The sequence below is a fragment of the Melanotaenia boesemani genome, chromosome 17, assembly GCF_017639745.1.
Source record: "Melanotaenia boesemani isolate fMelBoe1 chromosome 17, fMelBoe1.pri, whole genome shotgun sequence".
NCBI classification, from domain to species: domain Eukaryota; kingdom Metazoa; phylum Chordata; class Actinopteri; order Atheriniformes; family Melanotaeniidae; genus Melanotaenia; species Melanotaenia boesemani.
The window spans coordinates 2928726-3180737 of NC_055698.1; the positions used below are offsets into that span (position 1 = coordinate 2928726).

At 41.1% G+C, this 252012-nt stretch overlaps 5 protein-coding genes and 1 long non-coding RNA gene across 11 annotated transcripts; 3 read left to right on the forward strand and 3 right to left on the reverse strand.

The window, feature by feature from the left end:
• The first annotated feature begins 572 nt into the window (after window positions 1–572).
• thrb (thyroid hormone receptor beta) lies at window positions 573–173595 on the forward strand. 3 transcript variants are annotated; one of them, XM_041967298.1, is made up of 13 exons: window positions 573–1012; window positions 56719–56730; window positions 59307–59553; window positions 115268–115331; window positions 147489–147561; window positions 150319–150369; window positions 163218–163318; window positions 163400–163547; window positions 163950–164155; window positions 165031–165057; window positions 165390–165536; window positions 166529–166787; window positions 172052–173595. In XM_041967298.1, exons 5-13 carry the CDS (start codon window positions 147555–147557, stop codon window positions 172291–172293), a joined length of 1188 nt encoding a protein of 395 aa, XP_041823232.1. In that variant the 5' UTR covers window positions 573–1012; window positions 56719–56730; window positions 59307–59553; window positions 115268–115331; window positions 147489–147554; the 3' UTR covers window positions 172294–173595. The 3 variants fall into 3 exon arrangements, with proteins under 3 accessions (XP_041823232.1, XP_041823231.1, XP_041823233.1); XM_041967297.1 differs by lacking the exon at window positions 59307–59553; XM_041967299.1 differs by lacking the exons at window positions 59307–59553; window positions 165031–165057.
• LOC121628296 lies at window positions 105498–111853 on the reverse strand. The gene is made up of 3 exons (XR_006008134.1): window positions 111772–111853; window positions 110953–111099; window positions 105498–105599 (listed from the first exon to the last, which is right to left on the reverse strand). It is a non-coding gene; the product is annotated as an uncharacterized LOC121628296 (long non-coding RNA).
• A 29350-nt stretch (window positions 173596–202945) lies between the features above and the next one.
• Window positions 202946–213766, forward strand: nr1d2b (nuclear receptor subfamily 1, group D, member 2b). Its single transcript, XM_041967291.1, has 8 exons — window positions 202946–203448; window positions 206852–207085; window positions 208097–208185; window positions 209248–209392; window positions 209479–210149; window positions 210819–211004; window positions 211080–211290; window positions 212552–213766. The coding sequence occupies exons 1-8, from the start codon at window positions 203430–203432 to the stop codon at window positions 212746–212748; spliced, it is 1752 nt and encodes a 583-aa protein (XP_041823225.1). The 5' UTR covers window positions 202946–203429; the 3' UTR covers window positions 212749–213766.
• A 6671-nt stretch (window positions 213767–220437) lies between these two features.
• On the reverse strand, window positions 220438–223024 carry rpl15 (ribosomal protein L15). The gene is made up of 4 exons (XM_041967309.1): window positions 223000–223024; window positions 222051–222232; window positions 221830–221966; window positions 220438–220799 (listed from the first exon to the last, which is right to left on the reverse strand). Exons 2-4 carry the CDS (start codon window positions 222220–222222, stop codon window positions 220494–220496), a joined length of 615 nt encoding a protein of 204 aa, XP_041823243.1. The 5' UTR covers window positions 222223–222232; window positions 223000–223024; the 3' UTR covers window positions 220438–220493.
• Window positions 223025–223435: 411 nt separating this feature from the next.
• On the forward strand, window positions 223436–226998 carry nkiras1 (NFKB inhibitor interacting Ras-like 1). 2 transcript variants are annotated; one of them, XM_041967307.1, is made up of 5 exons: window positions 223436–223537; window positions 223803–223903; window positions 224126–224367; window positions 225167–225205; window positions 225847–226998. In XM_041967307.1, exons 2-5 carry the CDS (start codon window positions 223810–223812, stop codon window positions 226087–226089), a joined length of 618 nt encoding a protein of 205 aa, XP_041823241.1. In that variant the 5' UTR covers window positions 223436–223537; window positions 223803–223809; the 3' UTR covers window positions 226090–226998. The 2 variants fall into 2 exon arrangements, with proteins under 2 accessions (XP_041823241.1, XP_041823242.1); XM_041967308.1 differs by lacking the exons at window positions 223436–223537; window positions 225167–225205 and having other exon boundaries at window positions 223780–223903.
• Window positions 226999–228035: 1037 nt separating this feature from the next.
• ube2e1 (ubiquitin-conjugating enzyme E2E 1) lies at window positions 228036–249913 on the reverse strand. Of its 3 annotated transcripts, none has more exons than XM_041967311.1 (6): window positions 249834–249913; window positions 248652–248816; window positions 248430–248480; window positions 234040–234172; window positions 232659–232806; window positions 228036–228639 (listed from the first exon to the last, which is right to left on the reverse strand). In XM_041967311.1, the coding sequence occupies exons 2-6, from the start codon at window positions 248807–248809 to the stop codon at window positions 228542–228544; spliced, it is 588 nt and encodes a 195-aa protein (XP_041823245.1). In that variant the 5' UTR covers window positions 248810–248816; window positions 249834–249913; the 3' UTR covers window positions 228036–228541. The 3 variants fall into 3 exon arrangements, with proteins under 3 accessions (XP_041823245.1, XP_041823244.1, XP_041823246.1); XM_041967310.1 differs by having other exon boundaries at window positions 249806–249902; XM_041967312.1 differs by lacking the exon at window positions 249834–249913 and adding an exon at window positions 249652–249783.
• Between the last annotated feature and the right edge of the window lie 2099 nt (window positions 249914–252012).

Sequence of the window (252012 nt, forward strand, 5' to 3'; positions counted from 1 at the left end):
ATATGGGAGCAAAGTGAGCTAGCTTATATGACCAAAGTTTAGAAGAAACAAGCTCATGTTCCACAACTTTCCATCAGACGAACTTACTGACCACCTCTTTTTCTAGATATTTCCATCGTTGGGGATGGCTGCATCCATCACTACGGCTTTCCTTTACTGCTTATCCATGATCACAATGTGCGGTTGGTTGGCCACCATCATTTTGTCCGTCTGTATCTGGAAGTCCCACAGGATCTTAGCCCTCTAATTCTCCACCACCTTGGGAGGTGTTTCCCATTGTGACCTAGGGGTCTCCAGTCCATATTCTGCACAGATGTTTCAGTGCACAGCCTTCAGCCTTAACAGGATGCCATAATGCCTTAATGCCTTAACATAATGCCCCTGGTGTGGCATATCTGGCATATATATATATATATATATATATATATATATATATATATATATGTGTGTGTGTGTGTGTGTGTGTGTGTGTGTGTGTGTGTGTGTGTGTGTGTGTGTGTGTATTCTGCCCAGCTAACATGAACCCCGTTCTTGACTGCTCTAACAGCGACAACCGCTGTGGGAGGAAAAAGGAAAAAGCAGAGAAAAAACTTTGTAGTTGGTAATGAGGGCGAGGCTTCATTTGCCCTGTTCCTGCCTGACTTGGCTCTCTGATTCCCCGCAGAGTTAAGTTGCAGCCCCTCATTCTTTCTCTGTTCGCAGTGGAGGTTTTTCTTCTGCTTTTCTGTCATGGATTTTTCGGCTGCGTGTTGAAGTTTTGGGCGTCCAGAGGACAGATCGTGGTAACCTCATACACAGCTCGCTCCCTCCGCGCCCCCCGGTCTGTACACACACGCGCGTGCGTCTGTAGCTCTCGCCTGATTTGCACCAGCGCGGGTCATTTCAGGTTAAACCCTGGCGCTGTGTCCCGTTCAGTTTGGCCGACGGAGAACCCTGGATCCAGCTGAGGAGGAATGCACAAGCACGGGGACACCGACTGATATCTGGATACAAGCTTCGTCTGGCATATGCGGTACGTTTGATTTTCATTTTTGTTTATAATTTGAAGAGGGCGTGTGGGGCTTATTTTTGACAACCGTCTAGCTGACAGCCCCTGCAAACACTTGCCAGGTAGACAGGTTGTGCTGTTCTAAAGCTAAATGTTCATATTAATGTTTTAGCACCCAACAAGGTCTTCTGTGTCCTATGGAGGGAACTCTATGAACCGAACTCCGTTTAAAATTTGTGCAATTTAACGCTTGCTGTCGAATATGTGTATTGTTCTCACCTAAACGTCTATGACATAGATGGCAGCATAATTAAAACAATCTCTGTGACCGTTCCGATGAGATATTTTCCTAAATAATACTTTTCAAATAGATATATTTGAACATTAATACCGGTTAACGCAGCTAGCTTGCGTGTGCCATGACGTGTTTGACCGGAGTTAAGCGGCGTAGATAAAGAGAAAATTTAGTACAAAGTTCAAGTTTAAATACATTTATTATGCTTTTTGTTGGCGCCGAACTGTACACAAGCTTATAATATTTCGACTATTTTACCTCAGATGTTTTTATGGATTAGTAAATTAATAAAACGGGGAGGGCATTAAATTGAGAGATTCTTGAAACGAGGTTTTGCTCGTGCAGCACGTACCCTGGTTAGCTTTATATTTTTTTTTTACTATTAACACTTGGAGGGAGTTGCTTTATGGGACCACTTAGGTTGATTTGGAGACCAGTTCTTAACCGTTACTGGCCTTGCATGACCTGGCTCCCTTTTTATTAGTAGTATTTCTGTTGTCGTGCAGATATGTCCGAGATAGCGCAGAATGTATTTCCGCTTCAACATTTCTTGTTTGGCAACTTGAACTTCACTGAAGCCCTCGATTAACATCTGGTGTGCAGCGCGAGCGAGCTCCACTCAGCACATTAGTGCCCTCAAAGGTGGAACATGACGGTGCAGTGTATCACAGGCTCAGCACAAAGGGACAAATGAGTTATTTATCATAAATACTGCTTGATGACATGTGTGATCCTGCACAGTAAACGCTTAACAATGAAGTTGTAAAGCACATATGACTGTAAGCCGTTCTTTACTTGTAGTTAGCTTTTAATGGGAGACATGTTGCCATGCGAGCATGATGTGATGCCTTCATGGCCTGTCAGGAAATATCACCCTACTCTTGTATTCTCCTATGAACGAGCTTTTTATATGTCCACATTTAGAAATGTGATATAATACGTGGAATTTAAAGGAAAGAAGTAGTAGTTCTCGTCAATTTTATATGTTAAACATATTGTTATAAGTCATATTACAATATAAAGGAGCCACTGAACGCAGCATTATTTGTCAGCTGAGGGTATTTGAGGTCGTTGTGTCTGCTTATTTACCCATGTTTGTAGTCGCTTGTCTGAGCATTTGCTCACAGAGGAAGACTCCTGCTGGCAGCCTGCAGTGTATGTGTTCCTGTAGTCGTAGCATGCAGGCAAACAGCTGGAAAATATTACATTTCCATGTTGTTATCCCCTTGGATGCCCCACCCTGGTCATGACAGTTGCCAGTTTTTTACATACAGTAGCAAATCTGAAGAGCTAATGGGCGGGAAATGGGGACGGCATAATGGACACTGCTTTGACGTACCAAATAAGTTCTGTGAAGACACTGATTATCTGATAGTTACGTATAAGTGATTCAGTGCTCCAAGTTCTTTGCTGAATTAAAGAGCAGCTTTTTAATTAGATTCTCTAACACTTGGCCTCAAATATGTATACCTAAAATACATGGCTTTTAAAACAGTGATATGGTATTTTTTATTTGGCTCAATTTCCATGTCTTCATACCACAAGTTGATCCTTCCTCTCCTGCTGTCAGCTCTGCTGGTTATCAAGGCCTTTAATTTAGCATTTACACACCCTACACACACATGCTTTGCTTATTTAGCTTGAATGGTCTCTAACAACCATTGTGACTCGAAGGCATATTTATAGCAACTTTATAGTATGTTTGTTATGTTCTCATACAGCCCTAATAGAAAAATTATTGGGACGTTATGTAGGATAAATAAAACAAGTGCACCAGTATTCTATGCACACTGGAACATAGAAAACACACCACCTGAAAAGAGTCTTGTTGATCATGTTTTACATTTCATGGCTCTGGATCTGGTTCTGGATCACATGCAGGTCAGTTCTGCTGCTATAATAGATGCGGCGTGTGCTTTGGCACTGTCTTGCTGAAATATGCAAAACCTTGAAAAAGATGTTGGCTTTGCATAACATCTGTTTTAAAATAAAAACATGACTGAAGTCAGTTGTTCTCAAGCTTTTTTAAAATAACATGTTCCTGTTCACAGCCGAGTGGTTTGCATTCTAATCAGACGGCCCATCCTGCAGCCATCCTCTGCACGTAAGGTTTGAAAAATATCAGAAACTTCATAAATAAGGAGGATAAAGTGCTTTTGGGTGGATTCGGTTCACTACTGTAATAAATTACCTACATGCCCAAAATCAGCTTCTCTCACTGAGGCGATATGACATAAGTAATAACTGTTGTTTTTGCCTTAATGCATATAAAAATTAACGTGTTAATTTCTCACATTAATCATTAATTCTGACAGCTCTAATCCCAAATTGATTAAAAAATTAGCTGTATTCTGTTTTTGACCCCCTGAAGTGAAAAAGCTGCTGTATATGAGGGTATTTTTCAGAATTACACTGATTTCACAGCATTTGACTGTTTTTTCAGTGTTTTTCTATTCTTGACTGAGTGTTAACCACATTTTCCACTGATTGAGAGAAGAATTACTGCAGTGGATGGGCTCAGTCCAGTTTTATGAGAACTGTACATTGTTCATGTCCACGGTGTCTTTATTTCATCCCTGAATCCGCCTCTTTCCGCAGAACCTATCAGAACCAGGTCTTTGTACAGGTTGTGATGTCGCTGGTTATCTCCATGCTTGCTTTTTTTCGTAGTCAGGTCCTCTAGTAAACACGTCTGTAAGTGATGTGTGACTGGCGTGTCCTCCGTCTTTTTCAGTTTGCATCAGGATGTGGAGGAAGCTGATTAGCTTCAGAGCATGTTTGCTGCTGAGCTGGTGCAGCCGGTTTTCGTGTTTCCCCTCCAGTGACAACTTTATGTGGACATGATTTCCAGTAACTAGTTGTTTGATCAATGTCAGTTCAATTCAGTTCAGTTCAATAAAAAAAACTTTATTTGTCCCCGGAGGTAATTGGTTTGCTGTTCATAGATGGAGGAGAGAGTCGGCTGGCCAGTGATCTTGGGGCTGTGCTCTCCAGACGGTGTCTGATCTGGAGGCTGATGGGGTGGAACCAGCAGGTGATGGAGAAGGTGGTGATGCTTTCAATGGAAGAGTAATAGAAAGTTACAATTATTTTTGTTGACTCCAAAGGAAATGTGTTTTCTTAGGAGATAATGCCGCTGGTGACATTTCCTCTGTGTCGGAGGAGAGTTTCAGCAGGCAGTCAGATATGAAATCTATTTACTTCGCTCTGCCGGATTTACACCAGGTCTGCCTCGTACGGCACCTGAAGGTTCGCGATGTCATGTGTCAACAGCGTGTTCGCCTGCGCCGACTAGCGTGAAGCTACGGAGAAAGTTAGAAGAAAGGGAGGAGAGTCTTGTTTGGGATTTCTTTAATTATGATCATGCCAAAGATAAAAGTTCCTGGTAGAAGAAGCAGATGGAACAATATGTGGAAAGAAAAACCACAAATCTGAAAGTCCATTTGAAAAGCTGCAAAAGAAGGTTAACCAGGAGCACCTGGACCAGGTAGCCTCTCTGCCCCCCTCCCTGGAAAGAGAAGTTTTAGCCAGGCCGAGCAGCATGGGGAGGAACGTGAGTCACAGACACTGGCAGTTACACACACACACACACACACGCACTCAAACAGACCTACACACACACAGTCACACATAAAATTTTGAAAAGCTGAATTTGAGATGATAAGCAGCTCTGGAGAGGAGAAGATGTGGAAGAACTCTGTAACCTCAGGCCACTAGGATCTGATGCAGCTCCATGTTTTGTTGTTACGTAGTAGAAACATTCTCGTTAACTGAAATAAAAATAAAAACGAGCGTTTTAAAAAAAAAAAACAAACTAAAATTTTAGCAAAAGTGTCCTTTGTTTTTATTTTTTTATAAATTTATTTCATACATAAGCCCTCGGGGTTGATATGAAATCTATTTGCGTCGTCCGGCACCTGAAGGTCCGTGACGCCACGTGTCAACAGCGTGTTCGCCCGCGCCGGCTAGCGTGATGCTACGGAGAAAGTTAGGAGAAAGGGAGGAGAGTCCTGTTTGGGATTTCTTTCGTTTTGATCTTGCCAAAGATAAAAGTGTCTTGTAGAAGAAGCAGATGGAACAATATGTGGAAAGAAAAACCACAAATCTGAAAGTCCATTTGAAAAGCTGCACAAGAAGGTTAACCAGGAGCACCTGGACCAGGTAGCCTCTCTGCCCCCCTCCCCGGAAAAAGAAACTTCAGCCAGGCCAAGCAGCATGGGGAGGAACGGGAGTCACAGACACACTGTCAGTTACACACACACAGAGTCTCGCACACACACACACATACACACTCAAACAGACCTACACACATACAGTCACACATAAAATCTTGAAAAGCTGAATTTGAGAGGCTTAAATAGTTTTTTGTTTACAGTGTTGGACAGCAGGTTTTGTATGTTTAGTATAGAAGGCAGTTTATTTGTACAGAACATTTCATGTACAGGACAATTCAAAGTGCTTTACATAAAACAAAAGATTTACAGATATTAATAAATAGTAAAAGGCAGCAACACAGACCAAGAATCACAATAAAATAATAAATTACATTAAAATGATTAAAAGCAAGATGAGTTAAAAGTTAGGATGCAGGTTTCATGCATAGATGCATGAGAGAAGAAATGTTTTTAACCTGGATTTAAAAATGTCGACATTTGGTGAAAGTTTAATCTCCACTGGCAGTTTGTTCCACTTAACAACAACAGCTAAATGCTGCTTCTCCATGTTTAGTCTGGACTCTGGTCTGGTCTCTGGTCTGGACTCTGGCCTGGTCTCTGTTCTGGATTCTGGCCTGGTCTCTGGTCTGGATTCTGGTCTGGATTCTGGCCTGGTCTCTGGTCTGGACTCTGGTCTGGACTCTGGACTGGACTCTGGACTGGACTCTGGACTGGACTCTGGTCTGGACTCTGGTCTGGACTCTGGTCTGGACTCTGGTTTGGACTAGTTGACCAGAGTCTTTGGATCTAAGAGCTCTGCTAGGTTTATATTCTCTGAAAATATAACAGATGTATTCTGGGCCTAAAGCATTCTGGGATGTAAACAAGCAGAATGGTTTAAAATCTATTCTGTGACTGACTGGAAACCAGTATAAACTAGAAACCAGTATAAACTGGAAACCAGTGTAAAGATTTTAAAACTGGTGTGATGTGTTCAGATCTCTTAGTCCTGGTTAAAACTCCAGCAGCAGCGTCTGGATGAGCTGCAGATGTTTAATGTTCTTTTTAGGAAGTCCTGTTAAAGACCAGTACAGTAATCCAGTCTACTAGAGATGGATTCATGGAGGAGTTTCTCCTGGTCTTACTGGGAGATTAAACTTTTAATTCTGAAAAGAAAAGCACATCAGCATCCAGCTGAGATACATCAGTATCTTAACCAGCTGCTGGTTCTGTGTTCTACCAGACACGTTTACTTTCAGTGTGTAAAATATCCACAGCTTTATCATGTCCAGTTTAACATGTGAGGTTCTGTTCTGTTAATCAGCTGCAGTGATTTGTCCTAAAGCTGCTGCACCTCTAGTTTAATTCTTTATGTAGTTAATTATGTTGTTTCATCTGATTGAATTAAAGCTCTGGTCTAGAGTTTGTTGGGTTGTTGAGGTTGTTCATGATGAGTCAGAGCTCCTTTAGACTCCTGGCTACCAGGGACTGTGAACTGTGTCTTGAATGGATTCATGTTGTTATGTTGATGCGTGTCTTTAGTATGTTGGTTATGTTGATTTTTACCTAACACACTATCTCAGAAGCAGCACTGCACACATTGTTTTACTTAAGGCTGCTATCTTCTGGGCTGTTGTATTTGATTTGTCGACGGCTGTTCATGTTTCCTCCTGATACAGTTTTTAAAAAGTGTATCTTAAGTTTTTATTATACAGTGTTTATTCTGATGATTTTGAATTTTTCACCTGACAAATACCCTAATTTACAAAGAAACTAAAACTAACACTAAACTAATAAAACTAAACTAAAACTAAGCATTTTTAAAAAACGAAAATTAATAAAAACTAGAAAATTTGCTAAAAAAAAAAAAAACTAATTAAAACTAACTGCATTTGAAAATAAAAAGTCAAAATGAAATAAAAATTAATAAAAAATCCAAAACTTGGGTGAAGTCATCCTTCAGTTTTGCTTAGTTGAGCTTGAGGCTGAGCGATCTCCTGGAGAGCTGCTCTGTGACGCTGTGAGCGCAGGGAAAGCCGCCGTGTCGTCGGCGTTCTTCACCAGGCGACACTGAGGCCGTGTGGCTCTGCAGTCTTCGGTGTAGAGGATGAAGAGCAGCTGTGAGAGCACGCAGGCTTGAGGCGAGCCAGTCGAGGCGTTGACCCGAACTCTTTGTGACCTGTTGGTTAGAAAGTCCAGAATCTACAGGCTGAGCTGATGGTCCAGATGGAGGTGATTTTTGTTGGGAAGGATGTGAGGCTGCAGTGTGTTGAATGCAGAGGAGATGAGGCAGATGTCTGGACTGCAGGCAGGCCAGTTCAGCAGCCGGACTCTTCTCCTGTGAAGCCATGCTGCTGTGATGGATGCAGGATGTAGTTCAGCATCGTCTTGCTGAAATCTGCAAGGCCTTCCCTGAAAGAGACGTTGTCTCCACACATCACCTGCTCTTTTAAATGCTTCCACCCTGCTGAAGATGTGACCGGGAATTTCTTACAAGTGAGTAATTTTGATGTTAGTTTAGTTTTTTTTATTTTTGGATCAGTACCGTTGATAAAATATCTCACTTTCAGCGTTTGAAATTTAGTCTGTGTTTTGGGGCGGCGTGGCTCAGTGGGCAGAGTTCATGTCGAGGTGTCCTTGAGCAAGACACCAAACCCCAAACTGCTCCTGAAGGGTTGTGGTTGAGCGCCTTGTATGGCAGCTTCCACCATCAGTGTGTGAAAGTGTGTGTGAATGTGATGCATGATGTAAAGCGCTTTATAAATACAGACCGTTTACCAGTTTGTTGTAAATAAAATGTTTGAGGTTTACAAGTTGCAGAAATAAGTGTTTATTTAGAATTTACAATGTCCCACTGTTTGTTGAAAGGGGTCGTAAATAACGTTTAACAGTAATTATCTGGATTTTAATAACATAATTAACATATTATTCAAGTATGTACAAGCTGACGAAGATAATGGAAGATCCTTCACACCCTCTACACAACGCCGTGACGAAACAACAGAGTGTGTTCAGTGGGAGGCTTGTTCAAGTCCGATGCAAGACAGAGAGATACAGAAGATCCTTCCTTCCAGCAGCTATCAGGCTGAAGAACAAAGCCCTTAATTAATTAATGTGATTGTTTCACTAAAAAATTACTAAAATGAATTTCCCTTTGGGATTAATAAAGTATTTTTCATTCATTCATTCATTATTCCACTAACATAAATGTCTTTAGCTTGTGTAAATGCATTTTAGTTATAGTTATAAATACTGTAACCGCTGACCAAAACTTACGTTAAAGTGCTCAGATGGGGATAAAAGGTGAAACAGAAGCATGCACTAGTCCTTCCTGCCAGTTTGTGACTTTCACCTGTTGCATGTTTCAGTTTCTGCCCACAGAAAATGGGAATGCAGGGAATGAAATATTCATCATGAAAGATGCATCTATTTTAGACCAAACATGGCAAACTCAGGGGTGAAGGGGCTGCTCACTTCGGTCCCATGAGTTCTGCAGGTTTTCCATGTATCTTCTTTATAGGCTGTTAGATCCATTTAATTTGAGTCAGGTGTGTTGGAGCAGGAACACATTGAAAACCTGCAGTACTGAGTAGTCCTGGTATACACACTCAGTGGCGACTTCATGTTCAACTGCTTGTTAACACAAATATCTAACCAGCCAATCAGATGGCAGCAGCTCAACACATTTACTCGGGGAGACGTGGTGAAGACGACTTGCTCAACCGAGCATCAGACTGAGGAAGAAAGGGGTTGCGGGTCTGAGTACTTTGGAAACTACTGATCTACAGGGTGCTGGGGTGCAATATGTCAAATTTTAATTCTGATTTTGGCTCCAAACAATCACAAAAACAGTGATATCAACAAAAATGTAGTTATATTACGCTCTATTTTATTATGTGTTCAGAATGACACGTGAACTTCTGCTGCATCCGAAGGTGAGTCCGTGCACATCCCGGCAGTAGTACTCAGACCCTCCAGTGACCAAGCCTGAACCATACGGGAAAGCAGCGGTCTCCATGACAACACCACGTCCAGTGTCTGCTGCAGCTTCACTTCCTGAACTTTCTCCGTCCGTTTTCTCTGCTCAACATCAGGCCGGAATGATTTAGGAAAAACTCCAGTTGTGATTTTTCTCACATGTATTTTGATTTAGATTTCAGCTTCTGTTTCGTGTTCATGCAGAAATGTAAATCTAACATGAGATGGTGGATTAACACATGGCCTGTAAATATGAACGGCTCTTGGTTCTGACCAGGACATAAAGCTGGGACACGAACATCTTCACTTACCAGCAGCATGATGCAGCCTGCGGCCCAAACACTGACTTCTCCTCTAGAAAGGTTTCTACTTTGTCCTTGTAGTGAAAACTAAATAGTCTGATGCCGTTGATGCAATTTCCACCACAGCTCCGCATTTCTCTCTACAGGATTTCAGCATCATGCACAGCAGTTTCACCCTGATGCCACACAGGCAGGTTTTCTCTCTCCAACCAGCAGAAAATGCATATTGGACAATACGAGTCTTCATCCAGCTGGAAATCGGACAGAAATCATGTTTTTTAAAGACAAACTACAGAACGTTTCCCAGAAAGGCGCCCCTTGTTGTCGGCTAATCCAGCCCATCTTGCATCCGACCTGCACTGTGGGATCTCTGCAGCCTGTAAAAGACAGTCTCAGCTAGACTCTTGTTCCGTTTCTTTCTCTCTTTCTTCATTGATGTCTTCTTGTGTTTCTTTGGTGAATCAGTCACACGGCCGGTGTGTTTCTATGCGCTTGCTAGCATGTGACGCGTGCGTAATGCAAAACTCAGCTGCACTGTTCTCCGGCTCCAGAAATATGCATGATCGATGCCACCGTGCCATCAACCGAATCCGGAACGCAGAGTTTTAAGGTCGGAAAATTACGTAATGCGTCTTTAAAGGAGGCGAAGGTGCTGAGAACTTTACGTCCATCACAGCGATGCAGCTGCACGAGCTGAATCGATGTCATTGTAGGAATTTCTGAGTTGTATTTTGGCTTAAAATGGATCCAGTAATCTTTGTAGGTTTTATTAATGTTATCTGGGATCTGCACTCTAAGAATATTTAGAGTGACTCCACTCAGTAAAACCATCGTTTTTCACTTCATCAGGACAAGTTGGACTGTTGTCTTTTCTTCGCTGGTTTTTGTCTCACAGTTTCAGTCAATTATAATAATAATAATGAAGGATTAGATTTTTTATATAGCTCTTTTCAAGGCACCCAAAGCGCTTTACATTGTACCCATGATTCATTCACTCCACATTCACACACTGATGGCGGAAGCTGCCATGCAAGGAGCTCAACCACGACCCATCAGGAGCAATTTGGGGCTCGGTGTCTTGCTCAGAGACACAGAGATATGAGCTCGACGTGCCAGGGTCGAACCTGCAACCCTTGGGTTACAGGATGGCCACTCTACCCACTGAGCCACGGTGCCCCGAATTATTCTGGCAAATTAGTCCGTGATGTGGTTTGAAGACGTAAGTGTAGCTGTTACATAATGTTTACTGTAAACATGAGTCGTGTCTTCACCTCGTCTCACATCGTGTTGAAGCCTGGCACTTTTTAACATGAGGAGGGAGGTGGAGTCTCCTCCTCCAGCTCGGTGAGAGCGGGTAATAATAAGTCAGTGTGGGGAATGTAATACAACTCAAATCCGATAAGAACATATTTGAGGTTCAGATACAGCAAAATCCCACTTTTTTTATTTAAAAAGAGAAATACAGGAACAAACCTGCAGCAACTGTGTGATGCTGTCACGTCAATATGGAGCAAAACCTCTGAAGGTTTCCGCCACCTGCTTCCAGCTACCACACCAGGGATTAAAAAAGGGGGTCTGACCCGATACTAGAAGGTGTGTCTAATAAAACTGCCCATTTTGATTCCAGTCCCATTAAAACTCAGTGTAAACTCCAGCATTACTGCGGTCACAACCTTTGTCAGAAAGGACGATGAAGCTGAACCTAAGGCCTTCTGAATCCAACCGGAGCAGAAAGAGTCCGCCACTCTTTCTACTTTTACAAACTAAAGGAACCACATATAAGCTTGTATCAAGAGAAAAGGGCTCCTGGGGTGAAGTATTTTAAGTATGAGGTTTTTAACATACGATGGAGCAGGTCATTCAGGACTTCATATGGAAGGAGAGGAAGTTTCATTTCTTTTTTTAGGACTGGGCTGGATCTGCAGCTTTACCAGTCCCCCCCATCCTTCACCCTTTCTCCCTCTCCATCGCTTTCTTTCATCTGTTCAACAACTGAAGGGAAAAAGTGAGAATATTTTCCTGATGAGCACTAGTTTCTATCAGAGGTTTTAAATACTAACTTTAACTCCTCTAAAAAGGACTTTCAAAGCTGTGATGATTCATCATGTATCGTATGTCTGGATGTTTTGCATTTGACAGGTTAAAGTGAAATGATTCTCATAAAAACATCAACTTGTAAAATGTGTTTACTTTGAATTCCCAAGTGATTGGAAGAGAATGAAACCTAAATGTTTTTATTTCTGTTGTGAAAGTAGTTGCTGCTGTTATGGTCTTCAATTACAGGCTTGGATCAGTTTTTCTTTTTCTTTAGTAGCAAACATTTCTCTTTAATGGCTGTGGCTAATCATTTCACCAGGACCGCTTCTTGGCCGCACGTGGAAGCAGTTAGATGCAACTTGGGCTATGACAGAACAGTGAAATTCATGCTTGCATGACTGATATCACGCAGTGAGAAATTGAAGTAATTATGATCATTTAGTGAGAGTTTGCAGTGTTCAGTAGCTGCATGCTTGTGCCGGCTCTTCCCCTCAGTCTTCGGACGTGCGGGAAGAGATGTTGGTTGGGTCTTAACTCCTCAGACGCAAGCTTTGACTGCCTGCAGTAAACTTGGATGAAGCTGTAGGTGGTGACATTACATCGTGATGCAAGCAAGGCCTCCAGTGCTACTTGTTTTTTGTCTTGCTTTTTTAGAACGTAATTCCACCAATAAATGCAATCTGAAGTTTTTATGGTTTTATGGTTTCTTTCTCTAGTTAATGAGCTTAGCCGGCCAAAGGCCCATTATTTCTGAGCACACAACAGACCTAAAAACTGACCAAACTGAGGAGAGAGTTTTAAAAATAGTCTGTACATTCAAATGCTTGTTAACGCAAATGTCTGATCAGCCAATCACATGACAGAGATGATGAGCAAAGCCAAGATGTGAAGAAGACTTTGGTGTTTGAACCTCAACCATGGCCTTTCTGTGTGGAGTTTGCTCATTTCCAATGCATGCATGGGTGGGGTTAACTGGTAATTGTTAGGTCTGCTTGCGTATGTTTATTTGGCTTGTTTATCTCCATGTTGGCCCTGGGATGGACTGGTGACCTGACCAGGCTGTAGCCTTTGTCCCATCTGATAGCGGCTGGGTTTGACTCCAGGTCCTCAGAAACCCTGAACATGAATAAGAACGTATAGAAAGTGGATTCATGGATTTTGAGAAGCTCCAAAACCACAATGTTTTTAATACCAATCAGCATCCTATACTGGTAGTATTTCAGACTTTTACTTCCTTGTGTTTAATCTGATTGGTTGAAATTTGCTCATGACTTTGACAGACAGATGCTTTCTGAGGATAACTTTTTTTTTTTTTAAATACCCAAAAAAGGCTTTAAAGGATGTAATTATGACGTGTACAGTCATTTCTGACTGTCCATTGGCAAACTGCAGACCGGGGCCCAATTTTTCCAGTATAAAGAGGTTTGGGGCCCATTCAGATATTTAAATGTATTCATTTATCTGATCTCACTCGTGTTTTCATTTGTAATTAATAACCAAAGCAAATCCAATAAGTTTAACAGTTACAACCATTTAAAATACCTGACATGATACAATAAAATCATGTTTATTTATCATGTGGATGTGAACCTGCACATACAACAAGAACAGTTGTATGGTTGACAGTTCATGGAATAAAATCAGGCCGCTGTAAAACAAATATGAAAGCTCAACTCAGGCTCATGAACTCAAAAACCAGGGATTATTATGTGATGTTGACAGGTTTTCAACGTAGTGAGTCCCGAAGGACCCGCAGGTGGCGATTTGAGTGAGTTCCTGAGAAATTTAATGGATCACCAATTTTTAAAAATTATTTTCTATTTCTTATATTGTGTTTCTTAAATTGTAGTGTTAAACTCCTTTGATGGCTCTGTGGTATGACTGTTGGCGTTTTATTATCCCTCTTTTTTAAAACCATTTAATGAACATTAATTGTACTTGTGGTAAATATTTGCTGTTTTGGTGGGTTGGCACCACTTTCTCCTTCATCTTTTTGCTTTTAAATATTTCTTCATAACTTGCTACAGGCTAGCGGCTAGCTGAACGTCTTCTTCTGCTTTCAAATAACTGACTCTTTACTGCCACCAAGTGGTGGGGAGCTGTATTGTAACTGAGCTTCTCATGGAGAACAGTAATACTGTATCTCTCGCGTCTTCAGGTGGTAACTCGTGCTGCCCTCTAGATGGCGCTCGAGGCCCCAGCATGTGGTTAAGAATCACTGTTGTTGACGATAAACATGTAAATATTGCATAAATAAATTAAACAAGCCTTTTTCTAGCATAATGGTGATTGGACGTATGAACTCTGCTGTTCTAATATCAGGCCAGGTACTTTAAGCTGTTTTAAATGCTAAAAACACATTTCAAGATTTATTGAGAGGAACTTTTGTGTGAGTTAAATTTTAATATGAGCTCAACGCTGTGGAACGGATCTTAAAGAAAAGAAAAGAGGAGGGAAGTGGAGTTGTTCTCCTGGTTTGGTTCTTCGTTGTTGGCAGTAATAAAAATGAAGGGGAGCTGTTGGGAGTAAACATGTAGAAGCTCTTATCGGTATGGTGTCTCACTGGCATATCCTGTTACTGCAATCGGCAGAAGTATGTTGGTGAGAAGGAGGCAGGACTCTTGACAAACTGTGGCATGCGCTGCGATGCTTGGCTGGCTGTACATACTGTACTCTGCAGCTGTCAGAAACAACTGCTCACATGGCCTGCAGACAAGTGTGACAACATACCTTATTGAATGATGAAAACTATTCCCTTCATGTTGGCGTATGCTCAGCCATCAGGGCGTCAAATGTAACACAAAATGATTAACAAGCTGCAGTTTGTTCCTTCTCTGCGAGGTATGGAAAAGGGACATGGACCACTGTGAATTTGTGTCATGTTTTCTTTTGTTTTTATTCTTCACTAAAAACTCTGTCTCTTTCTGAGGGTTGGTCACTAGTAGAAATAATGGTCCTTTGGCCGGCTAAGCTCATTAACCCAAAAAAACACAGCATAATAAAAAGTTTAGAGCTGTATGTACTGCTGGAGTTATGGTCAGGAAAAGCAATACATCGCATGGCCTCAGCTGCTGTTATTTTAGGTGTTAACATTGGCAGTGGATTTATTTATTTATTTTTCTGCAGATGCTTTATCCAAACTTTTTTTTACACTCCAGAGGGGTATTGCACGAAACCAAGATAAGGGATTAAGCCGGGATATGTTGGTTATCCTGGCTGAATTTAGCCCTAAGTCAGTTGCATGAAAGCAGCTCAAACTAATCCCGGCCAAGTTACTGTGGTGATTTATCCGCTGCAGCTAGCCTGCTCCAGACCAGGCTAACTCCAAAGGCTAAGATTAATCCTAGCGAGTCACCTGCATGTCCAAAGTCAATTCTATGACGAATGAATGTGTTTTACAGCATGTCCATGGTCTTCCTAAGTATGGCGCGTCATTTTAATCATCCAGTATTAAAATATTACATATACAGTCACTGTACATTTAATCGAAATCTGTTCGTAATCGCAACAGCCTTTTTATATGGATTCGAGTTGTAGTATTATTATTCTATTCTATTCTACAGTCATTTAGCAGACGCTTTTATCCAAAGCGACTTACATTTGAGAGGAAGAACAACACAAGCATGAATTCAAACAAGATGGGACATCATAATTAAGTGTTAGTCAGACCGCTTTTGAGTCCAGTTAGACCCAGGTGCTGTCGTGTAGTGCTAGTGCAGTGCATATAATTTTTATTTTATTTTTTTTAGTCATTTTATTTAAATACAGGATCACGATTTCATCACACAATATCAACTTGGTCATAAGTGCATGATTTCATCAGGCCAAGTGTTATATTGCTATGCTGATGAAGACTGCTCGTCAAATTGCTGTCAGAGGTTTTATAAATATGTGTTTTATTGCATTAATTGAGATTACAAAACACAGCGGATGAGGTTACAAAGGTGTATTCAAAGAAATCCATGACGAGGGCAATGTAGAATATTCAGGTCCAACTCCCCTTCACCTGTTCCCTCTTCATAATGGCTTGCCCTTTTTCGGAGGATGTGCTGGACGAGGAAGCCCGCATCCTCAGAAGAGCATTCAGACGTGAACGAGTCTTCAGGGACAGCTCACATCCCCTGGCCTTTGGAGATGACTATGTCATTGAGAGATACAGATTTTCGGTTACTGGATTTCCAGGTCCAGTTTTCTGAGTGTCCGGCGTTTAATCTCAAGATCCAGCTCCATTCCTTGGAGCTTGCTCTTTTTGAGTCAGCTTTTAACATCTGCCAGCTCTCTCTCTCTCTCCAGGTGCCCTGAATAAAGCGTTCTGACAGTTTGTGAAGTCTGTAAAGGAAATGTCAGTTAGCACAGCAGGATTTGTGCGTAATGTAGATGTACTTTAGCCAATACTCACAATGTTACCAGGCCGCTTAGGAGACTGTGCAGCATCCGGGTCCTGCTACACATTTTCTATTAGCACCACATCACTGACTTCATATCCTTCATGGAATAAATAAGCAGGCCAATCCCATAAAACTGACATGCCTCAAGCCTTCTGGACTCCACTGACACAGTCTCCTCATCTGCAGACGTGCATTCTGCAGCTGCAGATGTGCCTTCCCCCTGCCGTATACATGCAGCGAGAGGACTCGGATTAAGATTTCACAGAACATACCAAGCCTGTGATTTCGAGACACTGTACTAACCGGATCATCTTCTGGTGGCTCCAAAAGTGTAATTGTGTTCCCAGACACTGCAAGGTTATCCAAAGTCAGACACTATATTATATTTGATTGTGTTCCATGTGCAGTAGAATTGCAGTACTTTGTGTACCTTGTATGAAGCGGACAGTTTCTGTGGCTGGGACAGAGTCAGTTATTGTCCCTCCCTGGATCCCCTCCATCACTAGCCTCCCTTTATTTAAATGGAGGCCAGTTCCTCTGCTGGAGTCACATCCTGGCTTGGTGGGCCGCCCCCTGTGCCAGTTTATAGGCCTTTTTTTAACTGCTACAATCATACAGACATTGAACATGTCAGCAGACACCTCATCTATTCACCTCATTTGTTCACGGTTATCTACTTTGGAGTCACTTACCAGCCTGCAAAATGTTCTTATATTTAATTTTTACTTGCTGCCAGGTCCTTTTATGGTCAGACAGGTTTGTCCTTTATGAAGGACAGAAAGATAAAATAGATAAAAACGTTACATGAGGAAAATAGATTAAATGACACATTGTGGATAATTGTTTGCTCTACATTTCCTGAGTAACATGCACCTGCTTGTCACTCTTAAAGTATACAACAGTTAGTGGATTTGAAAAGTAACTCCTTTAATTGTAGCCTAATTATGACAGTTCCAGTGGAGCACTGTTTATTAATTGTACAGTTTTTGACTACTTACGCATTGAGCCGGTCGGCTATTGTCTGCCAGGCTCTCTCGCGTTCTTTACTTATGGCATTGGTATTGCCTTTTTTCCTTATAATATCCTTAACTTCGTCAGAGAACTCCGTCAGGAGCTGTTGTTCAGCGGCCGTGACGTAGGACGCGCGACTTTTATCCATTTCCCCATCGGTGATTCTGTGAGCGATCGCGAGGTCTGCTTCAGTATGCCGTGCACACGCACTTATCCCAACTATCTTCACCTGGCTTAACCTAGCCGCACCTTCTCATCCTGGCTCAGCAAACGTGCAACCAATTAAGCCAGGATAGGCCGTGCAAGCTAGGTCAAGCTGGGCTTGCTTAATTATCCTGGATTGCTTTATTCTGGTTTCGTGCAATACCCCTCAGGAATTATCAATCCCCCCCAAAAGTCATGTCTGTGCCTCTAAACTGTGCATTTGTAAGCATTTGTCACAAAAAGAAAAACAAGTTTGACTGCTTGTTTATTGCTGATTGAGAGTCTGTGAATGGGGTTACATTCAGTCTCCTGCTTATGTTTTCTGTGAGCCTGCTAAGCTGTGCTTCTTTGAACCACTGTGTTTTTTCAGTAAATTGAAGCTACATTTTTAGGAGAGCTGTAGAAATTGCGCGAGCTTTTGAAGAAAGAGTAAATGCGAGTGTTTAGAGCATGTTGGGCGGTTATAGTGACGCATTACCGTCGCCACCAGGGTCTGAAGCTCACGTCAGATCGTGGGGGTGGACCATGAACTAAGCCTGCTCACTAATGGAGGAACTGACTTAACAACCATTGCAACTTAAAAGATGCATGAAAGTATGCAGACGGTGACGTATGACAGCATTTGAAATGGAAAGGGAGCATATATGGGCCTCAATGGGGTGCTAACTAGCTTACACAGGGCTCTAGACCATAGGATCACCAATTCTGGTCCTCGAGGGCTACTGTCCTGCAGATTTTAGATGTTTCCCTGCTGCAACACACCTGATTCAGATCACTGGGTCGTTAACAGGATGCTAACTTGACAACAAGCTGTTGGAGATCCATTTAATTTGAAGCTAAAAATAAAAACCTGCAGGACCGGAGTGGGTGACCCCTGCTCTAGAGCTGCAGAGTTTGCATCTAACTTTTTTTAATTTCCACCTTAAAAATATTTTGATGCACCCAAATTATCCCAGCGTGGCTTTCAGCACCACCGTTTGATCATTACCCAAATACATGGATGGTTACTTAAATGATTGTGAAGAGAAAAAGGTTTTGGAAAAGATTTCTCTTTATTTCAAACAAACTGTTCATGAAATGCAGCTGCTCTGTGGTTTTCTCTTCTTCTTTATCAGCAAATATATTCTCAGCCTGATGCTTCACCAGAACCCAGAACTTTTCTGAGGCCACATAGTGTTAAATTCTTTAGTTTTTGGACTGTTTTGGTGTTTCTGTCAGCCTCTTAGTCAATTCTGAATCTCTGGAGAAGACTTGGTCTCAGTTTTTTCAGGTTACGTCACACAGACGGGGGCTGCAGAGGTCATAATTTAACCAGAGCTTTAAATTTTATTGATAAAATTTTACACAACATGCAGGTTAGAAAAAAAATTTCTAACTTAATAGAGTTCGTGTTGAACTTAGGCAGGCAGACCAAGAGAGAGTAATAAGTAAGAAGAATAAAAAATAGAAGTAAATAAATTTAAACAAGGATATGCAAAATCAAATGTAAGAACAACAATGTGCAAACCAAAATAGAATTTAAAAAGTAGAATAAAATGTGGTGGATAGAAGCAGCAGGTGGAGCCTGGTGTCTAAGCAGAGCTGACTTATTGATCAGAGTGATGAACAGATTTCCTGTATCTGTCCGTACGCCAGCGGAGCGTCTCAGCCTGGTAGAGAAGGATCTCCGCTGTCTCACCAGTGTGTAGTGTGTAGGCCTGTCTTGATAATAAATTTTGCTGTGTGACTAACACACAAAGCGATAATGTTGTCAGTTTGAGACCATTTTCAACTAATATAATGACAGTGCCATAATAATGCAAATACAGGGTGTATTTGCATTATTATGGCAAATGCATTATTCAAAGATCAATAAACTTTCAATCCTAAAGAACATTTTACACTGGAACTGAAAGAAATTTTAAATAACAAAACAAAAAACAATAAATAGAACTCATCTATGAGCAGTGAGTGAACCGTGATGCGACGCAACGCTGCTGTGATGCGACGCTGCTGTGATGCGACGCTGCGCCTTTTCATATATGCCAGGGCTGCGACCCATTTGGAATCCTACTGAGCCTCTCCATTAGCCAGCATTGCTCTTGATGTGTTTTTCAGCTTGAGAAATCGGAGGATTAGCGAGAGATGCGCAAGTTGGCAGTCCTGTAAAAAAAAATGCGGCGTACCGGCTCGTACAGGTTAAGTTGTTCACCACGGCCTTGTTCAGCTACATGCTGCTGTCACGTATGACACGAGAGAGATCACTCCGCAAGAAACGAGAGCATTCAGTCGGGATACTTCATAGTGAAACCTACTGTCATACACAGTCTATGGTAAAGTAAGAGAGAAAGAAAAAAAAAAGGGAAATTCCAGTTTGTACCTGATGACGGGTATAACTCAAAGGAAAAATGAAATCTGTGTGCTTGTACTACATTTTTGTGTTTCAGCACGTGGAGTTAAGTTGTGGAACAAGAAGTTCAAGAAGCGGTACGAACACTTGGTTTTCACACGGAACAGGGAAGAAGGCAGTTGGCAGTTATTGGGAGTTTTTGTTTCATGTTTATTATGTAAATATTATAATTAGTTGTGAACATGTTAAAACAGGAATTGAACTAGTATAACATCAGACTTTTGATGTAAAATGGAATAAGGACAGTATTAAATAAGCTCATGCTTCCTTTTTGAATGTGTTGGTTAGCAGTGTTCCATGTAATATGCCAACATTCATATTCATTCATAAAGTCCCACCAAACAGAATATTAGAATATAATAGCATAGAATCTTCTCATTTGATTCAGAAGTCTTGAGTTTACCATGAGCACTTGGTTTTCATCTGACAAGTAAATGCAGCGTGCTGCAAAAGGCTGATTCATGTAGGTGTTTGGGAAGTTTCCATCTGTTAGTTGCAATGTTCCATCATCTGGGTTCAGTTTGTTGTCATTACTGCCCTAGAAAGCATGCATAGAAAGTTTGGCTGAAAATCATTTTAGGGAAGTTTTAGAGCTTTGCATTTATAACTAGAGCAGATTTTCCAAGTTTTCTCGGGCTGTAAGAAGATCGTTGGTTCTCTGCAGTCGTGTCTCATGCAAGTTGTTTTGGTGGAGTTCAAGTTCAAAGTTTAGTCGGGTCATGTAAGGACACTGAGATTGAAGTTTGCTTTGGCTCAGTGCTGCAGCCTCATGCTTTTCCTTTCTGAGGCTGTATGTTCTCCACTATGCGTCTGTTTCCCAGACTCCCAGTTCCTGCTACACTCATTCAGATCAACAACAGTCCATAACAAGAATCCCAGATGCTCCCACTCAGTTTTAATGGTAATGACCAGAACTTGGGCCAAATGGTTTTTTAGCATCCAAATTAGGACAGCAACGATTGATTATTCTACAGACTGTTGATGTTTTTAAAAAGAGGCTTAAGACCTACCTTTTTATCTTAGCTTTTAATTAAATTTAATTTGGTCTTAATTTATTTTTAATTTTATGTCTTATTTTATTTTCATTTAATTTTACTCAACTGTATTTCTTTCTTTCTCTTTTTATTTATTGATTTTATTTATTTATTTACTACTAGCTTATTGTTTCTCAAGGTTATTTAATCTTTGTTTCAACTCCAGTGTTTTCCTCACGGGGATCCTCCATGCCAGGGACTCCTGGGGGTTGTTGCTGTGGTGATCGCTCTTGTGTGGGTGGCTGGGGCCCTACACTGCAGCCATATGGCTGGGTTTGTGTATGTGTGTGTGTATTAAAGGTTAAATTCTGTTGTCCGTCCGTTAATTGGCTAAGTTTTTCTAATGTTACATCGTAAAATTAGCGTTAGCTGAAACAGACAACGGAAGGGAAGTAAAAAGAAACAAACACTGGCTTGCTGTTACCAGTAGCAGCCATACAACCTTTAAATAACATCTATAGCTTCTGCTTCTCCTGTTATCTTCATCAACTGTCAATCACGTACATTAACCAGAGTCTGAAGCGTCTGCTGCTTTATATCGAGATGCTGCGTCATGTAAGTTGTTTTGTTGTGGAAAACTAGCTTGGTCTTACAGTGAAGGCACCGTACAGTGTTTTAGTTTGTGTTTGAAATGATCCCATACGTGGAGGTTTTCTCTGTGGCTGTGTCCGAATGTGCTCCCTACTCCCGACATAGTGCCCTATATAGGGGTCACGTCATTTTGTCAGAGTGTCCAAATGTTCAGAGAGAAAAAAGTAGGGCATTCAAAATTACCCACAATGCATCTTGAAAAGTAGTGAGCAACGATGGTCACTAGACTGGTCAATATAGACCACAATGCATTGCGGCAGAAGCTCAACATGGCGCAAGGAGGCGAAAAAATTGAGCTGCACGAAATTACCTATAAGCAAACAAACAAAGAATAAAATACAACATAAGGAATAAAAATAAAAATATTTACACACAACTTTGGATTGGATTTGGAATGACATCTTGACGCGGGTTGTGGTTGCTGTGGTGACGGCAGTTGCCACGTGGTTTGCATCGAGAAAAAAATAGGCAGCTTCGTGTCCGAATCGCCAAGATAATGAGTCACTATGTAGTGTGCTATGTAGTGAAGGAGGGGTTAGGGAGCAGGGTGGACATTCAGCCTGACTGTCTTCCTATTTTCCTTCGCTCCGTCACTTTTATCCTTGCTCTGTTGATGACTTCCTGTTGCCATCCAACAAACCAGCATGCTTCTCGTTTACTAGGAGGTAATACCAGGTTATGCAGACTTAAACTGGTTGTTAAACTGAACATTTTTATATATTTTTTTCTTGTTAAACGAAGCGTCAGTTACTAATCCAAATCCAGGTTAACTCTAAAACCTCTACTCAAGTTTCAGCCCTGAACGTAGAGATGAGTACCCTTTGATTCTGATAAAATATCTGGTTTAGAGCTCTGAGACCTGAATGATGCACACTGGCATGTTTTTGGGATTAAATTAGTGCCAAATAATTTGTTCTTCTTGCAAATTTTAGCATTAATAACACACCGATATTTTAATAACAGATCTAGTGAAGACTTAATAATAATGCGTAACATCCATTCATTTTTCCACGGGGCAGATCTTTTATGTTCTTATCTCGTTTGGCTGTTGCAAGTTTATGATGCACGTTCTTATTTTTGTAGGTGACATTCAGTAGTGCATGCTACTGAAACCTACAGAGCCCTGCCGCTCTTACAGCTTTTATTTCTTTTACTTATTTTCTGAGGTATAATTGAGGGTTAGAAACAAGCAACCACATCAGTGAAAAGAAGGAAAGAAGCCCAAATCAAAGTTGACAATAAGTGGACCAGTGACAGCTGTGGGGATAAAGCAATGCAGTGTAAAGCAGCTGTGTGTGTGTGTGTGTGGCCAGGAAACTCAGACTCACAAAGGGGGTGGGGTGGGGGGGGGGGGGGGGGGGGGGGGGACTACAGAGTGAGACATCATTTCCTTTTTTTTATCTCTGTTGAGAATTGCACATGTGCAATAAAGTCCACCAGTGGAAAAATATGGCGGTGGACTAGGGAGCAAAACGGCAGCAGAGGACGTCAAAAGTCTGGGCTAACTTTACGTTAAACTTATAAAATAAATTAAATGCATGCGAGATTTGTAAAGCGGACCTTGCGTACCACGCAAGTATGTCTGCAATGCTCGAACATTTAAAGAGGAAGCACGGCGGACTTTCATAACAACCTCATGCAAGATTTCGAAGCTGAAAGTGAAATAAGATCCATTTATAATAATCATGAGATATATAATCCGATTGGTCGACTAGTCGTTTTAATAGTCGGTGACTAATCGACCATCAGAATGGTTATTAGTTGCAGCCCTACTCAGCTGTAGATATTTATAAAACTAGCAGTCAAATATTTCTCTGTCAGCTCAGTGTGTGGCAGTGTGAGTTCTCAGGCTTGCTAATCTGTGCCCTTCTATGGTAAAACTTGTTATAGTGGGTAAGGATAGTTTTTTTTAATTGCAGATAGTCATATAATTGTAAGAAATGGAGTAGTTTACACAACTATTACCACAATCTGCAACTGTCTTGTTTTAACCAGCACCTGGAAGTAATATGTTACTTTTACTACAAGGTGGCGTTAATTTTCCAAACTGTCAATCACCAGGAAAAAACAACAGAAGAAGCTTCACTGTTTCTAGAGTCTGTTAGAAAGTGTGTTAAGCTGTGAGATTTGATGCTAATGGAGCTTTGATTCCAGTAGCATTTGCATTGTTCCGCTATTCTCCTGTAACGCCACAAGATTTATTTTTATCCAGGGTTGCATTCATTTTTCACCAAGATCTTGTATTGATGATGGAGAGTCCCACCACTGCACCAAAGAACATCCCAAAGATTCTCCATGGGGTTCAGGTCTGGACTCTGAGGTGGCTGATCCATGTGAGAAAATTATGTCTCCTGTTCTCTGAACCACTCTTTCACAATCTGAATAAATGAATATGAATATGGCTGTGCCATCAGGGAAGATGGAATAACCTGTTCATTCAGGTAGTCAGCTGACCTGATCCATGTGATCATCGGCTGCATCAACTCAGACGGCTTCGCCAGAGCAGATAAAGTGGAGCTAAGAAAGATCTACATTAGGACAGATGACTATGTATTAGGGCTGCTCTATTATGGGAAAAATGATAATCATGATTATTTTGATTGAAAATGAGATCTTAATTATTTAACACGATTAGAGAAAAAGAGAGAGTGTTTGTCTCAGACCAGCAGCTATGTTCTGCCCGGTGTGATCTGGAAAAAAAATGAGTCTCGAGACATTTCGTTTTCACGTTGAAATCTGCGTCAATAAAATGTAGCACGACATTTATATAAGGCTGTATGGTGAGACTTGACCACAGGTCCGTAGCGGAGGCTAAACATTGGACTGTAGCCACATCATCCAGGGCAGGAGAGACTCTCCACTAACATGGAGACAAGATGCCGGTGATGCTGTTTGTCCAACGCGTTGATGAGGTTCTTAAATCCGGGTTGTTCACTGTTAATTGAGAAAAAAGTTGTTTGTTTAACGTTTGTTGTCTCTGGGAGCTGGGGGATTATTTAGTCGCGACTCATAAAAATTGAACATTTTTCTGTTTTCTTGTGTCGCGTCGCAATCCCCCGTGTGCACGTCTACGTGAACGAGCGCAACATTTCACATGCACGAATGTTGTCTGTCGCTTGGTTGGAGGAGGGCAGTGATTTTCGCCTCATCACACAAATTCCATAGAAAATGAATGGAGAAGGAGCAACATTGCCTCTAGTGTGCCCAGCCCTTAACTGACGAGGTGTTTGCAACTCATGCTGAATAAAACTAATGCAGTCGGGCTGTGGGAGGAGTCTGCAGCAGTTGGAGGAGTCTTCAGCAGTGGGAGGAGTCTGCAGCAGTGGGCGGAGTCTGCAGCAGCGGGAGGAGTCTTCAGCAGTGGGAGGAGTCTGCAGCAGCGGGAGGAGTCTGCAGCAGCGGGAGGAGTCTGCAGCAGCGGGAGGAGTCTGCAGCAGTTGGAGGAGTCTGCAGCAGCGGGAGGAGTCTGCAGCAGCGGGAGGAGTCTGCAGCAGCGGGAGGAGTCTGCAGCAGTGGGAGGAGTCTGCAGCTGAGCGCTGCAATGCCAGCAGCGCTCGATTTGCAACTGAAAACAGCACAAGAGGAAACTGCCAAAAATAATTCATTTTTATGATCGTTGAAAACCCAGATCGCAATTGTGATTAAAATTCGCTTAATCGCCCAGCCCTACTATGTATTGGATTTTGATGTGAGGTAGAAGCAGCTCCTGTAGGAGTAATAGGGTTAAAATTTTGGAAATACTGGTTAATTTCACGTTATATATTTTGTGAAAGAATCGCTAATTAAAATGTTTTATTAATTAGAAAAAGTGTAACAAGGCTGACATCATGGTAATGCATCTCATTTACTCATACATACAATGAGTAGTTCACTGTAATGTTTCCGCTACATATTTACCAAACCCTTAGGAATGATTATCAGCTCCATGCAGATGATAATTATTAGTAAATTCTACCATAAACGCAGAATTCTATCTCTCAGTTTATGATTTCCTTAGCTTCACACTTGGCATGTACATTTGTATAGGTACAGTTAGTTTTTAAATCGGTGGTGGTGGTGCATATATAACAAAAAAAGCATAATAAAACCAGCACACCCTGAAGAAGGCGGGACGACTTGCTCGGTCAGCATTTATCTCGTATGTTTCTCGGAAGATGACTTTTAGTGTAAGAGCAGAGTTTAGAGAGAGCAACATGATATTTGAGTGTGAAAACAAGAATCTTGCTCTCAAATCGAACAGTTATGCTCTTGATTAAAGAGGAAAACGCCTCCATCCGGCTGCTCTTCCTGCAGCCTAGAGGGGCTGCTGCTGCTTCTGGACGGGTAGCGTCTGGCAACACTGTAAACCAGTGCTTCTCAATCCAGGTCCTCGGGACCCCCTGCCCTGCATGTCTTACATGTGTTCCTACTCCAACACTCCTGATTCAGATTAATTAACTTCCTCATCAAGTTCTTTGCAGCCTGTTAACGAGCCATTCATTTAATCCAGGTGTGTTAAAACAGGGTTACTTTTAAAACATGCAGGCAGAGGACCTGAGGACCTGGATTGAGAAACACTGATGTAAACAATGGATCCTTCAGGGAGATGTTGTAGGGGCAGGGCTGCCTGCTGCAGTGCCTGTTTAAAATGGGTAGAGACGGCTGGTTTTTCCGTCAACCAGCTGACACCAAATGGCCTTTAAGTATCGATAGCCATGCTAATTAATATCTCACTAGAGACTAAGACTAGGGCTGGGCATCATCACTAATTTCCTGAATCGATTCGATTCACAACAGCCTGTTTCGATTCGATTTTGATGAAATCTTTCACAATATCTATTCATTTACAGCTAGTCATGTAACACCACCTGTTTTTCTTTAATATTAAAGACACTCTCATAACAATTTTTTTTTATAAAACACTGCATTTACATGACAATCAAACTCAGTTGTCTGGGAGTAATCAGATTACTGTAATAATCTGATCTGACACATCTACATTCATTCCTGCAATACCAGAACAATCCAGTGTTTCCCAGATTCACAGCCAGAAACGCTGTGATGGAAAAAAAATCCACTCAGGACAGAAAAAAGTAAAATTAAACATCCTGATGAAGCGTTTCATTCAGAGGAGTCGCTCTAAATATTCTTCAAGTTCAGGGGCCTCGTTTATCAAGCTTGTGTGGGAACAAAAGCCGGCGTACGCTAAATATAGTCAACTTTTGGGATTTATAAAAGCCAAGCTTGGCAGGAAAATGTTCTTACCTCCACGGCAACTCTGACGCAGGCGTACGCACAAAATCTAGAGAAACGGGAAACGGCGACACCAACGGTCCAGAATAAAATCAAGGAAATGATGTGAAATGTGAGACATTTGTGCACAATCCACTATTACAGGGTTCCTGCGGATCCTTAAAAAGTCTTAAAAGGCATTGAATTCACCAATCTAAAATTAAGGCCTTAATTGGCATTAAAATGTCTTAAATTGATCTTTCAAAAGTCTTAAAAATGTTTACACATAATTAGTAGGATTTTATAATTGAAATTAGTCTCAAATCTAAAAATAAATCGTAACATTCATTTTATTTAAAATGTACTGAATGTCTCTGATGAAGCGAACATGATGGCGGAACCAACAAAACAGTGACGTGGTTGCAGCGTCTCTAACTCTAAGAGCAGATGCACGTTGTTAATGTAGCAACTTTAACTACATCATGGGGAAGTGTAAATTCAGCGAAAATTGGCTGTCTGACCAAGATTTTTCTTCATGGCTGAAAGCGGAACCAGGGAATGTGTACGTGGCACAGTGTATTTTATGCAAAAAAATGTTTCAAACTCGGCACAATGGGAGTCGAGGCAGTGGTGTCCCACAATGCACAGCGCGAAACACAAAGCGTCAAAATCGAGCTGCCAACTGCATACGCCAGGTATTTCCCAGTTCTGTTCTCCTCTCGTCTCCACCATGCCTCCACCCGCACTACCGATATCAACAACTGGGACAGCAGCACCACATCTCCGGACAATGTTCGGGTGTACGCCTACACTGAAAGCAGAGGTACTGTGGTCTCTGAACACCGTGACAAAACACCGATCGTTCAAGTCTAATGAGGGAGTTTGAGACTTATTTCGAGCAATTTTCCCAGACTCCGACATTACCTACTCGTTTGCATGCGGTTCCAACAAGACGGCCTATATCAGCAAGTTTGGATTTTTATGTATTGTTTTCCCTGTCTTCAACTCTGGAAAGTGTTATGTTTTTCAAAATGAAAGTTTTTCATAGGAACAAAAAGTCATGTTTTATGTTAAAATAAACATTTGGGTGAAATTGTCCCAAACCACTTGTAATTGATGTGGTGTTTTTTCCCCCACTTTTGTTAATTGGTCTTAAATTTAATTTCAAATGACATTAAAAAAGTCTTAAAAAGTCTTAAATTTAACTTGCTTTAAGCTGTAGGAACCCTGTATTACCTTTCACACCACATGTTAGATATTAAAGCTGTTTGCAGAAATGAATAAAGATGCGCATTCCATATTAATTCTCCTAAGAGCGCACGCTCGGGGGAAAAATAGGAATTTCAGGAAAAAGGGAGATGATATTAATAAGAACCTCAACCACTAAAACAGTGCTTCCCAATCCCGGTCCTCGGGACCCCTGCCCTGCATGTCTTACATGTGTTCCTACTCCAACACACCTGATTCAGATTAATGAACTTCCTCATCAAGTTCTTTGCAGCCTGTTAATGAGCCATTTATTTAATTCAGGTGTTAAAATAGGGTTACATCTAAAACATGCAGAGCAGGGTGTCCCGAGGACCTGGATTGGGAAACACTGCACTAAAACATGTTCTGTCATTGTGAAACAAAACTTCATGTTATAAAATCCATGCAGCTAAATAAGGAGCCAGTCTGCTGCCAGCATGTAGCAGTCAGTGTGGAAAGTAGCTTTGGTCCTTCATTCCAGCAGAGCGGGACCAGACGGGAGGCTTGAGGTCTAGAAGTGATGCTACGCTAATGAAACACACAAGAGGAGGATTTCCTTTATTTATTTATATTTACACAATGTTTTTTTTTTTTAATTGTTGTCCAGATGGTCTTTATTTCCCGCAACTCCTTGTCCACCTAGTTAATAGTGGTGATTGTGTCCCTCTGCACCGCCCACCCAGCTGTAGCCCCGCCCACCCAGCAGCTAGAAAAAAATATTATTTATTTTATTTGTCAACGTGTTCCATCAGGATCTCAGTCTCACACCCAGAAAAATTCCACTTCTTCCCTCTTTTTCCCTCCCGAGATATCATGGAAATGATGTGATGAATATGTATTCAGGCATTCACCTGACCTTTTTTAGCCACCATGTTGGCGTAGGAAGGCGTTCCCTCACGTGTGCCCGCTTTTGAGTTGATTGTGATTTATGAACGGAAACAGGCGTAGGACGTGCGTGCGTGCGCACGCTTTATTAAATCTGAAAGTTGAAGTATGCAGCAGATGCCACCTGTAGTTTGTTTTGCTACACACAGTTTAAGAAATGAGGCCTCAGATAACATGTTCATGTTAAAAAAAGCTACAAAGAATGTTGGTTCCATTTAATGCTGTGATACGACTCAGAAATTCCTTCAGTGAGGTAGATTCAACTTGTTCAACTGTGCGTTGCCATGACAACCGTGATGCTGTCGGCGTAACACTGGAGCAGGAGAAATCCTGTCTGCTTCTCACTGGAGCAAGATGCTTCCATCTCCACCTGCCTGAGAGAACCTAGAAATCTCTCATGTTTCTGTCTGATTTCCAGTTGGTTGACATGTTTTTCGACCTGTGCACTCTGTCCTTTGATGGGAACCTGTGTGTGCGCGCAAGTGTCTGTGTGTGCTCACAGCTGTGGACACAGAGAGCAGCTATGACATGCTGTCATGGAAACCAGATAAACAGCATCAGATGGCATCAGACTGACGAAGTGTAAACCTGTTCTAGAGGAAATGTGACTATAATGGCCATGTCGGATTTATTTTAAAGGTCCCATATTACACATTTTTTCAACAATTTCATAGGTCCAACAACTTTGTTTTCGAAGTGTATTACCCCAAACTTGTTCTTTCATTTCAGCCATTCCAAATGTGGCTCTAGTGAGCTCTACTGAGAACGGCTGTTTGTGTGTCTGAACCTTAAAATGTTCATGAGTGGTGCCTGTAAAAGCTCCCCTCTGGGAGAAGATCCAGCTTTTGCTGGTGGGTCAGTGACAGTATCCACGACCAGGGGTAGCGGCTATTTCCCTTCGTGAGGTCACAAAAGAAAGATCTTAGACTCACCCGTTTAAGCACACATTAACTAAAAAGTGGAGCAAGCAAGTGAGAGAGGTGACAGAATTTTCTAATTTTTGGGGTTCATACACATTTTAGGGTTATGAGGACACATATGACCATAAGAAAATCTTTAGAAAGTGAATTTTGCATAATATGGAAGCTTTAAACTACGTGCGTTGTGACATCACTTCCTGTTGTTGTACGTGACGGTGCCTGTTAGCATTAGCTGCTAATGTGAGTGCTGCGGTCTCAGCGTTAAGGGGGATTTATGGTCGCGCAGCGTCTGCGTCACCGCCGTAGGCGCACAGAGGCTCAACGTGCACCCCTTCCAGACCTGACGTGCACTCCTGCTTCGCAGGCGGTAACGAGGAGGTTCTCCCTTGTGATTGGTCAGTTCTGTGTATTTGTGCTAAGATCTTGCTGAGTCTCGGTAAGTCACGGTAGGGTCATGTTACCGGAAATGAGGACATTTAAAAAGATTGATCTCCATGTTTTATGAGTCTATATTGGATTTTTTTCATTTGAATCAATTAAAATTGATAAATCAATTTTTTTAAACCCAGCCTACTAGACTAAATTTTAGAATCAAGTGATGTCTGAGAATCGATTTTTTATTTTTGTTTTGTTTTGTTTGTTTGTCTTTTTGGGCAACACTACTTCCCACTATGGTTCCAGTTTTTAATGATGTGTGGGACAGCGCTGAACCCAGCTTTTGTAGTTTCTGCATCTCCTGAGATGTTTTCTCTGCTTGGTGCCAATGATCTGACCCTTCCATGTTTCCCACGACCACGGGACGTGTCTTTCCACATGGTTGTTAAAGAAATGAGAAGCTGCTCTCATTGGCTGGGGCTAAATAACTTGATGTAGCTCCAGTCTATTTTTTTCAGTTCTGGCTTTTTCTGTTAACAATAATAAGACCACCATCATTCCCTCATCCTATACATCCCTTCCATGCTGTGTGTTGTGTTTTCTGGTTGTTACTATGTTTCTTCTTCTTCATTATTTGCTGGTTGTTGCTGATGGTTCTGATGGTTGAAGATGGTTCTTCTACGTTTTGATGTTTGTCCAGCTCAGAGGACTAGATTGTAGATTGTAGCACACCACACACAGTACGATCAAAACTGATTATTTTATCTTCATGTGTGAGGTCTCGACCAGATAAAAAATCTCAGGTGGGAACTTTGTTTGGCCAGGTAATGTATAATATAGCTGTGTCTATCTTTGTAAGTAGTGTTAGCTTGACGTTAGATATAATGATCAAATATTGGACCTTATCTCAAAGATTATAGATGAAGACATACTTCTATAAGTTTTGTTTTCAGAGTTTTCAGAGTTTGAATTAGTTTATCCATCTGCTGTTGAGAAGTGGTCTCTGACCACAGATTCATGGACAGAGCTTCAAACCAAACCAACTGGAAAACGGTTGAGTTCGTTGTGATGTGTGACGGGATATTCAGATAGTTGTAAGTGATTTCAGGTAGTATATTTGCTTGAATGCCCAGCCCTAATAGTGAGCTAAATTTGTGCACCCGTTTACATTGGCTTGGTTCAGCAATGCTGACATACTGATTTAAATGAGGATCTTGCTCCAAAGACGAAGGGTTCCCCCTTCAACTGGCTGCTATGATCAGCAGTGGAAGACGGCACTGGTCTAGCAGTCATGTGGTAATCAAGGCCTCAGAAACCTTGTCACCTTGTAAAAAAAATGCAGCATGTGTCCGAGGACATGATGCTTCAGATGGTGTCACAAAACTGAAAAAATGTTTGAACATGTTAAAAATGGATTTATCTTCTCATTTGTTTTCCAAATTATTGCAAAATAAAGTGACAGCCTTCCCAGTTTTAGAGGAAATGTGTTGTATCCTGTGTGCATGAAAGTGGCAAACAGCAGTTGTGACATAAGCCTGTAAAACCCTTAACAAAAATGGAGCAGAAATGGCCGCAAGGGCAAAGGTTCAGAGCTGTGAAAAATTCTCCCAAAATTCTGCAAAGAGGACTTTTTTTTCTTTTTATTACAGAGAAGTTTATCCCAATATAACCAACATGGAGCAAATGAAAGGAGGTTTTTTTTTTGTGTGAAGCCTTTGCATTGAATCATGTTGTTTTCTACCCCCCCCCCCCCCCCCCACCACCACCACCACCACCACCACACACACACACACACACACACACACACACACCCCTCCCATCTGTGCTGAGCCAGACGCTCAGACAGAAGGAAGTAAACACTCAGCTCAGCAGCGTGGAAGCCATCAGGCTACACGCTGACAGACTTACTTACTTTTTTCTTGTTTGTTATGTTTGTAGTTGTGTTGGCTCTTAACCTGAGGTGTACTGGACTTACCCCGGCTATTCTGCTTCCTCTTCCTGTACCACTTCTTTTTTCCTTTTCCTGTTCCCTATGGTGTGTGTCAACCTCGTTTTGTGCAGGAGCCACATACAGCCCAGTTTGAGCTCACGTTGGCCAGACTAGTAGACTAATGGTATAATAACCTAATAAACAAAGGGATAAATTCCTAAGGGATGCATTTCATATATACATACACACACACACACACACACATATATGTATATATATATATATATATATATATATATATATATATATATATATATATATATATATATATATATATATATTAGGGCTGGGCACGTTAATGTGTTAATCACACGTTATTGCAACGATTAATTAAACATCGTTAATTTTTTTAATTGCGCGTTTTATTTTTGTTTGTTTTTTTTTTTAGCTGGCCGCTGGCTTTGATAACAGAAACATGGCGTCCATGTCTCCCTTCACTGCTGCAACGGTGCGTCTGATGTATCAGAAGAGAGCAGGTTTATTAAAATGAAGAGACGTTTCAGTCTGGAACTAAAGTAAGAAGAAGAAGAACTGACGTTTCTCTTTGTCCAAACCCCTGCAGATGGCAGAACATCGTGATATTTGGACAAGAAACTGCTACCAAAGACAATGAGAAACTTTTTATTGATTTACTTATTTTTTAAATAAATGCAGTTTTAATTTAGGCAAGACAGCAAAGGTAAGACATGTTTTCTGACTTTTACAAACGTGCAGCATAAATCGGGTCTTCTTCTGCCTCTGGTTCGGTGAATCTTGGTCATAGCAAGATGAAACTTCCAGCTGTGGAAGATGTGAGCTTTCAGTAGAGGAGTCGTTTGTTCGTGTTCATGGGGAGACATCATCTGTGTTTACATAGTTTTTGGACTTTGTGTACCTGGTCTTTGAATTGTTTGTTGTATTAACTGTGTTTGGTGGTCATAGAAATGGTTTTACTGATCTGTTAGCTTTTCACTCTCGCTCACTCTTTCCAAACACTCAACTGCAGGCGGGCTTCCTCCACTGAATCACGTCTTGTAATGGCACTTTACCATTGGTTGAGGGATGAGGCAACGGCAGTGCTGCGTATGGGGATGCTTTAAAAAATCCGGGAGGAAATTGTTTGTGATGCAGCTCGTGATATAAATGCTGTAGAATTGCTGTGTGTGTGAAATGAGCTCACGTGTATGTGTGATTTGAGATGGTTTAATGATTTATCATGCAGCCCTATTATGCACCAAGCATCAGTTCAGAGTACTCACCTTTTTGGAGTCCTTGGAAGGGGTGTTGGAGAGTACTCCTTCCGGGGACTCCCTCATTCTCCTGGGGGGCTTCAGCGCTCATGTGGGCAATGACAGTGAAACATGGAGGGGTGTGATTGGGAGGAACGGCCCCCCTGATCGGAATCCGAGTGGTGTTTCGTTATTGGACTTCTGTGCTCGTCATGGACTGTCCATAACGAACACCTTGTTCAAGCATAAGAGTGTCCACATGTACACTTGGTACCAGGACACTCTAGGCTGCAGTTCGATGATCGACTTTGTAGTTGTATCATCAAACTTGTGGCCGCATGTCCTGGACACTCGGGTGATGAGAGGGGCGGAGCGGTCAACTGATCACTACCTGGTGGTGAGTTGGCCCAGATGGTGTTGGAGGATGCCTGTCAGGCCTGGTAGACCCAAGCGTGTTGATAGGGTCTGCTGGGAACGTCTGGCGGAGTCCCCTTTCAGAAAGAGTTTAAACTCCCATCTCCGGCAGAGCTTCAACAATGTCCCGGGTGAGGCGGGGGACATTGAGTCTGAGTGGGCTGTGTTACGTGCCTCCATTGTTGAGGTGGCCAGCCGCAGCTGTGGCTGTAAGGTTGTCTGTGCTGCAGTAAGAGATGCCGGCAAGCTGAAGGAATGCTATCGGGCCTTTTTGGCCTGTGGGACCCCAGAGGCAGCTGATGGGTAAGCGGGACGCAGCTTTGGCAGTCGCTAAGGCAAAAAATCAGGTGTGGGAGGAGTTCGGACAAGGACATGGAGAATGACTTCTGGACAGCTTCGAGAAGGTTCTGGTCCACCATCCGGCGGCTCAGGGGAGGAAAGGAGTGCTGCATCAACAGTGTGCACAGAGGGGGGGGGGGGGGGGGGGATGCTGCTGACCTCGACTCAACGATGACAAATTTATTCTGTTGACAAACCTTTTTTTCATGACGATAACGAGAAGGTGACGAGCTAAAAATGGCCCTTTGGTGACGAAAACATGACTAGACGTGAGATTTCGTTGACGAGACGAAAAGGATCATGGTCTGTTTGTCTGACATTAAAAATGCACGAAATTTCTGCCTATTGCGAGTGCAATCTGTCAGTCAGTGATGCTGCTGCACCTTGGCCACGCCCACCACCAGATGTGCAGCGCACACTGACAAGCAGTTTATTAGTTCATATGTTAACCTTTCCCGTTTTCCTCTTCTAACCGTGGTCAGAAGACACGGGGAGATCCTTCTTCTCCAGGGCCGAAGTAGCATTCTCTTCGAGGTGAACTCCCTACGCTCCTCTACACTTGTTAACGGGGTGAAACACAAGGAAAGGACGGCAGCGGTTGCGCTGAGAAACAGCTTTATTACAAGACCTCGTTCATACTTTTTACACCACTTCTCCGCTCTCTTCACCCCCGATGCGCGTTTCCCTCCGTGTGCACGTTCACTCACGCTCACACACACACTGAGCTGGCTGAACCACACACACAGCAGTTAGACACATCCCATAACACACAGATGAATCATGACGGCAGGTCGACGACCAGGTTTGGTGGAAGTGACGAAGTGATATATGAACATATTTTAACTACAATCTATCATAATTCCACTGGCAGACCAGGTCAAGTTGAGCATGTGTTCCTCATCCTTTGCTCATATTTTGGACATGTGTGTGTTCAGGGTGGAGTTTTACACTTCAGACAATTCTCAGAAATAAAGCCACAGTTACCAAAGTAAGGATGTTGTTACTCTTTGCTTTGTTAGAGTAATTAATTCCAATATTTGCTGTTGGCTGGGAAACCTTCTAAGTCTAAAACCATTCCTTTTAATTTTGTAGTTATTGATGAAAATAACCAAAAAACAAGCTCACAATGTGTTGCTATATGTTGAACTTATAGATCTGCTATTTTCTTGTGACATGTTTGTTTGATGAAGTAGGGCATCAATTCATGAAAAAAGGTGAAATATAGAAATAAAAGGTTTCTGCCCAACAGCAGGTAAGTACAGCACGAGGTTGATGGGAAAGTCCAGGCTAAAGCTATCAGTCTGGCAAAGGATCTGGTTATTATGTAAAAGCATTAAGGTTAACTTGTTTTATGAATTGCAATACTTGTTATAACCTGTCAACCTCGATTCCACTTTTTAATACGTATTATTGACCTAAATTGTCAAAACTAATATTTTTTTATTTGACTAAAACTGGACTAAAACTATCAAACTTAGAAATGACTAAAATGTCACTAAAACTAATAAGCATTGTCGTCATGACGATTATAATTAAGACTAAAACTGAGATGCCTGCCAAAAACAACACTGGTTGTGAGGCGGTGGAGGTAGTACTTCGAAGACCTCCTCAATCCTACCAACACGTCTTCTGATGAGGAAGCAGAGTCTGGGGAGCCCGGTGTTGGCTCTTCTATCTCAGGGGCTGAGGTCGCCGAGGTGGATAAAAAGCTCCTCAGTGGCAGGGCCACTTCCATGACGTGACCTGTAGGTTTCTGAAGCGCAAAAGTGAAGCTTATTGGGCGGTTCTTACCATCGCCATCTTGGTAGCATCATTCCTGCCGGTGCTCCCGGAAAATACAAAAATGGTCAAAGTGGCGGAGCTGAGAGGGGGGCTGTGAGCGTGGGGGTGGATGATTGACGTCTGTCCAATTCCGAGCTGCCTGTAGCAAAGAGCTAACCAAGCCATCTCAGATCTAATGTGAGCTAATGAAGGTAGATGGGCTAAAGCTAAGGTGTGCTGTTCGCTGTTGTGCTGCACTCTCCTTTCTTGCCGTGGTTATTGGATACCTGTCAATTAAAAGGACACGTCCCTGATTATGCCGAATTTCAAGATTAAATAACATCCAAACAGATGAGTTAAAAAAAAATTCACACCCCTCACCGTTGTCATGAAGGTAAACTTGACCTATTAATCCTAAAATGGATTTTTGTACCAGCTGTTAAAATGTTTATTTCTGCTGTGAAGTTGGTCTTTTTAACATGGGAGTCTATGGGGATTTGCTCTGTTTTGGAGCCCCTAGTGGATGAGGGGGGAACTTCAATTCTTTGCACTTCCACATAGGTTTTACATTTTGCCGCCAGAGATTGCCACTTGGTTTACACACACATACACAATGATATTAAGTCGATTTTCTCTCCATAGATCACCAACTACGGAAAAACAATGTGTGTCAGTTTGTTGCAGGAGGAGGTGATCCAGAGCAAGGCAACATTTCATTGAGAAACATAGCTCTAATGTTTATATTGAATAGAACAATAAAAATAACAGATTGCAGGACAGACCTATATCCTTGTGCGGAGGAGTCTGCAGCCTAATAGCTACTCTGTTCCGTGCTCCTTACATGACTAGCAAAGCATACTCGCTGGAGGTCTGCCTGACATGCAGCTGCAATATACATCCAGTAGTCAAAGTAATGGAGTAACTTCCTGCTTCCTATGGATGCCGGAAGAGTTCATCACTGAATAGTGATGAGTTTTCCTCCTACTGGTGAAAATATCCCTGCTGTATCTCTGTCTGTAGGTTGGCCAAGCAAGAGCCTTCGACTCAGTGAATCATTCAGTTTTATTACAAAGACTGGACTGTATTGGGCTATTTGGTCAGTCATTGTCATGATTCTGAAATTACCTTTCCAAAGCTAGATCTCTATTTTGCACAGTGTCTCAATATGCCCTCAGGTGTGCCCCAGGGCACAGTTCTTGGTCCTACACTCTTTTCTATATTCATTAATGAGATCCCTCAAGGCTCACTTATATGCTGGCGACACAATGTTATACGCTTCTGGTCCTTCTCCAGATGAAGTTCTTAAGTCGCTTAAAGTTTTTATGAAAGTCAGGAGGTCTTTATGAATCTAAACTTGTTCCTAATGCTCAAATTATTTGCTTTGGCCTCAAAGTCAGGGCTACTCTAACTACCACTCACATCACTACAATAGATGGGACCATCACTGAAGAGATTACAGTTTACAAATATTTGTGAATCTGGCTTAATTGCACATTGTCTTTCTCACATCACTTAAACATGTTGCAATTAAAGATCAATGCAAGACTTGATTTTTCTATTCCATTCTCATTCACATCTGAGGCAAATTGTATGATTGTTGAAAAGACAATTCTCCCCTTAATTTGACTGGTAAATGGTCTGTAATTATATAGCACTTTTCTGTACCTGGACTGATACCCATCATACATCACATTCCCACACACATTCACACACTGATTGCGGAAGCTGCCATGCAAGGCGCTCAACCACGACCCATCAGGAGCAATTAGGGGTTCGGGTCTTGCCAAAGGACACCTCAACATGAACTCGACTTGGCCGAAGATCGAACCGGCAACCCTCAGATTACAAGACGACCGCTGAGACTACTTTGCTGAGCCACGCCGCCCCATATGGTGATACAATCTACCGATGTTTGCAAACTCTTCAAAAACTGGACACAATCTAGCACTGTGCTGTTCGATTTGTAACAAACGCTTCTTTCTTTCATCCTTGTTTGCTTTACTCTTAGATTAAATGGCCTTCCTTACGTACTTGTTGTTTATTGGTTCACTCTCATCTATAAAACACTCCAAAGTCATTTCACACAGCTTCTGCATCCAGTATCAGTAGTCAAGTACAACACACGGTCTTCCCATCGTATCATGCTACGCTTCTCCAAAACCAAATCTCTCTTTGGTCAAATGTCTTTTTCATTTGCTGCATCAGGTGACTGGAACCTGTTACGAAAAACCTCTGAAATTAGATGCTTTTATTTCTATCTCTGTTTTTAAACACCCCCTGAAGGAGATTTTTAATGACACCTGTAAATATTTTTCTATAACCTAAAACCACAACATTTTAAACAATTTATTGAAATTTATGTGCATTATGGTTTATTTATTAATTTTTTTCCTGTCCTGCAAGTTCGTTCTGGTGCTTGCCAGGCCAACATTGTAAGTAAGAATTTGTTTTTAACATTTTGCCTGGTAAAATAAAGATTAAATATTAACTAGTTTATTTAGCAATTAGCTCACTTGTAGCCACAAGTGTGTATATCTATGTATGTACTTCATGGAGACTTCAGTAGGCTGTAGTCAGCCACATTGTTAACTAGAAGCACTCAGTGCAGACGTCCGCCAAGCTGTTGTAATTTCTTGTGTTTTTTTTTTTTTTTTTTTTTTTTTTTTTGAGGCCAATGAGTGTGAGCAATATTTTTTAGTTAAAAGCTCTAATTGCAAAATTATGCCCATCTCCCCATAGTAAAGAATCCTTTAAAGAAATCCTGGATCAACCCCAACACTTAGTTACCTGTTCCTTATTTCATTTGAGATTTCTTGAAAATTTAATGAAAATCCATAACTTTGTGAGTTATGTTGCTAACAAACAGACAGACAAACCAACCAATCAACGCCGCCAAATACATGACCTCCACCTTGGCGGAGGTAATAAAATCTATTCTGAGAGTGAAGTGTTGAAACAGTTCTGGTGGGTGGGGATGTATTTTGTGATGTGCTTTCTGTGTTCACTTCGGGCCGAGCGCAACACAGAGAGCAGAGAAGAAATGATGTGCAGTCGTGTAAATGAGACACAATAACGTTTAAGCCTGTGCTAAAAGAAAGGTTTAAAGGCAGGAGAGGCGCCACCCAAATATAATTGTAGGAGAAACGTTTTTATGTCTGTTACGAGAATAATAAAACCAGTGAAGAAAAATCAACATTAGCATGGGATTTACATTTGTACGTTATAGTCATAAAAGCTTTAAATAAGCTAAGATCAGGATGAGATATAATCAATCTTTTCTTGATTGTAAAGTAAATCCAGCCTCGAAAAAAACAAATTAACTGATAGCTGGTATAAATAAGTCGAGGGATGAAAAATAGGCATTAAAAGACGAGATAAAACAATGCCAATACACATAATAATACATAAAAAAGTCACCTAAAGCTTCATCAGATTGTGCTGATCCCCACCTGAGGATCACAAGTTTAAGTCCAATGCAGAAAGGTGGAGGTTAAAACTCAAAATTAAAATGTGATGACTGAGTCCTCCTCATAAGTTCGTTGCAGAGTTCAGCTGTCATTAGCGGTGAGATGCGTGTTCGTAGATCACATTCAAAGGCACCACACTGACTTTAATAATAACTTGCTGTCATGTAAGAACAGTTTGCAGCTCCATCAACCCATCTCTGATGTGTGTGCTGGCATCAGCAGCTCTTTTGGGAAAGATTTGCTGATGTACAGCACATGAAAAAAGGTGATAAGTGATTATTGCCGTTATCAATAAATCTGTCACAACTGTTAGTTGTTAGAAGTTACAGGAAATTCATGTCTGGATTTTTCCTTATATGGCTATAATAACATTATTAGTGGTGTGGCAGGAAATATGACCGATGCTGAGATCGGAGGACAAAATCTCATACTAGTGTGTTAGCAGAGGGATATTCAGAGGAGACATAAGGCTAATTAGATTTACAGATATCTAAGTAATCGGATGATTCAGCCTGATTTGGAGGAAATGGCTGAGAATTAGACAAGCAGCTTTCTGACTCCTCTTTGTGGTGGATTGAGAGGAAAGCTGATTTTATCTCACACTTTAACCCTTTTGCTGAAATTAGTCTTAATTGTATTGTGTCTGTGTCGTCTCAACCCCACCTCGAGATCTAATTTGGTCCAAAAAATAGAAATCTAAGCTTAAATGGAGATCTGTCTCTATTTACAAAGAGTAAGTTTAAAACTTTTATTTACTGGTTTTTGCAGGAATGTTGGAGGAAAGCTGGCAGACTTTGTTTGCCTCATCTGCACCATAATCACATACAAGTCTATTTAAAAAGAAGCAAAGCTCAGTAACTCCTGTTACACTGCAGGCTTACTTTAGATGTTCAGATGAACTGAAAACGGCTCCATCTGATAGATTTAGTCTTTATTTTCAGCTTTGATTCCGGTTTTTTTAAATGACAGAAATCCTTCCAGTGTTCGTCAGTGACTGAAAGGTCCTGAGTTTCATTGATTGTACACATGTGCATATGACCGTGTAGAAGTTTTCTAAATGTTTTATGATAAAAAATGTCCTGCTCCGGTATGTTTTCAGTCATTCCGTGTCTGTAGCATGCAGCAATATGGGTGCTTCAATCAAATTTTTATTTATATAGCACTTTTTATACATAAGAGCAGTACAAAGTGATTTACGCAACAATAACTAAATATCAACAATAAAACAGCCTTCACATACCCAACTTAACCAAATAAAAAAAAGACACACCTATTCTTCATCTCTCACCCCCATCTACCGACCCAACCACTAATCCAAACCCCACAGACAAACCCCAATCCCCAACGTCAGGCCTAATGCTGCTATGAGGAAGCGATATTCTGGGTATCACACCGGGGCCTCCCCCATCCACGACCACAGAGGCCACCACCACAGGACCTAGCCAGTTAATGGCTGGCCGGGGCCCACACTACAACTTTTATGATGTAGTACCGGATGGCACCAACCCTCCAGACATGAGTGATCACTGCGAGCCTGCAGACTGAGCAGGCATAGCCCCCGGCGTGGAGGATCATGATATTTAAAAGGAAATAATTAAAAGGGAAACACTGAGAAGTTCAATTTAAAAGGGGTCAAATTAACTTAAAATAATAATAATAATTAAATACATAAATAGGAGCAGCTTGTATAAAAATATATGTAGGAGTTAAGACAACAAACAATAAAAAGGCTGAATTAAAAGGCTGCACAACAAAAAAGCAGAATTGTGTTTAAAAAAAGTAAAAAGTACAAAATTAAACAAGAAAACAGATAAAAAAAAATAGTAAAATAAATTAACATAAAATAAAATAATATAAAATAAAACAAGGAGAGTAAATGACTTTCATTAAATCAATTTCATAAGAAACATCTAATTAAAAGCCTGGATAAAAGAGAGGTCTTGAGCCGAGTTTTAAAAACTCCGATAGTTTCAGCCGCCCTCAGGTCCTCTGGTAGACTAGTCCTCTGGTCCTCAGGTCCTCTGGTAGACTAGTCGTCTGGTCCTCAGGTCCTCTGGTAGACTAGTCCTCTGGTCCTCAGGTCCTCTGGTAGACTAGTCCTCTGGTCCTCAGAACCTCTGGCAGACTAGTCCTCTGGTCCTCAGGTCCTCTGGCAGACTAGTCGTCTGGTCCTCAGGTCCTCTGGTAGACTAGTCCTCTGGTCCTCAGAACCTCTGGCAGACTAGTCCTCTGGTCCTCAGGTCCTCTGGTAGACTAGTCCTCTGGTCCTCAGGTCCTCTGGCAGACTAGTCCTCTGGTCCTCAGGTCCTCTGGCAGACTAGTCCTCTGGTCCTCAGGTCCTCTGGTAGACTAGTCCTCTGGTCCTCAGGTCCTCTGGTAGACTAGTCCTCTGGTCCTCAGAACCTCTGGCAGACTAGTCCTCTGGTCCTCAGGTCCTCTGGTAGACTAGTCCTCTGGTCCTCAGAACCTCTGGCAGACTAGTCCTCTGGTCCTCAGGTCCTCTGGTAGACTAGTCGTCTGGTCCTCAGGTCCTCTGGTAGACTAGTCCTCTGGTCCTCAGGTCCTCTGGTAGACTAGTCCTCTGGTCCTCAGGTCCTCTGGCAGACTAGTCCTCTGGTCCTCAGGTCCTCTGGTAGACTAGTCCTCTGGTCCTCAGGTCCTCTGGCAGACTAGTCCTCTGGTCCTCAGGTCCTCTGGTAGACTAGTCCTCTGGTCCTCAGAACCTCTGGCAGACTAGTCCTCTGGTCCTCAGGTCCTCTGGCAGACTAGTCCTCTGGTCCTCAGGTCCTCTGGTAGACTAGTCCTCTGGTCCTCAGGTCCTCTGGTAGACTAGTCCTCTGGTCCTCAGAACCTCTGGCAGACTAGTCGTCTGGTCCTCAGGTCCTCTGGTAGACTAGTCCTCTGGTCCTCAGGTCCTCTGGTAGACTAGTCCTCTGGTCCTCAGGTCCTCTGGCAGACTAGTCCTCTGGTCCTCAGGTCCTCTGGTAGACTAGTCCTCTGGTCCTCAGGTCCTCTGGCAGACTAGTCCTCTGGTCCTCAGGTCCTCTGGTAGACTAGTCCTCTGGTCCTCAGGTCCTCTGGCAGACTAGTCCTCTGGTCCTCAGGTCCTCTGGCAGACTAGTCCTCTGGTCCTCAGGTCCTCTGGCAGACTAGTCCTCTGGTCCTCAGGTCCTCTGGCAGACTAGTCCTCTGGTCCTCAGGTCCTCTGGCAGACTAGTCCTCTGCCACACTGTTCCACAAATGTGGAGCATAAAAACTAAAACAGGGCTCACCGTAAGAGTTCTGCAACAGCTACAGAGCTGCTAAAGAGCGTTGCAGTAATCAGTCCTGCAGGTGATGAAAGCATCAGATCTGCATCGGCTTGAGAGAGAAAAGGTCAAACTCTGACGATGTTCTTCAGGTGGTAGACAGAAATCTCAGTCACTTCATACAGCAAACACGTGCATGTGCACACACACATACTCGCATGCAAGAATTCCCACATGCACGTGCTCACACCCCCACAAACCTAATGCCTCAGAGCTTGTCAGAAGAGAGGAGGTAAAAATGACGTCATCAGGAAGGAAATCCCACCGAGAAAACCCTGAAAGTCAGACATCAAATGAAGTGGAGAAATTACCAGATGCGTGTTTTATGCCTTTTATTTGAGCCGGATCTGAACGGGTTTCAATTCAAGGTGTTTAGAACAGGCTGAAAAACAAACACATGAGCACTCAGTCAGTAAGACGAGGTAGAAACCGCCTGTCCAGTGCTTGGACCGGTAAAACCAGGCTGGCAGGACAGAATTCTCGAGCCTTGAACTTGACAGACGAACGGCTTCCAGCCGAACGGCTGCACACTTGGCTGATTGATTAGGTATCTGAGCGAGCTTCTTTTGGCTACGGATAACGAAAATCTGTCCTCAGATGAAGACTGCAGGCTTGTCTGTCCTCTGGTAGTTTGATGGGACTCGGCAGTGTCTCCATACGAGTTGCATCCAGCTAAGTAGTTAGCATCTCAGCATGAAGACTTGTGCAATCTGATTTCATAAACACACAACTTGCCTGACTATAGTCAGTATTGGTTCTTCTGGTGTTGCTCAGGCATGACATCAATGGCTGATGTCTTATCACACATATAAAAATCATCTTATTTCAAGTTAAAAACTTGCTTTTTATTATTGGTTATGGGGTATTGAACCCTTTGGAGGTTGATATTGCAGTAACACTAATGAATGACCTGGTTATGTTTTTAAGTTCAGCTCTGCTCTCTGACTGGTTTAAATTGGCATTTGGGCAAAACGGCTTGGAAGCGAAATGCATTTTAGTAGGAAAGAAAAACTTCTTTGACATTTCTCAAAGAGGAACCCCTGCTGATTGGAAACACTGCTGTAGGCCACAGAGGTTACTGTGCAGCATACAAATTTAAAGTTCAGCGAGGAGAGCAAACTGTGCATCCAGAAAAACACACACACACACTTTTCAGCCAGAATCAGCCTAAAGACTAGAGATAAAATAGAAATTTTACCGCCTTTGCAAAAGTTTGAATATGTTTCTTTACAAATTTTTAATAAATTATAAGGAGATTATTGTACATTCCAGTGTGGATTGAAGCAGTTTCTGTCAGATGAAGCAGAGTTTACACTAATAACCAGCGTAGTTCCAAATGGCCGACGTGCTGTTCTGTTTAGCCACAAGTTCTTCTTCATCCACATTTTCCTCGCTTCTCTCGTTGCCTTCCACCATCATCACGTTCACTCCATGTGCTCTAGTGTCGCAGCCCTTAGCTTCCACATGGTGCATCCACGACAGGAACAATCTATTTGATTCACCATTGAAGCTCACAGAGCATGAATGCTCAGCAGCGTTTGGACCAGCGTCACCAGTATGTTTATAAAATGTCACAATGAACAGCAATGTTACATTTAATTTTAATCAGGTCGTCCTCTGTCTCTCTGTCTTGATTACTTTACTTACTTACTTGATACAGAGTGAATGGTGGATAATATTATAAAAACAATTTAGGATAGACTTACTTGCTTGATACACATTTAATGATCAGAGTGAATGGTGGATAATATTTCTTGCAATAAAAACAATCTGAGAAACTATCTGTGGACTTTGAAACAAAATGTCACATCATCCTCTGGATGTAAGAGCTGCACCCTCCCTCTGAAATGACTCTTTGTGTCACGTAACATAACTGTGGCCGACTCAGCTGCAGGTTCTGTGTCTTTTTTAACAGTAAAAAACAACATTAATGCATAATTTATTTATAACTTCTTTCATTCCTTCTTTCTTTATTTCTTTAAGTGACCATGGTATAAGCGGGATAATGCCCTTCGAGGTGTCCATTATCATAAATTAATGAATGACGCGGATGCGTCGGATGGTTCACGCCTCTGCGTCGTCCATTAATTTATGATAATGGACACCTCTTCGGGTATTAGCCCTTACATATATTGTGCATCCCTACCTGATGGTATCTGGATAGTAGGGCTGGGTCAAAAAAAGTCACTCACGATTTTAATCGATTCAAATCAAATAAATCCAATATTGATTCATAAAACTTCAAGATCAATTTTTTTTATTTTAATTTTTTTATATATCCTCATTTCCAGTAACGTGACCCTATTCTCGCGTGACAACTGGTTTCCTGTGTCGCCTCCGTCCAATCAGCTTCTCTTACCGAGGTGATGTCACATTCAGATGTTTTCATTCACCAGTGTGGATTACGTCCACCTATAAAGTCTTTTGCAGCATATTACCGCTCACATTAGCAACTAATGCTAAGACCACGGCACTCATATTAGCAGCTAATGCTAATGGGTGCTGTCATGTTCAACAACAGGAAATGATGTCACCACGCACGTAGTTTAAAAAAAATCTGATATGGTCATTTAAAGCCACATTTCCTCTAGAGCAGGGTTACACCTTGTACTTTTATAAAACAGTCAGATGTATCTGGTTTCCATGACGACATGTTATAGCTGCTCTCTGTGTCCACGGCAGCGAGCACACACACACACACATGTGCGCGCACACACAGGTGTCCGTCAGAGGACAGAGTGCATGGGTCGGAAAACACGTCAACCAGCCGGAAATCTGACAAAGATAAGAGAGATTTCTAGATTCTCTCAGGCAGGTGGAGATGGAAGCATCTTGCTCCAGTGAGGAGCAGATGGAGGATTTCTCCTGCTCCAGTGTACGCTGATAGCGTCATGGTAGTCATGGCAACAGCTGTGCATGTTTTATTGTTTTTCTGTCTATAACATTTGTAGCTCTGAATCTGGGGAAAACACTGGAATTTTATGGATTTTGATTGAAGTAAATGCACTCGGTGTTTTATATATAAAAAATGTAAAAAATTAAATCTTGAGTTTCCTTCATCACAACCTCATCTCCTCTGCTTCTGTGTCATGACGGATTCTCAGATGTTTAAGGAGGTTTGTGGTCGAACTGCACATCGTTGCTTTTCGTGAAGATGAACTATCTCCACTCATCACTGCATGTCGGACTGAGCAGTGAGTGAACAACGCGACGCTGCAACACGACGCCGTGCTTTGTTTCTCATTTCAGGAAGAAGAAGTAGTTCCTACCTATCCTGAAAGTTTAGTTATATAAATGTTGGTATAGGAGGAATAGTTATTTCTGTATTGATCCGCATCTTTACTGATTATTCTTCTCAGATAACTACTTAGATGAAAGTGTAGGCCCGTTCTTACCTACCCAATTTAATTTATTATTTTGTGACAGGCACATCACGGGCACAGCAGCCCAAGAGTTAAGCAGCCCACCAGGAATCTGGCATCGTGTGCATAGTTATCAGTCCAGCTACTAAATTTCTCTTTCACTGTCAGCTTCTCCTTTGGATGTGAGTGTTTCTTAGGTAGCCGGTGTCTTTGGCCTTCAATCAGCAGCTTACATGGCAGTGCTACGAAGTCCCCAAAATGTTGCAGCGTAGTTCGTTTACAGTTTAGTTGCTGTTGTTAACTTATTCATTCACTATTTTATTCTATTCTATTCTATTCTACAGTCATTTAGCAGATGCTTTATCCAAAATGACTTACATTTGAGAGTAAGAACAACACAAGCAACACTACGTATGAGTAGATGGACAGTGATCCAATCCAAGTAGACTGATGGACTGCCAGTTCTGTTGTAGGCCTTTACTGGAAAGTACTCAGTTACCCCGATGACCAAGCATTGATAAGCTGATTATCTTACGCATTAATTAGCCTGCTCTGTCTAATCTTAGTTTAGTGACCTAATCCTCTTCAAGCCACAGCAGAAGCAGCAGTGTTACTTTTCACAGTCATGCTCATTTGTTCTCAGTGGCAGAAAGAAAACAAACGGGAGTAATCCATCTGATTTTAATCTCATCGTAAAGTCTGAGCAGAATGTCTGTCTCTCCATACCTTTACCTCTTACAGTCCATCCAGTCTGCTGATGCACAGAAATATGGAGAAGGAAGTGATTCATTGTGAATGTAAATAAAACCAGAAAACAATGATTTCCACATATCATCAACCAATATTATGTTCTTCTAACATGTCTGGAAACGTCTGGGAAGTGAGGAGACCAGTTGCTGGAGTTTTAGGAGAGGAATGTTGTTCCATTCTGGTCTGATGCAGGATTCTAGCTGCTCTACAGTCCTGGACCTTGGTTGCTGGGTTTCTGCTTCCATGATGCTCCAGATGTTGTGTACTGGTGAAAGGTCTGGACTGCAGGCAGGCCAGTTCAGCAGCCGGACTCTTCTCCTGTGAAGCCATGCTGCTGTGATGGATGCAGGATGTGGTTCAGCATCGTCTTGCTGAAATCTGCAAGGTCTTTCCTGAAAGAGACGTTGTCTGGATGGGAGCAGATGTTGCTCTGCTAAAAGAATTTAAAAGACTAAAATACACTCAAAGGTTGTTTTTCGTAAAGTTTATAAGATTTATGTCTTAAACCACCACATTTTCCCCAAAAATGTCTTAAACATTTAGAAAATGTAAAATGTGAAGGAATGAAGGATCAACCCCTGTTGTAGCTGTTATGTGAGTGCAGTGGTGAAGCTCACTGGTATGTACGTAAATCTTCATTTTATTGTCATGTTGAAACATGTTGCAGTAAACCGGGAGTCAAGCCGTTATCCAGAGTACGGGAGGATTTATATTTTTAAATGTCAGACGAGCCAGGGATTCCCAGTGGACTCAAATCTAATAGATGCAACAAATATTATGTGTTTGGAAGTCTGTCGAGAGATAAAACATTTCTGAAAGGAGGGTTTTTTGTGAAAATAGAGCGTTTAAATGGATATAGGGAAAGTGTAGCATTGCTAGGTCAAAAAAAAAGATGGCATGGTTACTCCAAACGCTCTAAATATACACCTGTCACAAACTCTGCACCTTCTTACAAATATACAGAATTACTGTACAGTTAAAGTGATTTTAAAACCATTTAAATTCGATGGTTGCACTGCACAAGCGAAGCTGATCCAGTCTTCCAGGGAGGTGTGGGCTGTATAATGGCTTTGGGTTTTTTTCTTTTTAGTGGAATCTGACTCAACGTTTTCATTGCATCTCACATGCCAAGCTTTGGTTGTGGCTCCAGCATAAACTGTGCTTAAATCACAAAGTGCAGCTTTAACATTTCTATCTGTGTACAGGTTGTACAAACAATACACAGATTGCTTTGTCTCATGAAAACACAAAACAGACATAGCTTGGCTCAGTGTGAGCTTAGTGAGTCCACACAAGCTTGTTTAGACGTGCAAACCTGTCAGGATGCAGCAAATGTTCTCTTTTTATGACTTTTTCTTGAGGGTGATTGTTTTGCATAGCTGCCCCAAATTCTGCTAAATCCTCCTGAAGTTCTTCTGCAGTCGAACTGGGATTTTAATCAACTGGACTTCCACTGTTCCTGTTAAAAGCCAGTCCAAATCACAATTACTAATCAGCTTCTTCAAGGACCTTATGCATGCTAACTTTTGGAGCAAGCGTTGAGGAGTCAGACTGTTTTATTAAGCTGTAAAAATTGCCCAAACAGGCCTTTCTTTATCATGAATGTGTAGAAGTCATGGCTCCAGGAAGCTGATAGTAGTTTTGTAAACCCAGCCTACATTTTTGCCTGCTGGTTCCTGCACATGCATCATTCAGTGTGTGTGCTTTGACCTTTCAAGCTTGATGCAGTATGAGCATTATATCTTAATTTTCAAGATGCAGGTAATAAATTAAAGTAATCAATAAACAGAAGGGAAAAGTCGACAAATTTTCCATTGAAAGACAAAAGGTTTAATTACTTGTCTTTTTTCATATTCATGGATTCTTCAGGCATTTGAACATTATTATTTTAGTTTACAGTTTTAGTGTGTGTTTTTAAATCAAAGTAAGTATGAGAACCTCTATATTGCTGCTCTGCAGGCTCATGTGTGTTAACATAATTCTAAGGAGGAAAGAAAAGCAGTGATATTTAAGAAGCAACTGGGAAGGATTATTAGGTCATTTTCAAACTATCTGGAGTCCATCATTCTACAGAGACAAATGATTATTCACAAGACAGCTGCCAACCTTCCCAGGAGTGGACATCCCAGCCAGTTCAGCCCATGATCAGACCATCCAGTGCTCAGAGAAAGAGCTCCATCTCAGACTCTCCAGGCCTCAGTTAGCAGGTTAAATGTTAAAGATCATGACCACCCCCTTAGAAAAGGACTGAACCAGTACGGCTTGTTGGGAAGGGTTGCAGGAGAAAGTTTCGTCTCTCTCTAACAAGAACATGGCATCAAGGCTTAAGTTGGCAAACCTGCATCTGAACCAACTACAAGACTTCTGGAACAATGTCCACTGGACAGACCAGACAAAGTGGACATGTTTGTCATAGCAGCTCTTAGCACGGTGGTGGAGGGATGATGATGTGGGCTTGTTCTGCAGCTAAAGGACCTGGACGCTGTGCAGTCAGTAGCTACGTTTACATGGACAAATATCTTTTCTATTTGATTGATATTAACTGATCGGAGATTCAAGCTGGAACCTTAACATGGACGCTGGATAAAGTGATCCAATCAGTTTACGATCGTTTGACATGTGCAGTGCCAACTAGCTGAGGAGAAAAAGGGTTTTCTTTTTTATTTTGAACCTTTTGACGGTCAGAATATGGTATAATCCTGAACTCTTTCACTTTCTAACAAAAACGTATCCGCCACAGTCCTGTTCATTACGTCACGTAACCCCAACGTGGTTCAAGCATGCGCAGGCAACAGCTACAGAAACCATCAGAATGAGTGGAAACCAGAATGAGTGGAAACCAGAATGAGTGGAAAGATATTCTGCTTCCTCTGGTGTCCAGATCTAAGATGGCAGCCTATCGTATAAGATAGCTGTCAAAAAGACGTATGCATGATTCTAAGATTTGTAGTCGTATTTTTGTGTTAATAAAAGTTTTGTGCACAAATCAAGGCTGTCATATATGTGCGTCTGGTCAATTTTGTGGATTAGGAGTTGTTTTATGTGAGTATGAATCTTAAAGCTGTGAGTGCAAAATCTTGTGAATACAACTCCAATTTCTACGAAGACAAAGTCTCCTATTCTGTGTGGACACGAATTCACGTTTTTGGGTACGAGTAGAAAAGTATTCAGATGAAGTCACAAGGGAGGAGTAATCGATCTGCCGATTGTACAAAACACAACAAGCTCCAATTTCAAAGATGGCTGAAGAAATTGCAGCGGGAGGAGCTACCGGCTCAAGTGAAGCATCACAGGTAAGATGTTCAAGCGGTCTTTATTTATATATTAAAGAAAAACATACTATTTTCAATAATATTCTTTGATTTAAAGACGTACTGCTATAGTTTGCCATGTCGGGTAGTGCTAGCATTAGAAGCTGGCTTGTGCTATTAGCATTGATGTAGCGTGGAAACTATAAAATGTTTATTCTTAGACAATGTCGATTGAAATGCGACTTTTATGGATTTATTAATTACGCTATTTAGTCGATCAGTCTGTCCTCGCCAATCCTCTTTTCCATTTACCCCACTCCCTTCGCCCGCCGAAGCTGAGGATAAATCAATCCATGTACCGGTGAATAACCGTATTTATTATATATGTCATGATATGCATATTTATGTAATCTTCTCTGCCATAAACACGATATTGCGGGGGTTGCGGGGGCGTTTGAGTGACGTGACCTGGGACGCCGATGGAGTGAAGAGACTTAATTCCTCCCAGTAGAAAGTTGCAATGGATTTCTTTAACCATCACTATTACTCTGAAGTTGGTTAAGTACCACGTAAAACCTCATAGGGCAAATATCTGGCATATTTCCTCCCTGAGCATCATCTTTGTCATCTGATCAATCAGCGGAGCACAGTTGCTAGGGACGCCAATGCCCCTAGCAACGGTGCTCCGCTGGTTGAGGAATTAAGTCTTTTCACTCCATCGGCGTCCCAGGTCACGTCACTCAAACGCCCCCGCAACCCCCGCAATATCGTGTTTATGGCAGAGAAGATTACATAAATATGCATATCATGACATATATAATAAATACGGTTATTCACCGGTACATGGATTGATTTATCCTCAGCTTCGGCGGGCGAAGGGAGTGGGGTAAATGGAAAAGAGGATTGGCGAGGACAGACTGATCGACTAAATAGCGTAATTAATAAATCCATAAAAGTCGCATTTCAATCGACATTGTCTAAGAATAAACATTTTATAGTTTCCACGCTACATCAATGCTAATAGCACAAGCCAGCTTCTAATGCTAGCACTACCCGACATGGCAAACTATAGCAGTACGTCTTTAAATCAAAGAATATTATTGAAAATAGTATGTTTTTCTTTAATATATAAATAAAGACCGCTTGAACATCTTACCTGTGATGCTTCACTTGAGCCGGTAGCTCCTCCCGCTGCAATTTCTTCAGCCATCTTTGAAATTGGAGCTTGTTGTGTTTTGTACAATCGGCAGATCGATTACTCCTCCCTTGTGACGTCATCTGAATACTTTTCTACTCGTACCCAAAAACGTGAATTCGTGTCCACACAGAATAGGAGACTTTGTCTTCGTAGAAATTGGAGTTGTATTCACAAGATTTTGCACTCACAGCTTTAAGATTCATACTCACATAAAACAACTCCTAATCCACAAAATTGACCAGACGCACATATATGACAGCCTTGATTTGTGTGCAAAACTTTTATTAACACAAAAATACGACTACAAATCTTAGAATCATGCATACGTCTTTTTGACAGCTATCTTATACGATAGCAGCCGAGGTGATCAGTCAGCCCCTCATCTTCTATGAAATTCTCTGATTGCGGGCCAATGGAGGTAGAAGAGTCATCCGCATTACTGAGTCATGAATTTAATCTGATCACTTCTCCATTATGGCTAAATGCTGCAGATGGTGCTGTTTCTAAGAGGAAGTAAACTTTTTGAGGTTATGCAAAATCATGAATAAACCCTGAAATTTCCACAACCTCAGAAGAACCTCAGCTAGGGCTGGATGATGTAGAAAAAATAATATTGCTATTAAAAAAACAAAAAACATATTGGAAAAATATATTTTTAGTGCAGTGCTAGCGATTTTATGCTATTACATAATGATTTACTTTCATTAAAGAACACACAAACACTGAATTCATGTTCAACCACCGTTTCAACCAAAACTGAAAGTAATGAAAAAAAAAAAGAATTTAGCGACGTCAAAAAATGCTGACATAAAGAATAAAGAGTCCAGAAAATCTGATAAATAAATATGAAAAAAATGGAAATAAAACAAATAAAAAGAATAGCTTCCTTTGGTGGGAATAGCACACGACCAGTTTTACGGTCTGTTTCCACCAGGTGCATGTTCGCTTTGGTTCGAGCTGAGCTTGACGTGAATATGGAAATTCTAAATCAGTTTTATATTCTGGTAAATTTCAAAATAAAAGCCCCTGTGCAGCGCGAATGCTAAACCGTGTAAACATTACGTCATTAATGGTCAGGGGGTCTCAGTAGTTTTTTTTTCATCATGGAAGACGAGACGTTCATCCTAGATTCTCCACTTCCCCTGTGACTGTGTGATCTCACAGATCCGGCTACATGGACTGACGTCGGGGAAGCTCCGTGTCTGACACGCTCCCGGTGTGAGCTGTCGAGACATGGAGGTCAGAATGAAACCGCGGCGCAGCAGGAATGCGGGGGAAATTGGCCTTTAGGTAGCTCAGAAACTGATAGGACTAGGCTGCCATGTAAACGAACACCGTCTGACCAGAAGAAAACAATCTGGAGGCAAAAATCAACACACCCTTCAGCCTAGCATCACTATGGGGGATTTTTTTACTCATCCAACCACTTTTGGTAACAATTTTCTCCGCCTCTCCTTGCTGTGACTTCTTTTGCCGTGCACATGCTCTCTGTTGTGGTTTGAGAGGGGCGGGGCTTGGTGACACAGCGTGCATGGGTCTGCGTTTGTGATTGGTTGGAACTGTAGTATTATATAATAATACTGTATAATACTGTATAGTATAATACTGTAGTATAAAGCTGCGTGATAGGCTATCATTAAAAAGGAGGGGAAACCATATTTTCCTATTGAACTTTTTATCAACCCTTATTTTTTTATCGCACCACATGTCTATTGATCGATTTATATTGTTATCGAATTATCATCCAGCTCTAACCTCGGCTAGCTACAGTTCCAAGTGTATAACAGATTTTCTTTATGATTAAAACCACTCAGAGATTCTCTCTGGGCATCACCAGATCAAACGGAGCTTATGAGTGACTTCTCCAGCACTGTTGTTGCTCTTGGCAGATACTGATCATTACCTCTGACCTTGTATCTTAGATAAGTGTTATTAAGTGGAGCCACATTTGTTTAATGGTAACCTCAGACTTGACTCACAAGAAAGCTCAGTGGTCAAGTCTAGTTTCTTTCAGCTAAGACAACTGTCGAAGGTAAACAATTTCTTTCTCTGCATCATCTCCAAATTTTAATCCATGCTTTTATTTTGAATTGCTTGGACTACTGGAACGCACTTCATGGTGGGCTCAGTCAGACCTCCCTTGATCGGCTGCAGCTGGTCCAATATGCTGCAGCTCGACTTTTAACCTTGGCGCTGGACCGAAACTGTGGAACCAGTTACCTCCACATGTTAAGGAGGCCTCTTTACTTGCTGTCTTTAAATCGCTGCTTTGGCTTTTAACACTAGTTGAGATGTTGGTTTTTGTGATTTCCTTTTCTTTTTAAACTTTTTTTCCCACTTTATTCCACTGGGGAGTTGGAGTAAAACCATGAGTGAATCTATTTGCGTTGTTCATCCGCCCTGCTTTGATTATGCTTCCAGTCGGGGACTTTTCTACACCAGTGAGCCACTCTGATTGTGGTGTAGCGGTATGGAGCCAAATCAGGGCCATAATATTTGTTCATTTGAAAGAAATATTAGAAAGTGAAAAAATGTAATTTGAAAATTAAAGTCACGTTTTTACTGTGAACTGTGAGAAACAAATAACTGGATTCAAAATAAAACACAGTGTATCAAATATTTATATCAATTTAGAATTTCGTTGGGTTAATTTTTTGTATTTTTCAAAATAAACTTTAATATTTGAGATATTTTTTCTTTCAGTTTCAAATTTTGTGTTCTGATTCAAATCTTTCCTATAAAGAACAAAACTTTTTTTTTATTTTTACAGTTTCAGATTTTTATTTCACTATCAGACTTTAATTTTATACTTTCACGATTCGTGTTGTTCACTTTTTAAACTTTTGATCCTGATCCGGTGTGGTGGGCGTGGCTAAAGAAGAAAGGGGTGTGGAGTCATGAGTGACAACAGCAGGCTGAAGGCATTCCCTCTCATGATGTTGCCTTCAGGAAACGTGGGAAATCTACTAAACATCCATTGCCACTCATGTTGTCTAATTGTTGGCCCCTCAAAATGTGTCAAATGTTAATTTGATACATTTTTCTTTTATTTTTAATCTAATTATTTGTTTTTCAAAGTTCACAATGAAAGTGTGACTTTCATTTTCAGCTTACATTTTTTCATTTTCAAATATTTATTTCAGAAGAGCAAACGTTACGGTGCTGATTTAGCTCCATTTAAGGTGGGTCGAATAGCCAGACTTTTTTTAACTCTTTAAAGCTGTGTTTAATGGCAGTAACTTGTTGTGAAATAATGGTTTAACTGGCTGAAGAGCAGGAACATGTCACATCACCGAGCTTGATCTGTTTAATCTGGTGTGTCATCTTTGCTCACACACTTCCTTCACTGAGCAGGAGAACTTCTTATCAGTGATGCCATGAACGAGCACCAGTGTCTCGTCTGTTCAGTGTGTGGTTGTTTAAACAAATGTTTCAAAGCAGCTGCACAAAGGTTAGAACCGGACTGAAACTGGAATTCTTTCTCTTTTCCTTTTCCCTGTGCTCATATTGTGAGCAGCGGGGGCGACTTGTCCATTTAGTAGAAAAATAATAGGTTGTTTTCAGGCTGTTTATAGTTATGGTGCATATTGGTCAGAAACCTTGATGGGAGGTTGAACAAACTGCAACGTTTCCTTCCAAGTATCAGTTTAAATTGTGCTTGTTCTTTTAAAGACTGGCAGATTTTTTAACCTCTTTCTTGCGAGCGTCTCCTGTGCAGGGGATTGAGTGAGATCCGTGCACGGTACATGCTAACATGTAGCATAGCAACATGACTGGAAGAAACTCAGCTAAAACACTGCAGCATCAGCATCCAAACCAAACACAGTTCAAACCCCAATTAATTATATGGTAATGTAAGAAAACCCTGAGAACAGCTCTGTCCACTTCAAGCAAACCACACAAACAAGGAGTCATTGATTACAAAGATTAGCTTTGCTGATTTCTGGTCACAAGTTAAACTCCAGTTAGAAAAACCTGCTGTGTTCTCCTGTGACTCTACGTTAGTTTGAAAAGAATCATGGCGGTACCAGCTGTTTAGAAAAAGATGAAGATGGTCTTACAGTGAAGTGGGCACTCTTTCTGCAATATACAAGCTTTGGGTGTGTATACATATATATATATATATATATATATATATATATATATATATATATATATATATATATATATTAGTGCTGGGCAACGATTAAAATTTTTAATCGTGATTAATCACATGACATGCTGCAATTAATTGCATCGTTACGTGCAAAATGTCTCTTTCCTTTAAAAAAAGGCCTACAGGTATAAAAGAAAATGCAGTGAGTTTTGGTTTACAAACACGACATCAGGGGTCTCCAACCTGCAACTCTGGAGCTGCAAGTGTCTCTCTGGACCTTCCACAATGGACTTTTTTTTCTTTCTTTTACATCATTTTCCACAAATATCTACATTCCTTAGCAGAAAGTCTGTCTATCCTCTTTTTTTTTATAAAGGTTTTATGTTTTTCTTTATTTTAAAACCTTAAAAATGGAAATAAAAATGTGGTTCTTCAAAAATAACAAACATCCTATGGTGGCTCTTCATTAAAAATATATATTAATTTGCCTTTTTGAAAAGTCTCATAACAGTCTCATAACACTCTAAAGTAGTTTTATTTAGCTGGCTGAGGGAAAAATGGCTCTTTGGATTGGAAAGGCTGCAGACCCCTGCACTAAACACATAAACAGGTTTAGCAGCAATTTTCATATAAAATATTTCTTCATATATATTTATCAAATATTTATGAGGAAGAAGGATGAAATGTTCAGGATTTACTAACTAAAAGGTAAAAAGTCAGCAGGATGAATTTAAAGCTGTGAAGCTGCTTCCTTCTAAACACAGAAGGAACAATATGTGATGAATATCAGCATCAGGTGAACAGACAGAAAGCAGGATGAGAATCTCACAGCTTCTAGATGGTGAGGAGAGAGAAATATTCACAATATGCACAATAACTTCCATCCATGCAGCTTCACTGCTTCATTATCCAGATTTCTGGCCTATAATTTCTCTAAATTTTCATTTTCAGCCTCCGCTACCGGGAGTTAAGGGTTAACATCTCGTTTCCGGGTGTAGCGTCAGGTCTGTAGATGTAACTATAAACATGTGTGGTATCCACAGAAAGTCCAGAATCTCAGCTAACAGCTCAGTAAAACCATTTCTATCACCAACAAACAGTTAAGACAACAAATTATTTAAACAAATTATCATAATCAAACTTGTGATTAGAATCTTTAAACATGTAGTTACTTGCTAAATCTGTGGGGTATTAGTTAATAGTGAGGTTTCTTTTTTCTCTAAAAACGGACTAAGTGTGTACCCAAATTTCCCTGAAGGCTCTCTGAAGGGATTAATAAAGTATTTCTATTCTATTCTATATAATGACTCTTTGCTTTTCCAGCTTTTTAGGATTTATGCTTTGCATCAACCAGCAGCGTCTCCTGTGAGCACAAACAAAACAAAGATGGCGGCAGTGTCTTTAAAATGCAACACTGTGCATGAAAATGAACCAGAGCAGAATCAGAATTTGACCTCTGGCCTTGTTCCTCACAAAGAACTGATTCATTTGAGGTTTTTTCTGTAAGTGACTGTGAACTCTGTTTTTCTCTTCTATGTGATGGGATCATCGCCTCCAAACACAGACACCAGTACAGGTAAGATGCACCTGCTTTTACTGTTGTTTGAATGTGAATGTTCAGGTATCCCAGAAATAATTTATTTGATCTTACTTGTTTTATTTATTTAAAAATTGTTTTTAATTCTTTAAATTTGTTTTCATTTAATTTAATTAAATTTTTACATTATATTAATTTATTTTATCTTTTTTCTGAATTTAATATTATTTAATTTTTATTTGGATACATTTTTTATGTTATTTTATTATTGATGATGTTTGCAATGATACTTTTATTATTTTGTTTTATTTTATTTTATTTTATTTTATTTTATTTTATTTTATTTTATTTTATTTTATTTTATTTTGTTTTATTTTATTCACACTAATGCTACATTCTAATTTCATAGTTAGTTACTGGTTTGCAGACCATTTGTTTTTATTCCAGATGAGCATAAACATGATTTAATTGTTGGCCTGTTCTAGTTTTCTTTCTTTATTGACCGCGCACACAAGCTAATTTAAAGAGTAAATGATAATGAAGGAGTTCTCTAGAGACGAACTTTACATGCACCCAGCATGAAAGCTGATGGAGGCTGTTGTTCTTTCTATTCATGATTTCTATTCAGAATCTCCTGCAGCTGGTCTCCCTGCCGTCTGTTCTCACAGGCCGGTGTTCGTTGAATAAAGCTTATTATGAAGAAAACATGCTGAAACACTCACACTTTCCTACTGTTTTAAAAATGCATTGTTAGTTCTGACACCTTGTTGCTAGCAATACTTACAGTTTACAGAAAGCCGAGGTCAGACAGTCTCTGTGTTTTATCGGAAGCACTGGAAGAACCTGCATTAACTACTTGCTGAAGGGCTCTTTTTGTCTCGGCAGGAAGGAACAAATGAAAAGAGAAGCCAGAGAAAGCTAGAACAGTGTTAGCAGCAGCTAAGTGGAGCGAGGAGCTGTGCTTTTCTGCAGCTGAATGAGCCGACAGCAGCACAGCTCTAATACTGTTGAAAACAACAGAAAATGACTACATTACCATTCTGATACTTTCAGTTGTATATGACCCAGAATAATTTAGATTCCTCTTCTTGTGTTCTTCTTCAATCGAATTGAGAATGGTTGAAACAGAAGTGCTGAGCATAGTGCCATCAGTCAGAAGCTGAATTTTTACCATGCAACCTTTTCCAGGGCCCTGGTATGGAGGCAATACCTTCCGGTGAATGTTAGAAGAAAGCAGCGTTAAAGTGTTGATCTCTGATCGGTCTGCAGCGGTTCTGATGTAAGACACAACTAAAAAGACAGAAACGTGTAGCACGGTTAAACGGAGCAAATACACCTGTAGCGCTTTCTTGTTTGCAAGACAGTCGACGTGACTGAATGCTGCCTGTGGAAAATAGCCGAGTGGTGATATCAGTGTGGATTTAGAGAAATAAACATTAATATATTTAATTGTTTGACAACAGTACAAATAAAAAGAGCCCAAACCCCAAACGGAGCAGCATCCTGAGATTTTCAGTCAGAACAGCGGGTTTTAACCTTGGCTCGGTCCAGCAGGGTTTGACTGGGTAGAACTACCATCTTCTGCAGTTATTAATGTGCTTTATCTACCCTGAACCTCAGACTTCTGGGGGGGTTTCTACCAAGCTGGTTGCAATGCTGCTTTGGAGCCAGAAACTAACTTGGAACCAGTTCTTGCTGTTTTCGAAGCTCAGTCTCCAGCACTGAAAAACCGGTGCCCCCCTGGAACCAACTCTTGGCTGGACCAGAGCAAAGAGCAGCGGACATCAGGGACAGGGGCGGGGTTATGGAACTATGGCGTTACATCGCTGCCAAATACCTTGATGAGCGTACCAAATACCCTGGCGAGCGTATTTATCAATTCAGCAGTGCATTTCTTAATCGAGCGAGCGCATTGCTCTGATCGCTGGAGTTTTTAATTACTCGCGGGGCCGTGAACGCAGCACATCGAGCGTAAAACACGCCCCCCCACACTCACCAGTACGCTCTCGTCGGAAAACTCTGCTCGCTCTCTCTGTTCAGCGGGTGTATTTGTCAGTCGGGGGCGGTAACCTTCTGATTGATTAATCTGATTGGCCAGAATTTTCAGTTCCAATTCGGTGACAGCGCAGGACTTGGCTGTTTTCATTTTTCTTTTTTTTTTTTTTAATAGCTTGGTGCAACTTTATTGCCCCAAAGGTACGGAAACATTTACAAACACACGACAGTTTAACCTGAAAGTAAGTGGAAAATCCTATTGGAGCACCAGGAAGATTCTAAATGACAGTTTAGAAAACAAATATAATACAGAGAGGTAAAATCGATCGGATTACTGAGGGTTAAAACTAAATAAACATATTAATACTGCACATATGTTTGTCAACGAATGCATTATTATGTTAATGTTGATTTAAGTAATGATCAAGTCATGTTTGACAACAGATTAAATAAGTGTAAACACAATAATTTCATACATTTCTGGAGATAAATATTCATCTCAGCCAACAAGCTAGCATTTATTAAAGATCAGACATGATGGTCCTCATTAGCCTCTATATTTCTTGCTGATACCCACTACTGTAAGGAAGCAGGAACTGGAGTTTGTTTTCTTCCGGTAGATGTAAGTACGTCACGTCGCCGCCTTACCTGAGCTTCTTCATCCCTACTCGCCTTCTGGGTCCCTGAGGTCAGCTGACCAGCTGCTCCTGCAGGTACCAGGTCCAGGAGGAAGCTCAGAGGGGACCGGGCCTTCTCTGTTCCTGCTCCACAATTGTGGAATAATCTGCTTTACACATCAGAGGCCCCTTCACTGTCCATTTACAAAGCTCATCTTAAAAGCCATTTTTACTCTGGCTTTCAACCCCGGTGAGACTTTGTTTTTATTTGATTTAATTTGTTTTTTGTTTGAATTGTTTTTTATTGTGTTGGGTTTAGCTGTTATTTTGTCTCATGTTTTTATTTGTATGTATATTGATTATATTTGTGCGCAGCACTTTGTTTCAGCTGTGGTGGTTTGAGTGCCATCAAACGAGTCCGAAACGCAGAGTTTTTAGGTCAGAAGTCAGGAAGTGCATCTATAAGACATCAGTTTGAAGATGAGAGAAGATCAATTGTTTACCTGGACTTGGTCCTTTTACAGAAATTCAGATTACACTGGAGGAAGGGTCAAACCTTGGATGAGACATTTAAAGGTGCAACATGTAACAAAATCAAAGTTCAATGGGAGAAAACATAAAATTTCATTAAGAACTATGTTTCTATTGGTATCTAATCACTTTACCAAAAAAAATAGTTGCATTTTTATTCTCTTAGAATGAAGCATTTACATAATTTCCATGGGTCCACATACATGGCAGCTGCCACTATTTTTATTATGGTGTCTCTTAATGGACAAACAACTCCATGTGAAGCTTTAGAAGTTTAGTACCGGCTTTGTTTGATAGGAGCTGGAGCACCGTTTGGGATAAGTAATGCCATAAAAGCACCATGGAAGTAGACAGTACACATGTACACAATGTTGAAGTAGTTACTTGTAGTGCAGTCATCGCTGCACCTGAGGCCACTGGATCCACTCAAACTTCTGTATTTCTGGAAGAAGTTCTGCCTCTGACGGACACTGTAAATTCACAAGTTGTTATACCCATCTGTGCCACTAGAGGACAGTAATTCTCACACACTGGACCTTTAAAGGGATGTAATGACGTAGCTCTTTGTTGGTTCTCTGGGTGTGAAAAAGCAGACCAGCCAAAAATAAAGTAGTTTTTTGTTTAATCCTGCAGTAATTAACCCATAAAAATAGCTGTGGTCTCATTAAATCTGTACTTATTAAAGATCATTATGTTTATAAAAATGAAATAATTTAGCCTGTTTTCAAAGACTTCCATCGGTTTCTAATCCATTTCCCTGATTCAGCAAATGTTTCCTGTGAATACCTGCCTGCACCCCTCTGTGTGGCCTGATGTGATCCCGTTTTAATCTGGATTGGGTTGGTGTTGGGTACGAGGAGCTTATGGACCCCCCAGCAGCCGGTGTAGGGCTATATTTTCATGCTTCAGGAAAAGTTGAAAAACACTCTCAGGGTTGTACGGTTTGAATTATTTATAGGCATGGAGAGATAGAGAGAGAGGAAGAGAAGTGAGCGACTTCATCGTGACTTTTCTGCCTCTCACTGTGCTGCTCTGTGGAGTGATGGTTGAGGTGACGGAGGTGACACCAATTATCCTTAAAGAGCATCAGTGGGACGTGGATTAGCTGTGCTAGAGGGATGCATCATATGTAGATTCCTGTCCAGACTGCAAATTACTGGGATGTTGTTGATTTGTATTTCGGCATTCAGTTCAATTCAGCTTTATTTATATAGTGCCAATTCACAACATCTCAAGGCACTTTACAGACATAATCAACTCAAGGCAGTTCATAGAAAATATTAGCCTAGCTAAGGAAACCAACGGATTGCAGTTAATCTTGTCCTCGATTCAAACCCCCAGCCTGAGCTTCATGGGTGGTGGGCAACAGTGGAGAGAAAAATAACTCACTTTTAAAGATGCACTGAAGAACTTTTGCAGATTTCCTCCCTAGTGCACCCCCTATCAACGGCTAATCCAGCGTCTATCTTGCATCCTGCCTGTACTGTAAGCTCTTTCCAGCTAGTAAAAGTATCTTGACTCTCTTATCTCTTCCTCCGATACTATCTTCTTGCATTTCTTAGCTGAATCAGCCGCGTTGCTCATTCAAAACGACTCATTTTGAATGAGCTTGCTAGCGTGCAACGCGGTGCAGAAAGCAAGGAAAAAGTTGTATAGTTCGGTTTGTCAGCCTTGGGATGCTGCTGGACAGTAATGGCTCCAGAAATACACATAACAGATGTTTTAAGGTTGGAAAGTTACGAAATGCAACTTTAACAGGAGGGAAAAATCTCTCTCTCTAGCAGAAGAAGCAAAGATGCAATGCCAGCATGGAGATAGGAGGCCGAAACAAGGGCATTGGGAGCCATTTGCATAGCTGTAAACTTTTTGCTTTTCATCAAAAATGACAGTTTATAAAATCAAACATGGCATTCATGTGAATCTTATAAATCCGACGTGTTTATGATTTCATAAAAAATGGAGGATGCCATCATCTTCACTGTCAGCAGTATAATTTGCTATGTAAGTTAACGCAGTGGAAAGTTCGTCTGCTCATTAGCAGGTCAGCTAACATCAGTGAATAATGTTAACGTTCGCCTATAACGTCACTCAGCTTAAAGCCAATGATTTGGGGAAGGCCATCTTCACTGCTTCTGTATTGTTGTCTAATTTTAATTTACATTATTGTCATAAAACATGAAGGAAACAAATACAAACACCAGTGTCTAGTTTAATGAGTAATGGTGATACCTATGCTTTAGGTTTGTGCTCACGAAAACAGGAGCCCTGGTCCAGCCGATAATATAATTATTTTCCAGGATGAGGAGGAAGATGTTGTTTATGTTATGAGGCATCTCTTTACACGTATCGAACAATGAGGCTCAAATCAGACCAGCTGCTGTAGTTTGTTACTGAAAATATGAACAGGCTGTAAGTGGAAAAAAAGGTTAACCTTTAAAGCAGCTTGTATGTTTGTATGCAAGAAAAAAAACAAACAAACAAAAAAACCTTTATTTTACACCTGATGTGCAAAACAGCATTTGTACAGGCATCATCACTGAGCGACTTTAAATATGCATGTAGTCATGTCAGTGCAGAGGATCGATCCCGAAGCATAAATGTACGCATTGCTTTGAAAACAATATAAAAAAATAAACATATTTTATTTCCATTTCCTGAACATATATTGAACCATTATTTGTTCTTTGGTTTGTGTTCAGAACAACAACTGGTGATTTTGTGGCTTATCAAGATAAAAACCAGTTTCCAGAGTCAGAAATTGGCCCTGTTTGAACTTGATAATCACCATAGCTCTGACATAGTTCACAGGTTGTTGGCCAACCATAAACAATCAATCCAATATCTACAGATACAGATGGAAACAGAAACAGTCTCTAATACATGCACATGTGAAACCAGGTCAGGAAATGTTTAATTCTGGATTAATTTATCATGACGATCAGATGAGTTTGTACTGGGAACGGTTCACAGCTGCGGGGGAATAGAGTAAAAGCTTACTGGTCCATTTACATTCCAACCCTCACGTGTGGTCAGCAGATTTAGGTTGAGACCAAAAGCATGAAATCATGGAGACAAGTAGCTGAAATGGGTTTCCTTCAGAAGTCACTCCACCTGAGACATCGGGTGAGGAGCTTGCATGTGGATAGACTTTGGAGTGGATTGAAAGGAGTCAGCTGCTTCCTGATTGGCTCCTCTTGGAGGTTTTCTGGTCAAGCCCTTCTGGGAGAAGATCCCGAAGACTAAGGACTCAATGGAGGAATTATATATCCCCGCTGGCCTGGGAATACTTTGTGATCCCCGAGTTGTTTAAAAATTGGTGGTGGTCCCATTCTTCAAAAAGGGGGACCACCTCCACGGTTTGTGAGGTTGTGCTCCAACTACAGGGGTATCACCCTCCTCAGCCTGCCTGGTAAGGTCTATTCAGGAGTCCTGGAGAGGAGGGTCCGTCAGATAGTCGAACCTCGGATTGAGGAGGATCAGTGTGGAACAGTGGACCAGCTCTACACCCTCTTCAGGGTCTTGGAGGAGGCATAGGAATTCACGCAACCAATCTACATGTGCTTTGTGGACTTGGAGAAAGCATTCGACCGTGTCCCCCGGAGACTCCTGTGGGGGGGGTACTCCGGGAGTATGGAGTGCTGCACCCGCTTGTACTAGCTGTCCTGTCCCTGTATGACTGGTGTCAGAACTTGGTCCACATTGCCGGCAGTTAATCAGAGTCGTTTCCGGTGAGGGTTGGACTCCACCAAGGCTGCCCTTTGTCACAAATTCTGTTCATAACTTTTATGGATAGAATTTTTAGGCACAGCCGAGGTGTTAAAGGGATCTGGTTTGGTGGCCTCAGGACTTGGTCTCTGCTTTTGTGGATGATGTGGTTCTGTTGGCTTCATCGGGCCGTGATCTTCAGCTCTCGCTGGAGCAATTCACAATGTGAAGAGGCTGGGATGAAAATCAGCACCTCCAAATCCGAGACCATGGTCCTCAGCCGGAAAAGGATTGAGTGTTTCCTCCAGGTCGAGAATGAGATCCTGCCCCAAATGGAGGGGTTCCAGTATCTTGGGGTCTTGTTCACGAGTGAGGGAAGGATGGAGCGAGAGATCGACAGGCGGATCGGTGCGGTGTCTACAGTGATGTGGACTCTGCATCGGTCTGTCGTGGTGAAGAAGGAGCTGAGCCTACCTATGGTAACGTGAGGGTACACAAGCGAATACAAGCGGCCGAAATGAGTTTTCTCCGCAGGGCGGCCGGGCTCTCCGTCTTAGGGTGAGAAGCTCGGTGATCTGGGAGGGGGTCAGAGGATCCAGATGAGGTGGCTCGGGCATCTGGTCAGGATGCCTCCTGGACGCCTCCTTGGTGAGGTGTTCCGGGCACTTCCCACCAGGGGAGACCCCGGGGAAGATCCAGGACATGCTGGAGGTGGTGAATGTGTCCGGGGGGAGGGAAGTCTGGGTTTCTCTGCTTAGGCAGCTGCCCTCGCAACCCGACCCCAGAGAAGCAGTAGAAAATGGATGGATATTTAAAAAAATGTCTGGAAACACACTAATTCTCCTTCAAAGTCCTCCCAGAAAACTGCAGATCTGCTGAAACTCAGAAGTTTTAAATCTGGGTTAAAAACTTTTATTTGCCGGGTTTTATCAAAGCGACTAAATTCTTTTGACTTTAAGCTCTTTTATTTCTTTTCAAAATTTGCTTTAATTATACATGTGCACCCGCTGTAATGCTTTTATTGTTTTATGTAAAGCACTTTGAATGGTTCTGGTACAAATAAACATTAATATTCCCTGAGCCTGAACCGAACAGAAATGTCAGAGCTCCTCATTTTTCCCATCTGAGAGGACTTTGCCAGGCTTTTTTCTGACTCTGCCCTTCGTTCCTTCAGTGGTTTTTATGGCACCAGACAACCTGCCTCCGCTGTGCAGCAGTAGTGGAACAGAAGGCAATCACAGGCACGCCCAGGACTCATAAAGTACTTGTACATTATATGGTTTTGAAACTTGTTTTAATGGAGACGTTGCAGTGTAATAAAGTAGGAGGCAAAATGCTGTCAATCATCTTAACTGGTGGAAAGTAGTAAACATTTTGTTGTGGATATTGTCAATGTGTTTTTAATTGTGGGAATGCATACTATTCATCTTCTGCTAAACTTTGGCTTCTAATTCCTCCTACACCGTTTGTGTCCCTGCAGCCAGTCAGTGATAAACGTGTTCAGCTCGTTCTGGAGATGGGTGCTACAGCTCTTAGTATTTCTAACTTTCATACTGTTTTTTTTTTTTTTTTTTAATTAGTGACGTTTTGTAGGAATTTTAATGCAGCGGTATGACTGGACCAACCCTTTCTTTGCATAATGACCTGCAGCAAATTTCACTAACGTGCAGTCTCATACTGAAATGCATTGCCTCCCCATTTACAACACTTTGACTGGTTTAAGTCATCCAGACATACATACTGTAGGTGGACTAAGGTTCTGCTATGCTGCAGAGGTTCAGTTCCAGCAGTCACTGTGCTACAATGGTTCTTAATCCACCGGCAGAGCTTTATACTGCTGCAAACTTCATGGTTACATTCACTGCCCTCAGGTGTGTGCTGTAGTTGGGCAAGCCTGCTTGCTGCTGAATGAAGTTGTATGAAAGCTGTAGAAATAAGACAATGTTTTTGTAGTTGTGAAATAAACAGAGAGATTTGAAACATCAGAGAAACAAAAGTTAAAGTGCTTGAAAGGCAAATGTTCTAAAGTGAATGCCGATGGCAGGAATATCTGCAAGCGGTAACCATAATTACTTCTGCTTAAGGCAGATTTATGCTTGCGCGGCATTTGTGTGTGGTCGTTTACGGCGTAGCTGATGCTGGTGAGTTTGTTCTCACACTCGAGCGTAGGATTAACGCGTCGTTTGGTGTCGTGTTGCAGTTTCTCCTCCTAACCTGAAGTTGGCAGCACAGGTGGTATCGGCCGGTAAACTCACCAGGTCGGAGTTCGTTTGATGGTTCACTTCAGTTCGGTGGTATTTCCTGTTTTAGAACAACAATGGCGTCCAGTATGGTTCAGTGTCTTTATTAGCTTGTGGAAGAAAACGAAGAAATAATTCAAATCAGCATCTCATCAACTTGATCCACTGGTTATTGTTTGTAAAAACGGTGGTTACCACACAAATTCAGCGAGAAGATCCAGATTTCCCGCAACACGTGATCCCAAACTGACCAATCACAAGGGAGAAACACCGCATAACCGTCTACGTAGCAGGGGTGCACGTCAGGTCTGGAAGAGGTGTACGTTGACGCTCTGCAGAGCTACACCGAGCCTACGGCGGTTGTGCAAACGCCATGCGATCATAAATCCGCCTTTAGTCTTCATAGATCCGAGTTGGAGCAGGATAAAGCTGAATAATGGTACAACTTGCCCCGTTGTGGCGGTGCTGGAGCACACTGGCTCGCCATTTGGAAGAATTTTACATGCAGTGGGCCTCCATACCATAGTGCTAGGCTATGCAGTTCGGTCCTACGAGGGCTGCAATCCTGCAGGTTTTCAATGTTTCCCTGCTCCAACCCACCTGACTCAAGTGAATTGATTCCAACAACCTATGAAGTTCTGCACAAAGACTCAAAGTTCCCTATTAGCATAATAAAATAAAAACTTTAAAAGCTAGAGATGTCTTTGTTTTAGCTAAAAGCCAGGACTCCTGGCTTTCCAGACATTACATCATTACAAGTCGATGATGTCATCACGTGTGGTGCACACTGGCGATATAAACCCATGGTGGCGCCAACAAGTCTTGCAAGAGTCAGAGCGTTCGGTGGAGTAGCCGCTGTGATTACCAGCGAGACGGAGAGTACTTTAGTCTGTAGTGTCTAGTGTATTTTAGAAAGTTTTACCGTTGGTTTATAGTAGTTTGCATCACAGTTCTTCAGCAGGTTTATTATACTTTGCTTTTAGCACATCAGTAGTGTTTAGCTTAGTTTACATTAGCGTAGGTTAGGTTAGTCTTAGCATAGTTCCTTTATTTTTTACACATCCGGAGTCAGAGGAAATACTGGCTGGAGCAGGTGCTTATAGTACATACAGTACTTACACAAACGAAACTGCACTCTGTTCATAAACAATAGCCTTAGAAAGCACAGAAAATTAATATAGTTATTAACTATTCAGTATCCTTCTGCTTTTATGTGTTCTGGTTCAGTGTTTTTGTCTCTCATTTAGCAACATTAACCCCAGCCCAGTTTCATGAAAAAGAAAAACATTTTAATTCAAATTTAATTTTTATATTTGACTTTCAATGCTCCATAACTTTTTTCTATTGTACATATTCTAGGAATATGAAGTACTTAAAAATACTCAATGACCCCACAGTAAAAGAAAAAATGCATGTGTATATATTTCATTTGTTTTTTGTATTGCAGATGAAATCAGTTTAAATTCTGCTACTGAATAAGAGAAACTCAAAATCTACAACAAACAGATCATTGCAGTAACTTTAGTGTAAAGATTTCTTTACTTTTGTACATGTAGAAATGTTTTGGATCACTAAGTTTTGTATGTTTATTTAGTAAAACATGATGAAACATTTTCAGACTTTTGTGTATTTTTTATATTTATGGCATAACTTCAACACAGGTGCACCATTTCTTTTGCAGTTTTTAAAGGGTCAACTCAGTTGTGTTGGAGCAGGGAAACACGGAAAACCTGCAGGACCTTCTTGGACCAAACTTGCCTACTCCTACCCTAGTGGTTATAGAGAAGGACTTGTATTCAGGTTGAACTCCAGCGACGCACCTCTTACACTTAGCCGACTTATACCATCAGACTTCTATTAAAATGTTTTTTTTTAATCTTTAAAGCTTATAAATCCTTCAGCAATCAGGGATTTACAGCTCATTCTCCAGCTGTTGCACATTTCAGTGCCGTACATTCAACATTAAGTAATTCACACTGCTGTTCAGGGAAGAACAGCCTGCTCTAGCTCTTCATTTTTATCCTCTCCAGTAGCTGTTTGTATGGATGGAGATACTCGGGGCTGGACTGGGCACTTTGAGCCAAGACTGGCCCAACAGGTGTTGATGGAAAGATGATGAAGCTGATGAATGAAAACAAACTTTCTTGTGACAGTGCTTGTACACGGTCTGGTTTGTGTATATGTACTTGTCTAAAAAACATCCTGTCATTCTATGCAGTACTTGGTGGAAACCAAAAGGCTGTATGTTCAACGTATGATGAGAGGAACAGAAATGAGATATGATCATAGATGAATATTAAAATGAATAAATGATTAGTGATAGACTTTTTATTAGCCACAACAATGCACAGCACAGCAGAACAGAATATTTCCTCCAACATGGAAACCTTTAAAAAGGAGACAGAGGAAGAAATGTGAGAAAGAATAACACTTGATGGTCTTACTAATATGATCACAGTACTGGTATCCAGAAAATAAGGGGAAATGGTTGCATCATATACTCAATAAAATCTTAAGAGGTCCAGTTAGAAAATAGGTCCGGGAGATCACAATAACAATTTTATTTGGTGTGTGTTTTTCTGTCTGTCCAGCTGAATGGGAACTTCTTTGGACCCCATCAGATATTCTAACTGGTGAACAGGCAACACTAGTCTTAAATAAGCAGATCAGGCGTGCTCTGTGAGTTGTCCTGGCTTGCAGCCGGTCTGCCTCCATCTTTAGGAGGTACAGGAATGGGAGCATTCAGCTCTGTGGTGTGTTACATAAAGTTTTGGCTGCAGTTCTCAGAGTTGCGTGGCCCCTGCTTGGGCCCACTGCCAACTAGAGCTGGAGGTTTCATCACCCTGCTGTTTCAAAGAGCCCTCTGGATTGTTGTAGTCTTCTCCGTTCATTCTCCCCTCCTTTCCACCATCTGTCATCCTCTGTGAGAGGCTCTCCCTTTCTGTGTTTTCCCCTCATAAGCTCACTTTCCACGTTTGCTGACTCACTCCACTCTGTGAAATTATAATGAAATAGCTGACTGAGGGTCTATTGCATCATTTTCTTTTGATATCTGCTTCTTCTGTGATTCTCGCTCCACTGAGACTGATGTCTAACAAAAGCCTGTAAACAAGCTGAGGCCCAGCATGACCTCCAGCTGACATTTACAGACATTTTTATTCAAAGTAGTATATCATGCTTTTAAATGCTTCCTTTTCACATGTAAATCGTTAATTTATGGTCTATATAAAGTAGAACCACAATGCTTTGGTCTGAATTCCTGGTTATTCTAGCTCCACATACCCCTTGTTAACCCTGTTCTGAGGTGTGTCTTTAGAGAGACTCGTTTTGGTCACTTTAAAAAAGAATGAAGCATTTCATGTCCCTCCTCCCTCCAGGTCGCAGAGAGTTCCACTCCATCCCATTCGGCCATATTTGTAGTTTGATTGCAGAGATACGATTATCAACCGGCAGAGAAACGTTTCATTGACAAGTTTACTAGCGATGTTCGCGTCCTCCTCTATACTTTTTCCACACTACCACAATATAAATAAGATAAACAAGGCCTCGACATTGTTAAGGAGTTAGCTTACGCGAGCATCAAGAAAGCCACTGAATACATTTGGATCATGTGTTCCCTACACAAAACGGCAAAAACAAAGCCAAATCATTTTAGTCAATGCACACAGTACAGTTATATCCTCAGGTAGGAAGCTAAAAGTTACCACACAGCACAGTTATATCCTCAGGTAGGAAGCTAAAAGTTACCACACAGTACAGTTATATCCTCAGGTAGGAAGCTAAAAGTTACCACACAGCACAGTTATATCCTCAGGTAGGAAGCTAAAAGTTACCACACAGTACAGTTATATCCTCAGGTAGGAAGCTAAAAGTTACCACACAGCACAGTTATATCCTCAGGTAGGAAGCTAAAAGTTACCACACAGTACAGTTATATCCTCAGGTAGGAAGCTAAAAGTTACCACACAGTACAGTTATATCCTCAGGTAGGAAGCTAAAAGTTACCACACAGTACAGTAATATCCTCAGGTAGGAAGCTAAAAGTTACCACACAGTACAGTTATATCCTCAGGTAGGAAGCTAAAAGTTACCACACAGTACAGTTATATCCTCAGGTAGAAAGCTAAAAGTTACCACACAGTACAGTTATATCCTCAGGTAGGAAGCTAAAAGTTACCATACAGCACAGTTATATCCTCAGGTAGGAAGCTAAAAGTTACCACACAGCACAGTTATATCCTCAGGTAGGAAGCTAAAAGTTACCACACAGTACAGTTATCCTCAGGTAGGAAGCTAAAAGTTAGCACACAGTACAGTTATATCTTCAGGTAGGAAGCTAAAAGTTAGCACACAGTACAGTTATATCTTCAGGTAGGAAGCTAAAAGTTACCACACAGTACAGTTATCCTCAGGTAGGAAGCTAAAAGTTACCACACAGTACAGTTATATCCTCAGGTAGGAAGCTAAAAGTTACCACACAGTACAGTTATATCCTCAGGTAGGAAGCTAAAAGTTACCACACAGTACAGTTATATCCTCAAGTAGGAAGCTAAAAGTTAGCACACAGTACAGTAATATCCTCAGGTAGGAAGCTAAAAGTTACTACACAGTACAGTTATATCCTCATGTAGGAAGCTAAAAGTTACCACACAGTACAGTTATATCCTCAGGTAGGAAGCTAAAAGTTAGCACACAGTACAGTTATATCCTCAAGTAGGAAGCTAAAAGTTACCACACAGTACAGTTATATCCTCAGGTAGGAAGCTAAAAGTTAGCACACAGTACAGTTATATCCTCAGGTAGGAAGCTAAAAGTTACCACACAGTACAGTTATATCCTCAGGTAGGAAGCTAAAAGTTACCACACAGTACAGTTATATCCTCAAGTAGGAAGCTAAAAGTTACCACACAGTACAGTAATATCCTCATGTAGGAAGCTAAAAGTTACCACACAGTACAGTTATATCCTCAAGTAGGAAGCTAAAAGTTAGCACACAGTACAGTTATATCCTCATGTAGGAAGCTAAAAGTTACTACACAGTACAGTTATATCCTCATGTAGGAAGCTAAAAGTTACCACACAGTACAGTTATATCCTCAGGTAGGAAGCTAAAAGTTACCACACAGTACAGTTATATCCTCAGGTAGGAAGCTAAAAGTTACCACACAGTACAGTTATATCCTCATGTAGGAAGCTAAAAGTTACCACACAGTACAGTTATATCCTCAAGTAGGAAGCTAAAAGTTAGCACACAGTACAGTTATATCCTCAAGTAGGAAGCTAAAAGTTACCACACAGTACAGTTATATCCTCAGGTAGGAAGCTAAAAGTTACCACACAGTACAGTTATATCCTCAGGTAGGAAGCTAAAAGTTACCACACAGTACAGTTATATCCTCAGGTAGGAAGCTAAAAGTTACCACACAGTACTAACAGAAGCAGAACGCACGATGCTAATACTATAAAAACAACGGCTGGTACATCATATCAACACACAGAATGTCTAAAATAAAGGTTGACGTAATTTTAGCGTTATTTGGAGCTTACCACTTTGCTGTGTCCATCATTTCCATAGAGAGAAGGAACTGATTCATTCAGAGGCAGTCTTTCTGCAAATCCATCTTGATACTGCCGGAGGTTTTGAAGTGCTTTGTGCAAACAAAAAGTATTTTCCCCACTGATGTCGGTACATTTCCGTGAAAAATTAAATCCAACCAGGCACTTCGAAGAGGCTCTGATGCCAGGGGGCGATGTAAGGAATTGTGTGGGTTGAAACAGCCAACAACTGCACATTTTGACTGGTCCACTGGTAACTTCGACATAACTAAACGTGGACTACAGAATCGCTTTGAGAAAAAAATCAAAAGAAAGAAAAATAGCAGATACACAAAATTGGATACCAAGAAGTCCAAGACCTTATTTAGCAGACCCACAGCAAATACTGTGACGTAATAGATAAGAAAACGTAATAGAGAATAGAAAAAACTAAACAGACTGAAAAATAGGACCCAAAAGGAATATAAATATAAATACACAGCATCAGGAGAGAATATATTTAAATTTTCTGCATTGATAAACACTAATAGTGCACAAAAACATGTATTTAAGGGCTAAAAAAGTGGATTTTTCATGATATATCCCGTTTAAGCTTAAGCTGAAATACTTTCTTTACATCCGAGGACAGAGGCAGTAATTTGATATAATAAGCCCTGAACCAAGATTTAGACAACCTTTAAATCAATTCAGTTTGAGGACAATTAATGAATGAATAAAAAGCTAAACAGTAGATTAAAGAAGCTCACTGTTGCACTTTATGGCTCTTTTTACTGTATTTAATTCATTTTGTGTTTTTTTTTATTTCTTTCCCCGTATGCTTTTATCTTTTTTATCCGCATGACCTTGACTGTCTAGGATCCCCCCAGGGGACACGGATTATATTTTTCTTTTGCGTTAGCATGCAACATTTTTACATTATCTAACAAAAAAGGACAATCTGAGAGCAAGCACAGCCTGTTAAAGCCGTTTTGTTCAGTGTAGCTGTTTCTAGTCTGCATCTGTCCCACTCAGCATCAAGTCAACATAACACACACCTGACGATGACTTTATGTCCACGTTAACAGAGGAAAACGGCTTTAACAGGCTGTGCTCGCTTTTTTACGTGCTAACGCAAAAGAAAAAAATAATCCGTGTCCCCTGGGGGTCTCTGTAGTCTGGAGAGGTGCATAGAAAAATAGTATTTCTTGTTCTTCTTGTTCTTGTTCTTCTTATTATTATTCTTTCGGTTCTTCTTCTTCTTGTTGTTCTTTTTCTTCGTGTTGTTCTTCTTATTCTTCTGGTTCTTCTTCTTCTTGTTCTTCTTTTTCTTCGTCTTCTTCTTCTTCCGGTTCTTCTTCTTCTTCTTCTTGTTCTCGTTGTTATTGTTGTTCTTCTTCTTCTTCTTTTTCTTTGTTTTCTTCTTCTTCTTGTTCTTGTTCTTGTTCTTCTTGTTCTTCTTCTATCAGAAGTGCAGACAGAATTGTGGTTGCCAAACAGATTCATGTTAAGATGATAATGCCCATAAAAGGTCATGAAAGTGAAGGTGTGTGTGCACACACAGTCAGTGGTGTTATTAACCAGGAGGTCAGGGCATGGCCTCCATCTGATGATGATAAAAATACACTGTTGTAGAGCATGTTGAGTATTAAAATAAATGCACTCATGCATCACCATCTGCTTCTTGTCGGGTGCATGCACACAGAACCGCTCTGTAAGACGGAGGCAGTCACATTATGGAGGAATCAGATCTGGTGAATGTACAGTCTGTTACAGCTAGGTTTTATTTTTAGGAGGAATTAAACCAGAAACCAAATTCCTGACTGCAACTTGCCCTTAAATTGGTAAAATGAAAAATAGTTTAATTTTCTCCTGAGAAAAATAATAATGTTAGGACTGGGGACGTCATGATTATTGATGTTCTTGGAACGATTATTGTCCAAGAAATAATGATTATTGTATAATCATTATTTCCCAACACTATTAACATCTAAATTTACTTGAACCTTCCTTTTATTAAAGGCTGTCAAATTAACGTGTTGATGTAAAGAGAATAATCTGTGGAATGAAACCTTTTTTGTTGTTGTTTTTCTTTTTTTACACATTAGCATATATATTTATTTCTTATGTCGTTTTAAAGACCAGAATTTTGCATTGTCTCGGTGAACGAATGTGAATGTAGATGTCCTGTTACAGCAGTGAACAAAAAAACCACTTTATCCTCCTTATTTATGAAGATTCTGACAGTTTTCCGGCCTTACATCTAGAGATGGGATCGTTTAAGGAAAGTGACAATATTGAGGAATTTTAGAATCAATTAATCAAAAAAGTTGTATAAATAGTGTGGTGATGCTCGGCTCAGAATCTGGTGCAAACATCATGACAACATGGATCCATCCTGCCTTGGATCAACGCTTCAGGCTGCTGCTGGTGTAACGGTGGGGGGAGATTTTCTTGGCCCACTTTGGGCCCCTTAGTACCAACGTGGCCTGGTTGAACCAGCACAGCCTACCTGAGTATTGTTGCTGACCATGTCCATCCCTTTATGACCACAGTGGAGCATCTTCTGATGCTACTTCCAGCAGGATAATGCACCATGTCACAAAGCTCAGATCATCTCCACCTGCTTTCTAGAACATGACGATGAGTTCACTGGACTCCAACGGCCTCCACAGCCACCAGATCTCAGTCCAGTAGAGCAGCTTTGGGATGTGGTGGAACGGGAGATTCTCATCATGGATGCAGCCGACAAACCTGCAGCAACTGTGTGATGCTGTCATGTTAATATGGAGAAAACCGACAAACCTGCAGCAAACCCAGCAACACCTTATTCCATTTAACACACCAAGAATTAAGGCAGCTGAAAACTTTCTGGATTCTCTGTAATCTTCCTGAATGAAAACAAAGCTGAAATCAAAGCCTGCATGATGTATTTAACTTGTAAGTAGTGGTTACAACCTTATTACATGACTACTAAGTACTCTTCCTTTAAAACAGACCTGTAAAATTGCATCCTGTACATCACATCTGATTGACTTGGATGTAAACGCCTGTAAATGCCTTTGTGATATTTCTCGCTACAGCTGCTGCCTCCTAAACTGCATTTGGTCATAACAGTACACAAAGACCTTCACAAGGGGAAAACAATACCAGTACACTGTCACAGCTGGTAATAAACTCAATAGACAGAAGATGGTGTCTGTTTACAGCCCCCTGGACAGCAGTAGGTAGGCGTCACTGATGCACTCAAGCTTTTAACTCCACACAGAAGAGAGGCGGAGCACACAATGCCTCCACACATACAGAAAATAATTAGAAAAACATCTTCTCACTGCCAGAGCCGCATTCTGTGAACAGGCCCAAAGTCATTTCATCTTCCAGAGCCTGTTGTAAATAATACCAAGTAGGCGAAGCACCAGAAGCATTTGGCTCTCCATGTACACTAACTTGTGAGTGGGTGAGTTGGAGCTGAGAAAACATTCAAGCCTCTTTAAAGTTATTTCACATGTTGTTTTGGATTAACTGGATCTGTATACGTCAGGTTCAAGAGACGTAAGGATCCATCAATTCATCAGTGAAATGATCAGTGAGCCAGGCGTATCAATCCAAATGAAAAATATCAAACATGGATTCAGTAATTATTCTTGAGACAAGTTAAAAGCTGAGAATATGCTTGCTTTTTGTCTTTATGACTGAGTGCAATTGTTCACATTCTTTCTTGTACATACTTTACTGAAGGATTCCACCAGGGGGCGCTTTAGAGAACTCAGACTGGAACCTGCTGACTTTGCAGAGTGGAAACATTACGATAAATGTGGAGACAAAAGAGGAGGGTAACGTCCAGCAGCAGAATCGTTGATGGTACATAAATCTCTGTTTCAACCAATGGCTCGGAACAGGGTGGCCTGGTACTCACTGTTTTTGGTTTCCACAGGGACAATCTGGGATTGGTACCAGAATATCCCATCCGTCCTTCTGTTGGAGTCCCAGTCTTACTGATTCAACCCTGAAGGATGGAGTTTGACACACTGATTGGTTGAAAGAATCATAACGACACGTGCGAACAGGTGGAAACAAGAAAGCAAGAAGAGTGTCATGTTTAGATATACCGCGGATGTTTCACTACCTAGGGAAAATTACGGTGGCCGACCAGGGAATAAAACGGCGGCAGAGAACATCAAAAGTCTGGGATAACTTCATGTTAAATTTACAAAATAAATTAAATACATGTGAGATTTGTAAAGCGGACCTTGTGTACCACGGAAGTACGTCTGCAATGCTCGAACATTTAAAGAGGAGAAACGTCGGACTTACATAACAACCTCATGCAAGATTTAAAAGCTGGAAGTGAAATAAGATCCATTTAATAATTATGAGATACAAAATCCGACTGGTCGACCAGTCGTTTTAATAGTCGATGACTAATCGACCATCAGAATAGTTATTAGTTGTAGCCGTAGACAGCAGTAACCTTCATCTATAGGAGGAGACAGGACGACACAAACATGAGACGCTGGTAGAGATCAGCTGCCCAGCAAATCGTGTTGACAGCTGATCAATGTGCAGCACAGCGTGTTTCATTGCAAACGTTGCATGTTTGAACGAACTGATCAGCAGATTCATTTGCCCCAAATGAGCAGCGACACGACTCAGAGTGGAGGTCAGTTAATAAAATCATGGTTTTCTAGCAGTTTGCTTCTAAAAAGGTCTTTGTGAAGGACTTTACAGCAGAATAACATCTGTCTCCTTCTCGAGATGCAACAAGACATGATGCCGCCTTTTACATCCATGTGCAGATTCTCGGCCCATCAATTAGGATTGGGGTGTGCTAGGGTTGTCACGATACCAGAAATTCAGTAGTCGATACCAATACCAGTGAAGTTACACAATACTCGATACCTAATTCGATACCACGGCAAAAAAATAAAAAGACTAATTTATTCAAGATATCCAGCATCTTTATTAAAATATTAATCTGTTTACATTGTAGAAACTTGAACAGATAAATAATAATAAAATATATACCTTGGTGTTTTCCCTTCAAGTATTTACACAAAGATTGTGTTTTTTTTTACTAAAGAACAAACAAATAAATAAAAAAGAAATAAGAATAATAATTAAAAAAATATTTCTATAATGGCATGCCCTCAAGTATTTAACAGAAATGAACAATATTGTGCTTAATGCAAGAACAGCATTATAAATCCCAGCAGCCAGTCAGAAATGTAATCATGGACAAAATTTTAAACACTCCATTGTACGGGCTTGTCCTGAGTTAGTTACATACAAATTACCAGATAAATGTCAAATTAAAATGTGCCTCGGTAAGGCTCCGTTCTGGTCCGCTAGCAAAAACTTCGTAAAGTTCTGCTCACCTTGAATTCTTTGTATAGATCCGGGTGCCTGTCTTTAAGGTGCTTTGCTAGATTGGACGTGTTTCCTCCTTTCGTATTGAATCCCTTTCCACATCTTCGGCAAATTGGGTTTTGGGGATTTATTATGTCCCCTTTGTCGTTTGGCCTGAAGCCAAAGTACTTCCATATGTGGCTCCTGGTTCCCTTTTTTTCAACGAGCTGAGGCGGAGCAGCCGCTCCCGCTGCACTCGATGTAGCCATCTCCACCCAACTGTTTAGCTAGCAGCGGGCGGATGTAAACATCTCTTACGTCCGTTTCCTTCGGTACCATCGGTACTACCGGTACCATGAAAATACAAGTACCGACAGTACGACAGCAGTGCTGGTACCGACTTGGTACCGAAGTACCGAGTACCGTGACAACCCTAGGGTGTGCTGCCCTAAAAAAAGATGGAAAAAACTTTGGATTTCCTGCACTTGCCCTAAAACCTACCAGAAACACAACGGGACAGTGTGAGAAAATAAACCTCCATCTTGGCGGCTTTGATGTTTTTATAGATGTTTTTATACAACATATTTGTAGAACATGTACCTGCCTCTCGCTTGCATATTGCTGGGATAGGCTTCAGTGTTCCCACGACCCTGAATTAGACCAAGCGGTATCGAAAATGGATGGATGGATTTTTCCCAAAAATAAGGCAGAAATTGAGGTTTTTCTGGTTATTGACAATATTTTCTAAATTGTGAAGTGATGAATAGAAATATCCAAAATCATTAGGACCTTTTGACTCCAATAGGTGAACAAAAATTCAAGAATTTAAACTTATATTAATCCAATGTTCAGAATTTTATTTCTAGAAATTAATGAAAATTAGCACTTTTAATAAAGTATGGAAAGTCTGAGGGTGAGGCCAGGTGATAAATTTTACCTTAATAACCTGTAGCGTCTCGCTTTAAGTCTGTTTGAAGGCCAGTGGGCTGAAGCGTGTTGGTATTTTAAAGGTTACTATGACTATGCATAGAAATAAAAGCATTTAATTGATTTTAAAGGAGAGTGCCTTAAGGTTTTATATCCATTTTCTTTTATCCTATCCAAAGAACATCTGTGAGAAGGTCTGGTGACTCCAGGAATTGCTGCTACACAACCTGCTGAATGCCCACCGCTCTGCTTTGTTTCTGGGTCAAGTTCTCCATCGTTATAATTAAAGGAAGGCACCACAGTGACGTAGCTGAGGCTTCTATCGCTATCTAGTTGATACCCTGCCTACCAGGTAAAGGGTTGCTGTGGAAATGCAACAGAGATCAGGTGTCACCAAACTAAACCATCCCATTCTAAGCTGGACCCCTTGGAGGAAACGGGGCTAAAGGTCCCTAAACCAATCACTGTGCAGCTGCAATGATGCATCACAAAGATGCAAGTAATGTCAGATGTGGTCAACAAGCTTGTCTTCTAAACTTTTCAGCATTTTAACGGCTTCAGACGTGTGACCTTACATCTGGTTAAATTGATCCCTATACTGCCCCCTACTGGCTACTCACATATTGAGGGCGTGCACAAACTGCACACGGAGCAGCCATGATGAACATGTGTACATATGATTAAAAGTAAATATGCTCTCAGCCTGATAAAGAACAAATGTAGTTGTTTCTATTTTCTTTGTTCTAACAACCAAAATGTCTGACTTTACTTTAGTAAAAGTGGATTTTCAAAGGTCAGGTGTGTAACTATGATTAAAAAAAAAAGATTTTTATTTAATTGTCTGACCAGGAAGAAAATTAGATTTAGAAATTTTTTTGTTTGTTTATAGTATTATATAGAAGGACTTTGATTTAGTTTAACTTAGCTTTATTTATACAGCAGCAGTTAACAATAAAGTCATCTCATGCCGCTTTTACAGACACAGTCCAATCCAATCCAACTCACTGTAGTCCAGTCATGAACTATAAACCACATGTTCAGACTCATCTGGTCAAACACAGGCAGCCATTGCTGAGGTGGCATTTCTGTGCATTTCTGAGCAGAACAGATGAGAATCGGACTATTTCCTTACCAGTATTTTATTTATTTATTTTTTTTTCACTTTTTATTGTATTGGTTTCTTACCAATACATCAACACACACGACTGCAGCCCACCCCATCACTCAAACTGCAGCCTGAAATTCACAGATGACATGACAGTGGTGGGTCTCATCTCTGGCCGTGACGAGACAGCGTACAGGGAGGAGGGCCAGAGGCTCGTGGCTTGGTGTACATCGAGCAACCTTCTGCTGAACACTGGAAAAACCAAGGAGATGGTGATGGACTGGAGGAGAGAGAAGACCCTGCTACACTGCTGATTAACAGCGAGTGCGTGGAAAGAGTCTCCTCCTTTAAATTCCTGGGGGTGCCCGTGTCTGACGACCTCACATGGTCCACCAATACAGCAGCGATGGTCAGCGAAGCTCAGCAGAGGCTTCACTTCCTGAGGCTGCCGAGGAAATGCCGGCTGGAGACAAAGCTGCTACAGACCTTTTATTGTACCACAGTAGAGAGTGTCGTAGCATGCTGCATCATGGTGTGGTATGCCAGCTGCACAGCTAAGGACAAAAAGTTCCTACAAGGGGTCATTAAGACTGCACAGAATATCACTGGCTGCCCCCTTCCCTCCCAGGAGGACATTGCAAAGTGAAATGACCTAAATAAGGCAAAGAAAATCCTGGCTGACCCATCACACCCGGATTGGGGGTCTTATTGACCTCGTGCCAGACCACTGGAGGTTCAGAATCATCAACAGCCGGACAGACCATCTTAGAAACTCTCTTTACCCCTGGGTGATTGGGCTTCTTAATGCCTAACCCCCACCTGCACCGGCACTGTTACACCAGGCTCTTACTAACAGTATGTTCTTATTTTGTATATGGTATTATTTATAACATACCTCATCTGGCATTACACAATGTGCATTAGTGTGTGTGTGTGTGTGGCATTTTTATAGTTGTATAGTTTCTCTTTCATTCATTTTTCAAAAATTTTATGTTTTAAACATGTGAATGTTTTTATTTTCTATGGCACTGTGGGAGAAATGCCCACCAAAAATTCTGATTCTAACATTTCCAGTTTTCTGTCGTTATGAACAGTTAGAAGCTTCTAGCCTTTTGATAAAGGTAGTCCCTTTTTTCCCATTTTCTGTAAAAGGATTCTCCTTAGGCTAAAAGTCAACTTTTCCATTGCAATTTCCTTAACGTTATCTTTCCACTGATTGAGCGTTGGGGGTTCAGTTTTATACCAGTTCTTTGTAATAGTTTTTTTTTTTTTTTACAGGCCACTAGCAGAGTTTTACAAAGGGTTCTTTACCAATATGAAAGATATGTGGAAGCTCTAGCGGATTTCATGGCTGGCTGAACAGCAGTGAAAAACTTTCATTGTGGTGAAAAGTGAAAGTGACTAAGGAACAAGGGGCTGTGGTGTTGTTCAGAGTACATGACTAATCTGGAAGGTATTAAGAAATGTAATGTTATTTGCTCTTATTAGGGCAACGTTGTGGACAGAAAATAAAAATAATTCAGTCAGTAAAACAGACAGATAACGTACAACGTGTCCTGCTGGCTAAACTAGTTATAGTGACACTATGCCAAATATCTGACTAAATAGTAAATCAACAGACTTAACAAACGTTTTAAACCATTTCTTTACAAACGTTTGATAACTTATTATAACCAGATTAGTGTTTTATATTCCAGTGTGAATGATCAATTATTACAATCAGTTTCTATCAGATGAATCATAGTTTACATTAGGATTTGATATGGAAAACAGAAAAACTTTCAGATCTGACCATAAGATGTCAGTAACTGTAGACCCCGTCTAACGTCATCAGTCCAGATATTCATGCTGCTGCCCATGTCGGCAGATACCAGGGGCCTCATTTAAAAAGTTGGCGTAGGTACAAAAAGCGGCATACATCAACTTTTGGGATTTATAAAAACAAAGAATATGTCCATACGCACATAATCTAGAACTGCCAACATTTACCAGTCAGTCCTCTGAGGACACGATTGCTGCGGTGCTGGGTGGAGTCTCTGGCCTCACCCTCTCCAATCACAGCTGCAGCCCCGCCCACCCAGCTGGAACACCCAGGAACTAGAAAGAAATATTATTGAACACTAAATAAACTGCTACCAATCTCAGATGTATCTGTACATATTTATTTTATACATTAAACAAAAGACAACATTACCAGCATCATTACTGTCATTTAGCAGATGCTTTTCTCCAAAACGATTTACTGTGGGCTGCAGCGTCTTGCCTAAGGCCCAAACTGGAAGGTGTTACTGTTCATCCCTGTGGGATTTGAACTTCAGTCTCCCGCATGGCAGATGGTTGCTCTATCGACTGAGATATCCAGCTGCACGCTCTGATGCCTCTGGCGTGTCTTCCTTCTGACACTGCGGTGACAGCATCAGCCACCTGCTGCCACTATTCTACCTTTCTGACACCAGTAATGCCCACACCGTGCCCTCCAATAAAACATTTTTACATTTCTTCTTCTTTTTCCTTCCCGAGCCATCATGCAAACGATGTGATGAATATGTATTACAGGCGTTCACCTGACCATTTATCGCCGCCATGTGGGCGTTAGGGCTGCACGATTATGACCAAAATAATTATCACGATTATTTTGATCACTATTGTAATCACGATTATTAATCACGATCATTCACAATGTTTAGAAAAACATGTACATTTATTGCACCAATTATAAACAAACTATGTATACAAACAATTTTTTGTGAAAAATTTAACTTTAAATTAGAATAGATAATAAATAATGCAACAAATACATTTACCATAAATTTTTTTGAGAAGTTAATGTAAATTATGGGGCTACAAAAGATGCTAAATTAAGAGCCAATGGGGAGCCAAAAGAGCCGGCTCTCTGAAAAGAGCCAAACATCCTGTCACTAGCATATATATTTGTAATGGACGCTACCGTGGAGAGGGATGTCGTGAAAAAGGCAAAAATTGATGAAAAGACAACGTAAAAATGTTTAGAACAGCAAAAAAACAATAAAATAAATTCTTCAGTCAATTTTTGTTCTTTAAGTTACCATTTTTAACTTTTTAAATATTTAAGTTCACACTCTTCATTAATAAACATTAATATCTGACGATGAGCCAGCGTTGGATCATCCAGCAACAGCTATGTACGTTTCATTTTCAGCCTGGTCATGAGCATGCAGCTGTATGAGGAACAAGCCTCTTCTGACTGCTTTGGACGTGGGAGGGGTCCTCATTGAAGAGTAAACTATACGCTCTCTCACGTCAGTCTCCAAAAGTCTCCAATATCACCAGAAAAAGTCGCTAGATTTCGCTAGAGGCGATTGAAAACTCGCAAATATAGCGACGAAGTCGCTAAGTTGGCAACACAACTAGCTGCTGACTGTAAAAGGGGTGTGCCACTGCGCCCTTGTTCTTTAGGCAGCTTAATGAAGCTTTGGCTTTGCGTTCGCCCCCTGGTGGTTGAGACTACTGGTTGAGTGTGTCTGATCAGAGATGCAGCAGAGACACATTTCAAATTCAAATATCATTGACGATCAGGTTCATTTAATTGTGGCCACCAAAATCGTGATCACGGTCAAAATCCGATTAATTGTGCAGCCCTAGTAGGACTCACCACCTCAGTAATGGCTGTGCAATACACAAAATTCTGGATTAGTCTTTACTCAGTGTTAAGGAAGGTTTTGTGCTTTTTTTTGTCCAAGTTTGCATAATTTCACATGTAAAACTACTAGACTGGCTTTCCTGGAAAATCTCCAAACCACATAATTGTGTAAGACAATATTTCATGAAATCAACATCAAAACAAAGGAGTTTTATGTGAATATCGTAACAAACTTTTAAAATTAAGAGTTACTACATTTGTTTGTGAGATATACAAGAAATTTTAATAAAACAAAAGACTATCTTTCAACATAAAGAGTCTCTTCTAGGCTCTCGGCTGTGTGTGAGGCTTCATCGGGACATGATGTCGCAGTTTGTCTACATATTGGCAGACACAGATGCTCGCATACTGAAATAAAGTCAGTAGAGGAGAGTTGGGGGAACTCGGATGAAACATGGCGCTTTAAAAGTAAAAATATAAAGTCACATTGGAAATTAGCAAACGATGGCACCGTCCAAATCAAATAGATGCCTGTCCAGGATCTGTTACTGATTGTTCAAACTGGATGCAGCGGTTTGAGTGCGCTCTGTTCACTGAGGCTGTATCCAGTTAAAGAATGCGTCTGTCAGCGCTCATAGCTCTGTTGCATCAGTTACATCTTGCTTCAGTGATGACAGACTTCAGCCATCTGTTGTCACTTCCAGGAGGATGTGGGAAGGGAAAAAATCCAGATTGAACAGGGCTGTGCAGTGTGTCAACTTCTGAAGACGTATGGAAATCTTTGCAGGCTGAATAAAAACCCATCAGCGATCTTCACTGTTTCTTGCATGAGAGCCACAGCAGCCAAGCAACAGGAGAACCACTTTTACCACGACAATGAAAAGGTTTTTTGCTTTATCAAAGAAACGGGGAGGGAATACAAACTTCGTCACATTTTACCCGACGATAGCCATGTTTATGTTTCGATAATGAAGTGCATTTACGTGCGTTTTGTGCAGAATTGTACCGCAACGTTTCTGATGTAAACAAACAGCTGTGCATGCATATTTATCGCCATCATACTGATTCCAGTTTTTTTCCCTTTAATGATTCCTAAGTCTTTAAAATTTGAAGCAGTTTATTTGTTCTGTTTTGGTCTTATGATATCTTCCACTGAGCATACGGTTTATATTTTGTTTTTTTGAGATGTGTTTGCATCCATGCTGATCGGAACAATTGACATAACCCACCTGTTTTGATCCGAATGATTGCGATCGCATCAGTTTGTCTATTTGCCCTGGTCCCTCTCATTCCCCTCGGATCTTCTTCCTCCCTCCGTCTCATGTTCCCATTCCCTCGCCTCGTTACCATAGGGACCAGCGCTTTTAGCTGCTCTGCTCCCAAACTCTGGAACGCCCTTCCTCCTGACCTCCACGAAATCGACTCCCTCCCTCTTTTTAAATCTCATCTCAAAACTCACCTGTTCCAACTTCTCCTAGAACCTCCAACCTTCCTGTTTAAACTGCAGTATTTCTGCATTTTAACTGTTTTACTACCTTTTGTATTCGGACTGTTTTATTTTCTTTTGTGTAGCATCTGTATTTTTGAGCCGATCAGGCTTTTAAGCCATAAAGCCGTGATTTATTTATTTATTTTTGCTCTTCTTGCTCCCAACAGAACACCTCTGTGTATTTTCCAGTCAAGCACATATTGACGATTATATACGACTGTTGTAAGATTTGTCCATGAATCTGTTCAGAGACAACTTTTTACCACTCGCTAACTGGGAGTTCAGCTCGCCTACAGCATCTGAGATCTGAGGATCGTTCCTGATCGGACTGTAAACTTAACTGATTCCATCAAATTCAGAAACCTTCAACCAACTGATGGGAACTTGTCTATCTACTATCTTTGAGAGGAGCTCCTCTATTTGTTCTCCATGTCTAACATCAATCTGGTGACTAAGCTGCAGATGATTGTTCATTGTGGTGGTAGACTGATGATCTTCAGAGGTTTAACGGAACCAGTTTTTCTTCGTTCCACACAACGTTTTGGTGGTTGTTGTCTTGTTTCTAATATTTGTCTCCATTAGCGTCAAATCTCACAGCGACAGACATTGTACCATCGCCCAGCAACAGTAAAGAGTTCTTCTGCTTTTATTGGCTGTTTGGTAAACTAATGCCACCTTGTGGTTATAGTAACACATTACCAGCAGATGCTAATTAAAGTGTAACTACACCCCCTACTACGGATCGGAGGTGGAGCGTGGGCGGGTCAGGATACACAGGCAGAAAATATTGAATAGCAGACAGCAGCTCAGCAGCCACTAACAAGATGAAAAGCGAGATTCACAAAGCAGCTACACCACAGAGCGGTGGGTAGAAGACTTTTCCCCACCAGAATCCCCTCAGCTACACAGCGCAGTAGAGGAACAAGGTGGTCCTGAAGCGTATCAGTCTGAGCCGTTAGCGCTGTTAGCTGGCCTGTCAGCAGCTCTGGAAAGCCGTGGAGACTCGCGGCAGGTTGTGGAAGCTGCAGGAAGTTGCTGCTGCTACGATTTGAGCTGCTGCCTGTCGCCAGATGAAGATCAGTAGGTAAAGAATAAAGCCCCGTGTTACTTTTACACCTCTCAGAACCACAAATCCGTCCCATTGCAGGAAAATTTCTCAAAAGCTCAGGAAAAGTCCAAAAGTCTGAAACTAGGGAATCGTTGGATAGGAAGTTCACATTCGTATATATGCGTAGATGGGCGTGGCTTCTATGCCTGCAAGGCGAAAACCTGTCTTTTTTCGTCCAGAGGAAGGCGACTGTGAGGTTTTTAAATTTCTCGTGACATAGAGGCGCTTCAAGTATGGGTTTACGTCATGTCTGAGAGTGAAAAAACAAAACTAGTTTTACCCTGTAGGGGACTTTTTACCTGATTTTTAACCCATAAAATCACAAATCTAAAGTTTAATTTTTAGAAAATACATATTTTAACCACATTATAGGTGGTTTTTGTGTTTTTTACATCTCAAAAAACACATTTTAGTGTGCACACCCCTTTAAAACAAAACCGTTGCATACCCAGGCAAAAGTTGCTCAACCTGTTTGTTTACTTAGAAACCGACAGCAGCAGCTGAACACGTGCAGCCATGCAGACGTGGTGAAGACCACCTGCTGAGGTTCAAACTGGGCATCAGACTGAGGAAGAAGGGGATTTAAGTGACTTTGAACGTGGCATTTGTTTTCAGAAACTGTTGATCTACGGCAATTTCCACACATTTTTGTAGTTGCAGACAAATACACACACACCTCCAACATTTGTGCTAACAAATGAATTATTTAGGTGATTAGGCCCCATGCAGATGTCTCACAGCAATACCAACAAACCACCATCTGTAAATGAAAAGGTGATACACAAACAAACACCTGTTCTTTTTAGACTTGGAACACTGAGAAAGGTTTGAATTTAGTTTTCGATGTAGACACGGCTAAAACTGACCTCAGTTAATTAGATTTAGGAAAAACAGCGAAGCCCTCATTGATTAAGCACTATCTCAGTGATGTGAAGGAGAGAAAAACTGTCGGCTGGAAAAGATGACTAACACTTCTAAAGTTGATATTTATGGGTGAATTTGACTTGTAGTGTAAAAGCTGGCTGTAGCCTGTATCACACAGCTGAAGTATGTGCACCAGATGTATTTTTGCCTTTCTGATGCGCTCTTAAATTCGAAAACAAGAACTATGTCACACATGAGAGGAAAGTCTGATTTAAGAGCTTCTCATTTTGGTCAGATGTGGAGGTTCCGCCCTGCATTTTTGGCCTCCTTCCATCTGCTGTTTAGGAAAGGCTGCTTGGAATCATTTGCAAATAGTGGGTCAGAAATGCAGTATTTTATTTCTTTAACGGTTTGGGACACATGGTGCAGAGCAGCTGCAGAAATATGTGTGCTGACCTGCTTTCAGGCAGCAGAAGAAGTTTGGAGCGATGGCAGTGGAGTTGCCAAGAGAATGAAGGAAAAACTCTGAAAGTCATCCTGTGTAATTATTTTCCAAATGCTGCAATCCCAGAGGGAAGGACATTACAATTAAACCAAAAATGTACACGTTGCACAGGGAGGCAAGTGGAGGGAGGGGGCAGAAAATGATGCCAATCCCTTTAAATTGAGCTTTGGGGAGGACGAGGAGGAAGCTGTTTAAATAACATGTTGAAGCTTGTTGAATTCAACTTTTTCCATTTGGTTTATTGGTGATTGTACATCTTCCGACACCAACTCTCAGCCTCTGTTTCTCTGATACTGGTTTTTGGTTCTTCATCGGGTCGTGAACATGAGAACTTTTTAGAACTTGCAGTTTGAATGAAGTTGTCTTATTTTGAAGGAAACTGGAGAGTCACAGCTTGAAATGATCTTTTCTCATCATCATTTCTGGGAGACTCTGAAAGTTTCCAGGAATTCAGAATTCCTGTTAGTCACATTTTTGGGGGCAAAAAAATGTGATTGTAGGTGCAGCTGAAAGCTTTTTTTTTTTTTTTTTTTTTTTTTTTTTCTTTTTTTTTTATGATAATGCAATACAGGATATTTCTCTTGATGTTCTTTTCCCTTTTTCATCTCTGAATACTGAAGGTGAAGGCTCAAATTAAAACCTGACTTTATTTCATGAGAGTGCTGGGCTATAGCGGCTCATACAAAAACATGTTTTTTAGTTTTATGATCAGAATTTTTTTATTTTACCAGAAATACCAGTTTAAACAGCCTAAACAACGTTGGGAACATCAGGAAACTGTTTTGGGGGGGGACCGTTTTCACTGCTACACCACAAACCTGCAGCTGTGTTGATGAAGAAAGCTGCAGCAGACGTTGAACATGATGACGCATCTGTTGTTATGGAGAAACTTTGGTTTTAAAAGGTCAGATGTGGAACAAACTGGAGATACTGGAAATGCTGCACCATCTCTTGGGATGTTGAATTTAATAATTTCTACGATGTGTTGCGATCCAGACGTGTACGATTTCGTTTACGAGAAACACAACCTAATCAATTATAAATAATGTGATGTATATATTCTGCCTCTGCTTGCATGTGTGCGTGATCTAGCTGCTGCAACAGTTCGGCAGATCCGAGGCTGAATCCATTTCAGCCTTCACTTTCAAGGTTTTCACAGAAACCTTCACTTAGGACAACTGTAAAACTAAGCAAACATACAGAAAATACATCAGCATCTCACTGGAAATACATTTGTTGTCCCAGTAAAATAACATAACATTACACATGAGAATGTATTTTAAAAAATTAGATTTTAGCTTAAGGCTAACATCAATGGAAAATCGTATTGGCAAGCTAGCTGTTAGCATGCGTGGACGGAGTCAAGGGATTAAAACTATTTTGTCCATCATCAAATGTTTACCTCAACAATATTCTCTGTGTTCAATTACAAATTGATTAGAATACTTACAGGCAAATATTTTCTGCCCATAAAGGAGAACATGAAAAAACATCTTAACTTCAATATTCTGTCTGAACTGACAACGGAAAGACTGAAGGGACAAAACAGATTGCTTCACTGCAAGAAATCTGTCCACTAGAGAGCTGTTTAATCATTTTTGAAACAGAATGTCACAGTGACGATGCACAGGCCTAGCCATCTCAGTTGCAAACATACTTTGGAGAATCAAGATTGTCTGAAACGTTCCTCCACATCCTCAGGTAAAACTCAAAAAATGGAGGACACTTAAGCAAGAAGTCACTTGCAGTCATGTTTGCTAGAGGTTCTGTCTACGAAAACAAAAGGTAGCCAATCTGCCACAGTAATTATCATTCTGACATTTTGGAGTATTTCAACAAAAGTCTAGATGAATAGAAGTAAAAAATAAATAATAATAATAAAAAAAAACAATCATTCTAACTTTTCATTTAATTAAAGATTAAAACGTCATAATTAAATGTCTTCAGAGCTTCATCAGAACTATGATCTTCAGTGTGAATCTGTTCCATTCAATTCCTTTTAAACTTCTCTCCTCATTCGGCTGCACTTTGTTCGGACAGGAGCTGGTAAACGACGCCACATAGCCGATGGATGAAACTTTGTTAATGGAAAATGTGATGAAAGCACTGCCAAAAAAAAAAAAAAACATCTGCATTGAAATTCCTCCCAAACCCCCCAAAATCTTCTAAACCCTTCCTTTAGTAGCTGAGTATTTCCAGCCACTGCTTTACTTTTACTCTGTAAATGACTGCATCTCATTATATTATAGTAGTATCCTCAGTAGTATCTCAGTATACTCTAGTAGTAGCAGAAGTAGTGCATTGCACATGTACTAAAATATGTCATCCAGTTAATGCTGCTGTCCTAATGCAGCTGCTGGTTGAGGAGATAAAAACTTTATCCGTATCATTTACTTAAACTGCAAGTCTAGCGACTTTTTCTGATTTTATTGGGGACTTTTGGAGACTGACGTGAAAAAACTACTAAACTTATTTATTCTTCTCAATGAGCAGTGGGGGCTGACACAGGGCCATCTCCGATCCAAAAACATTCACAAGAGGCTTGGTCCACGTGCAGCATCAGTCCCAGCACCCAGCATCAGGGCCAACATCAGTCCCAGCTTCCAACATCAGTCCCAGCTCCCAGCATCAGTCCCAGCTCCCAGCATCAGTCCCAACATCAGTCCCAGCTCCCAGGAGCAGTCCCAGTATCAGTCCCAATATCAGTCCCAGCTCCCATCATCAGGCCCAGCTCCCAGCATCAGTCCCAACATCAGTCCCAGCTCCCAGGAGCAGTCCTAGCATCAGTCCCAGCTGTCAGCATCAGTCCCAACATCAGTCCCAGCTCCCAGGAGCAGTCCTAGCATCAGTCCCAGCTCCCAGCATCAGTCCCAACATCAGTCCCAGCTCCCAGGAGCAGTCCTAGCATCAGTCCCAGCTCCCAGCATCAGTCCAAGCATCAGTCCCAGCTCCCAGCATCAGTCCAAGCATCAGTCCCAGCTCCCAGCATCAGTGCCAGCTCCCAGCATCAGTCCCAACATCAGTCCCAGCTCCCAGCATCAGTCCAAACTCCCATCATTAGTCTCAGCTCCCAGCATCAGTCCCAGCATCAGTCCCACCTCCCAGCAGCTGTCTCAGCATCAGTCAGAGCAGAAACTCACCTCTGCTACATGACCAGTCTCTAAAGCTGCTACTGGCTGATCCCACCCTGGCTTATAGTCAGATATTAATGCATATTTATCTAGAGTGTAATGAATTAATAAAACTAAATCATCTTAATGAGTAATTTTGTTCTATTGTTTACTTGATCTGTATTCGAGTATTGTGAAGAAAAAGACTTATGTAAATAAGTTCACTAGCTAGTGGTTAAAGTTTTGTATATTTTGTATATTTTGCACTTTGAGCTGTTTTAAAACAATGCATTTAGTTCACACTGTTGATGTCTTTTCTTAGAGAAACTGTGGTAATTATCCTGTGACGGGACACTGAAAGTCTGATTTTAGCAGGTTAATCATGAAAGTATCTGGCCCTCTTGCTCTCACGAGTGTCCTGAACTCACTGCCGAGGCCATGCAACACATCCCCGACCTTTAACTGCAGTGAAAAATGAATACAGGGCTGGCTTGCTGGACAAACATCTGAGAGTTTGTCATAAACAGGGTCTTCTTATCCAGTGAGTTACTGGTGTCAGTAATCACACTTAGTTAATGTGCAAATATTATTGACAAGACTTAATTACTAGCGCTGCTCCTTTTATGTGGTTCGGTTTTTTTATTATTATTGTTGTTGTTGTTGTTATTGAACTGGGGCTATTTGGACTTGTCCAGTCCTGTTGCTGGTCTGCTACTAAAGATCTTTTTCATGATTAATGCAGTGAGGTCAAATTTTAATTTAAAGAAAAACCAGCCTTTTTAAGAGCATTCAAATGGAGTTTTTATAAGTTTATTTTAAGTTCTATTTAAGTTATATTAAGTTAAAAAGTGTCAAATATAATGGTTCCTGTCTGCTAGCAGTTTAAATGGCAGTAAATATGTTCTGATTGGTGTCAGGATTATGACAGGGATATGTTTTTACCCTGTTAGGGGCCCCTGGCCTCTAAAAATTTCAGAACTCCTGCTGTAATTGCTTCTGGGCCTGGTGCTTTATATGTATCAGGGATGAGGCTTCAGCCAAGAAATGATTAAAGCATCTGTACTTTCATTGATTTGTTCTTATAAACCACTGAGTTAAGATTATTTGATAACATTTTCTCATTTTCCTTCTTGGCCTCAGCAAATGATGGCTACAGGCTTCAAACTGGTACGAATGACTGAGCTGCAAACACGGACAGTGTGTGTTTTGTAATGTTTTCCTGTACCCTGCCTGGGGTTGGATGTTCAGGAGTTGTGTAGTTGTTCTTGCCTGATGTGGATTAAACTGTGACCTCAACTTGGCACCCCACTTTTCTAAAGCTGCCTGCACATGTGAGAACACACAGCCTCATACTTTTTTTTTCTTAATGAAGAGCAGAGTTGTGTAAAGCTCAGTAAGTACCAGGGCTCTGCTCCAGGATCAGGAATGGACCCATGCTTAAAGCCAATAACAGTACTGGATTAGTGGTCTCCTGTGCTTTTATTTACCTCTTATTACTGTTGAATTCATAGTGATTGTCACCATTTAAATATTATTTTGCCCCTTTGTGGCATTTTGTGGGATTTTTTTGTGCTTTACTGCTGGGCTTATGAACAGTTGGCATGAAAGACAACAAGGTATTTAAATAAGGAAAGGAGGAAAAAATGGTTAAAAACTAGTCAGAAATTACCTGCATCTGCTGGACCTTAGTCTTTGAATATTGACATGTTAGGGGTGACTTATTTGGTTTCCACTTCATTTGTTTTGGTTTGGACTTTCCATCCATCCACCTATCCATCCATCCATCCATCCATCCATACATCCACCCACCCACCTATCCATCCATCCATCCATCCATCCATCCATCCATCCATCCACCCACCCACCTATCTATCCATCCATCCATCCATCCATCCATCCATCCATCCATCCATCCATCCACCCACCTATCCATCCATCCATCCATCCATCCATCCATCCATCAATCCATCCACCCACCTATCCATCCATCCATCCATCCATCCATCCAGTGATGACGACCTCCTTGCCTGACCTGCTGCTGCGGGCTGGCAGGTGACAGAGTGGAGGGAGGGGAGGGGTGCATCCAGATTCGTAATGATAATACTGATGGAAAGTCATTAAAAAAGTTTATAATGAAAAGACAATCCAATCCGTCAGGTGCTGCTTACAGAAAACGTAGGGAGGAGGAAAAACAAGCCTAAGTAAAGTTACGTCTAAGTTACTGAACATTAAGGCAGTGTGTGTGTGTGTTAACTTTTCATTTGGACATTGAAAGTGAGTTAACGCTAGGTAAGATAGATGCTATTGCACCATAACAACAATATCTGAACACAATAATTTAGGTACCACCTAGATCAGTGTTTCCCAATCCAGGTCCTCGGGACCCCATTCCCTGCATGTTTTAGGGCAGGGGGTCCCGAGGACCTGGATTGGGAAACACTGACCTACATTATGCAATAAAAAGCATGCATGTCATAATGTCAAAATGACATAAAGATTTGATACGACATAAACATTTTCTAATTGCAATGCAATATTTATGCAACTGTCTGTTTATTGTAAGGGTAGGCTACAGCTATTTAATGTTACTGCTATAAAACTTACAGTAATGTGTAAAACTTGTGTTTGTCCAGATGCTCTGAGAAAAATTTTGCAGCCACAACAGGCACCTGTAGAAGCTGCTAGAGTGGAGGCGTCAGCCTCATTGTCTTCACCTGAGGCTCTCAGTGAGGAATATAAGTTAATTCCACAAAGAATAATTACTGCCGTACTAATACATTTTAAAAAGTTTGTTTTACCTAACAATTCTTAATATTTGGATCTGTAGCAAGTAGATCTAAATGAAGAACACTGAAAACAGAAATGATGATTGAATCCACACAGACGGCCTTTCTGTGTCTCTGAGTGGTGGCCTGGTGGCTGGAAGGACATGAGGGAATTATCTGAATAACTAAACCAATTTGTGTTACAACTTACATATGAAACATGCTTCAAATATTTCATTTGATTGCTTGATTGATTTTTTTGTTTACACAGTGGCATTATTTTGTTTTGTTTATCATAATGGTAGCAGTTTTTATAGTTTAATGTGTGTTTTTTTATTGCACCATTTACATTGTTTTAGGATTTGCACTTGTGCCATTTCTTGCTCTGGACTTTTGCACTAAACCTTATTTATTTTTAACTAAATGTTATTTATTTTGTGCTATTTATCATTTTTATAGCGGTTTGTTTAGTTTAGTGTTTCAGTGTGACTTTGTTTTATTTGTTAATAAACAGACAAAAATTTGTACATTAGTTACAAGATGTGTGAGACTGAGTTATGTATCTTTAGTTTTAGTAAGAATTTTGCCACATGGGTTGGGGGCAAAGCTTGTTGGTCAAGCTGCAGAGTATTGTTGGTCACATTTGAGGGATCACGCTCATCTCTGATCACTCCTCATTCCTCATACTCTACCTGCTGACACGGTCACTGAGTTGTCCAGTGGATTTATACACATTGATTAAAAGAAACCAAACAGATTGCAAGAGTTGTGTCAATGTGCAGAGACATGTTGGTGTTTACAGCGTTGTTAAAAGAACAGCGTGGCGTCTTTAAGAATGGTCAAGCTGGAGAGGTGAGAGAGACACGGAGCAGGAGTCAGAGTGGTTGATGGGGGCGGGGCAGCAGAGCAGAGAAAGCTGTTGTGTGTGTGTGTTGTGTGGTGAATGTTTTGCTATCAGTTTTTAGCAATAAACACCACACAGCTCCTCTACAGTAGTAGCGGTTTAAAAGTTCCCCTGTTTCCATGATGGGTCCTTGACTGGTTCTTGACTGGTCCTTGACTGGTCCTTGACTGATCCTTGGCCGATCCTTCACAGGTCTGTGGGGGTAATGTAATCCCCCGCAATGACGTCGTCAGCGAGGCTCTGCCCCTAAGCAGCCCAAGTAAAAAAACAGCTGCAATCCCTCTTTTGTCCACGGGGAGGAGCAGTGATTTGATCTTGCTGCTCTCTAAACAGTTTATAATGAGCTGTGTCGCTCATTTGTTGCATTTTTGCCAACATTTAAAAAATGATTTGATTTGAAAATGGCGTCAAATAAATGTATCAAAAAAGCCGACATGTGTAGCTAATGGTGTTATGAGGCAAAGCACAACCTCCTCAAGTCGGCTAAGTGGTGAATGTCACTAGCAGCGAGCTTTCTAAACATCCCGAGGAGCGCTGCCAGCGGTCATTTGACTGCAACGTAAGTTATTCACAGTGGGGGTTGATACAGCTGCTGCATAACTGAATATTGACAAAATCATAACGTAATATCGGCAGGTAAAAATAACATAATACTGATAATGTGTAAAGCAGGGATCACAAAAGTCCGGACCCAGCCCAACCTATATTCTGAATTAGGCCTCAAAGTGCTATTATCCTAAGTAGATAAGTAAATAAATGGTTTATACTGTGAAATGAAGTGTCCCTGGATTTTATTCATAGCGATCTAGTGATAAAACGTGATAAAACGTCATACAACTGTGTCTCAGCGGTGGGACAGCTGCCTGCCCGCTGTCTGAAGCAGGCACATGCGCAAAGGCTGGTAGGAATGACAGGAACCAGCAGCCTATCATCACACAGGGTTTGTGATCTTACAGCCAATCAGAAGCAGAGTAGGGCGGCCATTTATTACAACTCCATAGCCGTGATATACGACAGTTTGGCTGAGAAAGAGTCTCCCTGAGCGGCTCTGTGGAAGTTTAGACGTGCTAAACTGCTCGTAAATATTGATGTGTTTACTTTTCCAAACAAGTAAGCAGGTAAAACTATAGACAACAACTATCTAATAAAAGTCCTAAAATACCAGGTTCAGCCGTTTAGTTTTTAATACACTATAAGCATGGTAGCATGACTGGCGGTCATCAAAAGACCGCTGGCGGCGCTTCCAGTGTTTAACACTAGAAAACCCAGAGATTTCTTATCCCTCTACCATGCCCAGAGTACAACCAAAAGGCTGCCCGGTTTGAAATTAACAATTCAATGGCCAACAATTAGCACCTTTACATTTGTAAACACAGCCATTACCTGCCGTTAGCTGTTCAAGCATACTCCTTGGGGGGAGGAGTGTGCTTGAAAAGAGCCTTGTGGACTGTGCTGTATAGTTTCACTCACCACAAACGGTATTTGTGCTTTTGACCATTTCTCACATTTTCATGTACCCTTTATTGAGCATTGGTCATGTGAGTTTTCATCGTCATCACACTATTGTACGCCCAGCTTGCTTTCAAGTGAGAGATTATCACGTTTCTGTTTCCACAAAGGCAAGAAGGAAAGCATAATCAAGTATTTCAAATGAGAGATAATTACATTCCTTTTGACCTGGGAACAGAAAAGCAAAATCAATTTAATGTTCCTCACTTCCTAATATGGTGCAACAAGGTTCACAGTCCTCAATGTTTTTAGTAAAAAAAAAAAAAAAAAAAAAAAACACCTTACTAACAGGGTGGAATGGAACATAACAGAGTGGAACAGAATATAACAGGGTGGAAAATATTTGTTCCCAATTCCAAATAAAAACGCTTCAATGGCCAGATGATCAGCAATGAATAAAGATATTTCTACAGTGATCCAGATTTTTTGTTTGTTGTTTTTTTTGTTTTACATTTTAGATTTTGTAAGAGATGGGTGTGTTTTAACAACAGCAGTTTTATCCGTGACTTTAATCGATAATTATTATCATTATCCAGTGTATAAAAATGTTGGTGTAAAAACGCCAAAGATAGATAAGCATGATGCTGAACTTCGTGGTCTTAGCTCCTGGTTTGGTGTGTCTTGTTCTGTTTATTATCATTCTGAAAGGTATACCAAGTTGTGGGCTGCATATATGCAGCCCACAACTTGAACAAAGGCTAAATTCCTCAACATTCGCACTTGCTCCATAAAATTACCATCTCCAAGGCTCCTCCACCACCACTTTGACTATGGATTGATAAGTAAATGAGCCGCAGTTTTGTAATTGTTGCATTGTCAAAACAGTTCTGTTAGTGTTGTCACACAAAATTCAGTAGACTAGTTGGTTCCTATGCAGTGAATTTACATGTTATTACAAAAATACACAATAATAAAATAGGCAAGTGGCAAGATTAGAATAATGTTATAAGTTCTGCGCAAAGACTCCTTTTTCATTTTCCAAAACAAAACTGACATAAACAATCTTGAAAAAAATGTGCACGTAGGCTATGAGGAAAGAATGAATGCAATGAAGTAGGGACTGGTTGAATAAACACGGTTTAACTGGACGCCTAAGCGAGCGCGTTGCAGGATGGCTCCAGATTTTATTGTCAAATGGTTCCAGGTCAACCAAGTCCGAACTGCTTAGAGCAGAGTCCTGCACGGTTCCGTTTTGCTACGCATACCTGCTCTAACCCGTTAGAATGACTCCCGAACCCGACTCGTCACCAATGTATTTATTCCATTTAAATCCGAACCAGACTGATGTTTAACCCGCGACCCGAGCCATTAACGCATCATTGCCATGCTGCACCGCTTCTTTTCCATTATTATAGCCTATTGTTGTTTTATCATTGTGTTAATCTAAAACACATAGATAGCCTATGAATGTTTATTTTAAGCTTGCTCAACATTTTTAAAACAGCTTTATATTCCTCTGACTGAACCATTTCAGAGTGAAGACTAAACCAGACCAGTGTGTTTTATTTTGCCACTGAGAGGGTATTTATAATAGGCTACTCGGAGATTGCTGTGCTTTAACAAAATGTAATCCACCTTTCCTGGCAGCAGCTGTGTTCTCCGTTCCTGGACTACAAATCCAGCGGCAGAAAACTCTGCTGCGCAAATACCAGCGTAAAATAAACTTTCATATATTTTCTCTGTGTTGTTGTAGTATATTCAGATGATAAAACAACAATATAATAAAAAAGAAGACTTGGAAGAAGGAACAGCGGTGCAGTAGGCTATGGCACACGTTAACGTTAAAAAGCACACTGCTTGTTGTAAATACTTGGTTTATGCTTTAAGAGGTAAATATTTTGGTTAACATGTTGAAGAAATATCATTGTTTCTTTTTTCATCTCTTGCTATGCTATTGAATTTGGCAACATTAACATGGAAATTCACTGCATTAGGACCGACTAGCCTACTGAATTTCTGGTAGCATGACAACACAAACTGGACTCGTTTGACCACTCTTACCCAATGTGCAACAATCACAAAACTGGGTCACTTGTTCAGCTGCCTCATTGCGGCTCATTTACGTATCAATCCACAGTCAAAGTGGTGGTGGAGGAGCCTAAGAGATGGTAATTTTCTGGAGCAGGTGCGAATGTTGAAGAAGGCGCATGTTCAAGTTGGGGGCTGCATACAGTACCTTTTGGAATGGTAATCAGAGCGTGTCGGGGAATAGCCCACCTGGAGGGGTGACGTAATCGGGATTCCCGGCGAGCAGGAAGTCGCAGCACAGCGAGTGTTGGATGTCCCCCCGCGATTAGACACATTGAAGTGGAAGAAATTATCTCCGATCCTGCGTGGGGCTTTTATCTGTCGCCCTGTCTTCTTATGGAGGTGAAATAAATAATATGAGAATAAAATAACCCTTCCTAGCTACCTCAAACAGATTCTGTGTTGCTTGATCCAAATCTGATTTGTCTATGTTAATAATGCTAATATTAAAAGATTAATCAGTATGATAAATACATCCTATTGAGAATAGAGCTAGGGGCTGTGATCCAGTATTTGAAAGGTTTTATTAACCTACTAGCATTCATTTCTGAATAAAACAATTGGCAGCGCACAAGCATGTTACAATTTCACATTCCACGTCAAACGATGATTATGTATTAAGTTTTATGCATTTTTATGAATTGTGACTGGCCATCAGAGGTGCTTTGAGTGGCGCCTCTGCCGGTCAGTGTAAATTCAGATAAAATCTGACAGACTACGGGCGATGAGAAGTCTGTGAGAGAAGCGCCATCTTCTGGGTCTACCCTATATTACAAGGAATGGGTGGAGTTTGATTAAAACATCGACACTCCCAGGAGAAGGAGGGGGCCTCTCTGGCGGCTGGAAGTTGGAAGGCAGCTGGCTGGAACTGGAATGGAACTGGGCTGGAAGCTGGCAGGTATTCGGCTGGCTTTCAGCTTGGATGGGAACTTTTAAACCGCTACTACTGTAGTTCCAGCAGAGTCCCGTGTCTGCTTCACCACTGCTGGGTAAAGTGAAGGGAGGTAAACCTGAAGCTAGCTGCTGCTAGTGAAGGGAGGGAGCTAAACCTGAAGCTAGCTGCTGCTAGTGAAGGGAGGGAGCTAAACCTGAAGCTAGCTGCTGGGTAAAGTGAAGGGAGGTAAACCTGAAGCTAGCTGCCGTTTCACCCAGAACGAATAACCTTTCTTCCGCCTCCTGAGCTCAGTGTGAAGGTGGAAAGTTTAACAGCTGTTTCTTTCAGGAGTTTTCCCTGATGGCGGAGGGAGGCATCAGACTAGAGCATTATGGTTACTAAACCTTCAAAAGTATGTTACACTTCAGGAGCAAAAAGACCAGACGGAAAGAAAAGAAAAATAACTTTTGTTGTTGCTGTGGGTGCGGTGTTTAATTCACCCGGCAAAGAGCTGCCTCATAAGTGCAGACAGATTAAATTCCGACATCTCCCTGACCCACTTTCTCATCTACTTGCTGATCAATAAAGGACAATAAAGCCCTACAGTAAAAAGTAAAAAAGTGTGGAACACACATATTATACAAATAACATCTCACACATGTTTAAATATATCAACAATATAGCAAGTCACTGTTTTTCTTTCACTGAAAAACACTCACATGCATATATTAAAAGAAAAGCATAATAAAAACATAATGCTTACTAGAGACGGCTGCTTTGGGTTATCCATACACGTTACTGATGATCCCAAGTAAGTACTGACTTACTGAGTGCACTGTGTCAAGTAAAACAAGCTCACCCTGAAGAACGTGGGGACTATTGTCTTGATTTATCTATAATTCTATTGGCTGGAGAAGTTTGACAGACAGCTCAATCAGCAACCCAAGAGAGCGGAAAAATATCCAGGAGCAGAAGTTGTGGGAACAGAGAATGAGTCTGAATGAGAGAAAGAGACCGAGCTGGAGCGCAGGAGATTTGAACCTGCAACCCTAAACCTGAGAAGAGGAGCAGACGATATATCTGAGAGCAGTTTAGAGAGAACATGATATTTGAGTGTGAAAACAAGAATCTTGCTCACAAATGGAACAGTTACACTCTTGATTAAAGATAGGGAAATACCCCACATCAGTCTTAAAAATGCAGCTGAAAACAACAAAAACATCAAAACAAACGTAAATAGCCAAGAGCCTGGAGCCACTGCATTTTCTACTTTCTTTTGTACTTCACTATTCTCCATTTTTCTGTCCCCTCTGGTCAGGTCCAGCAAGATTACATAAATTCCATCATTCAAATCAAATAAATAAATCATCAAGAGGAGCCTCATTACAATAAAGCTCCCTGACAAAGCAAATTTGTTTGGCACAAGACAGCAGCCAGACCATCATTCTGCTGCCACCGTGCTGTACAGGACAAGTTTAAAAGAAAGAAGTTCAGGGAGAGGAGAGCTGTGCAGCCGATCCATCCTGGCTCGTGTGGCTTCGGAGGGAAATAAAGGTTTAAGCCAGTAGAACTCCAGCTGAAATGGCTGACTTTCAACAGGGGACTACAGGGTCTTCGGCACATTGCTCTTTTAGCTTAAAATCATGCCATCACTGATGACTGTTTCCTGTTTGCTGTGGATCAGTAACTGAGACGCTGTTCCAGCTGCAGACATGAACAACAGGCTGAAGGTTCTGGTAAAGCTGGTTATGATGCTTAAAGGACGTTACCTGGATTGTTGAGATGAAAACTTTTCTAAATGTTCCGTGAACTAAAACTTGAACTTTCGCTGAACCACCGTTCCTGTCCTGGTCCACCTCAGCCGCTCGCTCCTCTCGGATTGTAGAGAATATCCATCATACAGGTTTTCCTCATTTGTAACGACAAATATAATGAAAAAGATAAACAAATTCAACTACTTGGTGTTTATTTTATTTGATTAATCAGTTTGGCTCCCGTTGTACCAGCGGTCAGGAGAGGGTCGATCAACCAAATGCACTCGTTCCCGGCTGCATCTCTCAGCTCTTCCCCGGTCAGTCTGAAGCATCATCCCAGTTTTCTATTTCAGCTCTAGATCACTCAGCATCAGATAGCTGTACTTGCTTCATGCAGTTCCATTAAGTGGATAAAAACGAATAAAAATTTTTCACAAAGTGCAGCAAGGCGCACCGCAGCGCCTGACATGCCGTAAAGTTGGTTTCTGATTCATGGCCTCCGATATGTGGCAATGAATAATTTTTATTTACGTAATTAAAAAGGAACTGAATAGAAACATTAGAGGGCGCACGGCAGCGACGCTCAGCTGGAAATCACTCCGAGCTGTTGTGGAGACAGACAGAAAAGGAAAAGTAACAGCATGTGTACATGTTAGCAACGTGGTGTTAGCTAACACCAAACATCTGTCGGGGCGGAGAATCTTCCAAAAAGTACTGGAAAATTCTGTGATTTCACATATTATTTTCTCTGTAAATCCCCATCTGTAATATAAAGTTAAGGAAGTCAAGAAAACTATCTTAAAGCATACAAACGTGGAAAAAGGAGCCTCCACTTTCTCTTTCCTTTAGTAATGTAAAGCAGTTAAAAGCAGCTATAATAGAAAAGGAGAGAAAACAGGTCCGCAGCCAATGAACAGAAACAGATTTCCAAACATGTTTGGTTAGCAGTGAATGTTTTTAAGACCATAAGGACACTCAGAGTGTGTTTAAAATGTTGAATTAAAGCAGATTTTAGACAGCTTCCTTTAGCACTGCAGCTCTTTTCTGGGAGGAAGTTAATCCCGTTTGTTTGGTCGGAGGCTGCTTACACTGCACCCGTCTCAATAAAACAAACTGGGCATCTGTTCAAGGCCAGCTAAGAACAAAGAGAATTTTCAATCATGTTCTTCTCTCTTAGTCTCGTGATTATTCACATTTTGAACTTTTTTTTGTAGCTTTCAGGCTTTTCGAGGCAAATGCAGCGGTCGATCAGGGAGAGGCTAGAATAATCCTTTATTTTATAAAAGATGCACTCCTCCTCTTTTATCTCTGCTCTACATTCTTCTACTTCTGAAGTTTTCACCAAAATAAACAAAAGCTGAAGTTTAGTTAGCAGAGATGCACCGTGAGACTGAAAGCTGTCTCCAGCTGCTGCTAGCAGTCGCTAAACCTGCTGGTTGTCATTCAGATTAGAACATAACACCTGTTTCTAATCAATGAATTGTAATAATTAAATATTATTGAAAGTATTAAGACTTGTTTTAGTTTTTCTCCATTTGATCTTTGCATGGTCAGAAAGGAAACTACAGGCGGTATTCTGCTGAAAAGGGGACAAATGTAGGTTTTCAGAATCAAAATCAGGCTTTATTTGCCAACATGTGCACACCTGAAAGGAATTTTACTCTGGTTTTCCGTATCTCTTGTTCTACAACGTCTACAAGGGACATACAGACGAGGAAAACCACAACCGAGCAACAACACCAATACTAAACAAGATGCATGATACCAAGGAAAAACTGCACATGATAGAAACACAAGTTTAAAGTGACCTGGGGGCTGAGGGTGGTCAGTTAGTACAAAGCAGTGCAATAAAAAGAAGAAATACTGGATTATAACTGTATGTATATAATTTACATCAGGTTTATGTGACAGTGTTATTTTTTCTGTTGTAGTAGAAATTTAGTTTGTTTTGAACATAAACACATCCGTTCATGTTGTAGTAAAAGTTTCCTCTTCATTTGTCTCTCAAATAAAATTTGTTCATGTTTAGACTCAAAGGACGGACGGGGTTATTTACTGCACAAGTTTTGAATCCCATCAGATAAATTATAAACATTCATCATCCTCTTTACCAGGTCCACCCTATAGTACCAGGTCGTCCACTTCAGGACCACCTTCTAGTACCAGGTCGGACCTTTTTAATCCTGGTGTGATAGATGAAGCAGGTGATGGAAACTTTCCTCAGAGGTTTTCTCCATATTGACATGACAGCATCACACAGTTGCTGCAGGTTTGTCGGCTGCATCCATGATGAGAATCTCCCGTTCCACCACATCCCAAAGCTGCTCTACTGGACTGAGATCTGGTGGCTGTGGAGGCCGTTGGAGTCCAGTGAACTCATCGTCATGTTCTAGAAAGCAGGTGGAGATGAGCTGAGCTTTGTGACATGGTGCATTATCCTGCTGGAAGTAGCATCAGAAGATGCTCCACTGTGGTCATAAAGGGATGGACATGGTCAGCAACAATACTCATACTAAGGATCCTAACGTGGCCCAAGAAAACATCCCCCCACCATTTCACCTGAAGCGTTGATCCAAGGCAGGATGGATCCATGTTTTCATGATGTTTCTACCAGATTCTGAGCCTAGCATCTGAATGTGGAGCTGAAATGGAGAAAACTGCTGCTCGCTGGGTATTTACTCTTCTTCAGACCATTCTCTGGAAACCCTGGAGATGGCTGAGTCTGAAAATCCCAGTAAACACTCAGACCAGCAACCATGCCACATTTAAAGTCTCTTAAATTAAGTTGAACATGTGTAAGTAATGAAGTGGCTGGCCCGCGTGTTTATTAGGACGTGGTTGTAAATAGACATGATGAAATGGTAAACTTTATTTAATCTGCTGTGTTTTCTCCTGTCATTACAGCAGGAATTTTCTGGAAAGTAGACTTTTCCGGAGCTGTTTCTGACTGAAGCTGGTTCTGAGAGGCGGTAGATGTTTATCTTCAAAGTTAAATTCTTATCCGTTCAGCTTCTCATTCAAATTTGTTTTTGTGCTTAATTTTAAGAAATCACTTTGAGCTATTTCTAAGAGTTATCTCATTCCTGGAATTGGAACAGATGTGGCTGCATAACACCAGGAAGAGTTCATTTCTAGGGGACTATTTTCAGTAGCGGATTAATCCAGTGGTCTGACAACAAGTTGTTTACAGTGAGAAATGGTGAAAGAGCCAGGCAGGAATGGAGCTCTGTGGCCAGTGGAATGATGTGTTGAATATCCAAGTACCCATATTTTATTCATCATAGGCTTCTGTCCTGTAGATTTAGTTTTGGAAATAAGAAATATTCATTCAACAGAGTCGGAGATGAGGTTGACATCTTCATCAGCAGAAACTCTTACTGAAGGGTGATAGAAGTAATGAGAAATGATATTTGGAATGAAATCCACTTAATTATTTTCTCATACTCACCAACACATAGCCATTCCCCTACAACTGTGTTAGACCATTAATCCCCCACCCCAACTATAATCCAAATTTCCTCAGAGTCATCAAGAATAACACTAATTTTCCATTAATTTATTAATAAGTAATTTTTTACATTTAGGAGCCCTGGTTGGAAAGAACAGGCCCAGAAAAAAGCCTCCCAGGTCCAGGTAGAGGTCCTATAGCCTTTCCATCTCTTTTCTGGAAAAGAAATCCAGAGTTAATATGCAGGATTTATTTATTCTGCACACAGCAGATGAGATTTAGTTGGAATTTACTTTACTTTGCTATTATATTATTTTGTTAAATTAGCATCAAAATATTGAAATAAATAAAACTTAAAGACCTATAATGAGTGTTTGTTGGGTTTTACACTTTTATATGCTCCGTTTGGGTCAAATATTACAGAACTTTAGCATTAATTATCAAAGTTATGCAGATGATACACAACTTTATGTCTCTGTCACTAGATGACTGTAGCCCTGCAGACTTACAGTGTCAGAGTCTGGAGCAGAAAAACACCTGGATGAGGGAGAATTTTCAACAATTACATGAAGACAAAACTTGGTAGCAAAGAGAAGAGGGTCAGCATTGGTAAACACCTGGAGACTCGGGCTCTTAAAATCACCTACCAAGTTCATAACCTTGAAGTGTTGATAGACTCAGACCTGACTGTCAGCAGCCACATCAAAGCTTCACTAAGTACCAGTAGGCTGGATTACAGTAATGGTCTTTAACAGGACTTCCTAAAAAGAGCATTAAACATCTGCAGCTCATCCAGAACGCTGCTGCTAGAGTTTTAACCAGGACTAAGAGATCTGAACACATCACACCAGTTTTAAAGTCTTTACACTGGTTTCCAGTTTATACTGGTTTCTAGTTTATACTGGTTTCCAGTCAGTCACAGAATAGATTTTAAACCCTTCTGAAGGTTTACATCCCAGAACGGTTTAAGCCCAGAATACATCTGTAATATGTTCAGAGAATATGAACCTTAGATCCAAAGACTCTGGTCCAAGACTCTGGTCCACTAGTCCAGACCAGAGTCCAGGCCGGAGTCCAGGCTTGGGCCACAACTAATGACTATTCTGATGGTCGATTAGTCATCGACTATTAAAACGACTAGTCGACTAATCGGATTATGTATCTCATAATTATTAAATGGCTCATATTTCACTTTCAGCTTTGAAATCTTGCATGAGGTTGTTATGCAATCCAATGTGACCCCTCTTTAAAGGTTCGAGTAGTGCAGACGTACATCCGTGGTACGCAAGGTCCGCTTTACAAATCTCGCATGTATTTAATTTATTTTGTAAGTGTAATGTGAAGTGATCCCAGACTTTTGGCGTCCGCCATATTTTTCCCCTGACAGACTTTATTATTATATGTGCAACTCTCATCAGATAGGGAAAAAGACGATGTCTCACTCTGTAGGTTTTTTTTTTTTGTTGTTGTTTTTTATTTTCTGACAATAGTTGACAGTTAAATTCGTTATTGACTATTCTTATTATCAGCTATTGTCGACAACATCAACTAATCGTTACAGCCCTAGTCCAGCCCAGAGTCTAGGCCAGGGGTTCCCAGCTCCGGTCCTCAAGGGCCACAATCCTGCAGGGTTTTGATGTGTCCCTGCTCCAGAACCACCTGACTCAAATTGATGAGCCATTGTGCAAAACTTAATAGGCTGTTGGATCTATTTTATTTGAGTCAGGTGTGTGGAAGCAGGAAACATTGGAAAATCTGCAGGACAGCGGCCCTCGAGGACCGACTTTGGGCACTCTGGTCTAGGCCAGAGTCCAGGCCAGATTCTTGACTAAACATGGAGAAGCAGCATTTAGCTGTTATGCTGCAAACAAGCGGAACAAACTGTCAGTGAACATCGAACTTTAACCAAACGTAGACATTTTAAATCCAGGTTAAAACATTTCTTTTCTCATGCAGCTATGCATGAAATCTGCATGCAACTTTTAAATTAACTTGCTTTTTATCATTTTAATGTATGTGATTTTTGCCATTTGTTGCTTTCTTTGCACCACCTGTGATGCTTTTAATGTTTTATGTAAAGCACTTTGAATTGTCCTGCACATGAAATGTGCTGTACAAATAAACTGCCTTGCCTTACACATTCATAATTTTGGAAAATTAATTAATGCAGAATAATAGGAATTTTTTCTTTGACAATAATCATACGAAGAACATCTGTAATCATGACATAGTCCTCTGCTGCTGACCACCCAGCCAGACTCTCAGCACTTCAGCTGCCTGTCAGATGTTCAGTAATTCAGATTGTGAAGGCCTGGTCTTAAAAAACAAATCCCAAACAGAGAAGATGTCATGTGGATTGTTCTCTTATTACTGATTAAAAGGATCGTTGAGGAAGTGAAAGTGATGTGGAAGTTATAAAATAATTAAACAGTTCCTCAATAATTCTTCACAGAAGAACTGCGATATGTTATTGCTTTAAGTGTCTAGAGCTGTGCCTCTGCTCTGTCCAGCTGTTGGGGGGGGGGAAATATCAGTATGCTGTTCGAGCTCTCAGGAATCAGTCGTCTTGAGCCTTGTGGCCCCAGCTGTTGGGTGGGGATGAGTCCAATATGCAGAGGAAAAGCTGAACACCTGTCAAATCTTTATGGCTCCACAATCCAAAGAATCAGGCTCCGATTAACCTTGGTATGACATCACCATGCTTACAGGCTCATATGTAAAAGTTCCTTGGATTCTGTTGGATATTTATGGGACATGTTGGCCCTCCACTACGTCCCACATGCAAATAAAGTTGTCTAATGTTAGAGTTTTAGCTGTGTGTGTGTGTTCCTCCCAAAACTTGGCAGCACTCCTAGCAAGCAAGGGTTTGCGCCAGCATGGTATCCAGGTTTCTGCCCGAGAGACATAGAAAACAACCAATCACAGGAGGCGTTCTGGAGGAAATGCAACTGCGCTCATTACTGACCTATATGCAGTTAAGCAGGCTTTCACATCCTTGTATTTCCTGCAACTATCCAAGCAGCCTTCCTCAGGGGATGCAAGGACAGTCAGCTTATAGAAAAACTTTTTGTGGTTTTTATTTTTAGTTTCAGCAGAACCCTGTAATTATGAGCTCCTTGTTTTAATTTGACTTTTTTTTTCTTTTCTTTTTGTTTTGGGATTTTTGTTTTGTCTGTTAGTGCTTTTCTGTGGTACTGGATGCCTGAATGCATCTGATCTCTTTCCCACCCTGCTGTCTGGGCAAACTTAGTGTTTTCTGTAGAAAACTGGGGAGTGCAAAACCAGAGGTAGACAAAGACTCTTTTGACCCAAGTTATCCTGGTTTATAGCCTGTCTGTAGTTTCCACGTGGATGGATAATTTCCTGTACAATATATTGTACTTATGGTTTCATACGTCAACCACAAACACTAAAGAGGATGTATGGAAGACCATAAAATAAAAATAATTTTTTATAGTTCTGTGAAAAAGGCTCTACTTTCTGCATGTTTTCACAGTGCAGTTTCCAGCAGTTTGAATGTGTCTATGCACAGTTTCATTGGTGGTGAAATTAGCAGAGAGTGAGGCAGGAGAGGTCCAGGTTTAAAGAAGAGCCCGACCGATGTGGGTATTTTGAGGCCAATGATGATTCTGATATTTGGCAGAAAAAAAATCCAATAACCAAGTAACTGGCCAATTAATTAAAAAAAATATGTATGAATAAAATAACTTCTATTTTATTTTATTTATTTTAAATTTTCATTGTGAATTTTTCTGACTGTGGAGTATTATTGTAGCTACCAGTTGAAACGATGCATTTATCTTTAGATTTAGACAGTAGGTGTATGCTACAGTATCTCACAAAAGTGAGTACACCCCTCACATTTTAGCAAATATTTAGTTTTATCTTTTCATAGGACAACAATGAAGACATTACACTTTTATATAATGTACAGGAGTCAGTGCACAGCTTGTTCAACAGTGTAATTTTATTTTCCCCTCAAAACAACTCAGCACACAGCCATTCATGTATAAACCACTGGCAACAAAAATGAGTACACCCCAAGTGAAAATGTCCAAATTGGCCCCAATTAGCCATTTTGAATCCCTGTTGTCATGTGACTCATTAGTGTTACACGGTCTCAGGTGTGAATGAGGAGCAGGTGTATTAAATTTGGTGTTAACGCTCTCAAACTCTCTCATACTGGACACTGGAGAGTCAACATGGCACCTCATGGCAAAGAACTCTCAGATGATCTGAAAAAAAGAATTGTTGCTCTTCATAAAGATGGCCTAGGCTACAAGAAGATTGCCAACATCCTTGAACTGAGCTGCAGCACGGTGGCCAAGACCATACAGCGGTTTAAAAGCAGAGGTTCCATTCAGAACAGGCCTCGTCACGGTCGCCCGAAGAAGTTGAGCACACGTGCTCAGCGTCACATCCAGAGATTATCTTTGGGAAATAGACGCATGAGTGCTGCCAGCATTGCTGCAGAGGTTGAAGAGGTCGGGGGTGTGCAAGTCAGTGCTCAGACCATACGCCGCACACTGCATCAAATTGGTCTGCATGGCTGTCGTCCCAGAAGGAAGCCTCTTCTAAAGATGGTGCACAAGAAAGCCCGCATACAATTTGCTAAAGACAACCAGAATAAGGACATGGATTACTGGAACCATGTCCTGTGGTCTGATGAGACCAAGATAAACTTATTTGGGTCGGATGGTGTCAAGCGTGTGTGGCGGCAACCAGGTGAGGAATACCAAGACAAGTGCGTCCTCTCTACAGTCAAGCATGGTGGTGGGAGTGTCATGGTCTGGGGCTGCATGAGTGCTGCCGGCACTGGGGAGTTACAGTTCATTGAGGGAAACATGAATGCCAAGATGTACTGTGACATATTAAAGCAGAGCATGATCCCATCCCTGAGGAAACTGGGCCGCAGGGCAGAATTCCAACATGACAACGACCCCAAACACACCTCCAAGATGACCACTGCCCTGCTAAAGAAGCTGAGGGTCAAGGTAATGGAGTGGCCAAGCATGTCTCCAGACCTTAACCCTATTGAGCATCTGTGGGGCCACCTCAAGCGGAAGGTGGAAGTGCGTAAGGTCTCTAACATCCACCAGCTCCGTGATGTTGTCATGGAGGAGTGGAAGAGGATTCCAGTGGCAACCTGTGAAGCTCTGGTGAACTCAATGCCCAACAGGATTAAGGCTGTGCTGAAAAATAATGGTGGACACACAAAATATTGACTGAATTTGGACATTTTCACTTGGGTGTACTCATTTTTGTTGCCAGTGGTTTATACATGAATGGCTGTGTGCTGAGTTGTTTTGAGGGGAAAATAAAATTACACTGTTGAACAAGCTGTGCACTGACTCCTGTACATTATATAAAAGTGTAATGTCTTCATTGTTGTCCTATGAAAAGATAAAACTAAATATTTGCTAAAATGTGAGGGGTGTACTCATTTTTGTGAGATACTGTGTATATATAAGCAATGAAATGAGTGAAGTTACAGGTTAAACATTGTTTATGCAGCTCTCTTATGTTAAATCAACTTTTCTCTACTCCATTATTTTCTTGGCCATGAAGTCATGACTAGAGTCTGACTGATTGATTGATTGACTATAGCCCCCCCCCCCCCCCCCCCTTTTTTTTTCTTCTTCTTCTTCTCTCTCTTCTTACTCTGTCCTGTCCAGCATCCTAACATACAGACCAGTGGGCTGTGTGCCACATTTTGCCGGACAGATTTGCTCTACCAAGGCAGATATGTTATATAAATGGCTGCCCTTGATTTTTTGAATATTTTTAATATTTTTATTATAATCTTATTTTCTTTAGTGATATATCGGTGCCGAACCTAACAGGGAGACCGAGGACGAGAGAAAAAGAGATAAGACAAAATTGAAATGTGGAAATAAAAGTTGTCTAGGCTGCCTAAATCACAACAGTATTCACAAAAATAATAAAAACTACCACAGCACTACATGATACATAAAGAATAATCATGAAGGTAAACTTGACCTGTTAATCCTAAAATGGATTTTTGTACCAGGCTTTAAACATGTTCATTTCTGCTGTGAAGTTGGTCTTGTTAACATGGGAGTCTATGGGGATTTTCTCTGTTCTGGAGCCCCGAGTGGATGAGGGGTGAACTGCAATTTTTTGCACTTCGGCACCGGCTTCACATTTTACCGGCCAAGGTTGCCGCTTGGTTGAAACGCATTTAAGGAGGATTGATGTGAAAGCAGAGAAGGGGGAAAGTTAAAATGATGAACATTATTCTCTGTTTTCAGCTACTGACATGATGTCACTCCTAGTTTTACTTTGTCAGAAAATACTAGAACGTGACTCAGGCTGTAACAGCAGCTCACCCTGGTGTTGTGGAGGAACATGAGTTCCAGACTATTTGTGACCATTAGTGTGGCACATTATTCCACAAACTTATTACGCCACAAACTAGAGCCCGACTGATCAATACTTGTTGGCTAGGTAGGCTGTCCCATTTCACGAATGGTAAGCGGCTTCAGAGTGTGCAGACTACGTAGGATCATTCATGGGAAGTAAATAATGGAGCAAAACCAAATCTATTCATCTTAATGTTTCTGATTTTACTTTGGTGTTTAAACCTAATGCGCTTTTCACCAGAATTCAACCAGTATGAGAAGTGGGAAAGGCAGCAACCAATCCAACAACTGTGCTGTCATGCGCTTACGCCACTTCCTCTCTTTGGTTCACTGGATATTCCAGTTGCTTTTAAATTACAAGTGAACCGAGACCCCTGGTTATCAAGCGAAATAACTCCTAAGTTGTGATAAGAGTTACAATAAAATTTGCTGCAGCTTTGATGTTTTCTCATACAGATTTCTACTGGAAAACCCATGTAAGGACATCTCTTAAACTTTATAGCTAATGCTTGACTCAACATTATAACGTTAGCTAAAACAACGCTACTATAGTAGTAAAGTGAATGGAAACTCTTCGTAAAGCTCCTTGTGTTTGTACTGTAAGTTGCAGCAAAAATTCGCCATGTTTGCCCTGGTGGTTTGTATAAATATATATGTACATGTGTATTGGGGAAGGGTTGCATCTAAAAGTTGCAGGATAGTAAATCTTGAGGACTGGACTTGGGCACCCCTGACGTAGAGCATAAAAGTGCCATAAGAGTGTAAGGTGAGCGCACGTGTACATAACAACATAACAATGCAAGCAACATGGATTTAGCTAACACCTGCTTGGCGTGTAGGTATTCAACGAATGGTTGAATAGTTGGGGGTGGCGTGGCTTAGCAAGGTAGACCGGTTGTTGCCGGTACGATCCTTGGCCAAGTCGAGTTTATGTCGAGGTGCCTTTGGGCAAGTCACCGAACCACAAATTGTCGTGGCTGAGCACCTTGCATGGCAGCTTCCGCCATCGGTGCGTGAATGTGTGTGTGAAAGGGTGAATGTAACCCACCGTGACCCTTAATTGGATTAAACTGTATAGAAAATGGATGGGTGGAAACCCATCCTTCATTCATTTTAAATCACAAAAATGGCTTCATGCTAGATGCAGAACTCAATGACTTCTCAGCTTCATCTTCAGGTCAGAGCTGATGCTGTAGCACAACTCTGGGTCATTGCTCAGATGGTGAGTAATGCTCATTGTGCTTCCAGGGATTTGTTGTTACACGCTGGCCTGAATAAGAGATAATGCTTTATTTAAGGACTTGTTTGGGATAAGTTGCTGAAATGGATCTTTATTTGTAGAACAGCTGGTAGTAGAGTCCTGCCTGTGTCACCATATCTCTTATGAATTACAGTTTGAATAACTGGAGCATCAGTTTCCTGAACATGAGTCTTGGATAAATGTTACTGAAAGAAATTGTGTGACAGATTCTCCCAGTTTGGCAGAAGAAGTGAAGGTGGGGAAAGAGACGATAATTGCTGCCAGAGTTAAGCATCTTTAAGTTACAGTTAAGAGGGTTTTCTTATTGGAACACTTTGGTTTCCCTTTTGGTATAAATAAAGTAAAGTAAGTCATATAATCTTTTTAAGCCACAAATGTATGTAAATATTGGAAATCTGTTTATGAAATTGATGCACATCCACAGATTAAAATATTACAAATGTAGAAAGGCCTCTGGACATGTCTGAAATGAAATTTCTCCTTCCTTCAATGATCCTGCCTGTATTTTTCCCTCTTTTACTTCTCTCTCCACAATCCCTCCTCTTAATCTTTTCCTTTTTTCTGTATTTTCCCTCCCAATTTGAACAGCTTACTGCAGCACCCAGAAAAACCCTCCCCGTGTCCTGAGTTGTCCTCTCTTACCCAGCATGCAATGCAGTGATCTGTAGCACTGTCAGCTCAGGCCGGACACACACTTGTGATGGCCAGAGAGAAGTCGGGAAGACATGATGTTGTTTTACTCCTCGTTCACTGGTTTCCCCTCGTTGATCTCTGCAGCCGTTTTTCTTCCTGAAACGATGAAAATATTTGATGTTGCTGAAAAAAATAGTCTGTAAGCTGATGCGTCCTGAGATGACCCACACAGGCTCGCGGCGGCCAAAGCAGGAACTGTCAGGCTGAATGGGAGGCGTGTGTGTGTGTGTGTGTGTGTGTGTGTGTTCTTGTTAGCTTCACTGGAACCTCTTCCATCACAAATACTATATCACTGGTCAGCAACTACATTTGTCCTGAGGCCAGAGTTACTTTGAACAACTGAATTGGCGGACCAAAATGATCATTTATATATAATGATGGATTCGATTTATACACTTTTCAAGGCACCCAAAGCGTTTTATATTGTATCCACTTTTCATTCAGACTTGCTGATGGTAGCTGCATGTACAAGTGTCTTGCCCAAAGACACAACAAAAGATGACAGAGGGAGTGAGAATAAAACAGCACAGTTTATAAATTAATCATGATTAATTGTGACTATGCTTGAAATTTTCCTGTTTTTACTGTATTTTATAAACAGAACAAACCAATTCTACCAGTATTTACTGTTAACTGACCTTCTCTTGGGTAAACATTAGATGTCCAAGGGTCAGTAAATGCAGCATGTAATTTACTTCTATATGTTGTTCTAAATCATCTCTACCATGTTCTAAATCATAATTAAGAATTCATATGTCATCATCTCACCAAGCATCTCCATGTTGATAACATCATCATAAAACCAGCAGATGTGACGACTGAAGTTAAACAGTCGACATTGATGAAGAAACTCTGATAAAACTGATGATCTGGATAAAAACAGCTTTTTCCTTTTATCATTGAAGTGTGAGTGTTTGTGCAGCAGTGATAAAAGTCCTACAGCAGCATCACCCAAAGTAAACACCTGCTGATAAAACACATCATTGGCTGCTTGTTTTACTAGTTTTCCTTCACTTTTTTACATTAGATGATCATTTAGTTGTAATAATCAATTCAATGTTTCATAAAATCTAGACCTAAAAAAGAGGTCTCATCTGTGCCCCCTTTTCCTGCTCCGTGCTCCTGCCGGCCCCCCATCAGAACTTTTCTAGACCCGCCCCTGCATAGCTGAAGTATAAACCCTGTCGACCACCAGCCAGCTACTGTGTTAGTGAAGGTCCTGCCAACAACACTTTGGGGTAAATATGTGTCGATGTGAACCATGAACCGCTAGTTTCCTCCATTTCAGCTGAACCATAAACAAATGCAACAAGAGAGAAAAGCTGATCAGCTGATCATCAACAGCTGTCATGATTCACGGAACAACATGAGAGGAGGAGGAGGAAGCAGCTGCTGCACAAACAGAGACGACCAGAGATCCTGTAGAGCAGACATGTTGGTGTAGAACCCAGGATAAGTTAAAAAAAATGTATATATATTAAAAATATTATTAAAAATATCAATACAATTATTTATATGTGTATATATATGTGTGTGTGTGTATATATATATATGCGTCTCCAACGACACAGCTGCCCTGCTGCAGGTTTAGTGGTGCAGCAGTGGAAAAAGGTCCTCCCCCCTTAAGACGGTTTCCTGCGGCACCAGGTTCCCAGCGTTGTTTAGGTTGTGTAAATCAGTGTTTGTTATAAGATAAAAATATAAACCAGCTTTCGGTATGAACCAGTAATCCACCCTGCACAGTACAGCTCTCTCAGGACTCAGACATGGACCTGAGCCATCTGTTGGAAGACTCTACTATAATGCTGCACTTATTGTAGTTTTCTTGATAGATTTATGATGCATGGAAACAATCACAGATAGTTTTTAGCAATGGCTTTAGAAAGTCATTCTTTATGACTTCCTCTGTATGTTTAGGCAAACAGATTTCCCACTCATGATATCCTGTTGTGGAAATATAAAGATCTAAAAAGCCTTGAATATGTTCACCGTAGTGTATTTTACAATGCACAAATCTTTATATATATCTTTATATCAAAGTTATCTCTGCATTAAAGGTCAGAGAGGCTGTAGCACAATCCAGATGTTGTAAAGTAATTGGAGCTGTGATGTGCGGTCAGGAGAGGCAGGTGTGGCACCTGTCATGATGATTTTATTGAGTAAAAATCGCTGATTTTGGGTCTTTCCTGATCAAACTCAGGGCAGAAACCCCGGGTGACGTCGTGGCGAGCTGTGCCTCACCTCTGACTGGTGATCCAGTACAAACTGGGTTCATTACCCGTTTCTGTTCCTCAGCATATCGCCAATATGAACTTTACAGAAGTATTTGTTATACACCACGACTCCACCGTCTGTGTAATGTCTTTAATGTGTGTGTGAGAAAGTTATTCCTGCTGATCTACAATAAAGTGCAGAGAAAAGTCAGCAGGTGAGGCCGGCAGTACTCTGCCTCACCTGAAAGGGGGCACACTATTTGAAAGAGGAATGCTGATGGGATATGAAGCATTACCAGTAGTTGCATGCTGTTAGATGAATAGTGAAATAAGATGCTCTTTTTTTTAGTTCTTACAATTGTAAATCTGATTCCAGAGGAGTCAGTGCCTCACCAGGCATCAGCCTCACCACGCGTCACTGAATTGGAGAATAAGCATGCAGTTCTAGTTGAAGGGAAACGTGAGGTAGGGACTTCCAAAACGGGATTACAAGTATATGAAAGCATTGCATTAAATGCGTTTCCTGCAGACCACTTGACACTTTACTTGGATGTTGTATCACAGCTCAGCCAGTCAACTTCTATCTGATCTTCTTCTCTAGACTTTGTCCTGGATGTCATTTTCGTCATTTTTCGTGGTTTGTGTGTTGAGTTGCACTGGAGATGAGAAAGATGACTAACAGCAAAAGTGGGTGCTGAAAATCTGCCTCATTTTGTCAAATATAACTCAAATCACCATGGAAACTGAAAGTATCATGGGGTGTGTTGTTTTTCTCAGACATACTCACACTCACTTCATGGCCCTCCTTGTGTCTTTCTTAATCTAAATATATACATTTAGTTCTCACAGATGGATGTATTCCTGCTGAGCATTTCTTAAAGCTACTATGCAAAGCACTGGGTTTCAGTAGCTTGTCCAAGACCTGCAGAGACTGAGGATCAAATTTGTTAAGCCAGTCCAACAGTGAAGCTACAGCTGCCCCAAACTTAGATGCATGCAGATGAAACCACACAGAAAGCACAGCTTAGAGATATAAAGTGTTATTACGGTGGCCGTTAACCGTTTTCCCCATTTTCATTCTGTTCAGAAAACAGATAACGGTTTGATATCCAATTTTTAGTTTTGAATTAGGAAATGAAAATAGGAAAAAATTAGTGGTATTTCAGTATTTTGGTTTTTCATTTTCATTTCAAATGAATAAATCTGCCTGGATGTATACGGACCATAAACCTTTGACCTTTCAAAATGTTCTGAAATGGACTTCAGAGCTTCCATAGATGAGCATATTGATTCACTTTTGGTTACTTTCTTGTAGGGCTGGACGATCAATCAATAAAATCGATAAATCGAATTTTCCATTTCTGGCAATTTAGTTTTATGAAAATCTGGATTTTTTTTTATATAGTTAGTTAGCAGCAGACTTAGCCCTCCCTCCACACCAGAACAGTGTTTGACAGATTTTCAGTGAAGTGGTCCTTCACTCACGCCTGTGCGTATAACTGCAGTGAGAAATGCTGCTCTCTACGAGATGCAGAAGTCAACTTTGGCCCACAAACTCAAGTTAAGAGACAACCTTCATCATGGGAATTATTTCTACAGTGGATCCTGTGTGATAAGGATGGAAAGAGATCACGGATGCAGTTGTGTTGCATATTTCTGTGTAAGATATGAAGTCGTTTCTATGGATGAAAAGTTATGGCATTATATGCTTTATTTTGCTGGCATTCATTTATATAAATAAATACATGTTTTTAATAAGTTTATTTATGTTTTGTAAAAAAGAGAAAAAATCGATTAAAATTAGAAATCGTATTTGGTTACAGAAAATCAGAGATTTTATTTTTAGGCCATATTGCCCAGCCCTACTTCCTGGCTTTCCAGGAAGTGATGTAAACATGCTCACATATCTGAACTGTGGGTGTTATCTGTGAATTTTTAAAGCCATGTCAACAGATTTGATGTTGTTCTCCAGGACCTGGTAGTTCTCAGTTTTGGACTGTAATTTTGACTGTAAGTCCGTCTGACGCATCTGTGTGTTTCTTTTTTTCCAGGTGTTTCTCTCAGGGAGCTCAGCTGATCCTCAGCGCCGGAGTCAGACCTCATCACTTCTTCCTGGTAAGACCTCAGTGTCCGACACACATGAACACATCTCCCAGTTTATCTCCCAGTTCTGATTCATATTGTGAAAATAATTAAGCTCAAATCTTTGTTCGTGTCTCTGGCTAAATCTTTGCATTTCAATTTAATCTGACTGTTTGCTGTTTGTTGGTTTTGTGTTAAAGCTGCCGAGTTTGTGTGTGTGTGTGTGTGTGTGTGTGTGTGTGTGTGTGTGTGTGTGTGTGTAGATGCAGCCTAAAAACTGGGCCTTATGGTTAACATGACTTTATAATTATAATACAGCTGATGTTGCGCTAACTAATAAAAAAGGATGTTATCACAAGATTATATTTTTAAAGCTCTTTATCACTAGTGTTAAAGAGCACAACGCAGCTTGCACATTTTTATTCATCTTCACAACGGACAGCATGCACAGAGAGCTGCATTATTTGACTCATAAACAACATTAACAATAGATCATCCAGACTGCATTTTCATGTTCTTCTTCAAGACTGCTCATTTTATGACACAACTAAAAAGAAAAAAGAGTCCATAATTCAGTTTGACTTTGGACACCTAAGCAGCGCAGGAGTGACGTCAGTGGTCGCTCATCTCAGCCGGTGGAGAGAGACATAGCTACGGATCCGTCAGAAACCCAGCTCTGCACAAAAGTGCACCGTAAGTCGTGTTTTCTAACATTTGTCAGTCAGCAACTTAGTAAACATAGTGATTCAGAGATACAAAGCAACTTGACACATAGGTAGTTAAAGCGCAGTGGAGCTAGCTTATAACACCCAAGCTAATAACGTAGCGATGTAAGCTAACGTTAGCCTGGGTTAGCAATGCGTTTTGTAAAACCTATCATATAAAAAGGCATCCTGTTTGTTAATTTTATAACTGTGAAGAATGTAAGTAAGTAAGTATAGCTTACTGACTTTGCAGTGAATACATTCCTAATGTGTTTACATATATTATGTTTACAAGGATTTGGGAGGCACTGTGCCAGTAAAGAAGCTGAGGCTATTCGCTACTGTAATGCACACTGACCCAGAGTAAGCGGCTAAACACTCCACTCAATCATATGAACTTTACCGCTCTCGGTATCACACCTTGTTATCTTTCATCATAACTTTGAAAGAATTAGAGGAATTGAGTAATTGCAAATATTTCATAAGTCAGGCTCTTACAACTCCAACACTATCTGACCTCCATTTTTAACACATAACTGAATGAACATGTTTAGTAACAGAGCTGTTGTATGGGACTACTGGTAGGACTGGGGTATCCATTAAAGGAGCTACTGAATGTATGATGTAATAACGGTGTAAATGAATGTGATCTAAAATGCTTCACCCTAATGGAGTCTCTGAGAGTGAGCTGGATTAGTTTCCAGTGAGGTTTGGACTCCGCCAAGGCTGCCCTTTTCACCAATTCTGTTCATAACTTTTATGGACAGAACTTGTAGGATTAGCCGAGATGTTGAGGATATCTGGTTTGGTGGCCTCAGGATAGGATCTCTGCTTTTTGCAGATGATGTAGTTCTGTTGGCTTCATCATGCAGTGATCTCCAACTCTTGCTGGAGCGATTCGCAGCCAAGTGTGAAGTTGGGACGAAAATTAGCACCTCCAAATCCAAGACCATGGTCCTCAGCTGGAAAAGGGTGGAGTTTCCTCTCCAGGTTGGGAATGCCCCAAGAGAAAGAGTTCACGTATCTCAGGGTCTTGTTCATGAGTGAGAAAAGGATGGAACGGAAGATCGACAGGCAGATCGATGTGGCATCTGCAGTGATATGGTCTGTTGTGGTGAACAAGAAGCTGGGTCAAAAGTTGTCAATTTTTGGTGGCCGGGCTCTCCATTAGAGATTGAGTGAGAAGCTTGGTCATCTGAGAGGGGCTCAGAGTAGAGCCGCTGCTCCTCCACATCGACAGGAGCCGGATAAGGTGGCTTGGGTATCTGGTTAGGATGCCACCTGGACACATACCTCGTGAAGTGTTCCAGGCACATCCAACCAGGAAGAGACCCCAGGTAAGAACCAAGAAGCAATGTAGGGACTACACCCCCCAGATGGCCTGGAAAAATTTGGGATCTTTCGGAGACAGGCTGGCAAATGTGGCCAGGGAGAGGAAAGTCTGGGCTTTCCTGCCTAGGTAGGTGTCCCCACGACCTGACCTCGGAAAAGCAGCAAGAAAATAGATGGATGGATGAATGGATGGGCCTGCTCCACCAAATGCCCATTCAGTCTAATGGCTTCAAAGAGATGTTGAGGGGGATTAGATGTTTGTTTTCTCCCCACAACACAGCTCCTTAATCCTGGAGTTGTTCTCCAGATCATGAGCTTGTCTACCTGTCCATAGTGTACCGAATGGGAGCTCCAGGACCATAACATCATTGTCATTACGAAATGGCATGTCATCGCAGGTGATGTTGATGCAAATTGAAAGTAAAAATGGAAGAAAAACACATCTTTGGGCCCTGTGTGTGTTTATAATAATGTATTTGGTAGGAGTTGGGCTGACCTCTTATCCTAGGAGGTGGCATTGTGTATGTGAGTCAGCTGAATGCATGCAGAGAAGTCCATAAATATCCAGGTGTTGGCACGCAGTATTCAGGAGGGTCTGGCAGGCATCCTCAACAACTCTGCCTTGTAGGCAAACTGAAGTGGGTCTAGTCTGTCTGCCAACAATGAGGTGGACACACAACATCTTCATGCATTTGCACATGGATGTCGGTCCGCTCTGAGATCCTGTGTTAGATGGTTCTTGTCAACCAATGTGGTGCACACCTTCTATATATTTATGAGTTTATGGTCAACCACATTTTGAACATCATCTTAAAACAGCAGTCACTAATAGACTACACGGTCAAAGAGTTGATGATTGCAACCAGTTGGGTAATAGTGTAGGTCACAGGATTACTACCCTTCAAAAGTACCTACATTACTTTTTTTCTTGCTGTGAAAAAGTACTCATCAGAGTTATTTTGCTTTACTAAATATAAACACCCTTTTGCAACTCACTGTGCACCTTCCTTATAAAGTCAGCCAACATTTATCTTTGAATTTACTATATTGCATATTTACAATTAATCTCTGTATTTTACATCACAATTAAATCATTGTAAATATCCCTCAAAATCTTCACTTTCGATAAAGTATGATGTCAGAATCGGCAGATCAGCATAACCCATGCAGGGAACAAAAACTAAGTTACTCAACATCTGCAGGTTGCCTCTTGTGTTTGTTTTTGTTCTGAATGAGTTGCAGAGGCAATGCACTGGAACAGATTTTCTGATTCTAGAAAAAAAATACCCAGGTGGAGGACGGTTCACCAGCAGGACATAAAAGGATGCAGTGAAAGGAAAAAATACATGCAGCATGTTTCACCGCAGCCCTGTGATGGCTTGGGGTCCAGGCTGCACCCTTCTTCTCACTTAGTAGCCACTGGGACAGATTTTACAAAATAAATAAAATAAAAATTAAAGCATGTGGGGCTCTGTACAAATCATTTAACAAGATTTTTTATGACATTGCTGAAAGGTGATGACTCTACAGCATCTCTTTCACTATATAAACCCTTGAAGCGGCTTCAACCAAGCTGAAACCTGATGTACCTGTTGTCCAGGGTACATGCTAACCTAATTCCAGTTTTTCTAAAAACAGGTTTACTATATTTATATTCTTATTATAAAATTACTGTAATATTTTTCAAAGTATATCAAGACTCCAAACTATATCTCTGCAACTCTGTCTTCCAGTAATCAACAAGAAAATGAGCAGGAGGAAGAGCGGACGTGTTCCAGCACAATGAATGTTTTGTTCTCTAAACTCTCACATGAGAGCTTTGGAGCAGAATGTCAGCTATAAAAATTGCTAACAATCACCCTGAAGCCATATTTAGCTTGTTAATCCTGATATCCTGCTGTGCCCAGCACAAGCAATCATCTCTGAAAGCAAAGTTGATTCAGTAAATAACTAAAGTTGATTTAACGTCAGTTATCAAAAAGCAAATCATGATCTATTGAGCTCAATCAATACAAAAAATATCAGTGATGTGGCTCAAAGCAGCCGTAACAGCATCGTCCTGTTTCTGTTGGGATTATTGACAGGAAGCCATTGGAATTAGGATGATGAATAAAATGAGACATTATGATACCTGTGTTCTGACCAAAGCTGAAATGAATGTGTAGGTTAGCTTGGAGCATTAACTTAGGCTGTCAAACATGTGACTCCCTCTAACCAGGGGGCGGGGCTTTGTTGTTGACTAAATAATATGTAGTTGTATTCAGAATAGACCATTTCAGTGGATTCCTATGAATTTTATGTCTTATGAATGGAAACATTTTGATAACTTAACCCCACCTACCTTCTGAGTGTAATGACAATTTTTTATGGCACTATGATAAAATTCTGAGTTTATTTACCCTTAAATCTTCTAGGCATTTTTTAAAATTTTTGGTTAGTCAAGTTTTCAAATGTAAAACAACATGTTGAAGCTAAACCTTTTAATCCCAGTCAGCATCAGACATGATGTTTCCAGCCTCAGTTGTCAGATTGGGAGGTAAAATGATGTAAAATGAATGTATGAATAGATGTAGCTGCATAAAGGTCGACCAGAAGAAGAAAGCAGAATTTATTACTAACAGAACTTTGTAGAAATAACACACAGATCAACAGTGACCAAGCCTTTTCTCATCTCATCGTTCTCTCAAGTCTTGGCTTTCAGGAGAAAAAATATTGTTATTGAAACAAACACACAACAGAAACTATTTCCATGTTTCCACTTTTTCCTCATTTCCAGTTATTCCTGCTACTATTTACCTGCTATCCTCACTAAACCAACTCCAGCTCAGCTGCTTTGTGGCGCCACCGTGCATCAGAAACGTCTTCTTGGCTTTATTCCAGCCATAGAAGAGCATTATTTTTCTTCTTTTCACACACACACAGAACTTTCTGCTCACTGGTTGATCTTTGGCTGCTCCTGATTGGACGTTACCATCAATCTAAGCTCTCTGATTGGTGGAAAGTCTGACAGGAAGTGGCTTCATCATCATGTCCAGGTCTAAATAGAGGTCTCTTAGCAACATAGTAGTGATGGTGATGTTTTTATGATGAAATGTGATAAATAATGCTGTTATTATGGATCATTGTGGATTTACCAGATAGTCTCTGAATAAAAACTACATTTAGTGGCTGGATTGTAAACCTCCTGGACGGGATAGAAATGCCTGAAAAAGTCTGTAGATCACCTAAAGGGTAGCTATCCATCACAGTTTACCACACAGAGTTACACACCACTGTTGCTGAGACACTAATGATGGTAGAAGAGATGGAGTTCAGAGACCTAGAGAAGTTTTAAGAGTTAAAAGGTAAGACATTAAAAAAGGTCAAAGTTGTACCAAAAATTATGCTTTAATCTAAAATGGCCAACTTCCTGTTTCCTTTAGCTGATAGCTAAAGGAATGATGATGTTGCACCAAATTTCATTCATGTCGATGGATGTAGTGGGCGAGGCTAAACGATGGATAGTTTCTAGGAGAGAGACATTTTCCAGTTCACACAGAATATTTGCATGCAAATAAGTCCTGAATGTTCATGACTAAGAATAGGAGTGATGTGTTAAGTGGAAGAAGCTCTTCAGATGATGCAGGCGTCTGAGTTCTGGACCAGTTGGTGTTTATGGAAGGACATGTGTGGCAGACTATAAAGCAGAGCATAATAACGATCAAGGTGGAATGTGACGAGATCATTCTCCAGTGATGGACAGAGATGGTTTTGTGGTGATACTGGCTGGTCCTGTTTATGTGAGTCCTGAAGAAGAGGATGCTGTCAAGGATGATCCCCAGACTCTTGACCCGAGGTGTGAACAGTGGAGCCAGGCTTGGAGCATATGGATTTATTGCCTGCAGGAAGGATTTCAGTTTTTTTTCAACTGAGCATGAAAAAGTTGTGAGAAAACCAAGTTTTAACTTCTTGGAGGGCAGCGCGAATGTGGAGCCAGGTTTGGTAACTTTGCCAACTTTGAAGGCAATCTGATGAAATCCATTTAAGTTGTTTACATTTTTTTCAAACTGGCAAAGTGGCCGCTTTGAACCAACATGGCCGACTTCCTGTTGATGTAAGGCCATGGCTCTGAGAGGATCTTTACTTTATCTTGGCATATAGATTATGTGTACCGAATTTCATGAAGATTCAGGAAGTGCAGTTTCATGGCTGCCACATCAGGTGGCGCTGGTGAGTTTTTCCACAAATGTGCAAGTGACTCCCAAAATATACAATTTTAAACATTCCAGTGGGGACATTTGGAAGATTTCATGAGTTTTGGGGCATGAGCCAGCCCTCAAAAATGTGATTTACTTGCCAGGAGAATAGTTAAGACTGCAGACCAAACAAGGCTTTGGTGCTCAGGCCTGAAAAGAAAAGAAAATCAAAAGACTGAAAGATGCAAAGATCCATCTGTACAAACAAACCAGTGTAGGAGGTAAAAATGAAAAATGATGGTTCAGGAGTTTGTCTGCATGAATTATTTGTTGCAATACATCATATGGACCGGCTCAACGCTGAGTTCACAGATCAAGCTTATGACTGAGCAGAATGAAACAAGAACACCGAGGCAGACTGGATATCTGCAGCGTGTTTTCCCCTATCAGCTAGATAAATTTCTGTAATATGATAAGTGCACTGAGGACACAGTGATTCTGTTGATTCTTCTATCATCATGAAAACACCATCTGCTCCTCTTTTTGATACCGGTTGCTATGACGATGAGTCTGTATCACATGTTGTGATGCAGCTGTGGACATTCAGTATTAAGAGCACCAGGTGGAATAGTCAGCGGATCCAGCGGATCTTATCTCAAAGCCTCCTCAGATATGATGCATATTGGTCAACGCGATGACCAGCAGGTGTTTACTGGTGTCTGCCTGCCCCTCGTCATGGTGCAGATGCACCAAAGAAAAGGAGCTGACATTTAGATTTAGATAAGGTCTAAATGCCTTTGGGGGCCTCATCCAAACAAGTTCCGTCAATGTTTTTATTGTTCACAAGTTTTTACTGGAGAGTCTTGGAAATCTGCTCACAATTAACTCAAAGTCCTGTATCCACAATCCTAACTTTACGTTTGGTGTTGTAATTTTGTAGCTGTGTTGAAATGAAGATAGATGATATCCTAAAGCGGACATATTGGGTCCATGCATCTTTTCTAGAATAAGATCATCTGTGACTGTTGAGATAAGATCAATATTCTTTTGTGCATGGATGTGTGTGTTTTTGTCTTAACTTTCCTATGGGGACCTAAACCTGACAGGAGACTGAACTTATGAGGGCAACACCAGTCCAAAGTGGTTCTTCAGGGTCAGGACTTAGAAGAGGTTTAGGTGTAGACTTGTGGTTCAAGCTGTGGTATGCCAAATGTTCCTAACAAAGATAGTTAGACAGATGTGTGTTTCTATTTGAATTCTTGTTTTCGTTACATCATAAGGACCCTTCCTGGTTCCTAGACACCTCATCTCTGAGTTTCTTGTTAAATAAATGTAAATCAGGTGTAAATCATGATGGAAACCTTCCTCAGAGGGTTTCTCCATATTGACATGACAGCATCACACAGTTGCTGCAGGTTTGTCGGCTGCATCCATGATGAGAATCTCCCGTTCCACCACATCCCAAAGCTGCTCTACTGGACTGAGATCTGGTGGCTGTGGAGGCCGTTGGAGTCCAGTGAACTCATCGTCATGTTCTAGAAAGCAGGTGGAGATGATCTGAGCTTTGTGACATGGTGCATTATCCTGCTGGACGTAGCATCAGAAGATGCTCCACTGTGGTCATAAAGGGATGGACATGGTCAGCAACAATACTCATACTAAGGATCCTAACGTGGCCCAAGAAAACATCCCCCCACCATTACACCAGCAGCAGCCTGAAGCGTTGATCCAAGGCAGGATGGATCCATGTTTTCATGATGTTTCCAGCAGATTCTGAGTCTAGCATCTGAATGTGGAGCTGAAATGGAGACTCATCAGACCAGCAACGTTTCTCCATCTTCTATTGTCCAGTGTTGGTGAGTGTGTGTGAATTGTAGCCTCAGTTTCCTGTTCTTAGCTGACAGGAGGAACCCGGTGTGTCTTCTGCTGCTGTAGCCCATCTGCTTCAAGGCTGGACATGTTGTGTGTTCAGAGATGCTGTTCTGCAGACCTTGGATGGAACCAGTGCTGATTGGACTTCCTGTTGTCTTTCTATCATCTCCAACCAGTCTGCCCATTCTCCTCTGACAACTGCTGCTCGCTGGATATTTTCTCTTCTTCAGAACATTCTCTGGAAACTCTAGTGATGGTTGTGGGTGAAAATCCCAGTAAATACTCAGACCAACAACCATGCCACGTTCAAAGTCACTTAAATCCCCTTTCTTTCTCATTCCGATGCTCAGTTTGAACTTCAGTAAGTTGGCTTGACTATTAACCGGTTGGTGAGCGTACGAGACACAATGAACAGTAATGAATGTCTCCAGTTTCAGTACCAGTCAGAATGAGGCTTGGGAAATGTGATGGGACCTGTGTTTAAAGTTTTAGAAGAGCTTGCTGATGCATTGCATCATAATGTGTTGCCTGTTTAACTAAACTTCCCATTGCTGCAGTCAGACATTTGCAAGAAAAGCCATCACAGAGAATGTGTCTGGAGAGTGCAGGAAGATGAACAGGCTGAGCTGAAACCTTTCATCCAGTCTGACTGTCAGCTCTGCTTTACAGGATGGGCTCTGATAATGTCTAAATAATCCATTACTCATAAAGAAGTTTGGCTGTGGATGAAAAGCATCTGTGTTTTTCATTAACTTTATGTCAGACACAAAGAATGTTGACTTGATGTTTTTTTCCCTGTTTTAACCACTTGACTTGCTCTTCCCTAAAGATTTCTTTCCCTCATTATTGCAGGCAGATGTTTTTAAAGGGTAGCGGTGACATATGATGAAAACATTTAAAGCTAACTAACAACAGAACTTACAGAGAATGTTCAGAGACCGTCTGCATTAAGACGAGTTGCCTCAGAGTCCTTCTAATCAGTTAATATTTCTGTTTGAAAAAACCCCAAATACATACAAATGTTGAGACTTTAATGGGTGTAGTTTGTTCGAGCTGGTGAGCAGAAGTTACTTAAGCCATCCTTCGGATTTGAGCATTGAGGAAGAGTTCATGCAATGCCCATTAGACGGCTGTTTCCTGTTTAAGCACACGCTTGCTTTGTAAAGCATTTTATCAGCTGTTTTGCAGAATTAAACACATCAGTCACGTGGACAGCAGAGCAGGCGTTTTTGTGCCTGTGATTAAATTGAGGTACATGTACCCATTGGGGAACTTAGACACACCCCGAGAGTACGTGAGAAAATAAAAGGGGATCATTTCTTCTGTCTTTCAAGCTTAATAGATCTGATTTCAGTTTGTATGATGAGGTGAGTCAGTTCAGGTGTTCAGGATTAAATGGTAAATGGACTGTACTTATTCACACACACACTCATACCCCAGGAGATACATACATCAGGAGACATGGAGTCAGGGGAAGCCTGGAATCAATCCACCGACTTTACTGTTGGAAGATGACTGATCTTCCTACTGCAGTGGGAGGAGCAGTATAAAAAGATTATAAAGTACATTTTGCACATAACAATGCAATTAATCGCAACATTTCATGTCATTAATCGCAATAAAAAAATTTAATCATTGCCCAGCATATATATTATATTATATTATATTATATTATATTATATTATATTATATTATATTATATTATATTATAAAGTGCTGGACACATTTAAAATTTTTCATCGTGTTGTTACATGCAAAATGGCCTTTCCTCTGAAAGAAAGCCTGCTGTGATGTCATTTAAAAATGCAGGTTTTTAGTTTTTTTTCTACGAAATAATTGCATTTTTATTCATTAGGTTGGAAACTATGGGTTTTTTTATTTACATCATTTTCAACAAAAATCTACATCCCACAAAAGTCTGTTTGTCCTCTTTTTGCAAAAGTTTTATGTTTTTCTTTATTTTAAAACCTAAAAATAGAAATAAAAATGTGTTTTTTCAAAAATGATAAATATTCTATAGTAGATATTTATCAAAAATTCTGAGTTATCTTTTTTCAAAAGCTCTGGTAACATCTGCGTCTCTAAAGTAGTTTTATTTAGCTGGCTGAGGGAAAAATGGCTCTTTGGATTGGAAAGGCTGCAGACCCCTGCACTAAACACATAAACAGATTTAGCAGCCGTTTTCTCTTTAAACAGCAACAGTTAAAATATTTCTTCATATATATTTATAAAATCACATATTTATGAGAAAGAAGGATGAAATGTTCAGGATTTACTAACTAAAAGGTAAAAAGTCAGCAGGATGAATTTAAAGCTGTGAAGCTGCTTCCTTCTAAACACAGAAGGAACAATATGTGATGAATATCAGCATCAGGTGAACAGACAGAAAGCAGGATGAGAATCTCACAGCTTCTAGATGGTGAGGAGAGAGAAATATTCACTATATGCACAATAACTTCCATCCATGCACCTTCACTGTTTCATTATCCAGATTTCTGGCCTATAAATTCTCTAACCTTTTATTCTTAGTTTGACTGTTTAGCCTAACACCTCTGCACCTGCAGCCTCCGCTACCGGGAGTTAAGGGTTAACATCTCATTTCCAGGTGTAACGTCAGGTCTGTAGATGTAACTATAAACATGTGTGGTATCCACAGAAAGTCCAGAATCTTAACTACCAGCTCAGCAAAACCGTTTCTATCACCACCAAACACAGTTAAGACAACAAACAATTCAAAGACCAGGTACACAAAGTCTGAAACAATATGTAAACACAAATGATGTCTCCCCGTCTCCCCCAACGGCCTGAACACGAACAAACGACTCCTCAGAGAACAAACAGAGGCAGAAGAAGGCCTGATTTATGCTTCACATTTGGAAAACATAGTCAGAAAATGTCTTACCTTTGCTGTCTGGCCTCAAAACTTATATCTACCAAGATAAAACTGCATTTAGTTAAACAAAAAAGAAAAAGAACTGTTTCTCATTTTCGTTTGGGAGCAGTTTCCCATCCAAAAATCACAATGTTCTGCCCATTTACATGAGTTTTGATGGACAAAGAGAAATGTTTTTTTTCCCTTCTTTCTTAAGTTCCAGACATAAAAAGTCTCCATGTTAATAAAGCCGCCCTCTCCAGATTCCTTAAGACACACCGCTGCAGCAGGACCAGACATGGAGGAAGAGGCCTGGGGCCTTATTCATAAAGCTGGCGTAGGAACAAAAACCAGGAACAAAAAAAGTGAAGCAAAGCTAATGAAACACACAAGAGGAGAATTTCCTTTTATTTATTTAGTCTCACACAATGTTTTTTTTTTAATTGTTGTCCCAATTTCTGTCAAGACGGTCTTTATTTCCCGCAACTCCTTGTCCACCTGGTTAATAGCGGGGATTGTGTCCCTCTGCACTGCCCAGCACCCAGCAACTAGAAAGAAATATTATTTAACACTAAATAAACTGCTACCAATTTCAAATGTATCTGTACATATTTATTTTATAAATTAAAATAAATGACACACCGGCATCATTACTGTCCTTTAGCAGCTGCTTTTCTCCAAAGCAATTCACCACTGTAGGATTCGAACTTCGGCCTCCCGCATGGCAGACGGATGCTCTACTGACCGAGATATCCAGCCACATATGCCGATCTCTCTGGCGTGTCTTGTGTTCTAAAACTGGATGACAGTATCTGCTACCTGCTGCCACTATTCTGCCTTTCTGACACCAGTAATGCCCACACCGTGCCCACCAAGTAAACATTTTTACGTTTGTCAACGTGGTCCATCAGGATCTTTGTCTCACACCCCGAAAAATTCCACTTCTTCCCTCTTTTTCCCTCCTGAATCATCTTGCAAACGATGTAATGAATATGTATTACAGGTGTTCACATGACCATTTATAGCCACCATGTGGGCGTTCCCTCACGTGCACTCTCACGTGCGCCCGCTTTAGAGTTGATTGTGATTTATGAACGGAAACAGGCGTAGGATGTGCGCGCGCCTGCTTTTATAAATTTGGAAGTTGAAGTGCGCAGCAGACGCCACTTGTAGTTTGCTTTGCTGTGCATAGTTTGATAAATAAGGCCCCTGGACTGCAGCCTCTTTATGAGGTTTTTCTGGGTTCAGAGCCAGTAGCAAGAAGTTTGAAAAAAAAAAATGTTAACGTGTGATACATAAAAACAAAAAATGACGTTAATTAAAACTGTGTTAAAGCCCAAATTATATATTATATTGTATTATTTTTATATATAAAATATATATACTATATTTTCCAGACTATAAGTCTTATCAGTCATAAAATGCATCATATCCAGCATATACTGTAGTTATCACAAACCTGTAGATGGTTGTCTTTACTCCTTGGTTCATGTTAGTTGGTATGAATTAACATTTAACATGTTTTTTTTCTAACCTGTCCTGTCTAGCATCATAGGAAGGTGAATGAAAGTCTGGTTGCTGTGTTTTGCTGACCGAATTTGCTTTGCCAAGGGGAGGCTTATGGGTATAAAGCTCCTCTTGATAATCTGATTCATCTATTTATTTACTGTTATTTATTTACTTTGAATAAACCTACATAATCTTGCTGGACCTGACCGGAGGGGACAGAAATAGAAAGAAGACAGCAAAAGAGAAAGCTGAAAGAAGAAAGAGGAGACAAGAACACAACAAATAGAAGGCAACGACCCTTCAATCCACACCATCACCAGACAGCAAACTGCTACACCCGAACAGACACACACCAGAAAATGTCGTACGGCTTTCACAGAAAAAACAGAGCTGACAGTAATCAAGTTCCTAAATACTAACCCCCCCAAAAATATCATCAAATGTACTTCATATCACAACAACAATCAAAGTACCAGAAACACACTCACAGATAAAAAAACAAAAATTTCCCTCAAGGTATAGACCCACCGGACAACTCCGTGACTGTGTCAGTATGCGAAGTATGAGGAACAAGCCTCCACAGAGGCCAGAGGCAGACTAGGGCGGCCCAGCAACCTGGGCCCTCAGCAATAATCCCGGAGCACGAACCCAAGCCTCCCCACCTCAAAGACAACCCCAGTCCCACCCGAGGGTGGCAGAGGAGCGGCCCAGCCAGAGCCCCCCGCAGTCAGGTACAGGCCCCGGCGGGCCAAGATCGGCAGCTGCCATGCACTGACCATTCAGGACCCCAAGAGTCCAGAGGCATACCCCACCCCACCCCCACACTTCCAAAGGCAGAGGGCCCACACCATGCCCAAGAGGACCAGGCTGCCCCAGACAACCACCCAGTGTGGGCCAGCACCCACCCGGTGTTCCAGCCACACACCCCAGGAACCAGGGCACCATCGACCACCCCCCACCCCTTATAACCCCTCACTCACAACATCCCCTGCGCCGTACCCATAAACACTCATTTCACACAACCACATCACACATTACCCTCCCACCATGCTCCATGGTGGACGTCCCCGGTGAACCATGGGACAGCGCACCCCAAATCCGCCACAACATGTTAAACTGGCTTGATTCTTTGATGTGAGGACAAGTGATTCTGACGAGTCAACATATGTGTGTCATGTCTGCAGTTTTGTACTTAGAACACGGTGTACTCGCTGCTTTCTCCGTCTAGGATGTGGTAGCTGTTGTGGTCGGGCTTTGTTTTTACCCGGTGTTGAGGAGGAAGTGCTGAGCCACAGCCTTCTCTACAGTCTTCAACCACGGGTGGAAAACACACCCACACGTGCAACTTTTGCAGTGAACCTGACATGTCTGAGGATGAAAGCTGCGAAACGCAGCAGCAGCTCATGCAACACATGAAAAGATTATTTGACTGCCATTATGGTTGTAATCTGAGTGGGAAAGACAAAGCTGCTGCTTGTTCCTGAAACATGACGTCTTCAGTGACCCCTCAAGTCTACTACAGGGTGGTGTTTCACATGAACAGCATCAAAGGCCGTTTGTGCCAAACTTAGCAGAGGGACTCTGTGACAGTCTGGTTTCCACTTTTCCCCAGAATTAGCCTCTGCTGCCTCCCAAGCATTCAGTCTGTTCGCCAGCTGAACACCAATCACAGCAACCTTTCCTCTTCTAGGAGCAAAGACTGAGATAGTAGCTTCTATCATCATGTTGACGAGTGTGTAAATAAATACAAGTAGAAATCATATCTGCAAACCAGTTCTACACATTCTTTTCACTCATCTTCTATCTCTAGAACATTTTCAATTTCTTGTAAATCTTTACAAAAAATTAACCAAAAGAAAGACCAGAACAAAATAAAGTTATTAATGACAATAACTACATAAAGATTCATAATTATTGAATAATGTAGAAATACATACACACATACATAGTAAATAAATTAAATAGAACACCTAGATATAAGAAATAATAAAAAAATATATGCCAGAAATGGTCTGATGCAAATTTGCGACTCCAGAGGCCCATGCCTCTCATACTGCATGATTTTTTCCTATAATGACCTTTTTTCATTTTTGTGAATTTGAAACAACTGCATTATTCTTATTTATATCTAGAAGAGCAACAGAGAACCGGTTGTTCAAAAGATTTCATTCAGATAGAAGTTATCCAGATTGGATCAAGTCTTGTAAACTGGTTGTTCTGATTAGATCACATTATCTAATCTTGGATTTTATCTGGATCAAAACCTTCAGTTTGTGTTGTTTAAAACTTTTAGGCAGGATTGGGACACATTTGATCCAAAAAACCTGGATTATTCTGATCCCAGGAGAAGTGTGGATTCAGTGTGGATTCCAGGAGCAAAATGTAATAAATTTAACTTAAAACTGGTCAAATAATATTGTATCATGTTGTGTTTATATACACATTTAGTTTTAATTTGCAGTTGGTTTATTGTTTGTTCAGCCATAACAAAACAAATTGGATGGAGGAAGAAAGCAGATCCTCACTGGGAGACCCTGTTGTCAGGGCAACAGGACCTCAGAGAAGAGGCCCAAAGAGTTTTTTACCAACCAAACAGCATGATGATGCCTACAATTTGCTTCTTACACGAGAAACTGGAAGAGAAGAAGTGCAGATTCGTCTAGCAGAGGAACAAAATACTGTTACTAAACTACAGCAAACTGAGATCCATCTCCTAAATGTACAGCTTCACGATGCTGCTGTTGTCACCATGAAGTTTTACATGTACTTCATCTACTGGACATTTATCATTTGTTGTATTTACAGGACATAAAAGTTTTAAATATATTAGTGAAAAATAGTGATTACATGATCCTTCATCGTGAAAAATGGGATTCATAAATCTGAATAGCTTTTATCCAGATTAATTGTTTGAACCACCGGGCCCAATCAGCTGTGGCGCCTTGGCGTTGGCGTTGCTAGGCAACCGGGTTGTAGTGTAGTAATAAATGTAGTCATGGCTGAGTGAGGCTTTTTGTAGCTTTGACTCTAAAAAGTGGTTCAATATTCGATGCTTTGATGAGACGATGCTGCAGTAGGACATCTAGTGGTCAGTGACTTGAAGTGCAGCCAAGACATGTTTTTCCTTTAATCAGTTCCCGGCTGTTCTGGTGTAACAGTGGTTCATGGGTGGGTGGGTGGGTGGGGAGAGGGCATGTTAAGAAAACAGGACAGGGTGTGTTTAACTGATTGAGTTTTTATAAACCACATTTCCCCCAAAACCCTACTTTGTGGAACTGAACTGCTACATGGGGCGGCATGGCTCAGTGGGTAGAATGGTTGTCTTGTAGCCGGAGGGTTCCAGGTTCGATCCTCGCCTGGAGAGCTCGTGTCGAGGTGTCCCTGAGCAAGACACGAACCCCTAATTGCTCCTGATTGGTCGTGGGTAGCGCCTTGCATGGCAGTTCCCGTCGTCTGTGTGTGAATGGTTGAATGCGATGTATAATGTAAAGCACTTTGGGTAAAAGCACTATATAAATACAGACCATTTACATTAACACCACTAAATAGAATAGCCCCCTTCCCCACCCATGATGTACTCATTCATTCCTATAAAATTCCTGCTAAATATTTTGCTTGACAAACCAAAGCGATGACCTAAACTGCTGACGTCACGTGACCAGACCAGGCTTCAGCGCAGTGGTTTGGTACGTTTGCTTTAGGAGCTACGGTGCATGAGCTGGAGCAACAGGTGTCAGAAGACCATCACTTAGTGAATAACAGGGAGACATTTGACAGATGGCGCTCAGCGGATTTTGCCTACTGTACCAGTAGTGGGGGGGACCCCTAATATAATGGTGGGGGAAATACTGCAAATGAAGGCGAGATTATCAACTCCTTGGAATCTGATGTTTTTAGTGACCAATAATTTCCTCCGGATGAGAATTCCTCCACGATGAGACAATATGCCAAAAAATGGCCCAGGCTTCAGGTGATGGGAGGGACCACCTGGCTTATCAGTGCCAGCTGTGGATAATCTAACGGGCCGGCTCAGTATGAAACCCTTCCTGTAGTTTAGCTGTTTTTATTGAAAGCTTCACTACCAGCTGAAGTGAACATAGATGTCTCTGTTCTTAATGTCTGCTGAAAGCCTAAGATGATGCTGTGTAGAGTTATGCAGCCGGTGTGATACACAGAAAGCAGTCACTATGGCGCGACCTCATACACCCATCACAACACTGAAAACCTTCTCAGTACCTTTATGTTTCTCATGGATTGTGTCATCCTGCAACACATCGATAGGTCAGCGGTGTTTAGCGAACGATTATTGTTTTCAGCTGTTTTTTTCCTGTGTGATGAAATAAATTAATATCAGCTGACATCTAGCACTTTCCTTACTCTGACATGATCGGATCCTTTGTTTGTTTTGTTTTTTTGTTTGTTTGTTTGTTTTTTTGTTTGTGTGTTTGTTTTTTAATTTTAGTTGCTCCATTAAAATAATTTACAAAAAAGTATATATATGCATTTATATTAACAAATTTTACATAGTCTGATGTTGTAAAGCTGGTAGGTTGGCCTCTTTAACATTTTCTATAGGAAATTTTAACCTCAAACAACATGCTAATTAATTAAGTTAAGTATTGAGTCTTCGTCTTATTATGAATCACAATATTGCTGCAAATAAACAAAACACGGCCTATAAAAATATCATCTATATTATGATTTACGATGCGTCTGCAGTGGGTCAACGTGACCCACACTGGTGGTTCTAGCAAAGTGTTTCTCAGCCCGTGTCCTGAACCCCCATCAGAACCAGGACCGTGAAGGAAAACTTCCATCAGAACCAGGACCGTGAAGGAAAACTTCCATCAGAACCAGGACCGTGAAGGAAAACTTCTGTCAGAACCAGGACCGTGAAGGAAAACTTCCATCAGAACCAGGACCGTGAAGGAAAACTTCCGTCAGAACCAGGACCGTGAAGGAAAACTTCCGTCAGAACCAGGACCGTGAAGGAAAACTTCCATCAGAACCATTGGCAAGCCTTCTTTGTCCTTGCAGAGTAAAGTTTTACTTTCAGACGTGTAGATAATGAAACAGGTTACAAGACATTTGTCTCGGCTTGTTCATCTTGAGTGAAGATGCTGGTACTTAGTGTCTTTTTTTTTTTTTGATAAAGCTCTGAATGAAACGAGGAGTGAGCAGAAAGCAAAACCAGAACATAGTCAACTTTCTCCAGGTTTGTGCAGACTGAGCTGTCTCCATCAGTCGGGTCATCAGTTCTAATAACGAATCCATGGACCAAATATTGGCCAGTACAAGGTCATGCCAGATATAGCTTCACTGGCCTGCTGTGCTGTCAGAAAAAAGAAACTAGGTTTGAGGCACAGCTGGGCCCTTAGAGTCAGAGTTCTTCAGGGCTAAATAAAGATAACAGCAGTTTGTCCACTAAGACGACAACAACACAAACAAGAGCAGCTAACATGTGGAGTTTGCGTCTGACTAATTCATGCGTCACACCGTTGTCTGAAGTTCGACTCATGACGCGTTGTTGTGCAGAAACAAGTTTCCCTTTGACTGAAGCTAAATGCATTAACAGGACTTTTTTGTCCAGAAAGTCCAAAGCACCTAAAATTACCAGCCCTGGTTCAACTCTGGTACTTTTACTTCTTTCTACTGATGGAGACAATGTGTGGAAAAACTCCCACGACACCTAAACACAGCAGATCGCCCATGAGCAAGGCTTAATGATAGTCATCTGTCTCTGCTGGAGTAATTATCCTCTTTCATTATCTGTTAGTCCCCAATTAAGTTCAATATATAATGGATATAGATAATGGATTATTCAAATGCAGGGTCAGGAGGAGGCTGGAGCTGTTCCTCCAACACAGAGAGACAAACATTCAACCAGACTCGCACTCAGTCCAGCGAGAATTTACAGACTCACACCAGACAAACATGCATGTGTTTGGACTGTGGGAGGAAACCAGTAGAGAACCCGCCCATGCACAGGGAGAACATGCAAACTCCACACAGGTTCCCCCTAAAAACCCACTGGTTGTTAGTATAACAGAATTATAAAAATAAAGAAAACTTAAGTATGTTCATTAATGAATTATACTGACTTTTATTGAGTGTGTTTCTGGTCTGCTGGGAGCAGTGCTGGTTTCCAGTCTGACTGCTGCAGGAAGCAAGGATGCAGCTGATTTTATTTCTATCAAGTCTATCAAAGGCTGAAACTGCGACATGTCTCACAAGCCAAAAGACGTTTCTGATGCACGGTGGCGCCACAAAGCAGCTGAGCTGGAGTTGGTTTAGTGAGGATAGCAGGTAAATAGTAGCAGGAATAACTGGAAATGAGGAAAAAGTGAGGAAATAGTTTCTGTTGTGTGTTTCATTACCAATATTTTTGCAATATTTTGTGAGGATAGCAGGTAAATTGTAACATAAAAAGGAGGAAAAAGTTTAAATGTTGTGTGTTTGTTTCAATGCTAATATTTTTTCTTCTGAAAGCCAAGACTTGAGAGAACGATGAGACGAGAAAAGGTTTGGTCACTGTTGATCTGTGTGTTATTTCTACAAAGTTCTGTTAGTAACAAATTCAACTTTCTTTATGCTGCTATATCTATGGAATCATTCATTTTGCAGTTACAAAATTAATTATATTTTAAAACTTAAAAATAGAAATAAAAATGTGGTTCTTCAAAAATTAGAACAAATGTCCTAAAGTAGGTATTTATCAAAAATTCTAAGGTCTCATAACGTTGCGTCTCTTCTGCGTCAGGAGTTACTAACTAAAAGGTAAAAAGTCAGCAGGATGAATTTAAAGCTGTGAAGCTGCTTCCTTCTAAACACAGAAGGAACAATATGTGATGAATATCAGCATCAGGTGAACAGACAGAAAGCAGGATGAGAATCTCACAGCTTCTAGATGGTGAGGAGAGAGAAATATTCACAATATGCACAATAACTTCCATCCATGCACCTTCACTGCTTCATTATCCAGATTTCTGGATATAAATTCTCTAAACTTTCATTCTTAACTTGACTGTTTAGCTTCACCTCTGTACCTGCAGCCTCCGCTAACGGGAGTTAAGAGGTTAACTTCAGGTCAGTAAATGTAACTATAAATGTGTGGAATCCATAGAAAGTCCAGAATCTCAACTACCAGCCCAGTAAAACCATTTCTGTCACCAACAAGCACAGTTAAGACAACAATAGTTAAAAGACCAGGTACACAAAGTCTGAAAAATATGTAAACAAAGATGAAGTCTCCCTGTGTCCATCCGACGGCATGAACACGAACAAACGACTCCTCTACTGACAGCTCACATCTCACAGATTCCACAGTTTCATCAAACTATGACCAAGACTCACCGAACCAGAGACAGAAGAAGACCCGATTTAAGCTTTACGGTGGTAAAACATAGAAAATGTCTCACCTTTGCTGTCTGGCCGCAATAAAAGTTCACGTTCATCTATTTTGATCTAGTTTTTTTTACAGGGCCAGGTTAGAACAGAAGTCGTTTCAGCTTCGCTTTCCTCAGGATCAGGTTTATACATTTTTCTCTTTTATTAAAAACTAAACAGTCGGATGTTATTGATGTGATTTACATGACATCAGCGGACAGAGATCATGTCGGAAAACAAAGCAACCAGCTGAAAATCAGACAAAAATATCAGTTTTTTCCAGGGAGGTGAAGATAGAAACACTCCAGTGAGGAGATCCGGAGTATTTCTCCTGTTCCGGTGTAACACTGCTCCGGTCGCTCCAACACAGGAACGTACACAGCTGAACAAGCCGAATCTACCGTCCTCGTAGGAATTTCTGAGTCGTATCACGGCTTAAAATTCCTCCCATATTCGTTGTAAGTTTTCTTAACATCAAAACGTCTATATTCTATGTTCTAGAGCTGCGTAGCGTTGGATTTCTTCCTCTTTTCATAATCTGCTAGCCACTGCTGAACTTCTGGGGTAGGTTGAGCTGGGCCAGAACAGACGGTGAGCTGCAGCGGTTCAGCTCTCATCCGGCTTTTCTGCTTCATGTTGCTCAGGCTCAGAGGAAAACTTAAATTAGCGAGGATAATAAATAACCGATTCCAGCTTCTGAGATTCTCGTCCGTGTCGTTCTTCGTTGTACCAGGTGTCAAATATCCACCGCTGTTCAGTTTAAACCAGCAAACAGCTGTGAATCAGAGCCAGTCAGAGGTGGAGACCCACACCTGATCTTAGCTTTTAATCGTGGTGTTATTCTTCTCTTTCTCGGGTAAAGAGGGAATGAACACAGAATACACAGAGAGACAGTTAGAGACATCAGGAAAGTACTTCACCTGGACCTGTTAGGTGCACCAGTGCGACCAAGAAAAAAAGTTTGTCGCACTTGTATTTCTACAACCAAAATAATCCCACAAGGATGACTGAATCCGTTCGCTTGGAGGGAATGACTCTTCCTCTCTTACTTTGCTGTCGATCCATGTGGAACTTGCTCTGATTTGATGAAACGGGTCAGAAATAATCCTAAACAGGAAAGATTTAGAGGGCTCTTTACAATTAACTCTTTACAATTAACTGCAGTTAATTGTGGAATTTAGTAATCGTGACATCCCTACATACAGGGAAAAAAGATGCATTTGTTTTTGTTTTATGATTCCATCAAAGTCATCTGAATCATTATGGAGTCGTGAGGAGCCTTAAGATCCCCATCCTCAGTGTTTATGGTCATTATCATCGTCCTTGTGATTAAAAATGTGTCTGCTGCAGCACGACAGAGGTCTGTGGTCTGAGAAGATTTTAGCAAAGACCACGTCCACACCAGGTTCCTGCTACAAAGCATCACTTTATCTCTGCAAGGAGAACCTGAACTCATCATGTCACTCAGTCACCACCTTTTAATGTTTCACCGAGTGAATTTAAGTTTTACAAACAGAACATTTTTCTGAGGTAATGATCTGGCTTTTTTTTTTCCTTCTTTAGAGCTAACTTGTTAAATTTTATAGTGTACATGTCAATATTTTGTTTTTAAGTTTAGTTTATTTTAGCACAGCTGCTATTTCTTTAGTTTTGTGCTGATGAAAATTACTGTTTTTAAAAAGTACTGCAGGGATAAAATCAGTTCCGGGCTTCTTTTGTTCAGTGTGAGAACACAGTTTGCTTTAACTGTACAAAAATGGAAATAAAAACCCATTTCATATTTAGAGGTGCGGGATGTTTTCTTCTTTCAGCCAAAGTTTTAAGACCACCGCCATAAATCAAACAGGACTTGCAGTTTTCACTTCAGCACACAAATTAAAATGAAATCTGTGTAATTACTCCGCTTTCTGCTTTTTAAAAGGCAGCAGATCCAATGGTGAGTGTACACGGCTTATTCTGAATCAACAACGCTGCCAGAAGAACTAATAATAAATTATAAATGAAGAGCAGAGGAGCAGCCAAGGCCACAGTGGTGGATCCGTTGGCTGTTTAGCAGCTTTTATAACAGGATGGAGTTGAAATCGCTCCTCTGCTGCATCTCTTCAGTCTGTCTGTTACTTTATATGACGCATCCATCCAGCCTCCTCACCCAGTCTGTCACTTAACTGGCCTCAGTAAGCTGAGAAACCAGGAAGCTAAATGTCCTCGTCTAGCCGTCCTCTCGAGTCCACACTCACACACACTCAAACACACACACACACTCCACTTTCCTGAAGCAAAACCCACGGCAAGCATCCATGTGATGGAGATGAGGATGTGGGGGCTGGTTTCTGCTCACAAGGCCTTCATCCTCTCACTGTGAGTTAAGCAGGTCTCAGCTTAGATGTTAGCTTAGTTTGTCCGAATTGTGTTTGTCTTTTAAAACATGCCTACAGCGCGGGACGTGGGCCTACATGACATCAGTGTGGGACCTTTGTCCAAACGTCTGACTTTTCTTCCCTCGGATGTGCTCTTTACTTAGTTCAATTTACAATTTAAATTTGTAAGAAAATGTCAAAACTCAAAAGTAATGATGAGCTTTTGTTTCTGTGGTGTTGTAGGTACTGAGACAATAATAATATTACAACTAACAAAGCTTTGCTGAGTTGTCAAGCTTAGTGGAGGGCAGATTGATCCAAATATCAATAATATTGATATCGACATTGGTATCGATACTAACATTGGTATCTATCAATCGATACCAATGTGATAACATCGATACTTCAATGTAGGTTTGAAAATTAGAATCTTCATAAATAAGGAAGATGAAGTGTTTTTTGGTGGATTCGGTTCACCTCAGTGACAAGGCACTCAAGATAAACTTCTCTCGCCAAATTTGGATTTTTATGGTGTAAAAGTAATAAACTTTGTTCTTTAAGCATTAATGCGTTACAAAATTTATACAGTTACATGTTTTCACACAGGAAGTAGAAATACTTAAGTAGTCACACAGGGATGAAAGATGCATGGATAAATGTTTTATAGTTGCATCGCAGCTATCTGAATCATAATTAAATCAAATCATGATGCAATTAAAGAAAAGGAAAATCCTCATAATCATCAGACCTTAATGTCCTGAAATCATCTTAATAAAACTCGACGGCTTCCTTCCAAACCTTTTAGCAAATAACAGAGATCATAGCTGCACACAGGAAGGAGTAAAAAAGTTGTGTCCCTTGGTTAGCAGTAATATAAATTTAAGTGTTGTAAAAACCACAAGTTAGAGCCTCTGATAAACCAGCTGTTACCGACCGACTGCTAATATTTTTCATTTGTATTTCTGCCTCATGCAGCTTCAACAACTCGCTGTCAACAAGCTCACAATAAACTGAAAACATAAAAAAGCATTACTGCCTTCAGAATTACACTGCACAGGAAAAACAGCTGGCTTGAAAAGCATTATGGGAAACTGAGCTTGAGTTTACTTCATTTTACCCCAGGGAGCCTTTAACATCCAGACAACAGCTGGGGAAGGCCTGAAGGCTGCTTCGTCCATACAGTAGATTTCTGCAGCTTTAATGAGGATGTGGACAGGAAGATGGAAGCCTGGAAGCTTTCTGGCTGAGATGAATATGAAGATAAATGAGAGGAAACTGCAAAACAAGCACTTAAGTCTCTACATAAAGAGAAAATCTTAAATAATCTCCCATCAGAGTTGTATATGTGGCTCGAAGTTACACCAGATGTTCAGGAACAATGTAGCACCCCAAAAATTAAGTTCCCAAACCCAGATTGAGGATTTAGTCTGGATTCCCTTTCCCATAAATACTTCATATCTTTCCCCTTTGATTGTGTGTTGGTTCCCGATGTTGTTTTTGACTGGAATCTCATAATGTGGTGTGTGATGCAGAGCAGCCAAATTCAGGGGAGAGAGAGGCAGAAACAAAGATTTTAAAGAAAACCAAGAAATGTTGCAGTGGTAGAAAAAAATAGTCCTGAAACCTAAAACCCAAAGTCCAGATGGACTGAAAGACGAAAGAAAAAGAGTTTGGGAGAGAAACCCTGTGACCGAGGGGCAGTCTGGTTGGGTGGCCATGACAATGGGAAGCAGGTGAGGATGCCAGACTGGTGGAGCCGCACATGAACAGGGATGAAAAGGTTACAGGACCTCTACCTGGACATGGGAGGCTTCTTTATGGAATCTATATCATAAAAATGTTTTTTTTTTTTTTTTTACATTTCTTTAAAAAGGAGGTTTTCAGCTACTTTGTGATAGAAGATTGGCTAATTCAGCATCGTCTTCATCCTGTCTCTTCCCTGAGCTCTCCCCTAATGACGGCTAATTCAGCATCATCCTCCAGTAATGTTTTTTTGGGCTTAGTTGTTGAATCAGCCATGCTGTGTGTTTGAAAACAGATGTATCGTCTTGCTCATGGCAGGAAGAAAATGTCGTGAAGCGGTTTCTTAGCCTCGGGACGCTGCAGGACAACTACGGCTTCAGCACACATTAAATGTCAGTGTACCATCAAAGCGAGCCAGATGCAGAGTGGTTAAACCTGACTGCAGGGGTGTCAAACTCAAATACACAGCAGGCCAAAGATGAAAAAATTGGAACAAGTTGAAGGCTGGCCTGGTTCAATGTTTATTAAAAACTTTTTTTTAAATGACCTTATTTCACACATTTAACCTGGGACTAGCCTGTTAGTTCCTGCCTATAAAACATTAATCATTAAATAAATAAAAAACAAAAATCTGTTCATGTCTGTTGCGTTTATTTGATATTTATCTAATTCATGTTTTATATTTATTTAATTTTATTTTATTACTTTTTTAGTATTTATATATATATATATATATATATATATATACAGTATATATATATATAAAAGTTCTGGGCAACCGATAAAATTTTTAATCGAGATTAATTGCATGACATGTTGCGATTAATTGTTACATGCAAAATGTCTCTTTTCTTTAAAAGAAGGCTTACAGCTATATAAAGAAATTGCAGTAAATTTTGGTTTACAAACACGACATCAGGGGTCTCCAACCTGCGACTCTGGAGCTGCAAGTGTCTCTCTGGACCTTTTTTTTTTTTTTTTTTTTTTTAAACTTCCACAAATATCCACATCCTTTTAATGAAAGAAAATATCTCTTTTACCACGTACAAATCTCCCAATTCACCAGCACTAAAGCGTCCCCAGACCATCATGTTTCCTTCACCATGCTTTAAGATGCTTGACAGATGCTCCATGCTCGAACATCTTTTCATTAGTTCTGCGTCTCACGAATGTTCTTCTTTGTGATCCAAACACCTCAAATTTAGATTAATCTGTCCGTAACACCTTTTTTCCAGTCTTCATCTGTCCAGTGTTTGTTCTTCTGCCTTTTGTCTTAATCTTTTGCTTTTGTTGGCTAGTCTCAGAGATGGCTTTTTCTTTGCTACTCTGCCCAGAAGGCCAGCATCCTGGAGTCGCCGCTTCACTGTTGACGTTGAGACGGGTGTTTGGCGAGTACCATTTAATGAAGCTGCCAGTTGAGGACCTGTGAGGCGTCTGTTTCTCAAACTAAAGACTCTGATGTGCTTGTCCTCTCTTCAGTTGTGCACCGGGGCCTCCCACTTCTCCTCCTGTTGTGGTTAGAACCAGTTTGTGCTGTTCTTTGAAGGGAGTTGTACACACCGTTGTAGAAGATCTTCATTTTCTTGGCTGTTTCTCTCATGGAATAACCTTCATTTCTCAGAACAAGAATAGACTGACAAGTTTCAGTAGAAAGTTCTTTTTTCTGGCCATTTTGAGACTATAATCGAACACACAAATGCTGAAGCTCCAGATACTAAACTAGCCAAAGGAAGACCAATTTTATTGCTTTTTTAATCAGTACAACAGTTTTCAGCTGTGCTAACATGATTGCACAAAGCTTTTCAAATGATCCATTAGCCTTTTAACATGATAAACTTTGATTAGCTTACAGAATATGCCACTGGAACACAGGAGGGACGGTTGCTGAAAATGGGTCTCTGTACATATATGTAGATATTCCAATAAAAAACAGCTGTTTCCAGCAATAACAGTCATTTACCACATTAACAATGTCTAGACTGTATTTCTGGTTAATTTCATGTTATATTAATTAAAGAAAATGCTTTTTATTAAAAAATCACATTTCTAAGTGACCCAAAACTTTTGAGCAGTAGTGTCTGTGTGTGTGTGTATATATATATATATATATATATATGTATATATATATAGATAGATATATAGATAGGTGTATATAATCATGAATCATTCATTTAATCATTTATCATTCAAAGCACTTGCGTGGCCTTTTTTTTGGGGGGGAGTTATATTCAGAAATGTTCCTGGAAAATTAGACATCTCATTAGAAACTGCTTCTTTCATCTGAGAAACATCGCATAGCTGAGAACTTTGGTGTTAAAGTCTGAACTTGAGAAGATGATCAATGCCTTTATTTTGTCTCGCTTAGACTCCTGTTACAGCATCTTGTTTAAATAAGAAAGAGCTAAACCATTTTCAGGGGGTTTATGTCACCCTGGTTTTAACATCTCTCCACTGATTACCATCCATTTTAGAATTGGCTTTAAAATACTGTACCTTACTTTTCGGGTCTGTGTGGTCAGGCTCCCCCTACATCTCTGACCTCATTCATCTACATTCAACAGGCCGACCTCTGAGATTACCAGTAGTTCCACGTCCACGCTTCAGGACCAGAGGAGGCATTGGTACCCAAACTGCTTCTCTCTTTGAAAAAAACACCTTTATGTCCTTTCTTCAAAAGCTGGCTTAATTTCTACAGTAGTTCTCCTCGTCTCTTTCTTCTTCTGCTTTTTTGTTTCCTTCTGACCGTCTTCTTTTCTGGTTTGTTTCTTTCGCTGGTCACATGTCAGCTATTCTGCTCAGCACTGCCCCCTCGATTTCCCGTGGTATTGCTCCGTCTTCTGCATCAAGTGACAAGTAGCTAAGCTCCCTGAAAACGGGCCAAACTATTCACGTAACCGATGCAGAAGACGGACAAAGCCGTCCATCCGTCTTCTCCATCAAGCATAAATGGGCCTTTAGTCTTCATGCACCACTACATACCGTTGGATACAAAATAAACTGAAGTGAAAGCTGTTAGTATGATAAAAACTGAAATGCAAAATATACTAAATCTTTGATCAGTAAAACCGATGAAGATGTTCTAAAAATGTAACTTTACCTAATGTGCTGCAAGCGATATAAAACTCTTTAATGCCATGTCCATTTTCTACGCCACAGTTCTGCCTGGCCTAATACTGAACGTGTTATTTTCTACAAGCCTCTGAGCATGCTGTTCTTTTTAATAACTGGTACAGCCTTGTTTTGGACCATAACTCAAAAAAGGAAAGGAATTACAGTCTTTAAGGCTTAAAGAAAAAGTTTCCCCTAGGAATTAAACTCTAGTCTGTAAAACTAAAGCTCAGCAACTTACTCCACCACCAGCTCCTGTCCAGCCAGGAGAAACTACTTTAAACTAATCAATGACATTTAGACTGATGCAAACGTTTAAATGTGAGATTGTCACTCGTCGGCTCTTTTTGGAAAAGAGGGAAATCACACAGCTGGGTGTTCTTAGCTGCTTTCAGTGATCATTTCTGCACATTTGTGTCCCAAATAAATAAAAGTGAGGATAATGGACTTCCACCGCAGGCATAAATTAGCTGCATTGGCAGTGAGGAGAGTTGCCATTTTCTCCTCGGCTGCTCGCTCTGTTGCATTTTTAGACATAAAAACAGACAAAAACTGGGATTTATAGCTTTAGTTTGACAGATGGGTTGATTCACTGTGAAATCCTATCAAGTTCCACATGGCCAAACTGAACATGGAAAAGAATGTATGTAAAAAAAAAAAACTTACAAGGCTGCTTCATCCTACGCGTTCAATTCAATATTCAAAATACTGCAGATTATATGGAGCTGAACCAAGGCTACTGCAAAGAAAACATTCAGTTTATTTTCTATTGAAGTCAGCTGTAACAGGGTGTCAGAGACTTTCTCTGAAAACACAGGAGCTCTGCTGCGAGCAAGGTGTCTCTCATTTTCTTTGCTTATTTTGCATATGCAGGAAATATTATTAGTCTGCACTTTTTCTCAAAACAGCTAGAAGCCAAAACTGAGTCCTGAAAGAAGACGTGATTTTGTTGGATGAGGTGAGCTTAGAGGCTAAAACTGCTGCCTGGTATTTGTTTTGTGAAGAGGCAGCTATGATGCTGCAGCCTTTTATAGATCCACACAACACACTAATACCTTTTTTTATTCTAATGAGAAATTCAAGTTACTTTATTAGTTTTATCTTCATACAAATTAACTCTTAAAATCTTAAAGTCTTTTTGTGTTTGTTTGTTGTTTTGTTAGTTTTTTTTTTTTTTTTTTTTTTGTCTATACTTGGTCCCCCTTTTTTCTCTTATGTAAACCTGCCTGTAGAAGCTGAAATATTATCAGCATAAATATTGGCATTGAAACAAACACACAACAGAAACTATTTCCATGTTTCCACTTTTTCCTCATTTCCAGTTATTCCTGCTACTATTTACCTGCTATCCTCACTAAACCAACTCCAGCTCAGCTGCTTTGTGGCGTCACCGTGCATCAGAAACGTCTTCTTGGCTTTATTCCAGCCATAGAGGAGCATTATTTTTCTTCTTTTCACACACACATACAACTTTCTGCTCACTGGTTGATCTTTGGCTGCTCCTGATTGGACGTTACCGTCAATCTAAGCTCTCTGATTGGTGGAAAGTCTGACAGGAAGTGGCTTCATCATCATGTCTAGGTCTAAATAGAGGTCTCTTAGCAACATAGTAGTGATGGTGATGTTTTTATGATGAAATGTGAAAAATAATGTTGCTATCATGGATCATTGTGGATTTACCAGATAATCTCTGAATAAAACAACATTTAGTCGCTGGATTGTAAACCTCAGAGCTACATACTACCCTTGCTGAGACACTGGTGGTGATATATGCAGTAGTGGACTGGGTTGCTGGAGATCTAGCAGAGTTTTAAGGGTTAAATATCACACCCAGATGAACAGGAGTGGGTTCATCAGGTGAACAGGTGAAGGTCGTCACTTTCATCCTGGGAAGTGATCTAGCAGAAGTTCCTCCAATTTATTTTAGAAATGCAGATGTTTATTTGTAGATCCAGTATTAACATATATGTACCAGTAAAGATGATTCCTTCATTTGCAACAGAGGTCCCCAACAAGCGGACTGGGATCTGAATCTGCACCCAGAATCTGAAGGGATCTGGACCAAGAAAAAATCTGACGGGATGCTTTTATTTTAAGTGGTGCAACTTTTGTAGTCTGTGATGCACGTAGCCAATTAAGTCTGTGAGTCTCCCTGCGGAAAAATATTAGACTTGTATCTGATCCATCAGTGCTGAACAAAAATCTTGAAGCATTTTTGAGTAAGCAAGTAGAGGAGTTTTTATGTCATCTTCTTAAAATAACAATCAGGGTTCAGGGAAAAAAATGTTACCATCACAGCTGCAGTGAAGGTGATGTGAAAGACATCACTATTGAACTTTACAAAACAACATTTTTTTTTTTTTTTTTTTTTTTTTATAAAAAAACAAAACAACATTTTTACTGATTTGTTAAACTCACACTCCTTCATTCAGGACTCTGAATTGTTCCGGCCACTGCCGATTGCTGGCAGCTGCGGCTCGTTACTGCCGTTGATTGCCTGCTCTGGAAGCACTGCCTGGAATGGCTGGAGCCGGCACACCTCTGTCTCCGCTCCTCTGACTGGCCATGCCTGGACCAATCAGGCTGCAGCTTGTTAAGAGCTGAGGCTGAAAAGGCTGCAGCCGAGGCCAGTCTAGAGGGGGAGAGCCGGAATGGCTCAGGCCACTTTCCCACTCCCGCTGTGCACTGGGTGTGTGTCGTGGTGTTTAAATTCGGTTGTGATTAGTTATGTGTTGGGCTAGGTTAGAGTGTTTTTGTTTGTGACGACGGTCACATTAGTTTATGGATCTGCTGCTTTTTATTTGGTTTTAGGTTTCACCCCGAGTTGCAGTTATGTTGTGGGTTGCACTCGGTGGATTGCTGGGCTATGTTTGGTTTGTTTCTTTCAGCAGGTCCGCTAACCCCAGTACTTGTTTATTTTGTGTATTTTCTGTTACAGGTTTTCACTCGCCGTTCACGGGTTTTAATAAAATGTGCTTATTTTTAATTAACCATCTGTCCTCAACGTTATTTTTTTGTTGCACCCAACCATACCCCTTATTTTGGGTTGTAACAGAATGAAGCACAAATAATTCCAGTAAAAGGACTCCGGATATTAAATATGATGGTTTGTGTTCTGAATGAGTTACTGTCCACAAAGGAGTGTTGCATGTGACAGGTGATAATATAAATTTATATGCTGATGACACAGTTTTTTACCTTTGTGGATCATTTCCTTTTTTTAGCCTATTGTATTCCTGCAGAAATCCTTTCATCTGAAACGTGTTCTCAGTACAGACAAGACAAACCTCACGTTTTTTAGTCCACAAATGATCCCATCAGTGACTCTAGTGCAGGGATACTCAGTTCGGTCCTACAAGGGCCGCAGTCCAGCAGGTTTTCCATGTAGTCCTGCTCCAACACACCTGTGTCAGATTAATGAGGTATTGTGCAGAACTTGATTGGCTGTTAGATCCATTTAATTTGATTCAGGTGTTTTAAAGCAGGAATATGTTGAAAAAAATTGCTTTAAAAAAAGCTACAAGGCTTTTATCCATTCTGCACCTTCACCAGGGAATATGTTGCAGAAAAGATGAAAACTGACTGAACTGATTTTATTGAGAGCTTTAAAATCCAAACAGTTTTGAGGTGGAAACCACTGAAGGCACTGTCTTTTCTTACAGTATTTATTTATTTATTTATTTATTCCTTCCTACCTTCCTGTACTTCTTATGTTTCATATTTGTGTTTTAACCCGTTGGTACCAGATGTCCCATGGGCCGGACATATTTTCCTAAGTCTCCCTTCTACGTACCTACATGTCATACGCCACTGAAAGCAAATATTCCTGACATGTGAATGATGTGTACCATTCCAGGCTACGATCAGAACTGCAGATTCAGTAAACACTGTCTTACCAGTCACAAATGCAGTTTATCTTTGAATCCATACCGTAGTCCAGTAACAGATGATCCTGCCACAGAAACACTCTTGTTACGTCAGCATTGGTCCAGTAAAGTAGTCCAGTAGAATAATTGCTCCATAACACCTGTTTTGTCCATAAAAACCTATTTTAGCCAAAAATTGCTGGATTTTAATGAGTTTACTGTATTTGCTGCTACCTGTCTTGACCAGGACTTGCTTGGAAAAGAGTTTTTTTTATCAGTGGGATTTTCCTGCTTAAATAAATGTTCAATAAAATAAGTAAATAAAATGCTTTTTTCAAAAAAAAAAAAAAAAAAAGTGCCCATTGAAACAAAAGACAAGAAAAATGCACACACATCTTCATGGAGTTCAGCTCCACTAACCTTTCAGTGCTTGACGGCGCCTGACTTTTTAAAACTAATAAAAGAAACAAAGTACTGCACACACACACACACATGTACACAAAGATTATTATAAAACAGAATAAACCATATTGATCTCAAACATGGGTAGAAATGTGTTTCTTAAACTGGACCACTGGATGGATGACTACTGTTTATAAATAAGGGCGATAGACTACTTCATATATATATATATATATATATATATATATATATACACACATATATATATACACTCACATATGTATATATTATATAATATACTAAAATAAAACATATAAAAGTGCTCATTAAATACTAAAAGTGAAACAAGGAAGTTCCAACAAACCTTTTAGTACAAATACTAAGCTTATGTGATTAATCTTGTGTTTGCAGGTTATGTTTGGTCAGCATTAAGATGGTTTTAATTCAGATAATATTAAAAAAAATGAAGTCATACAAAGGATAAAGAATCTAAATCCTGAGAATCAAACCTGTAGACCTTTTGACATTTACTGAGTTTATTCATTCATATTTTTGATGTTTAACCACTAGATGTCACTCTACACAGAGGAAAACATGCTGGAAGAGCCAGAAGGCCTTTAAAGCAACACATCACAGACACAGTAACTGCATCCACACATCTTCTCTCAGATTAAGACAAGAAACATTTTCAGCTGTTTTATCAAGCTAAAAAAAAAAAAACTTTTTTTAATATCTGATTTTAGTTGTTTAGTTAAAAGGGCTCTGCAGCAGTGGACAAAGGGAGAACGTGGTCATATTTATAGCTCTAACAGTGTAAATGGGAGTTAATGCGCATAATAACTGATATGTTGGCTGTGTGTTCAGGTTGGTAGGTACCCAGATGTCTGAGAAGGCTCTGAGGATGACATCTTGGCCCTGAACCCCACCAGGATGTCAGGTAAGACTCCAGCCTGAGGTCCTCCACAAGAGCCACCTGATCACATCTGAATACTTGCTCAGTCAATTTCAAATGTGATCATGGTTATAGGTTGAAACAAATGTTTTCATTCTACTGCAAGACATGATCTTATTTTTGATATTTAATAAAAATATCTGGAAATATGAAAAACAAGCACATTAAAACGATTGTATTTGTGGTAGTCGATGTTTTTCCCTGCAGCAGCAGCAGCCAGGAGCACTCTGTTTGGAAAATCAGTGAGGAATTCTCACCGGAAGTTTAGCTAACAGCTATTCCCAGGAGTACAAAAAAGAAGCGTGAATCATCATAAACATCTGTATTCCTCCACATCATTTTATCAAACTAGTTTATAATCTCTATCTATGTTTTAAAGATTATAAATTGATTTAAGTTACTTGCTTTGCTGTCATGTAGTTGGGACATCAGCAGGATTTACTTCTGTTAAATTAGTAGAAGTAAAAAAAGTAAATGATTCACTACTTACATTCAGCGTCCACGTCATCAGGTTCACCTTCTAGAACCGGGTCGGACCTTTTAAATTCCTGGTGTGATAAATGGAAGCAGGTGATGGAAACCTTGCTCAGAGTTGAGTTCCACATCCCAAAGCTGCTCTACTGGACTGAGATCTGGTGGCTGTGGAGGCCGTTGGAGTCCAGTGAACTCATCGTCATGTTCTAGAAAGCAGGTGGAGATGATCTGAGCTTTGTGACATGGTGCATTATCCTGCTGGAAGTAGCATCAGAAGATGCTCCACTGTGGTCATAAAGGGATGGACATGGTCAGCAACAATACTCAGGTAGGCTGTGCTGGTTAAACCAGGCCACGTTGGTACTAAGGGGCCCAAAGTGGACCAAGAAAATCTCCCCCCACCATTACACCAGCAGCAGCCTGAAGCGTTGATCCAAGGCAGGATGGATCCATGTTTTCATGATGTTTCCAGCAGATTCTGAGTCTAGCATCTGAATGTGGAGCTGAAATGGAGACTCATCAGACCAGCAACGTTTCTCCATCTTCTATTGTCCAGTGTTGGTGAGTGTGTGTGTGTGTGTGTGTGTGAATTGTAGCCTCAGTTTCCTGTTCTTAGCTGGCAGGAGGCACCCGGTGTGTCTTCTGCTTTATCCTGGTCCAGCATTCTCAGTTTGAGCTTCAGCAGGTCGTCTTCACCAGGTCTGCATGACTAGATGTGTTGAGTTGCTGCCATGTGATTGGTTGGTTAGATATTTGTGTGAACATGATGGTGAACAGTTGGACCCAGTAAAGTGGACGGTGAGTGTGAACCGTTTGCTTGAACCACCACAAAGTTGAGGTTTGAGTTATTTTAGATGGTTCCTCCCTGATTCTCCAAACTAAGAGTCTCTGACGTCTACTGCAGGTAAGACACCGGCTATGCATAATTACTTCTCACAACTCCACCTTGAAGAAATGTCCCTGTGTGTTAAATTTATCATGTTCAAAGTCACAAGATCTGGGATCCTGTCAAAAGCCTATAAGTTATTATTACTTTTTTTTATTTATCTGGACAACGGCTGGATGTTAAAATCTAGTTGGACCGTTTGCAGCAGCAGCAGAACCGTCAGCTCATACCTGTGTTGTGAAGCTACCTGAAGTGCTTCACAACACTCTTAAACCCCCCAATCTGCAAGCCAGGTTTCTCCAATTAAAAAAATTTAATGGTTTTATTTTAGCTCTCTTCAGAAGGTAAAGTTAGTGTAAAGTTTTCTGTAGAAACTTATTAGATACAAAAATAATTTCCTTCCATCCCACCAAAGTGTCTTTCTTTGAAAGTACCCTACTTTGGGTCAGACAGACGCGCCCCATGTTTAGCTAACAGATATAATGTACGAGGTCAGTTGGTCCTTACCCATTAATCAACTGTCCCACTAACCTCCCTGATTCTGCACAAATGCTTTTTATCTGAGCAGACCCAAATTCCCTTGTATCACACACGGAAACGAACCCACTCCCCTGGCTTGCTGTTACAACAAAAACACCACATCGAGGCAAAGCTGCTGTCTTAAGCTTGTTACATACTCCTCAAGAAGCAAGACGTTTGTGCTTGTTCTCAAGGCCACAAGAACAAGAAAAAAGTTTGAATTGGTCCAGTCAGGTCATCCTCCACGAGAAGCTTCCTCTGCGACGGGCGGGATGACTGCAGGGGGGATGTCTGTGTTTTTATGTGTAATGAACAGCTGACCGGGTTATTTCATATTTAACCAGAAACTGGTTAAATAAATATAACCGGGGAGGGTTGTGCGCCCGGCGGTGTCCGTGTCTTTAAATTCCACGTGTTGTATAAATTTACGTACATTCTCATCACCTTGATCAGCTGTTCATTAAAACTATCTGTCCAGCCTCTCATCAGGGAAAAGCGGAAAGGCCACAACCTTCCACTTCTTGTCCGCGTTAACATCGCCCACCTCAAATGTCCGATCAATCACACATTACTTCTCCAAACCCCACGAGGAGAAAGTTCTGCTGATGCGTCATGAAAAAGCCGTAGACTGTCCTTATTCACATCAGCAAGAGCAAGATGACGTCATTTTGTTCTCGTGGAATCAAGAACAAGAAAAAAGTTCTCGCTTCTCTCAGAGTATGTAACACGTAGCTTATGTTTGATTTAAGCTAGCTTCTGAATACTGTTGATGTGATGTGAGAGGAATACAGCCTCAACCTGCCTCTCTCATCTGTTTACTGAGCTGTAGCTTTTTTGTAAAGTGTCTCTCTCATCTATTTTAGAGCCAGCAGAAAAATGCTCCCCCAGCTGGAAAGATGAGGCCATTCAGAATGGTAATATTTATCTTCTGTCTCCGCACTGCTTGTCCTCCTCTCTGTCTCTCTGCCTCAGCTTTGGAGTGCTCATGGTGTAAAAGGTCAAGCTTTTCACAATGAAAACAAGAAATCCTTCAGTTTTAACCTCCTCTTACATCCTGTGGTATCATGGGTAATGAGTGATTTATTTAGAGAGAGCAATTTATTGCAGCAAACCCCAAACAGACATTCAGAGGAATGTTTGGTAGAAATCTGAATTAAATAGCTATAAGATTGTATATGTAAGTATTTCAACATGAAATCCTGAGTCAGGTGTGTTTGGTGTGAGGTAGTCTGAGCTCTGTTTGCTGTGTGTGCTAGTGTTATACCAGTGTTCCCAATTCCTCCAGACCCACCTCGCTGCTCGTTCTGGATGTTTTTCTGCTTCAATACAGCCAGTTTAGCTCCTCATGGAGGTCTACAGGAGCCTGGCGTTGACCCAGCCAGGTGTGGAAATACAGGGAAATATCTAAAACATGCATGACAGTGGGTCCATGGGAGCAGGGTGTAATTTCTGCACAATTTCATCTTTATATCGTCATGCAGCGCCGGGATGTAGTGGAATGAGTTATTTTTCATTCACCACATTGATCCGTTCATGCATGACGTTGAAATAAACTGTGCTGCGTGTTTTTAATATCACTATATTTAACTTCTACACGTATAACCAAGCTTTTTTATCTTTACCCTCCTTTTATATTCTGGGTCAAATTTTCTCATCTTAAAGTTTAAAAATAAAAATAGTTTAAAGCATTTTTTTCCATATGAAACTCGTGTTAAAAATGAAAATGATTTAAAATGAAAAAATTATTAAAATTTAGCTCCAACATTTTTAGGTTTTATATATATATATAAATAAATAGATATATATACATTCATATAGTCTTCCTCCAGACTCAGGGACCTGGATTTCCACATGAGATGTAGAATATGCTCATCAGAAAAGAGCTCTTTGGACCACTGCTCAGCAGACCAGGTCATGTTCTTTAGTCCAGGTAAGACACTTCTGACGTTGTGTTGTGTTCAGGAGCAGCTTGACTAGAGGAATACGACATATGAAGTCCAGGTCTAGGATCCGTCTGTGTGTGGTGGCTCTGGAAGCACTAATTCCAGCCTCAGTCCACCCCTTGTGAAGCTCCCCCACATTTTTGAATGGCCTTTTCCTGACCACCCTCTCCAGGCTGCTCCATCCCTGCTGGTTGTTCCACCTTTTTCTTCCACACTTTTCCTTCCACTCAGCTTTTTATTGATGTGCTTTGATGCAGCACTTTGAGAGCATCCAGCTTATTCTGCAATCACCTGTTGAGGCTTTGCCTCCTTGTGGAGGGAGTCATTGATGTTTTCTGCTGTCAGGTCAGCAGCCTTCCCCATGATGCTGGATTCTACTGAAACAGACTGAGACCATTTAAATGCTCAGGAGTCCTCTGCAGTTGTTTTGGATGAATCAGCTGGTTAGTGTGGCTCTTAGAAGCTACAACACTGAACCTTTTCACACTTTTACAATTTTTTGAGATTTTGATTGGTTTTCATCCAAAATCATCACAATTGTAACAAATAAACGCATCTATAATGAGTCTATTTAATGTTAGTTTACCTTTTTGTATTGAATTACTGAAATAAATTACATTTTGCCCAATATTCTATTTTTTTTAGTTTCACCTGTACAGTTGCTGACAAATCTAGCTAAACTTTGTAGAGCTTTAGATGCTACATGGACCACGTGACAGCATGCCAGCTGGATCAAGGCAAGGCAAATTTATTTGTATAGCACATTTCCTCTACAAGACAATTCACAGTGTTTTAGATCAAACATTAAAAGCATTACAGCAGGGTGCAGGAAGCAATAAGAAGTGCATTAAAAACAAACATTAAAATAAATAAAAATAGAAAGAAAAAACTAAAATAAAATAGATAAAATGGAAGAAATAAAGGAGTTTGTTCCAGACATGTGGAGCATAGAAGCTGAATGCAGCTTCTCCATGTCTGGTTCTGGATCCAGATGGCCTGAGGGTTCTGGTAGGTTCATACTGGGTCAAGAGGTCTCTGATGTATTTTGGTCCTAAACCATTCAGAGTTTTATAGGCCAGCAGCAGAACTTTAAAGTCTATCCTCTGACAAACAGGCAGCCAGTGTAAAGACCTCAGAGCTGGACTGATGTGGTCCACTTTCTTGGTCTTAGTGAGGACTGGAGCAGCAGAGTTCTGGATCAGCTGCAGGTGTCTGACTGATGTTTTAGGTAGAATCCGTAAAAACACTGTTACAATAATCAAGCCGACTAAAGATGAAAGCTGGACTAGTTTTTCCAGGTCCTGCTGAGACATCAGATCTTTTACCCTTGATATATTCTTAAGGTGATAGTAGGCTGACTTTGTAATTCCCTTAATGTGTTTCTCAAAGTTAAGGTCTGAGTCCATCATTAGACCCAGATTTCTGGCCTGGTTGGTGGTTTTTAGGTGTATAGACTGAAGCTCTGTGGTGACCTTTAGTCGTTTCTCTTTGGCTCCAAAAACAATCACCTCAGTTTTGTTTCTGTTTAACTGAAGGAAGTTCAGACACATCCAGTCATTAATCTCAAGGAGTTATCACGGAGGATGAAGGAGTGTCAGCACTGCTCATACAAACACGCATATCAAGCAGTCAGGATGAGCTTTCGTTGTGCTTACAATGGACCAATAAGGAGAAAGCCGGTGCAGTCCTTTGACTCCACCCGCAGCCATCAGATAAAATATATAAAGAACAGAAAGATATGAGAAAAAAGTAAACATAGAGAGAAATATAAAATAAAGTCAATATACACCACATATACAAGGGAAGCCCAAAAAAACACAAATGAATAAAATAGATGTACACAGAGTGTAGAGAACCATGATGGTGGATTGGTGAGTGTGTTTGGGTAAATGCAGAGGTGATGATCAGCTCTCACACATGGAGGAGTTATTGATCAGGGTCATTGTGAAAGGAAGGAATGATTCCCGAACTTCTTAATGAAGCATTGCTGCAGCGTCTTGTTCAACAGCCGCGCTTTCCCCGCATTAAAAGAAGCTCCTCCTCTCCGTCTCGTGATGGCTGACGGTGATCAGCTGATCACTTTTTCTGTCGCTAAAACCGTCTCTTGTTGCGTTTGTTTATTGTTTAGCAGATAAGCTGATAAAAAAGAAAATTGTGTTTTTAACCAGATCATTACTTTTATAAGAGTTTCTTCATAAGTATTGTCTGTTTAACTTCATTTGTCACATTTGTTATGCTGCTGGTTTTATGACATATCACCATGGAGACGGTTGGTGAGATGATGCGGTAAGATCTAACAGTGGTGGGGAGCCCTGGTCCTCGAGGGCCGCATTCCTGCATGTTTTCTATCATTCCCTGCTCTAACACACCCGATTGAAACCAAATGGATCCAACAACAAGTCAAGTTGACTTATTATTTTGAATCAGGTGTGTTGGAGCAGAGACACATGGAAAACGTGCAGGACGAGAGCCAAGCTTCCCCACCACTGACTAGAATGGTGGTTCCTAACTTGAGGTCTGAGCGCAGGAGTCCCTGAGAGCCATTATGATTAATGTCCACAAATTGTCCCTATTTTAATAAATAAAAGTAAGACTGTACGTCTGGAGTCGGAGCAACAACGGCGAGGCTATTGACAGCCTCCCTGATCCTCTTCCAGGTAGCGTTTTTGTTCCCGCCTCTGACTCCGGTTTTTAGGCTGCCAAACAGCACCTCTTTATACTTTTCCACCTCACAAGTGAGGCTTTCCATCTCCAGCTCCAAAAAAGTTCTTTTTCGGCAGAACGTCTCCTCTCCGTGGTTTGACCTCACTGGGCGTGGCCTCTGGACCACGAATAATTAAGGGCGTAACATGTAAATGACGATGGATTTCAGCTGCTGCATCTATCAAGGCCCAATCATTCCTACGCTGCATCGGTCAGATACGAACGTTCCATAAATCACACGTGGATCCAGTCCTAAGATCAGATGTGCTCGTTTCCACGTTCGTTTGATAAATGAGGCCAAATGAGGCTAAATGATGTAAAATGAATGTATGAATAGATTTAGCAGCATAAAGGCCGACCAGAAGAAGAAAGCAGAATTTATTACTAACAGAACTTTGTAGAAATAACACACAGATCAACAGTGACCAAACCTTTTCTCATCTCATCGTTCTCTCAAGTCTTGGCTTTCAGGAGAAAAATATTGTTATTGAAACAAACACACAACAGAAACTATTTCCATGTTTCCACTTTTTCCTCATTTCCAGTTATTCCTGCTACTATTTACCTGCTATCCTCACTAAACCAACTCCAGCTCAGCTGCTTGTTGGCGCCACTACATTTAGTGGCTGGATTGTAAACCTCCTGGACGGGATAGAAATGCCTGGAAAACTTCTGTAGATCACCTACAGGGTAGCTATCCATCACAGTTTACATACTAGTGTACCTGAGAAGCTGGTGATGATATGAGGGATGACTCAGTGTGCAGAAGGAATCTAGAGGAGTAATAATGTTATGATTTTCATCCCCACAGTTTTTTACATAAAAAGTATTTATTTCCCTTCAGCTTCCATCTTAAACTCTTAAACAGATGCTTACCAGAAATCAAATCAAATTTATTTATGAAACACTTTCATGCGTGACAGCAGCTCAAAGTTCCAAAGCTGCGCAGCAAGACCTCCTCGTTTGACCCTGTAAATAACCTTCCTAATAGGTCTTAGCAGGTCGCATGCGGATTTATACCGGCTGTAGTTTGTGCAGCAGGAAAACACATCACAGCTCCGATGAAATGAAATTTTTCTTGATTGGATTCATGGTCACAAATAACAAGGACGGAGTTTGTGATGGTCATCCATTCAGTGTTTGGCTCAGTGTGGAGAGGAGCTGGTGCTTTGCAGCTTTGTGAGGAAGGTCATAAAACAAGAAGAGAAATAAAAAATGGCCAAGGTGATAAAAGGCAGTCATACGCTGCAAATTCTTCTCAAACTTCCACCTTCAACGTGGGAGCCTTCTGCTGTTTTCCAGAGCTTACCCTGACATTTCAGGGTGAACGTCCCACTAATGTGGCCTCCTCAGGTAACAAAGAGTAGCCGGGGACATCTGGCACAAAGCTTTGCGTTAATTGAGGGCCCCCGGGTAGAAGAGATTCCTCACATCCAAAAATTGTTCACGACCGGCTTTGAACTGTAAAGTCGTAAAGTGATCAATCCGGGAGGGAATATATTTGTGCAAAGTTCTGCTCAAAGGCCACTTGGATGAACCGGCATCCGTATGAGCGCTATGATCCTCCGTGCAGGGCGAGGAGCGATGAGGGAGGTTTTATCTGAAAACTGAAGGGCCGACTTGCTTCCTTTAATTGTTCCGGAGGAAAACCTGGAATCAGCTGCTGGAGGCAGGATGTTCAGGCAGGTGTGTAGTCAGCGCGCTCTGGATTCATCTTCCCAACATGTCTGTATCCCAACATTTTAAAAACAAAAGACATTTTTCCAGATCATTAAGGTAAGGACAAACGTTTTTACCAGCATGTGTTTAGTTCTGCTGCTCTGTTTAATCCTAACAAGGCTCTTCCTGGTTAAATAAAAAATATTGTTCATAAAACTGGAAAATATTGTTTAATCAAAACATTAAAATTGTTTTATGTAATATAGTCACATTTTTGCAACAAACTGCTTCCAGTCTTTCTTATTATTTTACTAGTTTTTAATTTGTTTTCTTTTTATTTATTTACTCTTACTCATTTTTATATTATTTTTTTATTGATTTATTTGATATTTAACTGTAATTTTTAAAATGTTTTTATTGTATTTATTCATGACTAAAAAAAATCAGGTAGTAAAGGCTTAAAAAAAAAATCCAGAAAATTTAGTTTTTAAAAATATTAAAGTGAAAAAAGTAAATCATTTAATCAAATAATATTATTCTCCTTATTAAATTTAAAATAAAATATATATAATAATGTACCTGTGTGTAAATGAATGAATAAAAGCCTTTAAGTTTTACAGCAGACTTTCAATTAATAAAATAAATATTTTTGTGCCTGCACAAAATAACGTTTATCTATGTGACAAAGATTCTCTACATTTAAAAAGTATTTAATGAGAAAAATAACGGACAGAGAGCCGATTAAAGAGAAAATCTCCGATGGAAGCGTGGTAGGTGTTTAACTCCGGCCACGCAGACAACAGATTGCTTCAGTATTGACTTGCTCTAAACTCGTCTGATGGATGCTTAGCAGTTTTTCAACAGTTGTTGAAGAAACTTGCAAACAAGATTAGGCCAAATAAAGAACGTCACCTCATCAAAAAGTTAAACTGGTATCAAGCGCTCATTGCAAGCAGATTTGCCTCGTGGGACCTGTCCCCTACCAGCTGTTGCATGTTAACTGAATCCAATTGTCACACACTCACACTTATTACATTAATGGAGTCACTAATCCCACGGTAAGCCTTTGTAACTGTTCAATCAGCCACATTATGTGATTTTCAGCCAATTATATGAGTTAAACATTGAGTATTAATTAGGTCCTGATTCTTTAGCTTTACTCACATCTTTAAGTCCGTTCAGTTTAAATGCTCAACACCGCATTTTTATTTGTTTATTTTATTTTTAAAAATGAACAAATAATAAAAAAGATTATTCTTGTTCCTTTAAAACAACTGAACGTGACTTTACATCCACTACATGCCAAAGTCCATTCATGTTCTACTGCTCGCCATCTCTGTAGCACCTTATGGTGACACAGAGGTTTAAATCCATTTTTCACAAACACGCATAATGGCATGAAGTTATTTATTCCCCTATTTTATTTATTTTTTCCATTAAAAGCAGTATTGTGTGCTTTTTTGTGTAATCAGCCTGCAAAAGAAATGAATAAATACTTTATTTTGAACATCTTGAGACAGAAAATAACCACTGAATGAATGAATGCAGCAAAGAAAAGAAAAACTAAACCAAACAAAGACAGAAATAATGCTCAACATGCTTTTTTACTCCTACCCCTTCCCCACTATCAATAAACTACAAGCACTCGGAGGGCACAGACCTCCGCCAAGCCATTGTCTTTTTATTTTTATTTTTATTTTAATTAAATTTTTTTTTTTTTGCCAATGATTATGGTAATTTTACAGCTAGAAGCTCCAATGGCAAAATTATCCCCATCTCTCCACAGAATCCTTTAAATCCTAGATCCAGGCAGTGATCTGGATCACGCCCAAAATCCAATCACTTGTTCCTTTATTCCATTTCTGAGATTTCCTGAAAATTTAATCAGAATCCATTACTGACTAACAGGCAGACAAACCAACGCCAGCGAATACATGAGCTCCGCCTTGGTGGATAATCATAACTACATTTGGCCATATATTTCCATTACATTCAAACCCAGTAAACTACCCACAATCTGTACAAATGTACATATAGAGAATGTGCATGTGTTGTCACTCGGCAAAAGAAACAGCAGTAAAAATATGAGCAGCCTAAGTATATCTATTTATTACAAGAACAATGAAATACTTTTTTTTTTTTTTTTTACTGGATCTGATGGCAGATCTACGCTGAAACCAGTGAAACCAGTAAACTGTCCTGAATGTGTGACAGAACCAGACTGGGACTGATGTTAACCAGAGAACAACAACCCTCCCGGCCTGGTGGAGGAACGTCATGTTCTCATCTGTAAACTGCCCTTTATATCCAGCCCACGCTCAGCCACAAGACCATCAGCTGGAGACGTTCCTGAACACATCCACCATTCTCTGGGACGTGTCCACTGGTCTCTGGAACACGTCCACCGGTCTCTGGAACATGTCCACTATTTTCAGGGACACGTCCACCATTCTCTGGGACACATCCACCGGTCTCTGGGACGTGTCCACTGGTCTCTGGGACTTGTCTATCACTACTCTGCCTCAAAGATGTAAATGGATGAAAAGGATGAAAACAATGACATAAAATACTCGTCATAAATTCTGAGTAAGACGGAGATTAAAAAGACGAGAGTCACTGCTGTAAACAGACCCAAAATGTCGAATACTCCCACAAGTCTGTGCGGTGATGATGTTGCTGTGCACGTTATGCATGCACATGCATAAAGTAAATGAAGGATGATAAGTGCAATATTCGGTGATAATACCAATCAAAGTCCCTTCTTTTCTTCTTATCTTGCAAAAACTGTATTCCTGACCCCCTTTTAAAACGTGATCATGTTTGGACGTTGCCTTAGATGCTCACTGAGTCTGTTCTACAGCTTCACTCCACAAACTAAGACACAAACCTTTTCAAGGTCGTCTAGACCCAGAGATGTTTTCCACTTAAATCCAACCCCCTCCCTTTAAACGACAAAGCTTTTGAAAAATAAACGAGTAAACAAAGTGATAAATTAAATAGTATTGAGCTCTGGGCTCAATCATCATTCCTCAAGTGTTTCGGGCCATTCTTCTAGAATATGACCATCCCAGTCCACAATCTGGAAGACGGAAATTTCCAGCCATCGTTCCCTCAGTTTGGACCACTTCCCAGTCCCTGCTGATATTTAACAAAAACACATTCCACATCATGATGCTGTCACCGCCATGCTTCACTGTGAAGAAGCTCTTTTAAGGCAAATGTGTAGAATCCCATCTTATTTACAGGTTTCATAACAAACAAGTTAAATATATGATTTTACTTTCCAATTTGGACTTTTTTGTTTATAAAAAAAATCTACTTAAAAGTTCCAGGAGTAGTACTGAGACAGAGCAATATTTTTATAAGCTGCAGTAATATGTGAGTAACCTTTTATTAATTATAACTTCTACCATGAACATCATCAGATGTTTGTCTTAAACTAAGAGCTGTTGTGAGTCTTTGTGCTTAGTTCAACCACTGAAACACGTTTCAGGTTTACAGGTGGAAATGAAGGTTAGCAACATGGCTAATTAGAATCAGAGTCTCAAATCTGAACCAATTACTGTTTTCACGGTCTACCCATGTGTGTTTGCACATGTTAGGAGAGCACTGACATGCATGTTCATGTGGTTTCCTGTTTCTCTGCAACAACAAGAACCCTGTAGATGAATTCTGGTCTGTCAGGTGGGGTAGCCTCCTGCAACCTGCTCCTGAAAGAGCAGGAATATTTAACAGATAAACAGAAGGAAATATTTCTGTTGGCATGACGAAGTTGTTTCTGAATTAAATAATGCAATGCATAATTACTATTATTTATAGTCGTTACAGTGAGCAACCATGTTCTTTTGCTGGAGCTGAAGAAGCCTCTGACTGAAGGTGCTCTGTTGTTAAACCATTTTAGATGGTGGGCAGTGTTATGTGTAAATCCTGATTTAAAAAGCTGCTGATGTTGAGTCATTTTTTGCAGCTTTTCACTTGTGAGAAAATTCGTATTATCAGCTTTGATTTGCACCAAAGAATTAGATTTTTTTTTTTTTAATTGGGGTTCACCTTATCTTTTAAAGTTCATTTACTAGTTTTAGTCTCAGCAAGCAATTGTGTCAATTACCGCAGTAATTACATGTTAACCCTGTTTTCTGCAGTAACACTGCAGCACGCTTTCACACATGAGCTGATTATGGTGGATAATATAGTTTAATTGGTGAACAAGCCTGGAGGCGGTTTTAAGCTTCATTAAGGGCTGATAAACCATCATGTAACAGAAGTGTCAGGCTCATCTTTGGCTTATTTCGTAGCAGATGCATGTTGTTCTGAATGCAAATGCACTGCAGTTGTGAATGTAATTTTGTGCTTTGCAACTAATGAGATTTAAAGAGCCAACTTCTAATAATCTGACATTATTGCCCCAAAAACTGTGGAAGACGTGTATGACACATGATGAATCATTTCATATCTGAAGACGTAATCGCTTTGTCTGGCTTTTTGTCTTGAGGTTTTATCTGCTTTACGAAATTATCAGCACTTATGATAAATACGTAAAAAATATAAAAGATTCTTTTTGGAGTGTTTGTTTTTTTCTAATCCATCCACTGTTAGTCAGGGAACTGTCAATCTATGGAAACAAAAATGATCACCTCTTCTTTGCACAAAGACTTTACGGCGAGGGTGCAGATCGTTCAGTTAAGTCCGAGCAGCAGGGATTTTAAAGCACACGCATCTTCGCCTACATTCTGCCGCGCATTCACATCTTCATGAGCCGTGTCCCAACAGGACGTTCAGTAAATCTGAAAATAAAGTCAGACCTTAGCCAAAATGAAGTGTTTCCTTTAATAAAAAGTCTAGATCAGTTGAGAGTTTATAGAAGAACTAAATATAATTTATAGTTTAGACCTGAAAATAGACAACAGCTAAAAATATCTATCTGCTCCACTAGTGAGAATTTATCACCATTTTTATTAAAAACAAAACTACTCGAACTTTTCTGTCATTTCCAGATAATTTTAACTAAATTTGTCAAGACGTTTTGCCTCCAAATTTAAGATATATCTTTCCTGTAAAATTACATTGGAGTTTTTTTTTATTTATATAATCTCAACAATTTTACAGTCTGAAGTTTTTGCCTTCAGTTACTCAGAAGCAGGTCATCACCATAAGGCTTATCCCCTCATTATTGATGGAAGCCTGATCAATATGGCTGAGTATAGCTTGTGTCACGGTCAATAAGTTTATTATCTGAAACAGATCTCGCAGTGCCTCTTAGTGTGTGGCCAGTGTGTTTTACATTGTGAGGAAAACAAAGTTAACAGCAAAACACATCCAGGAAGCAGGTGGTTTTTATATTACAGCTAAATATTACAAGTAAAAAATGCATTTAAAAAGTGTTATAGGATCAATTTCTCCATCACTGTAGTAGTTTAAAACATATCACCAGCAAAAATATTAAAAAAGGAATCCTTGCTTGGACTTTACATGGCGCTCTGGCATTAACTAGATGGTTGGCAGGAATAATTACATGGCACGGACTTAAGGAGGGCTGTTTGTGGATTCTGTTTAAAATATCCAACTGATAAGCGATGGCTTGTTACACAAAGTTTAGAGGTTTAGGGGAGATATCTGGGCTAAAAGAACTGCTCATTCTTACTCTCTTGGTGAAATGTTTTACCTCTTTATGTTTATTTGGAGCTTGGTTTTGGACTCTTTGGAGCTGATTCTATTCTCTGTGGACATAATATGATGGTACTTCCTGTAGGTGCCACACCAGAAGGTGTTAATCTGTCAGATTGCCAGTGGAAGTGGCCCATCTAGGATTTGTGGAATGTCAGATTAGAGCTCTGCGTCGTCATAAATCTCTGCTTGCCAATTCGACCGGGTGGTGGCGGGTGGGGCGGTGGCAAGGTGTCGTCTGTGGATTTGCTGGATAAAGCGTTTGTGCTGGTACTTGACTCAACTTCGTGAAGTTGTTTCCAGACCTGGACCAGTTACTGCTTTGATACTTCATATTACATCCAGATCCAGCTGAGATTTTTAGATTTTAAGATCTGAGCCCAGTTTTTTTTATGGTGCTCTGTTGCGGCTCCTCGTGATGAACTTCTGCATACAAGACATGTACGAGATGCCTCACGCTGGAGTCGGAGGCTACCCTGTGCAGAGCGGAGGGGAACATTGTATGTACCCGGGTGAGGGGCCCGGTTACGGACACTATGAGCCCCAACCGTTGCACCATCCGCCCTGCATGGAGCAGGCTTGGGCGCCCAGCCAGCACTACTCGTGCGCCTATGCTGCCGGTCCTTCATCATACAAGAACGAGTACTGCAACATGGAGGTCCCTCTTAGCCACTTCCACCATCAGCCCGAGTATTACTCAGAGATCAAACCGGAATTTTCACATCTTCAGTGGATGCAGGGTGCCCACAGGAAAGGTATGGCATCTGGCTTATGATTATTTGGTTACCATGGTTACTGGAGAATGCAATTGCTTCAATTGAAATAGCTTCCACTGTTCTGGGGCAGAATGTGAGGAATAATTTCCTGTGCATGTTTTCTGGCCACATCCAATGAGTCCTGATGAATCGTCTCCATGTGAGGCGACTCCTGTTCGATCAATCAATCACTGATGTCTGGCTTTATCAAATTAAGTCTGAGAAGCGTGATGCAACGACTTAAGGCCTCATGTGGTGTCAGGTCTGACGAGGACTTTAGAGTGTTTGACTGCGGCAGGGGTCGGCTGCGTATTGATTAGCTGTTAAGCAACAGAAGGTTGATGTAAACATTTTTTTTTTCCCCGAGAAAACCTCAAGAAAAGATATTGATCAGTTCTTGCACCTCCAATTTTGGAGATTGCAGGAGCTCAAAATACTGATCTCATTAAGGCCAACAGCAAAGACTCTGAAAGACCGCTCTGTTTGTGGAAGCTGGTACTTCTGGTATTGCTAGTACTGGTGTATATATATATATATATATATATATATATATATATATATATATATATATATATATATAAGTAATTAGACTATAAAAGGTTGGCTATATGATCCTTTTATTAAAAAAATGTACTTATTAAAATGGATTGTCCTATTATCCTAATATAGTATAATATTGTGACATATTAAAAAATATTCTTTATGTATGTGTGTATCTATACGTATGTATGTACACACATATATGTGTGTCTGTATGTGTTATACACTTATATTTATATAAACATGACAAATTATCCTAAAAAAAAAATTTCTTAAAACTGAATTTCTCAATTTCAAATGAAAAATGAAAAAAAATATAAACATAATTTTAAGGAAAAAATATCTATTAATGTTTCAAATGAAAAAATAATTAGGATCATATCTTATAACAGCTCATTTTAAGACGCTGCTACATTAACTGTCTGAAAATTTGTGTCAATCATATACTGAAACTTTGTTTTTATAAAAACTGATATTACCATGTGTTTTTCTCTCCAGGTTATGTTCCGAGTTATCTAGACAAGGACGAGCTATGTGTGGTGTGCGGGGACAAAGCCACCGGCTATCACTATCGCTGCATCACCTGCGAAGGTTGCAAGGTAACAGGAGTGTTTTACAGCAGCCTCCTTCTGTTTCCCATCCTGTGAGCAGCACTGACTGCGTTACCGTCTGCTGTGCAGGGATTCTTCAGACGTACAATCCAGAAAAACCTCAACCCAACCTACGCTTGTAAGTATGAGGGCAAGTGTGCTATCGACAAAGTGACCAGAAACCAGTGCCAAGAATGTCGCTTCAAGAAGTGCATTGCAGTGGGAATGGCAACAGACTGTAAGTGCACACAGAATCCCTCCACGAAGTTTAAACTTAATATCTCTGTTATTCTTTCTTATTATTCTATTATTTAAACGTACCGTATAAGTTATTTCTTTCATTTTGAAGATAATCAACAGCCTCTTTGATCTGTCAGTAATTTCAAGAAATAAGAATTTGTATTAACTGCTGTTTGCTTAGCAGATGTTTCAGAAAAGTTTATTTTTTTCACTCTGATTCTTTTCTAACTGTCTGACCACTAATTTGAGTCCAGAGCAGACAGATCGGACCCATTTAATTACATTACTTCAGGACAAAACTGAACCTTGCCGACAGTCGGTCGCCCCCCTCCCTGCTCTCTTCCTCGCATCACCTCCCTTTTCTTCCCTTTCGTGCCGCCTCTCCCCTTTTTCGCTCCAGTGGTGTTGGACGACAGCAAGCGGCTGGCCAAGCGGAAGCTGATCGAGGAGAACCGGGAGCGCCGGCGTCGGGAGGAGCTACAGAAGACGGTGTGGGACCGACCGGAGCCCACCCAGGAGGAGTGGGACCTCATCCGTATGGTGACGGAAGCCCACATGGCCACCAACGCCCAGGGCAACCACTGGAAGCAGAAACGAAAATTCCTGGTGAGATATCCTTCTCCTCCCTCCATCCCTCCGGCCTCACCACAGCCTGTATCAATTACCCGCCTTACCCCCCCCCCCGATCCCATGCGTCTCTCCCTCCTCCCCACCCCCTTCCAACCTCCCCCCGTCCACCACAACCGCTGTTCCACTGCTCCCTGTGTTAATACGTACATGTGTTTTTGTTTTGTATCTCCTTGTAGAGTGAGGAGAATTAGCTGGACGATGGAGAAAAGTGTTCCTCAGCGCAGCAGCACTAATTTAAATGGAACATCTTATTCTTGTTTTATCTCCACAATGATCCTTAACTGCTGTTACTAATAACCTCACTTTTATCTGCTTTCATTTTTTCTCTTTCAGTTTCTCTCTTTTGATTTCACATCTCACCCTTGTTTCAACTAATTTAAGCCTTTTTTTCTGTTCAGTCTAATCACTCTATTCAGATTAAAAGCTGTAAACTTTGTTTTTGAGTTTCTATGGCAGGATTTGAAAAAAAACATATTTTAACCCATTATTGATCATTACTGGTAATATTAAAACCAGTTCCAACAGTAGTTGGAGATTTTTTTTTTCTATTTAACAGCACAGCTGCAACTCTTTAGATCCAGTTTTAAAAAAGAAAATCTAATTTAAATTTCAACATTTGAATAGTTTTTTTTTTAAGTTTTTTAAATCTCACCATAGAAACTTGTAAATTGCTGTCGCTTGTTTTCTGCTTGCACTCTTTCATCTGTCTTCAGTTAAACTTGTTTTCCTTTTAGTTGACTTGACGCAGGTTCTTCATTGAAACTTCACGATTCCTGTTGATTATCCAACAGGTCGAGGAAACAATGCTTCTTAATGAAATAACATTTAATTTATTCTATACTTCTGACCAGAGTGCAGCGGGGGTGAAGGAGACAAAGGTAAGATGCCCTAGGAAAGGAAGTGTTGCTTGTCTCGAAAGTTGCACCTGTGTCCGTGGTTTCATAAACACGCAGTTGTTTACATGTAAAATGCACCTGATAAACAGGCTTGTAGTGATGTGACCTCATTTCCATCTCAAGCCTCCAGTCACATGTTTTCACTACTAATTCTTAAGGCTGCTCATATAAAGGAAAATATATATATATATATATATATATATATATATATATATATATATATATATATATATATATATATATTTTTTAGTAAATGTCCTTGATTCAAACTCTGAGATGGTCCCAGTAATAATTTTCCCTAATTTTTCTTTCAGCCTGAGGAGTTTGGTCAAGCGTCCATGGTCAATGCACCTGAAGGAAACAAAGTGGACATAGAAGCCTTCAGTCAGTTTACAAAAATTATCACCCCTGCCATAACCCGAGTGGTGGACTTTGCCAAAAAACTGCCTATGTTCTGTGAGGTGAGAACATCTCAGTAGAACCAACAGAAATTAAATACATGCAACTGTATTTGTTACAATGACAATTTGAATTTAAAATACAATGTTTAAATATGAATATATTATAATTAAAAATAACTATCCAATACACAAATTATTAAATATGTTGTTTTCCACAACTAGTTTTAAATGCATTATGACAAAATTGTAAATGTTCAGTTTTTGTTAAAAGATTAGAATTTTTGTAAATTAAATTTTTTAATTTTGTTGCACTTTTGTTGCAATAACAATAAAGTTCTAATCTATTCTCAATCTTTAATATAAAATGTCCCTTTATGTTAACCCCAAAGTTTTTCAGAAAACAGTCAGTTATTAAAACTTGTCAAAAAAAAAGCTTTTAAAGGCTAAACTCAATTAAACTAAATTAAATCGCAAAACAGTCTGTACAATGGTAAAACTTCATATAGCTTTTTTTTAAAAATGGATAAGATAAAATAAGATAAGACAAAACTTTATTGATCCCTCAATGGGTAAATTTACATGCCACAGCAGCAGACGATAAGACACACAAAGACTTAGGAAATATAAAGGAAATATTTAGGAAATATATTAGAAATATAAAAATCAAATTCACAACATTAGGTATTTTTTACAGGTCAAAATTTTAAACTTTTCATATTAATGCAGAAGATTAAAAACTGTAAATATTTTCATATGTCTGTATTTTACATACAATTCAAAATAAAAATATATTGAAGACTAATATAAAAAAAATATATCTTAAATAAATAAGCCGTTAGCTTTTACTAAAATATAAAAAAATAAGCTTTTCAATTTTATTTCACTTAAATCTGTATTTCTTATTTATTTAGAATTTATAAATAAATTTACAATATATTTAAATTTATTATTTATTTATAAATGTAAAAATATGCATCTGTACAACAGCTAAATTAGCCATATTGGCTCGGACGTAGGCGAACCTTGAACAATGCTGTTCTTCTTTTATGCAGCTGCCTTGTGAAGACCAGATCATCCTGTTGAAAGGCTGTTGCATGGAGATCATGTCTCTAAGAGCAGCTGTTCGCTACGATCCAGAGAGCGAGACCCTCACGCTCAACGGGGAAATGGCAGTCACGCGGGATCAGCTTAAAAATGGAGGCCTGGGTGTCGTCTCAGACGCCATCTTTGACCTGGGTGTGTCACTATCCTCCTTTGACCTGGATGACTCCGAAGTGGCTCTTCTACAGGCCGTCATCCTGCTGTCATCCGGTAAGCACCACATTCGTGCTCCTGAGCTGATTACAGAGCGGAAGGTTTGTTCTGGGGCCTGTATTTCCTTATTTTAGCCCAACGTTACTTGTTATAGAACTGCTAGCTGCTTATGCTGCTAGGTTAACAGTTAACTTTTTTTTGTTTTGAAGCTGGTGAGTACAGCATATTTTAGAGCACAGTAAGCTTCTTCAGATTTCATATGGCCAGTGAATTACCTTGTACACAACAAGCAGGGTCCATTAATGAAGCTCGGAGGTCCTACTGTCTCCAAGGCAGCTTTCTTCCTGAAGTGCTGCTTTGTTCTTGCACAGATTGTGTGAATACTTGCTTTTGTCAAGAAATCCATATCAAACTGCAGTTTAATCAATAAATCACCATAATCATTGTGAGGAGCTTTGTCCAGCTAGCTTGGGTTTGGCTGCACGGCCACATCTCAGTGTGACACACTGCAACTCACCGAAGATCAATACTGCTCTGCTGTGGTTCACACGCAAACATGAGGCCCGCTAACCTGACCTTCTGCTCCGTTCTCTGGCACACATACAGTAGCTACAAGGGTGTAAGGCTACATGTTCATTAGAATTTTTTTTATTGAAAAGTCTGATTTTTCTTGTTCCAGCATCTTTGAATGTGATTTTCTCACTTCCAATCCAATCCAATGTTCATAACCAGTCACTGGATTGAGATTTGTTGTAAACAAATGCTGGTGTGAAAAATAGTCCTTATAATAAATCTACTTTATTATTTTTAATTATTCTGTTTAATACATAGGCCCTATTTTCATAACTATTATTTCTACTTTTTGTAGCTACTCATTAGAAGGGCTGTATGTGTGTAGTTAGTTGAATGTGACATGTAAGACTTATTAGTCTAATATTTGACTGTAGCAGTGCTTTAGAATTATGTCTCAAATATATGTTTGCTTTTATTGATTTGAGAACAAATAGTTAACATCATTCTCTACAACACAGGCATTAAACTTTGACACAATTTTTTTAACAGAATGAAATGTATGGACAGCTGCAAAAATATATTATTCTGCATACCTATTATGAATTTATGCTATGCAGCAGAAAGCATTTTAGTATGTCAGAACTAAACAAGTTCTAGTTGTAACATACAAATATTTAAAACGATATGACTATGTTTACAATAAGAAAGCTATGTTTTTTTATTTATTTTATTTATTTATTTTTTTTAGTGCTGGGCAACAATTAAAATTTTTTAATCGCGATTAATCACATGACATGCTGTGATTAATTGCGATTAATCGCATCGTTACTCACAAAATGTCTCTTCCCTTTAAAAGAAGGCCTACAGCTATAAAAAGAAAATACAGTAAGTTTTGGTTTACAAACACGACATCAGGGGTCTCCAACCTGCGACTCTGGAGCCGCAAGTGTCTCTCTGGACCTTCAACGATGCCTCTAAATACGTGGCTAAAATTTTTTTTTAAATCTATCTTTCTTGTTATTAGGTTGGAAACCTGGGACTTTTTTTTTCTTTTACATAATTTTCCACAAATATCTACATCCCTTAGATGTCCTCTTATCCTCTTTTCATAAAGGTTTTATGTTTTTCTTTATTTTAAAACCTAAAAATGGAAATAAAAATGTGGTTCTTCAAAAATAACAAATATCCTATGGTGGCTCTTAATTAAAAATATATATTAAGTTTCCTTTTTGAAAAGTCTCATAACATCTGCGTCTCTAAAGTAGTTTTATTTAGCTGGCTGAGGGAAAAATGGCTCTTTGGATTGGAAAGGCTGCAGACCCCTGCACTAAACACATAAACAGGTTTAGCAGCAGTTTTATCTTTAAACACCAACAGTTAAAATATTTCTTCATATATATTTATAAAATCAAATATTTATGACAAAGAAGGATGAATTGTTCAGGATTTACTAACTAAAAGGTAAAAAGTCAGCAGGATGAATTTAAAGCTGTGAAGCTGCTTCCTTCTAAACACAGAAGGAACAATATGTGATGAATATCAGCATCAGGTGAACAGACAGAAAGCAGGATGAGAATCTCACAGCTTCTAGATGGTGAGGAGAGAGAAATATTCACTATATGCACAATAACTTCCATCCATGCACCTTCACTGCTTCATTATCCAGATTTCTGGCCTATAAATTCTCTAACCTTTCATTCTTAGCTTGACTGCACCCTCAGCCTCAGCTACCAGGAGTTAAGGGGTTAACATCTCATTTCCCAGTGAAGCATCAGGTCTGTAGATGTAAATATAAACATGTGTGGTGTCCACAGAAAGTCCAGATTCTCAGCTAACAGCTCAGCAAAACCATTTCTATCACCAAACACAGTTAACACAACAAACAATTTAAAGAGCAGCTGCACAAAGTCCAAAACATATGTAAACACAGATGATGTCTCCCCGTGTCCACCCCACGGCATGAACACGAATAAACGACTCCTCTACTGAAAGCTCACATCTTCCATAGCTGAAAGTTTTATCTCACTATGACCAAGATTTACCGAACCAGAGGCAGAAGAAGACCCGATTTATGCTTCACGTTTGTAAAAGTCAGAAAGCATGTCTCACCTTTGTTGTCTTGCATAAATTAAAACCGCATTTATTAAAAAAGTAATAATAAATAAAAAGTTTCCCGTCCAAAAATCACGATGTTCTGTCCATCTGCATGCATTTTGACAACGAGAAACGTCGTTTCTTTTTTTTATTCTTAAGTTCCAGACAGAAAACGTGTCTTCATTTTAATAAACCCGCTCTCTCCTGATTACATCAGACGCACCGCTGCAGCAGGGAAGAGAGACATGGACGCCATGTTTCTGTCATCAAAGCCAGCTGACAGAAAAAAAAAATAAATAATTAACACGCGATTAAAAATATTAACGGCGTTTATTAAGCATTGCGTTAACACGGGATTAAGGTGTTAATGCGCCCAGCACAATTTTTTTTTTTTTTTTTTTTTTTGTTTACACATTTTGCTGACAAGTTCTCAAATCCTGTGGCTATTGTTTGAGGTCTCTCAACTAGTGAGAAAATCTCAATAACATGCTGCAAACTGGAACAGTATACAGTTAGCATTCATTTGGATGAACTAAGTTTGCTAATGCTGTTTGATGCTATTGCAGCATATGCTAATGCTACCTAAAATTTATTAGCATTTATGTGGATGAGCTAACTGTAATTTAGCAAATCCTAATTAAAGCTAGCCAGTGGATGTGAAGCAGATAGTGTGTTAATGCTACCTAGCGTTGATTGGTGAACATGGTAAATGAAAAAGTTTCCGTTCTTGAACCACAAATAAAATGGCTGACTCATTATAATGTGGACTACATAGTGAACAGGAACGGTGAACTGTTTTCTTTATAATAGAAACTGCTGCTGCTGCTGTTTCTTTAGTTTTAAAATCTAAATCTTTCATTCATTCGGATGTGCTAACTTAAAGCTAGTTAATGCTAACCAGCCATTATAAAGTTGACATATTGTGCTGTTGCTACATGGCTTTAACAGACATTTATTTGGATATGTTAACTGTAAGTTAGTTATTGCTAGCTAATGCTAGCCAGCAGCTATGAAGCTGTCATAGTGTGCTCTTGCTACCTAGCATTAGCTGTTATTCATGTGGATGAGTTAACATTAAGTCGGTTGATGTTATCTGTTACAACCCAGCTTAGGGGTATGATGGGTGTAACAAAAGAAATGTGAATAGAGCAGATGGAAGTATATGAACAAGCTTTTTTTATTGTTGCACATCTACAAGGGTGGTAAACAGCCAGTGTTGGGGTTAGTGGGACCGCTTAAAGAAAATCCAGAATTTCAACCGCTGAAGCTCAAATGCTTAACTTAAAGTCCAGCCAGATAAACCAAACTCCAGAATGTTCAAAAGGGAAAACCAAAAGATTGGTGTACTAAACAAAAAAATAGTATAAGAAAGATGTAAAACAAAAAGGTGCTTAAACTAAACTAGCCCAATACATTTTATCTGAAAAAAGTGAAAATTAACTAAAAGTGAAAATTAACTAAAAGGTTATCTAAAACGAAGAACACACAGAGCAGCCAAAAGAGCTGTCGTATCGCCAAAACAAACTGGGTTCTTTGCAGCAATCTGCTGGGGCAGCGGCATCAGAACCAGAGACTTGAAAAGAATTAACAAACTGATCAAGAAAGCTGGTTCTGTGCTTGGAGTAACTCTGGAGCCGCTGGAGTTGATCATCAAAAAAAGAATTCTGTACAAGCTGACGAAGATAATGGAAGATCCTTCACACCCTCTACACAACGCCGTGACGAAACAACAGAGTGTGTTCAGTGGGAGGCTTGTTCAAGTCCGATGCAAGACAGACAGATACAGAAGATCCTTCCTTCCAGCAGCTATCAGGCTGAAGAACAAAGCCCTTAATTAATTAATGTGATTGTTTTTAAAAAAAAAAAAAAAAAAAAAAAAATTACTACTACTACAATATTGAATTTCCCTTTGGGATTAATAAAGTATTTTTCATTTCATTCATTTCATTTCATAACTCGGCAAAACCAAACACAAAACGAGTAGTTTTACCACTACCGAAATCCCTAAGGATTACAAAGGCCAAAGTTACCACCACCAAGACACAGCAAAACACAAGTCACAAAGTCTGACAAGCCGAGGGTGAAACCATTTGTGTCACACAGTTTCTCCCCCTTGACTAAGCACACACAGAAGTCTTTTATTTCCGGGGTGCAGGGATTGGAGGGGCGGTGACCAATCAGAAGGAAGGAGCCGAAGGTGTGTCTTGGATAGCCACTCTGAACAGACAACTGCCAGCTGACATTTGCATGTAGAATAGGCCTCAGGTGTCATCAATGAGTGGCAGCCATAACATTAGCTAATACTAGCCAGCAGCTATGAAGCTGACATAATGTGCTATTAATACCTAGCATTAACTAGTATTCATTTAATGAGCTAACTTAAAGTTGGTGCTAGTTAATGCTAAGTAATATTAGCGCGCTGTCAGCTTCATAGCTGCTCGCTCCAGGCCGCAATGCATCATAGGCTCTTTTGGTTTACCAGGTAACGTTTGTAGTTGTAACTTAATGGTGGTAAGTGGTGATTATGGTAAAGAAACAGTTTTCACTCTTCCTCTGGCCTGTGATCTTTTGATTTCATAACTTAACTCTGATATGAAGTCGTGACAGCCTGTGGGTTTCCTTAAACTGAGTTGATATCATTGCTGTAAGAAAATAAATCGGGCAAAGTTATGTCTCATGTATCTGTAACATTTCTGCCGTCTTTCTCGGTTCAGATCGTCCAGGCCTGAGTTGCATGGAGCGAATTGAGCGCTGCCAAGAGGAGTTCCTCCTGGCCTTTGAACATTACATCAACTACCGCAAACACAAAGTGGCGCATTTCTGGCCCAAGCTGCTAATGAAGGTGACGGACCTGCGGATGATCGGCGCCTGCCACGCCAGCCGATTCCTCCATATGAAAGTGGAGTGTCCCACTGAGCTGTTCCCTCCTCTCTTCCTGGAGGTCTTCGAAGACTGATCAGTGGATTTCAGTGTATGTGTGTCTGTGTGCATGTATGTGTGTGTCAAAGCCTGGGCACCCTGGTGGTCCCAGGGGTGGAACCAGCCGAAGGCCCATCTCAATGAACTTTCTAATAGCACTACTGAGTGTCACTTCATTCCATAGTTTAGGAGTAGCTCTCTGGTCTAGTTTGGGATGGATCACATTGCGGGTACATGTGAATAGCCTCTTTTGTTTGTTTTTCTTTTTTGTTTCCAGGTTTGTTTTTATTATGTTCACCTCGGATTTTGCTCTAGTTTTTTGTTGTTGTTAATGATTGTACAGTTGACATACTGTAATTGTGATCTCATCTAATTTGTTCATTCATGCAAATGTTGTGTTTTCCTTCCTTTACGTAAAAAAAAAAACTCCCTCACTTCTCTCATTAACAAAATACAACTTTGTGAACGATATGTTAGCTTTTCCCCAATTGTTGGACTGCTGGTTAATGCCTGGTGAGCTAACCTTCCTCACCATCACACTGTGATCTGACTCATTAACAGCTGACAGACTTTCAGGGGTCTCTGTGTAGCCACTTCAAGCTGCGTTCAAAAGCTCTCGGAAAAATTAATTCAAGTCAAGGTCGAGCTCCAAGCAAAAGAAAAATTGTTAGTCTTACAGAAACTATTATTAAAGTTTCAGCTTAACTCTCCCCAATATTTACTTGTGTGGTATTTACACATGACATTGCTACGTGACTGCTAACTGCTAGCATTGCTAAATATTATACACAAACATTATCTGTTAAACTATGACAGATTCAGGCCAGGGCAGAAAAAAACACCCAGTTTTTCATATACAGAATTACAAGAAGCAAAAAAAGAAGAACAGTCTGAAAGACTTTAATCAAGTCTGGAAGATTAATTCTGCTTCCTAGAAGCTAGAGGTGGGTGGACCAAAATATTCACTCAGTAAATGTAAAGATAAGACAGCCAGATATGACCTTGATTTTTACATGCTGGACTAAGACGACACAGAGAAGCTGTAGGTTAATGATGGTGCTGGAGCCGTAGAAGGAACGCAGCAGTAGCCCTAAAGCGACCCTGCCAATCACCGATCAATGCCAGAGACAGGTCCGGATTGATTAGAAGCACATTACCTTACTGATGGCAGGAAAAGACAATCGTAAATCATCATATTTTGTGGAACAATTCCAGATGTTGTGCCAAAATCAAGTGTATGCCCTCTTTATGGTATCCGTGCTGGACCTTTTTTTATTATTGATATCAATATCTATAATATTTGATAGCCGATATAAAGTCTGATGCTGCATGTTTCACACACGGTGGTCCTGCTGACTCGTGTTTTAGTCCACATTAGCAGCTTTTAGCTCTACAACCAGTAACTAAGTGTTTGATCTCAACCATTCTGCTTTTTTTTTTTTTTCTTCTTCTGAAAACTGTTAGATGTTCACACGGTGACGTCATGGTGCTATGGTGGGTTGGGACAATGGTGGATTGAACTTTGTTATTTTTATGTTTAAATTACACCCCAACGCCCACTTAAAGCATGCCTGCATATACACTAACACGAGAACACACACACATAGAGACCATGTGACCACATATGTGGACCTGCACCTCGACCCGGGTGAGATCCCACCGCTGTCACCGACTGGTGGGTTTTTAAAGACCATTAATGTTGGCAGAATAATTGATCATCAGCATGGTACCTGAGGAAGCTGATGAGAATGTGAAAAAGTAGCGCTCTTCCTCATTTTAACTGGTTTTTTTTTTTTTTTTTTCATTGTTCTGAGAAGCCCCCTTGGTGGTGTTCTTCTTTGCAATGGAACAGACATTTGCTTTGTATATCTCGCTTTCTCAAGCTTCACACTACTCTTCAAAGCAGCTTATGGGTTTTCTTTTTTTTCCTCTCATTTCTGTGAAGTGATGCCTTTTTTATCAAAGCAATAGACTTGCTGCAGTGTTTGAAAGACCCGGACCTCTCTCTCACACACACACACACACCTCGCAAACTGTAAAGACTCAGTAAATGCACAGACAATCAGAGGGAGAGAGATGGGATGGGAAGGTAGGGGAGGTGATCTGCAGCCCCCACCGCCAACCCCCGTCCACATGCCGGGTTGGGCCATGCTGAGCCAGACTGACCATATTTACATGCTCCTCCCTGTTGTTTGCAGTCCTGCTGTGGTTAATGTCATATTTGCAAGAGCTGTAAAAGTGAGCCTCCCTGGTTTCATTAACACTTAAAATTCCAAGGCAGTTTTTGATATTTTTTGGTCTGCCTGTTTTTTAATATTTAAATGATGTAAAATGAATGTATGAATAGATGTAGCAGCATAAAGGTCGACCAGAAGAAGAAAGCAGAATTTATTACTAACAGAACTTTGTAGAAATAACACACAGATCAACAGTGACCAAACCTTTTCTCATCTCATCGTTCACTCAAGTCTTGGCTTTCAAGAGAAAAAATCTTGGCATTGAAACAAACACACAACAGAAACTATTTCCATGTTTCCACTTTTTCCTCATTTCCAGTTATTCCTGCTACTATTTACCTGCTATCCTCACTAAACCAACTCCAGCTCAGCTGCTTTGTGGCGCCACCGTGCATCAGAAACGTCTTCTTGGCTTTATTCCAGCCATAGAGGAGCATTATTTTTCTTCTTTTCACACACACATACAACTTTCTGCTCACTGGTTGATCTTTGGCTGCTCCTGATTGGACGTTACCGTCAATCTAAGCTCTCTGATTGGTGGAAAGTCTGACAGGAAGTGGCTTCATCATCATGTCCAGGTCTAAATAGAGGTCTCTTAGCAACATAGTAGTGATGGTGATGTTTTTATGATGAAATGTGATAAATAATGCTGTTATCATGGATCATTGTGGATTTACCAGATAGAGTCTCTGAATAAAACTACATTTAGTGGCTGAATTGTAAACCTCTGGACGGGATAGAAATGCTTGGAAAACTTCCGTAGATCACCTAAAGGGTAGCTATCCATCACAGTTTACCACACAGAGCTACACACCACCGCTCCTGAGACACTGAGTGATATGAGTGACAGCGCTTGGTGGGGCGCTGGAGATCTAGTGGAGTTTTATGTGTTAATGAGCCAGTCATCAGTCCTGAACTGTTAGAAAAGATCGAAAAAAATTTTCAGTGGTTAAATCCAGCTTTGTTTCTGATTTGTTAATCAATCGATCAAAGATTGTGCATCAGAAAGTCTAATAATTTTGGCCGTTAGTTACAACCAGGGTCTGATAACAGATGTTAGACTTAATAACTTCCTCATAAAAATGACTCGTTTCAACTGAACAGATCCAGGAACTAAACTCAGAAACTAATTATGTGAGGCACATTTCAACTAAATAAAGCACCTGAAGTTTTAACATCCTTTATCAAGGAGCGAGACTTGTTTCCTCCTCTGGGTCTTTTTCATTCCCAAGAAGATCAAAGATTGAGAAAAAGCTTGTTTTTCAATCCAGGGCTGTAAATCACAGGTTTGATCACAATACAACAGTTTATCCATTCATTGGATAGCATTTCAATTTACCAAGTATTTTACAGCTTACTTTATCGTAGCTACAGATTTATATATCCACATTTTCCTCATGAAGTCAGACAATATGCTTGTTAGAACAAAGAAAATAGAACCAGTTTCACATGTTCTGATGAACATCTTACAAGTTTTTACTGTATCCATGTTTAATCCATGCTTTTAATATTGATTACTGATTATTCAATCGATGCTGATTAATGTACTCTTACACCCCCATTATCAACCTCCTCATAAAACATCAAATGGCTCTTTTAAACCAAACAGATCCAGGAACTAAATAAGGAAAAAAAAATCACCTGGATCTTATGCATCTCCAACAAACTCTAAAGCTGAGAATAGACTTTTGTTTTTGGGTTTTTTTTTTTTACTTGTTGTTTGTTTTTTTTAGTTTTTTCCTTTTTTTTTTTTTTTTTCTTTCTAATTTTGCACCCGTATAGATAACTGGAATTTTTGTGGAGTTGTTCACATACTTTCCCGTGTGCTTACTTGAGGACTCCTCTAGAGGGCATCCAGTGTACTTAGATCAAACAGAACTTCTGAATCTTCAGGACAATGAGGTTAGTATTATGATTGTTTGTTTTGCTGAAGAAAAAAGAACAATTGCTGCTTTATAAACAGTATGATAGACCCCAAATCAAGCTCACAGTGGCCTCTAGCATCCACCTTTATATTGCATCTTGGGTAAACTTAGCATTAATTGAATGCCTGCACAACTTTAGACACAGACATTGGATATTTAAGGTAGTGATAATAAAGATGCTGGCACATCATTAGAAGCTGGTTTATTCTCGGTGTAGAGGACAGTCCAGTTCATGCCAGTAAAGTCAGTTAAAGTGTAAAACTCATCATAGCAAGCTGAAGAGACTGTTAAACCCAGAAGTGACTTAGTTCACAGTTTCTCGGGTTGTAGGTGTTTTTATTTGTGCCTTAGAACGTAACTGCTATAAAAGAGTTGGAGATAAATTTTATTTTAGCTTCTTTTTTGTTCACGTCTTTTATTTTATTATGGCCGGTGCTCCTCCTCCTTCATTCATCTCCGCTCACGGTGCTTGTGTGCAGGTTTTACAGACGGTACATTATAAGTTAACAGACCTGATGAGCTGTGTTGTGGGAAAAACGCAACATGACTGAGACAGAAAGGTGGAATTAGGCAGAAAGGTTGAGTTCTGCACGCCTCACCTGGATAATCTCAGAAGTACTTCATTTTTTACCAGGACCCCTAGTTCCTGTGGTGTAAATGAACAGGTTCATGTTATTATTCTTTTTGTTTGTTTGGGTTTTTTTTGTTTGTTTTGTTTTACTATTGTCATTTGTTTTTGTTTGAAATAAAGCAAAGGCCTGAGCAAAGAACCCAAAAAATGGTTCCTGGAAATGGTTCCTGTGGTTGAAATCCAGCTTCAGACTCTCTTTGGTGCAGGTTTGTGTTTGTTGCCATTGTGTTTGAAAATCAGTGAAGTTAACATATTAGCAAATTAAACTAAAGGAGGCTTTAGAAGTCTTGACATCCTCACATGCTGCTGTTGCATTCCTACAAAATCACACCTAAAAAGCACTTCTTACCTCCTTTGTAAACTTGAAAAGACTCAGTCTTGTCTCAGGAATTTGGCTGCATAACTTTGTAAAAACATGAATATTAAGATAAAATGTGAAGCCACGGTATGCCAGGAACAACTACTGAAAACTGTGTGCCGTAGCTGGTTGGACGTTTGTGCTTCAGCTCTGAGTGTCAGAAGGTGCTTTCAGACTACAGGAACCATTCAGTACAGCACAGCTTCAGTTTTAGGGACTTTTCAGCTCCTACCTCAGAGTACTTACTCTCCCAGCACAAGACAAACTGTTAGTAAAGTTCATGTTTGGTGTTCCTGTTGGCACTGTGAATGTAATCAGAATGAAATCTCTGAAAGGTATGTAGTTCATTGGGGAGCTCTACAGTCCCCAGTTACCCTCAGGGAGACCCTAGAACTGTTTAGGTACAAAAGGGCCTGTAGAGTACTGTTAAGTCCATAATTAAAGTCTGCCTCTGGAGCTGTTATTGGGCCACAGTCAGATGATAAGATCACATGCTTACAAGCTGCATTTATCATATTTTTGCTTGGTTTTACCACCACTGTTGAAAACCTAAAAGACGTGACAACTTAGATTAATTACAGTGTTAAAATTGCTAATTTGCAGGCTGAATTGTTGCACATAAGAAACATTCAGCAGAGATAAAGCTGAATCCCACCTCCTTAGAGTCAAATCATCCAGGGACTGTGCAGAAACAGGCCGTCCCACTCAAGAGCCGCTTCCTGCGTCCAAATCACGTTATTTTCCTCTCCACCTTCATGAGCCTAAAAGGCTTCAATGAAACGTGAAGATTAGTTCACATTCAGGCTTATTGTGTCTGCAAATATGTTGGATCCACTTTACACAAGTCACAGAGCTCTAACACCCAACTTTGACTGTGTGATGCTCGGTGGGCTTTTTCACTGCTAATGAGACTCATCCAATACAACAAACTACTGTAAATGTGGAGCTAAGAACCCCTGGAGCTGCAGACTTGGGTGATAACTGATAATAGCTGCCTGATTTCAAGTCTGTCTTTCCCAGTGGTTAAGAGACTTTTTCATTGCAACAGTAACAGACCGAAGTGTTTTTGGAGAGGAGATATTTGTAGATAGATGTTGTACCCAGATCTCTTCTTTGCAGCCAGCAAAGTAGCTATTAAAAAAAGTACATTTACATAACTTAGCTATTTCAATTTCATATCCACCAGCAAAAATATTCTCCACAGGTCATAAAATGGAGAATAGATCAACACAAAAATCAGCTCCATCCGACTAATAAACCTGAACTGACCCAAGCTTTGTTCTATGAAGCAGTTTGTGATAGCAGCCTGACCAAAGAAAGCGTTTAAACTAGAAAAGAACAGGACCTAAGCTGTGGAAAGACGTGTACAGCTCACCTGTACACAGGCGACCACCGATGAGGACCACCGAGTTAGTCCTCGTCATCATGTGTCTGACAACAGAGCAGATTCACATGATGATATCCGTATGCATGGTGTGTTTTAGTTAAAGGTGGTGCATGGGCAGCTGAAAATGTGGCATCACTACAGTTTACTCAACATCACGCTGACTTGCGTGATGCAATGACTCATTACTGTCATTGCACCAACAATAATGAATCTGTTATTAACACTATAAAAATGGTGCTTTCTGTTTAGTGTGTGAGGCTGAAGCGTGACTACAAACAGCAGGAATTATTCACACATTTTTTCCTCCTCTGGGGAGAAATTATAGACACGAACAGCCAAACAGGAAGTACCTTCATTAGCAATACCACTGATGGCCACTAGGTGCTGGCATCGACACAGGCTATGTTCAGATTGCAGGCTTTAATGCTCAGTAGCGTTTTTTGCTGAGATCCTTGTTTTTCACAATTGAACTCCATCAGACTCCAGTATGAACCATCTACGACCCTGAAGTGACCCACATTCAGAGAAGACATCACACGCAGCACGTTGTTTATGCCAGTAAATATGGATGCTGTACATGTTAGCATGTGCGTTTCAGTTTAGATACAGAGCTGACAAATTATAATGTAATATTGTTTTGTCGGTTGTTTACATTCAAGCTTGCCACGTCTCGCCTCCTTCAGTGTGATGTTTGTCTCATTTTAGTGACCTAAAAACGGGATAAAATGCATGCACGCTTTAACCCCGTTCCCACCTACGGGTCTGGCCACGACGGAACGGTTTGGTGCAGTTTGATTTGGTAAACCCTAAACTCTGTTGTGTTTCACCAGCCTTCTGTACCTTTACCTTGTAGGCGGGGTATGAGCTAGATAGTGACAGATGCGCCAGCTACATAATAGCATGACATAGCATGATTTATAATGAAGAACGTGACGGAAGCAAAGGAGGAAGATGGTGGACATCTAGCAGTTTGTCTTCTTTCTTCTTGTCATGTGGCTTTTAACAACAATAATCCACTGCATATTTAAACATGTAGCTGTTCCTGCTTTGTTCTTAATGTCGAGTCACACAGGAAGTGATGATTCTTTCGACCAATCAGCAGACTGCAGCGTGTCAAGCTCCACCTTTTAGGGCTGGATTGGTAAGATTGAGACCCCAATAAAAGGATCCCAGAAAAGTAGGACTGGCCATATCCAATAATCTGGCATGCTTCTCAATTTTTGCCTGTAGAAACAAAAAAGCTCGTCCCGACGTGGACCTGGACTAGACCTGGACCTGGACCCAGACCCAGACCCGTTGTTGATAACGGAGCTTTTGCAGGATCACATATGAAAGTAATTTGGATTTTCAATTTGAAAAAAAATGGATTTGTTCTCTGAAAAGAGACCAGCTCCACAAATAATTATTAGGCCTCAAAAACACACATTTCATTCCCAGGAAATTAGAAATCTTCCATCTTAATCCCAGACGTCTAACCTATCTATGACCAAATTCCTGTGACTGATTCCTGTAGATGCATCTTTTATTGGTGTATAACCCTGGCAGCCCACACCTAACTAGAAGTGATGTTTCATTTTACATATCAAGTCCTGTTTCTATTTTTCAGGTAGTATCTGTACAGAAAGACCAATAAGTAACACAGCTGTTGGTGCATGTGAATGTGGTCGGTCCTGGTTCAGAACATGTTTACTGTCCCTGAAGATGTCTCCGTTCGCTCCTCTCTCTCCCACAAGTTGTTACTCTTAAGGTTACTCAGTTACAAACCAATAACAAGACTTGCACCATAGAAAAGCTATTTTACAGTACAAAGGAAAAGGATGTATATTTTCAGATTGCAGATTGTTTTTTTACAGATGTTGGCATGATAGGAAAATTGTTTTTGCATAGTAATAATGAAAATAGCATCTTGCTCTCGAGTCCATTTCCACATCCCTAAATTTAAATATATATATTAAAAAAAAAGAAAGAAAAAAAACAGAGCAAGAGAAATCATAAAAACAAATGAGCATTAGTTTTTGATTTAAAATAAAAAAAACAGTTGCAGTGCTGGACAGCTTGACGTTTTAGGGACAGTGTCTCAGTCCCAGTACAACCAGCAGCAGATTTGTCTTCTTGTATGTTCGAGTCCTCTTGTTCAGCTCGTCTGTTGCACACTTACTGAAAACTGTCGCTCTGAGAAAAGCCGTGACAGTTAAATGTGGGTGTTTCTGTGTAGGTGAATCTGTGGCTGTAATCCATTTTACTGGAACTTATCAGAAATAGATTGTCCAGCGAACAGTGTTTTGACGTAAATCTGGACGACTTCCAGGGGAAATGCACATGATGGGTGATGATTGCAGCTAATGTGAAACTGTTCTTCATAATAAAGATGGTTTTGAGAGAATTTTTGTCCTTTTTATTTACAATTTGCATGTTTTAAATTAATTCATGATTATTATTATTATGGAATTTTTTTTGTCTGCTTCTTTTTGTCCCTAACTGCGCTCCGTACAGCCACTGTCCAACATTCACTATGCTCATTACATGACATGAATCATTGAATTACTTTGTTGTTCACGTCAACACGACTCTGCCAGCCTCAGCCTGCTGCACAAAGATCCATCAGCTGTTTCTCAGAAAGAGAGACTTTGTGCGGCGCTGTGATGATAACCGTCTGATTTTAAATGTGGATAAAGCCAGGGAGAGGGTTCTGGATCCCAGATTAGTGGGGAACCATAGTCCTGTGGTCATACATCATTAGACCATGTTGGAGAAAACCTTACAAATGCACAAGTAATAAAGAACTTCTTGATATATTTAATATGATTAACAGAGTAAGAATATAAATAGAATAAGTAGCACACTTAAGTAATTCCTTGATGAGTATCCCAATAAATTTATTTACAACCACTTCCTATGTGTATGTAGGTGTAGGTAGACACCTTGAGTTGGAAGGTCCATGTGGAGAGCTTGTGTCCTCATCTACAGCGTAGACTAAGAGTGTCAACAAGGAAATTACGTTTCGTTTTTATCAGGCAGTATTGGACAGCTTGGTTAGATAAGGGAGGTCAGCATTGCCACGTCAACCTGACTGCACAAATCAAGACTGGGCTCATCAGGCTGATACTGCTAGGAAGGTGATGGAGGATACCAGTCCCTTCACAGATCTATGAGCAGTATGTTTTAGGCAAGTTCAGAGGATAGCAACCAACCAATCACGTCCTACGTACAGAACACGAACCAACCAACCATCAGACAAAACAGAGTTAAAACCGCTGTAATAACTCATTAATCTACTTCAGTCAGACTTTTAAATAACACTTCCTGAGTCCAAACAGAATGTGGAATAGACTCATGGTGTTTAATGATGTTTATTTATTTTAATCTTTTTATTTGTATTTATGTATTTTGGGATGTGTGTAATATGTGTACGGGGTGTTTGCAGTGGGATAGTGGTGTGTACAAAAGGTATCGGGGGAGACCATGTGTGTAAAATGTGTATACAACTAGACCTATCATAGAAAGCATAAGATTGAAATTAGACAGTTTAAATAGTTAATTTAATATTTTACATTCGCTCTACACTAATGTTCCCTACAGAATCTTTAAATTAGAAACAGGATCTTCAGAAAACTTCAGGACTAAAAAATTCAGAAATGTGTTTATGGAAAACATTGCAGATTGATTTGTCACCAAAATAACACAAACAACATAAAAACGACAGTAATCATAATATATTCATTATTACTATTATTATTTCTGTCATTTATACAACCCCAGAAAGTTGGGCTATTATGTAAAGTGTAAAAACATCTCAGATGATGAAACTGAGACATTTTACCATGTGATGGAAAATATGAGCTGATAATGAATCTGATGCAGCAACACGTCTGGAAAAAGTTGAAACAGGAGAAACAAAAGGCTGGAAAAGTAACTGGTACAAACCAGAAGCCTTTTCATGACACAAACACGGCCTCTGTGTCTGTCAGTAGGAACCAAAAGAGCTTGCTACAGCGCTCTTTCCAGCAGGTGCCGCCCTGGGCGCACAAATACATGGCCTATGCTAAGAAACAGCTCTGCATCAAGCCATCTTTTATTCCCGGTAGAGTATAAACATCACATCAGATGATGAAATTGAGACATTTTACCATGTGATGGAAAATATGAGCTGATAATGAATCTGATAGCAGCAACACGTCTAGAAAAAGTAGTTCCACGGTGATGTTCGGCACGGTGTAAAAAGTAGTTCCAGGGTGATGTTCGGCACGGTGTAAAAAGTAGTTCCAGGGTGTTGTTCGGCACGGTGTAAAAAGTAGTTCCACGGTGATGTTCGGCACGGTGTAAAAAGTAGTTCCAGGGTGGTGTTCGGCACGGTGTAAAAAGTAGTTCCAGGGTGATGTTCGGCACGGTGTAAAAAGTAGTTCCAGGGTGGTGTTCGGCACGGTGTAAAAAGTAGTTCCAGGGTGATGTTTGGCACGGTGTAAAAAGTAGTTCCAGGGTGGTGTTCGGCACGGTGTAAAAAGTAGTTCCAGGGTGATGTTCAGCACGGTGTAAAAAGTAGTTCCAGGGTGATGTTCATGGTGTAAAAAGTAGTTCCAGTGTGATGTTCGGCACGGTGTAAAAAGTAGTTCCAGGGTGATGTTCGGCACGGTGTAAAAAGTAGTTCCAGGGTGGTGTTCGGCACGGTGTAAAAAGTAGTTCCAGGGTGATGTTCAGCACGGTGTAAAAAGTAGTTCCAGGGTGATGTTCATGGTGTAAAAAGTAGTTCCAGGGTGATGTTCGGCACGGTGTAAAAAGTAGTTCCAGGGTGATGTTCGGCATGGTGTAGCATCACCTCTTCTTCTAACAACTGTCTGGAAACATCTGGGAAGTAAGGAGTCCCATTCTGGTCTAATGCAGGATTCTAGTGTAACTGGATCCCCACAGCAGCATCAAGCCAGATGTTTCCATGCTATTTATATTTTATATTAATTTAAGAGATGGTACAGAGGGATGGGAGCTCATGTTTGTGCAGAATGGGGTAGGAGTGGGTGGGGTAGGAGGGTGGGGTACTTTGTTTGTGTGTGTGTGTGATTGTGTGTGAAACAGCCTATAATGAGGTTTGTGTTTTTACACTGCTGTTATATAATCCCGTGTGTGAAGGCTGTTGAAACATTTTTTTAAATGCATGAAATGTTTTTATTATGTAAAGCACTTTGTGTTGCTTCATGCATGAAAAGCACTTTATGAATAAAATCTGATTTGTAAAACTTGTAAAACATCAAGGAAACATGTGGAGCAGATAAAAACCCAACATACTGTCTGTAAACATGTAACTCTGATGAGTCAGACTGAGTTTAATCCAGGACGAGGAGGGTACACACATCTGTGGTTGCTATGGTTACTACCTGGCTAGGTCTCGTCACATTGCTGGAGTCATCCAAGCTGCTGGAAGCTGTGGATTCTTGGAGCGCGACGCCTAACACGTTTCTTTCTTCATGTCTTCATAGGAAGCCGAATGATAGTCCGATTGCTGTATCATGCTGAACAAATTTGCTTTGCCAAGGGGAGGCTTATGGGTATAAGGCTCCTCTTGATAATCTGATTCATTTATTTATTTATTTACTTAGAATTATTGAATCTATATAATCTTGCTGGACCTTACCTGAGGGGACAGAAAAAGAATGAAGACTGCAAAAAGAAGCAAAAGGGAAAGAAGAAAGAGGAGACAAAAACACCACAGACAAAAGGCAACGACCCTTCAATCACTAGACAACAAACTGCTACGCCTGTAGAGAAACACACCAGAGAATTTCCTGCAGCATTTACAGAAAAACAGAGCTGACAGTAATCAAGAGTTCCTGAATAATAACCAAACCAAGAAACATATCACAAACATATCACAACAACAATCGAAGTTCCAGATACACACTCACAGAAAATAAACAGAATATCTTGGCAGCCGCCGACCCCTGCACCCAGTCACAGGACCAGGCCCCCTAGACAGCCACCCAGCGTGGGCCAGCACCCACCCTACTGTTCCAGCCGCACACCCCGGAACCATGGTACCATTGACTACTCCCCCCATCCTCCTACACCCTCACCACCCCCTCGGTCACTGCTGAAACGACGTAAACAGATGGCAGAGACACCCAAAATGGAAAATACTCCCACAATTCTGTGCGTTGATGGTGTCGATGCACATTCTCTATACAGACACACAACTTGCAAATATCTGGAGAGAGAAGTTTTCTCAGAGCTGAAAGAGTACAAACAGGAACAGAATCTAATTAACATGATTTAGTACCACTGTAACATAACTGTTAAATAAATTAACAAGTTATTAAAAGTATACAAATAAAAAGGCTATTTCCTGGATGAGAGCAACAGTGAAAAAATACAGAGGTCCAGACCTCAGTGTCCTCAATGCCGTGCCCAACATCACCAGCATCCAGTCTTGCCCCATGCACACAGAGATTCCTCCATATTCTCTGAATCTTTTGATATTATACACTGTAGATGGTGAATCTTAGTAGATTGTGAATCTTCAGTCTTCATAATTTTATGTTGAGATACATTTTTCTGAAATTGTTCCAGTTTTAGATCCAGTTTGTCTCAGATTGGTGAAGCTCTGTCCATCTTTCCATCTGAGACTCTCTGAAATGCTCCTTTTATACCAGTCATGTTACTGACCTGTTGCCAGTTAACCTGATGAGTTGTCCAATGCTCCTCCAGGTGTTTCTGGTTTGTACCAGGTACTTTTCCAGCCTTTTGTTGCTCCTGTTCCAACTTTTTCCAGACGTGTTGCTGCATCATATTTAACTATCAGCTCATATTTTCCATCACATGGTGAAACATCTGTTTCATCATCTGAGATGTTGTTGATCTTCTACTGGGAATAAAATTTAAGTTGATGAAATTTGTATTTTTCTTCTATATTTATTTCCATTTTAGACAGCGTCCCAGCTTTTTAGGGGACTGGGATTGTCAGTAATATCCTTGACTTAAACCTGTTTAATGTGCGTATGTAATTTAATACACTAGTTATAATTTAATTTAGCTTTATTTGTATAGCACCAATTCACAACAATGTCATCTGAAATCTTTACAGACAAATCCATTCATGATAAATAATAGCCTAGTTAAAGTCAAAAGTTTGGACACACTCTCCCATTCAATCTAATGAGGCAATGTGTCCAAACTTTTGACTGGTAGTGTACTAAATACATTATAGTTAATAATATAGTGAATATATCATCATCATCATCGTCATTTAGATGAAGCTTTCTTCATAGTTGGATGGATTTCCTGTGGATGGGCAGATGATTCCAGGCAGGTTCCTGGTGTAGTACAGGATGGATCTCCATGTTGTAAATATCTTATTTTGTCCTCTGGCCCTAATTAACAAACCCTTCCTGAAGTTCTGGGACGATCCACAGTCAGTTTGTGCTTCACCTTCACTTCATAAACTTCCACTCAGAAACCAGCTTCTTCTGTCACTGTCAACGACCAGGAGATGAAGACCTTTGCTGCTCTGCTCCACCATTGTCTTGTTTTCCACTTTCTGCAGGTTCATTCTAACAAGATGGTTTCTTTTGTGCCTGAAGAGTCGAGAATTTAGCAAAAAGCTCCTCCATACATACATATTAAACAGCATGATAATCATCCATGATCTGTTCTGCCACATGTACGTGTGAACGGGATGAGTGACAGCAGCAGATGGTAAACATGTAGGAAGGTAAAATAAAATGAGTCTGTGATGAAGTTAATGCAGAGGTCAGATATAAATTAGAAGTATGTCTGTACTGTCTTGCTGCGCGGCTCTGATGAAAGCCGTTGAGCAGACATAGTTTCTGACTGGGTTTGCAGAGTGAAGATGAGCCGGCTGCAGATGGAGGACCAGGCTGCAGGGAGGGGCGGACTGGAAGCTGCACTATTGCCATCTGCTGATGGATGGTGACACTGCTTCTGAGGTTTTTTTCTGTCAGGACTTAAAATTTCATTTGATCCTTTTAGAGTCTTACCTTAAAGAGGAAAGACATCAGCAATGATCTTAAGCAACTGTTGCTTCCCATCAATCTGGGGAGGGGTTAAAAGGTTATTTCCAAACTATTTAGAGTCCATCATTCTACAGAGCGAGAAATAGAAAGTGTTCAAGACAGCTGCCAATCTTCCCAGGAGTGGACATACGACATACCAGCAAGTACAGACCAACCGGTGTGTATTTATATATATATATATATACACATATATACACTTTTTTTTTTGGTCATTTTGTTTAAATACATCAATTGCACAATATCAACTTGGGCATAAGTGCACGCAGCTTATTCAGTACTTGGTTGTGCCAAAGAGCTGGACAGATCTTTCTAACTCATTCGTTGAGTAGAAGAGTTAAGCTAAGTGTGGAGTCTTTAAGTCTTTAGCTTGCTCTTTTTTTCCCCCCACCCTGTCCTGTCCAGCATCCTAACATACAGAACGGTGGTCTGTGTGCCATATTTTGCTTGACAGATTTGCTCTACCAAGAGAGACATGTTATATACATGGCTGCCCTTGATATTTTTTATATTTTTATTGTAATCTTATTTTCTTTAGTCTTTATATGTCAGTGCCGAACCTGACAGGAAGATAGAGGAAGAGGGAAAAAAAGGGAGAAAAGGACAGGATTAAAATGTGTAAATAACAGTTGTCTAGGCTGCCTAAAACACACCACAAAAAAAAAACAATATAAACTACCACAGTACTACATGATACATAAAGAAAATAGGATAATGATGATATGAAAAAGTACAGTAGTCATCAAACGTACCTGCAGAGAAACATACCAACCCTTGATATTGTTTAAGAGCACTCTCCAGAAGCTTTTTCCTCCGAATGCAGACGATGGCAGCCTGGTCACCAACCAAGTGCTCCTTTTGAAAGTTCTTCAAAATGGTAGCAAGATCCACATCTTCCTAAAATATATATGAAAAAAGTCAAAGGACTAGAAACATGCAGCTTGATTGCTGATATCCAGAACTTTTGTCTTTAACAAATCAGGATGCTCAGAAATGCTCCAAATAACCTTCTGAAAAAATTACATCTACCAGTGCAGTACTGTAACTTTGGAATGGATCAGCTATGATGTCCTCTTCCTCATTCTCTGAATCATCAATGAGGAAGTCATTTACATCACTCCTAAAAAAGAAAAACAAAAAAAATCACTGTGATACAGTTAACTGTGTATTTATTCTGTTAAATGTCTAACTCACCAGTTATATTTAATATCATATGGCTACAGTTTGTAATACAGTAAAAAACCTATTTGTTGGTTCCATTCTTGCTCTTCTGTAAAAGACCTTAAAAGTACAGATATTACATGTAATTATAATGCCATATTTCAATCTTTTAAATCATAACAATTGGAACACAATACAAAAACATTGTAAAAAAAAAAGGTTCACCTCTGGGGTCCCAGCATTCAGCCACTCTTCAGGATCCAAATTTGTCTCCTATCAAGTGATATGAGGTACTATATTTATCTGTGCTTTTGTTTAATTGCACACATGAGTTTATTACATTTTCTGACTTTATTATTTCTGAATTATTGTGTGATTTGCATATCACAGAAAGACAAATGGATGGGTAGCTTCAAAATAAACAAGCATCTTATTTTTTTGTCCAACAGTAGCTTTTCCTCAATTTGTCAGCTTGTCAATGTACTATTTTTATTTACAGATATAAATTTCCAACAAATCAATGTTCATATTATCACAACTATTCAGGACATAAGGCAATAGCAATACAAATCATGTTACATTACTCCCCTGCGCTATGTTTAAGCTGGTTCCTGATGACCTTAGATCCCTGTCTGGTGTTGATGAACAGGCCATGGTGTTGTGGGAAAGGGGCTGGGATCCTGTGTGAGAATGAGATAAGACTACTGGCATCTGTATAGCAACTGTGGGAGCATTGGGCGTGACTTGTAGGAGAGCAGATGAGGTTGCAGGTCTGATAGCTGATGGTACAGGCGCTTGGGCTGGACACTCGGAAGCAGCTGAAGGGGCAGCAACTGAGGCTGCCATCAGCTGCATGGATGATGAAGATGATGACAAGTGCAGGCTCTGAAACTGTTTGAAGCTCAGCTGCTGGAGATGTTTCTGGTAGGGGTGTTTGGGTATCTGATATCTTCAGGTACAATACAAAAAACAGTGATTACAGTGTATTATAAAAAGTAAATGTTAGCTGAAACAAAAACTCACCTCTAATGTCAGTGTAATGTTAGTGTGGGGAATAACATAAAACCTGCTTCTGCGAAATGCTGACTTCAACTCCTTCAGTGTGTTTGCCTGAACTTTAATCAGGACCCTTGATTTATCTGCTCTTGCAAGATTAAACCCAATGACATTGAGGCTAACTGCAGGAAAGCTTTGACAGATGAAGTTATTGAATTCTTGAAGTGACTAAGAAAGTTGTACGTAATTTCCTTGCAAGACTCCTCCTGGTACATTCTGATCTGGAGACCCTGGGGTAAAAAAATCACATAAATTGAAATAAGTAATAAGACAGGACTTACAGCAGCAATGACTTGTTGCAGAGTACAGAGACACAAATCTCCCAACTGTCTGTGTGACAGAAAATGATGAGGACAAATCAGGACTTCATGGACACTGACAAGGACACATCCTCATTGTAACTGCCTAAATATATGCCCACGCCATGATGAAGAGGGTTAGGGTTAGATTTCTGAGATTGTTCATTTTTGGCCAGAATGTTTCAATTTTTCTGTCAATATGTCAATATTTCTTTTTGTAAATAAATAAATAAAAAGTTGCTGATAATGAATTTTGTTTGTAGTTTTAGGATTGTGTGACTTTGTTACTATGTGTATTGAGCAAGTTTCCCTCTTAAAATGGGGTAAAATAAAATTCCTACTCTGTTTCTGACTCAACATTGAAGTTTTAAAATGTAAAGCCATCATTAGCAATACTAAATGTATGAGTTTATAAACAATTTAGACTAAATTAAATAAAGGGCTGTTGCTACCAATGGACATAAGCACATTACACAAATTCTACCTTGTCCACAGACACATAAACATTATGTCCAACAACTGCAAGTGTTGTTGGGCAATATATGCCCCTCATGTCTTGACTGGATGAGGGGTATTTATTTTCTTTCTATTTTTCTAAGTGAAAATGATCACAACTCAAGATGCAAGGCCTGGTTTTCAAAATCAATAGTGGGAACATTATCTAAACCAATTCTAGTTAGTCTGCAGTCTGTATGAGGTGGAAGAGCAACTAGATCTGCAGTTGGCAACAGGAAAAGCCTCACTTTCCAAACTCCTGACACAGCATTTAAAGGCTCTTGTGTCCCTGTAAAGAAAGAGAGTATACCCAGTTACACGGATAGAAATGGGTGCCAACCTCATCTCCAACGAAGCAAGGGAGTTTTAATTTAATTCTTTCATTACTGAGGACAGGAGGGAAAAATTAAAATGACTATTTATTTTCACTTTCTGTATATATGATACTCTCAAGTTATTACAATATGAAAACATATCACCATCACATCAGTTAACTTGTAAGAACAGATTAAGTGATTCCACTGCCAGTTTTCTTAACCTAAAGATCCATGAAGCTTTAACGGCCCCTCTATTGATGGTAAATGAAGTGGTCAGATTCACCATGTGTCTACACTTACAATATTAAAACACCATGTTCAATAACAGCATGATTTTAACTATCTCCAGTTATCTGGCACAAGAGGAATCATGATCCAGTGCCAGACAACTGGAAGTAATTATCTGGCACTCTTGATCCTGATGATCACTTTTGGTGGGACAATTACCTCCACATCCAGCGCTCACTCTTCACAGCAGAATTGTTATTTAAAGACAGCAGACTTTTATCATTAGGCTGTATTTTATAAAAATGTCTTTTATTAGAATAACCTTTTTCCTGATTTGCTCTTATTAATGAAAGCTATTCTATTATTCAGTGTCGATATCGCTAGTGTATGAATGTGTTGTAATGTTCGGTGGTGATCAGAGATGCGGTCAGTCTGGCATAGGGCAGCTGTGGCTACACATGCAGCTTACCATCACCAAGTATGAGTGAGGAATGAATAATTGAGCAGTTGTAAAGTGCTTTGGTGCTTGCATCATATAATCAATAATAATAATAACTATTATTATTATTATTATTATTATATAGATTATATTAAACTCAATAATCAAATGGGGTTTTTTTTTTATCACTGTATACCAAACTTCCTCATATTTATTATCATAAATATAACTGATCAGAGTCATCTATGAACAAAAACAACCAATGTTAGGATCTCTTATAAGCTGTAAACATGGGACAGATTGTGGTGAAATGAAAAAGCTGCTTCCAACATTGATTTCTTAACAGCATCTTTGTAACTGACATCATGAAAGACATAACGACATAACATTGTTAAATGATTATTAAAACTGTGATTTTGTAAGGAAATAATTCAGGCTATAATGTGATTGTTTTACTGTTTTGTGGATGATCTGAATTACACAGTTAAATAGCCAACCCACGGAATAATCTAAATATGTGCTATATGCTACTAGAAATGTAGCAAAACCTCACTGACTCAACTACAACCATAAAATAAATATGTAAATAACTTGCAGGCTGTTTTTCTGTTTGCATGAGGGCGCGCTCCCACATCAGGGAATACAATGTCTCTGATACCTCTAACTTAATAGTTTCACAGTATGAAAAGAAATAATAAAAAATGAAAACACACACACCATGAACAGAATTTGCAAACCACTTAAATCTAAGCAGCGAGTTGAAAAAAACTAATCTGTCAATAAGTCTATAAAATCAGTGTTCAGTCTTAAGCTAAGGCTATTTTTTCCATATGCTCAGTAACGTACCTGTCACTGGACCTGGTCTTCTTCACCTACCAAATGTTCTCCTCGTGGCTCTAAGGATATTATTCTCTTCACTGCGTGATGAAAGTTCTCTTCTTTCAAGATCAAGTGCATTAAAACTCGACTTATAACTTCATGAAAACCACTTGCTCCTTCTTGATCAGTCCGACTCATTGCACGTTTCGAAAATGAATTGAACAAACTCTAAGGTAGCGCCACCTCCTGGTCAAATTTATGTAAAAGCAATAAAAAAGATGGACAGAAGAACAAAAGTCCCGTTTATTTTTTTTAATGTGTGGTCCTGTAATCAAATCAAATCAAATCAAATCAAATCAAATCAAATCAAATCAAATCAAAGCTCTATTTATAAAGTGCTTTTCACAGCGAAGGCAACACAAAGTGCTTCACAGATAAAAAGTGATTCATGCTTATTAAAATAAAACAAACCTTCACACAAATACATACATAGCCATTTAAAAAATAAATTCATTATAGTCTCCCTCACACACTGTCGCTGTGCACACAAACAGCAACTGGTGGTGATGATGATGATGATGATGATTATTATTATTATTATTATTATTATTATTATTATTATCTCACATTATTAGAAAAGGGCCCTTTAAGGTTCTGAAGCACACAGTTTGATCACTGACCAATCAGAATCCTTCTCCCACCTTTTTAATTTACATACAATATACAAGTGAACCATGCTGACCTTAAGATTAGGCATGTTAACTAGGGGCAGCCTTTTTCAGTTTACATGTTAACTATAGGTCCAAATCCTTACTAGCTGCACTAGCTACGTCTTTTCTTACTGATCTAGCATTATGATAAGGTTTTAAGAGGTTACATGCCAACTTATCAAGACAAAAATGCCAACTAGATAACTAGCTGAGGTTCACTTTTTATTTTACAAGTTAACAAGTAAGACATAAAGATTTACTTGTTAGCTTGTGAGGCACAAATTGTTTATGAGTTCCACTTTTGTTATTTCACTCTTTAACAAGTAACACAATTACAATTCTGCTAGTGAACTAGTAAGCTACCAAAATAGTGACTAGTAAGCTATTCATTTCTTGTCACTTGTCACATTTCTTTTACATGTAAGCATTTTTTTACACTTGTTAACATTTCCTTTGCACTAGTTTACATTCAAATCTTCTCAGTCAAAGAAAAGTGCACACTAGTCAACATGTGCTGCAACCAGTTAACTAGATTAAGTAATAGCATTTCACTTGTCAACATGTGCAACACATGCAGCCCTTTAATGAGGGGCAACAAGTTAAAGTAAAAGTCCAACATGTCAGATAAATTAGCAACATGTTCAGCCTAAGGCCCTACATTTTTTTTTAAATAATCAGACTAGTGAAAAAAATACCCTGCACTAGTTAACAAGTAAGACACACATTAGGTTCACTGGTAAAGTAGATACTTTTTTCCACTGAACTAGTTTACAAGTAAAAGGCAGTTTATGTGTTACTTGTTAACAAGTAATATCAAACAAGATACCAACTTGTTTAACTAGTAACCATTTAGATCCTCACTTGTTAATTAGTTCAGGTTTTTTAGTCTACTAGTGAACATGTAACATCAAAGTATACTTCAACTAGTCAACTAGTTGGCACTTTGTCTTTACAAGTTTACCTGTAAGCTGCAACTTGCAGCCACTAGGTGGATATTTGCTGTTCACTGGACCACATGTTAGCTAGTATCTCACATGTTAATGAACTGGGTGGGCTGTTATGAAATCCTGGAGATATGATTTGTAGGCATTTTAAATTTTGAACTGGGGAGCCAATAGGATGCCTCAATAAGCCTTTCCCCCGTCTATTTATTTACATATAATCAACTAGTTGAACTAGGGAGTGCTAAGTTTTAACTAGTCCACTAGTGATGATTTTGTCACTCAAGTGTTCACAAGCTGAGAAGATATGTCACTCACTAGTATTGCTAGAGAGTATTTTGGCTTCACTAGTTAACTGGGAATCCATCTTTAGTCACACTTGTTCTCTAGTAGGATCAAAATTGGCATTTACTAATTAAATAGTAAGCTTTTTTATCTTTACTAGATAATTAGTTAAAGATTTGGGCTTCACCTGGTAATTTAGTGCAGATTATTGCTGGCCACTAGTAAACTAGAGAAGAAGACCATATGTTGACTAGTTAACGTGCTGATATTGTGCAGTTCAAGTTAACTATTAAAAAAACATAATAGTCAACTAGTTTGGTCCAAAGTCCTACTAGTGCATTAAAACGCTGACTAGATATTCATTTTATCCGACTGTTATAGCAAGTGGCCTCACTAGTACAACTTCTGTTCAAACTACTTGCACAAAAGTGTCACTAGTTGTTAAAAAATTGTTACTAGTCAGATTTTGAGTTCCACTAGTCTATTAAAAATGCCCATAAAGTGTGAGCACATGTTAACTAGTTTGTGCATAATGCAAGCTAGTGAAGGAAACTGATGTTTGATATCAAGGATGTGGAAGAAATGCTCAAACGGCTTGCCATACCCTCCTCACTATGTGATGAACTCCCTGAAACGCGCAGAACCACCTGGTTACATTTAAAAGGAAAGTTACCAGTCAAAGCATATTATACAACACAAAACAGATAGGCATTCACAAATGTGTGTAACACACGCCCCATGTCTGCATGCTGACATAAACGCACACCAGGGCTGCCAACTTCTCAATAATCCTCTGAGTGAGATTTGGTGGAACCAACCAAAATATTGCCAGATACACGGCAGCAAGACATAAGAACCTTTTTGTCTCAATTTGTGCGGGTTTAATCATAACATACAGCACTCATGAGCAACAAAATGTAAAAGAAGGTTTATAAATAAGTCTTAAAAGTACCGACAGAAACTTAAAAATAAAACAGGAACCAGCTTAACTACAAAAAAGAAAGAATAATAACACACGACACAGGGAATTTAACAACAATAATAATTTCTCAAGATCTGTGTGCCTTGTCGGACTGGCTTTTGGCCTTTTTGGGGCCTTAATTATCAGCTGATCGAGGTGGTGAGAAAGTATGAAAATGAATACAGCATGTGGAAAATAAAAGACATGGACACAGCAGCGAGCTCAGACCAGCCCCCCATGGACAGACCACCCCCCCACCCATCGCGGACGAAGCTTCTTGTGGAGGATGAAATGACCGACTAATACAAACCTTTTTCTTGTTCTTGTTCAAATGGTTTTTATGTCTTGCTGCTGTGTATGATGTCACAGCAAGTCACATTTTATAAGGCGACTGTGTCGGTGCAGGGATGCATGGAAAACCTGCAGGATTGTGGCTCTCGAGGACCGACGTTGGCCACCCCTGGTCTAGCATCTCCAGGATGAGATGTACTGTACTGTATTGCCGGTTTAACTATAACTATATATAACTATGTATGCCTCATTATACCTGTCGGATTTGAACTCTCCTGCATGGGAGATGGACACTCTATCATGTGAGCTATCCACCTGCCATACATATATACACTGCTTAAAAAAATAAAGGGAACACTTAAACAACACAGTGTAACTCCAAGTCAATCACACTTTTGAAATGAAACTGTCCACTTAGGAAGCAACACTGATTGACAATCAATTTCACATGCTGAAATGGAATAGGTGGAATTTATAGGCAATTAGCAAGACACCCCCCAATAAAGGTGTGGTTCTGCAGGTGGTGACCACAGACCACTTCTCAGTTCCTGCTTTCTGGCTGATGTTTTGGTCACTTTTAAATGCTGGCAGTGCTTTCACTCTAGTGGTAGCATGAGACGGAGTCTACAACCCACACAAGTGGCTCAGTTAGTGCAGTTCATCCAGGATGGCTCATCAATGTGAGCTGTGGCAAGAAGGTTTGCTGTGTCTGTCAGCGTAGTGTCCAGAGCATGGAGGCGCTACCAGGAGACAGGCCAGTACATCAGGAGACGTGGAGGAAGCCGTAGGAGGGCAACAACCCAGCAACATCACATATTGTTCCTTCTGTGTTTAGAAGGAAGCAGCTTCACAGCTTTAAATTCATCCTGCTGACATTTTACCTTTTAGTTAGTAAATCCTGAACATTTCACCCTTCTTTCTCATAAATATTTGATTTTATAAATATATATGAAGAAATATTTTAACTGTTGCTGTTTAAAGAGAAAACTGCTGCTAAACCTGTTTATGTGTTTTTGGCTGATGGTTGGATGGGACTGTTTACTTCTAAGGATCTTTGAGAATCAGGACTGTTTGCCCTTTGGTCAGCCATTCAGGGTGAGTGCCACTGTGATGCCATTTTTCCCTCAGTCAGCTAAATAAAACTCCTTTAGAACTGCAAATGTTACAGGACTTTTCAAAAAGGCAACTTTTTGAAAACCACATTTTTATTTTCATTTTTAGTTTGCAAACCAAAGAAAAACAAAAAACTTTTATAAAAAGAGGATAGACAGACTTTTTTCTAATGGATGTAGATATTTGTGGAAAATGATGTAAAGTAAAAAAAAAGTCCCTGGTTTTCAACCTAATGACAGGAAAGATAGATTTAAAAAAATATTTTAGCCACGTATTTCGAGGCATTGTGGAAGGTCCAGAGAGACACTTGCGGCTCCGGATTTGCAGGTTGGAGACCCCTGATGTTTGTAAACCAAAACTTACTGCATTTTCTTTATAAAGCTGTGGGCCTTCTTTTAAAGGAAAGAGACATTTTGCACATAACAATGCGTAATCACATAATGTTATGCGATTAATCACGATATACATTTTAATTGTTGCCCAGCACTAATATATATATATATATATATATATATATATATATATATATATATATATATAGCCAGGACATGAAAGAAAAATAGGTACCAGGCTGGTGATGAGGAGGAGGATGTGGCTGTTTATGAATCTTCAACATGATATGGAGGCTTCTGTTTGTTAAATGAAGACATTGTTAAAAATGTCCAATATTTATTTTTACTTCAAACATCCAATCCAATAAATGACCTCACATAAATTTAAGTATTTTTTTCAAGTTCAAGTAATTTTATTGTCCCTAATGGGAAACTTTATTTACCGTCAGGTCCTCAAGAAGACATCAAAATATAAAATCCAGTCACATACACCACTAAGATTAAATATGGCTAGCTATAAATGTTATAGCACAGGGAACAAAGGGGTTTTTTACTCCGTTACTCTGAAGTCTTGTGCTTCTGTGTCTCCAGCCTGAGGGAAGCAGTTCAAGTCTTTATGCAGAGGAGGGTTCCGGTTTCCCACCAGCTTCCCTCACCACCTGCTGCTCACATACAGGAGATGGTGAGGACTATGGGAGGTCTCCTGCACCACCCAGTTTAACGTGGTAGAGTCTTTGGTTCAAACACTGCCAAACCAGGAAATAAAGGAAAATGTTAAAACACCTATAAATAAGAGTCATCACATTAAAAATGTGTAACTTCCACAGGAAGTACAGGCGTTTATGGCTCTTCTCAGTCACTGCCTCCACATCAGCACCAAATTTTTGCTTATTATCTAAAAACCATACAATGGTGTATGTACCTGCTCTATGTCTGCACCATTAATTTAGGTCTGTGGTGGAGAGTAAGAGGACTTCCTGAAATAAATAACCATGTCTTCTGTTTTTTTTTCTATATTTAGGTGCAGGTGGGTTTAACAAAGTCATGCTGTCCTCATCACCCTGCAGCAGACTCAATAACTGTACCATCTGCACATCTTAGGATGCCTGTCCTCCTGCTGACTCCTCCGGTTGCTGGAATACAGGATGTACAGCAGAGGGGAGGACACATCCCTGAGGAGACTGTGTAAAACCTACGAGTCCCGTTGTTTCCTGTTGCTATCAGGGTTTAGAAATGCTAAAGGTTCTGCCAATTTACTGTATTGTTGCAGTAAAAATAGACCTTCATTGCTTCCGTGTGTGGACAAATGGACAAAAACCACCCAGATGAACAGGCCAGGGAGGGCTACATGTGCGTCTGATATGAATATTGTGAACATTTGATAGAATTAAACCCTAAATGTGTCTGGATTTGTTCACTGTGACATTAGAAACATGAGTGCTGCTGTGGTAATTGCAGAACTCACCTGTGTCCACCTGTGTCTCACCTGCTGCAGTTCAAGGTCCTTTCCAGGTCATTCCAGGCAGCAGGAGCAGCATTTCAAAACCTTTTTTACCTGCTCTGTTCTGACTTTAGGAACAGCTTACAGTAAGAGTTAAACTTACTAAAGTTGTTCCAAAAAAAGTACATTGAAAAACAAGAGAAACATAAATAAAACATAAATAAAATAGGTATTGTACAAATAAACTTCATTTTGACTCAGGCCTACTCATACACAAAGGGCCACCTTCTTTTATTTTATGTTATTTTGACAGAACTGCAAATGAACACTAAGACAGCAACTAAAACAAGATAAAACTAATAAACTGGAGGGTCTGGACTTCTGTAGTTGTTTTGGTCGTTCCTACTTTCACCGGCTGTTACTGGTTCATGGTTCCAGGTCATGATGCTCCAGTCCAGAGCTGGGACAGTTTCTCTGACCTCTGAATGGTGGAATAAGAGCAACGGTCATTTCTCATGTAACTCCCTCTCCATTGTCCGTTCTTAGAGAGTCTGCACGGCAGCAGTGACCTCTGACCTGATCTGTTAAAATCCTCCAAAATGGAAACTGGTGACTGGTGGGGGTGAAGCGTGTCCGTTTGTAGGAGGTCAGGAAATGTTAACAGTGGTTAAGTGAGCATTAAAAAAAATGCTCACTCCTACTCCTTACTGTGGGGCTGCAGCTAAATCCTCCCTCCTTTTTGGAGAAGGAGGAGAATCAAGCACTTCAATGTCACATTGACCCAGAAAGGATGGAAAGCATGTGTGGGGGTTGACTCAAAAGCATCTTGATATGGCAGCTTACAGCTGAATCCAGCTCTGTGTAGCTTATTAAAACCGAGTCTCCTGACAAATATGTAGTAGAGCTGTCTCTCATGGTGCAAATTAAAAGAAATATTGTTGCATTTAGAAACAAAATATTCTTTATAACCTTTATTGAACATACACAAATAATGATGTTCAGCACGGTGTAAAAAGTAGTTCCAGGGTGATGTTCAGCATGGTGTAAAAAGTAGTTCCAGGGTGATGTTCAGCATGGTGTAAAAAGTAGTACCAGGGTGATGTTCAGTATGGTGTAAAAAGTAGTACCAGGGTGATGTTCAGCATGGTGTAAAAAGTAGTACCAGGGTGATGTTCAGCATGGTGTAAAAAGTAGTTCTAGGGTGATGTTCAGCATGGTGTAAAAAGTAGTTCCAGGATGATGTTCAGCATGGTGTAAAAAGTAGTACCAGGGTGATGTTCAGCACGGTGTAAAAAGTAGTTCCAGGGTGATGTTCAGCATGGTGTAAAAAGTAGTTCCAGGGTGATGTTCAGCATGGTGTAAAAAGTAGTACCAGGGTGATGTTCAGCACGGTGTAAAAAGTAGTTCCAGGGTGATGTTCAGCATGGTGTAAAAAGTAGTTCCAGGATGATGTTCAGCATGGTGTAAAAAGTAGTTCCAGGGTGATGTTCAGCATGGTGTAAAAAGTAGTACCAGGGTGATGTTCAGCATGGTGTAAAAAGTAGTTCCAGGGTGATGTTCAGCATGGTGTAAAAAGTAGTTCTAGGGTGATGTTCAGCACGGTGTAAAAAGTAGTTCCAGGGTGATGTTCAGCATGGTGTAAAAAGTAGTTCTAGGGTGATGTTCAGCACGGTGTATAAAGTAGTTCCAGGGTGATGTTCAGCATGGTGTAAAAAGTAGTTCTAGGGTGATGTTCAGCACGGTGTAAAAAGTAGTACCAGGGTGATGTTCAGCATGGTGTAAAAAGTAGTTCCAGGATGATGTTCAGCATGGTGTAAAAAGTAGTTCCAGGGTGATGTTCAGCATGGTGTAAAAAGTAGTACCAGGGTGATGTTCAGCATGGTGTAAAAAGTAGTTCCAGGGTGATGTTCAGCATGGTGTAAAAAGTAGTTCTAGGGTGATGTTCAGCACGGTGTAAAAAGTAGTTCCAGGGTGATGTTCAGCATGGTGTAAAAAGTAGTTCTAGGGTGATGTTCAGCACGGTGTAAAAAGTAGTTCCAGGGTGATGTTCAGCATGGTGTAAAAAGTAGTACCAGGGTGATGTTCAGTATGGTGTAAAAAGTAGTACCAGGGTGATGTTCAGCATGGTGTAAAAAGTAGTACCAGGGTGATGTTCAGCATGGTGTAAAAAGTAGTTCTAGGGTGATGTTCAGCATGGTGTAAAAAGTAGTTCCAGGGTGATGTTCAGCATGGTGTAAAAAGTAGTACCAGGGTGATGTTCAGCACGGTGTAAAAAGTAGTTCCAGGGTGATGTTCAGCATGGTGTAAAAAGTAGTTCCAGGGTGATGTTCAGCATGGTGTAAAAAGTAGTACCAGGGTGATGTTCAGCACGGTGTAAAAAGTAGTTCCAGGGTGATGTTCAGCATGGTGTAAAAAGTAGTACCAGGGTGATGTTCAGCATGGTGTAAAAAGTAGTTCCAGGATGATGTTCAGCATGGTGTAAAAAGTAGTTCCAGGGTGATGTTCAGCATGGTGTAAAAAGTAGTACCAGGGTGATGTTCAGCATGGTGTAAAAAGTAGTTCCAGGGTGATGTTCAGCATGGTGTAAAAAGTAGTTCTAGGGTGATGTTCAGCACGGTGTAAAAAGTAGTTCCAGGGTGATGTTCAGCATGGTGTAAAAAGTAGTTCTAGGGTGATGTTCAGCACGGTGTATAAAGTAGTTCCAGGGTGATGTTCAGCATGGTGTAAAAAGTAGTTCCAGGATGATGTTCCACAGTCCTGGACCTTGGTTGCTGGATTTCTGCTTCCATGATGCTCCAGATGTTGTGTACTGGTGAAAGGTCTGGACTGCAGGCAGGCCAGTTCAGCAGCCGGACTCTTCTCCTGTGAAGCCATGCTGCTGTGATGGATGCAGGATGTGGTTCAGCATCGTCTTGCTGAAATCTGCAAGGCCTTCCCTGAAAGAGACGTTGTCTGGATGGGAGCAGATGTTGCTCTAAAACCTCCATGTACTCTTCAGCATTGATGGAGCTTCACAGATGTGGAAGCTGCCCACGCCATAGGCACTAATGCAGCCCCATCCCATCAGAGATGCAGCTTTTCACCTGTCCACTGATAACAAGCTGGATGCTCCCTCTCCTCTTTAGTATGCAGGACACGCCATCCATGCTTTCCACAAACTAGTTCACATCTTCATCCAGGTTTCCACTTTGCCTCAGACCATTTTAAATGAGCTTTGGTCCAGAGAAGATGGCGCTGGTTCTGGATCCTGTTCACATCTGGCTTCTTCTCTGCATGATGGCGCCTTTAACCTGCATTTGTGGAGTTCAGGGTGAACTGTGTTCATAGACAATGGTTTCTAGTAGAGAATCATGTCAGCTTTTAATGCAGAAGATCACCAGCATCCAGCCTTGTCCCATGCACACAGAGATTCCTCCTGATTCTCTGAATCTGTAGATGATATTACACACTGTAGATAGTGGGATCTTCAAAGTCTTCATAATTTTAAAATGAACATTTTTCTGAAAGTTTTCCACAATTTTTAGACCCAGTTTGTGCCAGACTGGTGAATTTCTGTCCATCTTTACATCTAAGAGGCTCTATCTCTAGTTCTGGCCTATTTTAATGGGATCTGGAGCCACCCTAAAATGTTCTTAAGCCTGCCTAAAAAAACATAAATGTATTGATTTCAGTATTGGCTTTGATGATTGTGGGTTTAATAATACTTTGAGCTGTGTTCTGTAATGTCTGCGTAGTGAAGTTTCCCCATTGAAACCCCTGCAGTCACATCCGTTCATCACTGCTCCACATTTTCATTCCCACCCTTCACTCCCGGGAATCCCTGATCAACATGGTTACACAGGAAGTGTTTTTAAAAGATGAAAGTAATCACTAATTCCAGCTAGTTAACAGCAAAAACTTGGTTATTACTGATAAAGTAGCTGCTCCTAGTTTTACAAATAAAACATCTGTTTAGTTAAAATATCAGCACGATGTTAACTTCTGTTATTGTTGACTGAAAATAGAGAGCGACCAGTGTATTCTCTGTTATTAACAATAAAAAAAGAAAAATAACTCTTAATAATGATCACTGCATCACTTCTGTCAGCTGTATGCATACTGAGACATGACAGAGACAGAGGACAGAGACAGAGGACAGAGACATCTGCCAAGGACGCGAGTTTGAAGGATTTAACAGGAAGTCCGACCCTCAAAAATCTGGAGTTCTGTTATTCAAGTAACAGCTGAACTGATGTTAAACTGTCCATTAGAGAGGACAGAGAAGGTGAAGCAGATGTCTGGAGAAAGAGACCGAACAGATCAAGAGATGGACGAAGCAACTCATTCCACTAGTGGGTCTGATTTAGGTCACAAAGCCACAGGAGCAGACAGATGCTGAACATCTGCCCACAGATCAGAGCATGCCATCCCTCCCTGTGGCGATAATGAAGGTGAGGACAACCCAGATAGGTTTGGGTTTATAGGGTGTAAAAGAAGAGTTTGATCCTTTTCTACATTTCCATCTGGTCAGATTTCACCCTGAGTGAATATTTTAAAATATACTCTTAGTAAAAAATAAAAAAATAATAAAAAATCTATTTAGTAGGCCACAGCTTGTGCTTTCAATCAGTTTTCATCCATGTCCTGTGGTTTAGTGAGCTCTGGTGGAGCTACAAAAGTGGAGTAGACACCTGGAGTTTTCACTGATGAAACATGTCTGAGAAACTCGAGAGTCCGGATGATTGGTCCCTGTTCAAAACAAACAAACAAACAAAGTAAGGCTATGTGTTGATGGTTACCAGAACGTTTATCTAGGGACAGGACTCCGCCGGAATAGAACTTTTATGGTGAGAAGCAGCTAATGAAAGCATAAAACCAAGCGTGGTTTCAGCATGAGGGGAGGGGGTCCACCACTTTTTGGTAGCTGCATGAAGGGGCTCTTCAAGGAACCGCTGCAGTAGAGCAGCTTTGGGATGTGGTGGAACGGGAGATTCTCATCATGGATGCAGCCAACAAACCTGCAGCAACTGTGTGATGCTGTCATGTTAATATGGAGAAAACCTCTGCGGAAGGTTTTCACCACTTACTTCCAAGCAGACTTGGTTTAGACTAATCCGTTACAGCTACAATATTAAAAGAGACTTTACATATTTTTTGTCCTCTAACAGGATTGACTTTCTGTGTCTGTTCGCTCTGGTCTGGTGAAAGTATGTCAGTGGGTTACATTAACACGACGCGGGGCCGTAAAGAGGGAGGAGCCGGTGAACTGGGTCACATGGTTGCACAGAGCTCGCCTCCAACAGTCCCTGCAATAAGCAGTCCTCCTCACCTGAAGCTGCGCCTGTTGTGTTACCTTTTCCCCGGTAACCCCGCTGGATGGACCCCGCTGGATCCGCGTTCACAGCTCAGTCCGACTGAAAAGCAGGTCGGAACCTTCCGGAACAAAGAGGCGGAGCGAGGACGGAGGACAAAAGGAACCCTCTCTGTTCTGTGAAAACTTAATAGTTTCGGTTTGATGAATGACATTGTTTTTTATTTATTTGTTTGTTTGTTTGTTTTAAACCGCTGTAAACTGAAGCTCCGGCTGCAGTCTGAGGGTCTTCACTCGGTTTCAGTTTCGTAAATTCCGGTCCTTTAGCTTCACGCCTCGTTTCTCAACCGGAATCTTTCAGCGACTTCTGAGTTGCTGAGCACATTAAAGGCAGAAAAACGGCTTCGGCATCGAGGTAGCAGCGCAGGAAAACCACCAGGACATGGAGCCGAGCAAAGCTGGTGAGTTTAAGCTTTAAACCTCCATTAAATGACCGCAGCTCGCGCTGGTGGATGGAATCCTCTAAAGCGGTGCTTATTACATGTGAAATTAAGGAAATAAAACAGTTTAATTGTTGTAAAAGTGTTTATATTCGTAGGGAGTGAAGTAAAGGTAATGTCGTGTTGTGGTATTAAAGTGGGTTAGGAGTGCAGGGGGGGGGGGGGGCTGCTGTTATTGCCCAAGTGGCTGGCTCTGGCAGCACTGCAGTCTCGCGGCTCACATGGACCAGTCGGTCTAGCCATGTGTACCTGTGTTTACGCTCCCCGTGCGTCTCCGCTCATTGGCCGGATGGTGACGTGACGTAGGCATTGCATAATTTGCCCCAGCAAGATGGTGCGTGGTCTCGCTGCGGATACACGTGAGGTTTCTCGTGGCAGCGCGCGGTGACCCAGTTTTTCAGGGAGGAACATGCCTGCTCCACGTGGGGGCGCGTTGAAAAAGGCTTTTGAAGCTATGATGCGTTCAGTGCCCATAGGAAATATTAAACTAGTTTAATACACTGTTATAATTCAAAGACTTGGTTATAGGAAAAAGAAAACCGTGATATTTGATGTGAAACTTAGCGTGAACTATGGTTTACATGCAGTCATAATTTATTGTAATTACACGATTTATTACTTAATATCAGAATAACAATTTATAGTAATTTTGTTCAATTTAGACTTATATAGTCTATTCTAAAACACCAAACTCCTGCTTATAATACATTTAGTTTAATTTAGATCATACAACCATAACATTTCTCCATGAAAGCTCTGAGACCATTTTGTCTTTATTTACTTGATTGGAACACACATGTCCAATTGCCATTGAATGCATCGCTTTATCTGCAAATAGTGTTTTTGAAAAGTTTTGTAGAAGTCATTACCAGATCAGATCACATCAGTTGTCGCCTACATCTTGAGCTTTTTGCTTTCTGCTACCTTATTTTGTGGATCATTAAGTAATGTTTCCCAGCATCATCTCTGGGGTTAATACTAAGTACACGTGATGAGAAAAAGTATTTGATGTAAGAGGCACATGTTCCTGCTGAACATGCACAATAATTGTGCATATTTTCACAGCATTTTTTGTATCTGTGTGACTCATTCCAGATGATGTGTTCAGTATTAATGCAGCCATGCATCCTGTCTGGCATATGATGGCCTTTGTGTGGGTTTAGAGCTGATAACTGATATGTCCAATGTTTGTTGTGCAAAATATTCAGGTTGTTAACATCTGATCTGCTTTGTGTCAGTAAGGAAATGTGTGTTTGATAATGAGCATAAATCCACAATGAATCAGCCTGAAATGTGTGAATATCACATGGTTTTAGAGTGTAATTTGGTATAATCTGTACTAATATGAAGCCTGTGGGGTGAGTGGCTGCAGGGATGGGCCAGACTACCAACCACACACCCTTTTGAAGCTGACATTATGTAATGGCTGTTACTTAATCATTGAGACAGGCAGGGAAAATAATCAGGTCAGGCAGCAGCAGCAGCTCGTACGCTCGCCTCCTGCAGCCCGAGGAAGCTGCTGTTGTTCTGATCTGGCCTCTTTTAGTAAAGCTGACTAGTTCTACTGGGGGTTAACGTCTGGAGTGGAGTTTGTATACGCTGGGGGGGGGACCGGATCAGCTAGGAAAACTAGCAGAGCTTTATCCTACAATGAGAAGAGCGCCACCCACTGAAACTTTAAGAGAATGAAAGGGTGGAGATCTGATTGCAGATTAGGAGGCGAACATTGACAAGTGACAGCTGATGTTTGATCGTAGTAGATGCATGGTCATTTTTCTTTTAACTGTATTTTAAATAAACTGTTTGAAGTACAGAGAGGAGGATATGGAGTCATTTGGGGGGAAGACATTGTGGTTAATTTTCTCTGTTTTGGTAAAAAAAATAAATAAATAAAAATACAAACTTTGTTGGGAAAGTCCGTGTTGGACCAGCTGGATCCTGTTAACCCTTAAAATGCCACCACATCTCTGGCAATTCTGAGCATTATCCCTTAACTGGTCTCCAGTGTCCCAGCAACGGTAGTGTGTAGCTCTGTGTGGTAAACTGTGATGGATAGCTACCCTTTAGGTGATCTACAGATGTTTTCCAGGCATTTCTATCCCGTCCAAGAGGTTTACAATCCAGCCACTAAATGTAGTTTTATTCAGAGACTCTATCTGGTAAATCCACAGTGATCCATGATAACAGCATTATTTATCACATTTCACCATAAAAACATCACCATCACTACTATGTTGCTAAGAGACCTCTATTTAGACCTGGACATGATGATGAAGCCACTTCCTGTCAGACTTTCCACCAATCAGAGAGCTTAGATTGACGGTCAACCAGTGAGCAGAAAGTTCTATGTGTGTGTGAAAAGAAGAAAAATAATGCTCCTCTATGGCTGGAATAAAGCCAAGAAGACATTTCTGATGCACGGTGGCGCCACAAAGCAGCTGAGCTGGAGTTGGTTTAGTGAGGATAGCAGGTAAATAGTAGCAGGAATAACTGGAAATGAGGAAAAAGTGGAAACATGGAAATAGTTTCTGTTGTGTGTTTGTTTCAATAACAATATTTTTTCTCCTGAAAGCCAAGACTTGAGAGAACGATGAGATGAGAAAAGGCTTGGTCACTGTTGATCTGTGTGTTATTTCTACAAAGTTCTGTTAGTAATAAATTCTGCTTTCTTCTTCTGGTCGACCTTTATGCTGCTACATCTATTCATACTTTCATTTTAAATCATTTTAGCCTCATAATCTGACAACTGAGGCTAGAAACATGTCTGATGTAGGGCTGCATCTAATGACTTTTCTGATGGCCGATTGGTCGACTAGTCATTGTAATAGTGACTAATTGGATTATGTATCTCATGATTATTATAAATTATTATAAATCTTATTTCACTTTCAGCTTGTTTCAGGTTGTTAAGTAAGTCCGACGTTCCTCTTTAAATGTTCAAGCATTGCAGACGTACTTCCGTGGTACACAAGGTCCACTTTACAAATCTCACATGTATTTAATTTATTTTGTAAGTTTAACGTGAAGTTGTCCCAGACTTTTGACGTTCTCTGCCACCGTTTTGCTCCCTAGTCCGCCACCATACTTTTGACAACAACGTCGACTAATCGTTGCAGCCCTAGTCTGATGCTGACTGGGATTAAAAGCTCCAGCTGCTACAGACTGGTTTATACTGGGATTAAAAGCTCCAGCTGCTACAGACTGGTTTATACTGGGGTTAAAAGCTCCAGCTGCCACATGCAGCTTCACATTTAAAAAAACAGACAGAGAAAAGAAAAAAAGGAGTTTGAGGGTCAGTTATTAAGTTTAACTCACTGTTGACTTTCTTTGTGCCTGTCTTCCTCCTCCTCTTCCTCTGCTCCAGCTGGAGGCGTGATAGCCTACATCAGCTCGTCCAGCTCCGCCTCCAGCCCGGAGTCCTGCCACAGCGACTCCTCCAACGGCAGCTATCAGTCGTCCTCTCCTCTCCGCGGGTCGTCGCCCAGCCACAGTCAGCTGAACCCGCCGGCCAGCTCGAAGCCCGCTGCTGGCAACCAGAACCTTCCAGGCAATCAGAAAAGTGGGCGTTCCTCTTCTTCAGGAAAATGTGGCATCACAAGTAAGACGGCAACTTCACACAGATGAAAATGTAGCCAAAAACAGGTCCTCACCAGTCAGGCTAAAAACCTGCACAGGTTCTACTACAGTTCTGCTTCCAGGTTTTATCTCAGTTCCCTGCAAAGTGAAGAAAGAAGCAGCACGTCTCTGCACAGTTGCATCGTGTTATTCTGACTTTACTTAGAGGTGCGATGGTCACGTCTGATGATTATCATCACTTGTTTACCTGAAAGCTGCCAGACAAACCGGCACACGAACCACGTTGTTTCTGAATGACCTGAATAGCTACTGTCTGAAACTGCTGAATGGATTTGTACTTCATGTTCTGTAATTCTACGTTTAATTATCTAATAAAAGAACTCGCCGAAGTTCTTATTCCACAAGTTGATGTTGCAGGAATGATGTGACCTCATACTTTTTTAAAAACAAAATGTAATTATTTTATTACTTTAAAAAAATCTTCATTATTTTTATTAAAATGAATTTTAATTATTTTAAAATTAACTGGTAATTATTCTTAATATCTTGTATATTAATGTCTTTATATTTAATTAATATAATTTATAATTTTATTATGTTTCAGTTTTTTCATGTTTTTATTTAAAAATATACAAGAAAAAATAATTTATTTCAAAATGTAATGCATTTTTAAATTCCATTTCATTTTATTTTTATTTCTTTTTTAAAATAAAGTGATTCATTATTTATAATTTTATCTTACAGATTATCTTATTTATTATATAAATGTAAATATTTTTCTTACAGATTTTGCATTATGAAATCAAAATATAGTTTTAAACTCATAAAACAAAAACAAAGATTATTAATTGTATCTGGTATTAATTGAGAAATATTAATAGTATTAGTATTAATGGAGAATAGGACTGCCTCTAAAACTGCTGACGGTGCTGCAGAACAGCAGCAGCCGGTGGTGGAAACGTTGAACCAGTAGCATCACTGGTGTGAACCTTTTACCAGACCGAGTGTAAGAGTGTGTTTCTGTATTAATCAGAGATCAACGGGCTGGTGCTGCTGTGTAAGGTGTGTGGCGACGTGGCCTCCGGTTTCCACTACGGAGTCCACGCCTGCGAGGGCTGCAAGGTGAGGGCGGCTCACGGAAACAACCCACACACACACACTCGGATATAAAACCGTTTTCTACTACAGCAGAACCAGTGATGGTTCAGGGCCGGTTCTGGAGCCAGAAACCTCGCCCCAGTGACCACAGAGCAGGGAGACAGTTTATCCCGTCAGAAACATCAAGTTACGCCATCTGACTCAGTTCTCCTGCAAACTGACCTCTAAGGATGCATTCACACCAGGACAGTTCGGGGTTCGATTGGGTGGAGAATCGGTTTGGTTCCTCACTGCACTAGACCACTTTGGGCCAAACCACCTGAAGAGCAGCATGCAGTTACAACAGCTGCTCGCTAGGGGGCGATATTCCCTGAAACAACCATAAAGAAAGAACAAAATCCAGCTTATTGATCAGCCAGGAATGAAAACAACTCATTCACCAAAAGTAAACAATCATTCTGGGTTCTGGTTTTACCTTGGTGTTACTTTGGTTTTTCCAGTCTGGAGACCAAACCGCTACAGTGTGAATGTGCCATAGGAACCACGGTGGTATTGGTTTTTAGTGGTCCTGTGGTCTTTCTCTTTTTTTTTTGGCTCTGGTGGAGCAAAGAGTTGGTTCCAATGCATCAAACTGGACTCAAAGCTTTGGTGGTAGAAACAAGAAAGCGTCTGCTAAATGACTGTGGAATAGAATAGAATGGAATAAAATAGAATAGAATAGAAAACTGCTTTTAAGTTTGGCTCTGAACCCACCCTCACTGAACACGTGATTCGTGGCATTGCATGGCGGGCGTAGCTGAAGTGGGTCACTGCAGCTGCCAGATGTATCCATGCGCCGCCCCCTTCCTTCCTGTTGCTGTGTGGCCCAGTTAGCTGTGGGGAGCACACACACACGTTTCAGGCTGATGTGTGAAAGCTGCACTCACTGGTCTTGTATGTAAACCTCAAATTTAGAGTAGCTGAATGCAGCATCCTCTAATAGATGGAGTAAAGCCGCCCCCACTCACTCACCCCTGAAAGGATGTTAAAAAAATGTAAAAACGTGACTGAGGTGTGATGAAAGTGTTGGTCTGTGTGACCCTGCAGGGCTTCTTCAGGAGGAGCATCCAGCAAAACATCCAGTATAAGAAGTGCCTTAAGAACGAGAGCTGCCCCATCATGAGGATCAACAGGAACCGCTGCCAGCAGTGCCGCTTCAAGAAATGTCTGATGGTGGGGATGTCCAGAGACTGTGAGTACCTGCCCTGACAGGGAACACAAACCCAATGAGATCATCATTTTCTGCATCTAAGAATAAAATCTCTCCCTTCTGTTCAGCCGTTCGCTTCGGTCGGATCCCAAAGCGGGAGAAGCAGCGGATGCTGCTGGAGATGCAGAGTGCCATGAACAACATGATGAACAACAACCAGCTGCAGAGTCCACTGAACATTGCCATGCCGGTGCCAGCCAACGCCACCAAACCTACCTCCAAGGACGCCGGCTCCCCCCCGTCTCCTTCTTCATCGCCACACTCCAGCCAATCGGACCCCAGCTCCGACTCCGAGCCCGCCGTGCCCATGGACACCGGCTCCAGCTCCACTTCTCCCAGTGCGTCGGACAGCAGCGAGGAGGAGGTGATCGGCTCAGTGACCAGGGCCCACCAGGAGACCTTCATGTACAACCAGGAGCAGAGCAGCCTGACAGCTGAGGTGTCGCTAGACAACAGCTTTATGAAGGCTGACAACAATCACCGCACCGAGGAGGGACAGGATGCCTGGAACCGCCACAACAACCGGGCCACCGTGGCGACCCACAACCCGCCGTCCACCCAGGGCCCACAGGGCAAAGAGGACACCCCCAATGAGTGCCCGTTCAGGCTGTCCAGGAGAGCCGCCGCCAGCCACTCCCCCGCTTACATACATGGAGCTGTGAGAGCTCCCCCCACTGAGGGCGGGGCCAATGGCATCTACAGTGGGACCGCATGGAGGGGGGGCAACAGGATGCATCTGGTAAGATGACACAGCAGCTTCAAACCATGGCCGTAGGTTTGATCTGTCACTGGCAGGGTCGTAAAACAGGCCCCCAGAGGCCCCTGGATTTTTTCTTAGTTTGTAATTATGGCAGGTGTTTATCATGTCATGTAGGTAAGAGCAGGTAAAAAAATCCAGTCAAGCAAAAATGTTTTAACCCAAAATGTTCTGTTAGGATTTTTTCTGCCTGTTAAATACAAAATTATGAAAATTCATGTGTTTTTTACAATGTCACGATGTGACGAGACATACAGTCACTGTCCTTAGTTTATTTATATGGTTTGTTATTCTATATATTTCTATATTTTATATATGATTGTTATTGATGATGCAATTTCTCTCTGGGATTAATAAAGTTTATAACTTTATATTCTAAAGAAAATCTAAATGATCACTTTAATTCATTACAACTGCAAAGAATGTGCGATATTAGTGTATAATAGTTCATTTTCACATAATTATTTTTCTTATTTTGATTGAAATAATTTAAAATTTGTTTTTTTTTCAGGGACAAACAAACACAAAATGTCTTTTTTTTTTTAGTCTGTAACATAAATGAAGGTCATAAAAACACTTGAGTATGTCATGCCAGAAGTGTGAGAGAATGGTGTCCTAAATCCTGAGCTCTGATTGGCTGTCTGTCCTCAGGTTTGTCCCATGAACACCTCTCCTCACGTGGACCCCCAGAAGTCTGGCCATGAGGTGTGGGAAGAATTCTCCCATAGTTTCACCCCCGCCGTCAGGGAGGTGGTGGAGTTCGCCAAGAAGATTCCCGGCTTCAGAGACCTGTCGCAGCACGACCAGGTCAGCCTGCTGAAGGCTGGCACCTTCGAGGTACGTTCAGGTCTTTTTGTCCAGGGGGGCTTTAGTCAGAAGATGAGGGTAATCAGGAGCTTCTTGTACCTGCAGGTGCTGGTGGTTCGCTTTGCCTCCCTGTTTGACATGAAGGAGCGAACTGTCACCTTCCTGGGAGGGAAGAAGTACAGCGTGGACGCTCTGAGGGCCATGGGGTCCGGAGACCTCCTCAACTCCATGTTTGATTTCAGCGAGAAGCTGATGAACTTGGGCCTCAGTGAGGAGGAGATGAGCCTCTTCACGGCCGTGGTGTTGGTCTCAGCTGGTGGGTTTTCATCTTAGTTTAATCCTTAGACTGAACAGAAAGATGGATTTAAATGGAGACCTTCCTGCCTCAAACTAACCACTCTCACAGAAAGTTTCACCTACTAAAACAGAAGGTCTATGACTTGATGTTTCAGCCGTCATGTCCTCCATCTTCATGTCTGCAGACTCGACACCACTACATCTGCTTCTATGGAGCAGAGATGATTTCAAAATGATGTTAAAGAAGTAGAAAGTTGGAAATGACTGAAAGCTAAATGTTCATAAATTCCATTTTCCTAGCAATGAATCCAAAGCTGGAGCTGATCCAGTAAGATTCCAAGTCAGAAAAGTGGTGACATGTTTCCCAACATGTATGAAGCTTCAGTGTTGACCCGCTGGTGGAGCCGCGTTTCTTCCATATGACTGTAGATGCTGCCGTACACTCCAAGAGATGATGTTTAAGAAAAAGCTGAAACGCTACAGGCACCTACATGACTCCCCTGACTGGCCCATGTTTAGCACGGCATTTACATATGGGAACCCCTTCCTGTCAGAGCCGGTCAGATCTGGATTCAATAGTGAATAAAATCTGACCTGAAGCTGGTAAAAAGAACATGTTTTATACAGACTGTGCTCTGGTTCTGGTTCAGACTCTGGCTCAAGCCCAGGTTCAGGTTCTGCATTGGCTCAGTTTTGGTTCTGGTTTCAGCCCCATTCTGATTCTGGCTCTGGTTCCGTTCTGGTTCCAGCTCCAGCTTTGTTCTGGATTTGGTTCTGGGTTTGTTCTTCAGACTCAGGATCCTTTTGGGGGGGGGGGCTTGACATTTAAACATATTGATAATTTGGTCTGGTGTAAGTTGTTTTTTTGTGTGATGTTCGCTCAGCTCGGCTTTAGCTCGGCTGTAGCTCGGCTTTAGCTCGGCTGTAGCTCGGCTGTAGCTCGGCTTTAGCTCGGCTGTAGCTCGGCTGTAGCTCGGCTTTAGCTCGGCTTTAGCCAGGAGGAAAGGTTGCCATCATGTTTATTTGTCATTGTAAAGATTTTAGGTTATAGACTATAGAATTAGTTTAGTCATGTTTTTGCTGACTTTTGATCAAAGTGCAAAGTAACATTTATATTTAGTTACACCAAAGTACCATAACGGGTTCATTTTCTCAAGAAGTACTACAGTAATGTAACTGATTACTTTTTAATGGCAACAATCTCAGAGCTGCATGAACTGACTGAACCTTTTTGGACTTTTACATGCTAACTCCCCACTCTCCCTTCCTCTCCTTCCCAGATCGCTCCGGCATCGAGAACGTGAACTCGGTGGAAGCGTTGCAGGAGACTCTGATCCGCGCCCTGCGGAGCCTCATCACCAGGAACCACCCCAACGAGTCGGCCATCTTCACCAAGCTGCTGCTCAAGCTGCCCGACCTGCGCTCGCTCAACAACATGCACTCCGAGCAGCTGCTGGCCTTCAAGGTCCATTCCTAAACCCACCCCCTTGACTGAAACAAACTGAACATGGAGCCTCCCACCAACCACCATCATCAACCTTTTTTGCCCCGAGGCTTCAGCCACTGTATTGTTGGGGTTAGGGGGGGCGTGACTGGGGGCGGGTTTGACCTGCAGACACTGATGGACGTCTCTGTTTCTGATGTTTGTAGCAGCTGTATAAATGTAGAAGCACTTTCCTGTGTGGTGTAGACGAGGTTTCTGCATTCATAGTGCAATATGTTTGATTTCAGCAGCGTAGCAACAAATCAAGCTTCTTTTTTCTGTCTTGTTTCTGTGGCTTACATGAACCTGAATGATTCAAAAACAACAGTAAATAAGAAAATAAAGCAGAGACTGTGAGTCTCTGCTTCCCAGAGGGGCCACCAGAAATCACAATGTAAAGTTTAATATGAATAATTTAGAACCAAGGAGGTTTTATTTCACACTTACTGTGCAGTTGTTGTGTATGCTGTTTGTTTTTTTTTATCTTGTCATTTATTATCGGGCATTGTGACAAATCAGATGTGTTTAGGTTTCCTCTCATGAACTAAAGGAGATGGAGACGGACACACTAAAGTTCTGGACCTGTTGGACCACGTCTCTTGGTGTCTTTCTGGTTTCAGGTGGAGCAGAAAACTATTTCCACCAGCACCACCCCATTTCCACTTCATATTACTGTACATACCGCAGCTGAGTGTAGTTCAAGTACGTAGGTAGGTAGGACTATTCCACGTAAGATATGATTGTAATGTCACTGAAGTGATTGTAATTTAAGAAAATCTGCTGAGTGGAGGTGATATTTAGTTCTTTTTGTTCCACGAGTCCAGGATGTCTGGCCTTTAATATCCAGAGCTTCTGTCATTGTGTTAACAGTGCTGATGTGTGGGTCTGTTCTCCTCTGTGAAAGGATTGCAGTATACTTAGATTTCTATGTAAGGACATATATAAAATATAAATACATACTGTCATGCATAACTGCATAGATAAATATCTATAAATAAATTTTATAAATTAAGTGAAATGGTTCTTTTTTTTCCGTCAGGATTGCAGCTGTAGTTTTCTTACAGCTGCAGTAATCAGGGTGTAAATCATGTGTTTGATCATGAAGCAGTTAAGCAAATTACAATTTTTAATCAGATTAATTACAGTTTACAAATTAATCGTGATTGATCACTATGCCTGAAATTTGCATCAACAAAACGAGCCGATGCTACAAATATTTACTGTTAACTGATCTTCTCTTGGGTAAACGCCAGAAGTCCAAGGGTCAGTAAATGCAGCATGTAATGTACTTCTATATGTTGTTCTAAATCATCTCTACCATGTTCTAGATCATAATGCAGAATTCATATATCATCTCATTAACCGTCTCCATGGTGATAATTTCTGTCCTAAAACCAGCAGATGTGACGACTGAAGTTAAACAGCCGACATTGAAGAAGAAACTCTGATAAAACTGATGATCTGGATAAAAACAACTTTTTCCTTTTATCATTGAAGTACAGCAGCATCACCCAAAGTAAACACCTGCTGATTAAACACGTCATTGACTGCTTGTTTTACTAGTTTTTCTTCACTTTTGTACATTAGATGACTTTAGTTGTAATAATCAGTTCAATATTTTATAAAAATCTAGACCTAAAAAAAAGGTCTCATCTGTGCCCCCTTTTCCTGGTCCGTGCTCCTGCCGGCCCCCCATCAGAACTTTTCTAGACCCGTCCAGAAATGAGAAGAGGAGGAGGCAGCTGCTACACAGACGACCAGAGATCCTGTAGAGCAGCCATGTTGGTGCAAAACGCAGGATAAACTAAAAAAAAAAAAATTAAAGTTGCAAGCGACATCCATCGGGTCCGAACTCCTTGACCCCACCACCCAGGAAAAGTGGAGATGTGGAATCCTATCACCGGGAAAAGAGTGTGTGTTAAAGTACTGGGGGCTGACGTCCATGGGTTGTGTTGCAAATATTTTATAAGCATTTTTATTCATTTACTCATTTACATTTTATCCTTAGATTTTAGTAACATTTATTAGGCTCTGCTTTTAATTGACAGAGCTACATTATTATATAGTGGTGCTGAGGTGAAAACAGCTTAGTTATTATCATTCCTTCACAGCTTACAGTTCAATACTGAGAAAATACCAAGGGACCTTGAAACTGTTCTGGGTGTCCGGCAAGGGAGTTGTTGTGAATATTGTTATATCCCCTTACTTATCTACTCACTCCAAGCAGAGCAGAATTTCCCAGTAACTCTTTATTAATAACGAACAGCCTTTGTGTAAAAAACTGTGGGAACAGGTAGAAGGGAATCAGCACAGAGACAGACAGATAACAGGACAGGGAGAAGTGTTTCTTTTCCCCTCAGCTCTGACGCACCCCAGAAGGAGGACCTGGAGGAATCAAATTCCCGGAAGGAGGAGGGACGACACCTTTGCAAAATACACATTCACATGAATGCGCACCACATGCACGCACATAGCCACAATGCATTGTTATCAGTATAAATGGGGAGGATAACTTAGGTAGGCGGGTCTTTTGGCTGAACCGAAGGGTCCCGACACTCCGTGTATTAGTGGACAAAAAGCTAAGCTAACAGACCTCCTCTCAAGAGATATGTGTTGTTTTCTTATTACTGGCTAAACAAAGAATTGTCAATTCTACTCAATCTCTGGTGTTTTTGCCTTCTTTTAAATACGTGGATTTTTGAACACTCTTCCTTCTGATGATTTATTTACAGGTGGTGAACAAATATTTTAAAACCAACAGTTGCTCCATTGTTTATTCTCAAATCCATCCATAGAGCCCCCCAGCTCATCTTTTCCATCACCACGTCTGGCTGTCATAACAGAGAAAAGACGGGGCTTGTCCTGCCGCGCATGCGTTGATTACGTTCAACTTTTTAACGCAATTAATTACATAAATTAGTTGCCGCCGTTAACGTCTTTTTGTTTTTGACAGCCTGATTCAGTGATTATCGATTTAATTATTGCTAATATCACAAACTCTGCCACGGTATGATATTAACGTCAAATCACAAAAATCAACTACGTCCTCCTGATCAACCACACATTTAAATAAAAAAACAGACTGAACCACATTCTGGATGTTGAGCTTTAAAATGAATGAAATGAGGCTAATTATGATGTTGTAGAAGCTTTTATTGTTTTTTAGTTAATGGCTTAATTTGGTGCAGCTCTCTATCAGTTCTGGCTTATTCCTGAAGACTCATGCAGCTTTGTGAAGCTGCTGGTTCTGCTGGTGAACAGGAATCTGTCAGGTTGTGATCGGAGCTTTGATGATGACTTTTAAATGTGCCCCCTTAATCTAGTCATTGCTTTTGCAGTATGTGTAGCCACTGTCATTCTGAAAGGGAAGCCGTCCCAGCTCTCCCAAAGAATGAAAACAGTTATTTACCAGTCAGTAGCAACATCCATCAGTGCATCATTCCTGATCAATCTCTTAGGTCCTGCTGATGAAAAACATCCACACACCATGATGCTGTTCTTGGCCAGTGGGTTCAGACCACGTGGTTTCTCTTAAGATCCCCCCAAAAATCTGTTTTACTCTTAATTGTCCTTCTACATGTTCGGGGAGTCTCCAGTGGTTTTAGGTGAACTCATGTTTTCTTTGGCTTATTTTAATTTTCTTTAAGCATAAACCTCTTTTTCATTAAGGCCACATTTATGGTTTATAGCTCTGAAGGTCCACTGTGTAAGAAATACTGATATCCGCTGGTAAAGATGGGCATAGCATTGACTCAAACAGAGTTGTGAATGTACGGTGGCCGTCAGTGGCCAAACTTCTTCCAGTTATAAAGCCGTTTTTATCTGTAATGTGCACACTTCGAAGTCCGCTTAACGCTGGTGAAATGGGACAGCCCATAGCAACAGGACGGTCTCTGTTGCCATGGGCTGGTGAAATGGGACAGCCCATAGCAACAGGACGGTCTCTGTTGCTATGGGCTGGTGAAATGGGACAGCCCATAGCAACAGGACGGTCTCTGTTGTTTCCAGCCAGTACACACGTCATTAACCCCTAAAAAATCACTTCGAAGTGTGCAGACCCTGAATTGGGACACACCTTACTTCAACATTGTGTACATGTGTACTTCTTCTATGGTGCTTTTAAGGCATTACTGATACCAAACGAAACTCCCACTCCTGTCAAACAGCTTTACCGTAGTAAAAACGGTGGCAGATGCCACGTATGTTGTCCCACGGCAAGTTGATGTAAATGGCTCATTCTGAGAATAAAAACATAGTTATGTAATTAAAATAAGATACGAGTAGAAATACACTTTTTAAAGATCTGAAGATCATATTGTTCTGTCATTAGCATTTTGTCACATGCTGCACCTATAAAATGCAACACCAACCACTGCCACTAGGGGCTGACTCCAATAAACTTCCCTTTAAAAAAACATTAATTTCCCTCCTGAGATGCTTAGTCAGTAAATATTCCTAAAAGTAATGTTGTCATTATCTTTTCCATTTAAAAAGTCTATTTTATTTTTTAAGCTCCTTAATTTTTTAAAATTAATTTATTTACTTGTTTATTTGTTAGGGACAGAGCATACTAAAAGAAACAAAACATTTTTGTAAATTGCCAGATTTAGCTGTCGTCTCTGGTCAGGTCTTATTCCCTGGAACAGAAAACTGTGAGGAAAACATATCCATCTATTTAAAAAAAATAATAATAAATGAGCTAAAACTGATTAAATAAAGCACAGTTGTTAAAATTTACACACCATAGTGACAAAGCCACTAAATCACAAAGCAAGGAAACCACATAACAGATAAACCCTAAAAAGGGTATCTCTTTTTAGCTCTCTGGGCCTCCTCTGTAAGCCGGGGCTGAGATCAGAGGCGCCTCGGTGCTGCATCAGTGTGCACTTTCACACAGGAAGTCTGAATCACACAATCACCTGAGTGACAACGTTGGTGTTAGTCTGTTTTCTGCAATGGCACACACACTGTTTCACCTTGCTGGCTTAAGAGGCGCATCAACTTCCGCCCTCACTTTTATTCTCACACACAATACCATGAACAAACATGTTTCAGTGGTCTGCTCTTTCCTGGCAGGTTTGACAGAGTTTTATTTTCTCTAAGACTTCTAAAAGTTAAGTTCAGAACTTAGTGCCTGACCCTGATGGATAGCTCCTTGCTCTTCTTTATGCTGTTTGCATAATGGTGTTGCAGACTGGTTAGACAAAGTGGTGGAAACCTTCTTCAGAGGTTTTGCTCTATTTTGACATGACAGCATCACACAGTTGCTGCATCCATGATGAGAATCTCCCGTTCCACCACATCCCAAAGCTGCTCTACTGGACTGAGATCTGGTGGCTGTGGAGGCCGCTGGAGTCCAGTGAACTCATCGTCATGTTCTAGAAAGCAGGTGGAGATGATCTGAGCTTTGTGACATGGTGCATTATCCTGCTGGAAGTAGCATCAGAAGATGCTCCACTGTGGTCATAAAGGGATGGACATGGTCAGCAACAATACTCAGGTAGGCTGTGCTGGTTAAACCAGGCCACGTTGGTACTAAGGGACCCAAAGTGGACCAAGAAAATCTCCCCCCACCATTACACCAGCAGCAGCCTGAAGTGTTGATACAAAGCAGGATGGCTCAATGAGGGTGAGGAACATCAAATATTTGCAGCTAGAGGATACTCACACCTGGACCACCCACAAACAGGCTCAGGTCAGGAAGGCAAGGCGGCAGCTGAGCAGGTTCATGGTCTCTTCAGAGGTCCTTAAAACCTTCTACAAAGCATCCTGATCACAAGCATCCCAGTTTGACAACAGCCCGGCAGCATCAGAGTCATCAAGGCAGCAGAGTGCTGCACCAGATCTGAACTGTCCTCTGCAGGACATGTACGACAGACGCCCCCACCCCAGCAACTGTCTGTTCAGGCTGCTGGACTCAGATCTGCAGAGCTTCTGCAGCCTGAAAACTAAAAGGACACTGAGGAGGAGCTTCTGTCCGTTCTTCTTAAGACTCCTCAACCTCATATGATGACAATTTAGAACACAATGGCATAAAGCTCTGAGTTATTTAAATATTTAATCGTCTCTTTTTACTTTATTTCCTCCACAGCTGTTATCCCGTGTTTCTATTTAAGGATATTATCTCAACGGCACAGGGGAGGTTGTGAGTGAGGGGTTATATAGGGTGGAGGTTGGAGTCTGGGGTTGATGCTGCCCTGGTTCGGCTGGAACATAGGGGTGGGTGCCTGGTCCTCCTGGGCATGGTGCGGACCCTCTGCCTTGGACTCTTGGAGCCCTGGGGCCTTCGCTTGGGCCACTCTGGATGGTCAGTGCCTGGTGGGGTCAGCGGCTGTAAAGAGTTACAGTAATCCAGCAGAGATGTAATGAAGGCTGGATTACTGTTTCAAAGTGCCCTTGTGCAAGAAAAGGTGTGACCTTAGCTAGCTGCCTAATGTGGAAGAAGCTGGACTTCACTACAGAGCTGGTTTGCCAATCCAATTTAAAATCACTGTCCATCTTAAAACCCAAGACCAGCGAGGACCTCCCAGACCATGGACCTGCCAGACCAGGAAGGACCTGCCAGTGTAGCCAACTTTCTGGGGACTGAAGTAGGCAGCGTGGATTGACGTTAACAGCTGGCTTGGATACTAAAAACTGGACCAGTTTGTGTGTAGCTCTGCTGGTTGAGCAGCCGCTCCATGTACAGAGGGTACAGCTCCTTGGTGCAGCCGCCTGGGCCCTTTGCCCTATTCCCCGCCCTCTCTAACCCACCTTTCTTTCAAGTCCAGCTTCTATTAAAATAAAGGCCACTAGAGCCAATAAATCGCTAATTAAAAAAAAAAAAAAAAAAAAAGGACTGGATACTTTGCTTGCAAACATTTTAGCCCTCTTAAAAACTCAGCACCATCTGGACACCAGAACTGTAAGAAGCTGCTTCTAGTTTTTCCATCCAGGCCAAATCTGAAGCACAAACACACAACGAGATCCTTCCCCTTCACAGAGCTGACAGAATTCTACGCTGGCTTTAATTAAAGTTAAAGAAATAATGTGTTTTGTCGTTTTCATTTATCTGAAGTTGAGACAAATACGGTTTCATTTTTCACGGAGATTCAGACATTTCTAGTCAACAATTATACTGTAATTAAATTCTTATAGCCTTAATTATAGTGAATTTTGAAATCCCTGAAAGCTCTTTGTTGTGGTATTTTCTCATGAACGTACCTCCACCACAAAGCAGCATGTTTAAGATGGAAAAGGGATTTATGGAAGTTATTTTGCAAATAATGGATAAAAAATTATTTTTCCAACAGAAAAACAGGCATTGAAGGGGTTAAATTTCAGACACACCGTGAATATTTGTACTGTTGAGCACTGAAGCCAAATCATAAAAAACATGGAAATATATTTCCATGTCACTGTTTATGTCCACATGGTGCAGCTCTGGTCTACACCTCGCTCATGGCTCATCCTGGGACGGCTAAAACACAAAACCAAACTTTGTCCTGTAATCAGTCAGGTCAGGTCTAAACTTATTCTTTGATCTGCAAGAGATTCTCTATTTTTATGCATGCTTTAGTTTTATGCAAATTAGTTCCACCACTGAGTTTTTTTCTGTACAGTGAAAACAAAAGTCTTTCAATCTGCTAATTCTGCTGGAAGTTTACAACAAATTGTTAGGTCTCGAACACACCACACCAGACGTTGACCATAAAAAGGGCTGTTTATTTGTTTAAATGTACAGACGTGTGTGGCGCGGTCTAACGGTAGCGGTGCAGCTGCAGGGTGTTGCGCCTCTTCCAGGCGGCGCGGCGTGAGCCTCCGATGGTCAGGTGGAACTTGTGGCCCTTGCCCAGGCCACGGCTCTTCTTTCCTGCAGACGTCAGACCTCGCATCTCCCTGTGTTTGTGCACAGCCTTTGTGATCCATTGGGTGTCTGGGTTGCGTCTGATGGCCTTGTGGAAGGTGTCAACCAGAATCACCTCGTAGAACTTGTAGGTGGAGTCCTCACCCACCCAGTAGGAGCTGAGCACTCGCAGGGCTCCGCAGTGACGACCAGCACGCTCCTGAAGACGCCAAAGCACAGCAACACAGAATTATCAATCGGTTGCTCTGGCAACACCATGACAACGGCACCAAACTCCAAAGCACATTGTAAAAAAAAACATGAAATACGACACCAATAAACAACCTGTTCCACTGAAACACAGACAGATGTGAACCAGGAAGACCAGACTCACAATCAGGCCATGACGCCGCTTAATGTTTAAAACTTTAATCCAAAACTGAAGTGGAGCAAACAGACATAAAGCTCATTTTACACGAGGTTTATCAGGTCCCCCGCCCCCTCCTTTTATATTTCAATGCAGGTAAAGCTGTTAAAATAAAGTCTCGTCCCAGAAGCAGTCAGTTTATCCTCACTGTTCTGGCGGCTTGCAGTTTATTCAGATCTTGTCCAGAACAAGCCAGTTGCTATGACAACACGCAGGGATGGCACAGTTTTGTCCGTCTGCTGTGTTGGTTACATGCGTAACTTGGTCTGTTTTCAGGGAGCTTAGCTATCCGTTGCTTGACACGACCACTAAAGTGTATCTAGTGATGGGTCAGATGCAGAGGACTTATTTCAGTGCACTTTCTTGAGATATGTACTAAAGATTTCTTCTTTTCTCGTAATGTGACTATTTAAAACAATTTGCTGTTGCTTCAGTCATTAAAGGTGATTTCTAAAGTTCCAACAACTGCTAAGAAGAACAGAGCCCCATTTCCTCATATTTCACCAGTAAAATACAAAAAAAGCTCAGTCATCAGGTTGCAGATACCATTATTTACAACTCTGCTGCAACTGTTGTCAACACAGCAGCTGGTTACTGCACATTTTAGAAAATACAATTACTCTATAACCGTTTTCCCCTATGGACTTATGTTTCTTAGCAAGAGCTGGGTACATGACAGGATATGTTGATGTTTCTTCGCCAAAGTTGTCTTGCCATCCATGTTTAGAGTCTAACGCAGTAATATGAACATTTAAAGCAATACCACATTTATTGGTTACTGAGCTTTGCAATCAGTGTGAATAATGTGTGAAGACAATCATACCTCAGCAACAGACTGCAAACTGCGGGCAAACTTGAGCTGGTTGACGCCATGGTGCACTGGCTTGCCATAGGTGGCACCCTTGGGAACGGGGCGTTTACGGCCACCACGGCGCACACGGATGCGGTAGATTACGTAGCCTGTTTGAATCAAAATAAGACATGGTTAAAGAGGACAGTACTAATGATTATGTTGTAAGTGAAAACAGTGGACACAGAACTCACCCTGCTTGGCCTTGTAGCCCAGCCTGCGAGCCTTGTCGGGCCTGGTGGGTCTAGGAGCACGGTGGAGGTTCGACAGCTGACGGTACTGCCAGCAGCGGACGCGGAGCAGGAAGCGCATCACATCAGACTGCTTCTTGCGCCATAACTCCTGCATATATCTATATGCTCCCATCTTGACTTATCTGAAGAGGAGAAACATCAGTTCATACATCTGTGCTGTTTATTCAAAGCTTCCCTTTACAGACATCAATCAATACAGGATTAATACTGTCACTACGCATCTGGTATCCGTTTAGAAACAAATCAGAGTAGCAGCACTTAGCACAGAAAATCTATCTAAAGATGTGTCTACTTCGTAACTACACATGGTTTCAGATCAACAAGACTGCCCCTTCATAGCTAGTCCACCGTTTAGACACCTGCATATAAATATATTGTTCAACCGCTTAAACTACTGGAAATTTTTAAATATTACTTGGCAAACCATGTTAGAGAACAGAAGAATTCATACTATAGTAGCTCATCCAACACTGAAAAGCAAAACACTAACGCTAGCATAAAAGTTAGCCGAGTAGCTGAACATCAGCTCACCGGGGTGTTGGTAATTTACCAAGGAATTGCTTTAATAAAAATTTGCAAGCAACGATACGAAATGGAAAGGTTTATAAGGATAGAGTGTTTCACATAAATGTCAGGAAAACATAGCTGTAGCACATCTGAGCTGTACAGGTAACAGACTGCTAATGGCTAGCATATCAGCAACGTCCCGCACCGGTAAAACTGGGCTATAATCAACATATTCCTTAAGATTTCAAATAAAATAACAAAGGTGTTAAAGCCGTTAATAAGTATACAATTTATACCCTAAGCCGAGAGAAGAGATGAAACCGTATGAATAATGATTTTTATGGATTGTACTTTGTTCAGAAGTATGGACATTCTCGCTTACATGATGGCGTTCCAGCCGGAAAGAGAGAGGGCATTTACCCAGCATCCCTTATGAGAACGAAGATGACGCACTTCCTTTGTATGATCATGGGAAATGTAGTCTTCTTTTCCCCCCTTTTATTTTAAGTTTACGTTTGATTAGCCCCGTTTCTGAATCACACATCAGTTTAGGTCGTTAAGAATAATTAAAACGTAATATATTAGCATACATTGTAAATACAGGAAATTAAGCTAATTCAGTTCAAAGTGCGATTTAAACTATTATGTAGTCACGTTTACCTTTATAAAATATGCAATATTTCAAACAATGTACACAAACAGCATGTCAAATCTTATATAACGAGTATTTGAGAACCCCGTATAGATATTGCACACACATCTATGTTTATCATATGTTTTAGTTTTGTGCAGTAGGGGTTTACGCATGCGCAGTGAGTTCGAAGCGCTTTTGACGTGACCGACAAGTCTTGCGTAGCGGAGCAGGATGGAAACACCGGCTGTCGAGTCCACATTAACAAACGAATAGTCATCGCTTTAAAGTAAGTACGATTCACAAAAATGCACCAGTTATTAACAAAAATGGCGTGTTTGCAACCGCACTGCTGTTGGTGTGTTTATATGACGCAGGACGACTTGTTAGGGCTCACGCATTAGCTTACCAGCTAAACAACAAAACGCTGTCATTATGAGCCAGCGGTTAGGTAGATCCTGATTAGTTTTGTGTTGTGTCAAATAAGCTTTGGTCCGTGTTAATGCTGCTAGAGCACGTGCCAGATGTGAGATGTTTTTCTTCGTGCGATGCAGGCTCGACATGGGGAAAGGCTGTAAGGTTGTGGTGTGTGGTCAGACAGCGGTTGGGAAAACTGCCATCCTGGAACAGCTGTTGTACGGAAATCACAGTGTAGGTAAGTGCTGCACTTCCAGGGATCTGATTAATTTAATCAAAATGTGAAAGTTTATCTGCTTCTGGAGCGCTGAAGTTATTGACCTACACCATACAGCCAGCTGACATTATTCCAGTTCATTTCACAACGTGTTTATACTTGATGATACTGTTTCCTTAATCTTGCTGTGGTACTATTTTATTAGCATGTTCCTGGTTGGCTGAAAGTTTTTGTCCTGTTCAGGCTCAGAGTCCAGTGAGACACAGGAGGACGTGTACGTGGCCTCAGTGGAAACTGACCGAGGCGTGAAGGAACAGCTGAGGCTCTATGATACCAAAGGTCTTCACGATGGGCAGGACCTCCCTAAGCACTACTACTCTGTGGCAGATGGCTTCGTCCTTGTTTACAGTGTCGATAGCTTGGAGTCTTTCAAGAAAGTGGACATTCTGAAGAAGGAAATAGACAAGTCTAGAGATAAAAAAGAGGTGAGACTGCTTCACAGTATGCTGAAGTAAACCTTGACTACAGCGCTGTTTACTTTAAGTCAGGGATCACCAACTCCGGTCTCTGAAGGCCAGTGTCCTGCAGGTATTGGATGTTTCCCTGCAGCAACACACCTGATTCAAATGAATGGGTCATTCACAGACTGGTGCAGAACTTGACAACAAGCTGTTAGAGATCCACTTTATTTGAATCAGGTGTTGCAGTAGGAAAACATCCAATGCCTGCAGGACCCTGGACCCTGGACCCTGAGGACCAGAGTTGGTAACCATTGCTTTAAAAGGTAGTGTTTCCCAGTCTGGGTCCTCAGGACCCACTGCCCTGCAGGTCTTAGACGTGGTCCTACTCCAACACACCTGATTCAGATTAATGAACTTCCTCATCAAGTTCTTTACAAGCCTGTTAACAGGCCTTTCATCTCATTCAGGTGTGTTAGAGTAGGGTTACCTCTAAAACATGCAGGGCAGGGGGTCCGGAGGACCTGGACTGAGAAACACTGCTTTAGGGGTCTTCAGGAATAGTTCTCCAGACGTCCTGAAGGACTTTCCAAAGTTCTTCTTTGGATGTTTCTGCCTTTTGTTCTGTTCTCTGTCCAGATGATCCCACACTGCTTCAGTAATGTTGAGGTCCGGTTTCTGGAGAGGATCCGTCCCTCCGTCAGACCCGTTGAGGTCCGGGTTCTGGGGAGGATCTGTCCCTCCATCAGACCCGTTTCCACTGCTCTTCAGTCCAGTTCTTGTGTCATGTGACCTACCTCAGTCTTTTCTCCCTGTTTCTTGACAGCCACGTTTCCGTGGAGACCTCCGGCATCTCTCCTGTCAGGTTTGTGCTGGATTTGTCAGGAAAGGATTTTAGCTTATTGGGCCTGAAACCTCTTCTTTTGTCCTTCACTTGTCCTTCTTTCCTTTAGGACACACCATACTGAGATATGCAATTTTATGTAAAATGAAATGGTTGTGTCAACACAACACTGGTTCTTTTCTTCAGTTAGGAGCTGCTTTTAGGCTTGAATGAGCACGGGTCAGGCTTAACGAACAAAAACATTCTTCTGAAAATGGCTAGGTACAAGAACTGGAGTGAAAATTAAAAAAAGGCAGAAAATGTCCCAAAAAAAAAAAACACCCTTTGAAAGAGCTTCAGAAAGGCTGAGAACTATTGCTAACTTTAAAAGATTACAAGAAAATCTGGGTGCTTAGAAGTAAAATAAGAAGAAGACTCTTTATACCGATAGAAAGCTTTTGAAACAAGTCTTGGTCACCTCTGGTCAGTTTTAGTCAGATTTCCTCTGATGTAATGCTTTGCACTCCTGAATGCAGTGGTATGTCTCAAACTATAAATGGGCAGCATTAGTTTGCTTTGGTTTCACTAATTGATATAAAAAAAATTAAGTTTAGTACCGTATAGGACTGTGCATGCCACCGTGTGAATTAGTTCTGGTTCAGGTGTGGCCGTTGTGTTTCCAGGTAATGGTCATCGTACTGGGGAATAAAAGCGACCTGCAGGAGCGGCGTCAGGTGGAGCAGGATGCGGCGCAGCAGTGGGCGCGAGGCGAGAAGGTGAAGCTGTGGGAGGTGAGCGTCACCGAACGCAACTCACTCATCGAGCCCTTCACCATGCTGACCAGCCGCCTCACGCAGCCTCAGAGCAAGTCCGCCTTCCCTCTGCCTGGACGCAAAAGCAAAAGCACCCCGTCCAACGACATGTGAAGTGTTAATATCACCAGCAGAATGACTTTGGCTCATGCTGCGTACATTTACACACATTCATCTGCTTACATACAGTTAATCTCCTTTAAAAATGCTGGTCAAACTGTTTGCCTTAGAATTACTTAGCCTAGCTTAGCCTAGAGACTGGCTTTAGCCTGGGTTTGCCAAGCTGACTCATCCGTTCCATCATGTTTGTTTGCAGAGATGTAAAACAAGGGGGGCTGATTTTAACTGGTAGTTAAATGTTTATTTCTGGACGAACACCTCTATGCAGCATCTCTCACTGAAAACAGCTTTTAAGACCTGAACAGGCACAATGCCAAACACAGCGACACTGATGTGACCCTTCAGCAGCGCTGACAGCTGCAGATTCCCTCAGGAAGGTTCCAGACTGAGTGCAATGACCCACAAGTACCAAAGTGGCAGCCATCATGACAGCTGGTTGGAGCCACATCATGGTTTAGTTTGATTCTGCTTGCAGGATGACTGCCTTCGGGAGTCTTTACCAACTCATCTGGCCATCTTACACATGACAATATTTGCTTGGATCGAAGAAAAAGGCTTTTTAAAAAAGTAATTTATGACCGTGAAGCAGTTTCACACAGCTAAGGTTCATTCATTCATATGGAGCTGGAACAGGAACATATGTTTTGTAACTTGTATCTGCACTTTTATAAGTAACAAGTACAGGTACAGATACAATATGAGTAATATTCACATTGATTTATGGATTAATTCATTCAGACAATAAAATTAAACAATTACAAAACATTTGTCCCACATTTTACACACCTGCTCAGGAACCACTTTAACCCCTAACCAATCAGAGAGAGAGCTGACCAAGCCCAGTGCAGCCGTCATGGCTGTCTAAAGGTCAGTCGTTTATAGAAACGTGAAGGTTTCCTTCTGGAGATGGAGAAATACGCCTCTGTCAGCTTCTTAAATTGAGCTATGACAGTTGTACTGGTCCTGGTCAGTGCTCTCTGGAATGGGAGAAATCTGATTGGTTCTTAAGTAGCTGTGGAACATGTGAGACAAATGTTTTGCACTAGTAAAACTGACTTAATACTGAATTAATCTGTATTTGCATGAATCTCCTGTCCTCTCCCAGCTGCTCAGATCCAGGCTGGTGCTCGTAGGTGGGGGATGCTGCATGGATAACTGTTGGGATTGTACATTAAAGCGAGCGCTGATGGCCGACCGAGCAGACGTGATGTTAGTGAGTTGTTTGTGGGAAGATCATTTCTTTCAAGCCTCTTTTTTCAGTCTTTCTTGTTCTGAGACAGAAAAACAGGCATCAAAGTGTAAATCAGGGTGCATGTGTAGGTTTAGTTTATGCTGCAGTTTCCACCACAAACCAGAATCTAAATCTCTTTTTAAAGCATTAAATGCATGCACACATTCAGTCCTCTTACATTCTACAAACCAGTTTACAGGAACACACCATCTGTTGGTTTGCACGACTATATAAAGGAGTCAAAAAAAAAAAAAACTTGGTCCAGTCGGCTGTTTCTCCTCATCCTCTTCCAGGACGGGTCCGTTCCATGTCATATCAACTTCAGCCTGGCAGCAATAATATTCCTGGTACTGAGTTTACTGGTGATGTATGTGTGTGTGTGTGTTAGTTGCACTTCTGTGTTGTTCAGCCTGTGTAATCCAATAGGGCTGCTATTTAAAGCTGCGTTAGTGTCTGCCTTTAACAGCAGAAATAATCAGTGTTGAGAGGAAATATTTATTTTTTAACTAATTTATTTTTGTCACTTTAATGAGCCACATTCCTTAACTTGAGCGAATGGCGAGGGGAAGAAGGCTGGCCTGTGTTTTCTGTGTAAATATTGTATGTGCTGCACTAGAACAGAGGTAAAGATGCTTTCCTGTTTTCTCTGCTCTGTGAATCAAATGTAGCCTCTTCATATTAAACTCTGCAGAATGATCAAACTGGACGCTTCACTTGGTCATGTTTAATTCTTTAAAAGGAGAAACAGAACAGCTTTTCATCAGTACTCAACACAAATCACAACCAATATCCATCCATTTCTAAACATGTCTACATGTGTAAAACACCTTTTTTTTTTCCATAGAGCGGGAGTTTGGAGGGGAAGCAAACACCAACGTGAGAATTTACACTGACATCATTGACTGGGAATCATGCTCAGACACATTTCATCTAGTGGTTTAAGTATTAATGTCCATCTTCAAGCACAGGCTAAAACTTCAAAGAGAAACACTAAATGCGTTATTGCCGGATTTGATTATAGTCGGGCCAGAGATAACTTACAAAAAAAGAGAAAAAAAAATACAACAAACAAATGTCAGGAGTTAAGACTTCAATTCCAAGATAAAAACCCACCCTACCTCCCTCCTCTGCTACAAGCCAGGACCCCCGCCCCCCACTTTCCCTCCCACACCCCCCACATTCCCCAGGTGGTCCAACCAGCGGCCGCCTCGCTGATTATGTGGCGTAGCGTTTGGTCCACTGTTTGGCTATCCTGTCGTGCTCAGGTCTGTTTGTTGTGTACTGTGTGGCAATGCTTCCAACCAGAGGGTCAGCTGTCAAAATAACAACAAAACATGGCATCAGCATCTCCTGGGTTTGTTCCAGGTACACATCAATCAGTGCAAAATGTCCCACAGACATCTCAGAAGACGTACAACATCCAACAACAATCAGACTTCACACTGGAAGGATTTCAGCTAATCAAACAGTTGGATTTTAGTTTTTCTGTGTTAGAAAAGTTCAGGTCCCGTCTGTTCAGGTCACTGACAACAATCAACAATCAGACAGGTTTGATCTAGTTTTCAGTTGAGGTCATTAAAGGGGGTTGTTCCCTGCAGTCTGGAGAAAACACAGATCTTCAATACTTCAATACCTTGAGAGAATGAAACCATCGAACATTTCAGGAAGACTTCAGCGAGACAATTACGTGTTTGTGATTCAGGGAGTCGGTTCAGATAAAGTCAGATGAGGGAAAGTCTCCATCAGGAACATGCATTGTACTGATGAGCAGCAGCGGGTATCTGAAGCTGCTGGTGAACCTCACCAGATCAGCATCAGAGGCTGCAGCAGTGCATAAAGCTAGATCTGGACCTCCCTGAACCAGTGGTCACAGAGAAACGATTCATTCTCAACCATTTTTCTTCACTGATGAATGGCCTGCTACACTGGATGGCCCAGGTGGATGGAAGTTTGTACTTAATAGGATATAGGATGTAGGGATGTGTTATGAAGCGTAGGGGTGAGTTATGAAGCGTAGGGGTGCGTTATGAAGCGTAGGGGTGAGTTATGAAGCGTAGGGGTTAGGGCTGGGCGATTAATCGATAAAATCGATAAATCGAATTTTCCAGTTTTGGAGATTTATTTTCATGAAAATCGGGATTTTTTTTTTTTTACCATAGTTAGTTAGCAACAGACTTAGCCCTCCCTCCACACCAGAACGGTGTTTGTCTGACAGATTTTCAGTGAAGTGACCCTTCACTCACGCCTGGGATTTAGCTGTGCGTAGTAAGAAATGCTGCTCTCTATGAGATGCAGAAGTCAACTTAACCCACAAACCCTCGTTAAGAGACAACCTTCATCAGGGGAATTATTTCTGCAGTGGATCCTGTGTGATAAGGATCCAGATGGAAAGAGATCACGGATGCAGTTGTGTTGCATATTTCTATGTAAGATATGAAGTCGTTTATATGGTGGAAAAGCTATGACATTATATGCTTTATTTTTGCTGCCATTCATTTATATAAACAAATAAATGTTTTTAAAAAGTTAATTTATGTTTTGTAAAAGAAAAGAAAAAAAATTATTAAAATCGGAAATCGGATTTGGCTATAAAAAATCGGAGATTTTATTTTTAGGCCATATCGCCCAGCCCTAGTAGGGGTGCGGTATGAAGCGTAGGGGTCGTTATGAAGCGTAGGGGTGAGTGATGAAGCTTAGGGGTGCGTTATGAAGCGTAGGGGTGCGGTATGAAGCGTAGGGGTGCGCTATGAAGCGTAGGGGTGCGCTATGAAGCGTAGGGGTGCGTTATGAAGCGTAGGGGTGAGTTATGAAGCGTGGGTGTGCGCTATGAAGCGTAGGGGTGAGTTATGAAGCGTGGGTGTGCGCTATGAGCGTAGGGGTGCGTTATGAAGCGTAGTGGTGCGTTATGAAGCGTAGGGGTGAGTTATGAAGCATATGGGTGCGTTATGAAACGTAGGGGTGAGTTATGAAGCGTAGGGGTGAGTTATGATGTACATTAATTTGCATGTTAAAGCAGTTAGACGTGAGATGTTTTAAAATGTGTTTTTTGTGATTTTTTCTTAATAACATGACGAATGAAAGAATGAAAAAGGTTGCCGAGTCAGCCTTCCTTCCACCTTTCTTGACCCTGAAATCAGAGCATCTTAGGCCAGTGGAGCTTCTTTAGGACCGGACATAATCATTACTGATTTAATCCTGAAACACTGCCTTTGTTCAGGAAAGCAAGTCAGCTGACTATCATGTGTCTCAACACGTCTTCGTTGACTGATCCACTTGTAGGATTGCTACTAACAGTCTCAAGTTCCTTCCTTCTTTTTCTCTTTTTTAAACACTGCAGACTAGCCGAGTCTAAACTCAGAGATGCTGTTCGAAAACTTTTTCAGCCCTTTGAGCATCAACAACAGCTCCTCAAAAATCCCTTTTATTTATGCCACAATGCATTTCTCCCAACACTCAATTATAGATTACTTAAATGACATGTTTGACCTACTGTTGACTGAAAGACCTGACTCTAATTTTATCTTCAAATCAGTGTCTCGTTTATAAAGAAAATGATCCAATATGAGGAAACTAAATGAGCGGCTTTAGTTAAACTCAGTTCTCTTCATCGTTTTTGATTCTTAAATCCCATGATGTTGACGTTCATATTTAAGAGAAAAAATGACTCCTGTCAGTTTAAAACAAGCTAAGCTAGGAAGGAGGTTTTCCTTCCTGATTCTGGTTCTGATGGAGGTTTTCCTTCCTGATTCTGGTTCTGATGGAGGTTTTCTATGAGGCCAGATCAGTCTCAATAAGAATGAACTCACGCCAGGTGTTTCACAAATGCACACGCTCTGGTTTGTATTCGTATTTCAGAATCGGAAATGCACACGCTCTGGTTTGTATTCGTATTTCAGAATCGGAAATGCACACGCTCTGGTTTGTATTCGTATTTCAGAATCGGAAATGCACACAATCTGTTTCACAAATGCACACGCTCTGGTTCACAAATATAATTTTGAGGCACACTTGTAAGATTATACGAATTGCTGAACGTGCATTTACGAACTGCTTCTCATTTGTGAACATCTCTGCATTCGTGAGAGAATTCTCTGCGGTGGATTTTGAGACTCCCCTGACGCCGCAGTGTAACGAATCTCACCATTGGTTGACTAATCTGTCAATCAAATTTCCGAGTGTGATTGACAGATTCATCAGTCAATCAGTTAATTCGATAACATTACATGATCTACAACGAGGGAATGTAAGATAAATGTGTTACTTACAGGTTGTGATTGTTGCGTCTCCTCCATGTCTGCCCGCTAGTTGGACTTTAACTACCATGCTCAAATAGCAGTATTAGCTCTGCGACAGGTCTAAAAGTGTGGAGAAAATGTAAGGAGCAGTATGATTGGCTGAATGCAAACACACCTGATTGACCGATGAATCTGTCAATCACACTCGGAAATTTGATTGACAGATTAGTCAACCAATGGTGACATTCGTTACACTGCGGCGTCAGGGGAGTCTCAAAATCCACCGCAGAGAATTCGTAAATGCACGTTCAGCAATTCGTATAATCTTACAAGTGTGCCTCAAAATTATATTTGTGAACCACAGCGTGTGCATTTGTGAAACAGATTGTGTGCATTTCCGATTCTGAAATACGAATGCAAACCAGATTGTGTGCATTTCCGATTCTGAAATACGAATGCAAACCAGATTGTGTGCATTTCCGATTCTGAAATACGAATGCAAACCAGAGCGTGTGCATTTGTGAAACACCTGGCGTGAGTTCATTCTTATTGAGACTGATCTGGCCTCATAGTTTTCCTCCTAACTAACGAGGGTCATATAATAAATTTGTTTTGACTGGATAACATTTGGATTTAAATTAAATTAACTGAATTCTACTGTATCTGTAAAAGTGCCTTAAGAAGAGTTTATTGTGAATGATCGCTGTATAAATAAAGCTGAAGTGAACTGAATAGGATCTTTCTGCAGGTCACTGATGCTGACTGATGGTGCTCAGTCTGTACGAGAACCGTCACTGGGAAAGAAATGTTAGCAGTAGTTGTGCAGCAGTTATGTTTCTAGAAGTGTGGGCAGACTTCAGGAGTGGAAAATTAGAAGCTACAGTCTGCATTTAGATGAATCAAACCCTTCAAATTATGCAATGCTGCAGAAATATAATCTCTTCCTCAGCTAACACAGGTGGGTCGGTCTGCTTTAACAAGAATACAGCAGGAAGAACGTAAAGAACCAGATGTGAGGAAAATCTCCAGAACGTCTGCTGGAAAAACACTGCAAGAAGTAAGATCGTATCAGCTGTGTGGTAACTTGCAGCTCTCACCAGGGTTGCAGTCTGTGAGCAGGGAGCAGATGGACAGAAGGACCTTGGAGATGGTGAGTGCGGGACTCCAGTTGTCCTTCAGGATGTCCAGACAGATGACTCCCTGACTGTTGATGTTGCAGTGGTAGATCCTCGTACGGAACGTCACCTGGAAACAGAGAGCATCGACATCCATTAGTCATAGATTTACAAACTTTTTCACCTCCACCATTTTCTGAATACATGCAGGTCTTCTGTGAGGCTTCTCCATCAAGTATCAACCCAGGTTTTAGTGGCCAATAAAGCTACACGGCGCTAAAACTATGAGAAAAAAATTATATTAATAGAAATAAATTGTCAATATCATTATTATAACAACTTTAAAATGAATCTAAAAATAAAATATAAATGAAAAAAAAAACATCAAATCACAATTCACACCAGAATCCATGTGGATTTTATAAAAGGGGTATTTTAAAATTAAGTTAAATTCCATTAAAATAAAATAAAAATAATTAAATAATAAAATTAAATTAAAATTAATGTGGAAAAAAAATAAAGGAGCACAGAACTGATCTTTAATTTTTCCGACATCTGGGAATGAGCTCACTGCAGACTGATGTCGCCCTCTAGTGGATGAAATGAAAACTACGCCTAAAAATAAAAGCTGAAGTTGATTTCTAGAACATCTCACAAGCCTACAGAAGCAAATTCTTTTCATTTGAAAGGAAAAAAAATAAACTGCTTTTAGAATGAACAAAATCATTTAAAAGAAGAAAAAAAAAAACAGTTTTTAGGAGATAATGGTGTCAGCATTATTAACAGGCTACTTCTAAACAAAAGACACTGTTTCCTCCAAGTTACACGTGGGGATGTTATTAGTTTGTGGACTTTATACAAACACCGCCGGACTTTACGTTTTTCAGGCGGTGAAAATACCGGATCCCTGCAGCTGAGACACAAGAACAAGCCGGAGCAGACTTTACTCCAGGGAACAGCAGCTCGGATGCAGGTATCGGATGTTTTCCTGCTGCAACACCCCTGATAGAGAGTCTTTAACAGACTTATGCAGAACTAGACAACAAGCTGTAGGTTTTATCTGAATCAGGTGCTGCAGCAGAGAAACATCTAAATCCTGCAGGACAGCGGCCGTCAACGACCAGAGCGGCTGATCCCTGCCAGCCCTCCGGTTTTCCATCATCACTACAAGATGCTGGGGAAAAATGAAAGCAACTCTGGACCGAGCTGAATGTTGTGCATTAAGTTGAAAAAATCCTGTCTCACTGATTCCAAGTAAATCCTTGAAATATGCTCCTACTGATTATCTCAAAACAGCTTTTTTTTCTTGATCTCATTTCTTTTCTCTCATGTTTAGGGGGTTATTCAAAAATATTTATGTCACCTTGGGCGGTTTGAAGGGGTAGTCTGGTGTGAAAGCGATGTCCAGGAAGAACACTCCTCCCTCGTACACGGAGCCTGGAGGGCCCAGGATGGTGGACCTCCACTCGTAGATGTTGTCTCCTTTAGGTCCAGCGCTGTCCAAACACAGAACAGAAACTTTTCACCACATTTGGAGACAGTTTAGAGAGAATTTAGTGAAACTAAAGACAAATCTCTCTTCTGAACCAACACCCTCCCTCTCTGATCAAAACCAAGCCAGTCTTGTAGTCATCTCTGCTGCTCAGGCTTTCCTGTTGGACGATTATATTTCATTACTGTTGCCATTGGCTAACTTAATCAGATGGATTTGCTAAAAGACTCACGTCTCAGTGTATTAATTTTAGATCAAGGCTGCAAGAAGATTTTTACAAAAAGGTCAACACCACATGATCCTACAACACGTCATGAATGTACAGTTTTGTGTCTGCTCTGTAAAGCTTTCTACAATAAAGATCTCTAGAAATTTAAATGAATGAATTCAACCTGCCTGGATTAAGAAAAAGAGCATCAGGGAAAAGTCCTGTGGAGTCAGATTGTTTGCAACAATCATCAAGAGGACGGTAAAAATGTTAATGAAGGAAAACGACGGTCAGAGAAATGGAAGACCTGAGTAACCGTATACGAGTATTAACACACGTAGTTTAGTTCTTTTACCAGGTCAAACAAGCTCTTCAATGTCAAGTCCTGCAGATTTTTCACCACACATCGTCCACGTCACCAGGTCCACCTTCTAGAACCGGGTCGGACCTTTTTAATCTCTGGTGTGATAGATGGAAGCAGGTGGTGGAAACCTTCCTCAGAGGTTTTCTCCATATTGACATGACAGCATCACACAGTTGCTGCAGGTTTGTCGGCTGCATCCATGATGAGAATCTCCCGTTCCACCACATCCCAAAGCTGCTCTACTGGACTGAGATCTGGTGGCTGTGGAGGCCGTTGGAGTCCAGTGAACTCATCGCCATGTTCTAGAAAGCAGGTGGAGATGATCTGAGCTTTGTGACATGGTGCATTATCCTGCTGGAAGTAGCATCAGAAGATGCTCCACTGTGGTCATAAAGGGATGGACATGGTCAGCAACAATACTCAGGTAGGCTGTGCTGGTTAAACCAGGCCACGTTGGTACTAAGGGGCCCAAAGTGGACCAAGAAAATCTCCCCCCACCATTACACCAGCAGCAGCCTGAAGCATTGATCCAAGGCAGGATGGACCCATGTTTTCATGATGTTTCCAGCAGATTCTGAGTCTAGCATCTGAATGTGGAGCTGAAATGGAGACTCATCAGACCAGCAACGTTTCTCCATCTTCTATTGTCCAGTGTTGGTGAGTGTGTGTGAATTGTAGCCTCAGTTTCCTGTTCTTAGCTGGCAGGAGGAACCCGGTGTGTCTTCTACTGCATCCTGGTCCAGACAACTGCTGCTCTGGATGTTTTCTCTTCTTCAGAACATTCTCTGGAAACCCTGGAGATGGTTGTGGGTGAAAATCCCAGTAAATACTCAGACCAACAACCATGCCACGCCCAAAGTCTCTTAAATCCTCTTTCTGACACATTCTGATGCTCAGTTTAAACTTCAGCAAGTCGTCTTCACCACGTCTACATGCTGCCGTGTGATTGGCTGGTTGGATATTTATATTAATCAGCTGAACAGGTGGATCTGATAAAGAGAATACGGCTCTATATAATTCTTGAGGTGCTGCAGACAGAAATCCCTCCAAACATCGATCACAAGCCACATTGTTGGTAGTTCATAACAATTAAGATCAACAACCCGTGAAAGTCGTCATGGTGACAGAGTGGAAAATGATCAAAGGGTTTCATTTGCCTGCAGAGATGAAGCTGAAGAGAAACAGCAGCTTTTGTTGGTTTAATGCTGGAGATGTTTTCAGATAACCGGCCGCCTGGCGAAGCGCTGCCAAACACTCCGCTTTCAGATGAGAGGGGCTCTCAGAGCGTTTGTAGGATAAATATGAAGACTTTGTTTCACTGGGAAGTTGTACAAACTGCTGCAACACAAACTGAAACATCTGAATATTTTCAAGTAAACAAACACAAAATGATCCATAATTCATGGCAGAGGTGCCCAGAATAATTCAGAACACAAATCGGATTTCTGGAGCGTGAACATCCAGGTTGTGTTAAGCAGCTCTGCTCTGAGTAACAGCAGCAGAGGTAAATGTCAGGCGATAATCTGACTGTAGCAGACGCTCCACTCTGTCCAGACCAGAGCGACAGAAGACACCACGACCGGGAGCCAGAGGCCCCCCACACACACCAATACCGACACACACACCAAGAACATTTAAGAGGAAAAATGACGAGCATTGAGGCTGCTGCAGCTCCCACCGTCACTGACGTCAGAGATGAGGGAGCATGGATCCAGCCCGTTCTCTGGGGTTTTAAAGAGAAGACAGGAGCCTGGACACGGACACAGGTACCAGACGGACCGGACAACTTGGACATGGTCCCAGGTCCCAGTAGATTAGAAATGGACATTTTACAGATTTGGTTTTAATTTTAAAGAATGTGTTTACTACTCCTGCAATTAATAAATAATTAGGAAAAGAAACTATTTTACTTCCTACTAATCAATCATTAGCCAGTTTAATCCCACCAGTAATACGTGTTTCCAGTCATTTTCGTTAACTTCTGGAAGCTCTGTAAGTGCTGGTTTGCTTTGGCTCATTAATGCAGCTTTTAAAATAAAAGAATAAGTCGTCTCTTTTAAATCTGATCCGTTTCGTGTAACTTGTGTGGACGATCACAGCGTCTTGACGTGCTGTCTCCACCGCTGGAAGTTGATAAAATACCTTAACGTATTTAACTGGAATATTTTGCAGGCATGTTCTTTAAAAGCTCTACTGCTGATGTGATGAGAATCATATGACTGAATGCATCTTATCACCAGAAAAATAAATGTAAGCAACATTTGAAAATTGTAATTTTTGCACCAGAAACTGCTCCTAAAACACAACGAGAAACTATTTTTTTCCTTTTTCTTTTTTTTTTTTCTACAACTAAACGGGGTTTTATCCTGGTAGAAGTTTTGAGGCCAGACAGCAAAGTTGAGACATTTTCTATGTTTTACAAACATGAAGCATAAATCGGGTCTTCTTCTGTCTCTGGTTCGGTGAATCTTGGTCTTATCGAGATAAAACTTCCAGCTGTGGAATCTGTGAGATTTGAGCTTTTAGTAGAGGCTTTGTGTACCTGGTCTTTTAATTATTGTTGTTTTAACTGTGTTTGTTGGTGATAGAAATGGTTTCACTGAGCTGGTAGCTGAGATTCTGGACTTTCTGTGGATACCACACATGTTTATAGTTACATCTACAGACCAGACGTTACACCTGGAAACGAGATGTTAACCCCTTAACTCCCGGTAGCGGAGGCTGCAGGTGCAGAGGTGAAGCTAAACAGTCAAGCTAAGAATGAAAGTTTAGAAAAATTATATCCAGAAATCTGGATAATGAAGCAGTGAAGGTGCATGGATGGAAGTTATTGTGCATATTGTGAATATTTCTCTCTCCTCACCATCTAGAAGCTGTGAGATTCTCATCCTGCTTTCTGTCTGTTCACCTGATGCTGATATTCATCACATATTGTTCCTTCTGTGTTTAGAAGGAAGCAGCTTCACAGCTTTAAATCCATCCTGCTGACTTTTTACCTTTTAATTAGTAAATCCTGAACATTTCATCCTTCTTTCTCATAAATATTTGATTTTATAAATATATATGAAGAAATATTTTAACTGTTGGTGTTTAAAGAGAAAACTGCTGCTAAACCTGTTTATGTGTTTAGTGCAGGAGTCTGCAGCCTTTCCAATCCAAAGAGCCATTTTTCCCTCAGCCAGCTAAATAAAACTCCTTTAGAGACGCAGATGTTACCAGACTTTTCAAAAAGGCAAGTTAATATTTATTTTAATGAAGAGTCACCATAGGATATTTATTTTTGAAGAACCACATTTTTATTTCCATTTTTAGGTTTTAAAATAAAGACATAAAACTTTTGTAAAAAGAGGACGGACAGACTTTCTTCTGTGGGACGAAGATTTTTGTGGAATAATACGTAAAAAAAAAAAAAGAAAAAAAAAGTTTCCAACCTAATGACAAGAAAAATAGGAAAAAATATTCCCGGTACTTTTAGTGTCATGTTGTGAAAATTCAAAGCAGTTATTCCATGAAAAAAACTGAAAATTTGCTAAAAACCTGCAGTTATTATATTTTTATTTAAAAACATCAGTCAGTTCTTTAGCATGTTTAGCCATCATTTAAGAGCCACGTTATGCTCTGGAGCCGCAGGTTGAACACCCCTGGTTTAGTGTTTGTAAACCAAAATTTACTGCATTTTCTTCATATAGCAGCAGGCCTGCTTTCAGAGGAAAAGGACATTTTGTGAGTAACACTGAGGTTCAAACCTGGTCCAAAGCTAAACCAGCACTGTTAGAGCTTCCAGAAGTTAACGAAAATGACTGGATTAATACCTTCCTGTGTGGAGTTTGCATGTTCTCCTCCTGTATGCGTGGGTACTCCGGCTTCCTCTAAATTCTCCCTATAGGAGGAAGTGAGAGCGTGGATGGTTGTTTGTCTCTCTGTGTTGGTCCGGCGATGGACTGGTGACCTGTCCAGGGTGTCCCTGCCTCTCACCTGATAACATGCTGGGATACGACCCTTAATGGACAAAGCGGTACAGGTAATGAACTAAATTTTAATCGTTCCCATATATAATAAAAGAAATAAAATGAATCTTGGTAGCTGATGTTTCCTTTTGCTCAGATATTTAACAGTATCTGTTTGTACAGATGTTTCTAAAGAGAAATTCCTTAACCAATCAGCATTCAGTGTCCCAAGACGACCAGTCTGGTGAGTTATGAGACTAATCTAGTACAACTAATTACACTATATTAATAATAAAAGCCTTTTAAACAGAATACAAGCTATTACAAGAGGAACATCTTTCTGTTCCTACTGACATCAGAGCTCCTCATTATCGTGATGCTGCACTTCGTCTTATTCAGGTTTACATCTTAACTTCCATCACGCTGACTTGAGGAATGCAGCATTCCTGCAGAGAGGCCTTTCTGGGAAGTGGGATCTGCTAATATCTGGTACCTGTCGCAGCACCAGTCAGGACCAGCAGCTGTGCTAATACAGATATCATTTCATTTCCCTCTGAATCCACCAGACTGAGCTTTCTTTCGCCCGACAACAAGCAGCGTCTCACATTCACAGCTGAGTTTCCTCCCCCCACGGCCCCTCCAGCAGATACAAAGGCCCCCCAGTGCTTTGTGTGAGGCAGTAATATGCCAAGCTATCACTGCTGTCATTCACTTCAATATCAGAGGGCACTTCTTCTCCGACCTCTGTGTACACATGCACAGCGAGGAGAGCACTGACATTTCAGCTGTTTTCTTTTTAAGCTTTTAGTCTTTAAGGCAAACACAGAGCGGTGCAGCCTGAACCTTTAAATCAGCGGCTGAAGCCACACACAGGCATCAAAACATCGTCGTTCCCTCATTTATACAATATACTGTAAAACGTATACATCAACCCCCCCCCGCCGCCTCATCTGCACATCATTCTCTCAAGCTTTCAAGAGAAAAAATATTGTTATTGAAACAAACAGAAACTATTTCCATGTTTCCACTTTTTCCTCATTTCCAGTTATTCCTGCTACTATTTACCTGCTATCCTCACTAAACCAACTCCAGCTCAGCTGCTTTGTGGCGCCACCGTGCATCAGAAACGTCTTCTTGGCTTTATTCCAGCCATAGAGGAGCATTATTTTTCTTCTTTTCACACACACATAGAACTTTCTGCTCACTGGTTGATCTTTGGCTGCTCCTGATTGGACGTTACTGTCAATCTAAGCTCTCTGATTGGTGGAAAGTCTGACAGAAAGTGGCTTCATCATCATGTCCAGGTCTAAATAGAGGTCTCTTAGCAACATAGTAGTGATGGTGATGTTTTTATGATGAAATGTGATAAATAATGCTGTTATAATGGATCATTGTGGATTTACCAGATAGAGTCTCTGAATAAAAACTACATTTAGTGGCTGGATTGTAAACCTCCTGGATGGGATAGAAATTCCTGGAAAACTTTCATAGATCACCTAAAGGGTAGCTATTCATCACAATTTACCCCACAGAAATACACACCACCGTTCCTGAGATGCTGGTGGTCGATGGCGCTTTAAAAGGGAAAGAATAAACAAAATAAAAAAGCTAATTAAAATTAATTATTGATGATAAATTTGCTGGGTAATTAACATTAACAAGTTAAAAAAATGAATTTATACTTGAATATTACATTAGTTCTCAGAAAACTTAAAAAGAAAAAAAAAAGAAAAAAGGAAAATAAAAAAATCCACCATCAGTTTGTTAAAACCTGTAGAAAGTTGTGATCCAACAACATTTAGTTTTCCTTCCTCACCGACTCTAGAAAAATCAAACTATTGTTCATATCAAACACGTCTCCAGCTTCAGGTTTTTGCATCACACGTGTTTAAGAAGGTAACTGGAGTCATGTCAGAAAGCTGTTGGGTCCACGTGGAGCATCAGAAACTTCCCTCAAACAAAGACTAAACATCTGAACTGAAACAGTCCGATGACCAAACTGCTGCCTGGTTTCACGCTTCTCTGCAAACAACTTCCAACTTCCAAACAACCAAAAACCACGTGATGGGGAGAGAAAACATCCAGCTCAGTTCTTCACTACTTCCTGCTTCCATCTGCTCAGCAGCCACAAAACCAGCAGCTCCAGACCCAGCAGCCACAAAACCAGCAGCTCCAGACCCAGCAGCCACAAAACCAGCAGCTCCAGACCCAGCAGCCACGAAACCAGCAGCTCCAGACCCAGCAGCCACGAAACCAGCAGCTGCAGACCCAGCAGCCACGAAACCAGCAGCTCCAGACCCAGCAGCCACGAAACCAGCAGCTCCAGACCCAGCAGCTCCAGACCCAGCAGCCACAAAACCAGCAGCTCCAGACCTAGCAGCCACAAAACCAGCAGCTCCAGACCCAACAGCCACAAAACCAGCAGCTCCAGACCCAGCAGCCACGAAACCAGCAGCTCCAGACCCAGCAGCCACGAAACCAGCAGCTCCAGACCCAGCAGCCACGAAACCAGCAGCTCCAGACCCAGCAGCCACAAAACCAGCAGCTCCAGACCCAGCAGCCACAAAACCAGCAGCTCCAGACCCAGCAGCTCCAGACCCAGCAGCCACAAAACCAGCAGCTCCAGACCCAGCAGCCACAAAACCAGCAGCTCCAGACCCAACAGCCACAAAACCAGCAGCTGCAGACCCAGCAGCCACGAAACCAGCAGCTCCAGACCCAGCAGCCACGAACCCAGCAGCTCCAGACCCAGCAGCCACGAAACCAGCAGCTGCAGACCCAGCAGCCACGAAACCAGCAGCTCCAGACCCAGCAGCCACGAAACCAGCAGCTCCAGACCCAGCAGCTCCAGACCCAGCAGCCACAAAACCAGCAGCTCCAGACCTAGCAGCCACAAAACCAGCAGCTCCAGACCCAGCAGCCACAAAACCAGCAGCTCCAGACCCAGCAGCCACGAAACCAGCAGCTCCAGACCCAGCAGCCATGAAACCAGCAGCTCCAGACCCAGCAGCCACGAAACCAGCAGCTCCAGACCCAGCAGCCACGAAACCAGCAGCTCCAGACCCAGCAGCCACAAAACCAGCAGCTCCAGACCCAGCAGCTCCAGACCCAGCAGCCACAAAACCAGCAGCTCCAGACCCAGCAGCCACAAAACCAGCAGCTCCAGACCCAACAGCCACAAAACCAGCAGCTGCAGACCCAGCAGCCACGAAACCAGCAGCTGCAGACCCAGCAGCCACGAAACCAGCAGCTCCAGACCCAGCAGCCACGAAACCAGCAGCTGCAGACCCAGCAGCCACGAAACCAGCAGCTCCAGACCCAGCAGCTCCAGACCCAGCAGCCACAAAACCAGCAGCTCCAGACCTAGCAGCCACAAAACCAGCAGCTCCAGACCCAACAGCCACAAAACCAGCAGCTCCAGACCCAGCAGCCACAAAACCAGCAGCTCCAGACCCAGCAGCCACGAAACCAGCAGCTCCAGACCCAGCAGCCACGAAACCAGCAGCTCCAGACCCAGCAGCCACGAAACCAGCAGCTCCAGACCCAGCAGCCACAAAACCAGCAGCTCCAGACCCAGCAGCTCCAGACCCAATAGCCACAAAACCAGCAGCTGCAGACCCAGCAGCCACAAAACCAGCAGCTCCAGACCCAGCAGCCACGAAACCAGCAGCTGCAGACCCAGCAGCCATGAAACCAGCAGCTCCAGACCCAGCAGCTCCAGACCCAGCAGCCACAAAACCAGCAGCTCCAGACCTAGCAGCCACAAAACCAGCAGCTCCAGACCCAACAGCCACAAAACCAGCAGCTCCAGACCCAGCAGCCACGAAACCAGCAGCTCCAGACCCAGCAGCCACGAAACCAGCAGCTCCAGACCCAGCAGCCACGAAACCAGCAGCTCCAGACCCAGCAGCCACGAAACCAGCAGCTCCAGACCCAGCAGCCACAAAACCAGCAGCTCCAGACCCAGCAGCTCCAGACCCAGCAGCCACAAAACCAGCAGCTCCAGACCCAGCAGCCACAAAACCAGCAGCTGCAGACCCAGCAGCCACGAAACCAGCAGCTCCAGACCCAGCAGCCACGAAACCAGCAGCTGCAGACCCAGCAGCCACGAAACCAGCAGCTCCAGACCCAGCAGCTCCAGACCCAGCAGCCACAAAACCAGCAGCTCCAGACCTAGCAGCCACAAAACCAGCAGCTCCAGACCCAACAGCCACAAAACCAGCAGCTCCAGACCCAGCAGCCACAAAACCAGCAGCTCCAGACCCAGCAGCCACGAAACCAGCAGCTCCAGACCCAGCAGCCACGAAACCAGCAGCTCCAGACCCAGCAGCCACAAAACCAGCAGCTCCAGACCCAGCAGCTCCAGACCCAATAGCCACAAAACCAGCAGCTGCAGACCCAGCAGCCACAAAACCAGCAGCTCCAGACCCAGCAGCCACGAAACCAGCAGCTGCAGACCCAGCAGCCATGAAACCAGCAGCTCCAGACCCAGCAGCTCCAGACCCAGCAGCCACAAAACCAGCAGCTCCAGACCTAGCAGCCACAAAACCAGCAGCTCCAGACCCAACAGCCACAAAACCAGCAGCTCCAGACCCAGCAGCCACGAAACCAGCAGCTCCAGACCCAGCAGCCACGAAACCAGCAGCTCCAGACCCAGCAGCTCCAGACCCAGCAGCCACAAAACCAGCAGCTCCAGACCCAGCAGCTCCAGACCCAGCAGCTCCAGACCCAGCAACCACAAAACCAGCAGCTCCAGACCCAGCAGCCACAGAACCAGCAGCTCCAGACCCAGCAGCTGCAGACCCAACAGCCACAAAACCAGCAGCTCCAGACCCAGCAGCTCCAGACCCAGCAGCCACAAAACCAGCAGCTCCAGACCCAGCAGCTCCAGACCCAGCAACCACAAAACCAGCAGCTCCAGACCCAGCTGCCACGAAACCAGCAGCTCCAGACCCAGCAGCCACAAAACCAGCAGCTCCAGACCCAACAGCCACAAAACCAGCAGCTCCAGACCCAACAGCCACAAAACCAGCAGCTCCAGACCCAGCTGCCACAAAACCAGCAGCTCCAGACCCAGCTGCCACGACACCAGCAGCTCCAGACCCAGCAGCCACAAAACCAGCAGCTCCAGACCCAGCTGCCACAAAACCAGCAGCTCCAGACCCAGCTGCCACAAAACCAGCAGCTCCAGACCCAGCTGCCACAAAACCAGCAGCTCCAGACCCAACAGCCACAAAACCAGCAGCTCCAGACCCAACAGCCACGACACCAGCAGCTCCAGACCCAGCTGCCACGACACCAGCAGCTCCAGACCCAGCAGCCACAAAACCAGCAGCTCCAGACCCAGCAGCCACAAAACCAGCAGCTCCAGACCCAGCAGCCACGACACCAGCAGCTCCAGACCCAGCAGCCACGAAACCAGCAGCTCCAGACCCAGCAGCCATGAAATCAGCAGCTCCAGACCCAGCAGCCACGAAACCAGCAGCTCCAGACCCAACAGCCATGAAACCAGCAGCTCCAGACCCAGGACTGTTTTCAGGGTTTTCTGAGGTAACAGCAGCAGGGGACAGATTTTTATAGGCGTGAAAAACCTCGGTCCACTCCAACACAAAGTGGTAACAGAGGTGTGTGTCTGGCATCGGCTCAGACGCCTACCAGCTGCTTCAACAGAAACACGAGACTGAAAACATCTGTCTGAATGACACCATCCTCTCTGACATCTATACACCCAGTCCCACTTCCCCGGAATGTCAGGAATCCGTTATACACCCGACGGCAACATCTCAGAAGGAAAAGTGATAAAAATACAAGAGGACGGAGAAAAAGATGGAAGGTAGAGTGAGAGCATCAGGAACAGAGAACAAAACTAGTACAGAAAGAAACAGAGTGGGTGGAAACAAAGGTGTACAATTAATAAACAAAAAAGAAAGAATCATGATCTGGTAGTGCTGCTCAGTGGACTGGTTCTTACTAAAAAACAGTTTTATTTTTAGGATCTGAATTTGTTTTCTACCACAAACACAAACAGCATAAACAATGTTGGGAAACTGGTGCAGCAGGAATCTGAGGGGAGACCGTTTTCACTGCTGCACCACTAAACCTGCAGCAGAGCAGCTGTTTGAGGGGGGACCGTTTTACGACGTCCGCGGTGTTACAGTGGACTTAAGCTTTAGCTTCTGTTGGTAAAAGGAAAATGGTTTGAGCCTGACTTGAGCCCACAACATAAAGTAGAACCATCTAAATCCAGTAAAACTCTTGGTCCACATGTAAGAGTGACAACGACCTCTCTGCACTGGTGTCCCCGAGGAGCTGTGTAGCATCTGCCTCTGAAGCTTATTCGGCTGCTGGTTCACTTAAACACCTGAAACTGCAACTTCGCTCCTCAGAGAGGAGAGAACAGAAACAAGTCCGGCTCTGCAATCTGCTCGTCCTGATCCGTCCGGTTACAACACTCATCTCTCTGAAGTCCGACTTCACTCACCAAAGACATAAAACTGCAGCGCTGCAAGCAGCCAGTTAATCTCCTGTAAATACAAACGCTGCAGTCTGCGCTGGTGAAATACTAAAAAACCTCAAGTATAAAGTGCCCGTTAGAAAAAATAAAAAGTTCCATAAACGTGCAGAAATACTGTCTTTAGGGACTATTTTCAGTCGCGGATTAATAAACATTTCATGCTCCAGTGACTCTTGGCAGCAGAACATCAAAATAAACTCACACTCTAAAGAGTGTTTACAGTAAAGAAAGAAGGTGAAACAAGCAAGAAAATATCAGGATTTCACACAAATTTGTTATACTACACCCAACAGCCACTTTATCAGCTCCACCTGCTCAACTCAAACATCTTAATCAGCCAATCACACAGCAGCAACTCCATGAATTTATTCATTATGCTATGTAATACCAACGTGGCCTGGTTTAACCAGCACAGCCTACCTGAGTATTTCTGCTGACCATGTCCATCCCTTTATGTCAAAATGGAGCAAAACCTCTGAGGAAGGTTTCCACCACCTGCTTCCATCTATCACAACAGGAATTAGAAAGGTCCGAGCCGGTTCTAGAAGGTGGACCTGATGAAGTGGACAGTGAGTCTGTGCAGCAGAAACCTGAATATGAAAGATATAATTCAGTGTTGGCTAGACCAGGTCCTGGGAAGCCTAAAGCTCCCCTGAGGCCGGGCGTCTCTGTTAAAGACTTGCTTTGGCTCGCAGGTATTTAACTGGTAGTTTCTGAGCTTGTTGGCATGCAGTCAGTTCACCTGTCAGGTCTAGACGTCATCAGTTACACACATCAGCACCAGTAATCAGCAGCAGGCCTGTCATTACTCTCAACCACGAGAAAAAGCTTCTTATGCAACATCGATTCCGCAACGCCACATAGAAGCGATTAAACTAACCCACACAGGAGAAATGCTCTCCGGGGTCAGACGTGTGGTTTGTGTCATACACACTTATTATTCTAAAGAAACTACAAACATGAAAGTCCACCCCGCTTCCACCCAGCATCCACCCCACATCCACCCCGCTTCCACCCAGCATCCACCCCACATCCACCTCGCTTCCACCCAGCATCCACCCCACATCCACCTCGCTTCCACCCAGCATCCACCCCGCTTCCACCCAGCATCCACCTCGCTTCCACCCAGTATCCACCCCGCTTCCACCCAGTATCCACCCCGCTTCCACCCCACATCCACCTCGTTTCCACCCCACATCCACCCCGCTTCCACCCAGCATCCACCCAACATCCACCTCGCTTCCACCCCACATCCACCCCGCTTCCACCCCGCTTCCACCCAGCATCCACTCAACATCCACCTCGCTTCCACCCAGCATCCACCCAACATCCACCCAGCATCCACCCAACATCCACCTCGCTTCCACCCAGCATCCACCCAACATCCACCTCGCTTCCACCCCACATCCACCCCGCTTCCACCCAGCATCCACTCAACATCCACCTCGCTTCCACCCAGCATCCACCCAACATCCACCTCGCTTCCACCCAGCATCCACCCAACATCCACCTCGCTTCCACCCCACATCCACCCCGCTTCCACCCCGCTTCCACCCAGCATCCACTCAACATCCACCTCGCTTCCACCCAGCATCCACCCCACATCCACCCAGCATCCACCCAACACCCACCTCGCTTCCACCCCACATCCACCCCACATCCACCCCCACCAAGCATCCACCCCCACATTCACCTCACTTCCATCCCACATCCACCCCGCTTCCACCCCACATCCACCTCGCCTCCACCCAGCATCCACCCCACATCCACCCCGCTTCCACCAAGCATCCACCCAACATCCACCTCGCTTCCACTCCACATCCACCTCGCTTCCACCAACATCCACCCCACATCCACCTCGCTTCCACCCAGCATCCACCCCGCTTTCACCCAGCATCCACCCCCCATCCACCTCGCTTCCACCCAGCATCCACCCCCCATCCACCTCGCTTCCACCAAGCATCCACCCCCACATTCACCTCGCTTCCATCCCACATCCACCCCGCTTTCACTCAGCATCCACCCCCATCCACCTCGCTTCCACCCACCATCCACCCCGCTTCCCCCCAGCATCCACCTCACTTCCACCCCACATCCACCTTGCTTTCACCCCACATTCACCTCACTTCCACCCAGCATCCTCCCCACATCCATCTTGCTTCCACCTCACATCCACCCAGCATCCACCTAGCTTCCACCCAGCATCCACCTGGCTTCCACCTAGCATCCACCCAGCTTTAACCTAGCATCCACCTAGATTCCACCCAGCATCCACCTAGCTTCCACCCAGCATCCACCTGGCTTCCACCTAGCATCCACCCAGCTTTAACCTAGCATCCACCTAGATTCCACCCAGTATCCACCCTGCTTTCACCTAACATCCACCTTGCATCCACCCAGCATCCACCCTGCTTCCACCTAAAATCCACCTAGCTTCCACCCTGCATCCACCCAGGATCCATCCCACTTTAACCCAGCTTCCAGCCAGCATCCACTTAGGGAGATGGAGCTGGTTTGAGTCTAACATTTTCAGGTGAGTTCAAACCAGTTGATGGAAAGCCGGCAGACCGCTCTACAACCCCAAATCCTCAAAATCCAAAGCTTCTGTAATCAGGATTTCACTCAGACTTTAACAACCATGTCAAAATATGCCTGAGAATGGAGCACAAGACCTTCAACCCACGTCCCCCAGAGTGGTGCATCCTACTCTGGTCGAGCCGGGGACGGCAGCAGCCACCGATCATCACGTCCAATCAGATCAATACACACCCACTGATCCAGAGAACGCTGAGCTCTCATCAGAGCCACTTTTCTCACATTTTAAGAAGCTCTTTCAATTTACAGATAACTCTTTATTCACCCTCCTGATCGAGATTAAAAATATTTTTTTTCTAAAATAAAGTTTAACAAGAACTAAACTTGTGAAATATTAAATGTTTAGATACTAGCCTATTATCATTTGAAATAAAAATAAATCACACGAATATTAAGAATAAATTAAAGAATTTGATAAAAAAAAATAGCAAGCAGCTTCATCCTTTAACCACAGGGAATTCAGAGCATCATTACCTCGATATGTCACGTCTAAAACATGGCCTGGAGCAACACAAAATCATCCTTTTTCCAGTCTGTCATGAGGAGGCTTAAAGATGCCTGCATCAACACCATCTGCAAACTCCTAATTCCTCATGCTGATGAGCCACTCCTCAAACCTAATGATCCACTTACCTGCAGTTTGGAGGTGGGTCCAGTGTAATGTCAGCCAATTCCTTCTGAATTCTGCAACAAGTCAACAACAGCCCATTAGATCAGACGCTGTGGACTTAAGGATTACATCTAAATCCTGTCAAAGATCTGCTGGAGAAGATCTGGCACACACAGCTACAGATGATGGATTCACGCCCTTAAATCGTACAGAAACAAGATAGAAAAAGCCATCAGCAGGCTCACCTTTTAGCGCTGGTGGACAGAAGTTTGGAGGTTTTGCTCATGCTGGCTTTGCTTTCTCGTTTCTTTGGGGGGTTTGCCTCCTGCTGCTGCTGCTGCTGATGGGTTGATGATGAAGAGGAGGAAGAGCTTGTGCTGGCACGGGAATCTTCATCCGACATACCGAGCCTTGGCAACAAATAGGAACTCGGATTAAAAGTCTTGATTGACATTTATATACAGGGCTATTGATTCCCCCTTAAACTATACAAATCTAAAGCTTTCTGAAATGAATATCTGTTATTTGTACGCCGATTGAAATTAAATTCCTCGACAAATACAATGGATATTAATATGAGTAGATATTGATGCTTAAAACGCGTGTCATATGTCATTTTTAGGATTTTTCTATGTAATTTGGCGAAGCGTTTCCTTCGAACGTGCATGGAATCCGTGGGCTGGAATCCCAGCAACCAGACTCCATAAACGCCTCCGTGGATTTACCCACCAGGCCTGGACGAGACGTTTACCCGACTTAACTAGTCCCACCAGTTTAAGTCTTCCCCGCGTGGATGATATTGGGGGCTAATCGTCTGATCGGCGCAGAATTGGTCTCTTTCATGACGCTAAATTGTGACCCCTGCTAATGTTTGCGCTCGAACGTTTATTTTTAGCCGTGTCGGGCTGCGACAAAGGAAATCATTTGGTGAAATAGTTCGGCTGCAGGCCTCGGTCTGGCCGACACCACGGAGCGATTCACGGCCACAGATCAAACCTCATCTGTAGATCCGGTCCAATAACGTGGACGTGGGAAGACAGAAAAAGCTCGACGGGGCGATGTCGCAGTCGGCAGGGAGCCCCGACACTTCCACCTCAACACATTTCAGCCGAATTAAACTTTCACCTGGGGGGTCAGCGGGGTCGAACAGCCCCTCAGGACCGATTTTTACCACCGCCAGTCTGCAATAACACATTAAAATGACAAATTAACGTCGTTCGCTTGGAGGTTTTCCAGTCGTTTTACCAGCTACAGCCGTCGACATGCAGCTGATCTCCGCGCAGCCAGTCACAGGATGGACCGACTCCTGATTCCTCCCCCCGGCCTCAACACCGGCTCATTTGCCCCCAAACATCCACAAGAACAAACCAATGACACCAAAAATCACGTTAATCCTCACCGCATCCAGAATATCTGGTGTAAGATACCTTTCTTTGTGTGTGCACAGACTATGCGCGTGTGCCTCCGCCGCCTGGACGCACGAGTGTCAAATTACGTTAATGAGCACGGCTAACGGTTCCGGTCAACTTTTATATAAATAAAAGCACAGAAGATTTTAGTGTTTGTTTTTTGTAAAAATGCCTCTTGGAAATAAATCTTCTAGTGTTGGAAACTTTGCTCACTTCTCTTTTAAATGGAGGCACATTTGTGAGGAAAATGTATTTGTGGGATGAGGAATGAAAACTTGCCAAATCTTCTTATTTTATTCTGATAATATCATGTTTGTTTGTTGGACTTGATTATTAAAGTCTGAAGAAACAAGAAAATTTGACAGTTTATCAGTTTCTGTGGACATGCATTTCCACGGACTCCCCCAAATCAGAAGGAAGTCTCTATGGAGCTAGGATAGGGACATAAAATACTTATTAAAAAGATAATGATAGTCTGGATTTTTGTATCTCAGAATGAACCTAAAATCCACTAGAACCTTTACAGGTGAACTTAATTTGACTTTATCTAAACTGTGAAATGAACACATTCAACGGTTCAGTGTTTAAGTATTTATTCTACAACATGCTGTTTTCTAACAAGATGATTATCAATAAAAAGAAAAAAAAAAGAGAAAAGACACGTCTGAACCAGAAATGGAGCTCTAAATGTTCTGGTTCAATGACAGCTTGTATCTAAACTGTCCTCTTCATCATCCTCTTCACATTTAAGCCTGGTACACACTCTTTTTTTTTTAATCTTATGAGACCTCACTGGTCGAGACCTCACATGTGAAGATAAAAAATCAGTTTTGATCGTACTGTGTGTGGTGTGCTCAGGTAATGGAATCACAGAACAACACACACATAACGATGCTGTACCGCTACGTTGAAACGTAGAAGAAGAAACATAGCAACAACCGGAAAACACAACACACAGCATGGAAGAGGATATATAGGACGAGGGAATGATGGTGGTCTTGGAACTATTGTTAACAGACAAATACAGAAATGAAAAAAATAACAGACTGGAGACGGCGTGAACACAGACTTTATTTTCTTCCTTGTTCTGGCCATCCAAGGTCGGGAAGACGCAAAATCGGGACAAAAACAGCCCAAAAATCATTATGTGTTCCAGGCTTTAGACAGCACCAGACCAAGATCACATGACCAGTTATTCATGTAATGGTTTACCCACCATGTTGTCAGCTTTGTTTCGATAAATAGTTTAAGATGTAGGAATTACTACCACGTTTCTACTTAAATGTCCTACATTCATTATGTAATATCAGTGTAGCATTAAGTTTTATATTTTTTGTAAATTTTACTCTAAAGTTACTATATCCACAACTTTTTTGTATCTCAGCATTTAAATCATTAACAAGTTCAAGCACAAATAAAATGTAAAAGATTTTGTTAATTCTACAAATCTAAAAAATTACAGGTCAGTTTTACAAGAACCAAACATTTGTTCCAAATTTTAATAATAATAAAATAAAATAAAAAAAATAATAATAAACTATTTTATTTCTTGGCGCCTTTCTACGCCCAAGGTCACCGTACACTAAAGGAAAACAAATAAAATGAAATAAAAATAAATGACATAAGAGTTAAAAACAGATTAAAAGACATTGAGATAAAAATGACATAAAACAGTCAGTTACAAGAGTTTACCAGGTGGGTTTTGAGTGCAGATGTAAATGATGGAAGAGAATCAATGTTCCGAATCTCGGATGGGAGTGAGTTCCAGAGCCGGGAAGCAGAGCGACTGAAGGCTCTGCTCCCCGTGGTAGAGAGATAGGCCGGGGGAACAGTAAGGTGAACGGCGGAGGATGACCTGAGAGCACGGGAGGGAGTGACAGTATGGAGGAGATCAGATAGATAACGAGGGGCCAGATTGTGAATACAGTTGAAAGTGAGGACCAGTAACTTATAGTTGATTCTGTATTTTATTGGGAGCCAGTGAAGCTGGTGAAGGACAGGGGAAATATGTTTAAAGGAAGAGGTGCGAGTCAGGATACGAGCAGCAGAGTTCTGGAGAAGCTGAAGTTTTTTAAGTGATTTATTGGGAAGACCGAAGAGGAGTGAGTTACAGTAGTCGATGCGGGATGTGACAAGACTGTAGATAGGGATTGCGGCAGCATGCAGAGTGAGTGATGAGCGCAGACAGTTGATATTA

Coding starts and splice junctions, on each gene's coding strand:
- thrb (XM_041967298.1), top strand. Junction 150,370..163,217: donor AGATGAGGCCATTCAGAATG/GTAATATTTATC, acceptor TTTTCTCTCCAG/GTTATGTTCCGAGTTATCTA. Junction 165,058..165,389: donor CGGGGGTGAAGGAGACAAAG/GTAAGATGCCCT, acceptor TTTTTCTTTCAG/CCTGAGGAGTTTGGTCAAGC.
- nkiras1 (XM_041967307.1), top strand. CDS start 223,810: ATGGGGAAAGGCTGTAAGGTTGTGGTGTGTGGTCAGACAGCGGTTGGG. Junction 223,904..224,125: donor GTACGGAAATCACAGTGTAG/GTAAGTGCTGCA, acceptor TGTCCTGTTCAG/GCTCAGAGTCCAGTGAGACA. Junction 225,206..225,846: donor TCCGGCATCTCTCCTGTCAG/GTTTGTGCTGGA, acceptor TTGTGTTTCCAG/GTAATGGTCATCGTACTGGG.
- nr1d2b (XM_041967291.1), top strand. Junction 209,393..209,478: donor GGTGGGGATGTCCAGAGACT/GTGAGTACCTGC, acceptor CCTTCTGTTCAG/CCGTTCGCTTCGGTCGGATC. Junction 211,291..212,551: donor CGTGGTGTTGGTCTCAGCTG/GTGGGTTTTCAT, acceptor TCTCCTTCCCAG/ATCGCTCCGGCATCGAGAAC.
- ube2e1 (XM_041967310.1), bottom strand. Junction 234,173..248,429: donor GACCCACCTCCAAACTGCAG/GTAAGTGGATCA, acceptor GTGTTTGGACAG/CGCTGGACCTAAAGGAGACA. Junction 232,807..234,039: donor ACCCCTTCAAACCGCCCAAG/GTGACATAAATA, acceptor CTCTGTTTCCAG/GTGACGTTCCGTACGAGGAT.
- rpl15 (XM_041967309.1), bottom strand. CDS start 222,222: ATGGGAGCATATAGATATATGCAGGAGTTATGGCGCAAGAAGCAGTCT. Junction 221,967..222,050: donor GGGCTACAAGGCCAAGCAGG/GTGAGTTCTGTG, acceptor TGATTCAAACAG/GCTACGTAATCTACCGCATC. Junction 220,800..221,829: donor GTTTGCAGTCTGTTGCTGAG/GTATGATTGTCT, acceptor TGGCGTCTTCAG/GAGCGTGCTGGTCGTCACTG.